Source organism: Haematobia irritans, chromosome 2 (genome assembly GCF_050003625.1).
Source record: "Haematobia irritans isolate KBUSLIRL chromosome 2, ASM5000362v1, whole genome shotgun sequence".
Lineage (NCBI taxonomy): Eukaryota > Metazoa > Arthropoda > Insecta > Diptera > Muscidae > Haematobia > Haematobia irritans.
The window spans coordinates 81,914,991-82,203,348 of NC_134398.1; the positions used below are offsets into that span (position 1 = coordinate 81,914,991).

The following is a 288,358-nucleotide window of genomic DNA, read 5'->3' on the forward strand; positions in this document are numbered from 1 at the left end:
TGCAAATAATTTCAACAAACAATGATATTCAATAGTGCAGCTCACCAAATAGTGATTAGCAATAAATTCATTAGAAAAAGTTTTGAATTCCCTGTCTCAATATCATTAAAAGTTGTGTCACCAGTACACAACTAAAATGATAAGCTTATAGGTAGAATATTTAAAAAGAATTACTAACAAATTCAGACTATCATATTATATCGTAAAATATATTGCTCTACGAGCCTGGAATTTAAAAAATAAATTCTGTATTCTGTTTAACATAATTAAACAGAACAGAATTAAAGATCTTTGTGAAATACTCAATTAGTATTGAGTACTACATAATGCGGTTTCTATAGATATCCGCTTCCTGTTTAAAATGTAAGTAGAACTGGTCATATCTGAAAGTTTTCTCATTCCCATCCTCAAAAGTTTGGCAGCTCTCACCGCCAAACGATCATTGAGAAAAATTCATTTTGTATATCAAACGAGGCAATGTCTGTGAGATGCAGTGACCCTTTTTTAAAATAGTTGCTCATGATAAGATCTCTCTTAATAACCGAATTCATTCTCAATAAAACAGAGTGGCCTTTATTTATGAAAAAGCTTGAATCGATGTCAGCTTCTACCACATTCACACCAAGAAACTGCATCATTTTCAATACGATATCCATCAAGTTAGGCTGATTCTTCTCCAGTCCGTTTATCACAATATCTTTCCAAATCAAACGCTTTTGCAGCATTTCATTTTGATCTTCCAAGATCTCAAACTTTTTAATAGTAGTTGTTTCATTTTTTTCGATTTTGGTTATGCATTCATTGATGTCATTCCTAAGCTCCTTGACTTGAGAAGCTAATTCAACCTCGACTTTGGCAAGAATTGAATCAAATGTAAGTGGTATATCTTCCTTTCCGCAACTCATTAAGTATAGCGTCATTGCCCCTTTTAGGACTTCCAAGGCAATTAGGACAACTGTATCCGAGCATGCCTTTGCTTTTAGAGATTACATTAATTTCATCAATAGTTAAGCCAACACAATTTGCATGTAACCATTTAAGACATACGGTACAACAAACACTCGCTTGAGACTTGCAAATATTTTTCCCATAAGAAGATAGTGCACACGCATCAGTTGGAGCCATGTTTACAGCAGAAGCAATACAGCATATAAATAATAAACAGCCCCAAGGTGTTATTTTGAGGTTAAGCAACTGATAATTTTAGACAACTTTTTTTCAGTCGTAGAACTTGGGAAAGTCCACTGAATTCCTTTTCATCGAAGTTAAGAAAGCCTTCTTTGTATTTCACAACTGGTTGTAGATCTTTTTCTACTGTCTTTATTGCATATAATCACAATTTGTTTAGCCATTTACTATTTGTTTATCTGATCATTACGGCGTTGCCAGACAGATTTTATACCCTAAACCACATAGTGGTCAGGGTATAATAAGTTTGATCGGCCAAAAAATGTGCCTACCAGAAATGTTGATTATAGACCCCATAAAATATATACCGATCGACTCAGAATCACCTCCTGAGTCGATCTAGCGCTTGGTGTCCGTCTGTCCATGTATTTGTTGTTCACAGGATTCCGGTCGCAATTATTAACCGATTTTGATGAAATTTGGTACAGGGAGTTTTTTGGGAACAAGGACGAACGCTATTGAATTTGGAAGAAATCGGATCAAATTTAGATATAGCTCCCATATATATGTATCGCCCGATTTCGAAAAATGGGGTCACGTTGCGTTTGTTTTCAAACGGATCGTCACCAAATTTGGCAAAAGGTAATCTTTTTCATCGTTCTTTAAGTCTGCAAAATTTCATCTAAATCGGTTCAGATTTAGATATAGCTCCCATATATATGTATCGCCCGATTTTCCGAAGTTTGTCCATAAAAACCTTATTTATTAAGCGATCTTACTAAAACTTGGCTTACTCTAATCTTTTATGGTACTGACAATATGTTCCAAAAATAATCGAAATCGGTTCAGATTTAGATATAGCTCCCATATATATGTATCGCCCGATTTTGCCAAATTTGGCCGTAAAACCCTTATTTATCAACCGATCCTAACCAAGGTTGGCTAAATGTAATCTTCTATAGCACTAACTGTATGTGCAAAATTTAATCGAAATCGGTTCAAATTTAGATATAGCTCCCATACATATTTATCGCCCGATTTTGAAAAATTTGCCCCTAATAACCTTATTTTTGACCATAGGGGCCTCATTTATTAACTGATCGTACTCAAATTTTACACAATGTGACATTCTGTGGTATCAATCATACCTGCAAATATTATAAAAATTGGTTCAGATTTAGATATAGGTCCCATATATATGCATCGCTCGATTTTGTCATATTTGGCCATAATATTCTTATTTATTAACCTATGTTATTCAAATTTCAAATTTAGATGTACTAGCTGATCGTATTTAGACTTTCATGTAGCTCTTACATAAATCTATTGCCCTATTTGCAGAAATTTGGATTTATTACCCACAACTAATTGACCGATTTCCTCTTTTTTAATAATGGACTCAATATTAAAGGCATACTAACTCTTTTCGTGCAAAATAAACCATAGCTCCTAATATTAGACATTTCTGCTCAGATTGTGACAAGACACCCATAAACATGTACTCCAAAACCTATACCAATGATACCCCATAAAAGCTTATGTTTACTAATTCAGTAGGGGTGGTTTAGGGTATGATATAGTCGGCCCCGTCCGACTTTCTACTTTACTCACTTGTTTTTGTTAAAAACGATCCTAAAAAGAGTTAAATATATTTCATCCGAAGAAAATTAACAAGTATATATGGCCGTAAGTTAGGCCAGGCCGAATCTTATGTACCCTCCACCATGGATTGCATAGAAACTTCAGAAAAGACTGTCATCCACAATATAATTACTTGGGTTGCGGCCGATGGCAAGGCATTAACATAATCTTCTAAATTGTAAGTTAGTCCATATGGGGTATATATTAAACAAACAAAAACTATTTAATACGTATAGAATGTTACGTTTTTATATTGAGGCGTATTTAATTACCCGATAATTAAAACACAGTTCTTTTCAAATAATCACAAACTACAATTTATTTGTTTAACTGATTGGTTTCACTTATTTGCTCTACGATGTGTACTGTATAAACTTTAGCCTACGACTGACTTGACTGCTCTCTCCGCTTGGGGTTTATATACCGATATATGACGTTTTCGAATGTTCTCGCTAATTGGCCTACAACCTTCTAGATTAATCTACTACCTGGTAGATGTCGCACTGGCGACATCGCACATATTTATCGACTTATGTTCATTGAACTTTCTATGGGGCGTTATTGTACAGGTGATATGGCACACATACTTTTAGGCTTATTCTAATCTTGGCTAGTGCATTCTACCATCTGGTAGATGTCGTGCAGGCATAAGGGATTATGGTCATATTATCGATAATTATAACAGTAAAACAAAAGGTGTTACTTTTACAATGAACGATTGAAAAACTAAGAACACAAAAGATGTTTAGGAAAGTACTAGAAAATAAAGAAATGACTTACAAGTTTTGGCGTAATTTTATCGTTACAATTTGAAATTTAAATTAACGGAAACTAATTTAAATAAACTTAAATCTAGAAATATCACATTCGTAACAATATGTCTATATTTGCGTATACATGTGTGTTTTGTATCCGCAAATTTCTTAAAGCACTAAGTTCTTGGAACTTCTTCGAAAATAATGAAAGTGTATATGAAAATCCTGACTTGGAAACCAAAAACCATTTGGCAGTACAAGGTTTTATGAGTGGTTGGGAAAGATTTCCACACTCATAGAAAAAAGTCTGCTAAAAACAGCAGTCGATGTCTGCTGTTATATTTTTGTACTTCAGGGCCTAATGAACAATTTGTAAAATTTGTAGGTTATAAAATTTTCCCCAAAGCATATTTAAGAACCAAAAGTAGTTTTTGGTATATTTTTGCTCTGTAATATACTTACAAGCTCCTAAATACGATTAGCAAACATTTGGTTTGCTGTTATGCCTCAATTCGATAAATCCAAACAAATATTTTTAGTATTTGTTTATTTAATTTTTACTGGCATTTATCCATGATCGTTTCTTCTTTTTTCTGTATGTGACATTCACTTGAGATGTGTTCCTTTCCGAGTATTACTTCAGTTGCCAATTCATACGAGGGCAGTTCGGAAACTTCTTAGCCTAGCACAAAAAGCGCGGTATAAACAGAAAAAAAGGTAAGTGTTTTGGAAACTCCCATCTCTGTTATGAACACATGTTAAATTTTGTTTCGATCTGGCAACTCCTTCATATAGAAACATGTGTTCAAAAAAGACGCATCCGCAATTTGTTACAATGGAAAAATTAGAAATGCGTGCTGTCATTAAATATTTACATAAAAAAGGTTTATCGGGATAAGAAATTCATAATGATATGGTGAATGTGTTAGGTGAAAGTGCTCCTTCATATGCAACAGTAAAAAATTTGGTTGCTGAATTTAATCGTGGTTGTACAAGCATTGAAGATGACCACGTAGTGGACGTCCAAAAACAGCAACAACAGAAATTGTAGCCAAAGTGCATGATATGGTATTAAATGGTCGACGAATAAAAGTGCGTGAAATTGCAAATATCATGGGCATCTCAAATTTTGCATGAAGAACTACAGATGAAAAAGCTTTCTACAAGATGGGTGCCGCATTTATTAATGCGCTTTACAGACTATCAGTTATTCCGGACGACAGTGCTCGTGTCGAATATATCCCATATATTGTGCACAATATATGTTAAGTCCGAAGGCATAATCGATACTGCTGCATGTTTATGGGATCGATAACAGTCGATCAAAACCGCATAAGAATGAACATTTCTCAAGCTTGTTTGGATCGTTTTAAGCGAAATAAAATGGATTTTAAGCGTCGTTTCATAACTGTTGATGAGACATGGATCCACCACAATACTCCAGAGACAAAAGAACAATCCAAACAATGGACTGAAGCTGAAGGAAGTGCCCCAAAGAAGGCAAAAACAATTCAATCGGCTGGTAAGGTTATGGCAACGGTTTTTTGGGACTTCAAAAGTATTTTATTGATTGACTATCTGCAAAAGGGTAAAACAATAAATTCAGAGTACTATTGCAACCTTTTGGATCAATTAAATGTACAAATTCGAGAAAAACGTCCTGGCTTACAACACATCAAGACATCGCACCAGTGCACAAGAGTGTTTTAACAATGGCTAAAATATACTGTGACGTTTTTATATTTAGGCGTTTTTAATTACCCGTCAATTAAAATACTGTTCGTTTCAATAACGTTAATCTACAATTTGTTTACTATCCCCCATTTTCATAAAAGTTAACGTTAACTTTAAACCTACTATTACCATACAAATTCCTTCGATAAACTGTCACTAAAATAATATGAATATGGACATATGACTTTACACTAATACACTTTGCAATTCGTTCACACTGATGTTATTCGTTTGACGCTTTAAGGCCGGTACTATGTTCATTCTTGCGAAAAATTTTTATGGAAACCATTATTTCGCACATAGAAAGCGGCGTTTTTTTTTAGGTAGCTTGGAGCGCTATTTTACAGGGAGCGATATTGGATTAAGTTGGTGGTTGTTGCTTGTTTTTACAAAATAACATTTTATTTTTCCTTGGGCAATTGATCTGCTATTCCTTTGATCCTTTGTATAGTTTCGGAACAAAAATATGGTCCGTGTTTGATTTATAAACCCGCACAAATAGTTTTGAATAAATAAATTATTTCTTAATTCTCATTGCAAATGGCGCCGTGCTATAAACGTCAATTTTTCAACACGAAAAAACAAAGTATCACAAATGGAAAAAATTTCGCAAATTTTTCGCATTTTTTGGTTTGTATGGAGTTTCAACGCGAAAACCGAACAGAGTACCGGCCTTTAATTAAGACTGACTCGTTAGCAGCATGCGAGCGCTTCTATATATGACGGTTTGGCAATGCGAGAATATTCTGGCAGCACTGCAATATTCTGGCAACGCCAGAACATTCTTTGACAACGCTAGAAGAATCTACGACCATTAAGTTTTCATCTTAGGGCTGCCAAACACATATACACTCACTTAGATACATGCTCGCATTACTACAACAACAATAACAATGACAATAGACAATGAGATGAAATGAGAATGCAAAATAACAAAGCAAAGGGGTTATTATACTATGAGAGAGTAACAACTAACATTTCGATATGAAAAATAAGCAAACAAAAGAACATAAAAGAAATTTAGGAAACTACCAGAAAATGAATAGATGATTCCAACAAGTGATAACGAAATGTTATCGTTACAATTTGAAATTTTAAATTGGTATGACGCAAGCCAATTTCCTATCTTCCTCAAATCTATAATCTTTGGTAACCAGTGCAAAAAGAAAACAGCCCTAGGTCTGTTTTCTTATTGCACTGATAACCAGTGCAAAAAGAAAACGCAAAACGTCTAACCAGTTCAATTTTCGATTTTGATTGGCAACACTTGGTCGTCAAATGTCAAAATCAAAGTTATTGTTTACAAATAAAAATAGGGGGTATACATTTAATAATCAATTTATAGAAATAAGTGTACCAAAAACGAAAGAGTGATTATTAGTTTTAAAGGATTTGCTGCTTGCCTTTCAAAAACAAATGACTGCTGGCAACAGCTACGTGCGTGGAAACAGATTCAGTGCGTCATGTTTATCAACCAAACGCGTGGAAATATGGGAATTTGCTCAAGTGGTGGATTTACAAGTGGCTAATACCACAAGCATGTGTGGTATAGAAATGGATATGCCAATTGCATCAAAATCACAAAAGCCTAGTTAACGTAGAATTACAGACTTCGGCCAGCCATCACAAGAGGGAGAGAATATACAGGAAATATAATTCAACTTAATACCACAAATTATTTAATTAAACACCATGTCATCGCAAAATGTAAAATAATTTACCCACGCCGAAGTTGCCAAAAATATTACAAAAGAAAAGAATTGGTTCATAATCCACAACAACGTGTATGACGTGACCCCTTTTCTCAATGAGCATCCTGGTGGTGAAGAAGTCTTGATCGAACAAGCTGGTAAAGATGCTACAGAAAATTTCGAAGAAGTTGGTCACAGTTCATATGCCCGTGAAATGATGCAACAATACAAAATCGGTTAACTAGTTGCTGAAGAGCGTACAAATGTTCCAGAAAAATCCGAACCCACATGGAATACTGAGCAAAAGAACGAGGAATCGTAATGAAGTCATGGCTGATGCCTTTTGTCTTGGGTTTAATAGCCACCTTGGTTTATAAGTTTTTCTTTGGAACGAAATACCAATAATTGTAGGCAGAGAAAAACATCACCACCACCAGCCACAAACAAATATCGCAAGTTTATTTGTATATTTAGTTGCGAAAGGGATTTCTTGCCGTTTTAGACCATAAAACAAGTCATACAAAAAACAAAAACAAAACATATACAGTGACTCACAAAAATATTCTTTTTTTATATCTTGAAATCGCAAACCGCTTAACATTTATATGAAAAAGTTTTATTAAAATGTTTCCATGGATATACATAACAGCAAAACGTAAACAAAAATCGTGAAATTAATTTTATTGTATTATTTTTAATCATTAAATCAAAAAACTACAAAAAAAGCTCACAAAAGTATTCGTCGTATCAGTAATCACATTGTATGAGACATTATTTTGGTCCACTTAGTATTTGGAATAGTACCCTTTGTTAGCGCAAATGGCTTCCAGTCGTCTTGGCATCGACACGTTTCTTGAGAGATTTTGCCCCATTCTTCTTGTAACACTTTTTTTAAGGGCTGTCCAAGATGAAATTTGGTTTTGTCCGATCCACGGTTCCAAATGAGATCCTAGTTTTCAATGGAGTTGCTACCTGGGCTTTGTGGTTGCGTTTTGAGATATTTAGCCATATTTTCACATCCCAGGCCGTGTGTTTGAGGTGTTTGCTTGTTGGAACAAGGAGTCTTTATCACGAAATCCCATTTTAGAGGCGCTGGAGTGAAGATTTTCTTTCAAAATTTTTAAATATGTTAAAAAACATTTAGGCGTTCATGGTTCCATCAATAAAAACTAAGTTTCATTACACTTGTTTTTACATTTTTTATTTTCAAGGTTTCCCTAAGCTTTCGCCGTGAAAATAAAAAATGTCGAAAAGTGTAAGACAAAAGTTTTTATTATTTTAAAATGTATTAAGAAAATGTAACCATTAAAAAAATTTGGTTTATTTTAGTTATCGGAATTGTTATTTCTTCAGCAAATTAACTTAACTTTATGCATTTTTGGATTATGTTTGTATAATTAACCCTCTAATGCCCCAATTTTTTGGCCATCTGAATAAATATTTAATGTTAACGACACAAAAGCAAGAAAACTAAACAAGAAAATTTTATAGGTAAAATTCAGTATATGCTGCAAAGCCTCTTGAACAGTTCCAACTGTTTTCTTTTTATTTTACCCATTTTTATTGTGTTAAGGTGTGTTTTACTAAAAGCTTCCTTATTTATTGAAGCCCGCCTAAAGGCGGGATTGGGCATTAGAGGGTTAACTAAAGAATAGAAAAATTATACACAAATGAAGCGTAAATATCTAAAAAATTCATGAAAATTTTAAATTTTACCGCAAAATCCAAACCAAAATCATACTGTCTTGGTGAATATTTTCTAAATAATGATGAAGAAGGCAATTTTATTATTATATACTATTCCAAATGCTATTTTTATACCCTCCACCATAAGATGGGGGTTCTTTAAGTTTGCCATTCCGTTTGTAACAGATCGAAAAATTGCTCTAAGACCCCATAAAGAATAGGGTGGTTAAATTTTCAAGGGCCGATGTTGATTTTGAATAAAACACAAACTATTTAGGACATTATTGTAATTTTATTTTATTATGATATATTCGTATTACTCAATTATGTATGGAACAAACTATAGGCCAAATAGACGCCGCGACCTCGGTGGCACACCTCCATCCGATGGTCCAAATTTTCGATGACGCTGGGGCATAATTGAGGTTCTATGCCGTTAATGTGCCGAATTATCTCGTCCTTTAGCTATTGAATTGTTGCTGGCTTATCGACGTACACCTTTTCTTTCAATTAACCACAAAGAAAAAAGTCCAACGGTGTCAAATCACATGATCTTGGCGGTCAATTAACATTGCCATTACGTGAGATAACACGGACATTAAATTTGTTGCGCAAAAGAGCCATTGTTTCGTTAGCTGTGGGGCAAATTCGGGCCATACAAAGTTCGTTATCATCTTACGATAGCGAACACCATTCACAGTAACTGCCTGACCGGCCTCATTTTGGAAAAAATACGACCCGATGATGGTCGGTCCGTCTGTTGAAATCACGCCAACTTCCGTTCGAAACAAGCTATCGACTTGAAACTTGGCACAAGAAGTTGTTATTGATATAGGTCGTATCTTATTGGAAAAGGGCCATATCGCATTACTTTACGTATAGCCCCCATATAAACCGATCCCCAGATTTGACCTTCGGAGACTCTTGGAGGGGCAAAATTCATCCGATCCGGTTGAAATTTGGTACGTGGTGTTAGTATGTGGTTTCTAACAACCATACAAAAATTGGTCCATATCGGTATTGGGCGGGGCCGACTATATCATACCCTAAACCACCCCATGCGAATTAGTAAACATAAGCAAGGGTATCATTGGTATAGGTTTGGGAGATGAACCGAATTTCCTTATTTATGAAAATTATGCAGTATACACTCAAAAAAAGGCATGTCCTGTTACAAAGATTTTGTCTTTACTTTAAAAATTTACTTTTTCCCTTTCCTTTTTTTCCTTTTTTTTAAATCCGAGCCAAAGAAGCGGAGAATACTAGTAAGGATATTTTTAAGACACATTTTTTTTTAAATTTCGGTTTTGTGTACTTCTTTCTAAGAAGCGAATTTTAAGTTTTCATTTTTTCAGCTTTTGTTCTCTATATGCTATTAAAATCCTTTAAAACGAGTTAACAACTTTATTTTCCAAATTCAGACTCGACTTCCAGTATACTCATAGAAAAGGTCTGCTAAAAACAGCAGTAGATGTCTGCTGTTATATTTTTGTACTTCACGGCCTAATGAACAATAATTTATAAAATTTTTATACCCTGCGCCACACTGTTGAACAGGGTATTATAAGTTAGTGCATATGTTTGCAACACCCAGAAGGAGACGAGATAGACACATGGTGTCTTTGGCAAAAATGCTTAGGGTGGGCTCCTGAGTCGATATAGCCATGTCCGTCTGTCCGTGAACACATTTTTGTAATCAAAGTCTAGGTCGCAATTAAACCCAATCGACTTCAAATTTGGCACAAGTATGTGTTTTGGGTCAGAATAGAACCCTATTGATTTTGGAAGAAATCGGTTCAGATTTAGATATAGCTCCCATATATATCTTTCGTCCACTTATACGGCCCTAGAAGCCAGATTTTAACCCAAATTTGGTAGAAATTTTGCACTAGGAGTACAATTGGTAGTATAGTCAAATGTGCCAAATTTTATTGAAATCGGTTCAGATTTAGATATAGCTTCCATATATATCTTTCGTCCGATATGCACTTATATGGATTCAGCCTGAGTTTTACCCTGATTTGGTTGAAATTTTGCTCAAACATAACGCTTGGCCATATAGTCACGAGTGCAAAATTTGATTGAAATCGGTTCAAATTTAGATATAGCACCGATATATATCTTTCGTCCGATTTAGACTCATATGACAACAGAGGCCAAAGTTTACTACCGATTTTCGTGAAGTTTTGCACAGAGAGTAGAATTAACATTCTAGCAATGCTTGGTAAATTTGATTGAAATCGATTCAGATTTAGGTGTCGTTATGTGTGTTGAATTTGGTTAAAATCTTTAATATTTTAGATATTTAAGTGTGTTAAGTTTGATCTGATTTGGTTCAGATTTAGATAAAACCCCCATATATTCGTGTTTCCAGTTATTACAAATATGACCAAAATTCCCACACTTTAGACAAAACTCTGTGATGATTTCCTCATATCTTAGTCATATCCTGTAGTGCCAGAATTTCCACAGAACAGTTGATTTTTAAATAAGGCTCCAAGTCGCTCGACTTGACCAAATAATATGTTACAACCCACACTTGACCACATATATTGGCGAGATCTACCAATATCCTTTTAAAATCGCCACTGGTGAGTAGCAAAAATTGCAAATATTACTAAAATTTTCCTATATTTGGTATACATATGTATCGCCTGATAAATCATAAATGTCCTTTTGTACACTTGCATTAAAATTTCTCTCGCTTCATATTTCCCATATTTTTTACTAACATTGTGTTTCATCCCATGGTGATAGCCGATTTTAATTCTAGTGTTTTTGTACAAATATTCTCTTCATTATAAGTATTTGTATCTGGAAATGCAAACCTTTGCATAGCTCCCAGCAAATTTGAAGTAGTTAAGGTGGTAACACAAATGTTGGTATACATAGTGGTGAAGGGTATAATATAGTCGGCCCAGCCCGACTTTAGACTTTACTTACTTGTTTTTTACTAACAATGTGTTCCACCCCAGGGCATTAGCCGACATAAATTTTAAGTCAATAGAATTTTGGTCTTAAATATATTGTCGGTTCAGATTTAAATGCATGTATATGGGAACATAAATCTTTATATATACCACTCAAAAAATTTGAAGGAATTCAGATGGTGTCGAAAATGTAGATCACAAAGTGGTGCAGGGTATAATATAGTCGGCCCTGTCCGACTATAGACTTTCCTTACTTGTTTTCTATAGAAAAATTTGTCAAAATTTTATTTCTATAGAAAATTTTCTCAAAATTTAGCATATTTATTGAAAATGTATTTCTATAGTAAATTTTCATATAATGTTATTTCGTGCTGATGGTCACTGATTCTTAAAAAACCTCTAATATAAATCTTTCGACCGATTATAAATTCAATTTTGCGAAATTGCCTAAAAATGTATACCCTGCGTCGCACTCTTTTTAGAAGTATTACAATATACATTGTCCAAATCGAGTGAGGTAAATAGCAACATAAACCTTTATAAAAAGCACTCAACAAAATTGAAGGATTGAGATTTTATCAAAATGTGGATCTAAATACAAAGTTGTGTATATTATAGTCTGCCCCGCCAGACTTCAGATTTTCTTATTATTATTATTTTTTTTATTTTTGACTAAAATTATGTTTCGTCCCATAAAGTTAGATTCAAATATTAAGTACATAGATTTTGTTGAAGTGTATACAATTTTGTCTAAATCGGTGCAGATTCAAATTCATGCATATGGGAATATCAACCTTTATATAGCTCGCAACAAACTTGAGATGGTATCAATGAATTTGGTCCACAATGAAGGGTATAATACATTATTTTGTTTTTAAACATAGGAACGACATTGGCCTGAATTCGAAACATAGAGTACAAGTACACACACTTTTTCATTAGAAATAAGTTGTTTTAGCACACTATACGAGTGCTGGAGATCATGATCGCACTGAATAATCCATGTAGACGGTATTTCCCGTGATTGTTATGGTAATATTACATGGGACAAACTGTTTTTGAAGATTTCCAAAAGCATTGTGCCCTCTATACTCTATAAATCGGAGCCATAACATGTCCAAAAAACGACCCCCAGACCATAATATTACCCCCACCATTATTGAAGGAACTGTTTTTATTTCTTGGATTAAGACTTTTCTCTGGACCTTCGTACTAAACTTCCACCACCCGAGCCATGCAATTTAAACTTTGATTTGTAGGAAAATAAAACACATTTCACTGATTCTCATGCCATTTAAGGTGTTTTTGTAAAAATTTAAGGCGCGGTTAAATTTTTTCGAACTCCATAATTATTGTGAGTCTCACGAAATACAGAGAAGGCCTTTGACGAAATGTCCAAATGAAATCGTCACTTCCGTGAGAGTTCCTTTATTGGAAGTTGTTAGAGACGCTACATTTAAAGTTGGGCCACTAGATATTTCTACATAATTCGATACATATTCCTGTTTTTGTTGCAGTGAAACAAAATTTAAACAAATACTTCTGTTTTGTTTATTTACATTTGCTTTTGTTTCTTCTTCTTTTCAGTATGTGACATTCACTTGAGATGTGTCCCCCCCCCAGTATTTTAGTTAGTTGCCAATTCATATTTTGACAACTACAAAATTCGCATATAATGGTGACTCTGGTGCGACTTGCACTGATAGTTGCACTGGATAGAACACCAGTGCAACGATTGCCATACAAAAGTTCTATCCAGTGCAAAAAGAAAACAGCCCTCCTAATGATGTTGATTTACACCAAAGACGATAGGATAGGAAGATGTTAAAGCCCGGTATGCACCTCTAGCAAAATTTTCGGTAGCAAAAATTTATTTAAGTCTACAACAAAAAAAAAACAGGGCTGTGTACACAAGTTTTAAACCAGCTAATCGCTTTTAAAAATTGTTAATATATGTTCCAAATATTCCTCAAATAAATTGTTTATTATTTACAAACCTTTTAAAACTTTTACGCACACAATGATTGTAATAAATTAAATGTTTGCTGCCAAAATATGCTTTTGACAACCCTGTTATTTGCATTAGAGGTGCGTACCAGCTTACGAAATTGAACGCTACCGAAAATTTCGTTAGCATAAATAGCAATGCATTTCTTATGGGAATGAAATTTTTCGCTAGAGGTGCATACCGGCCTTAAATTGGGTGTGCATGTGTTAGTATTAGAAACCAAAGATTAATATCATACTTGTAGGAAAAGCGCACCGAACTTATTGGTTTAATGCCGACAATTTTTTTGCTATTTTCTTAAAATTTCAAGCAAAATTTCTATGTCGATTGCACTAAATTATTAATAAAATATTTCACGAAGTGTTTTTGTTCTTTTAAAAGTTAAAAAAATTGCTAAAATAAGTGAATTAAGCTTTGTTACGAATGCAAAATGAAAAGACAAACCGAAAAAAAGTTGCAACTTCTCATGGAAATAGACAAACATTATTTCATCCCTTTGTAAATTGATCTCACATATAGATCAAAAGCCTTTGTTGTTAGCACCTTTTGTAATTATTTTCGTAATTTATTATGATTGTAACGGCCATTTTCATGTAGCTCGGCTAGGCTTTAACTGCCAGTTAACAAAAAGTAAATTCCAAATATCTTCTTTCCAGTTAACTTTAACTGAAAAATTTTCGGCACTTAAGTTGCTAACTGGCATATGGAATGTATACCCAAGATGGCAGCTATGCCCACAATACGGTTTAAAAGTTCGTTAGTTAACGGAGCACTAACGGAGCTTCATGAAAATGGGCGTAAATCTTGTAATAAATTAATAAAATCTCAATATAATCTGCCCTTTCATTTAATATTGGAATTTGGTTAGGGTAATAATAAATAACATCGAGGGCGGTTGCACAACAAGCCTATGATGATGAAATGGAACTTTGAAATGCTGCCAGGGATGGTGAACAATTTTCGACTTGCCAAATGGAATAAAGTGTTTGTTTTTTTCAGATATTTTTCCAGATACGCTGCCACCATCGAGAATAAACAAACGGCTGATAGACGCTGCAACATGTAACTTGCTACGTGTAAATCAACATCATTCTTTTATTCATGAAAAAAGTTGTGTTAAATGTGATGAGATAAACGGATAAATGTTATATTTATAAGAATTTATAAATAGGGCTGTTTTCTTTTTGAACTGGTTGCAACATTTATATGGGATTCGTTGCACTGGTGTTCTATCCAGAACATCTATCAGTGCAAGTCGCACCAGAGTCACCATGATAAGCGAATTTTGTAGTTGTCAAAATATGAATTGGCAACTAAAGTAATGCTGGGAAAGGAACACATCTCAAGTGAATGTCACATACAGAAAAGAAGAAGAAACGAAAGAAAAAGTAAATAAACAAATACAAAATAGTTGTTTGTATTTTGTGATATTATCGTGCCGCTACAAAAATTGATGTATTCTTCCCAAGCTCTCAAAATTGATAAAAATAGATGCAGTTAATTATGCTATTGTTGTAGATGTCGCAACATTAGTGCTGGTGGACGAAAGAGTATGAAAAGAAAATAACATTCCCCTGTATCGAATCATGAGGAAATATCTGGAGACCCAACTTTAGCTGTAACATCTCTAACAACTTCCAATAAAAGAACCTTCATGGAAATGACAACGCTTTCATTTGGACAATTCGTCAAAGATAATCGACCAGTCCTTGTCTCTATTATGCTCTGTTTTTGGAATAATTCAATAAAATGACCGGCAATAATTATAATTAACTTATTGAAAAATCGATGGTTTTAAAGTTGGGGTATCATAAAGATGAGAAATAATCGCTCCTGAGTTTTAAATAATCTCTTATTAAGGTGGGTATTAAGTTCGACTTTTTTCACTAAAGTGAAAACTAAAACAGTAAAAAAAGGCCTAAAATTATACATATTTGTTGCAGATTTTATTATAACTTGATGGGGAATAGCCCAAAGCAAGTTTTCAAAAAGTTTGTATTCCTTAAAAAGTATTATTAGAGAAAAGTAATCGTGAAAAAATGGCGATTTTAGCGGCTAAACTCGAACTTAATACTCACCTTTAGTTTAAATCTAAATTTTCAACCATCTTTTTTTATTTGTAAATAATAAATTTTATTTTGACAGCTGGGGGACCAACCCTGCCAACATTTTTTGAATTTTGGGGCGCTTCTGAGAATCCCCACTACGTCGAAAACAATCATATACGACATCAAAAACTCGTCGGAAAAGCGCCGTCACTATTGAGAAGGTGTACCACGCCAAGTTACTACGAAAAAGTTTCTCATCAGTGCAATTATTAGGTGCCTATTTAGATCAATTTCGAAGGACGCCAATAAGAACCCCTGCAAACTATCAGAAAAAGTGCATTTTAAGGTAATTGTAGAAGAATCATTGTGGTCAAGTAAAACACGATTGTGTAGATGTTTATTGATTTGATTAAACATTTATAATTTCTTATAAATATAACATTTTTCGGTTTATCTCATCACATTTAACATAATTTTTTGCATTAATAAAATAATGATGTTGAATTTTAAGTAGCAAGTTACATATTGCAGCGTCTATCAGTCAGTTTGTTTATTTTCGATGGAGACAGCGTGCCTGGAAAAATATTTGAAAAACGATCACTTTATTCTATTTGGAAAGTCGAAAATTGTTCACCATATACCTTTCACAATTTTAAGCGTAATATCTATGTTTTCAGAACTTTATTTTCATTTTTATTTAAATAAAATATAACAAGCTGGTTGCGCTTGGCGTTTCACAAAAAATAAAATGGCTCTTCTAACAGTAGTGATGGCAAATTACTTTCATGTACATTTTGTACTTTTTGATATGCTTCCCCCATCACAGTTCGCGATGGTTGTGGTGACATTTACGAGTCTGTGGTAGCGATGAGGATGAAATGGAACTTTGAAATGCTGGCAGGGAAGTGTTGACAATCAAAATCGAAATTTGAACTGAAACCATTTTTGCGTTTTCTTTTAGCACTGGTCAACAGTGCAGAAAGAAAACAGCCCTAATGTTTAATCAAATTAATAAACATCTACACAATCGTGTCTTAGTTGACCACAAAGATTCTTTTACAACTACCTTAAAATGCACTTTTTCTGATAGTTTGAAGGGGCTCTTATTGGCGTCGTTCTAAATTGACCTAAAAAGGCACCTAATTATTTCACTGATGAGAAATTTTTGTGGTAATTTGGCATGGTACAACTTCTCAATAGTGACGGCGCTTTTCCCACGAGTTTTTGATGACGTATACGATTGTTTTAGACGTGGTGGGGATTCTCAGTAATGCCGTCAAATTCAAAAAATGTTGGCTGGGATCTTATTATCAGTTTAAAATGGATATTATGTGGATTCCTTCTGCTGGAAATCTATTCTAACACGCGGTCCAGCACGTTCCTAATTTCAAATTGCCCGCATATTGATTAATTTTAAGGTAGTTTTATGACACCAACAGGAAGAAACTCGAAATACATGAAAGTATTTTGCCATGACTACTGTTAGAACAGTCATTTATATTTTGTGAAACGCCAAGCGCAACTAGCTTATTATAATTTATTTTAATAAAAACGAAAATAAAGTGCTGAAAACATAGTTAGGGCTGTTTTCTTTTAGAACTGGATGCAACATTTGTATGGGCTATCCAGAACATCGTTGCACTGGTGTTCTATCCAGAACATCTCATCAGTGCAAGTCGCGCCGATGTTACCAGGTTGTATTTTGATAAAGTGACGCTTCTTCGATTCACAATAGCACTTTATTGGGACTAATTTATCGAAAAACATAAAACTCAAAGTGGTACAGTGTCATAAATAATCGCATCAGTAAATATTTATTACTAATTGGAGCATTTCGTACATTAAAAATGCAAGATTTCACTTATTTTCTGTGATTGTTTTTAAACAGCTGATGACAGTGTTGCATATTATTCGAGATGTCCTAGATAAACGAGTACTCTGTTTTCTTTTAGTGCTAAAAGAAAACAGCCCTGTTATTATACTTAATTTGATTAAACATTTATAAATTCTTATAAATATAACATTTATACCACTATCACAACACATTTAACATAATTTTTCATTAATAATATAATGATGTTGATTTACAAGTGGCAAGTTTCATGTTGCATCGTCTATCAGCCAGTGTTTTTATTCTCGATACAGGCAGCGTGTCTGTAAAATATCTGAAAAACAATAACTTTATTCCATTTGGAAAGTCAAAAATTGTTCACCAATAAACCTTTTACAATTTTAAGGCCGGTATGCACCTCTAGCGAAATTTTCGGTAGCAAAAATTTATTTAAGTCTACAACAAAAAAACAGGGCTGTGTACACAAATTTTAAACCAGCTAATCGCTTTTAAAAATTGTTAATATATGTTCCAAATATTCCTCAAATAAATTGTTTATTATTTACAGACCTTTGAAAACTTTTACGCACACAATGATTGTAATAAATTAAATGTTTGCTGCCAAAATATGCTTTTGACAACCCTGTTATTTTCATTAGAGGTGCGTAGCAGCTTACGAAATTGAACGCTACCGAAAATTTCGTTAGCATAAATAGTAATGCATTTCTTATGGGAATGAAATTTTTCGCTAGAGGTGCATACCGGCCTTTAAGCGAAATAACTATGTTTTCAGCACTTCATTATTGATTTTATTTTAATAAATTATAAGAAGCTAGTTGCGCTTGATGTTTCACAAAATATATAACGGCTCTTGTAACAATAGTGATGGCAAAATACTTTCATGTACATTTCATACCCCAACAAACACAAGGATGAGCATTTTTCATAGGTAACGCCATATCAATTTGATAGTGAATCCCATCTTCAAAATTAATTCAAATGGCATTGCAAATTACTTTCTTTCAACAAATTTTCCAATAGGTTTGATGCATTAAAATGAAATTTAGTTTGAAAAGTTGTTGCTAATAACAGGTTGGCTGGTAAGTCCCCGGTCTAACAAAGAAAAACACATTTATTTTTTTCAAAATTCGTTTTTATTATTCAACATAGTTCCCTTCAAGAGCGATACAACGATTATAACGACCTTCCAATTTTTTGACACCATTTTGGTGGTACTCCTTTGGCCTCAGTTTCGGCGATCACCTCTTCATTGCAGCCAAAATTTTCCCTGCGAGCATTCTTTTGAGGTCTGAGAACAAGAAAAAGTCGCTGGGGGCCAGATCTGGAGAATACGGTGGGTGGGGAAGCAATTCGAAGCCCAATTCATGAGTTTTTCCCATCGTTCTCAATTACTTGTGGCACGTTGCGTTGTCTTGGTGGAACAACACTTTTTTCTTCTTCATATGGGGCCGTTTTGCCGCGATTTCGACCTTCAAACGCTCCAATAACGCCATATAATAGTCACTATTTATGGTTTTTCCCTTCTCAAGATAATCGATAAAAATTATTCCATGCGCATCCGAAAAAACAGAGGCCATTACTTTGCCAGCGAACTTTTGAGTCTTTCCACGCTTCGGAGACGGTTCACCGGTCGCTGTCCACTCAGCCGACTGTCGATTGGACTCAGGAGTGTAGTGATGGAGCCATGTTTCATCCATTGTCACATATCGACGGACATTAGCGTAGCTAGACAATCTTCCTAGGGAGGGCTACAGCCCCCCTAACTAAAAATTTATAGACTGAACTTATAACTTCAATTAATGTTTTATTTCATAAAAATTAATAAAAAATTAGACATCAAAATAACTCGACAATTAATTTATAATAAAGCACCTTAAAGTAGTTCCACACTTTTCCCAGCAAAAAAAAATGGGAGTTGTTCTAAAGGCACAACTTTAAAAGCACTTCCACAAAGAAGTTAATTATTTTATTTTCTTTTTTTCAAATAGTTTAAAAAAAGAGTAAAGGCCGGTACTCTGTTTGTTGGTGCGAAAAAAAGTTCCACTCAATCATTGTTTCGCGTTGAAAAATGATAGTGTTGACAATATATTTTGAAGGGAAAAAACATCCATTTTGGAACTTTTTCGCGTTTATTTCATCGAAATGTATTGACAGCATCGCAAAATGTCACGAAATTATTACATATACACAGGCAACTAGTGGCTCGATTTACACACACACGCATACAAAATAAATAATTTGAAAAAGAAGAAGCAGGCGAAGTTATTTTACAAATATCTTTGGAATTATAAAAATAAATTTTACAGTGCTCCGTTTTATTTTTTGGAACATAGCAATTAATTCTTGTGATTCCATTCATTGCTACCTCGGTACTATACATGTTGGTTGAAGTGCTAATGCTTGTTTTGGAACATCAATTGCTGTGCCTCCTTTTGTTTAAATTATGTTTTGTGTTTATTATCCCGATGCCCAGTACAAATGAAACGATTGTAAAATATAATTCACCAAATAAAGCTTTTATTTTGTTAACATTTGTGTTTAAATTTCATGTTATATATGTACATTATTTATATTCTACCATATAGTAGGGAGCGGCTAGATATTGTTGCTAGTTTATTATGGAAATACAACTCCATGTTATACTTTGTTTTATCAATCATCAGATTACATTTTTATATAATAATCAGATCCACTTTTGTGTTATAAATTCACAAAAATTAGTTTAATAAATAAATTATTTCTTAATTCACATTGCAAATGGCGCCATGTTATGAAAATACTGACTACGCGAGTTACGTCAGTTTTTCAACTCGAAAAAAAAAACAAAGTACCACAAATGGAAAAAATTTCGCTAGTTTTTCGCATGTTTTGGTTTTGTATGGAGTTTCAACGCGAAAACCGAACAGAGTACCGGCCTTTAAGAATAAATAAAGTAGTACAAATTATTCAAATTTTGCCACAAAAATGACAAATCCATTATAGAAAAATCAATACTTTTTGAAAATATTCGAGGGAAAATGTTTCAATCAAGCTTTGGATCTTCCAACAGCTGATTGGAAGGTTGGCCGTTTGGATGAAGTGGATGGGCCAAGACGGCATGCAGTGTTTATATTGAACACTCAGTCTTTGCCACATCTAGCAAAGTCCCAGGGCCGTGTATGTTATGGCTTTCATTATATCCAAATGAAGGTGTATAAAAACGATCAGTGAGAACTTCTCACATCGAGAAAGCATGAAACAAAAAATTCCATTGTTTCTCGATTTGTGAGTAAAAACTGTATCTCTAAGAATATTCGGAAACATCCAAACGAGTTTTTGGAATTTTCCAGCCAGCTGTCAAAAAACGTAAACAAAAATATTTTAATAACAAAGTTTAGTGAAGTGAAATTTTTTGAGAAAAAACATATGGGAAAAATGTACAACGTCGCGTTAATTAGAGCGCAAGAATACGATCGTCGAAATATGCTGCGCCTACATCGTAGAAATTTACGAGATACTACAAATCCCTTCGAAATTCCTGACGAACGCTTCCGTGAACTTTATCGATTAAAGAAAGCAGCTGCAAATTGTTTGCTGGAGGAAATAAGTCCATATATGAAAAAAGGATTGAGGAAAACATTCATCCCTCACCCGATCCGTATGTGTGCTGCTCTACATTTTTTCGCCACTGGATCGTTTCACAGAGATATTGGTCAAGATTTTATGGCCTCTATAAGTCGGTCAGTGGTATGCCGATGTGTCTTAGAGGTGACTGACGTCTTGGAGAAAAGGCTTATGCCTAAATATATCACATTTCCAACTGTAGATGAGTATCACATTATTAAAGAAAAGTAAATATAATTTTACAATGTTTTCTACAGTTTCCAAGAACAATGACGCTAATTAAAATAATCAATAATGTATTTTTGAAGATTTTATCAAGAAACGGGATTTCCAGGAGTAATTGGAGCAATCGATTGTACGCATGTTCGCATTAAAAAGCCCCCGGTTGAAGTTGAGACTTGCTACCTTAACCGAAAAGGATACCACTCCAAGAATGTACAACTGGTATGTACATCTACAGACGTGAGCACCTTTTAGTAATTTTTTTTAATTCCAGGCGATTTTTAATAGATTTCAGACTTCAACTTAAAAATACTTGGAGGATATGCTAGATTCGGAGGGGCAACGCATGATGCCTACATATGGGAAAATTCAGCTATAAACACCTTGTTACAACAGCGTTATATGGCTGACAGATCTAATCATTCTTGGTTACTAGGTTTGTATATATGTTTAATTTCACTACAAAAATGATAGCCGTAATTCCATCGAAAATTTATCGGATCACCGATCATATCAAAAAATAACATATTTCTTTGAATACCAAAATAATACCATATAGAAGTTATCATTCATTCATATAATTTTTTTTTAGGCGATTCTGGCTATCCTCTTCGACCATGGATAATAGTTCCCTTTAAAATATCTAGAAATGACGGAGAAAAGAAATTTAACACAATCCATGCAAAGGCTCGAAACTGCATCGAAAGGGTAAACGGTGTGCTAAAGTCCGTGTTTAGATGTTTACATGTGGGACTGCACACTACCCCAAACACGGCTGGGAAAATAATAAATGCTTGCACCGTACTTCACAATTTTAGATTAGCACACGGTTTACTAGCGGAGAACATTGACTTTGTATCTGAAGAAAATAGTTCATTTGAAATTGAAGAAGGCAATGAGGCAATAGAGGTAGAACCTCATCGAGAAGGTGCACGCCTGCGAGAGCATTTGAAATTTAGATTTTCCCACCATCAAATAATGTAAATGCAAATACACATAAATAAAAACGAAAATTAGTGTTTATTTTCACACAAGGTGTTTCAGTCTCTATAGTTGTAAAGAAAACGGATAAGAAAATGATTGAATCAAATGATGGCAATACTTCAAATACAGGCGGAAGTAATATTTCACTAACTATGTATACAAAAAAAACATAAAATAACAACAACTAAACTAAAAAAGTATTAAGCTTCTCGTCAAGCTTTGATATGCTTTGTAGCATCAATTGGTTTTGACGCTCAATCGCATTTATTTTAGAAAGCAACTCGGAATGCATTTCTCTTGCTTCATGGAGCGCCTCATTGTACTTTGATGCTCCTGATGTATTCCTCGGTGGTTTGATTTCCTTTACCTTCTCCATTGGCTCTTCTATTTTGTCTTTAGGCAAACTTATTTCATCTCCTTCTATAACTTCAATTGATAACATGGATTCCTGCACAATAATAGAAGCACATATGTGTATTTAAATGCTTACGTAGAAGCAAGACAAGTAAGCTTTATCTTACATCGGTATATAATCCCGATTCAGGCGTACGTCCATCTCCGTCTACAGCATCTATAGTAATAATAGAAAGTATTTTCTCTTCCAAATGGTTTAAATCCCGAGGAGCATCATGGAAGCTGCCTCCACCAGTTTGGTTCATAAACATTCGTCTTTTGCTCATAATTGACTTTACTCCCGATTTAAGATCTATCCAACACTAAAGAGTAAAGACATTATTAATGGAGTATTCATAATTTAAACATCTTAATTTACTTTTTTCCACTGCTCAATTGTTTTGTGACTACCGCCAAGAGAATTTAGGGTATTCCTCAAAGTTTCCCACTGCTCCTTATTGCTCGAATTTGCATGCATACTCCCGAATTGACCTCGAGCAAATTCCAAATGGTTTGCCATGTATTCCACGAGAGTTTGCTTTTGTTGTTTTGAAATGCGTTGGTTTTTCTACAAATAAGTGGAAAAATGTTTTACAATTTATAAAAAAAACGATTAATTTTGAATTATCTTACCTTTACTTCAGGATTTTTATCCATTTTGAATGAAAAATATTTATAAAAAACAAAATGTTGCCTGTCTCACAAAGCTTCTTGTTGCGAATAATAATGACAGAATAAATAGAAATATTATTCGATTTGTAGGGTTACAGAAACACTTTTCAAACAAATTTTCCAATGAAACGACAAATTTTTGACACATGACAGCTTTTTCTCGCATCACAAAGTTGTAGAAACAGTTCAATGGGAGAAACAAAATTTTGTTTAAATTCCTCTTGTTTCTGTTTCATTTTTGATATACCATGTGAGTAAATTATTAATGTGAGAATTACAGAACATAGGTACTGGTTACTCTAGAAAAAGAAAGGATAAAAGTGGTGGCATACGCAGATGATGTAGCTCTGGCAGTCAGGGGAAAATTCCCATCCACAATCAGAGATATTATTCAGAGGGCCCTCCGGATGACTGAAAAATGGGCGAAAGACAATGGTCTTGGGGTAAATCCCGCAAAGACAGAATTAGTCATGTACTACAAAGATCGCAAAACTCCCACGGTTAGGCCTATTTCCTTAGGGGGTATTGAAATTCCCTTTGGTGATTGTGCAAAATACCTTGGCGTTATTTTGGACAGGAAGCTGAACTTTAAGCTTAATATTGAAGAAAGGGCGAGGAAGGCAACTGTAGCTTTGTACTCGTGCAAAAAGGCAATAGGAAAAAAGTGGGGACTAAAACCAAAAATTGTGCATTGGCTATACACGGCAGTGGTTAGACCTATAATGCTATATGGTGTTGTAGTCTGGTGGCCGGCACTTCAGAAACCGACTGGTTTAGATAAAGTTCAGCGTATGGCGTGTTTGTGTATTTCAGGCGCATTCAGCAAGACAGGAACAAATTCCCTTAATGTCATGCTGCATCTATTGCCTTTGGACAATTTGGCCAAACAGTCAGCTGCAACAACGGCTGTGCGGTTGCGCGAACTATCGCTGTGGTCGGAAAAAGGTTACGGTCACAGTTCTGTCCTCAAAATAATGTCAGATGTGCCTAACGTAGTGGATTACACTTTGGCGAGTGCACTTTTCGACAAAAAGTTTGAGACTCTAATCCCCAACAGTGAGGCGTGGTGCACACAGACCCCGGGGAATAAAGAATATATAGATTTCTACACTGATGGCTCCAAATTGGATGGACAAGTGGGGTTCGGAGTATATTCTAAACATCTGGAAATTCGAATAGCGAAAAGATTACCTAATCACTGTAGTGTTTTTCAGGCTGAAATATTGGCAAAAAGAGAGGTGGTGAATTGGCTGAGAAGTAATGTTCCAACAAATATTGGCATTAATATCTACTCAGACAGTCAACCTGCAATAAAATCCTTGGACTCTGTGTTCCTCAACTCGAAAACGGCCATCGATTGCCGCAAATCTCTCAATGAGATGGCTGAGCAGTACAATATTCACCTAATATGGGTGCCTGGCCATAGGAACATACCGGGGAACTGCGAAGCGGATGAGTTGGCAAGGCTAGGGACTACCTTGCATATTCCAGGGGAACTAGAATTTGTTGGTATGCCCCTAGCTACCTGCAAGCTCATGCTGCGTGAGAAGGCTGTTATGATGGCAAATGTTCGATGGGAGAATTGCAAGGGTTGTAACGACACCAAGCAAATATGGCCCCATTTCAACTTAAACCGCACACTAGATATGCTAATGTTCTCGAGACGTCAGATATCACTCCTGATATCTGCTATAACGGGTCGCTGCCTGATAGGAGATTTTGCAAAAACTATTGGCGCGAAGTATAATGACTATTGTATGAGCTGTCATGATGCGGAGGAAAAAGAATCAATTAAACACCTCTTGTGTGAGTGTCCTGCATTTTGTGTAAAGCGCAAGAAACTTTTAGGAGCATATAGCTTCAGATTACTGGCGGATCTGGAAAACGTTAACTTAAGCAGTCTGCTAATATTTTTGGAACAATCTGGTTGGTTCAACAAAGAAAAATAATCAAGAAGGTTCAGCGGTTAAAACTAAAAGTGCCCATATGTAATAGGTACTTTTAGTTAATGTGGTATCACAATGGACTGAATAGTCTAAGTGAGCCTGAATCTTAATCGGGCTACCACTTTAACCTAACCTAACCTAAGCTAAGCTTTGGAATGCGTTAAAGATTATAAAAAATATAAAAATTATTTAGCTGGGAAAATATCACACAATTTTTGAATTCTCAAATTAAAACACTGAATTGGATCACACCTTAAGAAGTGATGCAAATCAATTGCAACGGCTGTTCGATGGACATCCCTCCTATGACAAATTCATATTACATTCATCGCTTCTACGCCAATTTTGCACCACTCCCGGACCCAAAAAGAACATTTTCGCTTCTTTTTGGCGGTGCTTTTTTCCAGCATTATTAAGATATTAATTTATGAAAGAATAGTTTTATTATCAATTACTATTTTTTTAATTAAATTGACTAAATCAGATTAACAAAATAATAAATAATAAACTAATTCACAACCACAGCTTTATTTCATAAATATCACACTTCAAACATTGCCATCGGCAACTGCTACCACAACCCAAGTAATTCGATTGTGCATGAAAGTCTTTAGCGTAACTTTGTGCGGTTGTATATACTTGTTTAATTTTTATAAAAATGGAAAATCGTAAATAGGTTTTCAAATTCTGGGGGGGTCTAAGCCCCCTCCCCAGAGGCCTTCCTACGCTTATGTCGACGGAAAAACTCGGGTGTATTAACAGCTGCAAACACCGCTCAGAATCATCAACACGTTGTTGTTTTTGATCAAAAGTAAGCACGCGCGGCACCCAGTTTGCATCCAAATATTGATGAATATCCAAATATTGATGAATGATATGACCAACACGTTCCTTTGATATCTTTAAGGCCTCTGCTATCTCGATCAACTTCATTTTACAGTCATTCAAAATCATTTTGTGGATTTTTTTGATGTTTTCGTCGGTAACCACATCTTTCGGGCGTCCACTGCGTTCACCGTCCTCCGTGCTCATTTCACCACGTTTGAATTTTGCATACCAATCAATTATTGTTGATTTCCCTGGTGTAGAGTCCGGAAACTCATTATCAAGCCAAGTTTTTGCTTCCACCGTATTTTTTCCCTTCAGAAAACAGTATTTTATCAAAACACGAAATTCCTTTTTTCCATTTTTTTCACAATAACAAAAGTTGCTTCACAAAACCCAATAAACACAGGATGAGCGTTTTTCAAATGCAACAACTTTTCAGTTTGAGGGTAAATATAATTTTCAACATAAATTCAACTTGACTTGATATAGCTCATCTTCAATACATCTTCAAATTGTTTGCGAATTACTTCCAATTTGCCAAAATATTGACGAAATCTTTGAAAAGGTGTTGAAGATAATATGAGAAAACTTTGACAAAACACTACCCTAAAATGCAACGAAAAAACCATGTGGTTTTCAATACTTATTTGTGCAACGAAGTTCGTGGTCAATTGCAAGAAATAAAAAAAATGGAAAATTTTAGACAAATAACCAAATAGTTTATAAAAATAGGTAGGTGAAAATAAAAAATGAAATAAAACTTTAAGGAAGTCACTAAATGTATATCTATTTGCAGAAAACTAAAATTATGGATTCTACGTTCTTGAAAACATTAAAAAGCTGACCAATGAAAAAATGGTGGACAATTAACTGGAACTGCTTCAAATAGTTTATAATAATTGGTACGTCAATATGAAAAATCAAATCAACACTTTAAAGAAGTCACTAAATTTAAATCTCTTTGCAGAAAACTAAAATCTTTGGATGCCACATTCTTGCAAACAATTAGAAGCTGATCAATGAAAAATGAGTGGCTTATCGACAAGAAAAAGTTTCCAGAAACATTACAAGTGCAACCAATTGAAATTGTTAAAAACAACAAATTGTTGAAATCAACAACAATGTGCATCACATCGTCAGTTTAATTCATATGCTATTATCAGTTTAAAATGGATATATTGTGACTTCCTTCTGCTGGAAATCAATTCTAACACGCGGTCCAGTACGTTCCTAATTTCAAATTGCCCGCATGTTAATAAAAGGAAGGAACCAAAAGGAAGGAAATCGAATTATCAATGCAAAAGTGTTTACTAATAATGTTTAAGATATTTAAAGTTTTGTTGTTTGTTTTTTTTTTTCTTTGTTCTTATTTGTTGATATGTTTAATAAGATTATTATTTATCAATTGGTATTGTAGTGTATTATGTAGTGTAGTGTACTATTTTTATTTTGATGAAAATGAATAAATTCTACAAAATTTATAGAATTTTGGCTTTGACTTTCAATTTGAAGTGGAGATATCATTCATACAAATTTAGGTTGAAAAGTATTTGCAACGATGTTAATGTTGAATTTGACTCACATCGAAAATTGTTTGACAAATTATTGAGTAGCGATGCATTTCAATTTGAGGATAACACTTGAGATATTATTGCTAATGTGTTGAATTTTACTGTTGAGGGTAATGTCTGTTTTTTGTTGAGATCGCGATTTTCTCAACAATTTCTCAACTTGAATATTACCCTAATCCTTTGAGAAAATGTTTGAAAAATTGTTGAAATTTAGCATTTTTCAAACGTTTGTGTTTATTGGGAAGACGCTCTATGTCACAAACTAATTGACTTACAGACGTCAAATTTTGACATGAATCATACTAGCGACGCCATCTATGTGTCAGACCGGGCCTTATCAGCCAACCTGTTATGTTGAGTAATTGTTGCTAACGTGTTGAATTCTACTGTTAAGGGTACCCAATAAACACAAACGTTTGAAAAATACTAAAATTCAATAATTTTTCAAACATTTTTTCAAAGGATTAGGGTAATATTCAAGTTGAGAAATTGTTGAGAAAATCGCGTTCTCAACAAAAAACAGACATTACCCTCAACAGTAAAATTCAACACAATAGCAATAATTTCTCAATTGTAATCCTCAAATTGAAATGTATCGCTACTCAATAATTTCTCAAACAGTTTTCAATGTGAGAAAAATAAAAAATTAGCATTGTTGCGAATACTTTCAAACCACAATTTGTATGAAAGTCAATCCTAGTTCTAACTGAAAGTCAATACTAAATTTCTAGGGATTTTGTAAATTTTAGGGCCACTTTCTCAATGTCTTGTTATTATTTATCGTGTCGATAAGACAGCTGATCCCATACAAAAATTTTACTAACCGGAGGTCTATCCTCCGGTTAAAATTAATCGGAGGATGAGAAACTGGCCATTATTATTTTTTTTCGTTAACAAATATAATAATCTTAAAAATAACATTAATAATATATAAAAATAATAATATAATACCAATCAAAATGTAATTATCTTATTAAACGTATTAATGAATAAAACTATGAATACAATACAATGTTGGTGTCAAATAACTATTATTTAATATGCTGGCAATTTGAAATAATTACTATCGGGGAACTTGCTGGCTTGTGTGTTAGAATAGATTCCAGCAAGAGGAAATCACAAAATATCAAACTGATGACGGGATGTAAATTGATGTAAAATGCATATTTTCATCCAGAAGTTCTTGATATAGGAATTGTTGCACTTTGTTTTAATTGGTTGCACTTTGTAAGTTTTCTGAAAACTTTTCTTTGTTGTTTCCTTCATCGGTTTTTCATCGGCCAACATCTTCCAAGAATATACCATCCAATGATTTTAGTTTTCTGCAAAACAATCGAGTTTTGTGATTTCCATTATGTTTTCATTTCACTTTTTATTTTGACTTACCAATTTGTATTTCTTCCAACTGACCACGTACTTCGTGATTTCCTCAAGAACGTTGGTGTTACAAAATTGTTGTTATTAAAATACTGGCAATTTTCAGGAACTTGATGACCAGATAATTGGAATAAATTTCCAGCAATTTCAATTCACAAAATAACAAATTAAACCGATGATGCGATGTAAATTAAACTGTCGATGTGATGCGAATTATCATCCAGTAGTTGTTGATATGGAAAAGCATAAATACCAAGTTTTTTTGGTTGTACTTTGATTTTTGGAAACTTTCTCTCGATAAGTGTCGAAGAATCAGCATCCAAATATTTTAGTTGTCTGCAAAGAGATTTGAGTTTAGTGACTTCCTTAAAGTTTTCATTTCGTGTTTTAGTTTTACTTACCAATTATTATATGCAATTTCAATTGATTATTAAAAAATTTCCACATTTTTGTATTTCTTCCACGAACTTTGTTGTCCAAAGTAGTATTGAAAACCATGTGGTTTTTTCGTTGCATTTCAGGGTAGTATTTTGTAAAAGTTTTCTCCAATTATCTTCAACACATTTTCAAAGCTTTCGTCAACATTTTGCCAAATTGGTTGTAATTCGCAAACAATTTGAAGATGTATTGAAGATGAGCTGTTTCAAGTCAAGTTGAATTTATGTTGAAAATGAAATTTACCCTCAAACTGAAAAGGTGTTGCATTTGAAAAACGCTCATCCTGTGTTTATTGGGTAATGTCTGTTTTTTGTTGAGAACGCGATTTTCTCAACAATTTCTCAAATTGAATTCTAATCTAATTATTTGAACAAATATTTGAATGTGTATTGAATATAAGCATTTCTCCAACGCTTGGGTTTATTGGGACGCTTCCCTATCACAGTTGCCGATTGTTGCAGTGTCACTTAAGAGTCTGTGGTAGTGATGAGGATGAAATGGAACTTTGATATGCTGGCAGGGTGGATATGCGTTCATAATTTCGTAAAAATGCGTCAAATGAAATCAATGCCCAAAAATTCTTTGAAGGTTTTCTTTTTTTTTGTTTTTTTTTTTTAGTAGTAAGAAATTGAATTTCGCCTGGCTGGAGTAGTTTTTGTAGTGGGAACTAGTTTGTTAGAATTTATAATGTTACGAATTTGATAATTATAGATTTAAGTTTATTTAAATTAGTTTCCGTTAATTTAAATTTCAAATTGTAACGATAAAATTTCGTTATAACTTGTTGGAATCATCTACTCATTTTCTAGTATTTTCCTGAACTTCTTTTATGTTCTTTTGTTTGCTTACTGAAATGTTAGTTCTTACTCTCTCATAGAATAGCAACCCCTTTGCTTTGTTATTCTGCATTCTCATTTTATCTCATTGTCTATTGTCATTGTTGTTGTAGTAATGCGAGCATATATCTATGTGAGTGTGTATGTGTTTGGCAGCCACCAGACGAACAACTTAATGGTCGTAGATCCTTCTAGCATTGTCTAAGAATGTTCTGGCGTTGCCAGAATATTGTAGTGCTACCAGAATGTTCTCGTATTGCCACACCGTCATATATAAAAGCGCTCGCATGCTGCTAACGAGTCAGTCTTAATTAAAGCGTCAAACGAATAACTTCAGTGTGAACGAATTGTAAAGTGTGAAGTCATAGTAAATAAATTGTAGATTGTCGTTATTTAAAAGAACTGTGTTTTAATTGTCGGGTAATTAAAAACGCCTAAATATAAAAACGTAACAATTGGTGTCGGAAGTGAAATAACGAAAAAAAAATCTACAATGAAGTTTAATGAGCTTCGAGTGGAAGACTTACAAAAGGAATTGAGCAAACTGGAGCTGCCGACAACAGGCAATAAGGCCCAGCTTCAAAAGCGTCTACTGGAAGAGTTTGAACGGCGTAATATGGACATCGCGACGCATGAGTTTGATTATAAGGAAGACATTGATGAATCAATACTCGTCAATACAAGCACTGTAGAAACTCCATCTGTGGCTTCGAATGTTGTGGATTACACATCAATGCTCAATGCTTTGAGCAAAATGATGGAAGAAAATTCTAGAAAAATGGAAGAAAATTCTAGAAAATTGGAAGAAAAATTCGACGAAAATTCTAGAATGGTCAATGAAAAACTTCAAGAAATTTCTGAAAGCATGGAGAAACGTGTGGACCATATAGAAGGTCAAATTATAGAATTGGATAAGAAAGTTCTTTCCGTAGATGAGAAAATTGTGGTTCACGATGAGAAACTTCTACACCTGGAGAAAAAAATGGCTGACCTGGAAATTAAAGGTGGTCCAGTGCGCGTCATCGAGGGCTCAAAAATCAAAACTCCTGTTTTCGATGGCTCAACGTCATTTGATGTCTTCAAATTCCAATTCGAAATGGTTGCTTCTAGAAATTTGTGGAATGACGATGATAAAGCAATTGAACTTCTATTGGCATTAAAGGGCAATGCTGCTGATGTGATACAAAGCATTCCCGCTGTTTCTAGAAATAACTATAATGAAGTAATAGCGGCGCTTCAACGCAAGTATGGTGGAGAGCACAAGCAAGACATCTTTAGAATGGAATTAAGAGGTAGAGTCCAGAAATCAAACGAGACTCTACAAGACTTTGCAACAGAAGTTGAGCGGTTGGTGCTACTGACATACCCAGGTGAGAGTCATCCTCTTGTGGACCGCATCAAGATTGAGACCTTCGTCAATGGAATTCGAGATCCAGATATAAAATGTGCAACATATGCGTCACAAAAGGCTACATTCGCTGAAACAGTAACATTCGCACTTGCACAGGAGACTGCAAGATTGCTAGCACGGCCTCAAATTCACAAAGTACGCAGAGTAGAGACCGAGTGTGAAGAATCGAAATCTATCATTGACTCGATGAAAGAGGCAATGAAGCAGGTAATGCAAGAATTGAAACGGGATGCAACTAAATCCCGAATCAAATGCTATAACTGTGATAAGCCGGGACATTTAGCTCGAGAATGCAAAACACGACGCAAACGGTCAAGATCCACATCACCATCTACATTAAACAATAGCCATAAGAAGGTGACCCCACAGTCAAGTGAGTCACCTTTAAACTAAATCGAGCTAGTTCAGCGGGGCAAGAGCTGGCTCCCACAGACGATGGCCCCACCATCTCCATAGCAATAGTTCAACAGAAAAATAACAATTTAACTATTGCGGGTGTTATTAATGGCGACAAGCGTACTTTGACGTTGGAAACTGGTGCATCAAAGTCTATCATTAGATCTGATTTAGTAAAAGGAAAAGTTACACCACTGATTGGAGTCAAGCTACGCACGGCTACAGGGGAACCCGCAACCGTATATGGAAAGGTCACCGTAAAATTAACTATTGCTAACAAATCCGTTACTTATGATTTCATTGTGGCCGATATAGTAGACGAAGTTATAATTGGAGCGGATTTCATGATTGCTTTTGGTCTCAATTTGGATATGAAGCGTCGTGTAATGACATGGTGCGATGCCGAAATAACGGTAAACGTGGGATACGACGGGAATACACCTGTCAGACGTTTGACAACGAGCCAGTCAGAGTCTATACCACCGAATGCCGAAGCAATTATATGGGTTTCTATGAATGGAGATTGTGAAGTCGGCCAATTGTGGGTTGTTGAACCAGCAGAAAACAAAAGCAACAACATCTTGATAGCAAATGCCCTGGTAACAACGAACGAAGAGAGACTAATACCAGTTCGTGTCTTGAACTTGTCTGACAATCACGAGCAAATTGTAAAATTTTCTGACATTGGCAAATGTACACCAGCCGAGGCAATAGTCAATTTGGAAGGCAACTCATCAAAGACACATGGAGCAGTGAGAAAACATCTAGAAGCGTATGTCGAGGCTTGGACACGTCATCTATCGCCGTCAGAGAGAAATAAAGCCAAGCAATTGTTGTGGAAAAACGCCTCTGCTTTTGCTTCTGAAAAGGGAAATCAAGGAAGAACATCTGTAGTGAAACATGAAATTAAAACCGCAGAAGAAAGGCCCATAAAACAGGCACCTCGAAGTGTTCCCCTTGCAAAAAGAGACGAAGTTCAAAAGCTCATAAAGGAAATGGCGGAGAGTGGTGTGATCGAGCCGTCATCAAGTCCTTGGTGTTCCCCAGTTGTGCTGGTCAAAAAGAAAGATGGAAGTACCCGATTCTGCGTGGACTACAGAAAACTGAATGATGTCACCAAAAAGGACAGTTATCCGCTTCCACGCATTGATGACACGTTGGACACACTAGCCGGAACAACATGGTTTTCTACGCTCGATTTGCAGAGTGGATATTGGCAAGTAGAGATCGCCGAGAAAGACAAGGAAAAGACGGCTTTTGGCGTTAATGGCGGTCTCTGGCAATTCAATGTAATGCCGTTCGGGCTCTGCAACGCTCCGGCTACCTTCGAAAGATTGATGGAGCGGGTACTGAAGGGGTTGCACTGGAAGTCGTGCTTGATATACTTGGACGACATCATAGTGATGGGCAAAACATTTGACGAGCACCTTAAGAACTTGAAAGACGTTATCCAGCAATTGTCAGCCGCTGGTCTACGCCTTAACGCAAAGAAATGCTCCCTTTTCCAGCGGGAAGTTAAATATCTGGGTCATCATGTGACTGCAGAGGGCATATCCACCGACGAAGACAAAATCCAAGCTGTCAGAGATTGGCCACGACCCCGAAATCTCCACGAATTAAGAAGTTTCCTTGGGTTATGTACATATTACCGACGATTCGTCCCAAACTTCGCCAGCATCGCCGCTAGTCTCCACAAATTGACGCAAAAAGGTCAGAAGTTCCAGTGGAGCGACGAACAGGAGGATTCATTCCAACATTTAAAAGAACTTTTATGTTCAGCTCCTGTTCTAGCGTATCCTATTCCGGGCGAAAAATTTGTTTTGGATACAGATGCTAGCGCGCATGGTATTGGAGGTGTGCTATCCCAACAGATAGACGGCAAGGAGAAGGTCATCGGATATTTCAGCCGAACGTTGTCCAAGCCCGAAAAGAACTACTGTGTAACGCGACGAGAGCTGCTAGCCGTCATAGAGAGTGTAAAACATTATCATAAATATTTGTATGGACAACACTTCTTGCTCAGGACTGATCACTCAGCTCTACGATGGTTGCTCCAATTCAAGAATCCGGAAGCTCAACTGGCACGTTGGATCGAGAGGCTCCAAAGCTATGATTTCAGTGTCGAGCATAGAAAAGGTGGAAAACACGGTAACGCTGACGCTTTGTCACGTCGACCTTGCAGTATAGAATGCAAGCACTGCTCGAAAGCTGAACATAAGGAGGAGATTGTTGATATTCGGCTGTTACACATCGAATCTGGAGTGGACTGGCCAACAGAACAGCGTAAAGATCCCGTTTTGAACAAAATTATTTCGGCAAAGGAAGAGAACGAGAAGCCCAGTAAGAAAGACATCGCAGCCGAAAGTCCACTTATGAAATCATACTGGGCTCAATGGGATAGTTTAGTTCTAGTCAATGGATCCCTGCAACGTAAATGGGAAAGCGAAGATGGCAAAAGCAACCGAAATTTGATCATCGTTCCAGATTCCAAAATAAGAGACGTTTTGGCGGAGTTCCATAATGGTCCCAGTGGAGGTCATCTGGGAATAACCAAAACCGCCGAGAAAGTGAAGCAACGATTCTACTGGGTTGGATGCCAGAAATCAATTGCTGAATGGGTAGCCAATTGCGAGAAGTGCATGAAGGCGAAAGGTCCAACAAGGAAAAGTCGAGGTCCTATGCAAGAGTATAGACCTGGAGCCCCGTTTGAAAGAATAGCAATGGACGTGGCAGGCCCTTTCCCAGTAAGTGATTCTGGAAACCGTTATGTCCTTGTGGTCATGGATTACTTCAGCAAATGGCCGGAGGTGTATGCAATTCCAAACCAAGAGGCAAAAACGATTGTGGATGTGGTCAACAAAAACTGGATATGTCGCTACGGTGTGCCGTCCGAGATTCACTCAGACCAGGGAAGAAATTTTGAATCGGCCATATTCAAAGAGATGTGTGAATCCCTTGGTATCAAGAAAACGAGGACTACGCCATTACATCCACAATCCGATGGCATGGTAGAAAGGTTTAATCGCACCCTGGAGGAACATCTTCGAAAAGTGGTGGACAACGGCCAGAGGGACTGGGACGAGCATATACCAAAGTTTTTGCTGTCCTATAGATCTGCCATTCATGATTCCACCTCTCGAACACCGGCCAATGTTCTATTCGGAACTGAGTTAAAGTTGCCTGGAGATCTGATATTCGGCGCTAAACCTTATGAGCTCGCCATGGAAGAAAACAGAAACGACATCCCAAACACTTTCGGAGAAGTTCACGAATCAGTGCGCAACAAAATAAAAATGGTCAGCAACAGAATGAAGGCGAGATACGATCGTGCTGTAAATACTGAGGGCTTCCAAGAAGAAGAATTGGTTCTGCTATTTAACCCGCAACGAAAGAAAGGACTATGTCCCAAACTGCAAACACAGTGGGAAGGCCCATACAAAGTCATCAAGAAGATCAATGATGTTGTATACCGGATTCAGAAGGACGACAGCCCTAGATCAAAGATGAAAGTTGTACATCTGGAACGATTGGCTCCTTACGGAACAGGTTCTGTGCCTGTTCGGGACGAACAGGCTTAAGCGGGAGGCAGTGTTACGAATTTGATAATTATAGATTTAAGTTTATTTAAATTAGTTTCCGTTAATTTAAATTTCAAATTGTAACGATAAAATTTCGTTATAACTTGTTGGAATCATCTACTCATTTTCTAGTATTTTCCTGAACTTCTTTTATGTTCTTTTGTTTGCTTACTGAAATGTTAGTTCTTACTCTCTCATAGAATAGCAACCCCTTTGCTTTGTTATTCTGCATTCTCATTTTATCTCATTGTCTATTGTCATTGTTGTTGTAGTAATGCGAGCATATATCTATGTGAGTGTGTATGTGTTTGGCAGCCACCAGACGAACAACTTAATGGTCGTAGATCCTTCTAGCATTGTCTAAGAATGTTCTGGCGTTGCCAGAATATTGTAGTGCTACCAGAATGTTCTCGTATTGCCACACCGTCATATATAAAAGCGCTCGCATGCTGCTAACGAGTCAGTCTTAATTAAAGCGTCAAACGAATAACTTCAGTGTGAACGAATTGTAAAGTGTGAAGTCATAGTAAATAAATTGTAGATTGTCGTTATTTAAAAGAACTGTGTTTTAATTGTCGGGTAATTAAAAACGCCTAAATATAAAAACGTAACAATAATATATTTTTGGTGCTTTTTGAACTTCGGGAGTCGGCATCACTGCTCTTGTAAGATATTATAGTCAGTCAGATAACGGCGTAACAAGCTTTTATTCTGGATTCGTACTCTGTCTGGCACGTGGATTTCATAAAAACAGTAGATGAACAATAATAATAATGGGGAAAACAAGAAAAACTAAAACAAGATTTGGGCTAAAGGTTAACCCTATTGGACTGGAAGCTACTGAGGTTGATGATTTCCTTAATGCCTGTGAAGAGTTCGAAGCTACTGGGGGAAGCGGTCCCATTGAATCTATCAGAGAACAACTTCAAAATGCTAACATCGAGGAAAAACTAAATGGTCTCCAATCATTTGCGGTGTTGACGGCAAGTAAAGATAAGGTAACTGCAATATGTCAAAGCGATGTTGTGCGGATTGCTGCTCCTTTGCTCTTCGAAAAAGATCTTTCTGTTCGCAATGCTGCTGCAGGAGCTTTAAGAAATCTCTCAGTGAATGGAACGGACGTCTGCGATTTTCTCGTTGAACAAGACGTGCTGACACCATTACTGACACTACTTACCGAATATTCTCTCGATACTGATTGGAGACCAACGTTTGATGAGAAAATGTGCAACCAAATGGATCTTCGATCGGATATATTTTTGCAAGCCATTAATCTGCTGTGGAACTTGTGTGAAACGGCATCTGTGGCAGTGGATACAATTAACCAAACGAAATTGATGGAAAGTTTCATCAGATGCCTAGATTTCAATATGTTTGGTTTGGACATTGCAATTTCTGTGGCTCAGTGTCTTTTGGTGGTCACTGAAAATAATCCTAAGTCATGGCTTGTTCTAAATCAGCATGTTCCGAATTTCCTGTGTCTTTTGTCAATAACTGGAGACTATGGGCAGACATATTTGCGTACTTTGGCGGCTGGCATTCTAAGTAATGCCCCGGCTTTGGCCGCCTCTTACTCAGGGTCAATTCTACAAGCATTATCGGAAGTCCTCGATGCAAACCATCAATCCGCAATTACTACACTAACAAGTTTACCCAACCAAGACATGAAAAAAGAAACTCCAGAACTTGAAATTAAAATGGATACTCAAGATGGTGAATATTTCTATCTGGATAACCGAATCCTGAGTATTCGTTTCTAATTAAAATCAACTTTTATTGTAGACGAAACTGAAGAAGCTGCTGCAAACCGAAGAAGACGTCAAGAATTGCCAACAGAAGCTGACATGGCTGTTAGAGATGTGGGGTATTTGTTGGATGCACAACGAGTGGCTGCTGAAGTTATAACAAATTTGTGCTCCCCCGAGGATGAAGGTATGCTATGTGTTTTCAACATTTTACTAGGATATCATTCAAATGCATCAGTGCAATCTAGGTGTCATTTTTTTTTTTTGTGGAAATAAATGGTATCATTCTCTAAAATTTGATGTACAGTTGAAAGATTGGCAAAGGATTAAGGGCGTTTTCGCTTCGCAAAAAATATGTTGCCTTGGTGTTACACTACTTTTTCCCTCATTGTATTTTCGCCCAAATGATAGTGGCATTCCAAAGTTATTATTAATTCATAACATTTTGAGGGATACAGGATCCAAAATTTTTGACAGTGTCCTTCGTATGTGACAATCAATTACGAGAATGCTGCCCATTTTTTCCCAATCGAAATCGCCATAAGATTTATGAATTAGGGTTACCCTTTGAAATTCCCTTTAGAAATGTTCCCACGTTTATTGGCGTTGCCTAACAAAACTACTGTGTTTTTGAAAGAAGTTAATGCTTAAATGCACTGTATCTTTTAAGATGCTACTAGAAAAAAATCCTTTCGTCTTAAAATTTTGACCGAAATCTACGAAATCCAGTTTTGTTTCATTTAAAAAATCATAACTCTTTTTATACCCTCCACCATAGGATGGGGCCCCCCCATGCAAAAATTGGTCCATATTGGTCCATAATTATATATAGCCCCCATATAAACCGATCCCTAGATTTGAACTCCGAAGCCTCTTAGAGGAGCAAAATTCATCCGATCCGGTTGAAATTTGGTATGTGGTGTTAGTATATGGTCTCTAACAACCATGCAAAAATAGGTCCATATCGGTCCATAATTATATATAGCCCCCATATAAACCGATCCCCAGTTTTGACCTCCGACGCCTCTTGCAGAAGCAAAATTTATCCGATCCGGTTGAAATTTGGAACGTGGTGTTATATGGTCTCAAAAAACCATGCAAACATTGGTCCATATCGGTCTATAGTTATATATAGCCGATCCCCAATCACACAAATATTGGTCCATATCGGTTCATAATCATGGTTGCCACTCGAGCCAAAAATAATCTACCAAAATTTTATTTTTATAGAAAATTTTGTCAAAATTTTATTTTTATGGAAAATTTTGTTAAAATTTTATTACTGTAGAAAATTTTGTCAAATTTTATTTCTATAGAAAATTTTGGCAAAATTGTATTTCTATAGAAAATGTCAAAATGTTGTCAAAATTTTAATTCTCTTGAAAAACGTGTCAAAATTTTGTTTCTATAGAAAATTTTATTTCTATAGAAAAATTTGTCCAAATTTTACTTCTATAGAAAATGTTGTCAAAATTTTATTTTGTCAAAATTTTATTTCTATAAAAACTTATCAAAATTTTATTTCTATAGAAAATTTTGTCAAACTTAATTATATACGTATTTAATCGGCCTTTTTTAGTTTAATATATACCACATATGGACTGCCTTGCAATTTAGAAGACGGTGTTAGGAAGTTTTAAGATACCCTGCCATCGGCAAGTGATACCGCATCCCAAGTAATTCGATTGTGGATGACAGTATTCAGTAGAAGTTTCTACGCAATCCATGGTGGAGGGTACATAAGCTTCGGCCTGGCCTGGTGGTGTAAACAGACCCCGGGGAATAAAAGATATATAGATTTCTATACTGATGGCTCCAAATTGAATTTACAAGTGGGGTTCGGAGTATATTCTAAAGATCTGGAAATTCGAATAGCGAAAAGATTACCTAATTACTGTAGTGTTTTTCAGGCTGAAATATTGGTAATAAGAGAGGTGGAGAATTGGCTGAGAAGTAATGTTCCAACAAATATTGGCATTAATATATACTCCGACAGTCAACCTGCAATAAAATCCTTGGACTCTGTGTTCCTTAACTCGAAAACGGCCATAGACTGCCGCAAATCTCTCAACGAGATGGCTGAGCAGTACAATATTCACCTAATATGGGTGCCTGGCCATAGGAATATACCGGGCAACTGCGAAGCAGATGAGTTAGTAAGGCTAGGAACTACCTTACATATTCCAGGGGAACTAGAATCTGTTGGTATGCCTCTGGCCACCTGCAAGCTCTTACTGCGTGAGAAGGCTGTTATGATGGCCAATATTCGATGGGAGAATTGCAAGGGTTGTAACGACACCAAGCAAATATGGCCCCATTTAAACTTAAACCGCACACTAGATATGCTAGTGTTCTCAAGGCGTCAGATAGCACTCCTGATATCTGCTATAACGGGTCGCTGCCTGATAGGCGAATTTGCAAAAACTATAGGCGCGAAGTGTAATGACTATTGTATAAGTTGTCATGATGTGGAGGAAAAGGAATCAATTAAACACCTCTTGTGTGAGTGTCCTGCTTTTTGTGTAAGGCGAAAGCGAATTTTAGGAGCATATAGCTTTAGATTACTGGCGGACCTGGAAAACGTTAACTTAAACAGTTTGTTAATGTTTTTGGAGCAATCTGGTTGGTTCAACGAAAGTAAATAATAGAGAAGGTTCAGTGATTAAGACTAGAAGTGCCCATATGCAATAGGTACTTTTAGTTAAATGTGGTATCACAATGGACTGAATAGTCTAATTGAGCCTGAAATTTAATCGGGCTGCCACTATAACCTAACCTAACCTTCGGCCTGGCCGAACTTACGGCCGTATATACTTGTTCTCTAATAAAATCAAATTGTTTATTTGTAAACAAAAACATAGTTTAGTTTAGTTTAGTTAAAAAAGGAAAACAAACAAAAAATCTGAGGAATCGGTGTTCTTGTGCATTTAAGGGTTTAAACAAATAAAATTGTTCGTGGTACTAAATTAGTTAGGTTAGGTATAGTGGCAGCTCGATATTTCAGCCTCACATAGACTATTCAGTCCATTGTGATACCAGAGTGGTGAACTTCTCTCTTATCACTGAGTGCTGCCCGATTCTATGTTAAGCTCAATGATAATGGACCTTCTTTTTATAGCCGAGTCCGAACGGCATTCCACATTGCAGTGAAACCACTTAAAGAAGCTTTGAAACACTCAGAAATGTCAGAAATCATCATTACTGAGGTGTGATAATCCACCTCTGAAAAACTTTTTGGTGTTCGGTCGAAATTGGGTTTGAACCCACGACCCTGTGTATGCAATGCGGGCATGCTTACCACTGCATCACGGTGGCTCCCTACTTAGGTACTCCCAGTGCTGCCGCTACTGAAAAATTGAGTGAAGTAGATTTTGGAAAAAAAGTGGAGTAGATTGAATAAAATTGAAGTAGCATACATTTTTGAAAACAAAACAATAGAATTCATTTTATTATACCCTCCGCCACATAACCTAACCTAACCACCAAAGGATGGGGGTATATTAACTTTGTCATTCCGTTTGTAACACATTGAAAAATTGCTCTAAGACCCCATAAAGTATATATATTCTGGGTCGTGGTGAAATTCAGAGTTGATCTGAGCATGTCCGTCCGTCCGTCTGTTGAAATCACGCTAACTTCCGAACGAAAGAAGCTATCGACTTGAAACTTGGCACAAGTAGTTGTTATTGATGTAGGTCGGATGGTATTGCAAATGGGCCATATCGGTCCACTTTTACGTATAGCCCTCATATAAACGGACCCCCAAATTTGGCTTGCAGAGCCTCTTGGAGGAGCAAAATTCATACGATCCGGTTGAAATTTGGTACGTGGTGTTAGTATATGGTCTCTAACAACCATGCAAAAATTGTTCCACGTCGGTCCATAATTATATATAGGCCCCATATAAACTGATCCCCCGATTTGGCTTGCGGAGCCTCTAAGAGAACCAAATTTCCGATCCGGCTGAAATTTGGTACATGGTGTAAGTAAAGGGTGATTCTTTTGAGGTTAGGATTTTCATGCATTAGTATTTGACAGATCACGTGGGATTTCAGACATGGTGTCAAAGAGAAAGATGCTCAGTATGCTTTGACATTTCATCATGAATAGACTTACTAACGAGCAACGCTTGCAAATCATTGAATTTTATTACCAAAATCAGTGTTCGGTTCGAAATGTGTTTCGCGCTTTACGTCCGATTTATGGTCTACATAATCGACCAAGTGAGCAAACAATTAAATAAGCAAAATTGCCGCATTTGGAGTGAAGAGCAACCAGAAGCCGTTCAAGAACTGCCCATGCATCCCGAAAAATGCACTGTTTGGTGTGGTTTGTACGCTGGTGGAATCATTGGACCGTATTTTTTCAAAGATGCTGTTGGACGCAACGTTACGGTGAATGGCGATCGCTATCGTTCGATGCTAACAAACTTTTTGTTGCCAAAAATGGAAGAACTGAACTTGGTTGACATGTGGTTTCAACAAGATGGCGCTATATGCCACACAGCTCGCGATTCTATGGCCATTTTGAGGGAAAACTTCGGAGAACAATTCATCTCAAGAAATGGACCGGTAAGTTGGCCACCAAGATCATGCGATTTGACGCCTTTAGACTATTTTTTGTGGGGCTACGTCAAGTCTAAAGTCTACAGAAATAAGCCAGCAACTATTCCAGCTTTGGAAGACAACATTTCCGAAGAAATTCGGGCTATTCCGGCCGAAATGCTCGAAAAAGTTGCCCAAAATTGGACTTTCCGAATGGACCACCTAAGACGCAGCCGCGGTCAACATTTAAATGAAATTATCTTCAAAAAGTAAATGTCATGGACCAATCTAACGTTTCAAATAAAGAACCGATGAGATTTTGCAAATTTTAGGCGTTTTTTTTTTTTTAAAAGTTATCAAGCTCTTAACAAATCACCCTTTATATGGTCTCTAACAACTATGCAAAAATTGGTCCACATCGGTTAATAATTCAATCATTAAAACCGCTATGTTCAACGTAATTAAAGGAATAGGAAAAACAATTAGGTAATATGGGGAAATTTAAAAATTTGAAGCAGAACAAAAAGTGAAGCAGATTTTTTGAAGAAGGAGTGACGAAGTAAATTTTGTGAAAAAGAAGCAAAATACTTCGATTGAAGTAGTAGCGGCAGCACTGGGTACTTCTACAATGCTGTAACTTGGTATAGCAGGAACTTCAGGAATCAAAACCAATGACGACAAAAGTTTTAAATATAATATATATTTCAAGGAATGAAAGCGATTACAGTGTCAAGCATTGCCAAGTCGCCACAATCAATGTGAATCGTTGAGCAGTTCTTCGTAATTGTTTGTTGTTGTCACGGCAAAAGTAAACAGAAACTTAAAATTAGAGGTGTGCGCGTAGGTGGAATTTCACTCAGGAACAACCGTTAAAGCCTCACGTACAATTCTCGACTATTTTCGATATTCACGACAATTTTCGTGATACACGAAAAATTTCGAGACACAAAAATTGTTGTGACATTCACCCTTATTCCTGAAGTCGCCCTCGCCGTCGCTTTTCCTCTGTCGCCACTAATTGGTATTCCGTTCGTCGATATATTCTGCTATCGAAGAAAATCGGTATTCCTGGTGTCGCTTTTTGTCACCAATATCGTCGCTTTTTGTCGCCTTTAAATTTACAAGCGACGAGTTTAGTGTTTAATTTTTGAAGACGTTTTTTAGACTTTATTAATCGAACAATTGAAAAATAAATTTAAAAAATAGAAATTGGTAAGAGGTAAAGTGACTAATCTTCAACAATTACAAAAAATGGGGAAAAAATCAGTATATATAGCAGTTATGGTCATCACATTCACATCATAGAAAAGAACACTGTACAATTAAAGTAAACGTGTTGATTTTCAATTCCATTTATTTTTAATAGAAACCCTTCAAGGCCAATGTATTTTATTTAGCACCAAACTTAGATAACAAATGCGTCCTTCACGAACATTGAATGATCCTTGGGCACAAAATGCCAACGTCGTTCCAATTGTATATGCCGGATGTTGTTATTGTCCTAATGTAGATATCTAAATCATTTCCCCGAGTCAAATTTATCATTTATTTTGATTTTCCAAGTCAAAATTGGATTACAAATAAATAGCATTTTAAACGCAAATAATTAAAATTCAGTTTTGTATATCAGCTGATTGTTTTCTTTCATGATGATCCTTGTGCCATTGATCTAAGCGTCGTCTCCATTTTTATAGTTTTGGAAGCTTTTACTGTCCTTAATTATTTTTCTTGATTTTTCGACATAGAATTGCGTCGGAAATAAAAATATTTTAAGCCGAAAAAATTAAAATCATTTTTTTGCACGTCAGCTGATTGTTTTCTAGTGATATCGGCCTTTTATTACCGAGTATTGTAATTGGTACAAAAAGTAATCGTCGTCGTTGCCGTCGCCACTTCACAGGAATACCAATTGAATGACGAGACGACTTAAAAGCGACAGACGACAAAAAGCGACGGCGAGAGCGAGGGCGACTTCAGGAATAAGGGTGAATATTCGTTATACGACAATTTACATGAATATCGTGAACGTGAATTTCCATCGATAGCGTGAATTGATCCGTGAACGTAAATTTTATCATCAGCGTGAATTGATTAATGAACGTTAATCTTATCGTCAATGTGAACGTAACGCGAACGTGAACATGAACGGTTTCGTTAGCGTGTTTCGAAGAAATTTTATTCACGTGAACATCAAATTCTCTTCGTGAATGAATTTAATGTTCACACACTCTCACGCACGACATATTTTTGTTTAGTCACATTCACGAGATTTAGTTAAATTTCATTCACGACTTACGTGAATCACGCGTGTCACGAAACAAAGACGAAACTACATGCAGTCCTTATCAATTGAAAAACAAACACAATCGCTGGCTGATGTTTATTTATAATTATTTTACCTTTATATTAAATATTTTTTCTTTAATTATACCCTAAAACACTGACGAACAGGGTATTGTATAAGTTAGTGCATATGTTTTCATCACCAAGAAGGAGACGAGAGAGACACATGGTTTTTTTTGGCGAATATTGCATGAGTCTATCTATGTCTGTCTACCCGTCCGTCAGTGAACACATTTTTGTCAAATAGAATAGAACCCCATTGTGACGCAGAGTTTAGCTGCCGCCGACCCGTTTTTGGCGGTCGACGCCGCCGCCGAATATGTCGACTCAAATTTAGCCGCCAAGTAATCAAAAATATAGATTTATATTAGAAAAATGTATTAATAATTGCTATAGTTTTTGCCAATATTTTGAACTTTCCACCTACAATCAATTAGTATCAAGTTGCTATAATTGTTTTACAAAAAATTAGCTCAGAAAATTTGAGTGAAAAGTAAATTTGATTGTAAGATTGGTTGTACAACTATCTCATTACAATTCGGAAAACTTCAATTGATTTTATAATGGAAAATTGTACGCCGCCGAATAGACAATTTTATATCGGCTTAGCCGTCAAGCTGCCACCGACAAAAATGGTGGAAGAAATCTGTTCAGATTTATATATGGCTCCCATAGCTCCCATCTTTCGCCCGATATGGACTTATACATAAAATATTAAAAGGGACAATTCAACTTAATTTGATTAAGAATGAATTGTATCAAATAATTTTTTTTTAATTGATTAGGTTGTAGACTTTAATCAACTGTGAAATTTTTTTCTATGTAGTGATCTGTAGTTTACATCACTCATCAATATTATTTGATGTTTTTATAAATTCGGAGATTGGTATTGATATTACAATAAATATATAATATCTAATTTATAAACATCTTATTTATTTTACCTTTGTATACAATTATTTCAAGAATGGTCCGATATGGAAGATGAAGAGACTTCTGAAAATGAGAGTATAGTTGATTACGAGTCAAAGATAAGCAATGGAAGCACAAATAATCTTAATGAAGGCGATAAACTGCCGTTGGATATTATTGAAGCTATTAAATCACTCGCACTAGTTGACAAGGTAATAAGCAAATTATAGCTACATTATCCGTTCGTGTTTTATATAATAAATTATTTCAGCTTTGGCAACGAGCTCAGCCATTGGAAACCAATTTGGCTCAACAATTGAGGGATTCCAACATTCCCCTATTAATGAAGTAAGTTTTAATCTAGACCAGATGTATCACAATTCAAATATTTTGATTAATTGTCCATTTTCAGAACAAAAAACTTGCGAATATCTTCCCTATTGTGTTTACAAAATCTATGTAATTGTCTGAACGCTGAAGATTTAGGTGGATACAACGCGATATACAATGTTTGGGTAGATCTAGGCCAACAAGTATTCAAAGGAGCCAAGGATCCAACGATATTAGAACCTTCAACGTCTTTAATGCGAGCATCGCTGGATCATTTAAAAAGTAAAAAAGAACTTTTCAGTCAAATGACGCAAAATGACTTGGAGGTAATAAACATTTTTCAATCCTCCATATTGCCTCATAAACGACATATCCATACCACAGATTGTAATATTTATATTATATCATATCCCAAAATGTTCTTGCTATGCCTGTTCGAGATCAAGATTTCTATCAAAAATTAAGAACTATAGATAAACCAAAAAAGAATTGTCATTCAAGGATTATCACACCAGTTTCTACAAGCAGGTAGAAAAGCAACAAAGAGTGATATTAGTAAATACAGCTAGTGAAAAAAGTAAAAAAAGGTTAAGTCGGACGAGACCGACCGTATTATACCCTTGTTGTCGGACACAACAACCCTGCACCCAGAACCAAAACTATCCTTCCAATTCGGAATCAATAAAATTAGCTTAGAGCTATCTATATATAAAACTGTGTCTATTTCATTAGAATTCGATGAAATATGGAGAAAGTGGCAGTGAAATTTTATCATCCGTGCCCGTATGTTTATATTTATATCTTAACCGACATGGACCAAATTTCATACATCTAACTAAAGCGTAGCGAATCTTCCTATATTCATACAGGAAAAATACATAACTGGAATCCATAGGTTAGGTTTAATTTCGATTAAAATTATCTCGATAAATTTCGGAGCGAAAAGAGTTCTTCAATCCGAATTAGAAAGTCATTTTTTTTTTCGAAATATTTTCAATCAAACGCAAATTCTCTAAACTAATTAAAATAAAAATTGTTAGTATAAAATTGTTATTGTTGTTTTTGGTTAATTGAAACTTTCTATTTACTTAATTATATGATCATCATTGCGAAAGTTTAATACTGGAAATTTAATAAATGAATATATCAATTATAGCTCATGTTGGATGGAGTTCGAAATTGCAGTATGGCTGAGATACGTGCAAATTGGCTGCGAATGCTTGGAACTCTTGGATGTTTACTGAACGAAGCCCTTGTTAAAGTAATCGTTTCGTTTATAGTCGAAGCCTGTGCACAAGTGAGTTTGTACCCTACATTTTATATATCTTTGTATAATGTACATAAATAAATTGGTCTTACAGGAAGAGGATGTGTGGACAATTTCTGAAGCTTTAGATGCCCTGATGGATATGTTTTCTGACAACGATTGGCACCAAATTTTGCTAGATCTCAATCTACCAGTTGTGATTAAGGAATTAGAAAAACAATTCAAAACAAAGGTTCGCTCTCAACGCAAGGAACTAAAAGAACGGTATCCGGCTGTACAAACCGTTCTTACTAATCTGTCACGTTTTACTAAGTACATCGAGAAGGAAGCTTTGAATTATGCCAATCGTATAGGAAGTACATAATATTGATGCATGTACATATCGAATATGTATAACAAGTGTAATCTAAGTCCTTAAAGATAACTAATTTTTACCATTCTGTATAACTTTTGTGCAAGACTCAATGAAATTTTTAATGTTTTGAAAAAAAAAAAAACCAAATGTATAGTTGTGTACTTATATTGTAACCATTTAAACCATTTGAACAGTACTATCATCATAGACCAAGGAAGGTATAGACATCTCAAGTGAATTCACAGCGCTGTAGTTTGTCTGCACACCGTAGATGGCTCTTTTTCGTCTGCAATTGAGTGATTTTTAAATTTGGCTTTAATTTGTTTTCTTTCCTTTGTTCTCTCGTTGAAACACCAAATATTGTGAAAGTTTATAAAATACTATTCATCCACACCTTTTTTGTAATGCAAATTGACTAATTTGTACGGTTATTCTCGTTTTCCAAAAATAAATTGAGTCACTTGACTGCGCAATTGAGTGGAATGACTGCGCACTGCAAATAAACAAAACCATGGTGAATTATCAAGGTATGTCTCTATATTTTCTTGGTCTATGCTATCATAGACCAAGGAAGGTATAGACAACGAAAGTGAATTCACAGCGCTGTAGTTTGTCTGCACACCGTAGATGGCTCTTTTTCGTCTGCAATTGAGTGATTTTTAAATTTGGCTTTAATTTGTTTTCTTTCGTTTGTTCTTTAGATGAAACACCAAATATTGGAAAAACATGTAAAATTCTATACATCCACATCTTTTTTGTAATGCAAATTGACTGATTTGTACGGCAATTCTCGTTTTCCAAAAAGAAATTGAGTCACTTGACTGCGCAATTGAGTGGAATGACTGCGCACTGCAAATAAACAACACCATGGTGAATTATCAAGGTATGTCTCTATTTTAATTGGTCTATGGTCTCTATATTTTCTTGGTCTATGCACATAGCAAGTTACATCATAGACCAAGGAAGGTATAGACATCTCAAGTGAATTCACAGCGCTGTAGTTTGTCTGCACACCGTAGATGGCTCTTTTTCGTCTGCAATTGAGTGATTTTTAAATTTGGCTTTAATTTGTTTTCTTTCCTTTGTTCTCTCGTTGAAACACCAAATATTGTGAAAGTTTATAAAATACTATTCATCCACACCTTTTTTGTAATGCAAATTGACTAATTTGTACGGTTATTCTCGTTTTCCAAAAATAAATTGAGTCACTTGACTGCGCAATTGAGTGGAATGACTGCGCACTGCAAATAAACAAAACCATGGTGAATTATCAAGGTATGTCTCTATATTTTCTTGGTCTATGGTTACATGTTGCATAGACCAGTTAAAATAGTAAAACAGTCATAGACCAATTAAAATAGAGACCATAGACCAAGAAAATATAGAGACATACCTTGATAATTCATCATGGTTTTGTTTATTTGCAGTGCGCAGTCATTCCACTCAATTGCGCAGTCAAGTGACTCAATTTATTTTTGGAAAACGAGAATAACCGTATAAAGTAGTCAATTTGCATTACAAAAAAGGTGTGGATGAATAGTATTTTATAAACTTTCACAATATTTGGTGTTTCAACGAGAGAACAAAGGAAAGAAAACATATTAAAGCCAAATTAAAAAATCACTCAATTGCAGACGAAAAAGAGCCATCTACGGTGTGCAGACAAACTACAGCGCTGTGAATTCACTTGAGATGTCTATACCTTCCTTGGTCTATGGTCTATGTTAGTACAGAGCAGAGAATGAAGCCGACCCATTTTTGTCGGCGGCGGCTGACACTAAAGTTTTACCTCTGGCGGCGGCGGCTTGACGGCTAAGCCGATATAAATTTGTCCATTCGGCGGCGCACAATCATCCATTATAAAATCAATTTGAAGTTATTCGAATGGTAATGAGATTAGTTGTACAACCAATCTTACAATCAAATTTACATTTAGTTAAAATTTTCTGAGCTAAATATTTGCAAAAATGTTATAGCAGTTTGAAATTGATTGATTGTGGATGGAAGGTTCAACATTTTGGCAAAAATACTACAATTATTATTATATTTTTCTGATTTAAATCTATATTTTTGATTAATTGGCGGCTTAATTTGAGTCGAGATGAGTCGACATATTCGGCGGCGGCGTCGACTGGCACAAAATGGTCGGCGGCTTCATTCTCTGGTACAGAGATCTTTCTCGGCAAAGTGAAATGTGATTAATGTAAAGATGATGTTACTTGATTTTTGTTTGAGAGTGAGAGCATGTATTGAGAGCAATGCAATAATGAGAAATCGTAGCGAGTGCTGGTATGTTGTGTATATCTGAGCGTGTATGCCAGTGCTGAACCCGAAAACCTGAACCTCTGTAATGATTAGCATGCCCGCATTGCATACACAAGGTCGTGGATTCGATTCCTGCTTCGACCGAACACCAAAAATTTTTTCAGCGGTGGATTATCCCACCTCAGTAATGTTGGTGACATTTCTGAGGGTTTAAAAGCTTCTCTGAGTGGTTTCACTACAATGTGGAACACCGTTCGGACTCGGCTATAAAAAGGAAGTGTCATTTTCGAAAATTGTCAAAATCCTGACGTCTACCGCGTTGAGCAACTTTTTGGCAAAAGTTTTTCAAAATCTTTTTTTCACAGTTTTTCACATTAAAAAATTTGAGTTTTGATAAATCTCATACATTTCCTGGACAGGTCTAATATATATCTTATGGTGGTGTAAAATTGAAATAAAATACAATGCTATAGATGAACTAAAATTTAAGACAAACAGAAAAAAATCTTAAGGGCTAAATCATGGTCAATATTACTACAGTTTAGTTCATTCTGCAATGGAAAGGGTTCACTGTTTTTCAGTGTTCACCATATACCTTTAACAATTTTAAGCGTAATAACTATGTTTTCAGCACTTCATTTTCGTTTTTATTTAAATAATTTATAATAAGCTAGTAGCGCTTGGTGTTTCACAAAATATAAAATGGCTCTTGTAACAATAGTGATGGCAAAATACTTTCATGTACATTTTGTACTTTTTGATACGCTTCCCCATCACAGTTGGCGATTGTCGTAGAGTCACGAGTCTGTGGTAGCGATGAGGATGAAATGGAACTTTGAAATGCTGGCAGGGCCATGTCACTCAGTGATAACGTAGCATTATAATATTGAAAGAATTTTTAAAATCGGATAAGTAGTTTAATTAATCTCCATTTTTTGCGATTTCACCCCACTGTGCGACGCTGATATCAATGGCACAAGGATCATAGTGAAAGAAAACAATCACTTGATGTGCAAAACTGAATTTTAATTATTTGCGTTTAAAATGCTGTTTGTTTTTAATCCAATTTTGGATTGCAAAATCAAAATAAGTAATCAACTTGACTCGAGAAATGATTTAGAGGACAACAACAACATCCGGCTTATGCAATTGTGGCCAAGGATCATTCAAAGTTCGTCAAGGACACAATTGTTATCTAAATTTGGTGCTAAATAAAATAAAATATTGGCCTTGAACGGGTTCTATTAAAAAATTGAAAATCAACACATTTACTTCAATTGAGCTGTTTTCTTTTTTATGATGTGAAGATCATAACTACTATATATACGGATCTTTGTCAATTTAGTATAAATAGCGCATTTCATATCAATAGATTTGTGATCATGGTCAGCTCCTAAATAAAGAACATTAGTTCCGCATAGAGTGGAATCTGGAATATATACTTGAACTATATAGATTTTTGTAATAATAGTTACAGCTTTTCTACCATTTGTTATAATTTGCCTCTAAAGTCCATAGTATTGAAAGTATTGAACCACAACCGGTTTTAAATCGTTGCAACCGGTTTTAAATCGTTGGAGCTTATCTAATGGCTGATATCTAGTTCCTTTTTTCCGTGTTTTTGTAATTGTTGAAGATTTCAATTTATTTTTCAATTGTTCGATTAATAAAATCTAAAAAACTTCTTCAAAAATTGATCACTAAACTCGTCGCTGGTAAATGTAACGGCGACAAAAAACGACACCAGGAATACCGGTTTTCTTCGATAGGAGAATACCAATTAGTGGCAACAGACGAAAAGCGACGGCGACTTCAGGAAAAGGATTGTGACTGATTTATCGAATAACATGACATTCAAAGTGGTACAGTGTCATAAATAATCGCATCAGTAAATATTTATTACTATTTGAGCATTTCATAGATAAAAATTTTCTGTGATTGATTTTAAACAGCTGATGTCAGTGTTGCACATTTTTGGACATGTCCTGGATAAACGAGTACTCTGTTTTCTCTTAGTCCGTCAAGGCTTGGGTATCCAATACTAAAAGTAAACAAGCCTATTCGAATGATAAATATTACGAATATTGGCACAAAACTGTAAAACGTGTGACATTTATTGGCACAAAAAAACAGATTGTGCCAATCATACACTCTGAAAATTTCAAATTGTAACGATCATCACTTCACTGAATGGCTAGATTGTCATATAATTTTCAAGTATTCAAAGAATAATTCAAATCGGTAAACAGGGCTGTATAAGATCGTTCACATGGTGCTGTCAAGTCAGTTGTATATCAGACCGCGATCTAAAAACGTCAGTTGCATGGCTGAACAAGAAGGTTAGGTTAGGTTAGGTTATGTGGCAGCCCGATGTATCAGGCTCACTTAGACTATTCAGTCCATTGTGATACCACAGTGGTGAACTTCTCTCTTATCACTGAGTGCTGCCCGATTCCATGTTAAGCTCAATGACAAGAAGGTTAAATCATGGGCCCATATGATTACAATTTTTTTATTTCGACAAAATTTTAAGATGTCAAATCATATGTTTATGGCGATTGCAGCCATAAATGACACCAAATGACACTGCATAGCAAATGCATCTCAAACAAACTCGCGCATTCATGACTGGAGAATTGTTCAAAGATGACTTGAGTATCTTGATAACATATTCCAGACCCAAAATGCCACGCACATCAGTTTTTAAACTGCATCATAAACTGTTTTTGTTAATAGATGGCGAAGATCCATTTGACTGATTTCCATTCTTAACTTTGGTGGGTACTATAGTCTTATTTGTCTCATATCGGCGTTCCTCGGATGAATTATCCACTTCACGATCACTCATAGGTGACGCAATTAAATTTGAACCTTTATTTTTCTCTGGATTTGAATTATTTTTTCAGGACAATTGAAAGAATAAATAATTGCCACTTTTACCAATCTTTTATCAGCTGATTTTGACTTCTTAAAATTGTAAACAACATATTGAAATTTGTTGTTTTTGTTATCGTGATTCAACCTCCATATTCAGCCATGGTCAGTAGTAAGCACAAGTTATAAAGTGAACTACCCTGCCAGCATTTGAAAGTTCCATTCCATCCTCATCGCTATCACAGATTCGTAAGTGATGCTGCAACAATCGCCAACTGTGATGGGGAAGCGTATCAAAAAGTACATTTTGCCATCACTATTGTTACAAGAGCTTTTTTATATTTTGTGAAAACCCCAGCGCAACTAGCTTATTATAATATATTTAAATAAACCCGAAAATGAATTGGTGAAAGCAAAGTTATTACGCTTAAAATTGTGAGAGGTATATTTTTGAATAATTTTGGAATAAAGTGATAGTTTTTCAGATATTTTTCCAGACACGCTGCCTACATAAAGAATAAACACTGATACACGCTGGAGCATCATCCGAATATAGCAGAATTGTAAACTTATAAATCAACATAATTTCTGTTTTAAGGCTTTAAGTTCAATGTGTTTTTATTCGTTTAAATGTTATACCTGGAATAATTTATAAATTTTTATTCAAATTAATAAACATCTAAACAATCGTGTTTTACTTGACCACAATGATTCTTTTACAGCTATCTTAAAATTCACTTTTTCTGATTGTTTGATTGTTTGTTATTGGCGTCGTTCTAAATTTATTAAAAAGGCACCTAATAATTGCACTCATGCGATACTTTTTTGTAGTAACATGCGTGGTACAACTTCTCAATAGTGACGGCGCTTTTCCGACGAGTTTTGGATGTCGTATACGATTGTTTTCGACGTGGTGGGGATTCTCAGAAGCGCCGTCAAATTCAAAAAATGTTGGCAGGGGTAATACCGTTGTGTTAATACATCAAATTTTAATACCGCTTAGGTTTTGTTTTTAATATACGTACGGTATCGATTTGAGCTTTCGTGTAGGATTCGATCTTGCGTGTTATCATTTGGTAACACTGACATTATATTTGCTTGTTATTCAAGCAATTATTTCTCTGGGTGCATAAGTTAAATACATTAAAACATAAATTAATCTTCGACTTTTGTTTTCATGATTGTGGTGGTACATATGATCATTAGGAGCATGTCTTTAGATTTTTCTTACTCCTTAAAGTGAACCTGGGGGCTAATCACGGCATTCGATATCGAGAACTTTTGATCGAAATCTAAATTTTTCGGATCACGGGAGTCGATATCGAGTTTTTTTGATCGACAATTTTTTCGATTGGTAAATTGCAATCGTAAAACATTTTTCACATGTTTTTTACATTGTTTTCGCCATATAGGAATAGTAAATATATTAGTTTTAGTTCGAATTGTTCCTAGTTTGTAGTAAATTTACCTATAATGAACATATTTTTAATATTTAGGACCAATGCAATTCCAATAAAAGTTAAACAAAAATTGGTCATAGTAGTGTTCGCAGCGAGCATTCTAGCTTGGCAAAGAACCATATATAAAGCGGACATGCTAGATCGATATTCAAGAGATTGTGATCGACCAAATACCGTACCATTCCGTGACAACATAACGCTTCTGGACCACCTTGTAAGAATAGTGAATTATGAAGTCTCCCACTCGCAAAAAGTTTTAAGACGGCAGACAATTGTAAAGTGATAAAATTGACGTTGACATGCCACCAAAAATTATTTTCCATTTGAACGCCTCCTTCGTCAGCCGAAATCGTCCATTGAGCCTACAAAAGGTGACTTTCTAACAGTGCACACCATTTCAAACCCATGTACTTACACCAATAACAATGTGCACTTTTATTCCTTATTTGTTGCCGAACTATTTTATATTCATCTCATCCTCCAATTAGGAAAGAATTTGGAGGAATGTAAAAAGAGATATAGGTCCATAAGATATAATGCAATACAATTTACTTTTTACTTTGAAACCTCCAAAAACATGTTTTTTTCTACATTCTATTTTGCGACGCTAACTTTGTTTTGTCATTTCATTTTGCTCTGCTTCGTTTTTTGCTTTTGGCAACGCTTGAGAAATTGCATCAAATTTCGATCGAATGCCGTGATCCAAACTTTTAATCGTATCGACAATTGTTTCGATACGATTATGAATTCGATATCGAATGCCGTGATTAGCCCCCTGTTTCGAAAAATTAAACAACAAAAAAAATGTTGGCGATATATTTTGCCGTTTACTCGCACATTTTTCGCATATGGAGAAAAATAAAATAAATACGCTTGTCTCTTTAATCGTTAGTAGAAGGATCACATTTAATAACGACATTTAGATATACATTTAGAATGGATATTGCATACATATCCCGTCTGATAGTTGCTAAGTTTATGTACCTGTGTAGGTGCGGGTGTTAACAACATACACACACTCTCACACCTACATAAACATATTTGGATATTTGATAAATATATTTATGCTAGAAAAACATTCTTAAATAGTATAGAACAAATTAGAGCGATTCATTGGGGGGAATTGGACGCTCAAAAACAAATGGATCGTAGAACAAAGTTCTTCGGGGTATATGGATCTTATCCGAACAGCATCGTTTCATTTCGTATTTTGTTGGGACTATTCGTTCTGGGGCTTCGTACGCTTCGGCTTTGGTACTGGATTCCAATCCAAATTAGAGGAGATGGGTGATGATTCCCGATAGTCATATACCTCCTTTTGGACTTTACATTTTTGGAAGACTTCACTATTGTCCGGTTTTTGAGCACCAACGCATTCATTGTAGCTTGGCGGAGGCGATGCTGACAATGCCATTGCTCCATTGGAAGGACTGGACTCGGAGTAAGTACCATCTAGATGATCAATTTGATAGACCATTCGTCTGATTTCTCTCTGGCTTTCCTCTAATATTCTAAGGTTTTCATCGCCATTTTCACCATTTAGTGAGGGTGAAGATGGCGGATGGCCCGTGACAATGGTGAAATCTTTGTTGGCAGCCGCATGCAATAGACGTTGGCTGCGATTGATTGATTCTATGATGTCTTTGACGGACTTGCGTTTCTCGGGCGGAATATTTGTTTCTAGAGGGGCCAAGGTAGAGCGTTTCCATTCCATTTGTAACTGTGGACGGTAAAGGGATTCAAGTTGACTGGTTGGTTCATTGGTTTCGCCATTGTCTACACTATTTCCTGCCTTTGGTAAAGAAGGACGCTGTGAATGTGGTGATTGTGGGGTAGCAACAGACATTTCTTTATGTTGTCCTCCATTGGTTGCGACAGGGATCTCTTGAATCTTCAAAGTCGTTTCCGTTCTAGCTTCAGCTTTCTCGGGATCTTGTTTAACACCCGAGGCTACGATGTTAGAGTGGTGAACAGATGTCCGTTCTTCGTTGTTTTGAGGTGGTACTGTCGGCGGTATTACCACCTCATCGCGTGAAGCTCGTCTAATGTGAACGTTTCGCATAGGCTTGTGGATCTCGGCGAATGAGTGCACATTTTCATTCCTCTCCACTAATGGCTTTGAAGGCAAGGTCGGCTTTTCCATAATCTCCGGTTTGACCTTACCAACTTGGTCCTCTTGTATCCTTAAGTCATAAATGACCTTTGACTTAGGATCGTGTACCATTTTGACGGTTTCCTTTGTCTTTTCATCTTGTTGCACCGATTTCCTTTGCCTGGGAGGGCTGGTAAGTATGAACGGAGTTTTGGTGGTTATGACTTCGCCAACGGCTTCGTTTTTAAAACTCGACACTTGATTGATGTGACTTTCACGTGGTGTAGGCTTGGGACTTTCCACATGTACATGTATGCATTCAACATGACCCACTTCCGCTTCTTGGTTTGGAATACGATCTACAGATGGGGACATTTTTGGTTCCTTGCTAGTCTCCCCGGCTGTTACTGTCGTTGACTTCTGAATGACTGAGTTACTTAGCTTCTTTGGTATAGCTCCATTGGATATTATTTCTTTGGAAGTTTTCGTTGATATAGACGTCTGACCACTTGCTCCTTGCACTGGCTCCGTAACAACAGTTGTGGTTTTTGTTTCAATTGTAATTATTTCACTAGAATGTGTTTTGGAGCTGGTGGGAGTAGATTCAATTTCGACCTGGTCAATTTGTCTGGGAGTGGGAGATGATTTTTCAACTAGCTTAGATGCGGAGGTTTCTGTTGTAGAGGTTGGTGTGGTTTTGACCTCCGTAGTTATTATTTCATTTGACACAGTGTGCTGCATTGGCTCTTCTGTTTTCATCTCAATGGGCTTTACCTTTTCCTCTTTATCTTGAGTAGTAATGGATGTATGCCCAGATTTGATATCTCCTTGCTGCGGCGGAGATGTTCCTTTCGCCGTTGCCGATGCTAGAGGAATCTTTTCCGTAATTACTAGGGCCGTTTCAATATCATCGTTGTTCTTATCTTTGACAAAACTTTCAATTTCCGCCGTAAGATTAGCGATATCCGTATCCTCTCTTATACACAATTCATTTGATGTAGCATTCTGACTAGATTCGACCACTATTGTAGGATTTACTGTATTGTCTGCACGACCACGAATCTGGGGATAAAAACAAAACAGAAAACAAAAAGCATTGTAAGATCCGATCGAATTTTGATTTAATGTACATATTAAAGTGGTGTACTTAAAAAGCTTTGTAGCACTCAAATATGTGAGAAAAGCAAGTGGTAAGGAGTCTATATGATAACCTACCCTAACTCTACTTTCTTCTTCTTCATAATGTCTTCTAAAAAAGATTAAGAGAGGGATAGAGAGTGTATAAAAAATGATACTGCAATCAGAAATAAGGGATTATGTAAGGTAACCCGATATTTTTGGCTTTCGTGTACACCCTCAAAAACAAATCGCTTCTGCAATATATACTCCCAAGCTTCAAGCACATATATATTTTCAGGATTTATCCAAACAAAATATTGTTTGTATAGTTTAGAAATATTATGCTTCACTTTAAGCAAAATATAAAAGTTAACAAGCCATCACGAACATTTACGTTTTACAAAATCCTTCATGTTAGACTTTTAGCCTCACTGTGTTGATGTCTTTCATTCTCTCTCTTTCGCCATTTTTAGTTTTTTTTTTGTTTTACACTCTCTTGGTCTCTCTTTCTAAAGACATATATGTTTATAGGCAATTTCTAAATTAACACATATTATATTTAACAAAATGCTATGTCCCAAACATAATATGTTCTAACATATTAACATATATGTCGCAAACATGTTATGCTAGTTTATGAACATTATATGCTTGCACTTAAAAATTGTTACGGATTGCGCAATACGATAGGGTCATGCGCTACGCATTACATCACTCGAAATTTAGTTGTAATGATCTACAATTAATGTGGTAACATCTTTCATGATAATGACACTTTGTCTAAATGGCTCAAGGAAGAAGCTCACCCACACATATACACACAATTTTTGCCAGCCGGTCATTCTAAGAAAAGCAGTCGTACACCCTCCCAAAAAATCCCTTCTGTAACATATACTCCCAAACATATTTCGCTTCAAGCATATACATTTTTGGGTATTGCCCAAACATTTATATGTTTGATCTCTACCAATATATAATATGTTTGAAAGCATATTGGTCTAAACAATATATGTTTGGGTAGTCTAAGTTCCAAACATTTTGTATTTTTGCATCCAAATTCAATAATGTTGTCTTCCAAAAAACAATATGTTATTATGTGACCATATAATATGTTTGGAAGCATTTTGCACCCAAAAATATTATATGCTTAAAAAAATTCTCCCAAACAATATTGTGCTCAAAATTTTATTTATTTATTTATATATTTACAATCATAATGAATTATGAAAATAAACAGGTAATTTAGGTGCTAACAACATAGGTTTTCGACCTGAATGCTCAAAATTTTGTTTCTGCCCAATTGTATATTCCCCGACATCTTTCTCACTTTCACGAGATTTTTTAGTTCTTAGCACCTTTTTCTGTAATACAAACATTGTAGAAGAAATTATTCAATTTTATGATTTTTTTTTATTTTAATTTTACCTTTTGCCGGACGGGGATTCGAACAGGGGACCACACAGTTTGTAAGGATCAAAGAAGTAGCTGATCAATTGCCCAAGGAAAAATAAAATGTTAATTTTGTAATAACAAGCAACAACCACCAACTTAATTCAATATCGCCCCCTGTTAAATAGCGCTCCAAGCTACTAAACACATATATGTTTATAGGCTATTTCTAAATTAATATTAGATGCCAATTAAACTCTATATTTCACATTAGATGCCAATTAAACTCTATATTTCAAATTTAGGGCAATGTTTAATAAATAAAATAATGCTATAAATACCCATCATAATATGAGAAGATACCAACAGTATATGTATTTGTGGACCAAAATTATTGATACTATCTCAAATCCTTTAAATTTGTTGCGAGCTATATAAAGGTTTATATTCCTATATGCATGAATTTGAATCTGAATCGATTTAGACAAAATTGTATATACTTCTACAAAATCTATGTACTTAAAATTTAAATCTAACGTTATGGGACGTAACACAATTTTAACAAAAAATAAAAATGCGAGGAAAGTCTAAAGTCGGGCGGGCCGATTATAATATACTCCGCACAACTTTGTATTTAGATCTACATTTTGATAAAATCTCAAATCAGACTTCTACAAAATCTCGGGCAATATTTGGGAAATATTTATAATTGTTTAGACAATTTCGCAAAAATGCATTTATGATTCATTCATTGAAAAATTTGAAAATTTGAGTCATTTCTACAAGTTTTCGACTTAGCAGTGAGTATCAGTGAGCATACAATCTTGGAAAAATTTTTGTCTAGTAAATAAAATTTTGCAAAATTTTCTACAGAAACAAAATTTTGACTAAATTTTCTATAGAAATAAAATGTTGGCAAAATTTTTTATAGAAATAAAAGTTTGAAAAAATTATCAATAGAAATACAATTTACAAAAAAACAAATTGTGTAGCAAACAAAATTTTGCAAAATTTTCTATAGAAATAAAATTTTGCAAAATAACATATTCTATAGAAACAAAATTTTGACTAAATTTTCTGTAGAAATAAAATTTTGACTAAATTTTATATAGGAAAAAATATTTCTATAGTAATAAAATTTCGAATACATTTTTCATAGCAGTGAGCATCAGTAAGAAAAAAAATTGAGAAAATTTGCTATAGAAATAAAATTTGACAATTTTTTCTTATAGAAATAAAATTTTGAAAAAATTATCAATAAAAATACAATTTTAGAAAAAATTTTGTGTAGTAAATAAAATTCTGCAAAATATTCTACAGAAACAAAATTTTGACTAAATTTTCTATAGAAATTAAGTTTTGACAAAATTTTCTAATAAAAAGGTTTATTACTATAAAATTTTGGAAAATTTTCTATAGAAATAAAATTTTGACCACATTTTCTAATAAAAAATCTATTACTATAGAATTTTGGCAAATATTTCTAAAGAAATAAAATTTTGACTTAAATTTTTATAGAAATAAAATTATGAATAGAAATAAATAAAATTATGAATAGAAAAAATAGAAATAAAATTATGAATAGAAAAAAAAAATTTGTGTAACAAACAAACTTTTGCGAAATTTTCTATAGAAATAAAATTTGCAAAATATTCTATAGAAACAAAATTTTGACTCAATTTTCTATAGAAATAATATTTTGACTAAATTGTCTATAGCAAAAAATATTTCTATAGTAATAAAATTTTGAATAAATTTTTTATAGAAATAAAATTTTGACAAAACTTTTTATAGAAATAACATTTTGACAAAATTTTTTATATAAAACAACTTTGAAAAAATTTTCTGTCAATATTCCACATATGTATATATATGTATATATATATATATATATATATATATATATATATATATATATATATATATATATATATATATATATATATATATATATATATATATATATATATATATATATATATATATATATATATATATATATATATATATATATATATATATATATATATATATATATATATATATATATATATATATATTCGGGCATTAACCCTTTCACTACCGAAATAAACCTAATGTTAAAAACTTAAATTTTTCTTCTGTTTCTAAAGGGTGATTTGTTAAGAGCTTGATAACTTTTTTAAAAAAAAAAACACATAAAATTTGCAAAATCTCATCGGTTCTTTATTTGAAACGTTAGATTGGTCCATGACATTTACTTTTTGAAGATAATTTCATTTAAATGTTGACCGCGGCTGCGTCTTAGGTGGTCCATTCGGAAAGTCCAATTTTGGGCAACTTTTTCGAGCATTTCGGCCGGAATAGCCCGAATTTCTTCGGAAATGTTGTCTTCCAAAGCTGGAATAGTTGCTGGCTTATTTCTGTAGACTTTAGACTTGACGTAGCCCCACAAAAAATAGTCCAAAGGCGTCAAATCGCATGATCTTGGTGGCCAACTTACCGGTCCATTTCTTGAGATGAATTGTTCTCCGAAGTTTTCCCTCAAAATGGCCATAGAATCGCGAGCTGTGTGGCATGTAGCGCCATCTTGTTGAAACCACATGTCAACCAAGTTCAGTTCTTCCATTTTTGGTAACAAAAAGTTTGTTAGCATCGAACGATAGCGATCGCCATTCACCGTAACGTTGCGTCCAACAGCATCTTTGAAAAAATACGGTCCAATGATTCCACCAGCGTACAAACCACACCAAACAGTGCATTTTTCGGGATGCATGGGCAGTTCTTGAACGGCTTCTGGTTGCTCTTCACTCCAAATGCGGCAATTTTGCTTATTTACGTAGCCATTCAACCAGAAATGAGCCTCATCGCTGAACAAAATTTGTCGATAAAAAAGCGGATTTTCTGCCAACTTTTCTAGGGCCCATTCACTGAAAATTCGACGTTGTGGCAGATCGTAAGTCTATTCATGATGAAATGTCAAAGCATACTGAGCATCTTTCTCTTTGACACCATGTCTGAAATCCCACGTGATCTGTCAAATACTAATGCATGAAAATCCTAACCTCAAAAGAATCACCCTTTACTTGTACTAATAGCATGTACAACAAAAATTGTCATTTTGAGAACTTAGCTCAATTATTTCAAGAGCTATATGAGCTTGTGTTGAAAATTTGATTCTTGAATTGTGACCAAATTGCCTTACGAAAATAAGCGCTATTTGGCCTATAATATCTTTCAAAGTGTGGGAAAAAATACAAAAAAGAACCCGAAGTAGTATCAGCTATAGTTTTTGTATGAATGTCCATTTACTAGAAACATATAGTAGAAAAATTGTCTCAAATTTTCGTATTTTTCGTTTATTGTTGAAGAAGTTTATAAAAATATTTTTTAGTGCCCACTTATATGGAAAATATTTATAGTCTATTTAGATTAAAGCCTCTACTTTAAAATAATATCGAGAAATAAATCGAAACTAAGTGGGAAAATAGAATTTGGTGTCTTTTTCGAATGTCCTTCTAAGTGGACATCGGTACACACAAAAAATTATGACCAACATTTTTTCAATTAAACACTTAATTGAATTTGGAAACGGATTCAAGTAATATGTTAATTGATTCAATTATTTATTTAATCAAATCCGAATAAAAACCAATTAATTGTCAATTACAAACGTGATTGACATTTTTTCCGTTTCCAATTACACATGCGATTGATCCAATCACCTTTGTGATTGAAATTGAATAATTTTGAGCAATGGAAAGAGCGAAAAGAGAACAAGAGAATGGGTATTTATTCAACAAGGTATGATTGAGAGATCAGTCTGTTGAAGTAACTCATAACGAACGGTTGGGTTTTTGTTTTTCGCGTAAATTAAAAAACATGATTGGCGACATTCTGTCTGCTGCATTCAAAATGTGAGCATAAATATTTTGAACGCAACAACAAATCATATCAAAGGGTTGAAATAAATAAAGTGTGCAACAACAAATGGCCACGTGGTAAAGTTGTGAAAAAAAATATATGAGAGAACGCATTTGAAATTACCTGTGTTTGTGTTTTGTGGTATTGTAAAGATGGAAAACAATCTACGTTTATTGAAGGTAAGAAATTATGAAATGTGAATATCGTTTTCCATTGAAGCCTGTTTACATTAAACGGACTAAAATAATATATTTTTTTTATTTCTTTTAGTGACCAATTTTATTTCGTGAAATTGACCAATCAATCCCATCAACTCCATCATTTTATCAAATATATAATAATATGTTTGCAATAAAGAAGTGGGTACCGTATTGATCTTTTAAAATTATAATTTTTTTTCACTCCTAGTTTTCTTAAAACCAAGAGCGGTATGGGTTTGGTGGAAGATTCACCTTGAAGTTGCGAAGTGGCGTTGGCATTAAATTGCATTTTTGTTTTACCTGCCTTTTTCAGTTTGAACCCAAGTAGAGAGCAGTATATCTGATATATAAACTAATGAGCTGAATTATGTAATGGTAAAAAAATTCTTTCTTTTGGATTTAAAAATATGAAAAATATCCGAAAATAATAAAAATATGTATTTTCCATTTATATTTTTAACTATTTCCAGAATTTGCAAAGTATCATCAATATAATACCAAATAGTACATTGCTTTCCCATTATTTTTTGTCTTTGATTGGTTCAAATTTTAATAGACGATTTCAATGTGTGGAAATTTTGGAAAGGAATTGTTACTAAAATTAAATTACCGAGCTGCTTAATACACCTTTTTATGCTAAAAGACTACAACTGCAAAAGAAGATTATAAATCTGCAACCTGGAACTAAGAATTGAACTTGATATTCTATGCAGGTAATATTTAACAACATTAACTTTTAATTGAACAAAATTAAATTCGAATTATTATGTTTACTTTCAGAAAAACTAATTTAGCTTACAGTCTGCTGATTTATTGGAAATCTAGGCGCATCTACATATTAGAAGGAACATGCTAACATGGTTATTATTATAAGGAAGGTAATGATTTATATAATTTATTTTTTCACCCTATAGTTGTTATTGATAGTAATTGTATTTGTAAGTTATGTTAGAACAAGACACAAATGAAAAGAACCAAATTTATTTGTCTATTGCATAATTAAAAAAATAATAAAATATTAAATATTATAAGAAACACATATTTTCTTTTATTTCAAATAAAACTAAATACGGTTTTGGGGTCGCAATATATAAATTTTTTGATCGAAATTTATAACCTATTTCAATTAATTATTTAATTGAATGAATCAAACAGTTGATTGATTTTTGTCGCGAAATTAATTAAAATTTTAATTGATTCAATTAAAACTGTGATTGAATTTTATGTTAAAAATCAATCACGTTTTTAATTGATTCAATCACACAATTAATTGATTCCGTGACAAAAGTCAATTAAATTTTTAATTGAAAATCGTGTTGGTTTTCAATCAAAATGGGTGATTGATACTATCATTTTCGTGATTGAAGACATTTCAATTAAAAAAATGATTGAACCCGCGATTTTCGTGATTGAAAGCAAAAATTTTTTTTGTGTGTAGTGAAAGGGTTAAAATGGATCGATCCAGCCCATCTGCTAGTCTAACATTCTATGAAACATCAAAAGATAGCCGTAAGTCGAAGTTGATTTTCATTTACAATCATGCTGTACATTGATCGAATGAATAACGCAATGGAAACTAATTTGCGTAAAAATTTGCTTAGTTACTAAAATTTGAAGTGTTTTAAAAAAATTGGTTTAGCCGGAGTCGAGCAAAATTTTTACGACTCCGACTCCAGCAAAATCTTCAGACTCCGACTCCAAGACTCCGACTCCGGCTCCACAGCCCTGCGGCTGCCTATAATTAACACAATTTGGTACCACCACGACTACAATCAAAGATTTTGCTGTGAACTCAATCAACTTGTTTTTTTTTAATCAACTGGACGATACAAGACGAGCACTAAGCCGCTGGAAAGCGCAAATTGTTTTTTTATTGAATTTTAAATCGTGTTGGTGTTTGCGGACCCCAACACGTCCCAGCATAAGAGGACCATCCTCGTGAAACATTGGACAATACCCGGATGATGTATACATGAAATTTAGAAATGCATGTCCATGGAAAATACGCTTCAAGAACATATTATGCATAAGTGATTATTTTTCAAAAATTACATGAAATATTAATTAAAATTACATAAAATATTAATGTCTAGACAACATAATTTTTTTTTGCGTCTACAGAGGAACCGTAAATTGAGCTCAATTCGTGGGTGTCCCTTGTCCCCTACCCCAAAATGTAAATGTAAATGTAATAAAACCTTCGTCGTTTAAAAATGAAATCAAAATTGCATTTTTCTTATTAGACATTGATCGCCCATTATGGCTTTGCCATTTAATCTGTATTAGTTTATCATTCATTTAAATTACATCCCCTTTTCGTTTCTTTTGTTTTCCTTATTTTTTTTTTGTTTATCATTTTTATTTATTTTCTTTTTTCACCTTTACATTACAAATGTAAGTACTCTTAAGCGTTGTTTACCGACTTATAAGAATTTTCAACTCGTGTTAAATATACAAAATTCGAATATAACCTGCTGAACTTTTTCATTTATGAGGAATATTGAGTGTGTGAAGTTATAATGTTGTAATGTGGTCTTTATAGGGATAGCTAGATGGAAAACAGATACAAATGCTATTATAGGCGATATGGGAGGGACTCATGTACCTCGATATGGCACACCACCTGGCCATACATAATGATCTGCGATTTATATTTATCAACATTTATCTTGAATGACAACTTATTTGAAATATTTTAGACGGCATGGATATTTCACTAATATGCTTACGCGCTAGAACTCCGGGTCATGAACCATTTATTCTGGGCTAGTCAAGGAATTTTCAGCTTACCATGCCAACTTGACTGATGGACCAGTTCTCGAAATTTATTTTTTTATTTTTGTGTGGTAAAGCTACCGTGATAGCCTGCGCGTAACAAAATATTGTGTTAAAATTTTGAGTTCTAAACCTATAATTTTCACACCGAAACATATGAAAAACATATTATGTTTGGGACATAAAATAAATATAATATGTGTGGATGCAAAACGTTTTCAAAAATAACATTATTATTTAACCGATTTAAACTTTTACAAATTTAGCCCATGATAGCAATTTTCTAAACCTTTTTTTGAAAAATATCAGGTATATCGGTTCAGATGTAGATGAAGCTCCCATAAATATTTACCGCTTAATTTTCTTAAATGCGGATATGGAATATAAGTCCGAAGCATCAGCCACATCGTATGACAATTAGGTTTATCTCCCAAACCTATTTTAGCAATACCCCCAAATTGCTTAGGTAGTGTTGCCAGTATTTTCCTGGTTCTTGTCCCCAAATTGGGACGCTTTCGTCCCCAAAAATTCCCAATTTAAATTAAAAATTTCCACAAAAATCCCCAATAAGTTGTTGGAACATTTTGTTTTGCAAAAAAGTAAAGTAATAAGCTCTGTTGTAGAAAACCTGTAATAATTTTAAAAATAATGAAAAATATGCAATTTTTCTTATGTCTGTTTACGAGTTACAATAAGCTGAAGATTTCAAAATACAAAACAAGGATACGGCTGTTCAATATATCATCCGATAGAAGCCCTCCTCTGAATTAATTAGGGGTATAAAGAGTAATCGAATTTTTATCTATCGTCTTCTAAATGCTCGAGAAATAAAAATGGGATAGATTAATATGGCGTTTTTGGCCCGATATGATATATGTATGGGATATATTTCCCATATCTGTGATGTACGCCGATAAGGGGGTAACACTTCAAGTCGAGTCCTTACGAAATAATTTCATAATAGTAGAACAATTTCTTAGGCAAGCAGAGTAAATTATAAATCAGCTCTTTGGTCCGATTTGGTTAAAAATTGTCAAAATACCCACAGTTTCCTTGTAACATCACCACTGCTAAGTCGAAAACTGAACGGAAAAATTAAATAAAGTTTTCAATAATTCTAATACATATCTATCGACCGATAAATCATAAATGCACAATTGCAACGTTTAACAAAAATGACTTAAATATTTCCCATATATTTTTTATAACATTGTGATCCGCCCAAGGACGACTTAAAGGGTGATACGGTCAAAATTTGGTAAGGGAAAACGCGTGTAAATCGGTGAAATCGTTTATTTCAAAAATCAAATTAAATTTCTTTTTCAAGTTCAATTAGTATAAAATTCAGGAAAAATATTCAGTTAGGCTTTCACTTTTCCAAATCCGAATTGCCGGGCCTCACGCTTGACACCTGCCATCAGATTTTGTACAGCCACCTTGTCCACCTTCTTCGCCGCAGAAAGCCAGTTTGCCTTGAACTGCTGCTCGTCCTTAGCAGTTTTTTTGGTCTTCTTTAGGTTCCGCTTGACAATAGCCCAGTATTTCTCAATTGGGCGGAGCTCTGGCGTGTTGGGAGGGTTCTTGTCCTTGGGAACCACCTGCACGTTGTTGGCGGCGTACATGTAGGTTTCGTCGTCCATTACAACGCAGTCAAACTTCGTCAGCATCGTCGTGTACAGTCTCCGGGATCGCGCTTTGGCCGTCGTATTTTGTTTATCATCGCGATTTGGAGTCACTACCTTCTTGTACGTCGATAGTCCGGCACGTTTTTTGGCTCGATGCACGGTTGTAGACGATACACCCAGCTTATTTGCGGCATCTCGGAGAGAGAGGTTAGGGTTTCGCTTGAAACTACCGGCAACTCTCTTTGTCGTCTCAGCGGCTTCCTGGCTGTCGACAAACGTTCCCCAAACACTTTAATTACATTTGTAACGGTTGATTTGGCAACTTTTAGCGATTTTGCCAGCTTTGTGTGCGAGTAGCTCGGATTTTCGCGATGCGCGAGCAAAATTTTGATACGCTGCTTTTCTTGCTTGGACGCCAATTTGACAACTGAAGAGTGAATTCCAAAATCAAAATAGGAGCAACATTCTACACACACACACCTTCAAAATGAGGGGTGTTCAGGTTTGTTAAATGCAAAATTGAAAGAAATACGTCAAGTTTATATTGACCAAATTTTGACCGTATCACCCTTCAAATTTGAAGATTATAGATTTTAAAAAGGTCTAACGAAATTTTGTACAAATCGGTTCAGATTTAGGTATATGGGAACATAAACCTTTATATATTGCACTCAACAAATTTGAATTATTTGAGATGGTATCGCAATGTAGATCTACAAAGTGGTTCACAGCATATTATAGTCGGTTCCGCCCGACTTTAAACTTTCCCTACTTGTTATACCCTCCACCATAGGATGGGGGTATATTAACTTTGTCATTCCGTTTGTAACACATCGAAATATTGCTCTAAGACCCCATAAAGTATATATATTCTGGGTCGTGGTGAAATCTGAGCCGATCTGAGCATGTCCGCCCGTCCGTCTGTTGAAATCACGCTAACTTCCGAACGAAACAAGCTATCGACTTCAAACTTGGCACAAGTAGTTATTATTGATGTAGGTCGGACGGTATTGCAAATGGGCCATATCGGTCTACTTTAACGTATAGCCCCCATATAAACGGACCCCCAAATTTGGCTTGCGATTGATCTAAGAGAAGCAAATTTTATCCGATCCGGCTGAAATTTGGTACATAGTGTTAGTATATGGTCTCTAACAATCATGCAGAAATTGGTCCACATCGGTCCATAATTACATACAGCCCCCATATAAACCGATCCCCCGATTTGGTTTGCGGAGCCTCTAAGAGAAGCAAATTTCATCCGATCCGGTTGAAATTTGGTACATGGTGTTAGTATATGGTCTCTAACAACCGTGCAAAAATTGGTCCACATCGGTCCATAATTATATATAGCCCCCATATAAACCGATCACCAGATTTGACCTCCGGAGCCTCTTGGAAGACCAAAATTCATCTGATTCAGTTAAAATTTGGTACGTGGTGTTAATATATGGCCTCAAACACCCATGCAAAAATTGGTCGAAATCGGTCAAAAATTATATATAGGCCCCATATAAACCGATCCCCAGATTTGACCTCCGGAGCCCCTTGGAAGAGCAAAATTCATCCGATTCGGTTGAAATTTGGTACGTGATGTTAGTATATGGTATCCAACAACCATGCAGGAATTGGTTCATATCAGTACGTAATTACATATAGCCCCCATATAAACCGATCCCCAGATTTGACCTCTGGTGCCTTTTGGAGAAGCAAAATTCATCTGATATGGTTGAAATTTGGTACGTGGTGGTAGTATATGATATTTAACAACCATGCCAAAAGTGGTCCATATCAGTCCATAATCATATATAGCCCCCATATAAACCGATCCCGAGATTTGGTTTTGGAGCCTCTTGGAGGAGCAAATTTCACCGAAGTCAGTTGAAATTTTGTACATTATGCTAGTATATGGCCGTTAACAACCATGCCTAACTAGGTCCATATCGGTCTATAGTTATATATAGCCCTCAGATAAATCGGTCCCCAATCACATAAAAATTGGTCCATATCAAGTTCATAATTCTATATAGCCCCGATATAAGCGACCCCCATATTTCAATTCTGGCTCTATACGTAGCGTGCAAAAGTCCATGTCGATTCGTAATTATTTGTAGACTTACCTATACATAACTTTTTTGTCTATGGTATATCACCCTCAAAAAAAATCGCTTCTTTAACATATGTTCCAAACATATTTTGCAGGAAGCACATATATTGGATACTGCCGAAACATTAATATGTTTGTTTTATGTGAACATATTATATGTTTGGAAGCATTTTGAGCCCAAAAATATTATATGCTTGGAAGAATTTTTCCCAAAGACGATTCTGCTCATTCCCTAACATACTCGTTATTTTCACTTCCACGAAATATTTTAATTCTTGGCACCTTTTTCTGTAATACAAATAATGTTGAAGAAATTATTCACTTTTATAATTTTTTTTAAATTTTACCTTTCGCCTGCACGGAGAATCGAACCGAGTACCATACAGTTTGTAAGCCAACACACTATCCACTGGGCTACGTAGCTGTCATGGTCACCAGCAGATAATTATCGTTATAAGTTACATTTATATAGCATAGTTTGCAGCGCCCACGAGCCCATGCAAACATAACATTATTTAACAGAAACATACATTTGTTTGCCACGTGGAGCAGTGGTTAGCATGTCTGCCTTGCATGCAAAGGGTCGTGGGTTCAATCCCTGCTCCGACCGAACACTTTGTTTTTTTTTTTTTTTAATTTACACATTTATATTTATACTATATTAAATTTTTATAATGAAACTTCGAAATGTTGGTTATTAAGGATTTATAGTCATTAACAGTGCTTGATATAAACGAAATTGACTGATTTTTGGATAAAATATTATTTTTTTATTGCAAAAATAACAATTTTGTAACAAAAAACTGTTTTTGGTACAAAACTTTAAAATTTGGAAGGAATTCAAAAACTAACAAAAGAAGAACGTGGAGTCGAGTATAAACATACATAAATAATTTTATAATATAAACATAAATTTATTTAGGCGTGAACAGTTTTTTACTAGCATTTAACACCATCGGTCTAAAATGCCTTTTATTTTTCTTTAATAATTCATTTTAAAGAAAATAAACTTTTTAAATTGTTTTAGCTGCAAAACTCGAACTTAATGCCCGCTTTTATATTTGAAGGTGTCCGTCAACTCCTCTTGGACTACTTATTAATAAAGAGGAACTAAACTCTGTTTTTTATACATTTTACTGTGTAATTTTTCACTATTTCCTCCTTATTTCATTTTACTGTCCCAACTCTAAAAAGAGTATAGTGCCCTTTCGTTATTTTTATGAAGACCCCTGATTTCTTTTAACGAACCAAGAAAAAAATTGTGCCCATAATGCTAAAATGATAAACAAAACACATGTCCACACATACATAAAATGCTGCTCTCAAGGCGAAAACACAGGCTTTTTTTTCAAATGTCTATTCTCTTGGTTCCGATTGTCCATTCTCTTTATTCAAATTAAATAATATTTAGACTTAGCATATCAAATTTTTGGCCTTATCATAAAACAGTTTTCCGAAACAACATACCAGCGGTTTCACAGAAATTGTTCTCTTTTGATTCTTTCGCTGTGTTATGTTGATATCTTTCGTCAACTCTCCCGGTTTCCATCTCTATTTCTTTCTCTATACTCTCTCTGTCGCTTTGGATAAAATATCACAACATATGTATGTTTAGTCGAAATTTGTAAATTTATATATGTTTGCATTCACACATATGATTTTTATGAAACATTTATGCCCCAAACATAATATATTCTAACATATTAACATAGATGTCCCAAACATTTAGTGTTAGTTTAGGAACATTACATGTTTGCACTTAAATATATTGTGTTTTAAAATTGTGCCCGAAACACACTTTGTTTATATCGGAACATATGAAAAACATATTTTTCTAAGAGTGCACGTATGGACTAACTCACAATTTAGAAAACGATGTTAAGCAGTTTTAATATACCACAACCCAAGTAATTCGATTGTGGATGACAGTCTTTCGTAGAAGTTTCTACGCAATCCATGGTGGAGGGTACATAAGAATCGGCCTGGCCGAACTTACGGCTGTATATACTTGTTTTTTAATTAAAGTGCTAAATATTTTCTGAACTTATGTGGATGCAAATTGATTAAAATTTTTATTGTATTTTAATGAATTTTATTAAAATTAAATACGTTTTTAGCGTCAATCAATTTTCTAAATAAATAATAAAAAAAAACAAATTTTTAATTGGAAATAATTTGGTACTATTGTATTCTGTACTCGTATAAGAGGGTAATATTAGAAAACATGTACAATTTGGGTGTAGTTTCTAATCAATACCAACATTTTTTGAATTTGTTTTTGCCAATTAAGTGTGTAAATATAACCATAGCGATAGGCGGTAGGCGAAACATTTTTGCCGCAACGGCAAATACAATAAGCTTGACGGCGAATAATTCCCTTTTTCACGTTTCCTAGCGTTTTTGTTGTCAATACAGCACGCTTTGACAATATTAAACAATGAAGTTACGTTGAATAAAAACATACAATGGCTTGTTATTTGTTGAGTTATTTCAAGAAAAAATAATCTACACGTGTCCAGGCAACAGCAATTCCTAGTGGTGAGTTAAAAAAAATTGATAAGCGATGGCAACACTATACCAGTTTTCACCAAGGAGTTAGAATAAGTTTTAATTTAGCGACACGCCGCTAGCCGTCACGGTATTCCTTCGCGGATTTTGGGCTTCCCATAAGAAATACACGTAAATAAGTGTTCGCCTACCGCCTATCGCTATGGTTATATTTACACACTAAGTAAATATAATTATTGATTTTGCCACACCCATACAAGGAACATTATCACCTCGAACAGGTTTCAAGAGCATAATATTATTTTTGGATGGGGAACATGTAACATGTTTGTCGCAATCATGTTATTTTCTTCGAAACTACACTAAAAGAAGAGTTTTCTTTTCTGAGGAACGAAATTTTAGACAACTGAAGTTTTCTTTTAGCGCTAAAAAATCTTCTTTAAAAGCAAATAAGAAATATTAGAGATTAAGATTGTAACACTTATCATAAAGTCGGGTTTATTTTCTCCTAAAGATAATACTTTAGAATAAAGGGGAATTTGGTTTGTCTAAAATTTCGTTTCGGAGGAAATTATTTTTTCTTTGGCAATCACGTAAAACATTGCGAGAAAACACAAAACATTTTTCCAAAAATAACATTATAGTAAAAGTTTTCTTTTTTAAGAACCGAAGTTTTAGAAAAGCGAAGTTTTTTTTTGACAGAAAGAAATGTTCTTTAAACGCAAATTAAAAGATTAGAGACTATCGTTGCGTCATCTGTCGTAAATTCGGGTTTATGTTCTCTTAAAAAAGTACTTTAAAAGAAAGGGAAATTCGTTTGTCTACAATTTTGTTTGGGAACTACTATAGATCAAATTTCACTATCCATAAAACAGACTGGCCTAAATCGGCTCAGGAATCGATTCTGAGTCAACCAGTATATCATGTTGGATCTTGCTTTTGTTTAATATACGGTATAACAAAATTTTTGCAAAAACAAAAATAAATTAATATTTTCATCAATAATATAGCAGTTACATACACACTGATGGTGCTGTGAAACCTCTTATCTGTAAGAAGGTGAGAAAACGCAATGGAATATCTTATCGGCCGCAATTATTTATCGTTGAGTAAATATTGCCAATTACCTACAACAGAATAATGTGAAGCGAAGGCTGTGTTGTTTGCCCATGCTAAGAAACGAATAACTCTTGAACCCAATGTTATAGCGTTCTAATAAATATATGTAACGCCAAAATCAATGAAGTGCGGCTTTGTGTAAATACTCACTACTGAAGGTGTTAGCGGTGACAGCATCAAATGATACTTACGGGAGTGGGTGGGGCAGGTGCCCGGCGTTTTTTGCGTGGTGTTGATTTTGATAGCGTCGATGTGGAGCCGCCATTCGCACTTATCATTCCATTGATATCTTCATTGTCATCATCGATGTCCGATTCGAATGGATTTGTACTGGCCATGCTGCTGTGCGATGATCTTTCGGTGGTGAAGTGTAGTAGAAGGCATAGAAGAGACAAAAGAATATCGACAATTAACATCTTGGCTATAATTGAAGCAACAGGTATGTAGGGTGCTACGATCTTGCTCAGTGATTGCCGTATGCGATTCGACTAAATTGGAATGGCCCTAATCGGCCAGGAGTGTTTCGATCGATTCGCATTGGCACATCTAATTGGTACTAATGTATTAATGAAGAGTGGATGACTTTGGTGATATAACAAAGTTGTACATTCGGAAACACGAACAACACACATATTCATCATGTGTACCTATAATAAAGATATACTCGTAATGAGCAATACCACCGTCCAAATCAATAACAATAACGGATGACATTCTGAAGGGAAGAGGTTATTGTTTGTACATTAGAGTGTCACCATTCTACGGGAATGTCAATCGAACAAAGTGGTTGAATAAACAAAATTCGAGCAAAAGTCAATGTTATGATATTTTGTACACTAACGTCATTTTTGACTACGACCTATTTTAATGCTGGATATGATCCCAGTTTGTACTACTTCCGGATCACAAGTTTGGAATCCAAGCTACTTTTTTGGAAGCTCTTTTTTTACTGGGATATTATGTGTGGGATATCGAATTTTCGTTTTTTTTATTATATGCCTGGTACGTTACGAGGGTTCCCAAAAATGTGATGAATTTATACATTTAATTTAATTTATCACAAGTTGGTTATAATTGACTTGTTCATGAAACGAATTTCGTACATCTGATTGCTTGCAAGTTCCGTAAAACTTCAAAATATAAATATAATAAATATCTTTCGCCCGATATGCACTTATATGGCCGCTGAGGCCATAGTTTCATAATGAGTTGCTTCAAATTTTGCACAAGAAGAACATTTGATAGCGTCAAATTTGTGTGTCAAATTTGGTTGAAATAGGTTCAGATTTAGATACAGCTGCCATATATATCTTTCGCCAGATTTACACCCTTATCACCACAGAGACCAACTTTTTATTCTAATTTTAAGGTGGGTATTAAGTTCGAGTTTAGCCGCTAAAATCGCTAAAGTGAAAACTAAATTAGTAAGAAAAATGCATGAAATTACACATATTTGTTGCAAATTTTATTATAACTTGATGGGGAAAAGCCCAAAGCAAATTTTCACAAAGTTTGTATTCCTTAAATAGGATTATTAAAGAGAAGTAATCGTGAAAAAATGACGTTTTTAGCGGCTAAACTCGAACTTAATACCCACCTTTACTTGCAATTTTGCAGAGGTAATATAATTAACATTCTAACCATGCGTGACAAATTAGTTCTAAACCGGTTTAGATATAGCTCCCATATACCAGGTATACCGGTATGAAATGAGCATTTTTCATGTGGCATCCATTTTCCACACTTTTGGATCTTTCCCATAGCTTTTAAACAGTCAGAAATTCTTTGTTGTGCAACATTTAACATTGCTGCCATTTGCTCTTGACTCTCCATCCAATATCGTTTGCAATTCGGCGTCTTGAAACTTTTTTGGTGGTCTTCCACGTTCTTCATTTCTCTCATCAAAATCATTATTTCTGAACTGTTGAAGCCATATTTTGCATGTTGCTTCTGATAGAGCATGATCACCATATGCCTCGAAAAGCATTCGATTGGACTCTGCAGCACTTTTCTTCATATGAAAACAAAAAATTAATGATTTCCGCAAATCATCACTTTCTGGTACAAAATTCGACATTTTTAGCACGATGAAGAAATACGATGTTGTATGTTCAATGACTTGATGTATATAAAATTTTTTTTTTCACAGATGTCATAGCAAACAAAAAAAAAAAAAAAAATAAGGGCTCGATCACAACAAATGTTCCCTATCGAGACATTGTATCTTGGCGCTCACTTCATTCCGGTACACCTGTTATCCTTCGCCCGATATGCACTTCTATAGGGCTGTTTTCTTTTAGCACTGGATGCAACATTTGTATGAGCTATCCAGAACATTGTTGCACTGGTGTTCTATCCAGAACATATCATCAGTGCAAGTCGCGCCGATGTTGCCAGATTGTATTTGGATAAAGAGACGCTTCTTCGATTCACCATAACAATTTATTGTGACTATTTTATCGAAAAACATGAAATTCAAAGTGATACAGTGTCATAAATAATCGCAGCAGTAAATATTTATTACTAATTGGAGCATTTCATACATTAAAAATGCAAGATTTCACTCCTTTTCTGTGATGGTTTTTAAATAGCTGATGACAGTGTTGCATATTTTTGGAGATGTCCTGGATAAACGAGTACTCTGTTTTCTTTTAGTCCTTAACGGCTTAGCATAGCCAGTGCTAAAAGAAAACAGCCCTTATGTCATTTAGGCATATATGGCCACAATACCCACATTTAATACCGTATCAGGCAGTAACCCGTTATAGCACATATCAGGGGTGATATCTGACGTTTTGCGAAATCTGGCATATCTAGTGTGCGCATTATGTTTAAATGGGGTCATATTTGCTTGGTGTCGTTACAACCCTGGCAATACTCCCATCGAACATTTGCCATCATAACAGCCTTCTCACGCAGTAAGAGCTTATAGGTAGCCAGAGGCATACCGACAGATTCTAGTTCCCCTCAAATATATATGGTAGTTTCTCGCCTTGCTAACTCATCCGCTTCGCAGTTCCCTAATATGTTCCTATGGCCAGGCACCCATATTAGATGAATATTGTACTGCTCAGCCATCTTGTTGAGAGATTTGCGACAGTCGATGGCCGTTTTCGAGATATGGAACACAGAGTTCAAGTGTAGAGAGTGATGTATACATAATTTTGTTGGAACAACCTCTCTTATTGCTAATATTTCAGCCTGAAAAACACTACAGTGATTGTGTAATCTTTTCGCTATTCGAAGTTCCAGGTCGTTAGAATATACTCCGAAACCTCCTTGTCCATCCAATTTGGAGCCATTAGTGTAGAAATCTATATAACATTTATTCCCTGTGGTCTCTGTGCAGAACGCCTCACTGTTCGAAAAGTGGTCTTGCCAGAGTGTAACCCACTACGCTTGGCGAAACTGGCACTACCTTGAGGACCGAACTGTGACCGTGCGTTTTTTTTCCGACCACAGAAATAGTTCACACCATAATTTTACCTTTTCGATAAATCCATTATTTCCATTTTTGTTCTACCCAAAAGACGTTCAGATGGGCTTTGTGTATTACTACATTAGTATACACTGGTCTATAAATACATCTACATGTCTGTAGCCGTTACTTGTGTGCTGATGAGCTAAATGGTGCGTTGACATTAGGGATGTCATATAGAATCCCGGAATTTTTTCGGGATCCCGAAATTTTCGGGATTCTTTAAATATTATTAGTAAAAACAATCTACAGCGCCAACAACCTGTTGAACATTAAACCAATTTAGTTTTATTCAATTTTATACAAAAAAAAACATAACATAACATAACAAAAGAAATTAAAATGCAATTTCAAATTGTTATCATACTTAAGGAACACTTAGTTCAACTCAACATTATGAAAAAAAGAAATACAAAAAATATGACAAAAATAATTTAAAAAACCAATTTCATATCGCTATCTTACCCAGAAAATTTTTAAGGATAATGTATATTTTCGTGCACTCGTGTTAATCGTTTTGTACTTCATTGTTTTAAATAACTTCTTAAAAATAGCAAGGCATCCACATTTTTATCAGATAAACGTGATTTTGTCATATTGTAGACGGACCTTTATCATTGCTTTTTATTTTGTGTAATACAAATTCCATTTCACATGAACTCATTGTTCAAAGGAGGAACTGATCGTTTACTTAGATTTTTGATGAAATTGTGCTGTTTATAGTCTACTTCATGCATAAATTTTTACTAAAGGTGTACTATAAATGTTTTTTACCTCAATTTGTGTGGTATGAAAGGGCAGTTTGAACTTATTTATTAATGAACAAACCTAATGCGTCACAGATTTAACAAATTGGGACTATTTTTTCGGAATCCCAAAAAATCCCGGGATTTGGAATTTATCCCGAATGACAGTCCTAGTTGGCATACACAACGAGTGGTACGGGCAAAAGTAAAATTTAAAACTTATTTATGAAGTCTGATACTTGCTTTTTATTACAGAAGATAAAATGGTGGTGAGAGAAGGTAAAATTAGATCGAAAATTAAAAAAAATGAGCGATTTACTATTTTTCCAAACAAACTTTTTGGCAAGGAAAATATTGGTATACATTTTTCTTTGGGAAGAAAGTATTTGACGTTTGGCTGTACCACTTTGAATTTCATGTTTTTCGATAAATTAGTCACAATAAATTGCTATTGTGAATCGAAGAAGCGCCACTTTATCAAAATACAATCTGGCAACATCGGTGCGACTTGCACTGATGAGATGTTCTGTATAGAACACCAGTGTAACGATGTTCTGGATAGCCCATACAAGTGTTGTATCCAGCGCTAAAAGAAAACAGCCCTATAAATATTTTTGAAGTACCCAGCAATAAAGTTTGGAAGTTCTTCCTAATTCATTACTTTTAATAAACAGACTCAAAATGCTCATATTGGGATAGACTCAATCTTAAGTTCTTTCGAAGTGATTTATACAAATCCGTTGTTGAAAAATGTTACAATTTTTGAATTTTACCGGTCATGCAATTCAAGTGAAAAGGTATTTTTACCAGTGGCACTCTAATGTACAAAAAACAATGTTGGTGTGGATGTGAGAACATTCATATCATCAATACGGCGATAATTTCACATCTATAACATGGACTTGCACAATAAAAAGGTTGGAGTACAATTTCGAGTACACCGAGTGCGAAGAACACCACAATGGACATAAGAACCTCACACTCACTACACTACCGATGGCTTGTCGGTGTTCGTTTGTTGTGGTTTTGCACTCACCTCCTCCATAATGTTATTGATGTTGGGCTATATGTACCGCCCCCTAGATAAGTATTACGTAATGGCTGTGGCGTTACTGACCCGCCATAAACATACCTTCGGGGCTGCACCTGTGGTTTCTGTTGATGATGAAATCGTGGGTTGGCTCTCGGTACCTGAATAGTGCTGCGATAGTCATCGTTGCGATTGAAACCTACTCGATCCTGCAAACAAAAGATTGGAATAGAAAATTATAGGAAAAAAGATAAAAAGAAAAATTTAATAGCTGAAGTCGGGAGATTCTGTTAATGGAATCTACCCATTGTATGATTTTACAAATTTCTATAAATAGAATATACCATTGGAGTGAAAGAAAAAATAAAATATACACGGTCTTGACCTATGTGTTTGGTTCGATAAGTAGTTAGTCTCCAAAAAGAACGGTACGCGGTAAATACACAAATAGGGAAATAATGTTCTGCTCGATAGTAAATTGCTCTTTTATCAGGCGGTTAGACTAAATACTTATCGGACCACCAACGTACTATTCACAATCACAATACTGGCGGTTAGACTGTAAGTTCAAAAGTGAGGTCAATGCGAGGACTCGATTTAGATGATGCCAAAGTTCACCGGGACGGGGAACTAGGTTAGGTTTAGCTCTGTGTCATGGGGCCTCCCTTTTACAGCCGAATCCAAACGGCTTTTCACATTGCGGTGAAACTTTGAAGCACTCTGAAATGTCGCCAGCATTACTATAGAGGGGATAATACACCACTGCAGGATTTTGTGACGGGAATCTAAACTGAAAAAAATATTGACGAGAGACCAAAGATTTCATGTCCTTAAAATACGAATGCAAATTTTGCTGATATAAATTCAAAAGTCGATAAACTTTTCAATGAAGTCGTTTTACCCTTACAGTTAAGTAATTCGACTTGAAAATGGGTATCTTCACATGAAAGAAAATTTTGTTTGACTAAGGTCAACTTGGCCTAAATAATTCTGAAAAATTCTTTCAGATTAATGAAATCGTCTTTAGGTTTGTTGACTTTTTGCATCTTGACTATAAACCAAAAAAACCTTCAAAAATAGGAGATGTTTTTCAATATTTTATTTCAAAGACTTTTTTACTTGAATAAATCTTGTACTGTAAATATAAGACCTAAGTCTTTTTGTACAAGACCAATAAATGTTAAACAAACAAACAATGCATAATTCTACTTGAAGTCGAGCCTTAATTATGAAATTGAAGTTGTCGTTACACATCTTAAAAGGACACATGACCAAAAAGCTAAAAAAAAACGAATAAATTAAAATTTTTTTCTAGAACAAAGTACGCAAAACTCAAATTTAAGAGAATTTTAGTTTAAAAGTATCCTTACATCAATTCTTTGGCTCGGAATCAAAACCAAAATCGTTACAGTGAATCCAAAATCTTTGGAACCGGCATGACTTTGCAGTGTAGAGAAATCATTAGAAAACACAGCTAAAAGTACACACAAAAAAAATAAAATATGTATTTGTACATAAATTTGTAAATTTTTATAAATTTATGGACTTTTTCATAAAAAAATGTGTACAGCTACATAATATGTTGTTTTCGTAAAAACTTGTTATGAAATTATGCATTTTTTAATAATATATAGGGACGGTTTCATAAAACTGATGAAACATTACTACATAATATATCAACAAGTATATACGGCCGTAAGTTCGGCCAGGCCAAGCTTATGTACCCTCCATCATGGATTGCGTAGAAACTTCTTCTAAACACTGCCATCCACAATCGAATTGCTTAAGTTGCGGTAACGCTTGCCGATGGCAAGGTATCTTAAAACCTCCTAACACCATCTTCTAAATTGTATGTAAGTCCATACGTGGTATATATTAAATCAAAAAAGATCGATCCAATACGTATATAATTCAGTTTGACAAAGTAGACATAAAATTTTGACAAAATTTTCTACCGAAATAAAATTTTAACAAAATTTTCTACAGAAATAAAATTTTCTATAGAAATAAAATTTTCTATAGAAATTAAATTTTCCATAGAAATAAAAATTTTGACAAATTTTCTATAGAAAGAAAATTTTGACAAAAATTTCTACAGAAATAAAATTTTAACAAAATTTTCTATAGAAATAGACTTTTGACAAAATATTCTATAGAAATAAAATCTTGGTAGATTATTTTTGGCTCGAGTGGCAACCATGATTATGAACCGAATAAAATTTGAACAAAATTTTCTATAGAAATAAAATGTTGACAAAATTTTCTATAGAAATAAAATTTTGACAAAATTTTCTATATAAATAAAATTTTGGTAGATTGTTTTTGGTTCTAGTGGCACCGATTATGAACCGATATGGACCAATTTTTGTGTGATTGGACCAATTGTTGTATGGTTGTTAGCGACCATATACTAACACCACGTTCCTAATTTGAACCGGATCGGATGAATTTTGCTCCTCCAAGAGGCTCCGGAGGTCAAATCTGGAGAACGTTTTATATGGGGGCTATATATAATTATGGACCGATGTGGACCAATTTTTGCATGATTGTTAGAGACCATCTACCAACACCATGTACCAAATTTCAGCCGGATCGGATGAAATATGCTTCTCTTAGTGGCTCCACAAGCCAAATCTGGGGATCGGTTTATATGGGGGCTATATATAGTTATGGACCGATGTGGACCAATTTTTGCATGATTGGTAGAGACCATCTACCACCACCATGTACCAAATTTCAGCCGGATCGGATGAAATATGCTTCTCTTAGAGGCTCCACAAGCCAAATCTGGGGATCGGTTTATATGGGGGCTATATATAATTATGGACCGATGTGGACCAATTTTTGCATGGTTGTTGGAGACCATATACCAAATTTCAGCCGGATCGGATGAAATATGCTTCTGTTAGAGGCTCCACAAGCCAAATCTGAGGGTCCCTTTATATGGGGGCTATACGTAAAAGTGGACCGATATGGCCCATTTTCAATACCATCCGACCTACATCGATAACAACTACTTGTGCCAAGTTTCAAGTCGATAGCTTGTTTCGTTCGGAAGTTAGCGTGATTTCAACAGACGGACGGACATGCTTAGATCGACTCAGAATTTCACCACGACCCAGAATATATATACTTTATGGGGTCTTAGAGCAATATTTCGATGTGTTACAAACGGAATGACAAAGTTAATATACCCCCATCCTATGATGGAGGGTATAAAAATACTGGTTTTATCTTAGCGTGAGAGAGCCACAACATGGAGTTACTCTCATGTGTATACAATACAAGCATATAATACGAGACATACAAAAACGAAACATAATGTTTTGAAGGCAACACGTGTGTTTGAGTTTTTCAGAACAGTTTGGGTCTCCGTCACGATTCAAAGATTATTTATTGCTGTAAAAAAATGATGAAAAAACAATATTAACTGGAAGCGTTGGTGCTTATGTTTATAAATAATATAAAATATTGTAATTATTAATTATATAATTATGTTCTTTGCTGGCTGGACTTTAATGCGGGTTTTAATAAATGAGTTCATACATTTTGACCAATTATGCAGCCATTAAGAATCAGAAATCTAAATGCAAAGTTACATGTAATGCATGAAGTTTTTATTATGTGTTATGTAAAAGTTCATATTTTTCAATGACAAGAATATGTATACTTCATTTATAATATTAAAAATTCCATTCATATTATGTATACATTCGTAGTCAATGAAAACCTGTATTTTTATTTTATGAATTGTTTTCATATAATTTATGAATCCCGTGTTTGGAAACATTTTGTGAACACTATTCATAAAATAAATGTATTATTTTTTTGTGTGTACATTTTCAATAGGATTGAGATCGGGGTTTTTTAGTGGCCATTTGAGCTTTTGAAAACTTTGCTCCGACAACTATTTCTTTACTGTCTTGTAAGTATGCTTGGGAGCCACCGTGGTGCAATGGTTAGCATGCCCGCCTTGCATACACAAGATCGTGGGTTCGTTTCCTGCTTCGACCGAACACCAAACAGTTTTTCAGCGGTGGATTATACCACCTCAGTAATGCTGGTGACATTTCTGAGGGTTTCAAAACTTCTCAAAGTGGTTTCACTGCAATGTGGAACAACGTTCGGACTCGGCTATAAAAAGGAGGTCCCTTGTCATTGAGCTTAACATGGAATCGGGCAGCACTCAGTGATAAGAGAGAAGTTCACCAATGTGGTATCTCAATGGACTGAATAGTCTAAGTGAGCCTGATACATCGAGCTGCCACCTAACCTAACCTAAGTATGCTTGGGTTTTCCGACTTGTTGAAAACAACTTTCTCCTTAAGGTAGGCGCAAACCTCCACAAAGGTAGGAAAGTTTCCAGACATCAACGGTCCAATCTTTGGGGGCTAACCTAGGCAATTTATTTTTAATAAAGACTGCAAAAAGTGAAAACATACACCCGGTTTTGCTCCCCACTGTATATAAGTAAATAAAATTGTATTTAAAAACATAAGTACACCCATAGAAAAATTATTGTCCTACGGGCTCAAATCGATACCGTACGTTGTTTATAGTTAGCCAACCCCGTATGATGCAATATCAATAGTGAACGGTACAAGCGGTACGCAAAGCATGAAAGTACCATATTGTATTATGAAAATACCAATATGGTATTGAAAATAATACCTAAGCGGTATTAATATTTATACCATAAAGGTATTGATGTATAAACAGTGCGGTATTACCAAATAATACCAAAACGGTATTGGGTTACAAACACGGGGGCTAATCACGGCATTCGATATCGAGAATTTTTGATTGAAATCTAAATTTTTCGGATCACGGGAGTCGATATCGAGTTTTTTTGATCGATAATATTTTCGATTGGTAAATTGCAATCGTAAAACATTTTTCAGTAGTTTTTTTACATTGTTTTCGTCATATAGGAATAGTAAATACATTAGTTTTAGTTCGAATTGTTGCCAATTTGTAGTAAATTTACATATAATGAACATATTTTGAATATTTAGGACTAATGCAACTCCAATAAAAGTTAAACAAAAATTGGTCATAGTCGAGTTCGGGAGCGAGCATCCTCGCTTGGCAAAGAACCATATATAAAGTGCACATGCTAGATCGATATCCAGGAGATTGTGATCAACCAATTACCGTACCATTCCGTGACAAACATAACGCCTCTGGACCACCTTGTAAGAATAGTGAATGATGAAGGCTTCCACTGGCAAAAAGTTTTAAGACAGCAGACAATTGTAAAGCGATAGAATTGACGTTGACATGCCACCAAAAATTATTTTCCATTTGAATGCCTCCTTCGTCAGCCGAAATCGTCGATTGAGCCTGCAAAAAGGTGACTTTCTAACATTGCACACCATTTCAAACCCATGTACTTACACCAATAACAATGTGCACTTTTATTCCTTATCTGTCGACAAATTATTTTATATTCATCTCATCCTACAATTAGGAAGGAATTCGGAGGAATGTAAATAGAGATATGTGTCCTTAATATAGAATGCAAAAAAATTTACTTTTTACTTTGAAATCTTCAAAAACTTGTGTTTTTCTATATTCTATTTTGTGCCGTTAACTTAATTTTGTCATTTCATTTTGTTCTGCTTCGTTTTTTGTTGTTGGCAATGCTAGAGAAATTGCATCAAATTTCGATCGAATGGCGTGATCCAAACTTTTAATCGTATCGACAATATTTTCGATACGATGATGAATTCGATATCGAATGCCGTGATTAGCCCCCCGGTATTTATCAATACATGTTATTTTAATAAAACACACGCAACAAATACTTTTTCTTTAATGTATTTAATATTTATATAAAATACATACATATACCTCATTTATTCATCTTATTATTTTCTAAAAGTTATTCTCTAAATTCTATGTCCCATCGCAGGCACTGCATGCCTCAAGTTGTTTGCCGTGAGATTGTGAGATTGTATGTCTCTTACGCATCTAATGAGAGAAGAATGCCGATTTAACAAAAATTAATAATGCTACAAACTATTATATTTACCAATGTTTCACAAATTTAGTTTTTTAGTCGTCACGTTTTCCAAGAAATATTGTAATTAACTCGCCTACTTACTTTATGTGAAGAAAATAAACTACCAAGGCGACCAATTAGTTTTTAACAACGGCGACATATCATATGTTATGGGGATGTGATAGTTAATACCATAATAATACCGGATGTAAATGATTTGATATAAAGTGGTATCGAAATTGAAAGGTAACGTGAACCAATCTTTTAATACCAAACGGTAATGGCCACGCCTTTGTCCTTCTATTACCGCCTTTTTTCTACCAGTGCAAGCGGTTCAAATTTTGAAGTAAAAGGTTTACAACAAACATGTAAGGTTTCTCCACAATTAATGAAAAAAGTTTAATAAAATAATTCCATATACACTGGAAAACATATTTACGGATATTAAAGATTACGTAACCTAAATTTTAGGATGCGAAATTTACAAAATATTAATATTAATTTACAAAATTCCTTTATAATAATGAAATTTTAATTAAAATAAAGTTTATAATATTTGCTTAAAAAATTTTTTTTTTTATTAAATTTAGGACACAAATTTTATAAATTTGCGTCCTTCCGTTAAAGTCGCATGTCTTTGAACTAAGGCTAATTTTTCTTAAAGTAAAGAAACACATTTTTGATTTAAAGAAATTGTCCTTAAGTTAACTTAAATATTGAAACTTTAGATGTACGATAAAAACGCTTCAAATATAGGCTAAGACTTATTTTGAGGATTTAGCGTCTTTGGTTTAAAGTTTTTTTTTGTTATAATTTGAATTTTTAAACTAGCATTTGTTTGTACGTGCGTACTTTTAGTAACAAACAGCGAAAAGAGAATGAAAATTCGATAAATGGGATCCGTATCCTAGTTTTAATTTTATTGGTCCTAGATTTAAAGTCAGATAGGTCGCTAAAAATTTCTTTATTTTAAAGAAGCCGCACCTTTGGCTCGGAATCAATATCAAAATCCTTAAGCGAAGGTCAAAATCTTTGGATACAAGTAAACATTTTTTGAGTGTAGGAATTCAATTCAGTTAAATTTTTTTATTCTATAGTAAGTGGTACATAAATTTAGGGAAATATTAACTAAAATATAGAATGAATTCTTCATAATTTCTAAGAAAATCACATCGTTCAAAAAAATAAAAATGTCTTTGGCGCTATACGAAGTTCAACTTTCTTCAAACTAATTCATTTTAACATAAAGAAGGGGTCACTTTTTTCTGGGTGGTGTTTTGGAGGTGAATTAAGAGAATTTGTGATAATTTGCCAAATAATTAACCATTTTAAACTATTTCAATATTAACTTTTAACCTATTAAGTTTTTAACCTATAAAGTTTTAAGTTTTTAATCCATTAATAACTCGATTTTAACCTATAATCGAGTTATTAATGAATTAAAGAACATCTTTCGCAGGACATTTTCGGATGTGCTTTTAAGGTTGTGCCTTCAGAACCACTTTCAGATTTTTTTGCTGGGATGTTATTTTAAAACCGATTTCGATTCCAATAATCGAGCTCTTCATTCAGTGTACAATTTGTGCGGAAGGGTAATTACACTCAAAAAAGCATGACCCGGGCATGAAAGATTTTCTCTTTATTTTAACAATTTTGGTATTGATTCCGAGTCAAAGAAGCGGAGAATACAAGTAAGGATACTTTTAAGACACAATTCTCTTTTAAATTTGGGTTGTGTACTTGCTTCTAGGATGCAAATTTTAATTTTTGGTTTTTTTTAGCTTTTTTCTTCATATGCTATCAAAGTCCCTTAAAACGAGTTAACGACAATTTTCCAAATTCAGACTGACTTCCAGTAGAAATTATGGTATGTTTCAAGTAAAAACGTCTTTAAAATAAAGTGTTGAAAATCATGTCCTATTTTTGAGCGATGTTTTGCTTTGTAGTCAAGATGCAAAAAGACAACAAATTTTAAGATATCATTAATTTTAAAGAATTTTTATGAATTATTAAAGTCAAGTTGATCTTAGCCAAAAATTTTTTCTTTCATGTTATGATACCCATTTTTAAGTCAAATCACTTAATTATAAGGGCAATACGACTTCAATGAAAGGTTTATCGACTTTTGGACAATGAAAAAAAAAACTTTATATTAGAGAAATGCGTCTTCTAAGCTAAGCAAAATTTGCATTCACATTTTAAGGACATGAAATCTTTGGCCTCACGACAATATTTTTTTCAGTGTAGGGAAAAAGTAATACAACACCTTTTTACAGAAACATCAGCGCCCCAAGTTTTAAGTTTTACCTACATTATATAAAATTGTTTTTAAAGCCCGACTTTATGTGAGAGGCGGAAATTGACTCAATTTATGATTATACACTGAAAAAACAGTGAACCCACCAGAAAGAAATCTTTCGGTTTATTTTAGAAATTTTTAACTAAACAGTATTACAAACGCTGGCATCACGCCGATATCACAAAAATTAGCAAATATTTTTCGATAAATTCAAGAAAATTTATTAGACATAATTAAGTTTTTTTCAATTGCTAAAGAAAATTTTGTATTTTGGAAGAAAAAATTGGAGTTCAAAAATGCAAGAATTTCTTTAGTGACATACGAAGTTCATGATGAACGTATTTCTAGTAAAATTTACAAGTTTAAAGAAATAATGAACTATGTTTTGAGAAATACTAATTTAGTAAATCTTTATCCTTAATTTATGTATAATTTTTTCCGTTTTTTAGTTAGTTTAACTAACGTACGCAAAAAATTATTAGAGTAAAGGAAACTTTCTCCATAATAATAAAGTTAAATGCTTTAGTGAAATAGAGAGTTCATTTTTTTTGAGTGTACCTTCATATAATATACACGTTATATGCTAAATATTTTGGGAACAATACTTTTATAGGAATAGAGCCATTTATAGGAATAGAACCACGGGGCTCTCACTTTCCAATCAAAACAGTCATTTTACATTTTGGCATTAGAAAAAGATTTAAATTCTTACATTGGATGGAAGGTTCTGGAGAGAACTTCTGTAGCCAGCATTTCTTTGGAAACTATCACCGTTAATGGATGATGTTGTACTGCCACGTATGCGATGATCAAAAGAATTCCAACCATTATCGATAACATATTCTCTGCGCAATGGTGGTGGACTCTCTGAGGTTTTGTTAATGCCCAAAGTGGAAGATTTCTTTTTCAAACGAAAAGGTTTGAAAGCCCTGGAAATAAATGAAAATAAAATGTAAAACAAAATAGATTTTTAGGAAAAAATAGATATACACAAATTAACTATAAAGCTTTGCTAAATTAAAAGAAAAAACAAGTATAAACGGCCGTAAGTTCGGCCAGGCCGAATCTTATGTACCCTCCACCATGGATTGCATTGAAACTTGTACTAAAGACTGGCATCCACAATCGAATTACTTGGGTTGCGGTAACACTAACCGATGGCAAGGTTTCTTAAAACTTCTTAACACCGTCTACTCAATTGTAAGTTAGTCCATACGGAGTATATATTAGACAAACAAGGTCGATTAAATACTATATAATTCAGTTTGACAATATTTTTCTATAGACATAAATTTTTAACACGATTTTGTATCGAAATAAAATGTTGTCAAAATTTTATTACTATAGAAAATTTTGTCAACATTTTCATAGAAATAAAATTTTGCTAGATTATTTTTGGGGATCGGCTATATAGAACTATAGACGGCTATGGACCAATTTTGGCATGGTAGTTAGCGGCCATATACTGCACAATGTACAAAATTTCACCACGTACCAAATCTTAACCGGATCCGATGAATTTTGGTCCTCTAAGAGCTCCGGAGGTCAAATCTGGGGATTGGTTTAAATGGGGGTTATATAATTAAGACCGGCATGGACCAATTTTTGCATATACTAACACCACGTACCAAATTTCAACCGGATTGGGTGAATTTTGCTCTTACAAGGGGCTCCGGAGGTCAAATCTGGGGATCGGTTTATATGGGGGCTATATATAATTATGGACTGATATGTACGGTCTTCTAAATTCATGCATGGTTGTTGGATACCATATACTAACATCACGTACCAAATTTCAACCGAATCCGATGAATTTTGCTCTTCCAAGGTGCTCCGGAGGTCAAATCTGGGGATCATTTTATATGGGGGCTATATATAATTATGGACCGATTTCGACCAATTTTTGCATAGTGGTTAGAGACCATATACTAACACCATGTACCAAATTTCAGCCGGATCATGTGAAATTTTCTTCTCTTAGAGGCTCCGCAAGCCAAATCTGGGGATCGGTTTATATGGGGGCTATATATACACGCAAAAAAATAATTCTTTCCTCCCAAACGAAATTTTAGACAAACAAAGTTCGTTTCTCATTTGCTTTTCGCTGTAAGGAAGTGAAGAAAAGTATATACTTTTTGTGATAAACGTTTATTCTTTTCCAGGATGTAAAAACAATTTCATAAAGACAAACTCAAAAAAAAAACATTGTTTTCTTGCTAATTGCATTTTCCCTCACATCTTTCTCACATCCACAAGGTTTTTTAGTTCTTAACACCTTTTCCTGTAATACCAACAATGTAGAAGAAATTATACGATTTTATAAATTTTTAAAATTCTTTTACCTTTCGCCTGGACGGAGAATCGAACCGCGGACCATGCACTTTGTAAGCCAACACACTAACCATTGAGCTATGTACCTGTTATGGTCATCCATAGATAAATATCCATATAAGTTATATTTATATAGCATAGCTTGCGGCGCCCACGAACCGAATAAACAAAGTTTATTTAACAGAAACAAACATTTAGTTTGGCACCGTGGAGCAGTGGTTGCTACGTCCGACTTGCATGCCAAGGGTCGTGGGTTCGATCCCTGCTTCGACCAAAGTTTTTTTTTTTTACATATATTCCAGATATGTTTGGAAGATTCCAAAAAAATGTTCAACATTACATTGTAGTATATTAAATTTTGAACTGTAAAATGTGTCTTATTAAAGACCTAAAGTGAGAAAAGAACAGTGTTTGATATAAACGAAATGGACTGTGTTGTTGTTTCAAAAATAACTTTTTTTATTGAAAAAATAAAAACTTTGTAACAAACGAATTTTTGTGGCGATACAAGTTTAAAATTTTCGAAGCAATTCAAAAAACTCTAGCAAAAGAAAAACGTTTTCGGTACACTTTTCCAAACGTTGTTTTTCTTTGCGTGTAATTATGGACCGATATGGACCAATTTTTGCATGGTTGTTGGAGACCATATACAAACAATATGTACCAAATTTCAGACGGATCGGATGAAATTTGCTTCTCTTAGAGGCCTCGTAAGCCAAATCGGGGGATCGGTTTATATGGGGGCTATATATAATTATTAACCGATGTGGACCAATTTTTGCATGGTTGTTAGAGACCATATACTAACACCATGTACCAAATTTCAGCCGGATCGGATGAAATTTGCTTCTCTTAGAGGCCTCGCAAGCCAAATCGGGGGATCGGTTTATATGGGGGCTATATATAATTATTGACCGATGTGGACCAAGTTTTGCATGGTTGTTAGAGACCATATACTAACACAGTGTACCAAATTTCAGCCGTATCGGATTAAGTTTGCTTCTCTTAGAGGCCTCGCAAGCCAAATTTGGGGGTCCGTTTATATGGGGGCTATACGTAAAAGTGGACCGATATGGCCCATTTGCAATACCATCCGACCTACATCAATAACAACTACTTGTGCCAAGTTTCAAGTCGATAGCTTGTTTCGTTCGGAAGTTAGCGTGATTTCAACAGACGGACGGACGGACGGACGGACGGACGGACATGCTCAGATCGACTCAGAATTTCACCACGACCCAGAATATATATACTTTATGGGGTCTTAGAGCGATATTTCGATGTGTTACAAACGGAATGGCAAAGTTAATATACCCCCCATCCTATGGTGGAGGGTATAACAAGTATAAACGGCCGTAAGTTCGGCCAGGCCGAATCTTATGTACCCTCCACCATGGATTGCATTGAAACTTGTACTAAAGACTGGCATCCACAATCGAATTACTTGGGTTGCGGTAACACTAACCGATGGCAAGGTTTCTTAAAACTTCTTAACACCGTCTACTCAATTGTAAGTTAGTCCATACGGAGTATATATTAAACAAAAAAGGTCGATTAAATACTATATAATTCAGTTTGACAAAATTTTCTATAGAAATAAAATTTTGACAAAATTTTCTAGTAATAAAATTTTGACAAAATTTTCTATAGACATAAAATTTTAACACGATTTTGTATCGAAATAAAATGTTGACAAAATTTTCTATAGTAATAAAATTTTGACACAATTTTCTATAGAAATAAAATTTTGCTAGATTATTTTTGGGGATCGGCTATATATAACTATAGACGGCTATGGACCAATTTTGGCATGGTAGTTAGCGGCCATATACTGCACAATGTACAAAATTTCACCACGTACCAAATCTTAACCGGATCCGATGAATTTTGGTCCTCTACGAGCTCCGGAGGTCAAATCTGGGGATTGGTTTAAATGGGGGTTATATAATTAAGACCGGCATGGACCAATTTTTGCATATACTAACACCACGTACCAAATTTCAACCGGATTGGGTGAATTTTGCTCTTACAAGGGGCTCCGGAGGTCTAATCTGAGGATCGGTTTATATGGGGCTATATATAATTATGGACTGATATGTACGGTCTTCTAAATTCATGCATGGTTGTTGGATACCATATACTAACATCACGTACCAAATTTCAACCGAATCCGATGAATTTTGCTCTTCCAAGGTGCTCCGGAGGTCAAATCTGGGGATCATTTTATATGGGGGCTATATATAATTATGGACCGATTTCGACCAATTTTTGCATAGTGGTTAGAGACCATATACTAACACCATGTACCAAATTTCAGCCGGATCATGTGAAATTTTCTTCTCTTAGAGGCTCCGCAAGCCAAATCTGGGGATCGGTTTATATGGGGGCTATATATAATTATGGACCGATATGGACCAATTTTTGCATGGTTGTTGGAGACCATATACAAACAATATGTACCAAATTTCAGCCGGATCGGATGAAATTTGCTTCTCTTAGAGGCCTCGTAAGCCAAATCGGGGGATCGGTTTATATGGGGGCTATATATAATTATTAACCGATGTGGACCAATTTTTGCATGGTTGTTAGAGACCATATACTAACACCATGTACCAAATTTCAGCCGGATCGGATGAAATTTGCTTCTCTTAGAGGCCTCGCAAGCCAAATCGGGGGATCGGTTTATATGGGGGCTATATATAATTATTGACGGATGTGGACCAATTTTTGCATGGTTGTTAGAGACCATATACTAACACCGTGTACCAAATTTCAGCCGGATCGGATGAAATTTGCTTCTCTTAGAGGCCTCGCCATCCAAATTTGGGGGTCCTTTTATATGGGGGCTATACGTAAAAGTGGACCGATATGGCCCATTTGCAATACCATCTGACCTACATCAATAACAACTACTTGTACCAAGTTTCAAGTCGATAGCTTGTTTCGTTCGGAAGTTAGCGTGATTTCAACAGACGGACGGACGGACGGACGGACGGACGCACGGACATACTCAGATCGACTCAGAATTTCACCACGACCCAGAATATATATACTTTATGGGGTCTTAGAGCGATATTTCGATGTGTTACAAACGGAATGACAAAGTTAATATACCCCCCATCCTATGGTGGAGGGTATAATAAAACACAATAGCAATCACAAATACATTTTCTAGAATTTGTCGAAATTTCAAAGTGAACCCTATATTTCACTAAAGCCAGTTTAACATTATTTTACTTCATGGAATTATTATGTTTGGATAAAGTTTCCTTTACTAAAACAATTTCTGGCATACGTTAGTTAAATTAACTAAAAAACGGGGAATAATTGTACACAAATGAAGCATAAAGATGAACTAAATTCGTACTTCTTACAAAATAGTTCATTATTTCCATTCTATAATTTTCTAAAATTAACCAAAAATTATCTTGCTGGTGGGTTCACGGTTGTTTCAGTGTGGTGAATCGTTTGTAAGAACGTGGCCGGCTAAAGGGTACACCCAGAAAAAAGTGCCTACGAAACTAAAAGAAAAAATGTTCATCAAGTTAGTTTAGCCATTTCATTTCCATTATTTCTGTGTAAATTAATAAAATTTACTTTTTTCAGTAAAAAAATCCTAAATAGAAAGCAGTTAGAAACTAGAATAAGGTGTGGAACTTTACTAACCCTGATTTCTTCTCGGGGTACAAGAATTTACAACTGAACAAGAAATTTTTATTCACTGATAACAATCCATTCACAATAAGGAACAAAAACCGAACTAAAACCGAGTTTCCTCAAATTTGGTAAAATTTCTTATAAAATGATAAAACTGACTTCCTTCATTGTAGAAAGCTTATTATTATATGAATAAGACTTAGCATAGAGCCACCGTGGTGCAATGGTTAGCATAACCGCCTTGCATACACAAGGTCGTGGGTTCGATTCCTGCTACGACCGAACACCAAAAAGTTTTTCAGCGGTGGATTATTCCACCTCAGTAATGCTGGTGACATTTCTGAGGATTTCAAAGCTTCTCTACACGCAAAAAAATAATTCTTTCCTCCCAAACGAAATTTTAGACAAACAAAGTTCGTTTCTCATTTGCTTTTCGTTGAAAGGAAGTGTATTTGGAAGAAAAGTATATACTTTTTGTGATAAACGTTTATTCTTTTCCAGGATGTAAAAACAATTTCATAAAGACTAACTGAAAAAATTTTTTTTCTGGCTAATTGCATTTTCCCTCACATCTTTCTCACTTCCACGAAGTTTTTTAGTTCTTTAGCACCTTTTTCTGTAATACAAACAATGTAGAAGAAATTATACGATTTTATAAATTTAAAATTTTTTTTTTACCTTTCGCCTGGACGGAGAATCGAACCGCGGACCATGCAATTTGTAAGCCAACACACTACCCACTGAGCTATGTAGCCGTTATTGTCATCAATAGACAATTACCCATATAAGTTATATTTATATAGCATAGCTTGCGGCGCCCACGAGTCGATTAAACAAAGTTTATTTCACAGAAAAATACATATCATGGAGCAGTGGTTGCTACGTTTGACTTGCATGCCAAGGGTCGTGGGTTCGATCCCTGCTTCGACCAAAGTTTTTTTTTTTTTTTTTTTTTTTTTACATATATTCTATTCTATGTTAGGAAGATTCCGAAAAAATGTTCAACATTACATTGTAGTATATTAAATTTTGAACTGTAAAATGTGTCTTATTAAAGACCTAAAGTCGGAAAAGAACAGTGTTTGATATAAACGAAATGGACTGTGTTTTTAGTTCAAAAATAACTTTTTTTATTAAAAAAATTAACATTTTGTAACAAACGAATTGTTTTGGTGATAAAAGTGTATACTTTTCGAAGCAATTCAAAAAACTCTAACAAAAGAAAAACGTTTTCGGTACACGTTTTCCAAACGTTTTTTTTCTTTGCGTGTAAGTGGTTTCACTCGAATGTGGAACGCCGTTCGGACTCGGCTATAAAAAGGAGGTCCCTTGTCATTGAGCTTAACGTGGAATCGGGCAGCACTCAGTGATAAGAGAGAAGTTCACCACTGTGGTATCACAATGGACTGAATAGTCTAAGTGAGCCTGATACATCGGGCTGCCACATAACCTAACCTAACCTAACCTAGCATAGAAAAATGTTTTAGTTCACTCTTACTAGGAATTATTCAATCCTTTCCAAATTTACCACAATTGTTGGAATATAGGAAATTTCCAACTTTTCGATATCTGTAATCGATATCAGTCATCGATGTAATCGTTATGTCCGATATGTTTGCGCGTGGGTTGTTTTTTTTTCAGTTGGAATCATGGAACCGCGTCACAAAATCTAGCGATTGCTGTTTGGAAAAAAATTTTTTGGTTTTTGTTTTTTAAAATTTGTGAAAATCAATAACAAAACAATATACAATGGGTGTGTTTGTGTATAAAGAAACCTTATAGGAAGAAAAAACAAGCAGAATAACAACTTTTTATTCGCCTTCATTATGGAATCTTCATTTATCGGGTAAAATTCAGTGACGCCAACCTTTTGTGAGAAATTGGTTTATGATTGTTTATATTTGCAGGGATTGAAAGTATAAAATGAGAATAAAATCAGCAGACAACTTATTAAAGCTGGAAAGTAGAAGTTCCAAAAATTACTTCTTACAGTTGAGAAGAGAAAAAAGTGCCTTCGAAACTAAAGGAAAAACTGTTCATTAATTTAGTTTAATCCTTTTATTTTCATTAAGGCAAATTTTTGTGTGAAATAATAAAATTTAATTGTTTCAGTAAACAAAAATCCTAAACTGAAAGCAGTTATGAATGAAAGCAGTTAGGAATAATTCATTAACTAGAATAAGGCATGGAATTTTATTAATACTGTTTTCTTCGCTGGGTATAAGAATTTACTACTGAACAAGAAAATTTTATTCACTGATAATAAAACATTCGTAAAAATAAACAAAATCCGAACTAAAACCAAGTTTCCTCAAATTTAGTAAACTTTCTTATAAAATGATAATTACGAATTCCTTTATTATGTAAAGTTTATCATACATACGAGTAACATTTGGCATAGAAAAATATTTTAGTTCATTCGTACTAAGAAGTATTCAATCTTTTCAAAAAATAAGGAAACACACTTGTAAGAATATAGGAAATTGTCCTAAATGTCTTTTATCTACCTGTAATCGATATGTTTGCACTGTTAGAAAAATATGTTTTTCATATGTTCCGATATAAACAAAATGTGTTTCGGGCACGATTTTAAACCACAATATATTTAAGTGCGAACATGTAATGTTCCTAAACTAACACTAAATGTTTGGGACATCTATGTTAATATGTTAGAATATATTATGTTTGGGGCATGAATGTTTCATAAAAATAATATGTGTGAATGTAAACATATATAAATTAACAAATTTCGAGTAAACATATATATGTTGTGATATTTTATTCAGAGAGCGACAAAAAGAGAGTATAGAGAAAGAAATAGAGATGGAAACCGGGAGGGTTGACGAAAGATATCAACATAACAAAGCGAGAGAATGAAAAAAGAACAATTTCTGTGAAACCACTGTTGTTTCGGAAAACTGTTTTATGATAAGGCTAAAAATTTTGATATGCTTAAGTCTAAATATTATTTAATTTGAATAAAGAGAATAGACATTCGGAACCAAGAGAATAGACATTTGAAAAACAAACTGCAATGTTTTCGCCTTGAGAGCAGCATTTTATGCATGTGTGAACATGTGTTTTGTTTATCATTTTGGCATTATGGGCACAATTTTTCGTTAAAATAAATCAGGGGTCTTCATAAAAATAACGAAAGGGCACTATACTCTTTTTAGAGTTGGGACAGTAAAATGAAATAAGGAGGAAATAGTGAAAAATTACACAGTAAAATGTAAAAAAACAAACTTTAGTTCCTCTTTATTAAAAAGTAGTCCACGAGGAGTTGACGGACACCATCAAATATAAAAGCGGGCATTAAGTTCGAGTTTTACAGCTAAAACAATTTAAAAAGTTTATTTTCTTTAAAATGAATTATTAAAGAAAAATAAAAGGAATTTTAGAGCGATGGTGTTAAATGCAAGTAAAAAAACTGTTCACTCCTAAATAAATTTATGTTTATATTATAAAATTATGTATGTATGTTTATACTCGACTCCACGTTCTTTTGTTAGTTTTTGAATTACTTCCAAATTTTAAAGTTTTGTACAATAACAGTTTTTTATTAAAAAATTGTTATTTTTGCAATAAAAAATAATATTTTATCCAAAAATCAGTCAATTTCGTTTATATCAAGCACTGTTACTGACTATAAATCTTTAATAACACACATTTCGAAGTTTCATTTAAAAAAATTTAATATAGTATAAATATAAATGTGTAAATTAAAAAAAAAAAAATGTTCGGTCGGAGCAGGGATTGAACCCACGACCCTTTGTATGCAAGGCAGGCATGCTAACCACTGCTCCACGTGGCAAACAAATGTATGTTTCTGTTAAATAATGTTATGTTTGCATGGGCTCGTGGGCGCTGCAAACTATGCTATATAAATGTAACTTAAAACGATAATTATCTACTGGTGACTATAACAGCTACGTAGCCCAGTGGATAGTGTGTTGGATTACAAACTGTATGGTCCTCGGTTCGATTCTCCGTGCAGGCGAAAGGTAAAATTTAAAAAATTTGTAAAAGTGAATAATTTCTTCAACATTATTTGTATTACAGAAAAAGGTGCCAATAACTAAAAAATTTCGTGGAAGTGAAAATTACGAGTATGTTAGGGAATGAGCACAATCGTGTTTGGGAAAAATTCTTCCAAGCATATAATATTTTTGGCTCAAAATGCTTCCAAACATATAATATGTTCACATAAAACAAACATATTAATGTTTCGGCAGTATGCAATAATATATGTGCTTCCTGCAAAATATGTTTGGAACATATGTTAAAGAAGCGATTTTTTTTGAGGGTGCACTCTTAGAAAAATATGTTTTTCATATGTTCCGATATAAACAAAGTGTGTTTCGGGCACAATTTTAAAACACAATATATTTAAGTGCAAACATGTAATGTTCCTAAACTAACACTAAATGTTTGGGACATCTATTTTAATATGTTAGAATTTATTATGTTTGGGGCATAAATGTTTCATAAAAATCATATGTGTGAATGCAAACATATATAAATTTACAAATTTCGACTAAACATACATATGTTGTGATATTTTATCCAAAGCGACAGAGAGAGTATAGAGAAAGAAATAGAGATGGAAACCGGGAGAGTTGACGAAAGATATCAACATAACACAGCGAAAGAATCCAATGAGAGAAATTTTTGTCAAACTGCTTGTATGTTGTTTCGGAAAACTGTTTTATGATAAGGCCAAAAATTTGATATGCTTAAGTCTAAATATTATTTAATTTGAATAAAGAGAATGGACATTCGGAACCAAGAGAATAGACATTTGAAAAAAAGCATGTGTTTTCGCCTTGAGAGCAGCATTTTATGTATGTGTGGACATGTGTTTTGTTTATAATTTTGGCATTATGGGAACAATTTTTTTCTTGGTGCGTTAAAAGAAATCAGGGGTCTTCATAAAAATAACGAAAGGGCACTATACTCTTTTTAGAGTTGGGACAGTAAAATGAAATAAGGAGGAAATAGTGAAAAATTACACAGTAAAATGTATAAAAACAAAGTTTAGTTCCTCTTTATTAATAAGTAGTCCCAGAAGAGATGACGGACACCTTCAAATATAAAAGCGGGCATTATGTTCGAGTTTTGCAGCTAAAACAATTTAAAAAGTTTATTTTCTTTAAAATGAATTATTAAAGAAAAATAAAAGGCATTTTAGACCGATGGTGTTAAATGCTAGTAAAAAACTGTTCACGCCTAAATAAATTTATGTTTATATTATAAAATTATTTATGTATGTTACTACTCGACTCCACGTTCTTCTTTTGTTAGAGTTTTTGAATTCCTTCCAAATTTTAAAGTTTTGTACCAAAAACAGTTTTTTGTTACAAAATTGTTATTTTTGCAATAAAAAATAATATTTTATCCAAAAATCAGTCAATTTCGTTTATATCAAGCACTGTTAATGACTATACATCTTTAATAACCCACATTTCGAAGTTTCATTATAAAAATTTTATATAGTATAAATATAAATGTGTAAATTAAAAAAAAAAGTGTTCGGTCGGAGCAGGGATTGAACCCACGACCCTTTGCATTCAAGGCAGACATGCTAACCACTGCTCCACGTGGCAAACAAATGTATGTTTCTGTTAAATAATGTTATGTTTGCATGGGCTCGTGGGCGCTGCAAACTATGCTTTATAAATGTAACTTATAACGATAATTATCTGCTGGTGACCATAACAGCTACGTAGCCCAGTGGATAGTGTGTTGGCTTACAAACTGTATGGTCCTCGGTTCGATTCTCCGTGCAGGCGAAAGGTAAAATTTAAAAAAAATTTATAAAAGTTGAATAATTTCTTCAACATTATTTGTATTACAGAAAAAGGTGCCAAGAATTAAAATATTTCGTGGAAGTGAAAATAACGAGTATGTTAGGGAATGAGCACAATCGTCTTTGGGAAAAATTCTTCCAAGCATATAATATTTTTGGGCTCAAAATGCTTCCAAACATATAATATGTTCACATAAAACAAACATATTAATGTTTCGGCATTATCCAATAATATATGTGCTTCCTGCAAAATATGTTTGGAACATATGTTAAAGAAGCGATTTTTTTTTGAGGGTGTAGGTATTGTAATTGTAGAAAGAGGACAAAATCGTTATGCAGCATCTTATTAAAAGTGAAAAGTACAAGAAGAAGAAAAAATGGGTTTTACAGATGATATATTCATTATATTAATAAAACATATATTTATAAACATGTATTTTATTGAAGAAAAAATTGCTTATAACAGTTTGCATGATAAGTCCCCGGCCTAACAAAGAAAAACACATTTTTTTGTCAAAATTCGTTTTTATTAGTCAACATAGTTCCCTTCAAGAGCGATACAACGATTATAACGACCTTACAATTTTTTGATACCATTTTGGTAGTCCTCCTTCGGTTTTGCCTCAAAATAGGCCTCAGTTTCGGCGATTACCTCTTCATTGCAGCCAAATTTTTTCCCTGCGAGCATCCTTTTGAGGTCTGAGAGCAAGAAAAAGTCGGTGGGGCCAGATCTGGAGAATACGGTGGGTGGGGAAGCAATTCGAAGCCCAATTCATGAATTTTTGCCATCGTTCTCAATGACTTGTGGCACGGTGCGTTGTCTTGGTGGAACAACACTTTTTTCTTCTTCATATGGGGTCGTTTTGCATCGATTTCGATCTTCAAACGCTCCAATAACGCCATATATATTAGTCACTGTTGATGGTTTTTCCCTTCTCAAGATAATCGATAAAAATTATTCCATGCGCATCCCAAAAAAAAAAGAGGCCATTACTTTGCCAGCGGACTTTTGAGTCTTTCCACGCTTCGGAGACGGTTCACCGGTCACTGTCCACTCAGCCGACTGTCGATTGGACTCAGGAGTGTAGTGATGGAGCCATGTTTCATCCATTGTCACATATCGACGGGAAAACTCGGGTGTATTACGAGTTAACAGCTGCAAACACCGCTCAGAATAATCAACACGTTGGTGTTTTTGGTCAAATGTGAGCTCGCGCGGCACCCATTTTGCACAGAGCTTCCACATATCCAAATATTGATGAATGATGTTAACTACACGTTCCTTTGATATCTTTAAGGCCTCTGCTATCTCGATCAACTTCATTTTACGGTCATTCAAAGTCATTTTGTGGATTTTTTTGATGTTTTCGTCGGTAACCACCTCTTTCGGGCGTCCACTGCGTTCACCGTTCATCGCCCTCCGTGCTCGTTTCACCACGCTTGAATTTTGCATACCAATCAATTATTGTTGATTTCCCTGGGCAGAGTCAGGAAACTCGTTATGAAGCCAAGTTTTAGCTTTCACCGTATTTTTTTTCCTTCAGAAAACAGTTTATTATCAAAACACAAAATTCTTTTTTCCAGTTTTTTCACAATAACAAAAGTTGCTTCACCAAAGACGCTCTATCTCACAAACTAATTGACTTACAGACGTCAAATTTTGACACGAATCATTTGAAGGTTGGTACTATATAAAAATAATATGCATTTAATACTAGCGAGGCCATCTATGTGTCAGACCGGGGACTTATCAGCCAACCTGTTATAAATAAATAAAATTGTATTTCAAAACGAAGGTAAGCAGTTCTAATTTAAAGTAAAAAGTTTGCCACAAATAGGTATGATTTGTCCAAAGTTCAATAAACTAATTTCATATATGAATTCAATTCAGTTAATTTTTTTCATTCTGTAGTATAGTGGTACACAAATATGGTAAAATGTTAACTAATACCTGGAATGCATTCTATCTAATTTCTACGAAAATCACATCGTTCAAACAAATAAAAATGCCTTTGGCGCTATACGAAGTTCAACTTTCTTCACAATGAGTTCATATTAACTTAAAGAAGGGGTCACTTTTTTTCTGGGTGTACATGGAAATTGGGAATAGTGTAATAATAAACTAGTATAAACTGTAGTATTACCACTATACTACAGAATAAAAAAATTAACTGAATTGAATTCATATGTATATGGAATGATTTTATTGAACTTTTTTTCATTCATGTGGACAAATCTTATATTTGTGGTAAACCTTTTACTTCAAAATTAAAACTACTTTCTTACATTTTAAATACAGCTCTATTTATTTTCTTCGATAAAATACATGTTTTATTAATATACATATTGAATATATTTATTACGAATCAACAGCATTGACTGGTCTTGAAATATTAGTTTATTATTCCACTATTTCTAATTTCCATGTAATGTTATCAACTGTAAAACGCATTTTTTCTTCTTCTTGTACTTTTCACTTTTAATAAGTTGCTGCCTAACGATTTTGTCCTCCTACAAAGGGCCTGTTCGAAACAGAAACCTCTTACTATGGTGAGATATCAATTTACTACGGTGAAAAACAATTGCTAATTTTGTGTACTCATTTCTTTAACAAATAAAACTACTTTTTATTTGTTCTGATATAATCAAAACATGCCAAGCCTACACCCTCAAAAAAATCGCTTCTGTAACATATACTCCCAAACATATTTTGCTTCAAGCATATAATTTTTTGGGTATTGCCCAAACATTTATATGTTTGATTTCTTCCAATATATAATATGTTTGAAAGCATATTGGTCTAAACAATATAATATGTTTGAGTAGTCTAAGTTCCAAACATTTTGTATTTTTCTATCCAAATTCAATAATGTTGTCTTCCAAAAAACTATATGTTATTATGTGAACATATAATATGTTTGGAGGCATTTTGGACCCAAAAATATTATATGCTGAGAAGAATTTTCTCCCAAAGAATATTGTACTCAAAATTTTTTTTCTGCCTAATTGTATATTGCCTCACATTTTTTTCACTTCCATGAGTTTTTTTAGTTCTTAGCACCTTTTTCTGTAATACAAACATTGTAGAAGAAATTATTAAATTTTATAATTGTTATACCCTGCTCCACACTGTGGAACAGGGTATTATAAGTTAGTGCATATGTTTGCAACACCCAGAAGGAGACGAGATAGACACATGGTGTCTTTGGCAAAAATGCTCAGGGTGGGCTCTTGAGTCGATATAGCGATGTCCGTCTGTCCGTGAACACATTTTTGTAATCAAAGTCTAGGTCGCAGTTTTAGTCCAATCGACTTCAAATTTGGCACAAGTATGTGTTTTGGCTCAGAATAGATCCCTATTGATTTTGGAAGAAACGGTTCAGATTTAGATATAGCTCCCATATATATATTTCGCCCGATATGGACTTATATGGCCCCAGAAGCCAGAGTTTTACCCTAATTTACTTAAAATTTTGCACAAGAAGAACAATTAGTACTATAGTCAAGTGTGCCAAATTTTATTAAAATCGGTTCAGATTTAGATATAGCTCCCATATATATATTTCGCCCGATATGGACTAATACGGTCCCAGAAGCCAGCGTTTTACCCCAATTTGGTTGAAATTTTGCACAGGCAGTGGAATTAGCATTGTAGCTATGCGTGTCAAATTTGGTTGAAATCGGTTCAGATTTAGATATAGCTCCCATATATAGCTTTCGCCCGATTTACACTCATATGACCACAGAGGCTAATTTTTTGCTCCGATTTAGTTGAAATTTTGCACAGGGAGTAGAATTAGCATTGTTGCTATGCGTGCAAAATTTGGTTGAAATCGGTTCAGATTTAGATATAGCTCCAATATATAGCTTTCGGCCGATTTACACTCATATGACCACAGAGGCCAATTTTTTGGTCCGATTTAGTTGAAATTTTGCACAGGGAGTAGAATTAGCATTGTTGCTATGTGCGCCAAATTTGGTTGAAATCGGTTCAGATTTAGATATAACTCCCATATATATGTTTTTCTGATTTCGACAAAAATGGTCAAAATACCAACATTTTCCTTGTAAAATCGCCACTGCTTAGTCGAAAAGTTATAAAAATGACTCTAATTTTCCTAAACTTCTAATACATATATATCGAGCGATAAATCATAAATAAACTTTTTCGAAGTTTCCTAAAAATTGCTTCAGATTTAAACGTTTCCCATATTTTTTTACTAACATTGTGTTCCACCCAGTGCATTAGCCGACTTAAATTTTGAGTCTATAGATTTTGTAGAAGTCTATCAAATTCTTCCAGATCGAGTGATATTTAAATGTATGTATTTGGGACAAACCTTTATATATAGCCCCCAACACATTTGACGGATGTGATGTGGTATCGAAAATTTAGATCTACAAAGTGGTGCAGGGTATAATATAGTCGGCCCCGCCCGACTTTAGGCTTTTCTTACTTGTTTTTTTTTTCAATTTTACCTTTTGGCGGACGGGGATTCGAATAGCGGACCACACAGTTTGTAAGCCAGCACACTAACCACTGGGATACGTAGCTGTTATGGTCATCAAGAGATAATTATCGTTATAAGTTATATTTATATAGCATAGCTTGCGGCGGCCACGAGCCGATGCAAACATAACATTGTTTAACAACATAACATTGTTAAACATACATTTGTTGGCAGCGTGGAGCAGTGGTTGGTCGTCCGCCTTGCGCGACAGGGGTCCTGGGTTCGATCCCTGCTTCGACCAACACCATTTTTTTTTTAATATATTTTTTAACATATATTCCAGATTCGTTCGGAAGTTCCCGAAAAGGTGTTCAGCATTACATACTATTATGTTAAATTTTTACTACGAAATTGTAAAGTGTGTTTTATAAAAGACTTGAAGTCAGAAAAGAAAAATGCTTGATATAAACGAATGGACTGAATTCGAATCAAATATTATTTTTTTATTGCAAAAATAAAAATTGTGTAACAAATAAAGGTTTTTGTATACAAGTTTAAAATTTTGAAGAAATTCAAAAACTCTTACAAAAGAAGAACGTGAATTCGAGTATATAAAATCCGTCAACTCCTCTTGGACTACTCATTAATAAAGAGGAACTAATCTTTGTTTTTATAGATCTTACTATTTAATTTTTCCCTGTTTCGCCCTATTTTCATTTTACTTTCACAACTCTAAAAAGAGTGCACTGAAAAAATATTGTCGTGAGGCCAAAGAGTTCATGTCCTTAAAATAAGAATACAACTTTTGCTTTGCTTAGAAGACGCATTTATCTAATATAAAGTTTTTTCCATGTTCAAAGGTCGATACTTTCAATGAAGTCGTGTTGTCGTTATAATTAAGTGATTTGACTTAAAAATGGGTATCATAACATGAAAGAACAAATTTTTGGACTAAGGTCAACTTGACTTTAATAATTCAGAAAAATTCTTTAAAATTAATGAAACTGTCTTTAAATTTGTTGCATTTTTGCATATTGAATACAAGGCAAAAATAATTAAAAAATAAAAAATGTTTTTCAATACTTTATTTTAAAGACATTTTTTACTTGCAACATAGCATAATTTCTACTGGAAGTCTTGTTTTTAACGGTCATTTTGTAGCATATGAAAAAAAGCTGAAAATGCGAAAAATTGAAATGTGCTTCGTAGAGTCAAGTACACAAAACCCCATTTAAAAGAGAATTGTGTCTTAAAAGCATCCTTACTTGTATTCTCCGCTTCTTTGGTTCGGAATCAATACCAAAATTGTTAAAGTGGAGACACAATCTTTGGAACCGGACATGCTTTTTGTTCAGTGTATAGTGCCCTTTCGTTAGTTTTTATGAAGATCCCTTTAATTACCTTTGTTTGAATATTTTGACGTACTCGACCTACGTTCCAATTTGTTTTGACGAAACAAAAAAATTGTGCCCGTAATGCAAAAATGATAAACAAAAATCATGCTCTTTTTTTCAAATATATTTTATCTTGGTTCCGAATGAATTTTCTCTCCGAATACTCATTTTAATATTTTACTTAAGCAAATACAATTTTTGGCGAAGTTTTATATCACAACATATATATGTTTACTCATAATATGTAAATTTATACTTGTTTATATTCACACGTAGTATTTTTCCTATATTTAATGAAATTTTCTTTGTGCATATATATTTGTAATGCGCCAATTGGTTACTTTCATTATTTTACTTCCAGCGTACACTTTGTCTCTCTTTGTAAACACATATATGTTTATGGGCTATTTCTAAATTAATATATGTTTGAATCCAAGCATATTATATTTAAAAACATTTTATGTCCCAAACATAATATGTTCTAACATATTAACATATATGTCCCAAACATATTATGCTAGTTTATGAACATTATATGTTTGCACTCAAAAATATTGTGTTTAAAAATTTAAGTTCCAAACATATAATGTTTATACCCAAACATATGAAAAACAGTCTTTTTCGTCCGTATAGTGATGTCGTAAATGTCAAGAATTTTCAACAAATGTCAAATTTCTTACTAGCACCCTGGGCTAGTGAAATTATGTTACCAATGCTAGTAAAAAGTTTCGATTTCGAACAGACCCAAATATAAAAAAAATCATAAACCAATTTTTTCACAAAAGGGTAAGGGTCACTGAATGATACCTGATACTTGAAGATTCCAAAATGAAGACGAATGAAGGGGTTGTTATTCTTCCGGTGTTATCTTTCTTTATACACCATCACGAACATTGATAGCCACCGTGGTGCAATGTTTAGCATGCCCGCCTTGCATACACAAGGTTGTGGGTTCGATTCCTACAACGACCGAACACCAAAAAGTTTTTCAGAGGTGGGTTATCCCACCTCAGTAATGCTGGTGACATTTCTGAGGGTTTCAAAGCTTCTCTAAGTGGTTACACTGGAATGTGGAACGCCGTTCATACTCGGCTATAAAAAGGAGGTCCCTTGTCATTGAGCTTAACAGGGAATCGGGCAGCACTCAGTGATAAGAGAGAAGTTCACCAATGTTCACATAACCTAACTTAACCTTGTTGTTTATGTTTAATAATTTTCAAAAAAAAAAAAAACCAAAAATTTTTTCAGTAATTTAAAATAACAAATATTTTATATATTTTATTTGTTATTTATTATATTAGTTTACTAAATTATTTTTTAACAATCTCTCCACGCGCAAACATATCGTTTGCAGGTAGATAAAAGACATTTAGGAAAATTTCCTATATTCTAACAAGTGTGTTTCCTTAAGTTTTGAAAGGATTGAATACTTCTTAGTACGAATGAACTAAAATATTTTTCTATACCAAGTGTTATTCTTATGTATGATAAGCTTTCTACAATAAAGGAATTCGTAATTATAATTTTATAAGAAAGTTTACTAAAGTTGAGGAAACTTGGTTTTAGTTCGGTTTTTGTTTATTTTTACGAATGTTTTGTTATCAGTGAATAAAATTTTCTTGTTCAGTAGTAAATTCTTATACCCGGCGAAGAAAACAGTATTAGTAAAATTCTATGCCTTACTCTAGTTAATGAACTATTCCTAACTGATTTCAGTTTAGGATTTTGTTACTGAAACAAGTTAATTTTATTATTTCACACAAAAATTTACCTTAACCTTTTGTGAAAAATTTGGTTTATGATTTTTTTAAATTTGTAGGTATTGAAATTGTAAAAGGAGGACAAAATCGTTACGCAGCATCTTATTAAAAGTGAAAGGAACAAGAAGAAGAGAAGCATTACGTTTTACAGTTGGTAACTTTACATGGAAATTGGAAATAGTGGAATAATAAACTGATATTTCAAGGCCAGTCGATGCTGTTAATTCTTAATAAATATATTTAATATATTAATAAAACATGTCTTTTATTGAAGAAAAAATGCCTATATAAATAAATAAAACTGTATTTAAAAACGAAGGTAAGCTGTTCTAATTTTGAAGTAAAAGGTTTACCATAAATATGTAAGATTTTTCCAAATGAATGAAAAAATTTCAATAAAATCATTCCATGTATGATTTCAATTCAGTTAAATTTTTTCATTCTGTAGTATAGTGGTACATAAATATAGGAAAATTTTAACAAATATATGGAATGCATTCTACCTAATTTCTACGAAAATCACATAGTTCAAACAAATTAAAATGTCTTTGGCGCTATACGAAGCTTTCTTCACAATGACTTCATTTTAACTTAAAGAAGTGGTCACTTTTTTCTGGGTGTATGGGGATGGTGATACCCTTGGCCGTTGGCTACTGATAAGGAATCGTGAAAAAAAGGAGACTACCTTTACATTGTGTAATCAAATTTGCCTGAGTTTGTGGAAGTTTGCACCTACCTTGAGGATTAAATTGTTTTCAAAAAGACGGCAAACCTAAGCATACTTACAAAATAGTAAGGAAATGGTTATCGGAGCACAGTTCTCAAATGGTCAAAAGGCTACCACTTTTCAATCCCATTGCGAATTTATGGTCTCTTAAAAGGTGCTAGATATTACACCAAAGAGCACCAAAAATAGCGATGAGATCTAGAGCCAAGTTCAGCACAATTAAGGCTATTTTTGTGTAGCTTCGTTAAGCTTAAACTGCCAGTTAACAGACAGTAATGTGCAAATATCTTCGCTCCGGTTAACTTTAACTGAAAAATTTTCTGCAGTTACACGCAAAAAAATAATTCTTTCCTCCCAAACGAAATTTTAGACAAACAAAGTTCGTTTCTCATTTGCTTTTCGCTGTAAGGGAGTGTACTTGGAAGAAAAGCATATACTGTTTGTGATAAACGTTTATTCTTTTCCAGGATGTAAAAACAATTTCATAAAGACAAACTCAAAAAAAAACATTTTTTCTTGCTAATTGCATTTGCCCTCACATCCTTCTCACATCCACGAGGTTTTTTAGTTCTTAACACCTTTTCCTGTAATACCAACAACGTAGAAGAAATTATACGATTTTATAAATTTTTAAAATTTTTTTACCTTTCGCCTGGACGGAGAATCGAACCGCGGACCATGCACTTTGTAAGCCAACACACTAACCACTGAGCTATGTACCTGTTATGTTCATCAATAGATAAATATCCATATAAGTTATATTTATATAGCATAGCTTGCGGCACCTACGAACCGAATAAACAAAGTTTATTTGACAGAAACAAACATTTAGTTTGGCACCGTGGAGCAGTGGTTGCTACGTCCGACTTGCATGCCAAGGGTCGTGGGTTCGATCCCTGCTTCGACCGAAGTTTTTTTTTTGTTTTTTTTTTACATATATTCCAGATATGTTCGGAAGATTCCGAAAAAATGTTCAACATTACATTGTAGTATATTAAATTTTGAACTGTAAAATGTGTCTTATTAAAGACCTAAAGTCAGAAAAGAACAGTGTTTGATATAAACGAAATGGACTGTGTTGTTGTTTCAAAAATAACTTTTTTTATTGAAAAAATAAAAATTTTGTAACAAACGAATTTTTTTCGTGATAAAAGTTTAAAATTTTCGAAGCAATTCAAAAAACTCTAACAAAAGAAAAACGTTTTCGGTACACGTTTTCCAAACGTTTTTTTTCTTTGCGTGTAAGTTCCTAACTGGTATATGGAATACATAGGTAAGATGACAAATATGTCCATAGTACGGTTTAAAATTTCGTTATCTAACGAAGCTTCATGAAAATGGGGGTTTGTCGGATATTCCAAAAGAAATAATAAAAAGCTTAGTAGAAGTATGTCAAGACGCTAAATACAAAGACATTTGATTTTAATTTATTATGCATAAAGTGCATAACTGGATTCAGACTTTTATTTTATTTTAATAAATGCATTAGTATACACCAAGAAAAAAGTGCCTTCGAAACTAAAGAAAAAAATGTTTATCAATTTAGTTTAGCCTTTTTATTTCCTTTAAGTTAAATGTTTGTGTGAAATAATAAAATTTACTTGTTTCAGTAAAAAAAATCCTAAACTGAAAGCAGTTAGCAACAGTTCATTAACTAGAATAAGGCATGGAACTTTACTAATACTGTTTTCTTCGCTGGGTATAAGAATTTACTACTGAACAAGAACATTTTATTCACTGATAACAAAACATTCGTAAAAATAAACAAAAACCGAACTAAAACCAAGTTTTCTGAAATTTAGTAAAATTTCTTATAAAACGATAATACTGACGGCCTTTGTTATATAAAGCTTATCATACACACGAATAACACTTGGCATAGAAAAATATTTTAGTTCATTCGTACTAAGAAGTATTCAATCCTTTCAAAACTTAAGGAAACACACTTGTTAGAATATAGGAAATTTTCCTATATTTCTTTTATCTACCTGTAATCGATACCTGTCATCGATGTAATCGATATGTTTGCGCGTGGGTTGTTTTTTTAGTTGGAATCGCGTTGTTATGGTATACGGAGAGATTGTTAAAAAATATAGTAAAATAATATAATAAATAACAAATAAAATATTTGTTATTTTAAATTAGTGAGAAAATTTTTCGTTTTTTTTCAAAATTATTGAACATAAATGACAAACAGCAAGTCTATCAATGTTCGTGATGATGTATAAAGAAAGAAAACAGCAACAGAATAACAACCCCTTCATTCGTCTTCATTTTGGAATCTTCAATTATCAGGTAACATTCATACAGTGACGTTAACCTTTTGTGAACAAATTGGTTTATGATTTTTTTATATTTGTAGGTATTGAAATTGTAAAAGGAGGACAAAATCGTTACGCAGCATCTTATTCAAATTGAAAGGAACAAGAAGAAGAAAAGCATTACGTTTTACAGTTGGTAACTTTACATGGAAATTGAAAATAGTGGAATAATAAACTAATAAAGGGTGATTCTTTTGAGGTTAGGATTTTCATGCATTAGTATTTGACAGATCACGTGGGATTTCAGACATGGTGTCAAAGAGAAAGATGCTCAGTATGCTTTGACATTTCATCATGAATAGACTTACTAACGAGCAACGCTTGCAAATCATTGAATTTTATTACCAAAATCAGTGTTAGGTTCGAAATGTGTTTATCGACAAATTTTGTTCAGCGATGAGGCTCATTTCTGGTTGAATGGCTACGTAAATAAGCAAAATTGCCGCATTTGGAGTGAAGAGCAACCAGAAGCCGTTCAAGAACTGCCCATGCATCCCGAAAAATGCACTGTTTGGTGTGGTTTGTACGCTGGTGGAATCATTGGACCGTATTTTTTCAAAGATGCTGTTGGACGCAACGTTACGGTGAATGGCGATCGCTATCGTTCGATGCTAACAAACTTTTTGTTGCCAAAAATGGAAGAACTGAACTTGGTTGACATGTGGTTTCAACAAGATGGCGCTACATGCCACACAGCTCGCGATTCTATGGCCATTTTGAGGGAAAACTTCGGAGAACAATTCATCTCAAGAAATGGACCGGTAAGTTGGCCACCAAGATCATGCGATTTGACGCCTTTAGACTATTTTTTGTGGGGCTACGTCAAGTCTAAAGTCTACAGAAATAAGCCAGCAACTATTCCAGCTTTGGAAGACAACATTTCCGAAGAAATTCGGGCTATTCCGGCCGAAATGCTCGAAAAAGTTGCCCAAAATTGGACTTTCCGAATAGACCACCTAAGACGCAGCCGCGGTCAACATTTAAATGAAATTATCTTCAAAAAGTAAATGTCATGGACCAATCTAACGTTTCAAATAAAGAACCGATGAGATTTTGCAAATTTTATGCGTTTTTAAAAAAAAAAAAGTTATCAAGCTCTTAACAAATCACCCTTTATTTCAAGACCAGTCGATGCTGTTAATCCTTAATAAATATATTTAATATATTAATAAAACATGTCTTTTATTGAAGAAAAAATGCCTATATAAATAAATAAAACTGTATTTAAAAACGAAGGTAAGAAGTTCTAATTTTGAAGTAAAAGGTTTACCACAAATATGTAAGATTCTTCCATATGAATGAAAAAAGTTCAATAAAATCATTTCATATATGAATTCAATTCAGTTACATTTTTTCATTCTGTAGTATAGTGGTATATAAATATAGGAAAATGTTAACTAATATATGGAATGCATTCTATTTAATTTCCACGAAAATCACATCGTTCAAACAAATAAAAATGTCTTTGGCGCTATACGAAGTTCAACTTTCTTCACAATGAGTTCACTTTAACTTAAAGAAGTGGTCACTTTTTTCTTGGTGTAGGTATATAATTTATCTGAATGAACAGTTTTGTTTATCAGGAAATAAAGTATAAATGAAATAAATTTTGTAGCAATTAGACAAAATAGGGTTTTATTAAGCAAATAAAGAATACTCCAAAGTGGTCAACATACACTCGGTTTTGCTCCCCACTGTATAATGGCTTATTACTTGTTGCATGGAAATCTGTCCAAGCAACAACAACGCCTATTATGCGCTTTACAGACTATCAGTTATTCCGGACGACAGTACTCGTGTCGAACATATCCCGTATATTGTGCACATTATCAGTTAAGTCCGAAGGCATAATCGATACTGCTGCATGTTTATGGGATCGATAACACATTTACCGATTATTTAGTTATCGCCGACATGTCGTACCGATCCGACACATTGTAAGATTCTTTACAAACACCGACATTCCGTCCGGAATAACTGATAGTCTGTAAAGCGCATTAGAGAGTCGAAAAAATTGGTAATCAATGGCAAAACCTATCCCATAACCCGCCAAAGAATTAAAATAAATGAATAAATTCTGTTGCAAACAGATCCTCCCTTTCATACAAACGATGTTCCTAATGCATTTTTTTGGGTAGTACAAAGACGGAAATATTGAAATTTTACATGTGTTCCAATTTATTTTTTGAAAGATTAGGAAAGGATGTGCGGCATTAAAATATATTTCAAATTAAGAGAAACTTTTTTTGTTCAGTACTCTGCTGATTTTTTTACACCAAGTATTTTCATCATGTACTAATTTGTAGATTATAACACCTTAACGTACGGATTTCGAAAAAATAACATTTTCGAAAATTTTGGACTTTATTTTGGCAGGCACTCACCACATTTCTCTGAGATTGCCAATCGAGAAGCTATTGCGACGACCCTCATTGTCCTTTTTGGAAATTTTCCAAAATCTAAGACGTTTGTGCTGGTCTTCTTCATAGAATGGATTTAGGTGTTCCGGATAATTGTATATGGAGACCTGGCTCGTTGATCGACCATTTCGCATGACCACTACATCACCATTGAGGCTTCCCATATTGATCTACCGAGAAACCTGAAAGAAAAGCATTAAATAATAATAATTAATAAATTGGATTGAATTGGAGCTATACACAAAAGATAAAATACAAATTACTAGCGTTTTTCAAAAAAATCAAACTTTCATCTTAAAAAAGAAAAAGAATACATTTGCTTGTACTTCTGGCCATAGTAATTATTATTTTTTTTTTTTTTTGCAAAACCAAAGTAGAACCCTTTGATGATATCCAGTTGTTCTTTTGTTAAAAATCAATACATAGTTTACAAAAAACAACAACCATTAAATTTATGTGGACACATCTAATAGGTTTCACCCAAAACTGTCTTCAAATAATGTAAAGAAAGTGATCACATTAAGCATAGAAATTCTTCTCAATAAATTAAGTGTCCCCTCAAAAAATGGTAGTTGAATACCAACATTTTTCCAATAATACAATTTACGTGAAAAGTTCATCGATAAAATGATGCTAATGCTTTTCCAAAAAAAAAAAAATATTTCGCCTTATGTTATCTTTCAAATAATCAATAAAATAACAGATAAATAAATTTTATTTTGCTTTAGTTTTTTTTTTATTTATCACTGGGTGCGCATATTACATTGCCAACAGATGGCGCAGTTCGCTATACGCATTAGAAAATACTGCAACTATATTCACCTCATTCCAGTACCGCCAGTGTAGACAACTTAGTTTTTTGGATCACAATATGTTTTTGGTATCCATGGAAAGACTTTTATGCTGTGTATTTCGGGGGACCATCTTGGTGTGGTGCAGGGATGAAAAATTAAATTTTTGGATTGTACCAACGAGAATAAAAACTGTACATTTTGGGTTCAAATTGTACAAAATTTTATAAATATTGGATTAGAATATAGTAACCGAAAAAATAAAAATTATTAAAAAGTTTGTAAAAGGAAAGGAAACTGTTGGAAACTAAAAACCAACTATCCTTAGTAATAGTAAGTGTCAATCAGTTTGAGAATATTGGCACTAAGTTGGAGAATTTCACAATCAGGGTACCTCGCACTGGCGAATGCCTCGCTGACAATCAGGGTACCTCGCTTTGGCTATAACATGGCTTGACATGAGAGAAGTTACCATCGTCCCTCAATATTTGTGGGAAATGAGTAAATTCATTCTTAGTCAAAATTCTAAAGCTGTTTCCTTCCAATGTGTATGTTGTCAAATCCTTCATGATATTTTCGTATGAAAATATTCAGTCAACACGTAACAAAATTGGGGATTGGAACACGATTCTTGAAACGATTCTTGAAATATCACAATACTTGTAGTTTTGGGGCAAAAATTGTTAATAAGGCATTCAAAATTGGATATATTCGTCCCATTAATTTAGTGAAAACAATTTTTCACTCAGTATTAAGTCTCAATAGTGAAGTATTTCCATTTCCCATAAAATCCTAAATATATACACTGAAAAAAATATTGTCGTGAGGTCAAAGATTTCATGTCTTTAAAATACGAATGCAAATTTTGCTTAGCATAGAAGACGCATTTCACTAATATAAAGTTTTTTTCCTTGTCCAAAAGTCGATAAACTTTTCAATGAATTCGTATTTGAATTTTCAATGAATTCGTATTTGAATTTGTTGTCTTTTTGCATCTTGACACAAAGCAAAAAGTCGTTCAAATATAGGACATGTTTTTCAACACTTTGTTTTAAAGACGTTTTTTACTTGAAACACAGTATAATTTCTACTAGAAGTCCAGTCTTAATTTGGAAAATAAAGTCGTCGTTAACTTGTTTTTAAAGGACTTTGATAGCATATGAAGAAAAAAAGCTGAAAAAGCGAAAATTAAAATTTGCTTCCTAGAAGCAAGTACACAAAACCCGATTTTAAAAGAGAATTGTGTCTTAAAAGTATCCTTACTTGTATTCTCCGCTTCTTTGGCTTGGAATCAATACCAAATTTTTTAAAGTAAAGACAAAATCTTTGGAACCGGGTATGCTTTTTTTTCAGTGTAGTGGCTAGAAATGGACAATACTTCGATTGATCAGTCTTTTATAAATTTTGTCGGAATAAATTCTCTAACATGTTGAACAAATACATGCATTTGTAATAAGAATTTTCCGCAAACGCAATCAAACTTCAAGTGTGTTTCAAAAATTTTATGAACTAGACGTTGGTATAAAAATCAATAATAAAAATAATAAGATTAATTACGGAGTGGATAAAATGATAATGATTTGGCTTCTATGCTTTTCTTTATTATACCCTGCGCCACACTGTGGAACAGGGTATTATAAGTTAGTGCATATGTTTGTAACACCCAGAAGGAGACGAGATAGACACATGGTGTCTTTGGCAATAATGCTCAGGGTGGGTCCCTGAGTCGATATCACCATGTCCGTCTGTCCGTCCGTCCGTCTGTCTGTGAACACATTTTTGTGATCAAAGTCTAGGTCGCAATTTAAGTCCATTCGCCTTCACATTTGGCACATGTTCCTAATTTGGGTCAGAATAGAACCCTATTGATTTTGGAAGAAATCGGTTCAGATTTAGATATAGCTCCCATATATATCTTTCGCCCGATATGCACTAATATGGACCCAGCAGCCAGAATTTTATACCGATTTGCTTGAAAATTTGTACAAACATAACACTTAGTCGTATAGTCAAGTGTGCAAAATTTTATTGAGATCGGTTCAGATTTAGATATAGCTCCCATATATATCTTTCGCTCGATATGGACTTATATGGCCCCAGAAGCCAGATTTTTGGCCGAATTTGGTTGAAATTTTGCACTAGGAGTACAATTAGTAGTATAGTCAAGTGTGCAAAATTTGATTGAAATCGGTTCAGATTTAGATATAGCGCCCATATATATCTTTCGCCCGATATGGTCTTATATGGCCCCAGAAGCCAGATTTTTTGCCGAATTTGGTTGAAATTTTGCACTAGGAGTACAATTAGTAGTATAGTCAAGTGTGCAAAATTTGATTGAAATCGGTTCAGATTTGGATATAGCTCCCATATATATCTTTCGCCCGATATGGACTTATATGACCCCAGAAGCCAGATTTTTGACCGAATTTGGTTAAAATGTTGCACTAGGAGTACAATTAGTAGTATAGTCAAGTGTGCAAAATTTTTTTGAAATCGGTTCAGATTTAGATATAGCTCCCATATATATCTTTCGCCCGATATGGACTAATATGGTCCTAAAAGCCAGAGTTTTGGCCCAATTTGGTTGAAATTTTGCACAGGGAGTAGATTTAGCATTGTAGCTATGCGTGCCAAATTTGGTTGAAATCGATTCAGATTTAGATATAGCTCCCATATATATCTTTCGCCCGATATGCACTTATATGGACCCAGAAGCCAGAGTTTTATCCCGATTAGCTTGAAATTTTGCACAGGGAGTACAATTGGTAGTATATTCATGTGTGCCAAATTTGATTGAAATCGGTTCAGATTTAGATATAGCTTCCATATATATTTTTCGCCCGATATGGACTTATATGGCCCCAGAAGCCAGAGTTTTGGCCCAATTTGGTTGAAATTTTGCACTAGGAGTACAATTAGTAATATAGTCATGTGTGCCAAATTTGGTTGAAATCGGTTCAGATTTAGATATAGATCCTATATATATGTTTTTCTGATTTCGACAAAAATGGTCAAAATACCAACATTTTCCTTGTAAAATCGCCACTGCTTAGTCGAAAAGTTGTAAAAATGACTTTAGTTTTCCTAAACTTCTAATACATATATATCGAGCGATAAATCATAAATAAACTTTTGCGAAGTTTCATTAAAATTGCTTCAGATTTAAATGTTTCCCATATTTTTTTTTACTAACATTGTGTTCCACCCTAGTGCATTAGACAACTTAAATTTTGAGTCCATAGATTTTGTAAAAGTCTATCAAATTCTGTCCAAATCGAGTGATATTTAAATGTATGTATTTGGGACAAACCTTTATATATAGCACCCAACACATTTGACGTATGTGATATGGTATCGAAAATTTAGATCTACAAAGTGGTGCAGGGTATAATATAGTCGGCCCCGCCCGACTTTAGACTTTCCTTACTTGTTTTTAGTTAAATTTAGGTAAATATCTAAGCATGTCAGATGTTCAGAACAGTTAAATTTTCGCTTGAAGTACACTAATAAAAAATGTCTTTATATTAACGAAATGTGTCATTAATATTGAGTCAATTGGGCAAATTCGTTATTATAACAAAAGTTTTCGTTATTATGACGAATTTTCTGTTAATCAACGAAACGTTTCGTACTAATTACGAATATTTTCATTGTATTGATGAAAATATATAATAATAATAATATAAAATATTTCGTTATATCAATGAAAATTTCTCGTTGGCTCAATTTTAATGAAATTTTCTTTGTGTGTAGTACAATCTCAAAAAGTCTCTTAGTTTTGTACTGAGTAGCATTGGCGTGTATACGAGTAATTAGCATTTCAAGTAATTAGCTCATATAAACAAATGTATTGACATGTTTACCCATTTTTAAATTGGCTAAATATTATATATTGTTTTTGTTGCAATTGCTTAGAATAATTAAAGAATTTTGAGCGAAACTTTTTCACAGTACGTAACACGTACTGTGCAATGAAATATAGACAAACAAACTTTTACTGCACCCCTTGAGTTTACATGTACAAACATGTTTTTTTTTTGGAATAAAATAATTTTTTTGTTTTGTTTTTTTTTTTTTTTTTAATTTGTTTAGACGTTTGGGTCTTTCTGGTAGTAATGGCTGTCGAACGATAAATTAATTCAATTCTTTTAGTTTATAACTAAATATTACAGTATGTGCTTTATATACTATAATTGAAAATCCTTTTACGACATTTCAAGATGAATAAATGGGTATTGTGTACGTTGTTCTTTTGTTACATACCTACACGGACGAAAAAGACTGTTTTCCATATGTTTTGGCGTAAAAATGTTTGGAACTCAAAATTTTAGCATATTATTTTTAAGTGTAAGCTTGTAATGTTCATAAGCTGGTATAAAATGTTTGGGGCATGTTAGAACATATTATGTTTGGGACATTACATTTTCTTAAATATAATGGCATAGGATGCAAATTTAATAATATTAATTTGTAAATTTCTTATAAACATATATATGGTTAGAAAGAGAGCGCGAGAGATAGAGATGACAACGATATATGTAGATATGTAAAGCATAAACATTTAATTACAACAAGAAAAAATGTAGATTGCTGAGTACACGTTCACGAATACAATAAAATAAATAAATTAATAAATTTTGCTGCAAGCAAAAAAATGTTTCAAATTGAATACCTTGTAAAGATCGATTATCAAAAGAATTCCGAATCTTAGTTTTATTTAAATTTACTGCTATATAAAAATGTCCATACTATTGACATTAAAAATGCTCGTTTACATTACAACTTATGAGCAATCGTCATTTATATATAGGGTTGCCGGATGGATTGGAATGTGCTGGAATTTTCAGATTTTCTATGTCGTGTCCAGTTACAAGATATTCAATAATATTTCCAGCTAAATTTTGAAATAATATTTCAAAGAAAAGACTATACGTTTTGTCTAAACTTATGTTTAGACTTATTCATAAATTGTAGCTATAGATACATTTGAATTTAACACACTGAATTATTGTGAATCATAAATCGTAGCTATAGATACATTTGAATTTAACACACGAAATATCAATCATATCAATATAAACTTAAAATCAATGCGCGCTATTACTAATTAATCAGGATGTCTATTGTGAATTATTTTTTATAACCATGATTATTGTATGTAATAGCGCTTAAGTTTCGTGGTAAGCTTAGAAACTTATAATCGATCAATCTTTTCCCAAATCTTGAACGGTGAGCACAATCTCTAATAAATTCTACATCTCCAAATTCTAAAACCCTTGTATTTTTCTCATTCTCTTGTCTCGGCGGTTTTAATTGTGGAGTCATAATTTCTCATACTAGAGAAATCATGACGGTCATCTAATCCAAACTCTCTTGTTTTACAAAGGTAGCCCATCTGTTGTCCCATCAACCCCACATACAGTCCACTTACTCCAAGAATTGGTGTCCACTTGTTTCTTCACCTTCGCCACCAACACCCCTGTAGCCCACAAATCGAACATGGTCCACTCGAGGAGAGGATTCTCAAACCAGAAAAGAGTAATAACCGCAAACGAGGAGAATAGAAGATATAAATCATAGGAGAACACTCTCGCATACACTATTCCAATACACACATACAAGCTTAAACTGTTATACTGCCTCACTATCTCTCTCAAATATTCTCTCACCAAACTAAATCTGGTATACCGAACAGTGTTTCGTTACCACATCTTGCACACAGTGTTGTGTAACCTGAGTTTTGAGGACAATACAAAATCACAAAATTATTAAAAAATATATGCAGAAGAATAACTTATTATATCCATGGAACGATTGGAGAGTCTATTCAAATTTATATGGCGAAACTGAAATAAATATAAAATCGTTTCTCATGAAAGAGAAATAATTTAGTGGAAAATTACATTCATACAAAAGTCTGAGTTGAATATGAAATTGCTGTACATAGATGCAGATAAAAATAGAATATTCTATCCAAAGCATTTGAAATAATAATAAATTTGAACTAACAACGATTAAACTAACCCTAATTCATAATTTTATTTTCATATACATATTTATTTATTACTTATCATATATATGCCCATTCGATTCTTTTGTGTTTTTAAATTTATCGAAAAGAAAGTAATTGATCTCTATCGTCGATATTTATGGTTTCCGGAATTTATGAAGTGATACTGTGAAAATTTAACAAGTTATATTCTCGTGGAATAAGAGTAGTTTGTACTGGAGATTTTGAAGTGAAATTATTGTTATCATTATTAAATTCTGTCTTTCGGCTGGTTTACGATTACCAAAAAAAGCTCTTTCGTATATTTATTTAAAACCGTCTCAGTCGGTCAGGTTTCAAAATAACCTGTAGTTACATTTGTGTCGAATTTCTAAAGTCGGGTTTACAATCAACCTACGAGCTATACATTCCCAACTGATGTGTAGCAATTATGTTCTGACTCATTACACACTTTCAAACTTTCGTCCGGTTTACAATTAACCAATAGCTAGACATTTCAACTGATGTGTAGCAGTTCGAAGGTGTAAAGATAATTTCACTTGGCATATCTAAGTTTCAAACATTTTCTATTTCTGTGAAATATTTTTTTTTTCTCTGTGAAATATTTTTTTTCCATGGTCTTAAGTTCAATATATCTTTACTTACCATCCAACCCATAAATTCGTGGGAACCCTTGCAATTATTTGGAAATAAAACGGATTATGACATTTTCTGCCTGTTAGTTATAAGAAACTAGTTCTACGTCACATACCTACTTTTCGATTTTTACAATACCTATTGGATTAAAAGTTATAAGAAAACCGACATATTTGTCATTTGAAGAAAAAGAAACACCTAAGTTACCGATTTTCGATCTATTGAGATTTCATTTGAAAGTATTGTAAATTTGAAATTCACCGTACATTTGCCCTTCTGACTCATTACGGTAATTCTTAAAAGAGGGAAATTCATACTCTCTGTTCTCCTGTATCTAGACATGACAGATCCCAAAGAACCATCTATGGTTCTCTGGCAAATGAAAACACTGACATGTCGCCACCTATTTATGAAAAATTTGTTTTTATTTGCCATCAAGTAACAGAGTTCTGTTCAAATTTTGAGAATTCAGATATCGCGGATCAAACCGACTCTCTTCTGGAAGTCAAACTGGATGACTTAGAAGGGAGATGGGGGAAGGTTCAAGGTGAATATGAAAACTTGATGCTGTGTTCTGAATCTGTTGTTTCTAATGAGTTAAAACAGAATGCAAAAGTTAACTTCAATATCTGCTCTGAGGCTTATTATGAAACACGAGCTCAAATTTCAGATATCTTAAGAATATCAATTAATACTGCACCTCGCAGGACAGCGCGTCTAACTCTTAACCCTTACAGAATCTCAGAACCCCAGAATGTTAATACGTCCGAGGTGTGTATAAAAGTCCCCCCATGTGACACGGAGATTTTTAAGGGCAGTTACGAAGAATGGCCATCTTTTCGTGACATGTTCACGGCCGTGTACGTAAATCACCCGAAGCTCACACCCGCACAAAAGCTCTATCATTTAAGGAATAAAACTCGAGGAGCTGCGGGCGCTATAGTAAAGCGATATGCTTTGTGTGACGAAAACTTTGCTTTAGCTTGGAATGCTTTGAAAACTCGGTATGAAAACAAACGAGTTTTAGTAGACAACCAACTCAAAATATTGTTCAGTATTCCCGTAGCGAAATCTAAGGATAGAGAATCCTTGCAAAGGATACACTCAACTGTAAAGGATTGTCTCAGTACATTAAGTTCTCTCAGCGTTAAGGTTGAGACATGGGATCCCATTCTCATCTACTTAATATCTACTAAGCTTCCCGAAGAAACTATTTCTCAATGGGAACAATCCCTCAAAACCCATCGTGAGCTACCAAGTTGGTCCCAAATGGATGAGTTTCTGGTCAACCGATTCGAGGTTGTGGAACGAATATCCAGTTTTCGAAATTCCAAAATTTACAATGAAATATACCCAAAATGTTCTTCACAAAATCCAAGCAAAGTGCAAACATACACATCTCAGGAAAAGCTCAATTATTCTTGCCAGTTGTGCAACTCAGATCATAATATCCGCGTTTGTCCTGATTTCCGAAATTTTTCTGTTCAAGAACGCATCGATTTTGTGTTTAAGCAGAAACTCTGCAATAACTGCCTCTCTGCAGCTCATTCAAAATCTAAATGTAAAAGCAAACGCGTTTGCCTCACATGCAAGAAACAGCATCATTCTCTGCTGCATTTAGATAATGGCAAAAACTTGAACAGTGATTCCCAAACTTCTCGAACATCTGGCGCTAATAAATTTATTAGTCAGGATTCCCAACGACTACCCGAACAACCTATTCCTTCTACTTCAAAGGAGGCCTACGCGCCTGTTGACCCAAATTTTTCACAAAATAGTGAAACAATTTTGTTAAGGACCGCATTGGTTCAAATTGAGCATAGAGGTGAGCTCTTTACGATAAGAGCCTTAATTGACTCTGGATCTCAAAGAACCTTTTTATCCGAGAAGATTAGAAATCGATTACAAATTCCTTACCGTAAATCTCGATATGAAATCAGTGGAATCGGAGGTGTAACCCAAGTCGCAGATAAGGAATGCGAGCTAAATTTATATGCCCAAAAACACAATGTCCGGTTTTCAATAAACGCTATCATACTCCCAAAGGTTACTAGAAAATTACCCGCTGTCTCCTTTCAAGTTTCCAATTATTCTGCTCTCCTAAGCCTCGACTTAGCGGATCCAGACTTCAATATATCGTCCAATATCGATCTAATACTTGGCAACGACTCTGAGCGTTTCGTTAATCTTGACGGTATCAAGGAAAATGTTTATGGTTGCGCATCTGCTTACAACACCATTTTTGGATGGGTTCTCAGTGGGCCAATGCCGACTGAATCAATCCAGGCATTTACTACTAAGGTAGTCCCTTGTGAATCGGATGCTCTCTGTGATGTCCTTCGGAAGTTTTGGGAGATTGAAGAAATCCCATCACAGCCAGAGATTTCTGATTCAGATAAATTTTGCCAAGATCTTTACGCCACAACAACTACTCGTGATGCGGATGGCCGCTGTGTAGTGAGGCTCCCGTTTAAAAGAGAATACCCGGAAACTCTTTATCTTGGTTCATCAAGATTTATTTCCCTAGGACAATATACTAGAATGGATATAACGCGGTACTTAAAGAATATATCTCGTTAAATCATATGGAGGAGTCTTCTTCTCAAGAGATATCTTCCCAAGGTAAATATTTCTCATTTTACCTCCCACACCACGCGGTGGTACGCCCTGAGCATAAATCCACCAAATTGCGTATAGTTTTTAACGCATCCCGTAAATCCAAATCGGGATTCTCTCTTAATGATGTACTCTATACTGGTCCCACGCTCCAAAATGATCTAAATACTAAATTGGAGAAAGTATAAATACGTGTATAGTGGAGACATACAAAAAATGTATCGTCAGATCAAGATACATCCCGATGACAGAGCGTATCAAAGGATTTTGTTTCAAAAAGATCCAAAGGGCCCAGTTCAGAATTACCAACTGAACACTGTGACATTTGATATTAGCTGCGCGCCCTTCCTCGCTATACGCACTTTATTACAGCTCGCTTCCGATTATGAACAGCAGTTCCCTCAAGTTTCTGATATTATAAGACGAGAAACTTATGTCGATGATATCTTGTCTGGTGGATTTACAATCGAAGAAACTATTAAGTCTCAGAAAACACTTATCTCAGTACTCAAGACTGCAGGTTTTCCTTTAAAGAAAATAACTGCAAATGGTCCCAAATTGCTTGTTCACCTTCCTCCAGAAGATTTGTACAATTTGGATTTATTACGCTTCTCGGAAAATAGTTCCACAAAAACTCTTGGGATAAAGTGGAATGCATTGAGCGACAAATTCACATACTCTTCCTTTCCGACCCAAACTCATGACTCTGCCACAAAGCGTCAAATACTTTCTCAGGTGGCTCAACTCTTCGATCCTGCAGGATGGATAACTCCTGTGGTAATTAGGGCTAAAATATTTATGCAACAACTTTGGCTTGAGACTAAAAGTTGGGATGATGACATATCTCCTGATTCCCTGCATATTTGGAATAATTTATTGAATGATTTAACGCAGATAAAAATTATAGAAATACCTCGTTGGATTCAATATATGCCTGACGATAAAGTTCAAATCCACGGCTTCTGTGATGCCTCCAAGGGGGCGTATTGTGCCTGTGTCTATCTCCGTATTCAGACATCGACTCCTACTGTCTTCTCTCATCTATTCGTAGCAAAAAGTAAAGTGGCGCCTCTAAAACCTGTCTCGTTACCTCACGCAAAATATTTGACGATAATATTACCTCGATTACACTATGGTCAGATGCGTCCATTGTTTTAGGTTGGTTGTCCAAACCACCATACTCGTGGGAGACATACGTTGCAAATCGCACGTCTCAAATACACGAACTTGTTCCCAATGCTAAATGGAGATACGTGTCTACACATGACAACAAGCCTCGAGATCTCGTTCCCAATACGCTTTGGTGGAATGGTCCACCATGGCTCACTAATCCTGAATCGACTTGGCCATCGAAAAACCCAGTTATTCCAGAATTAGCAACGAAAATTGTTACATCCCATCAAGTTAGCACTGAATCAATCGATGTCATGTCTCGATTTTCTTCATATTTGAGAGCATTACGTGTGATTGCATACATTTTCCGTTTTTTCCACAATTCCCATCCTCAATGGAAAAATAGCCAAATGGTTCAAACTACGAATCTCTCTCAAAATGAGATCCAATTCGTCAAGTTTCGTCTAATATCTCTGGCTCAACAACAATATTATAATTCCGAATACGAAAATTTGAGGAAACGTAGTACTCTCTCTAATAAGAGCAGTTTACTAACTCTGAACCCCTTTTTGGACTCGAACCAAATCATTAGAGCAAATGGTCGCTTATCTATCTCATCCCTTCCGTACAAGGAACGATACCCGATAATACTACCTGGAAATTCCCATTTTTGTCGACTTTATTTATCCCATTTACATGTCTTCCTGGCCCATGGAGAATGCAATTTAATGTGTAGATTTGTGCAAACGGAGTTCTACATTTCCCGCCTAAAAGCTCGCGTAAAGGGTGTCATACACAAATGTAAGATTTGTGTTATATACAAACATAGGGCCAGTTCACAAATAATGGCTCCTTTGCCACCCGAGAGGTTTACTTTCTCACCACCATTCCAAGTCTCAGGTATTGATTTTGCGGGCCCCTTTGAATTGAAAAGCTCCACTCTCAGAAAGGCTACCATTACGAAAGGATATGCCTGCGTATTTGTGTGCTTCAGTACGAAGGCAGTCCATTTAGAAGCATGTAGTGATTTGTCGTCAGTAGCATTTGAGGCTGCGTTTGTCCGTTTCGTCGGGAGGCGAGGGCTTCCATGTAGAATATTCTCGGACAATGGTCGCAACTTTGTTGGAGCTAGTAGAACTCTCCTTCGTGATTTTACACAGTTTCTACAAATATCGTCCTCTGATATTTCACAGAAGTATTCGGTTCATGGCTTTGAGTGGAAATTTATTCCTCCCCATGCGGTCTATGGGAAGCTGCCGTTAAAAGTTTTAAAACCCATTTAAAGAAAATTTCTGGTGCTCATATATTTACATTTGAGGAATTTTCAACTATTTTGGCCCGAATAGAAGGAGTTTTGAACTCTCGGCCTACTTCGGCTATGACAGAAGATCCAGCAGATCTCACGGCCTTAACCCCAGGCCACTTTTTGAGAGGATCTCCCATATTAGCTTTCCCGGAACCTATAGCTCCGAAATTATCATTAATTAACAGATGGACCAAATTAAAATCTCTCCATCATCAGTTTGCCCTGAGATGGAAAGAAGAATATTTAAGGACAATGCACAAGCGCTACAAATGGAAATATTCCATATCAAACTTAAAAGGGGACGACTTAGTAGTTGTAATGGATGACTTGCTTCCACCCCATGAGTGGCTATTAGGTCGGATAGTAAAAACTTATTCCGGATCTGATTCGAATGTACGAGTTGCCGATATACGTACAGCAATAATGCCGATATACGTACAGCATAACTCGACCTATAGCAAAGCTGTGCTATTTACCCTTCTGTAATACCACTGAAGATACTCAGATCCAATAATTCCTTACACACTATATCAAACTATTCATCACTAACATACATTTTCATTCATTAACCTCATATCATACATTTCAGATCTCAACAACAGCGATCACCAAATGTTTACAAATGCAAACTCTGCAATAAATTTCACGCGCTTAAGGTTTGCCCAAGGGTTTTAAAAATGACCCCCAAACAACGTAATATATGGGTCCTACGTGAGGTCTATTGTGTTAATTGCCTGGCAAGAAGCCACCGCTTTCGTGACTGCCGATCTGAGAACTTGTGTAAGAAGTGTGGACGACCACATAATACCTTATTACATCCAAATTACACTGAACGCAAACGAAAAACATCCAACAGCACCACCAAGGAACAACCAAGTCAAACCAAAGGTTACAACAACACTAAAACCAGCACTTCCGATACATCCAGTCAGCAAACATCTAATCAAAAAATTATTTCCGAAGCTATACGTGCATTAGCGACCGTACTGTGTACTTCCCCTAAGTAAATCGTGGGGGGAGCATGTCTAAACTTATGTTTAGACTTATTCATAAATTGTAGCTTTAGATACATTTGAATTTAACACACTGAATTATTGTGAATCATAAATCGTAGCTATAGATACATTTGAATTTAACACACTGAATTATTGTGAATCATACCGAAATATCAATATAAATTTAAAATCAATGCGCTCATCACTATTACTAATTAATCAGGATGTCTATTGTGAATTATTTTTTATAACCATGATTATTGTATGTAATAGCGCTTAAGTTTCGTGGTAAGCTTAGGAACTTATAATCGATCAATCTTTTCCCAAATCTTGAACCGTGAGCACAATCTCTAATAAATTCTACATCTCCAAATTCTAAAACCCTTGTATTTTTCTCATTCTCTTGTCTCGGCGGTTTTAATTGTGGAGTCATAATTTCTCATACTAGAGAAATCATGACGGTCATCTAATCCAAACTCTCTTGTTTTACAAAGGTAGCCCATCTGTTGTCCCATCAACCCCACATACAGTCCACTTACTCCAAGAATTGGTGTCCACTTGTTTCTTCACCTTTGCCACCAACACCCCTGTAGCCTACAAATCGAACACGTTTAGTTATTTATCTTTTTATACCCACCACCATAGAATGGTGACGAGGTATAATAAGTTTGTCATTCCGTTTGTAACACATCGAAATATCGATTTCCGACTATATAAAGTTATATATTCTTGATCAGGGAGAAATTCTAAGACGATATAACCATGTCCGTCTGTCTGTCTGTTTGTTGTAATCACGCTACAGTATTCAATAATGAAGCAATCGTGCTGAAATTTTGCACAAACTCGTATTTTGTCTACAGGCAGGTCAAGTTCGAAGATGGGCTATATCGGTTGAGGTCTTGATATAGTCCCCATATAAACCGACCTCCCGATTTGGGGTCTTGGGCTTAGAGAAACCGTAGTTTTTTTAGACCGATCTCCCGATTTTACTCCTTTGGCTCATAGAAACCGTAGTTTTTATTTAATTTGCCCGAAATTGTAAATGTACTGGTATTTTAGACTCACAAAAACGTGTATCGGGTTTAGTTCTTATCGGTCCATTTGGTAAGGCCTCCATATAGGCAGATTTCACTTCTTGAGGGTATAAAAGGCGCACTGATCATGAAAATTTCTTGAAACTGAATGAAAAAATTTGTAGATTTTACTTCTCGTAATCATTTAAATAATGAGGGTGAAAATCTAAAGATTTAAGATTTCAAATAAAGGCGTTATTTCATAATTTTCTTGCACACTTACAAGAGATGTTAATGATTCCTCTAAAACTCAAGCAAAAATGGTTCTTATAAATCCATAATCTGATATAGGTAAAATCTTTAAATTTATTTTATCTTCGGGAAGTGTACTGGCTGAACTGCAGCACACTTCCCGAAGATAAATTTAAAGATTTTACCTTCGGAGAATATCTGTCATCAAACCCCCCTAATATTTAAAAGGAAACTATAATATTTGATTCATGGTGGTGGGTATTTAAGATTCGGCACGGCCGAACTTCTCAATAAGATGATGTTTTGAGTGTTGAAAACGTAGTAACTCAAAATTTTGAAATTTTCACTTCATTAAAAAACGATACACACTTTAAAATTCTCCAATTTTTTACTATTCTTTTTATCAAAAATTGCCGTTACGTCTCTTTTCTTGTCTTCAGAGTTAATACTTTTTATACCCTTCACCACTACTGTGGGTATAATAAGTTTGTGCATTTGTATGTAACGCCAAGAAATAGTGGTCATAGACCCATCTTTTAGTATACCGATCGGCTTAGAATTAAATTCTGAGTCGATTTAGCGATGTCCGTCTGTCTGTCTGTCCGTCCGTCTGTCTGTATATGTAATTTTGTGCACAAAGTACAGCTCGCAATTTAAGTCCGATCGTCCTCAAATTTAGCATAGGGCCGTTTCTTGGGACAGAGACAATCGCTATTGGTTTTGGAAAAAATCGGTTCAGATTTAGATATAGCTGCCATATATATTTATCCCCGATTTGGGCATAGTTAGCGTGTTTATCAACCGATTTTCTTGAAATACCGTACATCCAAATATTTTATGAATCTTGCAAAATATCAGCCAAATCGGTTCAGATTTAGATATAACTCCCATATATATCTTTCGTCCGATTTAGACTCATATGACCACAGAGGCCAAAGTTTACTACCGATCTTCGTGAAATTTTGCACAGAGGGTAGAATTGGCATTCTACCAACGCTTGGTAAATTTGATTGAAATCGGTTTAAATTTAGATATAGCTCCCATATATATCATTCGTCCGATTTGAACTTATATGGCCACAAAAGCCAGAGTTTTTTCAAATTTTGCACAAGGGGTACGTTTAATAGTATCGTTAAGTGTGTCAAATTTTGTTAAAATCGGTTCAGATTTAGATATAGCTCACATATATATCTTTCGGCCGATTTGGACTCATATGGTCTCAAAAGCCAGAGTTTTGACCTGACTTACTTCAAATTTTGCACAAGCGGTACTTTTAACGATACTATTGTATGGGCCAAATATGGTCAAAATCGATTCAGATTTAGATATAGCTCTCATATATATCTTTCGTCCAGGGTTTTGCCGTGATTTGCTTCAAATTTCGTACAAGGAGTACGTTTAGTAGTATCGGTAATTGTGCCAAATTTGGTTGAAATCGGTTCAGATTTATATATGGCTCCCATATATATCTTCCGTCCGATTTGCACTCATATGACCAGGGGGGCCAAAGTTATACTCCCATTTACGTGAAATTTCGCAGAGATAGCAGAATTATTATTCTAACTATACATGTCAAATTTAGTCAAAATCGGTTCAGATTATATATAGCTCCCATATATACGTACACCAGAGTTGGGGAAATATGGTAGACTGTTACACATTTTAGACCCATTTTCAATGGAAGTTTCCTCCAATTAACTGGATAGCGTTAGCCAATTTAAATTTTAATTCTAGAGATTTTGTAGAAGTAAATAAATTGTCTCCTTTATATAGCTTCCAGCAAATGTGAAGTAGTTGAGATGGTAACACAAATTTTGGCCTACATAAGGGTGAAGGGTATAATATAGTCGGCCCCGCCCGACTTTACTTGTTTATTACAGTTTTTTGTCTCCACTGAAAAATAAACAAGTACATACAGCAGTAAGTTCGGCCAGGCCGAATCTTAAATACCCACCACCATGAATCAAATATAACAGTTACCTTTGAAAACTCTTCGTCGTAGCGTGTTAGTTGATAATATATAGCGGGTTACTTGAAAATTATAGAATGATAATATATAGGAATGATTAAATAATGCCCTGATTTGAAATCTAAAATCTATAGATTTGGAAATTTTACTTTCAGTTTCAAGCAACTTTCATGATCAGTGCGTCTTCTATACTCTCAAGAAGTGAAATCGATCTATATGGAGGCCTTACCAAATGAAACTAAATCCGTTACAATTTCAGGCAAATCGGATAAAAATTACGGTTTATATAAGCCCAAGGAGTTAAATCAGGAAATCTGTTTATATGGGTGCTATGCCAAAAATATGCACCGATACACAAAATTCAGCACACCTAGTTGTGGTTCTGAAATACCTACAGAATTTAGACTCCAAATCGGAGGGCGGGTTTATAAGGGGTATATATCACAATCTATTTCGATACACAATTTATTCGGAACACCTATTTGTGGTCTCCAAAAACCTCTAGATTTCAAATTTCAAGCAAATTGAATAAAAACTACGGTTTCTAGAAGCTCAAGAAGTGAAATCGGGAGATCGGGCTAAAGCACACTATATTCGGCACACCTGTTTGTGGTCCTAACATACCTTTAAATTTCTAGTTTCAGGAAAATCGGAATTTTAGGCAAATTGGATAGAAAATACGGATTCTAGAAGCCCAAGCCCCCAAATCGGGGGGTCGGTTTATGTGGGGGTTATACCAAAACATGGACCGATACAGCTCATTTTCTACAAACCTATTTCTGGTCCTAAAATAACTATAGATTTCCAATTTCAGTAAAATCGGATTGAAAATACGGTTTCTAGAAGCCCAAGAAGGTAAATTGGGAGATCGGTCTATATGGGGGCTATACCAAAACATGGACCGATAGGCACCATTTTCGGCACACTTATTTACAGTCCTAAACTAATTCTAACACAGGTTTCCAATTTCAGGCAAATCGGATAGAAAATCGGGAGATCGGGCTAAAGCACACTATATTCGGCACACCTGTTTGTGGTCCTAACATACCTTTAAATTTCTAATTTCAGGAAAATCGGAATTTTAGGCAAATTGGATAGAAAATACGGATTCTAGAAGCTCAAGACCCCAAATCGGGGGTCGGTTTATATGGGTGCTATACCAAAACATGGATCGATATAGCCCATCTTCGAACTTGACCTGCTTGGAGACAAAAACTGAGTTTGTGCAAAAATTAAGCAATATAGCTTTGTTATTGAAGGCTGTAGCGTGATTACAAAAGACATCAAGTCGTTATATCGTGTTAGAATTTCTCCCTGAGCAAGAATAACATATATATATATATATATATATATATATATATATATATATATATATATATATATATATATATATATATATATATATATATATATATATATATATATATATATATATATATATATATATATATATATAGTCGGAAATCGATGTTTCTATGCGTTACAAACGGATTGACAAACTTATTATACCCCCATCACCATTCTATGGTGGTGGGTATAAAATTTTATAGTTACTACCCTTTTGTTTAATAGGTGAGATATGTATTATCTATGAGAACTGCATTAAACCTATTTTGCTTTTTCTGTAAATTTACTTTGTAAGAAAAGATTGAATTAAAAATACTTTTTTAATATTATTCAATTTACTTTATTTTATTTATGTTTATGAAAAGACTGAATTATAAATATTTTGTTGTGTTTTTATTATTTATTTAAATATTTTAATAAATAGTTTTAGTCCTCATATTTGGGGATTTACGAAATCAAGTTTTTTTTTTTTAAATCCAGCCAACATTTTCCGAAATTCCAGACAATAGGCCATCTGAATCTGGCAACCCTAATATACGTCTACCTTCTTTACATTAAAAAATCGTCATAAAAGAAAACAATTGTATTAAGTTTGAGACACCGTTCATTGTCTCAAACTCAATACCTTAACACCACAACTCATAAGAGAACTATGGGGTTTATCTACACGCAAAAATATAATTCCTTCCTCTCAATCGAAATTTTAGACAAACATTTTGCTTTTGCTTTTCGCTGTAAGGGAGTTTATTTGGAAGAAAAGTATATACTTTTTGTGATAAACGTTTACTCTTTTACAGGATTTAAAAACAATTTCATAAAGCCTAACTCAAAAAAAAAATCTTTTCTAGCTTATTGCATCTTTCCTCACATCGTTCCCACTTCCACGATGTTTTTTAGTTCTTAGCAGCTTTTTCTGTAATACAAACAATGTAGAAATTCGATTCTATATATTTTTTATTTTACCTTTCGCCTAGTTGGAGAATCGAACTGTGGACTATACAGTTAGTAATCCAACACACTATTATTGTCATCAACAGACAATTATCGTTACAGCCATCAACGCAAACAGTGAAACAGTTATATTTATATAGCATAGTTTGCGGCGCCAACGAGCCGATGTAAAGAAACTTTATTTGACAGAAACATAACTGTAGTTGGCCATCATGGTGCAATAGTTAACATGCGCACGTTGCATACAAATGTTCGTGGGTTCAATCCCTGCTTCGACCAAACAGCAAAAAGGTTTTTTTTTACATATAAGTAAATTTTTACTATGAAACTTCAAAATGTGTCCTATTAAAGACTTAAAGTTAGAATTGAACAGTAAACGAAATGGACTGTGGTTTTGTATCAAAAATTACTTTTTTTATTGCAAAAATAAAAATTTTTTAACAAAATTTTATTTTAGCAATAAAAGTGTAAAACTTTCGAAGAAATTCAAAAAACTCTAACAAAAGAAAAAAGTTTTGGTACATTTTTTCCAAACGTTGTTTTCTTTGCGTGTATGGTTTCAAGCTTCTGTGCAGTAGCAACGTTAGAAGCAGAAGCAAGCGTGTCTATGGCGTCAAACGATTTGAACTTTTACAAGAAGACTGTATGGAATCATAATGAACATTCAAAGACTGAAACTCCTGCATAAACTGCTTTATTCTAAATCACGAACGTACCTTTTTCTTTTAGTTTATTTGCAGAATTGTTATAATTGTGAAAAATAAAGATTCGGCAGAACTAACCAACAATACCAACTTTTAATGTCAGAGTGGTACTTTTTTCTCACGTCATGCCGTCTACATATTTGCCATTATCACTGAAATTCATTCACAATGATAGGGCATTTAAACGCAAAACTAAACACTTTTTTTGCAATATTTTTCGTATGATTTTGTTAATTCTTGACATATTACTTTATTCCAATAATTTCTTTTCACGGGTTTCTCACAATAATAATAAATACATTTTATTTGAAGCAGATTAAGATGCAATCAAATTGGTCAACTTGATCTTTAATTGAGTAATCTGCAGAAGTTAAAAGTGTATGCAAATTTTGTTTATAACAATGTGTTTAACATTGAATATATTTACTTTTTTTCTACGCTTTATAGTTGCTGGGCGAGTTTATACGAAGTGCGAAACACTAAAAATTGGGACGTAAATCATTTCTAAGGCGATGTAGATTCATTTAGTATTCAGAAGTAGGAATGATAGCAGTTGTTTGTTATACCCTCCACCATAGGATTGGGGGTATACTAACTTTGTCATTCCGTTTATAACGCATCGAAATATTGGTCTCAGACCTCATGCATATTCTAGGCCATGATGAAATTTGGGGTCGATATAGTGATGTCCGTCCATTCGTCAGTTAAAAGCGCGCTGAATTGTGAACGACACAGGCTATCGGCTTGATACAAGTAGCTGTTATTGATGCAGGTTAGATGGTATTGGAAATGGGTCATATCGAACCAAGTTTAGGTATAGCCCTCATATGAACTGATGGCAAAATTTGACTTCTTCACCGTCCGGATAAGCTAAACATACGTCTATGGGACGTATCATAGTTTGTTATCATGTGGAGAAAAATTTTTGGATTCGTTTTTGGCTAAACTTTTATTTATTGTGTAACGAAAAAATCATATTTCCAGTACTCATTTTAATGAGCGAGAGCGGAAACCTAAAATACGCATAGATCTCGCAGACGTAGATAAGCTGTCTAGGGTTTAGGAATGGTCAAAATCTTTGGATCCAAGTAAATTTTTTGTGAGTATACCTTCCTCCGTATAAACCGATCAAGAGCGAAAGTGGTTTATATAGGTATTTAACCTGCCTTTTTGATATACCACAGCCTCCATTTGGACTTAGTTACAATTTATAAGACAATCTTGAGTTTTAAGATACCTTGCCATAGGCAACTGTTACCCTAACCAAATTATTCGTGAAGGAGAGTCTTTACACGCACAGAAAAAACATGTTTGGACATGGTTGCCGCATCCATTTAATGCTTATTTAGAGTATGTAATTGTCCCGAAAACCATGTATTTTGTCTTTGTAAAAATAATTTTCGAGCGGAGAAAAATATATGTTGGTAATAAGCATTTAAATGGTTCTCAAATGCCGCAAACATGTTCTATTATTTAAATGATAGAATTTGAGACCATTATATGGTCAGGAAAATCATGTACCTGACCATTCAATTTTTTTTACTTTTTTGCAGAAAAAAAAGTATATTTATAGTTTACGTATAGACATGACTACAACCATTACATGGCCATAAAGACCATGTACATTGTTTTCGTGACCATTTAATTTTTTAATTTTTTTGCAGCGACAAGAATTTTATAAAAACATTGAGCAGGTACACACGATTTTCATTTTGCGCGTCAGTCGTGTGTTGATTGTTTCTTGGAATGGACGGAGAATACGGAATTATTGTGTTTTGTGTTAATTTATTTATTCAGAAATAGCACGTGGTTTTATGTGAATACAAAAAAGGAAAGTGTAATTGAAAAAAATGTACCTGGTTTTTGTTCTGCATTTTGATATATGGTATAATTTATTTTTATTTGCAGTTACATGATGTCTGCGTTTGTACATTTGATGGGCACGAAGTAAATATGGAATGATTACTTATTGTTGAAATTGAACCAAACTAGAGTGTGTAAAAATATGTGAAGTTTGCTTGCACGACATTATAAATACAAATAAACAATGAATTAGTTTATAAATAAATAAAAACAAATAAACAAAGTTGATTTTGTGTTTTCTTTTCTCAAGTGGCGTCCTTTTTTCGACGACGAAAAAAGTTTTTTCTTAAAAATCAAAACATTTTAGGTTGTGACCATGTTCTTTTAACTAGAAGAAAAACATTTTTGACGAATAACATAACATTTTAGATCGTGACCATTGTCTTTTAATGGAAACAAATTTCTTTTTATCAATATAATAACATTTAAGATGAGGACAATAGTATTTTTCTTAGAACCATGTTCACTGAGCCAACATGGTTGCAGGTTAAAATGTTACATGGTCGCCGCAAAAATAGCTGATATCATATTATTTTGCTCTTCGAATATGATTGTGACAATCATGTTTCTTCTCTGCGTGTAGTAGAACTTTGTAAGCAATCTATGGTGGAGGGTATGGAAGATTCGGGCAGGCCGAACTATCGGCCGAATATAGTTTTTTTTTTGCGATTTATTATATTCAGTGTTAATTTTTATTGATGTCTACATCTTTATCTTTTTATTTAGTTGTTTAATTTTATTGTATTTGTTGTTTGTTTTGTTTTGGTCCAAAATTAAATTCAAAATAAAAATCAATCATCTGTGATTCACATTCAAAAGTGTTTGTTGTATGAAGTTGTACACATATTGTGCCGTAGTTAGGCTTGTCAGATGGCCGGGATTCGCCTGGACTGTCCCGAAATTTTGTCTTCAGGAAGTGTTCCGAATCTTTCACAAAATTTGACAAAAATCTCGAAATTTCAATTACTTGCAATCGAAATACTAATTTAATGTTGGCCAGCTGTTAAACATTAATGTTGGCCAGCTGTTAAACATTATCGGCCTTATTCATAAAAAATCATTAACGTGCACTCTAAACCAGTGATAGCTATTACGCTCTTTTTATTCTATAAGCCTTATATAAAAATAGGTATTCATTAATCATTAATAACACTATTATAGTTATCATGCGTTTTTAGTGATAAGGTGGCAACACATGTCGTTACATCTTGTAATTTTCATCGTAGTGATGAAGATCGAATTATAACCGGTTGATCTTAATAAAAATAAAGTCTCAACATTTTAATGATTTTGTGGCGAAGCATAATTTTCCAGGCTAAATTAATTTATACAGAATGCATTACTCACAATATACAATCATTTTATAATTAGTCAATATGTTAGTATCAATATTAGTATTAATCGAACCGGATTGTATTCGAATATAAAGTCTATTGTGATTAAAAACACATCACTAATCTAATGGAATTCATCTATTTAATTTCTCGAGCTAATTTTCGACGCATTTTTCATTAAAGTAACAAAAGGAAGTTTAAGATGACGTTAAATTTACATAATATTGGTTTGTATGAATTTTGTACGTCTATTTCTGCAGTTCTCTTATTTGGATTAGTATTTTGAAAAATTACATCAAAATAGGGTTTTTATAAGAAAAGATCGCCCATTTTATACGCATTGGCATATAATGATATACAAAATAGCATAAAACAGCGATAAATTTATAGGTATTGCCCAAAAAAAGCATTTTGCAATTTTATCAAAGAGTTAAAGAAGGGTACATCCTACAATAAATTTTTACAATTTACCAAAGACTTGTTAAAGGTTTGGTAAGCTATTACTCGTTTATGAATGCTATTTTTCACGAAATAATTTATCAATCGTTCATAAACGTCAATTAACTTTTTATGAATACGGCTGTATATCTTTACAAAAAAAATATTCTGAAGAAAATTTAGAAACTCATATTGACTATAGAAAATGGCACAAATATCATTGTAGAAATACATATATCCTATGGATAAGACCTACAATAAATTTTTGTAACTCATGAAGAGGTTAATAAACATTTGATACGCTATTTTTTGTTAAGGAATGAATTTATAGCAAATATAGCTTATTTTCTTTTGATAAACTTTTGTTAAAACTTTATGAATACGGCTGTATGTCTATAATGCAAAATGTTCCGTTAAAAGAAAGAATCGTTTATAAGCACGAAGCTACAGACTTTCTAAAAACGGCAATCAGCAACATTTGCAAAAACAAAAAAAAACAAAGTTTGTTATAAAAATATTCGCTGCCGTCTTGGGAGATAGAATTTAGGAATTACCAAGCATGTACACAATTATGGACTTTATCCCGACTACTGTGTCTTACGAGGCACTTGTGCAAATTTTCAAAAATAAAGTGGTAAAATAGGGACAACTTTTTCGTGATAGGAAAAATTTTTCCAGTTTATTGAAATTGGTAACAGTTTGTATTTTCAATACCGATAAGTATTGGTTATTGCAAAAGAAGTGTTTAGTATTTGAAACAAATAAATAATAAAAATGAAATAAATAAATAATAAAAAATGAGGTAGACTAAAATAACTTTATATTTTAAGTGAATTATTTATGTTCCCAATGTATGATATATACATTAGATATAAACAAGTATATACAGCAGTAAGTTCGGACGGGCCGAATCTTAAATACCCACCATCTTTGAAAACGTCGTCGTAGGGTGTTACATGATAATTATAGTGGGTTACTTGATAATGTATAGAATGATAATATATAGGAATGATTAAATAATGCCCTGATTTGAATTCTAAAATCTATGGATTTGAAAATTTTACTTTCAGTTTCAAACAACTTTCATGATTAGTGCGCCTTCCATACCCTCAAGAATTGAAATCGGTCTATATGGAGGCCTTACCAAATGGAGCAATAAAAACTAAATCCATTATAATTTCAGGCAAAGCGAATAAAACTATAGTTTATATAAGTCCAAGGTGTTAAATCAGCATATCAGTCTATATGGGTGCTATACCAAAAATATGCACCGATACACAAAATTCAGCACACCTAGTTGTGGTTCTGAAAAACCTACAGAATTTAGACTCCAAATCGGAGGGCGGGTTTATATCAAAATCTATACCGATACACAATTTATTCGTAACACATATTTATGGTTTCCAAAACCCTCTAGATTTCAAATTTCAAGCAAATTGAATAAAAACTACGGTTTCTAAAGGGTGATTTGTTAAGAGCTTGATAACTTTTTTTTTAAAAAAAACGCATAAAATTTGCAAAATCTCATCGGTTCTTTATTTGAAACGTTAGATTGGTCCATGACATTTACTTTTTGAAGATAATTTCATTTAAATGTTGACCGCGGCTGCGTCTTAGGTGGTCCATTCGGAAAGTCCAATTTTGGGCAACTTTTTCGAGCATTTCGGCCGGAATAGCCCGAATTTCTTCGGAAATGTTGTCTTTCAAAGCTGGAATAGTTGCTGGCTTATTTCTGTAGACTTTAGACTTGACGTAGCCCCACAAAAAATAGTCTAAAGGCGTCAAATCGCATGATCTTGGTGGCCAACTTACCGGTCCATTTCTTGAGATGAATTGTTCTCCGAAGTTTTCCCTCAAAATGGCCATAGAATCGCGAGCTGTGTGGCATGTAGCGCCATCTTGTTGAAACCACATGTCAACCAAGTTCAGTTCTTCCATTTTTGGCAACAAAAAGTTTGTTAGCATCGAACGATAGCGATCGCCATTCACCGTAACGTTGCGTCCAACAGCATTTTTGAAAAAATACGGTCCAATGATTCCACCAGCGTACAAACCACACCAAACAGTGCATTTTTCGGGATGCATGGGCAGTTCTTGAACGGCTTCTGGTTGCTCTTCACTCCAAATGCGGCAATTTTGCTTATTTACGTAGCCATTCAACCAGAAATGAGCCTCATCGCTGAACAAAATTTGTCGATAAAAAAGCGGATTTTCTGCCAACTTTTCTAGGGCCCATTCACTGAAAATTCGACGTTGTGGCAGATCGTAAGTCTATTCATGATGAAATGTCAAAGCATACTGAGCATCTTTCTCTTTGACACCATGTCTGAAATCCCACGTGATCTGTCAAATACTAATGCATGAAAATCCTAACCTCAAAAGAATCACCCTTTAGAAGCTCAAGAAGTAAAATAGGGAGATCGGGCTATACGGGGGGTCGGTTTATATGGGGGCTACGCCAAAACATGGACCGATATAGCCCATCTTCGAACTTGACCTGTTTGGGGACAAAAAAACAGGTTTGTGCAAAAATTAAGCAAGATAGCTTTATTATTGAATGTTGTAGCGTGATTACAGCAGACATCCAGACAGACGGACATCGTTATATCGTCTTAGAATTTCTCCCTGATCAAAAATATATAAACTTTATATAGGCGGAAATCGATATTTCGATGTGTTACAAACGGAATTACAAACTTATTATACCGCCGTCACCATTCGATGGTGGTGGGTATAAAAATGGACCTGTTATGATTTTGTTTTACTTAATAAGTAAAATTTTATAGGAAATTGAAAATCATATGTGGCTGTTTTTGCTTGTCCCGACAAATCCCGTAATATACGGCTCAAAGTCCCGGATTTCAACAACCATCATCTGGCAACCCTAGCCGTGAGAAGGCTGTTATGATGACAAATGTTCGATGGGAGAATTGCAAGGGTTGTAACGACACCAAGCAAATATGGCCCCATTTCAACTTAAACCGCACACTAGATATGCTAATGTTCTCGAGACGTCAGATATCACTCCTGATATCTGCTATAACGGGCCGCTGTCTGATAGGCGATTTTGCAAAAACTATTGGCGCGAGGTATAATGACTATTGTATGAGCTGTCATGATGCGGAGGAAAAAGAATCAATTAAACACTTAACACTCAAGCGACTTTTAGGAGCATATAGCTTCAGATTACTGGCGGATCTGGAAAACGTTAACTTAAACAGTCTGCTAATGTTTTTGCAGCAATCTGGTCGGTTCCACAAAAGTAAATAATAGAGAAGGTTCAGCGGTTAAAACTAGAAGTGCCCATATGTAATAGGTACTTTTAGTTAATGTGGTATCACAATGGACTGAATAGTCTAAGTGAGCCTGAATCTTAATCGGGCTGCCACTTTAACCTAACCCTAGCCGTAGTATATCTTAGCAAAAACGGAGCTTTCAAAAAAGTAGTTTGGATCCCCAAGTAGTGAAAATTTGGAAACGCAAACAATTAATTCTATTTTGGATGAGATAAAAAAATGTTTGAAATAAAACAATTTAGTGTGTAAATATAACCATAGCGATAGGCGGTAGGCGAAACATTTTTGCCGCAACGGCAAATACAATAAGCTTGACGGCGAATAATTCAATTTTTCAAGTTTCCTAGCGTTTTTGTTGTCAATACAGCATGTTTTGACAATATTAAACAATGACGTTGAATAAAAACATACAATGGCTTGTTATTAGTTGAGTTATTTCAAGAAAAAATAATCTACACGAGTCCAGGCAACAGCAATTCCTAGTGGTGAGTTAAAAAAAATTGATAAGTGATGGCAACACTATACCAGTTTTCGCCAAGGAGTTAGAATAAGTTTTAATTTAGCGACACGCCGCTAGCCGTCACGGTATTCCGTCGGGGATTTTGGGCTTCCCATAAGAAATACACGTAAATAAGTGTTCGCCTACCGCCTATCGCTATGGTTATATTTACACACTTAAGTAAAATTTTCAATTACTTTCGATATTGTATTATGTAAAGGAAGGTTAATCTTCCGTAGTTATGATTGCTATATTTCTACGAACCGGCATTTCGGTGGATCAGTAGCAATTGGTGTATTAATTTGCAATTGCATCATTTCAAAATATTTTCATAATGACTGCAAGGATTTTTTATGAAATATGAAAATGTCATTCTTTACGATGACAGCTATTATCAATGTAATTTTGAATTAAGGTGATTGTGATTGTTCTTTGGGGAATATTTACGGAACACGTATAATTCTCTAAAAATAACTCTGTTTTCAAATAGTTTTGAATGGCACAAAAAATCCCATGCTAAATACATTTTGTCCAATGTGAGCAAATGTTCCTTATTTGAATAATTGTTGCTTACTTTAATGACGTGAACTAAAAATAAGAAAAAAGTTATATACAAATATAAATATTTAATATTTTCCTAAAATGGAAGAAGTTTGCTTAAATTGAGTTCATAAGTCTCTCAATTGAGTAGATTTTAATAAAATTGTAACTGTCTTGATCTTCGTTGTGGGTTCACTTTGATTTTGATTTTGAGGCTGATGTAAGATTATAAACTAAAATAAATTGTAAGGTTTGCATATATCACCTAAAAACCCTAGCCTTAGGATATTTCAATTTTGTTCCAATGTCTAATATGCATCTTCTTCTCTTTAAACTAATAAAAATTAACGAAAATTTTCCTAATTACAACAACTTGAAATTTTTCCCACCTGCAAGGAAAATTTCTCGCTACGCCAATACTTTAAGGGCCATTTGTATACTTCTAATAAGGACCCCTGTTGGAACATATTTGCGATACAAAAAAAAAAAAAAAAAAAACAATTCGCAAAAAGATTTCAAAATAGAGGCTTTTATTCTCAACGAATGAAATCATCCTCTATCTATCATTTCTCAATGAAGGAACTGTTTGTTCTATTCTTATCTGGAAGAAACGTCAATAAAGATGAAATTTGTTAGCGTTTAGTCTGTTCCGAACCCTCGTCAGCTTTAGAGACTATAACTTTGATTGTTGAGTTGACTTTCTTTTTGTATTCATTATAGAAATAACCTAAATATGTGATTGTATGTGTTTGAGATAAGCGTAGGTGTATTCAGACCTATGTATGTGCATATGTGCATGTGTAAATAGTTTAATCTACAAACTTACTGATAAATTTTATTTAAGAAATATAATTAAGTTAGCAAAAATAATCAGTTAGGAGTAAACAGTTTCCTAACATTGTTTTGTGATCTTTTGTGGAAGTGTTTATTAGGCTGGGTATTCTTGCCTTGGACACTTTAAAAATCAGTTTTTTTGTAAGATAGCAGAAATATGATAACCTCAAACATTTTTCAAGAGCACACGTAGAAAAGGAATATGACCACCTCAAACATGTTTCAAGAGCAAAATGTTAGTTTTGTATGGTGACCATGTAACATGTTTGTCACTAAAATGTTATTTTCTCGTCAAATATAACATTCTTGCCGATACATGAGATACATGATTTCCGAGAAAATAACATGAGGGCTGTTTTCTTTTAGCACTGGATACCCTAAGCCGTGAAGGACTAAAAGAAAACAGAGTACTCGTTTATCCAGGACATCTCCAAAATATGCAACACTGTCATCAGCTGTTTAAAAACAATCACAGAAAAGAAGTGAAATCTTGCATTTTTAATGTATGAAATGCTCCAATTAGTAATAAATATTTACTGCTGCGATTATTTATGACAGTATACCACTTTGAATTACATGTTTTTCGATAAATTAGTCACAATAAAGTGCTATTGTGAATCGATGAAGCGTCACTTTATCAAAACACAATCGGCGCGACTTGCACTGATGAGATGTTCTGGATAGAACACCAGTGCAACGATGTTCTGGATAGCCCATACAAATGTTGTATCCAGTGCAAAAAGAAAACAGCCCTATGCACTGTTAGAAAAATATGTTTTTCATATGTTCCGATATAAACAAAATGTGTTTCCGGCACGATTTTAAACCACAATATATTTAAGTGCGAACATGTAATGTTCCTAAACTAACACTAAATGTTTGGGACATCTATGTTAATATGTTAGAATATATTATGTTTGGGGCATGAAAGTTTCATAAAAATAATATGTGTGAATGCAAACATATATAAATTTACAAATTTCGAGAAATCATATATATGTTGTGATATTTTATTCAAAGCGACAGAGAGAGTATAGAGAGAGAAATAGAGTTGGAAACCGGGAGAGTTGACGAAAGATATCAACATAACACAGCGAAAGAATCAAAAGACAACAATTTCTGTGAAACCGCTTGTATGTTGTTTCGGAAAACTGTTTTATGATCAGGCCAAAAATTTGATATGCTTAAGTCTAAATATTATTTAATTTGAATAAAGAGAATAGACATTCGGAACCAAGAGAATAGACATTTGAAAAACAAACTGCATATGTTTTCGCCTTGAGAGCAGCATTTTATGCATGTGTGAACATGTGTTTTGTTTATCATTTTGACATTATGGGCACAATTTTTCGTTAAAATAAATCAGGGGTCTTCATAAAAATAACGAAAGGGCATTATACTCTTTTTAGAGTTGGGACAGTAAAATGAAATAAGGAGGAAATAGTGAAAAATTACACAGTAAAATGTAAAAAAACAAACTTTAGTTCCTCTTTATTAAAAAGTAGTCCACGAGGAGTTGACGGACACCATCAAATATAAAAGCGGGCATTAAGTTCGAGTTTTGCAGCTAAAACAATTTAAAAAGTTTATTTCCTTTAAAATGAATTATTAAAGAAAAATAAAAGGAATTTTAGAGCGATGGTGTTAAATGCTAGTAAAAAACTGTTCACTCCTAAATAAATTTATGTTTATATTATAAAATTATGTATGTATGTTTATACTCGACTCCACATTCTTTTGTTAGTTTTTGAATTCCTTCCAAATTTTAAAGTTTTGTACATAAACAGTTTTTTATTAAAAAATTGTTATTTTTGCAATAAAAAATAATATTTTAAGCAAAAATCAGTCAATTTCGTTTATATCAAGCACTGTTACTGACTATAAATCTTTAATAACACACATTTCGAAGTTTCATTTAAAAAAAATTAATATAGTATAAATATAAACGTGTAAATTAAAAAAAAAAAAAAAAAGAAACAAAAAAAAGTTCGGTCGGATCAGGGATTGAACCCACGACCCTTTGCATGCAAGGCAGACATGCTAACCACTGCTCCACGCGGCAAACAAATGTATGTTTCTGTTAAATAATGTTATGTTTGCATGGGCTCGTGGGCGCTGCAAACTATGCTATATAAATGTAACTTAAAACGATAATTATCTACTGGTGACTATAACAGCTACGTAGCCCAGTGGATAGAGTGTTGGCTTACAAACTGTATGGTCCTCGGTTCGATTCTCCGTGCAGGCGAAAGGTAAAATTTAAAAAATTTATAAAAGTGAATAATTTCTTCAACATTATTTGTATTACAGAAAAAGGTGCCAATAACTAAAAAATGTCGTGGAAGTGAAAATTACGAGTTTGTTAGGGAATGAGCACAATCGTGTTTGGGAAAAATTCTTCCAAGCATATAATATTTTTGGCTCAAAGTGCTTCCAAACATATAATATGTTCACATAAAACAAAAATATTAATGTTTGGGCAGTATGCAATAATATATGTGCTTCCTGCAAAATATGTTTGGAACATATGTTAAAGAAGCGATTTTTTTTGAGGGTGTGGTTGCGAAAACCATGTTACATGGTCACCACCCAAAAATAACATTTTGCTCTTAAAACATGTTTGAGGGGATCATATTCCTTCTCTGGGTGCAAAATGTTATTTTCCGACGGGGAATATGTAACAGGTTTGTCGCAAAAATGTTCTTTTTATCGAAAATTATGTGTCTGATTTCGGCAACCATGTATATGTTTGCCGAGAAAAGAACATTTGTGTGTGATTCGAATTTTTTATGTCCAAAAAATTGCGATGAAGCGAGGAGTTAAACTAGGGAAACCTTTAACACGCAATTCTTAAAGTTAAAGCTTACTTATTCGTTTGTTTTTGTCATTTTATATCAAAGTTCTTCATAATCTTGCAACATACAATTCAAAGTTCAAATACGACATCAAGTACAAATAATGCAAAGTCTCAAGTAAAAAGTGTATTTAAAATCATGACATGAGAAACGTCTCCTATTTCTGATCGATTTCAGTCTCATTCTTGTGAATCGTATGAAACTCCATTCGAGCAATCACTCGAATTCAAATTAATTTGGGTATTCAATATTTGAAAGTTCGCTTCGTTTGTATGAGAATACAGTTATTTTCAAAAACGAATATTGTTAATGCCCTGTTCCTATATATCGAACGAAAACCCATTCGAAAGAAAGCCAGTCACACGAATACGAATGAATTTGGGTTTTTCTATTTTTGAAAGTTCGTTTCGTTTGTATGAGAATACATTGATTATCAAAAATGAGTGTTTTCAAATTCTCATCACAGGAGCTTTTTCGACCCGTGTTGTAACATATATGTTCATTTATTACTCGAGAACAAAATATGAAGTGACTTGCCTTTCGAAATATACGAACAAAAATTAATTTTCTTTCGTTTGGAATACGAAAGAAAACCTTCTTTTAAATGTACGCCAAAATCAAATTTCTTTCTTCCCATATTCCGGTTTACGAATTAGCAAAACGCAAAATTTTTCACAACCTATATTTTCCGAACCACAAAGATATATAATACGGAAATTTTTACCCACTGTTCTTATGAATAAGGTAATTAAATTGGAGAAATTTCGTTGCAAAAGATGGAATGGTTCAGAAGTTTTTGTCCATAGTATTGTCAATCCACATGCAACCATGTTGACCCAGTGAACATAGTGCTAAGAAAAATAAAATAGTCCTCATCTAAAATGTTATGATATTGATAAAAAAATTGTTTAAATTATTCGTCAAATATGTTTTTCTGCCAGTTAAAATAACATGGTTACCACCTAATATGTTATGATCTACAAAAAAAAATGTCCCATTTAAAACAGCATGGTCGCAATCTAATATTTTCAGATCTTTGTAAAAAAAAACTATTTTGTCGGCAAATAAAGGACGACATTTGAGAAAAGAAAACTTGGAGTATTTACAAAATTCTTTTCGTCGTAACAAGTTGAATAACTAAATGATCACATACCTATAGGTAACCTTTAAAAATACTTCTTTCACTGCAAAAAAAATTACATGGTCGCGAAACACAGGTAAATTATTTTCCCCACCATATAATGTTCATTAATTCAATCATTTAAATAATAGAATATGTTTGTCGCATTTGAAGACCATTTAAATGCTTATTACCAGCTTACTTGGATGCGTTAAGCATGCCCAAACATGCTGTTCATGTACCTAGTGAAAAAATTGGCCATCCAAATGTTGAGTTGGGTTCAAAACTGAAGCAATTTTTGTGGATTGGTATTCGACTAGTAAGAGAAATGTATTAAATCCCTAATTCGTGTTATTTTTTGCATTCATTTATAAGGAACTATAACAAGTGCCATAAGTTTATACTTAGTTTAAAATTAAAAAAAATATTCAGAAACAAATTCATTACTTCTGTGAAATTAAATAAATTTTTTCTTATTCAAATATAAAATAAAATTAAAAATGTTTCTTCGTCTTTTAATCACCAAACGAAATGTTACATAAAACGAAGCTAGCAAAAGTTTGCTAGTTTTATATTTTTATCAATTTTTAAATAATTACTGATTTTTCTACATCAGAGCCTATTTCTTTATTTTTTCATAAAAACTTGTAAACAATTTATTGGGGATTTTTGGGGACGATGCTGTTTTAGTATTTTGCAATTCATTTAAAAATCAAAATTCTAAAGTTTTCTATTTTGATCTATGTAAAGGCCTTTTAAAAAATGTAAAGGCATTCTATCATTATCGCAAATTCCATTTCTGTAAACTTTTCAAAAATTTTTGTAGAAATTTCGAGTATTTTAGTTACTACTCAGTTAAATTCAGAAAATTTAAAGTTATTGGGGAAAGAGGGAAAAACGAATAATTTTTTTATATATACTAGTAGTATTTCAGAATAACTTGTTGTGAAGTAAAAACTAAGTCCATCTCAACAATATCATTGGAAATTAAAATGAATTATTAAGCTGAGTACTATGTTCAGTTTTCAAGCTAAAAACCAGCTTGTTTTCACGGCTACTTTTTTAAATTGATTAAATTTTAAGTATAAAGCGGTTCACAATCAATTCCTTGTTTCACAATTTTTACATATGGCTGTTTTACTGATTTAGTTTTCACTTTTGCGGCTAATGCTTAGTACTAAGTTCGTTTCTGCGAAAAAGCGAATATTTTCATCTATCTTTTAAAATAGGGTCTCAAACCCAAGGATGTTAACTTATTTATGCGAAATAATATGCCTGCATATTTTTTCGTGCGAAAAATCCAGGGTTGTATAAATATGTGGAGTATAACAGTTTTTCGAACTTAGTACGCACCTTTAAGCCTAGTACTAAGATCACGTTTTCGCACGAAAAACTGTTATACTCCATATAAAAAAAAGTTAGCGCGGAATAAATGCGAAATCGTTGTTTTGAGCATTTTCAGACACATATTTATACAACCCTGGATTTTTCGCACGAAAAAATAGGCAGGCATATTATTTCGCATAAATAAGTTAAAATTCCTGGGATTGAGACCCTATTTACGCAGATATATGAAGATATTCGTTTTTCGCAGAAACGAACTTAGTACTAAGCATTAGGGAAGAAGAACCCTTGAAAAAAGAGTTAAGATATACATTTGGGCCTCGTACTTAATAACATCCGTCTTTGCCAAATATAGTAAAAAAATCGTCTTACATATTTTTTTCGAATAAGTCAAATACGACTGGTGTAGAGGGCTACCTTAAACTTTCACTTGCCTGAGTTGTTCAATTTTTCCACATTTCAACCACATTAATCTATTCAAACAGTGAAAATAGTGGGATCAATGTTGTCGTTATTTACTCAACATTTAAGGAAATAATTATTTTCAAACATTCATTTTTACTATAACAAAATAAATTAAGTGTTCGTATGTACGCGTTGCTACGCAAATTATTTGGATAGGGTTGTTAATTATTACGTGTTGTTGTTATGTGTGAACGAAACAAAAAAAAATTGTTATTAGCTTTCTATCTCTTGCGTAAAGAAATTTTATATTTTTTAAAGTAATTTGACTTTTGTATGGAACACTCTATATTTTAGCATTTGAAGTCTTCAGTGGTCATGTGCTCAAGATACGAAAAGAAATATCGTCATTCAGCACAGATTTATGTATGATTTACAATAGAACATTTTCTCCGCATGCGGGTAATGTGTATTAGGCTGCTGGACATTTTAAAAATCTTTAAAAACGAAGAGTATTACAAAAAAAAAAAAAAAAAAATGAAAATGAAATGGTTACGGGGGCGTTTTATAAAGTCAAAGGACATGTATATACACGGTCGAATAAGGCTGTTTTTCATATGTTTCGGTGTAAAAACCATATGTTTGGAACTCAATTTTTAGCACTATTTTGCGGTCTCAATGTAAGTCCATGTTTCATACCATTGCGCTTTGACTACGTTCCTCACTACTTTATTTTGATATCTTTGAAAAATATTAATAGTCTCATTTTTGGGCCAGTTCAAGAGTTGACTTCCATATGTGCACACTGGCTTTAGTACTTCATTTGCTCCGAATGGAACTTTCCATTTCAGTTTTGAGTCTAAGGTCATTCCAAGATACTTCGCCGTGTTTGAATTTACCATTTATGAAAATAAGGTTTGTAATCTATATTATTGTAAATGAATTCTACATGAACTGATTTAGGGTAGTTTAATTTTAGCCCTCATGTCCTTGTCCAGTTTTCAATCTTTGTAAGAGTATGTTGAAGTTTCCTAGTTGATATATATTTTTCATAACATAAATGTATCATTTGCGAAGGTTCTGAGAACACTGTGCTCGTCATTCGGTGGATCATATGTGCAAAGAAGATATAGAATAGAAACTAGTATTCTACCGTGTGGTACTCCTGAAGATATTGGATATAAGTCGGAGAATTCTCCACTGTTCTTAATCCGAAAATATCTATCAGTTAAATATGAAGCATTAAAAATTTTCAGTAAGGTTGGTCTTGGGTATCACACATACACTCATAAGAAAAAGTCTGCGAAAAGCAACAGTCGGTGTCTGATGTTATACTGTTGTAATTCGTGGTCTTGCGAAACAGAAGTTGTGAATTATTTTGGTTCTGAAGTCATTTTTGCTTGTTTCACGCGCTTTACAGAATATCAGTTATTCCGGACGACAGAGCTCGTGTCGAACATATCCCCCTTCTTTAAGTTAAAATGAACTAATTGTGAAGAAAGTTGAACTTCGTTGAAATTAGGTAGAATGCATTCCATATATTAGTTAACATTTTCCTATATTTATGTACCACTATGCTATAGAATGAAAAAATTTAACTGAATTGAATTCATATATGGAATGATTTTATTGGACTTTTTTCATTCTTTGGGACAAATCTTACATATTTGTGGTAAACCTTTTTACTTCAAAATTAGAACTGCTTACATTCGTTTTTAAATACAATTTTATTTATTTATATAGGCAATTTTTTCTTCAATAAAATACACGGTTTATTAATATATTAAATATATTTATTAAGAATCAACAGCATCGACTGGCCTTGAAATATTAGTTTATTATTCCACTATTTCCAATTTCCATGTAATGTAATCAACTGTAAAACGCATTTTTCCTTCTTCTTGTACATTTCACTTTTAATAAGTTGCTGCGTAACGAGTTTGTCCTCCTTTTACAATTTCAATACCTACAAATAAAAAAATCATAAACCAATTTTTTCACAAAAGGTTAGCGTCACTGAATGTTACCTGTTAATTGAAGATTCCAAAATGAAGACGAATGAAGGGGTTGTTATTCTGTTTTCTTTCTTTATACACCATCACAAACTTAGTTTTTTCTCACTAATTTAAAATAACAAATATTTTATATATTTTATTTATTATATTATTTTACTATATTATTTTTTAACAATCCCTCCGTATACCATAACAACGCGATTCCAACTAAAAACAAAAAAACAACCCACGCGCAAACATACCGATTACATCGATGACAGTTATCGATTACAGGTAGATAAAGGAAATATAGGAAAATTTCCTATATTCTAACAAGTGTGTCTCCTTAAGTTTTAGAAGGATTGAATACTTCTTAGTACAAATGAACTGAAAATTTTTTTCTATGCCAAGTGTTATTCGTATGTATGATAAGCTTTCTATAATAAAGGAAGTCAGAATTATCATTTTATAAGAAATTTTACTAAATTTGAGGAAACTTGGTTTTAGTTCGGATTTTGTTTATTTTTACGAATGCTTTGTTATCAGTGAATAAAATTTTCTTGTTCAGTAGTAAATTCTTATACCCAGCGAAGAAAACAGTATTAGTAAAATTCCATGCCTTATTCTTGTTAATGAACTATTCCTAACTGCTTTAAGTTTAGGATTTTTTTACTGAAGCAAGTAAATTTTATTATTTTAAACAAAAAATTAACTTAATGGAAATAAATTAGCTAAACTAAATTGATGAACATTTTTTCCTTTAGTTCCGAAGACACTTTTTTCTTAGTGTAAGTTAAGTCCGAAGGCATAATCGATACTGCTGCATGTTTATGGGATCGATAACACATTTACCGATTATTTAGTCATGGTCGACAAGTCGTATCGATCCGACACACTGTAAGATTTTTTACAAACACCGACATTCCGTCCGGAATAACTGATAGTCTGTAAAGCGCATCAGACAAAATTACATACAGTGACACAAATAAGTATTGGCACACCAAACAGTTTTGAAAATAATGTCACGTTAAAAGTACTATAAAGCTATTTTAAATATAAAAAAAATATTTTTATTCGGATTGTAAAGGCGTTAAGCAACCAGATCATTTTTTATTTTCGAAAATATTTTGTTCTTTAAATATTTAAATTATAAAAAATTAAAAAAGGCACATTTTTTGATAAACAAAAGTATTGGCACAGGTGTTTTTTGGTACAATTAATATTTGGTGGGCATTCCTTTTTCTTTGATAACAGCTTCTAGTCGTCAAGGCATTGAATGGACTTATTTTTTTGTGGTATCTGCGCTTATATTGCCCCATTCTTCCACCAAAGCAGCCTTTAACTCGGATTTGTTTGAAATAGCACACTTTTTCACTCTTCTATCCAGTTCCTCCCATAAATTGGGTTGAGATCTGGCGACTGCGGAGGGTGTGGCAAGACGTGTGCCGTATTATAAGCCAGCCACATTTTTACTACATGGGACGTATGCTTGGGGTCATTGTCGTGTAAGTTATTCTTATTATATGCTGTATTTGGTGTCCGCCATATTCTTTCTCTCCCATTCGATCGAAAAATATTGATTTTGCTTTCATCTGAAAATAGCACTTGGTCCCAAAATGCTATTGGCTGGTTTCTATATTCCTTGGCGTAGTTTAAACGATTTTTTTGGTTCTTAGACGAAATTAAAGGCTTAAGCCTAGCTACTCGTGAGCAGTAATTATTTTCATAAAGCACTCTTCTTATGGTTTGAGGATGGACATCTTCACCCAGAAAAAAGTGACCACTTCTTTAAGTTAAAATGAACTCATTGTGAAGAAAGTTGAACTTCGTATAGTCGCAAAGACATTTTTATTTGTTTGAACGATGTGATTTTCATAGAAATTAGGTAGAATGCATTCCATATATTAGTTAACATTTTCCTATATTTATGTACCACTATACTACAGAATGAAAAAATTTAACTGAATTGAATTCATATATGGAATGATTTTATTGAACTTTTTTCATTCATTTGGACAAATCTTACATATTTGTTGTAAACATTTTACTTCAAAATTAGAACTGCTTATCTTCGTTTTTAAACACAATTTTATTTATTTCTTCAATAAAAGACATGTTTTATTAATATATTAAATATATTTATTAAGAATCAACAGCATCGAAATATTAGTTTATTATTCCACTATTTCCAATTTCCATGTAATGTTATCAATTGTAAAACGTAATTTATTTCTTCTTCTTGTACCGTTCACTTTTAATAAGTTGCTGCATAACGATTTTGTCCTCCTTTTACAATTTCACAAAAGGTTATCGTCCTGAATGGTACCTGATGTTATTCTGTTGGTGTTTTCTTTCTTTGTACAGAATCACGAACATTGATAGACTTATTGTTTATTATTTATGTTTAATAATTATAAATAAAAAACGAAAATTTTTCTAATTTCACTAATTTAAAATAACAAATATTTTATGTATTTTATTTGTTATTTATTATATTATTTTACTATATTATTTTTAACAATCTCTCCGTATACCATAACAACGCGATTCCAACTAAAAAAACAACCTACGCGCAAACATATGGATTACATCGATGACAGGTATCGATTCAGGTCGACAAAAGGAAAGGATTGAATACTTCTTAGTACGAATGAACTAAAATATTTTTCTATGCCAAGTGTTATTCGTATGTATGATAAGCTTTCTATAATAAAGGAAGTCAGAATTATCATTTTTGAAGAAATTTTACTAAATTTGAGGAAACTTGGTTTTAGCTCATATTTTGTTTATTTTTACGAATGCTTTGTTATCAGTGAATAAAATTTTCTTGTTCAGTAGTAAATTCTTATACCCAGCGAAGAAATCAGTAGTAGTAAAATTCCGTGCCTTATTCTAGTTCATGAACTATTCCTAACTGCTTTCAGTTTAGGATTTTTTTTACTGAAGCAAGTAAATTTTATTATTTTAAACAAAAATTTTAATTAATGGAAATAAATTGGCTAAACTACATTGATGAACATTTTTTCCTTTAGTTCCGAAGGCATTTTTTCTGGGTGTTGCCAAAACTTCTTGCACTTTTGAAGAAATTTCAGTTGTTAAAATTGTCGGATTTGCTTTCACCTTCCGTACTATGTGTTTGCATTCCCGATCAGTTAATGCACGTGGACGGCCCACTCGCTATTTATTTTTCAAATTTGATGAATCCTTGAAACGTTTAATGATGCTATGAATAGTAAATCTGCTTCTATCCATCATGTCACCAATCTCAACATACGACTTGCCTTGATTGTGTAAATGCATAATAATTTCGCGTTCGGATTCAGTGGTTTCTTTCAGCTTGCGTCCCATTATCGATTTAAAAGTTCCATGTAGGCCTCTTTGTACTTTAAAACACAATAAGCGCAAACCAACGCCAATGATCACAATGGACTGAATAGTCTAAGTGAGCCTGAAACTTAATCGACGCGAATTATTTTAACTAACGGTACATTTCCAATAAAATTCCATTCATAGTGTTACCATATTTGAGATTTTTGTTTAACAAATGATACCAAAATTTAGGTGTGCCTAGGGATCTATAGTACAAACCAATAATCGATTTTCCGACATTTCGATTATTGACTTTTAATCAAAAATCGATTTTCGACTATTTTTACCAATGAAAATTCGAATATTCGATTTTTCATAGAAATAATGATTCTTAAAAATATACAATTTTATGAAATCTATTTGTCTTTTTGTGAGTATTATTAACAATAGTTTGTAAGAAAAGCAAAAAATTAGTGTTCCAGTTAAACATGTTAACTTTTAAATTTGTTTAAAAATTAAAATGTTCAATATAAAATTTTTAACATGTGCCAATCATTAATTTTTATTTCCCCAAATAATTACACTATAAATTCAAGGATTCATTTCCACCAATTTGATATTTTATTTAATAAAATCAGAATTTTTATTTTTCTAGTTCAAAATTTAAACTAAATTTTTGGTGGTCAAAATTAAAAATTAAAAAAAATTTTAAATCGATTTTGCGATTATTTTTAGCTTAATAATCGATTTCGACTTTTTTAGATTTTCATGCCAAAACTCGAATAATCGATTAATCGATTTTCGATTTATAGATCCCTAGGTGTGCCAATACTTTTGTTTGGCAAAAATGAGACCTTCTCACGTTATATTTAGTAAAACATGAGTCTGCAAAATTATTGACGATGAAAATTATAGTATCTTGCTTGTGAACAAGATTGCCTATAAAATTAAATAATTAAAGTTTTTAATATTATTAATTTTCCCACTAAGTTAAAAAAAAAAAAATATAAAATGATGTGCTGTGCCAATACTTATGTGTGCCACTAATCGAGTTTAAAAACTATCAGACAATGATTTCGATTTCAGCAAACACTCACACTTTCGGCAAACTTTTTACTGTTTTAGTAGATTTGTCTGTTGTGTTTATTAACAATTTTTTTTGGCTGTTGGCTAGTACACCTGTACCTAGTTCTCTCTCACTTGTTTTATAGCATCAAATTACACACTAATAATAACAATAGCCCCGCTGTCGTAAATCTTCCCCTTCTTAAACTCAATGTTCTCTTTATCATTAGCCTGATGGATTCATGTTTTAGCACTTTGAACTTTGTTCCCGCAAAACAATTAAACCGGTGTAGTTTCTCAAATAATATCTACACATTTTATGGGATTTAATAAAATGTAATTGGCAGAATATACAGTGGGAAATGTAATTAACTTTTCTTCTAATTTTTTGAGGTGATTAGGATTGAAGTTTATTGCAGTCCGTCTCTTCATCTGTACAAATTTCATAACCGACGTTTTAAAATATGGTACAGATAAAATTTTTGGTAGAAGAATTAAATCATTTATTAATAACTCTCATGTATACGTATCGCTAGATATTTATAAATATATTCATTTGTCAATGCTCTTGAACAAGCAAACTATACGTCATTTCAGTTCATATTTAAAGGGTGATTCTTTTGAGGTTAGGATTTTCATGCATTAGTATTTGACAGATCACGTGGGATTTCAGACATGGTGTCAAAGAGAAAGATGCTCAGTATGCTTTGACATTTCATCATGAATAGACTTACTAACGAGCCACAACGTCGAATTTTCAGTGAATGGGCCCTAGAAAAGTTGGCAGAAAATCCGCTTTTTTATCGACAAATTTTGTTCAGCGATGAGGCTCATTTCTGGTTGAATGGCTACGTAAATAAGCAAAATTGCCGCATTTGGAGTGAAGAGCAACCAGAAGCCGTTCAAGAACTGCCCATGCATCCCGAAAAATGCACTGTTTGGTGTGGTTTGTACGCTGGTGGAATCATTGGACCGTATTTTTTCATAGATGCTGTTGGACGCAACGTTACGGTGAATGGCGATCGCTATCGTTCGATGCTAACAAACTTTTTGTTGCCAAAAATGGAAGAACTGAACTTGGTTGACATGTGGTTTCAACAAGATGGCGCTACATGCCACACAGCTCGCGATTCTATGGCCATTTTGAGGGAAAACTTCGGAGAACAATTCATCTCAAGAAATGGACCGGTAAGTTGGCCACCAAGATCATGCGATTTGACGCCTTTAGACTATTTTTTGTGGGGCTACGTCAAGTCTAAAGTCTACAGAAATAAGCCAGCAACTATTCCAGCTTTGGAAGACAACATTTCCGAAGAAATTCGGGCTATTCCGGCCGAAATGCTCGAAAAAGTTGCCCAAAATTGGACTTTCCGAATGGACCACCTAAGACGCAGCCGCGGTCAAAATTTAAATGAAATTATCTTCAAAAAGTAAATGTCATGGACCAATCTAACGTTTCAAATAAAGAACCGATGAGATTTTGCAAATTTTATGCGTTTTTTAAAAAAAAAAAGTTATCAAGCTCTTAACAAATCACCCTTTAGAAAAAAAAAAAATAAGTTTGGTAAATACACTTTACTACATTTAATTTTATAGGAGAAATTAATCACAGTATATAGCTACCGGGAAAGGACGAAATGTCTGCATAGAACACCAGTGCAACTGTGTTCGGGATAGCTTACAAAAGCATTATGATCCATTGAAGCCGGAAAAGTTATTCGTGATGTTATATTCGGAAAAGTTATTGGCAAAACCACATTTAGCGGTAGTTTCAGCCCTCCAGCGAAGACGGATGCAACAAATATGGAAAAATGAGCTTTAAATAAAGCCATTGAAATTCCAAAAAGTGCAAGAGCCCACCGTTACTGCACAGTGGTTCCAAATTGCGTTTTTTTGGAAATAATTCCGCAACTTTTGATCGGATAAAGATATCAACATAAGAAACAAGCAAAAAAATTGGGAGAAGAAAAAATGCTATCACAGAAAGAATGTAGGTACATAGATATACAATTTAATATTTTAATACTACACTGAAAATATCCCGTAGTTTAATTAACGCTAAATTTAAGTTATTTTTATTGCAAAAAAATGTTTTGCTTGTAGTCAAGTTTTATTATTTTTTCGAAATTTTCCATTAAATTTTCTTGGTTTTAACAACGCTTTGTGGAAATCTCAAAATGTGTAATATAACTTAGGACAATATTTCGCACGAGGTAGTTCATTCTTGATTTAAAACAATTCACATTTCTTTCTGTGTAGAGAATACAGCTAAAAAAAGGATGCGTCCACAAACGGACCTACTAGGTCCAAAATGCTAACCCCACTTTGTTAAAATTTTGTAAAATAAAAAATTAAATTGTGGGTCCCATATCTTTGTAGAGGTTTACAAGTTCTATTCAAATCAAAAATCATCGAAAGAGGTCAGCTGAAAATTTAAACATTCGATTGCCCACCAGAATTCAAGTGCACCGGATGGTAATGGTGTGGACCGCCGAATATTATCGGGAAAATGTCTGGAAGTATTGAAGACTGGGCAGATAATCATTTCGGCTTCAGAGTATGGATATTCTAATAGGACTCAGCACCATCGCCCACAATCAAATAAGAATGGCTTAAAACGAAGGTTCCTCGCTTCATTTCTCTCGCACAATGACCACCAAAATCTCCGGATCTCAATCCGTTGGACTTTTGCGCCTGGGGCATTTTGGAGATTAAGATTTACACTAAGAAATACCAAAGTGTCGATCAACTCTAGGTGATGGGTCAAAATACCGCAGAGCCACTTTCCTTCAGAGTGTGATAGCTTTGTCAGCCGTTTGTGGGCCATAATTTGTGCAAAAGGTATTTACCAAAATTCGAACAAATCTAGACCGTTTCTAAAATTTGATGTTATTTGCGACATTTTTGGCTTTTGAAAAATTAAATGTATAAAAAATAGCGTTTTACTTTGTGCCATTTAGGGTTTCTTTTCCCTAGAACGGGATTCTGACATTTTACCATATTTTCGCTCCCGCTTTCCCTGGTATTATGTGCGGGAGTTCCGCGATTTTTTTTTACAATACTTACCCACAGAGAAGGAATATTATAACCTCAAACATGGTTCAAGAGCAAAATGTTTTTTCGGATGGTTCCTAGCAAAAATACTTCAGCAGTAAGAGTTTATTTTCGCTTTTTGGTATGCAATAAAGTAGGCAGTGCATCCACACTGCATGAATCGGTGGCAATAACGTAAACGAGTAATCAAACTAGTTTATGATCATTCGTTTACGTTATTGCAACCAATTCATGCAGTATAGATGAATGAAAGGTAGTGCTGTTTTCCTTCACGCCAACAATGCTATACTCAAGATTATATATCACTTCTGAGCAATATTTCTATTAAAATGAGCAATTATATCAGCGCTGTGTAGAAGCTGCTCTAAATCGGGATATCGCCCACAAAAATCAGCGCTGATTCGGTTGTTTTGTAGGCAGTTGGTACTGCCTCTCTCCCTTAGAATCCGGCTGAAATAGTGCTCCACTTTTTGATGGGTGACCACCATGTAACATGTTTGACGTGTTTCGAAATAACCCTATGTTAGATGAGACTGTCCCAAACATACACCCAAAGAAATTTGTTACTATAAACAGCAGAAAAGTCTGCTAAAACAGCAATAACTCTGCTGAAAAAGGGAAAGCAGTCAATGTTTGCTGAAATAGCAAACATAGCCTGATATTTTTTTAAGCTCGATTACACTGTTTTAGTTTAGGCTGAAAAAAAATGTACACACAGACATCATGTACACCCAGAGAAGGAAATGTTGTTTTTGGAACATGTTTGTCGTAGCAGTCTAAAAACATATTGTCCAATTGCTTCAAATTTAAATATATGTATATGAAACCGAAGAGCTTTGTGTATAGCACCCAAGAAATTTGAAGAATTTGAGATGGTATCATACCATATAAAAGGATGGTTTTAGAGCGGGATTCCGGAAAACTTAAAAAAATCTCGCATTCTCGTGAATGGAAAAAGTCCGGGAAAAAGAAACCCCTAGATGCATTACATATCAGCCACCATATATGCATATGCCTACATCATTGTCGTCATAGTAAGTTTGCATAGAAAATGTAAAGCTAATTCTACGAAAATAACCTTAAAATTTCCAGACCAGAGCACTGATGTCATGCCTTCACTCCACTGCTGGGGTTATTAGCAACAAACATTTTAACAACTGTGAGTGTTAATTCACATGTATTCACTCGAATCAGTAGACCCCATAGGTAAAGTAATTAAACTTTGGAACCTTTTCCAATCGAAAGAAATGAAATATTTAATTTAAGAAATGTTGTGTATGTAAGTGCCTGATTTTTTTTTTTCATTTGAAACGTACGTTTATCATGACTGACTGGAAACTCTAAATATATTTGAATACAATTGCTTCCGAATTTGTACTGTCCATTCGTCTGTCTTGCTACCATGTGGCTACGATGTAACATTTTCACCTGCAACCATGTTCGTCCAGTAAACATAGTGTTAAGAAAAATATTATTGTCCTCATATAAAATATTATGATATTGATAAAACGATTTTGTTTGGGCGAAAAAGGATGTCATTTGAGAAAAAAAAAACACACACACAAAATATCTTATAAAATGTATTTTTTAACCAATTCCTTATTTATTTATATTTAAAATGTCGTGCAAGCAAATATTGCCTATATTTATACGTTCTATTTTGATAAGATTTTAACATTTTCAACATTCAACAATAAGTAATCATTCCATATATAGGTCGTGACCATCAAATGTACACACAGACATAATGTACACCCAGAGAAGGAAATGTTGTTTTTGGAACATGTTTGTCGCAACCGAGTTATTTTCTCGAAAATTGTGTTGCCTGTTTTCTTTTTTTATATAATTATGTACACCATGCAATAAATAATCTTAAATTCAATCATTCAAATAACCTGTTAGAATAAAATAACAAATTTTTAATAAAAATATGCTGAAGACCTATTAAAACCCATTTCGAAGCAACAACGAAGTAAAAAATTGGCATTTTGCGGACATTAAATGCTCTAAGTAAGCATTAAATGATTATATGGATCTTATCGAAACATGCTTCTTTCTGTGCATGCAAGCAATGTACATATATGCGTGTTCCTACAGAGACAGTCATCAAATCGAATCTATATCACTTTGTATGACATAATATTCGCATATCAATGAAGCAGTACGAGCGTCTAGTCTAGAGGAATTTTTGCATGGGAGAAGAGCCAGATAATTTTCTATAAATAATCATGAAATTAAATGCTTATTACTGCTCCTATGGATGAATGTTTGCTACTAATTGAATATGTGGAAGCAGAACTAGGTAGGTAAACACATACCAAAGATGTGAACGTGATCCTAATTCTTATGAATCACACACAGAAAAAATATCGCCAAAAACCAAATCATTTCATTACATTTCTCCAAAATGTAGAAGACTCTTTCGCCAATTATAAAAATATGCCATCCTCGAATTATTTACCTCATGATATCAAAATCTAATTTTTATTATGAAATTTTATTAAAATGTAAAACTGACAATTTCCAGATAATGTATGTAAATTTAGGAGAACGCAATTGTTTTGAGTATTTTAGTTCGTTAAGCAAATTAAATACAGAAAAATATTCTTTAATTTCGTAAAGTACTTAACCCTTCGGTACGTGATGAGGTTCCGATGGACCTATTTGATTTTTATTCATACACCCTCAAAAAAAAATCGCTTCTGTAACATATACCCGAAACACATTTTGCTTCAAGCATACATATTTTCAGGATTGGTCCAAACAAAATATTGTTTGTATTGTTCAAACATATTACCTTAGGGCGTACACTGGTAGTAAAAAATTTTAATTAAATTTTCTTTGTGTGGATATATTTTTAAGGCGCCAATTGGTTACTTCCATTATTTTTCTTGCAGCATACTCTCTAGGTCTCTCTTTCTAAACACATATATGTTTGTAGGCTATTTCCAAATTAATATATGTTTGCATCTAAGCATATTATATTTACAAACATTTTATGTCCCAAACATAATATGTTCTAACATATTAACATGTTATGCTAGTTTATGAACATTATATTCTTGCACTTAAAAATATTGTGTTAAAAAAATTTGAGTTCAAACATATAATTTTTACACCCAAACATATGAAAAACAGTCTTTTTCGTCCGTGTACATTATCTTCTATACGATTTACAGCGCGATGGTTTATAACTTTATGTAATAAAGTGTTTTAATTTGGAAATGTTTAATTTCTATGTGATTTACGATAATCATTAAATCGGTTTTTATAAGTGTTTGAATCAGTTAAATGCTGTGTGTGATGAGGTCCTACATACAGTCCAACAGAAATTGCGATTTTTCTTTCCGACCGATTTCCAGTAAAAATTTGTGATAATTATGAAAATAGTAATATATTGCTGCATGAACGCAAAGAAATAAAACGTTTGGAAAACGTGTACCGACAACGTTTTCCTTTTGTTAGAGTTTTTTGAATTTCTTCGAAAATTTTAAACTTTTATCACCAAAAAAACTCATTTGTTACAAAATTTTTATTTTTTCAATTAAAAAAATTATTTTTGAACCAGCAACACAGTCCATTTTCATAGTAAAAATTTAATATAGTAGTATGTAATGTTGAACATCTTTTCGGAATCTTCCGAACATATCTGTAATATATGTAAAAAAAAAAAACAAAAAAAAACTTTTTAGTGTTCGGCCGAAACAGGAATCGAACCCACGACGAACGGACGTACTAACCATTGCTCCACCATGCCCAGCTAAATGTATGTTTCCGTTAAATAAAATTTGTTTAATCGGCTCGTGGGCGCCCGAAAACTATGCTATATAAATATAAATATAACTTATAACGATGTCTATTGATGACAATAACAGCTACATAGCTCAGTGGATTGTGTGTTGGATTACAAATTGCATGGTCCGCGGTTCGATTCTCCGTCCAGGCGAAAGGTAAAATTTAAAAAAATTTATAAAATCGAATAATTTCTTCTACATTGTTTGTATTACAGGAAAAGGTGCTACGAACTAAAAAAACTTCGTGGAAGTGAGAAAGATGTGAAAGAAAATGCAATTAGGCAGAAAAGAATGCTTTTTTGAGTTAGTCTTTATGAAATTGTTTTTACATCCTAGAAAAAATAAACGTTTATATACTTTTCTTCAAAATAAACTTCCTTACAGCGAAAAGCAAATGAGAAACGATCTTTGTTTGTCTAAAATTTCGTTTGGGAGGAAAGAAATTTTTCTTTGCGTGTGGTACAAACATCAGGCTCACTGGAATACTTATAAAAAATGTAAACATATTCCGTACCCAGCTAACAATTAAATAAAAATCTATATAAATAAATATGTATATATGCAATTTGTGCTTCATACAAGAGTCCATCTTCAGTAAAAACAAGTAAGTAAAGTCTAAAGTCGGGCGGGGCCGACTATATTATACCCTTCACCACCATGTAGACCAACATTTGTGTTACCATCTCAACTACTTCAAATTTGCTGGGAGCTATATAAAGGTTTGCATTTCCAGATACAAATACTTATAATGGAGACAATTTTTTGTACTTCTACAAAATCTCTAGAATTAAAATTGAAATCGACTAACGCACTGGAATGAAACACAATGTTAGTAAACAAATATAGGAAATATGAAACGAGAGAAATTTTAATGCAATTATACAAAAGAACATTTATGATTTATCAGGCGATACTTGTGTATTCGAGATATAGGACAATTTGAGTAACATTTACAATTTTTGCTATTCAGCAGTGACGATTTTACAAGGATATTGGTTAGATCTTGCCAAGATATGTGGTCAAGTGTGGGTTGTGATATATTATTTGGTCAAGTCAGGCGACTTGGAGCCTTATTTAAAAATCAATCGTTCTGTGGAAAGTCTGGCATTAGTACATTGTGTAGGATATGACTAAGATATGGGGAAATCCTCACAGAATTTTGTGTAAAGTGTGGGAATTCGACCATATTTGTATAAACCGGAAGAACGAATATATGGAAGTTTTATCTAAATCTGAACCAAATTAGATCAAACTTGACACACTTAAATATCATATTAAATATATTCTCTGTGGAAACTATCCCGTCAATTGGAGGAAAATTCCATTGACAATGGGTCCAAAATATGAAATAGTCTACCATATTTTCCCACCTCTGGTGTACATATATATGGGAGCTATATCTAAATCTGAACCGATTTTAACCAGATTTGGCACACATAACGATATCATTAAACGTACCTCTCGGTCAAAATTTTAAGGAAATCACTGCAAAACTCTGGCTTTTGAGGCCATATAAGTGCAAATTGGACGAAAGATGTATATGGGAGCTATATCTAAATCTGAACCGATTTTAACCAAATTTAGTACACTTACCGATACTATTAAACGTACTCCTTGTGCAAAATTTGAACCAAATCACGGCAAAACTCTGGCTTTTGAGGCCATAGAAGTTCAAATCGGACGAAAGATATATATGGGAGCTATATCTAAATCTGAACCAATTTCTTCCAAATTTGGTACACTTACCGATACTATTAAACGTACTCCTTGTGCAAAATTTGAAGCATGTCAGGGCAAAACTCTGGCTTTTGAGGCCATATAAATTCAAATCGGACGAAAGATATATATGGGAGCTATATCTAAATCTGAACCGATTTAAATCAAATCTACCAAGCATTGGTAGAATACCAATACTGCTCTCTACGCAAAATTTCACGAAAATCGGTTGTAAACTTTGGCCTCTGTGGTCATATGAGTCTAAATCAGACGAAAGATATATATGGGAGCTATATCTAAATCTGAACCGATTTGGCCGATATTTTGCAAGTTTTTCGAGACTCATAAAATATTCGGATGTACGGAATTTGAAGAACATCGGTTGATAAACACGCCAATTATAACCAGATCGGGTATAAATATATATGGCAGCTATATCTAAATCTGGCGGTGCCACAGTTGCTCAGCGGTGGTTTCCTGTCGAGGAAATTGTATCGGAAACTAGAATAAGATGGGCGCTAAATAGCTTTGGACCATTCAAATCCCCTGGACCTGATGGAATTACTCCGGCGGAGTTACAAGCTGTAACTGACAAAATTATCCCCTGGTTGTCGGTGATATATAAAGGATGTATCAACTTATCATATATCCCAGGAAAGTGGAGGGAAACAAAAGTCGTTTTCATACCTAAAGCGGGAAAAGCCTCTCACTCGAGGGCGAAGGATTTCCTCATTCCTACTTAAGACTCTGGAGAGGATGATAGATATTTATCTTAGAACTAGCATCGATTCAAGTTTGTTCTCGAAACGACAGCATGCATACTCGAAGGGCAGATCTACTGAGACCGCACTACATGAACTAGTCAGCTTTATTGAAAGCTCACTGTCTGTCAAATAATACACAATCGTGGCGTTTCTAGACATCGAAGGGGCGTTCAATAATGTCCATCCGAGCTCGATATTAAATGGACTGACAACTCTGAATGTTGATCCATGTATACTCAGGCTGTTAGACGAACTGCTAATGAAGAGATGCATTTCAGCCACACTAGGACAAGCAAACATACAAAAGTATGTGAACAGAGGCACTCCCCAAGGAGGAGTTCTATCACCTCTTCTTTGGAATGTTGCTATAAATAGCCTTCTGGTTACTCTAGAAAAAGAAAGGATAAAAGTGGTGGCATACGCAGATGATGTAGCTCTGGCAGTCAGGGGAAAATTCCCATCCACAAACAGAGATATTATTCAGAGGGCCCTCCGGATGACTGAACAATGGGCGAAAGACAATGGTCTTGGGGTAAATCCTGCAAAGACAGAATTAGTCATGTACTGCAAAGATCGCAAAACTCCCACGGTTAGGCCTATTTCCTTAAGGGGTATTGAAATTCCCTTTTGTGATTGTGCAAAATACCTTGGCGTTATTTTGGACAGGAAGCTGAACTTTAAGCTTAATATTGAAGAAAGGGCGAGGAAGGCAACTGTAGCTTTGTACTCGGCAGTGGTTAGACCTATAATGCTATATGGTGTTGTAGTCTAGTGGCCGGCACTTCAGAAACCGACTGGTTTAGATAAAGTTCAGCGTATGGCGTGTTTGTGTATTTCAGGCGCATTCAGCAAGACAGGAACACATTCCCTTAATGTCATGATGCATCTATTGCCTTTAGACATTTTGGCCAAACAGTCAGCTGCAACAACGGCTGTGCGGTTGCGCGAACTATCGCTGTGGTCGGAAAATGGTTACGGTCACAGTTCTGTCCTCAAAATAATGTCAGATGTGCCTAACGTAGTGGATTACACTTTGGCGAGTCCACTTTTCGACAAAAAGTTTGAGACTCTAATCCCCAACAGTGAGGCGTGGTGCACACAGACTCCGGGGAATAAAGAATATATAGATTTCTACACTGATGGCTCCAAATTGGATGGACAAGTGGGTTTAGGAGTATATTCTAATGATCTGGAACTTCAAATAGCGAAAAGATTACCTAATCACTGTAGTGTTTTTCAGACTGAAATATTAGCAATAAGAGAGGTGGCGAATTGGCTGAGAAGTAATGTTCCAAAAAATGTGGGCATTAATATATACTCAGACAGTCAACCTGCAATAAAATCCTTGGACTCTGTGTTCCTCAACTCGAAAACGGCCATCGATTGCCGCAAATCTCTCAATGAGATGGCTGAGCAGTACAATATTCACCTAATATGGGTGCCTGGCCATAGGAACATACCGGGGAACTGCGAAGCGGATGAGTTGGCAAGGCTAGGGACTACCTTACATATTCCAGGGGAACTAGAATTTGTTGGTATGCCCCTAGCTACCTGCAAGCTCATGCTGCGTGAGAAGGCTGTTATGATGGCCAATATTCGATGGGAGAATTGCAAGGGTTGTAACGACACCAAGCAAATATGGCCCCATTTCAACTTAAACCGCACACTAGATATGCTAATGTTCTCGAGACGTCAGGTATCACTCCTGATATCTGCTAAAACGGGTCGCTGCCTGATAGGAGATTTTGCAAAAACTATTGGCGCGAAGTATAATGACTATTGTATGAGCTATCATGATGCGGAGGAAAAAGAATCAATTAAACACCTCTTGTGTGAGTGTCCTGCATTTTGTGTAAAGCGCAAGCAACTTTTAGGAGCATATAGCTTCAGATTACTGGCGGATCTGGAAAACGTTAACTTAAGCAGTCTGCTAATATTTTTGGAACCATTTGGTTGGTTCAACAAAGAAAAATAATCAAGAAGGTTCAGCGGTTAAAACTAGAAGTGCCCATATGTAATAGGTACTTTTAGTTAATGTGGTATGTGGACTGAATAGTCTAAGTGAGCACGAATCTTAATCGGGCTGCCACTTTAACCTAACCTAACCTAACCTATATCTAAATCTGAACCAAAATAAATAGCGATTGTCTCTGTCCCAATAAACGACCCTATGCCAAATTTGAGGACGATCGACTCAGAATTTAATTCTAAGACGATCGGTATACTAAACGATGGGTCTCAGACTTTCCCTTCTTGGCGTTACATACAAATGCACAATCTTATTATACCCTGTACCACAGTAGTGGTGAAGGGTATAAACAGCAAATTTTCATCTTCACGACACGTCTTCCAAATAACATACAAATAATAAGCAATGCTAATGCATTTAAAAATGAGCTTTAAAAATTATATTCATAGTTCATATGTTGAAATATTATAAGGACACTAAAATGTTTTTTGTAAGATACAACAGGTTGGCTGATAAGTCCCCGGTCTAACAAAGAAAAACACATTTTTTTTTGTCAAAATTCGTTTTTATTATTCAACATAGTTCCATTCAAGAGCGATGCAACGATTATAACGACCTTCCAATATATTGATACCATTTTGGTAGAACTCCTTCGGTTTTGCCTCAAAATAGGCCTCAGTTTCGGCGATCACCTCTTCATTGCAGCCAAATTTTTTCCCTGCGAACATCCTTTTGAGGTCTGAGAACAAGAAAAAGTCGCTGGGGGCAGATCTGGAGAATACAGTGGGTGGGGAAGCAATTCATTGAATTTTTGCCATCGTTCTCAATGACTTGTGGCACGGTGCGTTGTCTTGCTGGAACAACACTTTTTTCTTCTTCATATGGGGCCGTTTTGCCGCGATTTCGACCTTCAAACGCTCCAATAACGCCATATAATAGTTACTGTTGATGGTTTTTCCCTTCTCAAGATAATCGATAAAAATTATTCCATGCGCATCAGTCTTTCCACGCTTCGGAGACGGTTCACCGGTCGCTGTCCACTCAGCCGACTGTCGATTGGACTCAGGAGTGTAGTGATGGAGCCATGTTTCATCCATTGTCACATATCGACGGAAAAACTCGGGTGTATTACGAGTTAACAGCTGCAAACACCGCTCAGAATCATCAACACGTTGTTGTTTTTGGTCAAATGTGAGCTCGCGCGGCACCCATTTTGCACAGAGCTTCCGCATATCCAAATATTGATGAATGATATGACTAACACGATCCTTTGATATCTTTAAGGCCTCTGCTATCTCGATCAACTTCATTTTAACGTCATTCAAAATCATTTTGTGGATTTTTTTGATGTTTTCGTCGGTAACCACATCTTTCGGGCGTCCACTGCGTTCACCGTCCTCCGTGCTCATTTCACCACGCTTGAATTTTTCATATCAATCAGTTATTGTTGATTTCCCTGGGGCAGAGTCCGGATACTCATTATCAAGCCAAGTTTTTGCTTCCACCGTATTTTTTCACTTCAGAAAACAGTATTTTATCAAAACACGAAATTCCTTTTTTTCCATTTTTTTCACAATAACAAAAGTTGCTTCTCAAAAGACGCTCTATCTCACAAAGTAATTGACTTACAGACGTCAAATTTTGACACGAATCATTTGAAGGTTGGTACTATATAAAAATATGCATATAATACTAGCGACGCCATCTATGTGTCAGACCGGGGACTTATCAGCCAACCTGTTATGTTATATGTCTTTAATGTTTCTGTTTCTTATTTACTTATATTACATTAACTTTAATTTTTTTAATGATTTAATTTTTTTACTTTTTGTTTATTGTTTATATATATTTTTAGTACAGTCATTTATACGATTTTATGTCTTGTTGTACTAAAACTACACAGATAAATAAATAAATGCAATAATCGAAAAATATTTTTTATTGTAGGTCCCACGGGAATTCATCACTCGTTTCCTGAGTTATCACCTATCGGAGGGTTAATCTCTATGGTATTCTCTTCAGATCTCAGAGAAACTGTATCCCCTAATAAAAACGCATGTTCTTGCTTCCATTCAATGTATAGTATGTACACAAGCAATAGAGAGAGAACGTTTGGTCGGCTGGCAAACGGCAGCATTTGCAGATTCAATTAAACGTTTCAATTATTTTGGGATTGTATAAATCAATAAATTCCACATACACACACAGACATAAAGAAATGCGGACACGAGATCTTTTTATATGAACACAGACGACTGTTTTGAAAAGGGAGCCAAGGCAAACGCAGCTTCCATAGGAACAAAAACACTTGCCATTCATCGACCACTATTGTAGTGTGGGGAGGGTGGTTGCAACGAACAACGAAAAGTAAGACAACATCAATCGACTCTGATCAGTGATAACTGGACCCGCAAGCAACTCAATCGCTTACTTGTTACACAGAAGAAAAACAAGTGTTCAATTTGTTGGGAGGGCATGCAGGAAGAGAGCAGCTAAACAACAATGTTTCTACCAATGGATGTAATGAACCAGACCGAAGAGTGCTGTATGAAGCAGTGAAGATCACTTCTACACTGTTAGAAAAATATGTTTTTCATATGATCCGATATAAACAAAATGTGTTTCGGGCACAATTTTTAAACACAATATATTTAAGTGCAAACATGTAATGTTCCCAAACTAACACTAAATGTTTGGGACACATATGTTAATATGTTAGAATATATTATGTTTGGGGCATGAATGTTTCATAAAAATAATATGTGTGAATGTAAACTTATATAAATTAACAAATTTCGAGTAAACATATATATGTTGTGATATTTTATTCAGAGAGCGACAGCAAGAGAGTATAGAGAAAGAAATAGAGATGGAAACCGGGAAGGTTGACGAAAGATATAAACATAACAAAGCGAGAGAATGAAAAGAGAACAATTTCTGTGAAACCGCTTGTATGTTGTTTTGGAAAACTGCTTTATGCTAAGGCCAAAAATTTGATATGTTTAAGTCTAAATATTATTTAATTTGAATATTAGAATGAGTATTGGGAGTAAAGAAAATAAACATTCGCTACAAAGAGAATAGACATTTGAAAAGAAACAGCATGTGTTTTCCCCGTGAGAGCAGCATTTAAAATTAAACAATATTTGATTAGAAAATTAATTGATAAGGCCAAAAATTTGATATGTTTAAGTCTAAATATTATTTAATTTGAATATTAGAATGAGTATTGGGAGTAAAGAAAATAAACATTCGCTACAAAGAGAATAGACATTTGAAAAGAAACAGCATGTGTTTTCCCCGTGAGAGCAGCATTTAAAATTAAACAATATTTGATTAGAAAATTAATTGATTTAATTTGAAATTTTCAATTAATTTTTTCATTGATTCAATTAAAAATTTAATTGATGTTGATTGCAAAACTCAATTAATTTTTTGAATTAAAATGGTAACTATTTTCAATTACTTTCTAATCTGACTTTGTGTTTTAGTTTGATAAAAAAAATATATATTTTGAAATAATTTTCTATTTAAAAACATCCATCACTTTTTTTACTGACTTAGTCTTTCGAGTTTGATTAAAATGTTAATTGAATCAATTTCATTCATTTACTTAATTAACTTAAGGTTTCTATCTTGATTAAAAAGTTATTTGTATCAATTAAATTATTAATTGAAAAACATTTCAACTTCAATCAACTTTTTAATTGGAAATATTTTGGTGATTTTTTTCTGTGTATGGGTATTCTTGGTTCGTTAAAAGAAATCGGAACGTACGAGGAGTAAGTCAAAATATTCAGGCAAAGGAAATTAAAAAAGGTAGAAAATATACAAAAATTACAAAGGGATCTTCATAATAATAACGAAAGGGCACTATACTCTTTTTAGAGTTGGGACAGTAAAATGAAAAAAGAAGGAAATAGTGAAAAATTAAACAGTAAAATGTATAAAAACAAAGCTTAGTTCCTCTTTATTAATAAGTAGTCTAAGATGAGTTGACGGCCACCTTCAAATATAAAAGCCGACATTAAGTTCGAGTTTTGCAGATAAAACAATTGAAAAAGAATTATTAAAGAAAAGTTAAAGGCAAAATGGGGTAATTTTAGAGCGATAATGCCAACTTAATACCGTCCTTAATGGTCAAAATGAAATTAAGTACAAAACCCGATATGTTTTAAATGCATTTAAAATGGTGTTAAATGCTGGTAAAAAACTGTTCACGTCTAAATAAATGTATGTGTATATTATAAAATTATTTATGTATGTTTATACTCGACTCCACGTTCTTCTTTTGTTAGTACTTTTGAATTCCTTCCAAAATTTCATACTTTTATACCAAAAACAGTTTTTTTTTGTTACAAAATTATTATTTTTGCACCCAGAAAAAAGTGACCCCTTCTTTAAGTTAAAATGAACTCATTGTGAAGAAAGTTGAACTTCGTATAGCGCCAAAGACATTTTTATTTGTTTGAACGATGTGATTTTCGTAGAAATTAGGAATAATGCATTCTATATATTAGTTAACATTTTCCTATATTTATATACCACTATACTACAGAATGAAAAAATTTAACTAATTTGAATTCATATATGGAATGATTTTATTGAAATTTTTTCATTCATTTCGACAAATCTTACACATTTGTGGTAAAACTTTTACTTCATAATTAGAACTGCTTATCTTCGTTTTTAAATACAATTTTATTTATTTCTATAAGCAATTTTATCTTCAATAAAAGACATGTTTTATTAATATATTGAATATATTTATTAAGAATCAACAGCATCGAATCTCTTTGAAATATTAGTTTATTAATCCACTATTTCCAATTTCCGTGTGATATTGTCAACTGTAAAACGCACTTTTTCTTCCTCTTGTACTTTTCACTTTTAATAAGTTGCTGCCTAACGATTTTGTCCTCCTTTTACAATTTCAATACCTACACCCAGAAAAAAGTGACCCCTTCTTTAAGTTAAAATGAACTCATTGTGAAGAAAGTTGAACTTCGTATAGCGCCAAAGCCATTTTTATTTGTTTGAACGATGTGATTTTCGTAGAAATTAGGAATAATGTATTCCATATATTAGTTAACATTTTCCTATATTTATGTACCACTATACTACAGAATGAAAAAATTTAACTAATTTGAATATGGAATGATTTTATTGAAATTTTTTCATTCATTTGGACAAATCTTACACATTTGTGGTAAAACTTTTACTTCATAATTAGAACTGCTTACCTTCGTTTTTAAATACAATTTTATTTATTTCTATAAGCAATTTTATCTTCAATAAAAGACATGTTTTATTAATATATTGAATATATTTATTAAGAATCAACAGAATCGAATCTCTTTGAAATATTAGTTTATTATTCCACTATTTCCAATTTCCGTGTGATATTATCAACTGTAAAACGCACTTTTTCTTCTTCTTGTACTTTTCACTTTTAATAAGTTGCTGCCTAACGATTTTGTCCTCCTTTTACAATTTCAATACCTACAAATATAAAAAATCATAAAACATTTTTGTTCCAAAAGGTTAGCGTCACTGAATATTACCTGATAATTGAAGATTCCAAAATGAAGACAAATGAAAGGGTTGTTATTCTGCTGGTGTTTTCTTCCTTTATACACTATCACGAACATTGATAGATTTATTTTTAAAAACGAAAATTGTTCTCACTAATTTAAAATAACAAATATTTTATAAATTTTATTTGTTATTTATTATATTATTTTACCATATTATTTTTTAACAATCTCTCCGTATACCAAAACAACGCGATTCCAACTAGAAAAAACAACCGACGCGCAAACATATCGATTACACCCACGCGCAAACACATCGATTACGATGACAGGTATCGATTACAGGTAGACAATAGAAATTTAGGAAAATTTCCTATATTCTAACAAGTGTGTTTCCTTAAGTTTTGAAAGGATTGCATACTTCTTAGTACGAATGAACTAAAATATTTTTCTATGCCAAGTGTTGTTCGTATGTATGAAAAACTTTCTATTATAAAGGAAGTCGCAATTATCATTTTATAAGAAATTTTACTAATTTTGAGGAAACTTGGTTTTAGTTCGGTTTTTGTTTATTTTTACGAATGCTTTGTTATCGGTGAATAAAATTTTCTTTTTCAGTAGTAAATTCTTATACCCAGCGAAGAAAATAGTATGAGTAAAATTCCATGCCTTATTCTAGTTAATGAACTATTCCTAACTGCTTACAGTTTAGGATTTTTTTACTGAAACGAGTAAATTTTATTATTTTTCACAAAAATTTACCTTGATGGAAATAAATTGGATAAACTATATTGATGAAAATTTTTTCCTTTAGTTTTGAAGGCACTTTTTTCTGGGTGTACAAATATAAAAAATCATAAAACATTTTTGTTGCAAAAGGTTAGCGTCACTGAATATTACCTGATAATTGAAGATTCCAAAATGAAGACAAATGAAAGGGTTGTTATTCTGCTGGTGTTTTCTTTCTGTATACACTATCACAAACATTGATAGATTTATTTAAAAAAACGAAAATTTTTCTCACTAATTTAAAATAACAAATATTTTATATATTTTATTTGTTATTTATTATATTATTTTACCATATTATTTTTTAACAATCTCTCCGTATACCAAAACAACGCGATTCCAACTAAAAAAACAACCGACGCGCAAATATATCGATTACACCCACGCGCAAACACATCGATTACGATGACAGGTATCGATTACAGGTAGACAATAGAAATTTAGGAAAATTTCCTATATTCTAACAAGTGTGTTTCCTTAAGTTTTGAAAGGATTGCATACTTCTTAGTACGAATGAACTAAAATATTTTTCTATGCCAAGTGTTGTTCGTATGTATGAAAAACTTTCTATTATAAAGGAAGTCGCAATTATCATTTTATAAGAAATTTTACTAATTTTGAGGAAACTTGGTTTTAGTTCGGTTTTTGTTTATTTTTACGAATGCTTTGTTATCGGTGAATAAAATTTTCTTTTTCAGTAGTAAATTCTTATACCCAGCGAAGAAAATAGTATGAGTAAAATTCCATGCCTTATTCTAGTTAATGAACTATTCCTAACTGCTTACAGTTTAGGATTTTTTTACTGAAACGAGTAAATTTTATTATTTTTCACAAAAATTTACCTTAATGGAAATAAAATGGATAAGCTATATTGATGAAAATTTTTTCCTTTAGTTTCGAAGGCACTTTTTTCTGGGTGTGCAATAAAAAATAATATTTTATCCAAAAGCTCAGTCCATTTCGTTTATATCATGCCCTGTTTCTGACTATAAATCTTTAGTAACGCACATTTCGAAGTTTCATTACAAAAATTTTGTATAAATGTGTAAATAAAAAAAAAAAAAATAAATAAAAATAAAAAATTGGTGTTCGGTCGGAGCAGGGATTGAACCCACGACCCTTTGCATGCAATGTAGACATGCTAACCACTGCTCCACGTGGCCAAAAAATGTATGTTTCTGTTAAATAATGTTATGTTTGCATGGGCTCGTGGGCGCTGCAAACTATGGTATATAAATGTAACTTATAACGATAATTGTCTACTGGTGACTATAACAGCTACGTAGCCCAGTAGATTACAAACTGTATGGTCCTCGGTTCGATCCTCCGTCCAGGCGAAAGGTAAAATTTATAAAATTGAATAATTTCTTCAACAATATTTGTATTACAGAAAAAGGTGCCAAGAACTAAAAAATTTCGTGGACGTGAAAATTATGTGAGGGAATGAGCACAATCATCTTTGGGGTGAAAATTCTTCTAAGCATATGGTATTTTTGGGCTCCAAATGCTTCCAAACATATAATATGTTCACATAAAACAAACATAATAGTGTTTCGGCAATATCCAATAATATATGTGCTTCCTGCAAAATATGTTTGGAACATATGTTAGAGAAGCGATTTTTTTTGAGGGTGTACCCGTTCAAAGTCTGTTTGCAGCCGTTGCTTTGTCGGTTGGGTGATGTTTGAGAATTTCCAAAAGGCGATTTGTAGTTAAGAATCGCATTTGATTTTCATCTCCACCCAATTCTTGTGTTTTTCGGTTCTAGATCTTTGCAATGACGCGTGCTGATGATTAAATGTTTAAAAATAAATTATTTTTATTCGTAATATTGTTGCCGTTGCTAATTTCATTTTTTATTTTGTTTTGCTTTGTTCTGCATTTGATTTGGCTTATTTGGGAGGTTATGTCAGCGAACGAATGGTTTTGGAAGAATGTAAAAAGGCGAAAACAGCAAAACGCTGGCCAACAGTTATTGCCGTTTTGTTTACAAGATATTCGTGTATGTGTCGAGTGTGTGTATGTGGACTACGAATATTTTGCCCGCATTATTTAATGGCAGAGGCAAACATTACACCTCTAAAAGGCTGGAAAAGAAGGTTGAGGGGCCTTTCGTGAATGTATTGAAAGACTATCTATGCAGTAATGACATGGAATTGTTACAATATTCTGTAAATTGTATAAAGCTTTATGCATACACGGATAAAATTAAAGTTTTCTTCATAAAGTATGAATTACAATAAAATAAAACTAAAATAGGCGCTTAATCTACACGCAAAACATTAAACGCAATGAAAACGGGTGTTGTAACGTTGTTTCTTTGTTATACCTCCACCATAGGATGATACCCCCATCCTATTGAGGAGGGTATAACCAGCGTTGCCATTTTAGCTATTTTCCCGCTAGATTTGGCTTTTTTTGAATTCGTTTAGCGGGAAAAAATGCATTTAGTTTTTTTATGGTTTTTTTTCATGACCGTTTTAGCTATTTTTAGGTTTTTTTTAGTTTCGACATATTTCTATTGAAACATGGATAAAACGGTATTTTTATCTAAACCTTGCTGCCAGAATAAGGTTGTCCACATATTTCAAAGGTTAATTGAAACATTAATAATGATTCCCGCCATTATGCGGGGCATTTTTGCAGCAAATACATCTTGTTATAAAGTTTTTTCTCATATTCATAAAAGTTAACGTAAACTTTAGATCTACTATTACCATACAAATAGATAACCTTAGATAACCTGTAACTAAATTATTAGGAATTTTAGCATTTGGCTCGTTTATGGTGTCCTTTTTTATGTTATTATAATATTCTCAAGTTATTATTAAGTTAAAATAGTAGATGTAAATTGCTTTGTACACTGAAAAAAATATTGTCGTGAAGCCAAAGATTTCATGTCCTTAACTTACGAACGCGAATTTTGCTTATAATAGCATTTGTGAATTTCTCTTACATAAACTGTTTTCCTTGTCCAAAATTCGACAAAATCGTTTTGTCATTGAAGTCGTTTTGTCCTTATAGTTAAGTGATTCAACTTAAAAATGGATATCTTTACATGAAAGAACATATTGTTAGGCTAGGGTCAATTCTGAAAAATTCTCAAAACGAATGAAATAGTCTTTAAATTTGTGGAGATTTTGTATCTTGACCACAAACCAAAAAAGCGTTAAAAAATAGAAGACGTATTTTACTTGATACATAGAATAAATTCTAATTGAAGTCGAGTCTGAATGTGGAAATTTAAATTGTCGTTAGCACGTTTTTAAAGCTTTTTCTTCATGAGCTATCAAAAACGAATGAATTCAAATTTGACGCGGAATCAATGCCAAAATCATTAGTTTACAAAATCTTTGGAACCGCGCATGCTTTTTTTCAGTGTATGCAAGAAAAAATTAAGGAAATAAAGTTTTGAATGTGGTATTATTTTTTAACATTTTTTTAAACTTTTGCAAGACTGTAAGAATGGGGTTTACTCTCTTGGGTAAAATTAGCAAAAATTTACACGTTCACGAATTTATCATTAATTCAGCGGATTCAAGCCAATTAAAACGAAACATATTGATATTTTCTAATGATATGACTTTGATATTGTTGCAGTCTCATAGAAGTAGAACTAAAATGAATACAATTAAATTAATATGCATTTTAAGTGAAATAAAGCTTTTAAGTTTGTTGAATTTCAATAAAAATTGTGACTTTTGATACAAACAAATTAGCCTTTTTTCTAGCTATTTTTTGGGAAAATCTAGCGGTTTTTGGTGAAACAATTCTGGCAACGCTGGGTATAACAAACGTTGTCATTCCGTGTGCAACAAATAAAAATATTCACCTCAGGCACCATAATGTATATATTCTTTATCGTGGTGAAATTCTGAGTCGTTCTATCGATGTCCATCCGTGCCTATGTATAGTCTCTACGTAAACCGATCCCCAGTTTTGCTTTACGGAGCCTCCAGGAAGAGAAAATCTTATACGGATACGGTTTAAATTTGATACGTGATGTTACTAAATCCAATCAAAAATAATCGCTTCTGTAACATATACAGTGAAACTTCTTAAACTTGGACAATCTGAAAACCGGACACCTCCCAAATTTGGACAGTTGTCTTGGGACGTTTGCTATATTAACACATTAAAATTAACCTCCCATATCTTTCAGAGGTTTCACTGTACTCCCAAACGCATTCTGCTTCAAACATACACTGGTAGAAAAAGTTTCGTTACATTAACGAAATGTGTCATTAAAAGTGAGCCAATGGAACAAATTCGTTAATACAACGAAATTTTTCGTTATTATAACGAATTTTCTGTTAATCATGGTAAAGTTTCGTACTATATATTTTCATGATTGGTCCAAACAAAATATTGTTTATAGTGTTCAAATATATTATGTTGCACCTTGGGCTTACACTGGTAGATATCTATACTGCTGCATGTTTATGGGATCGATAACACATTTACCGATTATTTAGTCATCGCCGACAAGTCGTATCGATCCGACACACTGTAAGATTCTTTACAAACACCGACATTCCGTCCGGAATAACTGATAGTCTGTTTTTCAATTTACGCGAAAAACAAAAACCCAACCGTTCGTTACGAGTTACTTCCACAGACTGATCTCTCCATCATACATTGTTGAATAAATACCCATTCTCTTGTTCTCTTTTCGCTCTTTACATTGCTCAAAATTATTCAAATTCAATCACAAAGGTGATTGGATCAATCAAATGTGTAATTGGAAACGGAAAATTTTTCAATCGCGTTTGTAATTGAAAATTATTTCCGAATTGATTAACAAATTGATTGAATCAATTAATATTTTAATTGGAAACGTTACAAATATCAATCATTTTTTTAATTGGTTTTTATTTTGATTTGATTCAATAATTAATTGAATTAATTAACATATTAATTGAATCCGTTTCCAAATTCAATTAAGTGTTTAATTGAAAAAATTTTGGTGATAATTTTTTGTGTGTACTATGAAAGTTCATTGACACAAAATTTCACTTAAATGAAGAAATAATAAGAATCGCATATTTTCTCTAACAAAACATCTAAACTTCGTTTATCTTAAAAATCGTTTGGTTTTTTTTTGCGTGTACCTACACAGAAAAAAACAAAATATGAATTTTCAAAAACATTAAATTCAAAATATAATTGGTTTAATTTTTTTTTTAATTAAAACGGAAATCAATCAGAAGAATTGATAATATCAATTAATGTTTTAATTGGACCAATTAATTTTTTTAATTGACTTTGGTGATAGATACTATCATTTTTGTGATTGAAGACATTTCATTTAAAAATTATTTAATTTCGTGATTGAATCCAAAAATTGTGTTTTTTTTTTGTATAGAAAGGTATGCATAACGACGATTTGCATACCAATATTGCATACCTTCACTATTTTTATGACAATGAACTGTCAGATATGCGATCATGACGATATCGATATTATGAAAATTGATAAGTAACTGTTAAACAGTAGCAACAACAATGACAAAGCTCAGATACACTCGAAATGTGTTCGTAAGACATGGCAGAGCAAAGTAAGTAAAATTAAAAAGAGAGGAAGACACTCAATAACTATTATAACATATTATAACACTCAATAACTATATAACATCAATAACATTAATATGTAAAATCATTTATATTTGCAACTAGGTTGTTTGAGCTTAGTGAAGCGAAAAACAACAAACACATTATAGCAAAGAGATATTTTAAGAATTTCAGTTATAAAGCGTGAAATGATTACACATGTTGGGTTTGTTAGATGGTTTGGAATAGTTTAGATTATCACGGAATTCCATACTTTTAATTATACGAGTTCTTCTCATCCCAAAATCGGAAATTAAAAAAAAAAAAAAAAAACAAACAAGAAAATATTTTAAAAAATTCTCATTTGGCAAAAAATTATGAAAAAAATAGGCCTTTTAACATATGTCCGCACTTGTAAGATTTTAGGGATTTTCGATACGAATTTTGGGAATGATGTATTCGGCAATATTTCTTAAAACAATTTTGTCCAAAGCAAAAAGGTTTCAATTTATATTTTTAATTCCCAAAAATTTTATCTTTTTCCTTGCCCCAAAAACTATCAATTTGAGTCTTAAGGTACTGACAAAATGCGGTGTTACTGCCCAGAAGCCAGAGTTTTACTTGTGCTTCGCTAAATAATTTTTTTTAATAATTATTTTTTATTGCCGATTTTGTATAAGAACTCATATACTACTTGACCCAAATGGTCGATAAATCCTTAAAACGTATCCTTATTTGGTCTCTATAAGAAACAAGCAAAAAATGTATAAGTATAGGAAAAATATCTTACGATAGCAAGCATGTAGGCACCTTCAAAAAGTTGGTAAAAAATCGACATTTGTTGGAAATTCAAACTTGTGGAATCTACAACTTTTCATCTAATGCATATAGGTATACATTTTTTCTTCTAGAATGCATAGAATTTTGTAGAAAAGGGCCTTCAAAGTCCAAAATACTGACTCCACTTTGTTCAAATTTTGCAATTTCTTGTAGGGGTTACAATTTTGTAATTTCTTGTAGGGGTTACAAGTCCTATGACAATCCCATATTAAATTCATCACCTCACGCACATTCGCGAAGAAAAATGTTTATTCACGCACGCTCACGCACGATACTTGTGGTAGCCAATCCCACTCACGCACATTCACGAAATGAAAAACACTTCTCACGCACGAACTACTTTTAAAGACTCACGCTCACGACAATTCACGAGATTCACGACATTTTCCAACCGGGAATGAGCAAGGATAACAAAATTCATAAATAAAATATAGTTCGAAAGTTAAACATAGGAGTATGAACTAAATTTTGATTTTTTCGTGAGCGTGATTTTCCAGAAATTTTATTCACGCACATTCACAAACCGATTTTATGTCTCACACACACACATATTTATTTTAGTCCCATTCACGCACACTCACGAGAGCTGCTTTGGATTTTGTTCACGACTCACGTGATTCACGTGTGTCACGAGACTTTCGTGTCATTTATTTTAGTCCAAAAAGAAAATTTTCATTACTTTTTTGGCTGGGTAATTACGAAGGAAAAGTAACCGTGAAAATTGCTGTTTTAACTCGATAATGTGAACTTAATACCGGCTTTCAACCTAAAGTATTTCCATTAAGAGCAAATAAACCCGTATTTATGACAAACGATGCAACGATTGTCTTTAATCCTTTTTAGTTGCTTTTAACACTTTGACGACGAATGCATCCACTGTTTTTGCGATATATTAAAGAAGTTATTCATGTAGTGTTGGGTTATAAATCCAAATTACAACATATGTTTTAAAGTAAAAAATGTTTTCCTAATTTAAAAAAAAAAAGAAAAAAAAACTTTAAACCAAAGTTCTGAAATCCTTAAAATAAGTCTTTAATTCTAAGATCCAATATCTTAGTTAATTTAAAGTGTTTTTTTAATAAAATGTTTTTGCCTTAAGAATGAAAATTTCAAATATCCGTGCCCTAAATTAAAAGACCTAACCAAAGATTACGAACTCTCTTTTAATTAAAATTTACACTGCAAACAAATATTGTTGTGAGGCCAAAGATTTCATTTGCTTATGATACGAATACGAATTTTGCTTAGCATATAAGATGCATTTCTCTGATATAAAGGTGTTTTCCTTGTCCAAATGTCGATAAACTTATCAATGAAGTCGTTTTGTCCATAATAAGTGATTTGACTTACAACTGGCTATCTTTATATGAAGGAAGATTTTGTTTGACTAAGGTCAACTTGTCTTTAATAATTCTGAAAAATTCTTTAAAATGAAAGAAATCTTGACATTTTGTATACTACTTACAAAGTAAAACTACACTGAAAGAATTTTTTACGCGATATTAAAGATTGCGCAAGCTAAATTTTAGGATGCGAAATTTACAAAATATTAAGGCCAAATTTCTTTAAAATAATGAAATTTTTATTAAAATAGAGTTTATGGTATTTGCTTCAAAAATGTTTTCCATCAAATTTAGGACACAAATTTAGTAAATTTGAGTCCCTCCGTTAAAGTCGCATGTCTTTGAACTAAGGCTAATTTTCCTTAAAGTAAAGAAACACATTTTTGATTAAAAGAAATACTCCTTAAATTAACTGAAATATTGAAACTTTAGATTTAAGATAAAAACTAAGACTTATTTTGAGGATATAGTGTCTTTTGTTTAAAGATTGTTTTGGAATTAAGAAAACATTTTTAACTTTGAAATATTCGTTATAATGTGGATTTTTAAACTGGCATTTGTTTGTACGTGAGTACCTTTATTAATAAACCACGAAAAGAGAATGTATCCTAATTTTAATTTTATTGGTCCTAGATTTAAAGCCAGATAGGTCTCTAAAAATTTCTTTATTTTAAAGAAGCCGCATCTTTGGCTCGGAATCAATACCAAAATCCATAAGGGAAGGTCAAAATCCCCGCTACGTTGGCTCCAATACCAAAATCATTAGTGTAAAGACAAAATCTTTGGAACCGGTCATGAGTATTATTTAGGTTGGGCAACACAACCGAATGATGGAGGTAGTCACAACCAATATCGTCGGCAGACCCAACCAACACCATATGTGGTATTAGTTGTGTCGACCGAATCAGTCGGGTGACACAACTGCCAACTAGTAGTTGCTACAACTGCCAAAAGGAGGTTGGCAAAAAATTCGATTGTCACAACCAATCTGTATTCTCTGTGTATTATATGTCGTAAATATATTTCAAATACGTCAAATACGGTGGACCATTTCGGTTCAAATACGAGACAATTTTAGAAACACTTTATAAATAGGCTTTCTACTCAAAACATAAAATTTTGTATATTTACAATTTATTTTGTATTGCGATATTTTTCACTATTTCTGACAAAATTTGTAAGTTAAAACATAAATCAGTATTTAATATATGGTACGCATATGCCAATCTTCTTAACTATAATATGTGTGGATCTAATATAGTTTTGTTCACATATATATTATAATTATAAATGTTAGGCAGGCACAGAGATAGGGATAAACAAAAAGGCTCTGCCAACTCTGATTCGAAATATAACGTTTTTACTGTTATGATTCGTGCCACAAATAATAGTCTTGTTTTAATGGGCGGTAAAAAATTTATTGATACATTTTCGTTTTCCCAAATTGTATTCTTTAGAACAATATTTGCCCATCTGGAAGCACATAATTCAATTAAAATATTTTGAATTGGGCACATAACTCTAAACCAAAACCTGATGTAATTGGGGGTAATATTTTCTTTATAAGAAAGTGTGCAAATTTTTATTACAAATCACATTTTTTACTGGGAGCTCTCTGAATTTACTCATGTTAAAGTAGTTAGTGTGTTAGATATTGGCGTTTAATTAACTTATTTACCTTTTTCTCATTATTACACTACATATTGCAGTTAAAATTGTACATAAGGGTTTAAAAAATGTTTTATATTGATTTTTTTTTTAACAAATTCTCTTAATTCTTCATTACTGCGAAGCCTTAAGGCTTCTCTGCGTGGTAAAAAAAAAATTAATAATTCGTTGTACATATTTTCTGTATTTAATACACATACACATTAGATCACAATGAAATTTTTGGAAAATATTTTTTTAGTATTCAGTAAATATTTATAAAAAATCTATCCAAGATTATTTTGAAAAGGGCACGCAAGATATAGCATTAAGCGGACCTTACACGGTCACTTCGACAGAGGTTCGCCTATTTATTGAGTGTTCATTCATGTTTTGCCCTTACACTGCACGAACATATATGATAACACGAAAAAATAAGAAGAAGCATAAACAAACAATGGGAAGGTAACAATAAAAATCCGGGTATATGTGGGAAACCAATGATTCCTGAAGTAATCCACGTTTAATAAATTACAAATTACTTGATGAATTTCAAAATACTTCTCGTCTAGTTTTCCATTGAATGGAAGCTGATTTTTTTTACGTTTCTGCCACAATTCTGCTTTAGATTTATATATTTATTAAATTTCCAATCAGAATAACAATTATAAATTTGTTTTTGATAAAGTTTGGCGAACATTCCCTTACACCTAAAGATTTGTGCCTCCCAACAAGAAAAAAATCAAAGTTGTTTTGATTGTATGCCAATACGTCGCCGCAAAGTGTGTGTCGTAGGGTTTATCCGACCTATAAGGTCCCCTTTAAGTGGCCCAAGTAACGGCCTTGTCACTAAATTTGCACAATTCTAATACTGTTGTTATCGCACTCTGAAGGATACGATAAGCCCAAAAAAGTTTGTAATGCGTACAAAACAATCCAATTTTGCAATCTCAGATGATCGAATTTATGACATCAGCAATAAATATTGACAACCATGACATCATACATTGACTAACGAAATTTGTCGAGTGTAATTTAACCTACCTGTCGTATTACAATATTCTAAATATCAGGTCCAGACATTCACCGACTCCAGTGAGGTGTAATACATATATGTTTTGGTGTGTGTGTGCGTTGAGTTTAAACTTCAAAGCTCTAGATACAAGTTGAGGAATTTATAGATGTCTCGATTGCTGTGTTGTTTTGGAGTTGAAACTTGCAAACAATTATGGGGGGCTTGATACTCTATGAGAACACAATTAATTTCGCTGTAATTTCACCACGAAAAACTTCAAAAGATACTGATAAGCACTTTGCTATTTTAACATTTATGATTTTCTCTATTTTTTGTGGGTGCGTATTTGGTGGGGTGTTTAAGGTTATAAGTAATTATCAGTTATCTGCTTGGAATTTTTGTGCTCTTAATTCACACCGTGGATGACCATGATTACAATAATAACAACAACACTAAATATTCTAATAGAGATATTCACACAACACGAAAATGTAGATGAATATAGCGATAAGACAACAGATAAACGAGAGTAGTTGATTGTGGTAGTAATTTACAGTAAACTTTGAATAATTTCACCAAGTAACAGATATTTTTATTTCGTGTTGGTTAATTGCTTCTTTTGTGCTGTTTATTTTTCTCTTGATTACTCTTTAATTACATATATATATATATTTTTTTTTTAATTCTAGAAGAACAATAACACCAGACATCAATAACATCACTATTATTTTATTCTTTATTTTTGTTTTCTTATTTTTTGTATTAAAATATTTTGGTTGACATCAGCCACGGCCAATTTACCGCTCTCCCCCCCCCTCTTTTGAGAAAATTCGGGTGGCACACACACACACTAGCTAACACTCGCGGCGTTCCGTCGACCCCAAGAAATACCTGACAATCAATTGAATTGAACAGAGAGAACAGCACTGAGCAATACGAAAATTTGTTGTTTGCCAAAGTATCGAGGGTGATCGTCTCGTAACGAATGCGACGGATATGTTTGTGGTGGGGAGGGACTCTCTTTGGTAGCGTAGAAGTTATTTTGCCGTTGTATGGCGTTTATTCCCTTGAAAAAGAAACTCGCTCAACGAGTCTCAGACTAGAACTGATTGTCTAGAAAATATCGGCAAATGAAATTTGCTCAGAAAGCTAAAATGTAGACAAGCAATGACTACGACTGCTAGCCCCCAACATCACTAACTGCAAAGGGCAATCGATATTCGTACAGAGAAACACACGCATGCTAACCACACACAGTAGATCAACGCTTACTGCTAGGAGTGTATGATGATGAACATCCATTTAGTAGAAGACTTGGAACGTATCTGTGGGTTGTCTCACGGCGCGCTCAATTGCTCACACACCTTTTCCGTTGGTGTGAACGGCTGCCGTTGCTTGCCCAAGTAAGACGATGGCTTCGGTGTACGTGTATACGATTGTGTTTAGCAAGATATTTTACGCTCCCAAAGTCTCGAATGAGCTTTTTTCTCATTATCACTTGCGTCAAGTTTGTACGTCCATATTTAAAACATAGACCGTGGGACCTGTTGAAAATCTGGTCGACTAATCGGTTGTTAGCGAAATGAGCAATGTAATGATTTTTACACTCCAAGCGAAAAGTTTACTGCAACTATAGTTTATAGGAATTAAATCACATAAATTAAAATTTTTATTAATATAATAACATTTTAGATGGAGACAAATTTATTTTTCTTAGAACCATGTTCACTGTACCAACATGGTTGTACACCGAAAGAATTCTCTTCCTTAAATTTACGAAGAATTCTTCATTAACTATTCTTCATGAATTCTTCATTAAAACAACGAAATTTTCATTCCTTTTTGTAAATTTTACGAAGAACATTTTACGTGTACGAAATATTCTACATTACTGTTAACGAAACTTTCTTCAAATTTCATGATTTTGTGAAGAAGTTTTTACGAATTTATGAATATATTACGAAACATTTTGCGTTAATATTTCTTCATAAAAAGTACGAAAGATTTTCTTTAAAATAACGAAGAAGTTTCATTGAAGTTGTAAACGGAATCCTTTGGCCGGTAGAATCAGAAGTGAAGAAATCTTGCGAAGCCGAAGGAGACATAAAAACTTCAGACCTCAAACCTAAACAAAGCTGAACCGCGGGTTGTTGCGAGAGTCACCGAGATCTGTGAAAAGGAGGCCTTTGATGACTCAATTGAAGCGGCTGAGTGACGGTGGTTAAAAATTTGGATGGTTCTACGGTAAATCTTCACCATTGTAAGGCCTCTTGTGCTGGCTTAAAAGTTCTCCTGATGAAAGGAGACATAGATATAGTTCTTATTCAAGAACCATACATATATAAGAACAAGATCTGTGAATTAAGCACTCCGGGTTTCAAACTTTTGCATAATACCGGTAAATATATAAATCGAGCATGTATAATTGCTAAAAACGAACTTCATTGAGCAATTCAGAAACTGTCGTAGCCAGTCTAGAGATATCCAAATGCAAATACTGGGTATCTTCAGTCTACACGGGACATGATAGGGAGATGCCTCCATGTGCCGATAAGACCTTAGTTGAGGAGTCACTGAAAACAACGACAAAACAGATTATGGGATGCGATTCAAATGCACATCATAGTATTTAGGGAAGTAGTGATATTAATGCAAGGGGAGAGCCGCTAATAGAGTTTATTTTGCGTACTAACCTGGTAGTTTGCAATAAGGGAGATGCACCAACCTTCGTCACCAAACACAGGCAAGAGGTGTTGGACGTCACATTGGCCTCTCCGGAACTGAATGATAAGATATCTGTGTGGCAAGTTTTGAGGGAACATAGCTTCTCAGATCATCGCTACATCAGTTTCAGATTGGCTGTTCGTACACCCAGAAAAAAGTGCCTTCGAAACTAAAGGAAAAATTTTTCATCAACATAGTTTATCCATTTTATTTCCATTAAGGTAAATTTTTGTGAGAAATAATAAAATTTACTCGTTTCAGTAAAAAAATCCTAAACTGTAAGCAGTTAGGAATAGTTCATTAACTAGAATAAGGCATTGAATTTTACTCATACTGTTTTCTTCGCTGGGTATAAGAATTTCCTACTGAACAAAAAAATTTTATTCACCGATAACAAAGCATTCGTAAAAATAAACAAAAAACGAACTAAAACCAAGTTTCCTCAAAATTAGTAAAATTTCTTATAAAATGATAATTGGGACTTCCTTTATAATAGAAACTTTTTCATATATACGAACAACACTTGGCCTTTCAAAACTTAAGGAAACAAACTTGTTGGAATATAGGAAATTTTCCTATATTTCTATTGTCTACCTGTAATCGATACCTGTCTCGTAATCGATGTGTTTGCGCGTGGGTGTAATCGATATGTTTGCGCGTGGTTTTTTTTTAGTTGGAATCGCGTTGTTGTGGTATACGGAGAGATTGTTAACAAATAATATGGTAAAATAATATAATAAATAGCAAATAAAATATATACAATATTTGTTATTTTAAATTAGTGAGATTATTTTTCGTTTTTTGAAAATAACAATCAATGTCGTGATGGTGTATAAAGGAAGAAAACACCAGCAGAATAACAACCCTTTCATTTGTCTTCATTTTGGAATCTTCAAATATCAGGTAATATTCAGTGACGCTAACCTTTTGTAACAAAAATGTTTTATCATTTTTTATATTTGTAGGTATTGAAATTGTAAAAGGAGGACAAAATCGTTAGGAAGCAACTTATTAAAAGTGAAAAGTACAAGAAGAAGATGAAAAAGTGCGTTTTACAGTTGATAATATCACATGGAAATTGGAAATAGGGGAATAATAAACTAATATTTCAAGGACCGTCGATGCTGTTGATTCTTAATAAATATATTCAATATATTAATAAAACATGTCTTTTATTGAAGATAAAATTGCTTATATAAATAAATAAAATTGTATTTAAAAACGAAGGCAAGCAGTTCTAATTATTAAGTAAAAGTTTTACCACATATATGTAAGATTTGTCCAAATGAATGAAAAAATTTCAATAAAATCATTCCATATATGAATTCAAATCAGTTAAATTTTTTCATTCTGTAGTATAGTGGTATATAAATATAGGAAAATGTTAACTAATATATGGAATGCAGTATACCTAATTTCTACGAAAATCACATCGTTCAAACAAACAAAAATATCTTTGGCGCTATACGAAGTTCAACTTTCTTCACAATGAGTTCATTTTAACTTAAAGAAGGGTCACTTTTTTCTGGGTGTACTTCAAAGACCATATTTCCGCCAAATGTTAGGAAAACTGATTGGAAGAGGTATAAGGAATCGTGCAAGATAATGGAGCACGCAGTGGAGCGGATTACTAAGGCCTTCAACATCTCACTGAAAGCTGCATGCCTAGAGGGAAGCCAAGGGGGAAAAATCGACCAACATGGTGGTCTACGGAGTTAAGTAATATGAGGAAATCCTGCAGGCAGCTCTTTAACAAAGCAAAGTCCACCAGAACTTCTGAGGATTGGGACGCTTACAAGAAGAATCTGAGAGGATACAAGCGAGAACTGAGAAAGGGTCAGCATAACTCTTGGATTGATTACTGCAGCAGTATTGAGAATACGTCCGAGGCTTCCAGACTACGGAAGGTACTAGCATCCACTAACTCCGCTCCAAGTTTCATTAAAACATACACAGAAAAAAATATCACCAAAATATTTCCAATTAAAAAATTAATTGAAGTTGAACATGTTTTCAATTAATAAATTAATTGATACAATTAACTTTTTAATCAAGGTAGAAACATTAAGTTAATTAAGTCAATGATTGAAAATTTTAAAATGTTCAATTAAAAAATTAATTGATACAATTAACTTTTTAATCAAATTCGAAAGGCTAAGTCAGTTAAAAAAAGTGATGAACATTTTTTTATTTTATAATTAAAAATGTATATCAAACAATCATTTGTTAACATATTCCAAATACAAACTCTAAGCCAGTTCAGAAAGTAATTGAAAATATTGACCTTTTTTAATTAAAAAATTAATTGAGTTTTGCAATCAACATCAATTAAATTTTTAATTGAATCAATAAAAAAATTAATTGAAATTTACTAATGAAATCAATTAATTTTTTAATCAAGAATTGTTTCTATGCCCAATTAAAACTGTGATTGATACTATTATTTTCGTGATTGAAGACATTTCAATTAAAAAATTAATTCGATAAATTAATTTATTGATTGAATCAAAAAAAAATTTTTTTGTGTAGGAGGGCAATTGGACAACGTCCAGTGAGGAGACGCTGGAGGTACTATTGGACACACATTTTCCTGGAAATCAGACGGTTGAACCATGTACTGGCGGCGCCAGAGTGGCTCAGCGGTCATTTCCTATCGAGGAAATTGTGTCGGAATCTAGAATAAAATGGGCGTTAAATAGCTTTGGGCCATTCTAATCTAATTAATAAATTAATTGATAGAATTAACTTTTTAATCAAGGTAGAAACATTAAGTTAATTAAGTCAATGATTGAAAATTTTAAAATGTTCAATTAAAAAATTAATTGATACAATTAACTTTTTAATCAAATTCGAAAGGCTAAGTCAGTTAAAAAAAGTGATGAACATTTTTTTTATTTTATAATTAAAAATGTATATCAAACAATCATTTGTTAACATATTCCAAATACAAACTCTAAGCCAGTTCAGAAAGTAATTGAAAATATTGACCTTTTTTAATTAAAAAATTAATTGAGTTTTGCAATCAACATCAATTAAATTTTTAATTGAATCAATAAAAAAATTAATTGAAATTTACTAATGAAATCAATTAATTTTTTAATCAAGAATTGTTTCTATGCCCAATTAAAACTGTGATTGATACTATTATTTTCGTGATTGAAAACAGTCGTTTTCATACCTAAAGCGGGAAAAGCCTCTCACTCGAGTGCGAAGGATTTCCGACCAATCAGCTTATCCTCATTCCTACTTAAGACTCTGGAGAGGATGATAGACATTTATCTTAGAACTAGCGTCGATTCGAGTTTGATCTCGAAACGACAGCACGCATACTCGAAGATCAGGTCTATTGAGACCGCTTTGCATGAAGTAGTCTGCTTTATTGAAAGCTCACTATCTGTCAATGAATACACAATTGTGGCGTTTCTACACATCAAGGGGGCATTCAATAACGTCAATCCGAGCTCTATATTAAATGGACTGGCAACTCTGAATGTTGATCCAGGTATTCTTATGCTGCTAGACGAACTGCTAATGAGGAGATGTATTTCGGCCACACTAGGACAAGTTTGGTCTTGGAGTAAATCCTGCAAAGACAGAATTAATCATGTACTGCAAAGATCGCAAAACTCCCACGGTTAAGCCCATATCCTTAGAGGGTATTGAAATTCCCTTTGGTGAGTGTGCAAAATACCTTGGCTGAACTTTAAGCTTAATATTGAAGAAAGAGCGAGAAAAACCACGGAAGCTTTGTACTCGTGCAAAAAGGCAATAGGAACAAGTATATACGGCAGTAAGTTCGGCCAGGCCGAATCTTATGTACCCTCCATAATGGATTGCATAGAAACTTGTACTAAAGACTGTCATCCACAACCGAATTACTTGGGTTGCGGTAACACTTGCCGATGGCAAGGTATCTTAAAACTTCTTAACACCGTGTTCTCAACTGTAAGTTATTCCATACGGGGTATATATTAAACAAAAAAGGCCGTAACGTAAATAATTCAGTTTGACAAAATTTTCTATAGAAATAAAATTGTGACAACATTTTCTATAGCAATAAAATTTTGACAAAATTTTCTATAGAAATAAAATTTTGACAAAATTTTTTATAGAAATAAAATTTTGACAAAATTTTCTATAGAAATAAAATCTTGACAAAATTTTCTATAGTAATAAAATTTTGACAAAACTTTCTATAGTAATAAAATTTTCACAAAATTTTCTATGGTAATAAAATTGTGACAAAATTTTCTATAGAAATAAAATTTTGACAAAATTTTTTATAGAAATACAATTTTCTATAGTAATAAAATTGTGACAAAATTTTCTATGGAAATAAAATTTTGGTAGATTATTTTTGGGGATTGGCTATATATAACTATAGACCGATATGGACCAATTTTGGCATGGTTGTTAGCGGCCAAATGTACAAAATTTCACCACGTACCAAATTTCAACCGGATCGGATGAATTTTGCTCCTCCAATAGCTCCGGAGGTCAAATCTGGGGATCGGTTTAAATGGGGGTTATATATAATTAAGACCGGTATGGAACAATTTTTGCATGGTTGTTAGAGACCATATACTAACACCATGTACTAAATTTCAACCGGATCGGGTGAATTTTGCTCTTCCAAGGGGCTCCGGAGGTCAAATCTAGGGATCGGTTTATATGGCGGCTACATATAATTATGGACCGATATGGACCAATTCCTGCATGGTTGTCAGAGACCATGTACTAACACCATGTACCAAATTTCAACCGAATTGGATGACTTTTGCTCATCCATGAGACTCCGGAGGTCAAATCTGGGGATCGGTTTATATGAAGGCTATATATAATTATGGACCGATGTGAAGCAAAGTTTGCATAGTTGTTAGAGACCATATACTAACACCATGTCCCAAATTCCAGCCGGATGGGAAATTTGCTTCTCTTAGAGGCTCCGCAAGCCAAATCTGGGGATCGGTTTATATGGGGGCTATATATAATTATGGACCGATATGGACTAATTTTTGCATGGTTGTTAAAGGCCATATACTAACACCATGTACAAATTTGAGCTGGATCGGATGAAATTTGCTTCTCTTAGAGGCTTCGCAAACCAAATCTGGGGATCGGTTTATATGGGGGCTATATATAATTATGGACCGATTTGGACCAATTTTAGCATGCTTGTTAAAGACCATATACTTACACCATGTACCAAATTTGAGCTGGATCGGATGAAATTTGCTTCTCTTAGAGGCTCCGCAAGCCAAATCTGGGGATCGGTTTATATGGGGGCTATATATAATTATGGACCGATGTGGACAAATTTTCGCATGGTTATGAGAGACCAATTTTAGCATGCTTGTTAAAGACCATATACTAACACCATGTACCAAATTTCAACCGGATCGGATTAATTTTGGTCCTCCAAGGGGCTCCGCAAGCTAAATCTGAGCGTCGGTTTATATGGGGGCTATACGTAAAAGTGGTCCGATATGGCCCATTTGCAATACTATCCGACCTACATCAATAACAACTACTTGTGCCAAGTTTCAAGTCGATAGCTTGTTTCGTTCGGAAGTTAGCGTGATTTTAACAGACGAACGGGCATGCTTAGATCGATTCAGAATTTCACCACGACCCAGAATATATATACTTTATGGGGTCTTAGAGCAATATTTCGATGTGTTGCAAACGGAATGACAAAGTTAATATACCCCCCATCCTATGGTGGAGGGTATAAAAAAGTGGGGACTAAAACCTTAACCAATGCACAATGGCTAACCACGGAAGTGATTAGACCTATAGTGCTATATGATGCTGTAGTCTGGTGGCCGTCACTTCAGCAACCGACAGGTTTAGATAAAGTTCAGCGTATGGCGTGCTTGTGTATCTCAGGCGCATTCAGTAAGACAGGAACAGATTAATGCCATGCTGCATCTATTGCACGCAGAGAAGAAACATGATTGTCACAATCATATAACATTTTAACCTGCAACCATGTTGGCTCAGTGAACATGGTTCTAAGAAAAATATAATTGTCCTCATCTAAAATGTTATTATATCGATAAAAATAATTTTGTTTGAATGAAAAGACAATGGTCACGATTTAAAATGTTATGGTATTCATAAAAAATTTCTCCTAGTTAAAAGAACATGGTCACAACCTAAAATGTTTTGATCTTTATGAAGGTTAGGTTAGGATAGGTTAAAGTGGCAGCCCGATTAAGATTCAGGCTCACTTAGACTATTCAGTCCATTGTGATACCACATTAACTAAAAGTACATATTACATATGGGCACTTCTAGTTTTAACCGCTGAACCTTCTCGATTATTTTTCTTCGCTGAACCAAACAGATTGTTCCAAAAACATTATCAGACTGCTTAAGTTAACGTTTTCCAGATCCGCCAGTAATCTGAAGCTATATGCTCCTAAAAGTTGCTTGCGCTTTACACAAAATGCAGGACACTCACACAAGAGGTGTTTAATTGATTCTTTTTCCTCCGCATCATGACAGCTCATACAATAGTCATTATACTTCGCGCCAATAGTTTTTGCAAAATCACCTATCAGGCAGCGACCCGTTATAGCAGATATCAGGAGTGATATTTGACGTCTCGAGAACATTAGCATATCTAGTGTGCGGTTTAAGTTGAAATGGGGCCATATTTGCTTGGTGTCGTTACAACCCTTGCAATTCTCCCATCGAACATTTGCCATCATAACAGCCTTCTCACGCAGTATGAGCTTGCAGGTAGCTAGGGGTATACCAACAAATTCTAGTTCCCCTGGAATATGTAAGGTAGTCCCTAGCCTTGCCAACTCATCCGCTTCGCAGTTCCCCGGTACACGCAAAGAAAAAAAACGTTTGGAAAACGCCTACCGCAAACGTTTTTCTTTTATTAGAGTTTTTTGAATTGCTTCGAAAATTTTAAATTTTTATCACCAAACAAATTCGTTTGTTACAAAATTTTTATTTTTTCAATAAAAAAAGTTATTTTTGTAACAACAACACAGTCCATTTCGTTTATATCAAACATTATTCTTTTCTGACTTTAGGTCTTTAATAAGACACATTTTACAGTTCAAAATTTAATATAGTACAATATAATGTTGAACATTTTTTCGGAATCTTCCGAACATATCTGGAATATATGTAAAAAAAAAAAAAACAAAAAAAAAACTTTGGTCGAAGCAGGGATCGAACCCATGACCCTTGGCATGCAAGTCGGACGTAGCAACCACTGCTCCACGGTGCCAAACTAAATGTTTGTTTCTGTTAAATAAACTTTGTTTATTCGGTTCGTGGGCGCTGCAAGCTATGCTATATAAATATAACTTATATGGATAATTATCTATTGATGACCATAACAGGTACATAGCTTAGTTGTTAGTGTGTTGGCTTACAAAGTGCATGGTCCGCGGTTCGATTCTCCGTCCAGGCGAAAGGTAAAAAAAATTTAAAAATTTATAAAATCGTATAATTTCTTCTACATTGTTGGTATTACAGGAGAAGGTGTTAAGAACTAAAAAACCTCGTGGATGTGAGAAAGATGTGAGGGAAAATGCAATTAGCAAGAAAACAATGTTTTTTTTTTGAGTTAGTCTTTATGAAATTGTTTTTACATCCTGGAAAAGAATAAACGTTTATCACAAAAAGTATATACTTTTCTTCCAAATACACTTCCTTACAGCGAAAAGCAAATGAGAAACGAACTTTGTTTGTCTAAAATTTCGTTTGGGAGGAAAGAATTATTTTTTTGCGTGTATGTCCCAATGGCCAGGCACCACTATTAGGTGAATATTGTACTGCTCAGCCATCTCATTGAGAGATTTGCGGTAGTCTATGGCCGTTTTCGAGTTGAGGAACACAGAGCCCAAGGATTTTATTGCAGGTTGACTGTCTGAGTATATATTCATGCCCACATTTTTTGGAACATTACTTCTCAGCCAATTCGCCACCTCTCTTATTGCTAATATTTCAGCCTGTAATACACTACAGTGATTAGGTAATCTTTTCGCTATTCGAAGTTCCAGATCATTAGAATATACTCCGAACCCCACTTGTCCATCCAATTTGGAGCCATCAGTGTAGAAATCTATATAATCTTTATTCCCCGGGGTCTGTGTGCACCACGCCTCACTGTTGGGGATTAGAGTCTCAAACTTTTTGTCGAAAAGTGGACTCGCTAAAGTGTAATCCACTACGTTAGGCACATCTGGCATTATTTTGAGGACCGAACTGTGACCGTAACTTTTTTCCGACCACAGCGATAGCTCGCGCAACCGCACAGCCGTTGTTGCAACTGACTGTTTGGCCAAAATGTCTAAAGGCAATAGATGCAGCATGACATTAAGGGAATTTGTTCCTGTCTTGCTGAATGCGCCTGAAATACACAAACACGCCATACGCTGAACTTTATCTAAACAAGTCGGTTTCTGAATGCCGACCACCAGACTACAACACCATATAGCATTATAGGTCTAACCACTGCCGTGTATAGCCAATACACAATTTTTGGTTTTAGTCCCCACTTTTTTCCTATTGCCTTTTTGCACGAATACAAAGCTACAGTTGCTTTTCTCGCCCTTTCTTCAATATTAAGCTTAAAGTTCAGCTTCCTGTCCAAAATAACGCCAAGGTATTTTGCACACTCACCAAAGGGAATTTCAATACCCCCTAAGGAATTAGGTCTAACTGTGGGAGTTTTGCGATCTTTGTAGAACATGACTAATTCTGTCTTTGCAGGATTTACCCCAAGACCATTGTCTTTCGCCCATTTCTCAGTCATCCGGAGGGCCCTCTGAATAATATCTCTGATTGTGGATGGGAATTTTCCCCTGACTGTCAGAGCCACATCATCTGTGTATGCCACCACTTTTATCCTTTCTTTTTGTAGAGTAACCAGAAGGTTATTTATAGCAACATTCCAAAATTCTGAGTTGTCAGTCCATTTAATATCGAGCTCGGATGGACATTATTGAACGCCCCTTCGATGTCTAGAAACGCCACGATTGTGTATTCTTTGACAGATAGTGAGCTTTTAATAAAGCTCTTGTAGTGCCGTCTCAGTAGACCTACCCTTCGAGTATGCATGCTGTCGATTCGAGAACAAACTTGAATCGATGCTAGATAAATATCTATCATCCTCTCCAGAGTCTTAAGTAGGAATGAGGATAAGCTGATTGGTCGGAAATCCTTCGCCCTCGAGTGAGAGGCTTTTCCCGCTTTAGGTATGAAAACGACTTTTGTTTCCCTCCACTTTCCTGGGATATATGATAAGTTGATACATCCTTTATATATCGCCGACAACCAGGGGATAATTTTGTCAGTTATTGATTGTAACTCCGCCGGAGTAATTCCATCAGGTCCGGGGGATTTGAATGGCCCAAAGCTATTTAGCGCCCATCTTATTCTAGTTTCCGATACAATTTCCTCGACAGGAAACGACCGCTGAGCAACTGTGGCACCGCCAGTACATGGTTCAACCGTCTGATTTCCAAGAAAATATGTCCAATAGTACCTCCAGCGTCTCCTCACTGGACGTTGTCCAATTGCCCTCCGATGTTTTAATGAAACCTGGAGCGGAATTGGTGGATGCTAGAACCTTCCGTAGTCTGGAAGCCTCGGACGTATTCTCAATACTGCTGCACACCCTCAAAAAAAATCGCTTCTTTAACATATGTTCCAAACATATTTTGCAGGAAGCACATATATTATTGGATACTGCCGAAACATTAATATGTTTGTTTTATGTGAACATATTATATGTTTGGAAGCAGTTTGAGCCCAAAAATATTATATGCTTGGAAGAATTTTTCCCAAAGACGATTGTGCTCATTGCCCAACATACTCGTAATTTTCAATTCCACGAAATATTTGAGTTCTTGGCACCTTTTTCTGTAATACAAATAATGTTGAAGAAATTATTCACTTTTATAAATTTTTTAAATTTTACCTTTCGCCTGCACGGAGAATCGAACCGAGGACCATACAGTTTGTAAGCCAACACACTATCCACTGGACTACGTAGCTGTTATAGTCACCAGTAGATAATTATCGTTATAAGTTACATTTATATAGCATAGTTTGCAGCGCCCACGAGCCCCTGCAAACATAACATTATTTAACAGAAACATACATTTGTTTGCCACGTGGAGCAGTGGTTAGCATGTCTGCCTTGCATGCAAAGGGTCGTGGGTTCAATCCCTGCTCCGGCCGAACACTTTTTTTTTAATTTACACACTGAAAAAACAGTGAACCCACCACACGCTCACAAAAAATCGCTTCTGTAACATATACTCCCAAACATATTTTGCTTCAAGCATATACATTTTTGGGTATTGCCCAAACATTTATATGTTTGATCTCTTCCAATATATAATATGTTTGAAAGCATATTAGTCTAAACAATATATGTTTGGGTAGTCTAAGTTTCAAACATTTTGTATTTTTGCATCCAAATTCAATAATGTTGTCTTCCAAAAAACAATATGTTATTATGTGAACATATAATATGTTTGGAAGCATTTTGCACCCAAAAATATTATATGCTTAAAAAAATTCTCCCAAACAATATTGTGCTCAAAATTTTATTTATTTATTTATATATTTACAATCATAACGAATTATGAAAATAAACAGGTAATAAGGTGCTAACAACATAGGTTTTCGACCTGAATGCTCAAAATTTTGTTTCTGCCCAATTGTATATTCCCCAACATCTTTCTCACTTCCACGAGATTTTTTAGTTCTTAGCACCTTTTTCTGTAATACAAACATTGTAGAAGAAATTATTCAATTGTATGATTTTTTTTTATTTTAATTTTACCTTTTGCCGGACGGGGATTCGAACAGCGGACCACACAGTTTGTAAGGATCAAAGAAGTAGCTGATCAATTGCCCAAGGAAAAATAAAATGTTAATTTTGTAATAACAAGCAACAACCACCAACTTAATTCAATATCGCTCCCTGTTAAATAGCGCTCCAAGCTACTAAACACATATATGTTTATAGGCTATTTCTAAATTAATATATGTTTGCATCCAAACATTTTATATTTACAAACATTTTATGTCCCAAACATAATATGTTCTAACATATTAACATATATGTCCCAAACATGTTATGCTAGTTTATGAACATTATATGCTTGCACTCAAAAATATTGTGTTTAAAAATTTGTGTTCCAAACATATAATGTTTATAGCCAAACATATGAAAAACAGTCTTTTTCATCCGTGCAGGAAGAAAACTTTCGGTTAATTTTAGAAAATTTTGAATATTTGTAGAAAATTTTAACTAAACAGTATTCCAAACGTTGCCATCACGCCGATGTCATAAAAATAAGTAAATATTTTTCGACAAATACAAGAAAATTTATTAGACATAACTAAGTTTTTTCACTTGTTAAAGAAAATTTTGTAGTTTGAAGAAAAAACTTGGAGTTCAAAATTGCAAGAATGTCTTTAGTGACATACGAAGTTCACGATGGACGCATTTTTGGTAAAATTTACAAATTTAAAGAAATTCTGAACTATTTTGTGGAAGACACGAATTTAGTTAATCTTTATGCTTCATTTGAGTATATTTTTTCCTCGGGTTTAGTTAATTTAACTAACGTACACAAAAAAGTATTAGAGTAAAGAAAACTTTGTCCAAACATAATATTTCTATGAACTAAAATGAAGTTAAATTCGCTTTAGTGAAATAGAGAGTTCATTTTTTTTGAGTGCATATTTATATTTATACTATATTAAATTTTTATAATGAAACTTCGAAATGTGGGTTATTAATCATTTTACTGTCCCAACTCTAAAAAGAGTATAGTGCCCTTTCGTTATTTTATGGAGACCCCTGATTTCTTTTAACGAACCAAGAAAAAAATTATGCCCATAATGCCAAAATGGTAAACAAAACACATGTCCACACATACATAAAATGCTGCTCTCAAGGCGAAAACATATGCTGTTTGTTTTTCTAATGTCTATTCTCTTGGTTCCGAATGTCTATTCTCTTTATTCAAATTAAATAATATTTAGGCTTAAGCATATCAAATTTTTGGCCTTATCATAAAACAGTTTTCCGAAACAACATAAAAGCGGTTTCACAGAAATTGTTCTCTTTTGATTCTTTCGCTGTGTTATGTTGATATCTTTCGTCAACTCTCCTGGTTTCCATCTCAATTTCTTTCTCTATACTCTCTTTGTCGCTTTGAATAAAATATCACAACATATGTATGTTTAGTCGAAATTTGTAAATATATATAAGTTTGCATTCACACATATGATTTTTAGGAAACATTCATGCCCCAAACATTATATATTCTAACATATTAACATAGATGTCCCAAACATTTAGTGTTAGTTTAGGAACATTACATGTTTGCACTTAAATATATTGTGTTTTAAAATTGTGCCCGAAACATATTTTGTTTATATCGGAACATATGAAAAACATATTTTTCTAACAGTGCAGTAATCATTCCAAGAGTTATGCTGAGCCTTTCTCAGTTCTCGCTTGTATCCTCTCAGATTCTTCTTGTAAGCGCCGAGTCCTCAGTCCTCTGGTGGACCTTGCCTTGTTAAAGAGCTTCCTGCAGGATTTCCTCATATTACTTAATTCCGTAGACCACCATGGAGGTCGATTTTTCCCCCTTGGCTTCCCTCCAGGGCACGCAGCTTTCAGTGAGATGTTTAAGGCCTTAGTAATCCGCTCCACTGCGTGTTCCATATCTTGCACATTTCTCATATTTGTCTCTGTTATTTCCGGTATCATCATATTGAACGATTCCCTATTCCTATTCCAGTCAGCTTTCCGAACATTTGGCGGATATGTGGTCTTGGTGATATGAACATCAAATTTGAAACTGATGTAGCGATGATCTGAGAAGCTGTGTTCACTTAAAACCTGCCACTCAGATATCATTTCATTCAGTTCGTGCGAGGTCAAGGTGATGTCCAAAACCTCTTGCCTGTTTTTAGTGACAAAGGTTGGGGCATCTCCCTTGTTGCAAACTACCAGATTGGTACGCAAAATAAATTCTATTAGCGACTCTCCACTTGCATTAGTATTACTACTTCCTCATATATTATGATGTGCATTTGCATCGCATCCCATAATGAGTTTTGTCTTTGTTTCAATGCCTCCTCCACTAAGGTCTTTACGGCACATGGAGGCATCTCCCTGTCATGTCCCATGTAGACCGAAGATACCCAATATTTGCATTTGGCTATTTCTAAACTGGCAACGACAGTGTCTGTATTGCACATTGAAGGAAGCAGAAACAAGTTGAGCTCGTTTTTAGCAATTATACAGGCTCGATTTACATCATTACCAGTATACTGCAATAGTTTGAACCCCGGAGTACTTAATTCACATATTTTGTTTCTATAAACATATGGTTCTTGAATAAGAACTATATCTATGTCCCCTTTCATCAGGAGAACTTTTAAGGCAGCACATGCAGCCTTACAATGGTGAAGATTTATGTGGAGGATCCGTAAAACCATCGAGATTTTCAACAACCGTCACATCAGCCGCTTCAATCGAGTCATCAAGAATGTCCTCTTCAGAGATCTCGGTGACTCTCGCAATAACCATATGTTCAACTTTGGTGAGTTCTGAGGCAATAGAAACCTCCTCTCGCATACGGTGTCTATCCATGTCTTCAACTTTGGTATCTCCCTCGACTTCGCAAGAGGATCCGCTTACTTCTGATTCAGACAGAGGCTTGTCCATTTCTGAATCCTTTAGCTGATCGTTTTTATATACCTTCATTTGGATATAATGAAAGCCATAACATACACGTCCCTGGGACATTGCTAGATGTGGCAAAGACTGAGTGTTCAATATAAACACTGCATGCCGTCTTGGTCCATCCACTTCATCGAAACGGCCAACCTTCCAACCATCTGTTGGAAGATATGGATTGCATCGTTTCATTCTATTTAAAATAGATTCAGGGTCAGAAGGGTTCGCAGGTATCCACGCATGTGCTCTAGGTCTAGCCGGTATGTCTTTCTTCTCGACTAACTCTAGAGCAGCTCCTTCCCAAACTTCACCAATTAGTATCAGAGCAGCTTTAAAACATTCTATAGACCCCCGGTCCTCAAATGCGACTAGCTTAAATCGTCCTTGATACCAACCAGCCTCTTGGTGTCGAGGATCTGGACCGGGAAACTTTTCCAGCACCTGTGAGTAGACGACAGACAGAGCATTCTCAATTTCCCCCATTTTTGCTTTGGAACCATACCGTCCAATGCTCCTTTATTAATGATAGCCATCACAAGGCTGTCTTTAGCAACTGAGGCAAACGATCTTTGATCCTTTTTGGAGGATGGCAGCTCATCCGGTGATCGTTCCCTTTTTCCAGCCTCAAGAATTCCTTGAGCCCATTTTAAGGAATCGCTTTGTTTAGCCGACATCGTGCTTGGGTCGACTGGTCCTAACTTCTTTAGGATAAACAAAGCATTTCTGCGTTCCTTGAATCTCTTTCGTGAGGGATTACCTCCTTTTGATGCCGTTACCTTAGAAAAAGTACGACTTGTCAAAGTGTCGCCACCTGTCGACCCGTCTACAGGTCGACTAATTGGGCCTAACTCTTGGTCATTGTCCAAATTTACAACTCCAGTCGATACGTCGTGCAAGCAAACATCACATATTTTTACACACTCTATTTTGGTTTAATTTCAACAAATAAGTAATCATTCCATATTTACTTCGTGCTCATCAAATGTACAACCGCAAAATGCAGAACAAAAAACAGGTACATTTTTTCAATTACACTTTCCTTTTTTGTGTTCACATAAAACAACGTACCACTTCTGAATAAATAAACAAGTAAGGAAAGCAGAGGCGATTTTACAAGGAAAATGTTGGTATTTTGACCATTTTTGTCGAAATCAGAAAAGCATATATATGGGATAGTCTTGTGTCGTTCCGAACCGAACTAGTACAAATGAACGATTCACTAATAGGAACGAACTGTACTAGTTCCATTTCTTTCACTCTCATAGTACCACGGCTCTTTTTTTCCTTTAGTACATATTTTCTATTTCTTTCCATCACCTAAGTCTGTCAGTTGTTTGTGTTCAATTGACAGATGTGCTTCATTTCTTTACCCTGCCAGCATTTCAAAGTTCCATTTCATCCTCATCGCTACCACAGACTCGTAAGTGACACTGCAACAATCGCCAACTGTGATAGTATTTTGCCATCACTATTCGCATGAAAGTACTTTGCCATCACTATTGTTACAAGAGCCATTTTATATTTTGTGAAACACCAAGCACATCTAGCTTCTTATAATTTATTTAAATAAAAATGATAATGAAGTGCTGAAAAGATAGTTATTTCGCTTATTGGTGAACAATTTTTGACTTTCCAAATGGAATAAAGTGATAATTTTTCAAATATTTTTCCAGACACGCTGCCTCCATTGGAAATAAAAGCACTGGCTGATAGACGCTACAACATGTAACTTGCAACTTGTAACTCAACATCAATCTTCTGTTAATGCATAAAAATATCTTAAATGTGATAGTCGTATAAATGTTATATTTATGAGAATTTATAAATGTTTAATAAAATTAATAAACATCTAAACAATCGTGTTTTACTTGACCACAATGTTTCTTTTACAACTATCTTAAAGTTCACTTTGTCTGATTGTTTGAAGGGGCTCTTATTGGCGTCCTTCTAAATGTATCCGGAAGGGCACTTAATAATTGCACTCATGCGATACTTTTTTGTAGTAACTTGGCGTGGTACAACTTCTCAATAGTGACGGCGCTTTTCCGAGGAGTTTTGGATATCGTATATGACTGTTTTCGACGTAGTGGGGATTCTCAGAAGCGCCGCCAAATTCAAAAAGTGTTGGCAGGGTAAGAACTGTCATTTACTCTACAACACAAATCTGATGAAATTTGCACAATTTTTCTGAAGAAAATAAAAATATCTTGTTTTGTACAATACATAGTGTAAAATAAAACCTCATACACATTACACTTTCGAAATCAACTTTAACAGATTTCAAATCCACTTTCAGTATATTTTGAGCCTAATGTGAATGAGCTATAACAAGGGTAAGTTAGTATGAATGCAATAAAATGTCTGTAAGTGAAATTTATAATTTAAGCATTTATTAATTTCTCTAGAAACCAATCAATGTCAGACAAAAGGAAAACTAGTCCTATGTGGACACATTTTGTAGAAATAGGCAAAGATAGGGCGCAAGTACTGCAAAAATAGTCTTAGCACTGTGTCTGGATCAATTGGTAACCTTAGTCGGCATATGAAGCGGAAGCATCCAGCTACTCCCATAAATGCGGAAAGACAAATGCCATCCTTGGTCCAGGTTTTGGAGAGCTGGGATGATGAAGTACAATGTGCAATCTCAACCACTACGCCTCATACAACAGAAAACGCAACTGGAGGGGCTACAAATTGTTCAAGCCCAAAGGCAAATAGAAAAACACAACCAAACATTACTCAGTTCCTTCAGAGGCCACCACCAACTCGTAAGGTAGAAAAAATCGACTTACAAATTTTGAAAATGATCGTTAAAGGCCACCATTCCTTCAGAATTGTGGAGGAACGAGAATTTAAAGCCTTACTGGAACTAGTTTCACGCTGCCCAAATTATAGATTGCCATCTCGTAAGAAAACCTCAAATGCTTTGCTGTTAAGTAGTTACAATGATGTTTTGGAGGAAGTAAAAACCAAAATTCCAACAGCTTCTGCCGTAAGCCTCACTACCGATGGATGGACATCCAGGTGTCATTGTAGCTACATAGCTGTCACTGCCCATTATATCGATGGAAATACAGAGATGCAATCACATTTGTTAGCTTGCGTAGAATACAACGAAAAACATATTGCTGAGAATCTCGCTGCATTTATGAAGAATGTTTGCATTGAGTTTGGTATTGCCAATAAGGCATCTGCAGTCGTAACTGACAATGCATCAAACGAGGTAGCCGCAATTCGAGTTGGAAATTGGCGATGGATCGGATGCTTCGCCCACACTCTTAATTTAGTGGTTCAGAATTCGTTGGCTCCAAGAGAAACACCTTAAAAAAAGTAAGAAAAAATATCACATTCTTTCATAAAAGTTCCAGTGCACTAAATAAATTGTGTGAAAATCAAACACAATTTATTGAAGTACCTCTTAATTGAAACAAGACGTAGAAACCAGATGGTATTCGACATATGAAATGCTCCAAAGAATATTTACCTTGAAAGATGCAGTAATAACTACGTTATCATTGATAAGACCAGATCTTTTGTTTCCACTGGAGGAATGGGATGTTATAGAAGAAATTTTACCAATATCAAAACCTTTCTACCAAATGACAATGGACATTTCGGCAGAGAAGAGCGTCACCCTGTCGAAGGTTTTAGTATTATGTAACATTTTGGATCAGACGATTGCCAAAAGTTCTTCTAAAACGCCCGAAATATCTACAATGATAACAAGTATTTAAAAAGATTTAGACACAAGATTTGGTGATTATGAGAGGAACTACCTCTATGCAGAAAGCGCCTTACTTGATCCCCGTTTTAAACGGAGAGCATTTCAAAGTGACGTCAACTACGACTGGGCTGTAAAACAATTAAGAGAAAAAATATGCCGGATAAAATTACCAGAATGTTATATAAATATCAACAGCGTCAATTCAGATGAGTCGCCCCAGCAGAGCGATTCAAATGAGCCGGAGTACTGCACTGAAAAAAATATTGTCGTGAGGTCAAAGATTTCATGTCTTTAAAATACGAATACAAATTTTGCTTAGCATAGAAGACGCATTTCTCTAAAATAACGTTATTTTCCTTGTCCAAAAGTCGATAAACTTTTCAATGAAGTCGTATTGTCCTTATAATTAAGTGATTTGACTTAAAAATGGGTATCTTAACATGAAAGAAAAAATTTATAGGCTAAGGTCAACTTGACTTTAATAATTCAGAAAAATTCTTTAAATTTAATGAAATTGTCTTTAAATTTGTTGTCTTTTTGAATATTGACTACAAAGCAAAAAATCGTTCAAATATAGGACATGTTTTTCAAAACTTTATTTTAAAGAAGTTTTTTACTTCAAACATAGCATAATTTCTACTGGAAGTCGAGTCCTAATTTGGAAAATAAAGTTGCCGTTAACTCGTTTTTAAAGGACTTTGATAGCATATGAAGAAAAAAAGCTGAGAAAGCGAAAAATTAAAATTTGCTTCCTAGAAGCAAAACACAAAACCTAAATTTAAAAGAGAATTGTGTCTTAAAAGTATCCTTACTTGTATTCTCCGCTTCTTTGGCTCGGAATCAATACCAAATTTTTTAAAGTAAAGACAAAATCTTTGGAACCGAGTATGCTTTTTTTTCAGTGTGGAAGCTCTTTGACGAAAAATGAAAAAATTGTGCAAAAACTGACAACAATACAGTAGCAGCCATAAAAGAATTGGATAAATACTTAAAAGAAGACTGCGTCGGACGGAAGATGGACCCATTAAAGTATATATACACGCCCTAAAAAGACTATGTATTACGGTGACGTCTGTGCCATGCGAAAGAATCTTTTCAGCAACTGGTAGGATAATAAGCGATAGAAGAACGCTTCTAAAACCATCCAAAGTTGAAAAAGTTGTATTTCTCCATAACAATATGTGATGAAATGTATTTAAATTATCTAGTCCATAAATTTAAAGACTTAAATACCTTTTTAAAAGGTAGCAATATAATCTGAGATTATCTTTACTATTAATTAAAATTCAACAATTTAACAAAAATGATTTTTTTATTTAATTTTAATAAAATTATAATTTACAAGTACTATTATACTGTAATATAAAAGTATATCTAAAGTAAAAATGAATTCATAAAATCTTTTTATATGATTACATTTAAAAAAAAAAAAAACAATTTAAAATGGAATAAATTGGCTTTTTAATGCACTTTTGAAGATTTTTTTATATTTGAGTCTATATATCTTATCCAAATCCAATAAAATAATTCCGGAGCAACGAACAAATGTAGGGAGAATTTGATGTTCATAAAAGAACTTCGTCCTGTTCTAGGTGAATCTTTGACTACCAGATTTGGTAAAATTAAAGTTTATAACTTCATTAACAAAATACACAGATTAACAGCTATTAACAAAACACATCGACAAGCTATTTGGTTTTAACATTTTGGTCAATGAATTCTGGTCAGATGTTAAAATGCGATTAAAAAATTAAATGTCATCAATATGCTCTCTAGATTTCCATTTTAATGAATGACTTCGAAACGTTTTTATATTGAGGCGTATTTAATTAACCAATAATTAAAACAAAGTTCTTTTCAAATAACGACAATCTACAATTTATTTGTTTAACTGAATGGTTTCACTTATTTGCTCTACGATGTGTACTGTATAAACTTTATCTTACGACTGACTTTATATACCGAGATATGACGATTTCGAATGTTCTCGCTAATTGGCCTACAACCTTCGAGATTAAGCTACTACCTTGTAGATGTCGCACGGCGACATTGCACATATTTATCGACTTATGTTCATTGTCTCGGCTATCTAGAACTTTCTATGGGGCGTTATTGTACAGGTGATATGGCACACATACTTTTAGGCTTATTCTTATCTTGGCTAGTGCATTCTACAATCTGTGCAGGCATAAGGGATTATGGTCATATTACCGATAATTATAACAGCAAAACAAAAGGTGTTACTTTTACAATTACCGATTGGAAAACTAAGAACACAAAAGATGTTTAGGAAAGTACTAGAAACTAAAGAAATGACTCTAACAAGTTATGACGTAATTTTATCGTTACAATTTGAAATTTAAATTAACGGAAACTAATTTAAATAAACTTAAATTTAGAAATATCAAATTCGTAACACTGCCTCCCGCTTAAGCCTGTTCGTCCCGAATACACACAAAAAATTATCACCAAAATTTTTTCAATTAAACACTTAATTGAATTTGGAAACGGATTCAATTAATATGTTAATTGATTCAATTAATTATTTAATCAAATCCGAATAAAAACCAATTAAAAAATGATTGATATTTGTTACGTTTCCAATTAAAATATTAATTGATTCAATCAATTTGTTAATCAATTCGGAAATAATTTTCAATTACAAACGTGATTGAAATTTTTTCCGTTTCCAATTACACATGTGATTGATCCAATCACTTTTGTGATTGAAACTGAATAATTTTGAGCAATGGAAAGAGCGAAAAGAGAACAAGAGAATGGGTATTTATTCAATAATGTATGATGGAGAGATCAGTCTGTGGAAGTAACTCGTAACGAACGGTTGGGTTTTTGTTTTTCGCGTAAATTGAAAAACATGATTGGCGACATTCTGTCTGCTGCATTCAAAATGTGTGCATAAATATTTTGAACGCAACAACAAATCAAAGCAAAGGGTTGAAATAAATAAAGTGTGCAACAACAAACGGACACGTGGTAAAGGTTTGAAAAGAAATATATGACAGAACGCATTTGAAATTACCTGTGTTTGTGTTTTGTGGTATTGTAAAAATGGAAAACAATCTACGTTTATTGAAGGTAAGAAATTGTGAAATGTGAATACCGTTTTCCATTGAAGCCTGTTTACATTAAACGGACTAAAATAATATATTTTTTATTCATTTCTTTTAGTGACAAATCTTATTTCGTGAAATTGACCAATCAATCCCATCAACTCCATCATTTTATCAAATATATAATAATATGTTTGCAATGAAAAAGTGGGTACCGTATTGATCTTTTAAAATTATAAACTTTTTTCACTCCTAGTTTTCTTAAAACCAAGAGCGGTATGGGTTTGTTGGAAGATTCACCTTGAAGTTGCGAAGTAGTGTTGGCATTAAATTGCATTTTTGTTTTACCTGCCTTTTTCAGTTTGAACCCAATTAGAGAGCAGTATATCTGGTATATAAACTAATGAGCTGAATTATGTAATGGTAAAAAAGTTCTTTCTTTTGGATTTAAAAATATGAAAAATATCCGATAATAATAAAAATATGTATTTTCCATTTATATTTTTTTCTATTTCCAGAATTTGCAAAGTATCATCAATATAATACCAAATATTACATTGCTTTCCCATTATTTTTGTCTTTGATTGGTTCAAATTTTAATAGACGATTTTAATGTGTTGGAAATTTTGGAAAGGAATTGTTACTAAAATTAAATTACCGAGCTCCTTAATACACCTTTTTATGCTAAAAGACTACAACTGCAAAAGAAGATTATAAATCTGCAACCTGGAACTAAGAATTGAACTTGATATTCTATGCAGGTAATGTTTAACAAAATTAACTTTTAATTGAACAAAATTAAATTCAAATTATTCTGTTTACTTTCAGAAAAACTAATTTAGCTTACAGGCTGCTGATTTATTGGAAATCTAGGCGCATCTACATATTAGAAGGAACATGCTAACATGGTTATTATTATAAGGAAGATAATGATTTATATAATTTATTTTTTTCACCCTATAGTTGTTATTGATAGTAGTTGTATTTGTAAGTTATGTTAGAACAAAACACAAATGACAAGAACCAAATTTATTTGTCTATTGCATAATTCAAAAAATAATAAAATATTAAATATGTTTTATAAGAAACAATATTTTCTTTTATTTCAAAACAAAAAAACTAAATACGATTTTGAGGTCGCAATATATACATTTTTTGATCGAAATTTATAGCCAATTTCAATTAATTATTTAATTGAATGAATCAAATAGTTGATTGATTTTTGTCGCGAAATTAATTAAAATTTTAATTGATTCAATTAAAACTGTGATTGAATTTTATTTTAAAAATCAATCACGTTTTTAATTGATTCAATCACACAATTAATTGATTCCGTGACAAAAGTCAATTAAATTTTTAATTAAAAATCTTGTTGGTTTTCAATCAAAATGGGTGATTGATACTATCATTTTCGTGATTGAAGACATTTCAATTAAAAAAATGATTGAATCCGCGATTTTCGTGATTGAAATCAAAAAAATTTTTTTTGTGTGTAGGCACAGAACCCGTTCCGTAAGGAGCCAAACGTTCCAGATGAACAACTTTCATCTTTGACCTTGGGCTGTCGTCCTTTTGAATGCGGTATACAACATCATTGATCTTCGTGATGACTTTATATGGGCCTTCCCACTGCGTTTGTAGTTTAGGTCATAATCCTTTCTTTCGTTGCGGGTTGAATAGCAGAACCAGTTGTCCTTCTTTAAAGCCGTCAGTATTCGCTGCACGATCATATCTCGCCTTCATCCTGTTGCTGACCATTTTTATTTTGTTTCGCACTAATTCGTGAACTTTACCAAATGTGTTTGGTATGTCGTTACGGGTTTCTTCCATGGCGAGCTCATTGGGTGTAGCGCCGAATATCAAATCTCCGGGCAACTTCAATTCCGTTCCGAATAGGACCTTGGCCGGTGTTCGTGACGTAGAATCATGTATGGCTGATCTATACGACAGCAAAAATTTTGGTATATGATCGTCCCAGTCTGGTTGGCCGTTATCTACCACCTTTCGAAGATGTTCTTCCAGGGTGCGATTAAACCTTTCTACCATGCCATCAGACTGTGGATGCAATGGCCTAGTCCTTGTTTTCTTGATACCAAGGGAGTCACACATCTCTTTGAATATGGCCGATTCAAAATTTCTTCCTTGGTCTCGATCGGCACACCGTAGCGACATATCCAGTTCTTGTCGACTACATCTACAATCGTCTTCGCCTCTTGGATAGGAATGGCAGAAACTTCTGGCCACTTGCTGAAGTAGTCCATGATCACAAGGACATATCGATTTCCAGAATCACTTACTGGGAAAGGCCCTGAAACGTCCATTGCTATTCTTTCAAAAGGCGCTCCTGGCCTATACTCTTGCATAAGACCTCTACTTTTTCGTCTTGGCCCTTTCGCCTTTATGCACTTCTCACAATTTGCCACCCATTCAGCAATTGATTTCTGGCATCCAACCCAGTAGAATCGTTGCTTCACTTTCTCGGCTGTTTTGGTTATTCCTAAGTGACCTCCACTAGGTCCATTGTGGAATTCCATCAAAACATCCTTTACCTTGGAATCTGGCACGATTATCAAGTTGCGGCTATTCTTGCCATCTTCACTTTCCCACTTACGTTGTAGGGTTCCGTTGACCAGACATAGACTGTCCCATTGAGCCCAGTATGATTTCATTAGTGGACTTTCGGCTGCGATGTCTTTCTTGCTAGGTTTCTGATCTTCCTCCTTTGCCGAAATAATTTTTCTCAAGATTGGGTCTTTGCGTTGTTCTGTTGGCCAGTCCGCTCCAGATTCGACGTGCAACAGCCGGATATCAACGATTTCTTCCTTATGTTCAGCTTTCGAGCAGTGTTTGCACTCGACATTACAAGGTCTATAGCTACATTGAAGCATTGCAGCGATATAATTAGTCCACATTTAGTACAGATTTTTAACTGTATGATTCAGACCCAGAAATACCCTGATATCTTCAAAATTCATAAAATAGTACCAATACCGAAGGAAAAGGGAGCTACTTCAATCAGTAATTTTCGGCCGATTTCCATTTTGTCCATTGTGAATAATATTTTTGAGAAAATACTTCATCGTCAATTAGTGACTTATATCGACGGAAATAATTTGATTAATCCTTTCCAATACGGATTTCGGAAAGGATGTGGGACGGAGGACGCAACAATAAGTGTCGTCAACTACATCTGTAAATTGTTAGATGAAGGAAATAGTGGAGCTGTGGGGATCTTCTTCGACTTGTCAAAAGCTTTTGACATGATTGACCATAGTATTTTGCTACAGAAATTACGTTTTTATGGCATTCGTGGATCTGAACTAAGACTTTTTAACTCTTATTTAGAAAACCGTAAACAATTTGTCCAAACTGGTGATGTAAGAAGTGAGGAGATTCCTGTGAAATTTGGTGTGCCACAAGGAAGTATTTTAGGTCCTCTTTTGTTTGTTTTGTATCTCAATGATCTTGCAAACCTGAATCTTTTTGGGAAAATGTTTATGTACGCTGACGATATATGCATAATTTATCCATTTAAATCGGAGGTGTCGACCAAGTGTTATATGGAAAGAGATGCAGCTCTAATTTTGGAATATATGCGTCTTAATAAACTGTTTGTGAATGAATCTAAAACAAAGTTGATCCGTTTTAGACCTTTTGTTCGCTTCAATTCTCAATTTAGCCTAAATGTTGGAGGAAAGTTGATAGAAGAGGTAAGCTCCATAAAATATTTGGGGTTGCATATGCAGTCTAATTTGTCATGGGATGAACATATTCATACTTTAAAACAGAAAGTATCATCTTCACTGGGTCTCTTATACAAATTTAAGCATAAGTTTAACCAGAATACCAAATTTATTGTTTATCAAAGTTTAATACAGAGTCATTTGAATTACTTGGCAGCTATATATGCTTGTAAAAACACTATAGCTCTACGATCATTGCAGCGACTACAGAATAAATCATTGAAAGTGGTAGCGAATCTAGAATTGGCCCATTCAACTTTAGATCTTTATAGAACAATTTTTCCATCTGTGTTACCTATATATGGAGTATACAAATTTCAGACTATAGTATATGTTTACAAATGCCTTCATGACATAGGTCATCACACGTTTCAATTTGTGCGAAATCAAACTGTTTTCAACACCAGAAACAATCGGAGACTGAGGGTTGTATTTTGCCGAACCGAAACGACAAAGCAACGTATTGAATATTCTGGTATACGATATTATAATAACTTGCCAGATACGATAAGGGAGTGTAGAACAATTTCTACTTTTAAAAAGAAATTAAAAGAGTATTTGTTGTCAAATGTTGATGTATTCCTTTGTAGTCACAATACAGCAATAACTTAGTGCTTCTAATATGTTGTACAGGAAACGAAATGTTTTAATTTTACAATTGATCTCAAAGTATTATATAAATATTAACTAATAGTATCTAAATTTGCCAACTAGCCTCTACTATGCCAATCGGCGCTGAGGCACTAATATAATTTGAATTTATATAATTAAGTTTTATAACGTCTAAATAAAAAAAAAAAAAAACAAAAACAAAAGGTCGACGTGACAAGGCGTCCGCGTTGCCGTGTTTGCCACCTTTTCTATGCTCGATACTGAAATCATAGCTTTGGAGTCTTTCTATCCAACGTGCCAGCTGAGCTTCCGGATTCTTGAATTGAAGCAACCATCGTAGAGCTGAATGGTCAGTTCTTAGCAAGAAATTCTGTCCATACAAGTATATGTGGTAATGCTTTACGCTTTCTATGACAGCAAGCAGCTCTCTTCTTGTTACGCAATAGTTCTTCTCGGGCTTGGATAACGTTCGGCTAAAATATCCGATGACCTTTTCTTTACCGTCAATCTGTTGAGATAGTACACCACCAATTCCGTACGCACTAGCATCTGTATCCAAAACAAATTTTTCGCCAGGAACTGGATACGCCAGAACAGGAGTTGAACATAAAAGTTCTTTTCGATGATGAAATGACTGTTCCTGTTCTTCACTCCACTGGAACTTCGTACCTTTTTGCGTTAACTTATGGAGGCTTGCGGCGATGCTGGCGAAGTTTGGTACGAAACGCCTGTAGTATGTGCATAAACCAAGGAAGCTGCGCAACTCGTGGAGATTCCGTGGACGTGGCCAATCTCCGGAGCATTGCAGAGCCCGAATGGCATTACATTGAATTGCCAAAGACCCAATATCCACTCTGCAAATCAAGCGTGGAAAACCATGTTGTTCCGGCTACGTGTCATCAATGCGTGGAAGCGGATAACTGTCCTTTTTGGTAACATCATTCAAATTTCTGTAGTCCACGCAAAATCGGATACTTCCATCTTTCTTTTTGACCAGCACTACTGGTGAGCCCCAAGGACTTGATGATGGTCCAATCACACCACTTTCCGCCATTTCGTTAACGAGCTTTTGAACCTCATCTCGTTTTGCTAGAGGGATACTTCGTGGTGCCTGTTTTATGGGTCTTTCTTCTGTGGTATTTATTTCATTCTTCACCACAGATGTTCTCCCTTGATTTTTCTTCTCAATGGCAAAGGCGGAGGCATTTTTCCATAACAATTTCTTGGCTTCATTTTTCTCGGACGGTGATAGATGACGTGTCCAAGTTTCGACATAGCCTTCCAGATGTTTCATCACTTCATTATGCTTCTTTGGCGATTTGCTTTCCAAGTTGACTATTGCTTCGGCAGGAGTACATTTGCCAATGTCAGAAAATTTTCCAATTTGCTCTTGATGGTCAGATAAATTCAAAACTCGAACTGGTATAAGTCCCTCTTCATTTGTTGTTACCAGGGCATTTGCTATCAAGATGTTGTTGTTTTTATTTTCTGCTGGTTCAACAAACCACAATTTGCCGACTTCACAATCTCCATTCATAGAAACCCATATAATTGTTTCGGCATTTGGTGGTATTGACTCTGGCTGGCTCATTGTCAAACATCTGACAGGTGTATTCTTACTGTAGCCCACGTTTACCGGTATTTCGATATCGCACCAGGTCATTACACGGCGCTTCATATCCAAGTTGAGGCCAAAAGCAATCATGAAATCCGCTCCAATTATAACTTCGTCCACTATATCGGCCACAATGAATTCATAATTAACGGATTTGTTTGCAATGGTTAACTTTACAGTAACCTTTCCATATACAGTTGCGAGTTCACCTGTAGCCGTGCGTAGTCTGACTCCAATTAGTGGTGTAACTTTTCCTCTTACTAAATCGGATCAAATAATAGATTTCGATGCACCAATATCCAACGTCAAAGTTCGCTTGTATCCATTAATACCACCCGCAATAGTCAAATTGTTATTTTTCTGTTGAACTATTGCTATAGAGATTGTGGGGCCATCACATGTGGGAGCCAGCTCTGGCCCCGCTGAACTAGCTCGATTTAGTTTAAATGTGAATCACTGGACTGTGGGTTCACCCACATATGGCTATTGTTTGGTGGTGAAGGCGATTTCGATCTTGATCGCTTACGACGTGCTTAACATTCACGAGCAACATGTCCAGGCTTAGTTATAGCACTTTATTCTGGATTTAGTTGTCTCCTGCTTCATTTCTTGCATTGCCTGCTTAACTGCTTCTTTCACTGAGTCAATCACGGAATTTGATTCATCTTGCTCGATCTCCACTCTGCAATTTGTTGAATATTCTCATTTGGGTTTCTAGAATTTTCGTCCATCTTTTTTGAATTTTCGTCGAATTTTTCTTCCATCATTTTTCTAGAATTATTTTGCATTTTTAGAGAATTTTCTTCCATCATTTTTCTAGAATTCTCTTGCATTTTTAGAGAATTTTCTTCCATCATTTTGGTCAAAATATTGAGCATCGATGTGTAATCAACAACATTAGAAGCTACAGATGGAGTTTCCAAGGCGCTGGCTACTACTGAGTCGTCAAGATCTTCCTTATAATCGAACTCATGTGTTTCGATATCAATACTGCGCCGCTCGAACTCTTCCAGTAGTCGCTTTTGTAATTGAGCCTTGTTTCCTGTAGTCGGCTGCTCCATTTTGCTCAATTCCTTCTTCATGTCTTCCACTCGAAGCTGATTAAACTTCATTGTAGATTTTTTCCGTTATTTCACTTCCGACACCAATTGTTACGTTTTTATATTGAGGCGTATTTAATTAACCAATAATTAAAATACAGTTCTTTTAAAATAACGACAATCTACAATTTATTTGTTTAACTGTTTGGTTTCACTTATTTGCTCTACGATGTGTACTGTATAAACTTTAGCTTACGACTGACTTGACTGCTCTCTCCGCTAGGGGTTTATATACCGAGATATGACGATTTCGAATGTTCTGGCTAATTGGCCTACAACCTTCGAGATTAAGCTACTACGATTTCTGTGAAAAAGAAATGTGAATAAATTTTTTGTAAATAGATTTTCCACATCTACGTACCTTTAAATGGTTTCTTGCAGCCTTATTCGCCATTATTTACTCCGTTTTTCATATTCAATGCCACTATATGACGATTAGTTAAGAGCTGATTTGTCTTCTCAACACATTGTAAACAAAAATTGACATTTTTTGGCCGAGGAACTAAATGGTACTATGGAACGATATTAAGGAACTAGTTCCTCAGCCGGTCCGGAACGAAAAAGATCGATCACTCAAGTGAACGACATTGCCCAAGACTAATATGGGAGCTATATCTAAATCAGAACCGACTCCGACCAAATTTGGCACGCACAGCTACAATGCTAATTATACTCCCTGTGCAAAATTTCAACTAAATCGGAGTAAAAAATTGGCCTCTGTGGTCAATATAGGCGAAAGCTATATATGGGAGCTATATCTAAATCTGAACCGATTTCAATCAAATTTGGCACACTTGACTATACTGCCAATTGTACTCCTAGTGCAAAATTTCAACCAAATTGGGCCAAAACTCTGGCTTCTAGGACCATATTAGTCCATTTCGGGCGAAAGATATATATGGGAGCTATATCTAAATCTGAACCGATTTCAATCAAATTGAGTACAATTAACTACACTACTAATTGTGCTCCTAGTGCAAAATTTCAACCAAATTGGGCCAAAACTCTGGCTTCTAGGAACATATAAGTCCATATCGGGCGAAAGATATATATGGAAGCTATATCTAAATCTGAACCGATTTCAATCAAATTTGGCACACATGACTATACTACTAATTGTACTCCTTGTGCAAATTTCAAGCTAATCGGGATAAAACTCTGGCCTCTGGGTCCATATAAGTGCATATCGGGCGAAATATATATATGGGAGCTATATCTAAATCTGAACCGATTTCAATCAAATTTGGCACACATGACTATACTACTAATTGTACTCCTAGTGCAAAATTTCAACCAAATTGGGCCAAAACTCTGGCTTCTGGGGCCATATAAGTGCATATCGGGCGAATGATATATATGGGAGCTATATCTAAATCTGAACCGATTTCTTCCAAAATCAATAGGGTTCTATTCTGACCCAAAAAAGGAACACGTGCCAAATTTGAAGGCGATTGGACTTATATTGCGACCTAGACTTTTATCACAAAAATGTGTTCAGTTTTGTAGAAACAAAAAATCCGGTTCGAAGGACCATGTACAATTAATTGTCATTCCTCCATTTTGATCGTTTCTCTTATCTTCACAAGTAGAAAGAGAAAGTAAAAAACTTAAATATAAACACTATGCTGGAGATTATTGATATTTAGGTACATAGGACGTATTTGTTCCATATGCATTTGTTTTGATTAGAACCCCTCAGAGATCCCATGTTCAAAGGATATTTGTTTTGAACACCCCTTGCATTAGTATCAATACTTCCCCTAATACTATGATGTGCATTTGCACCGCATCCCATAATGAGTTTTGTCTTTGTTTTCAGTGACTCCTCAACTAAGGTCTTAACGGCACATGGAGGCATCTCCCTATCATGTCCCTTGTAGACCGAAGATACCCAATATTTGCATTTGGATATCTCTAGACTGGCTACGACAGTGTCTGCATTGCTTAATAAAGGAAGCAGAATCAAGTTTATTTCGTTTTTAGCAATTATACATGCTCGATTTTTATCTTTATGCAAAAGTTTGAAACCCGGAGTGCTTAATTCACAGATCTTATTTTTATATATGTGTGGTTCTTGAATAAGAACTATATCTATGTCTCCTTTCATCAGGAGAACTTTTAAGGCAGCACAAGCGGCCTTACAATGGTGAAGATTTATCTGGAGGAGCCATAGAGCCATCCAAATTTTCAACCACCGTCACATCAGCCGCTTCAATTGAGTCATCAAAGACCTCCTTTTCACAGATCTCGTTGACTCTCGCAACAATCCGCGGTTCAGCTTTGGTGAGGTTTGAGCCTGTAGGAACTTCCCGCATACGATGTTCGTCAATGTCTGAAGTCTTTATGTCTCCTTCGGCTTCGCAAGATTTCTTCACTTCTGGTTCTACCGGAGGCTTGTCCGTTTTGGAATCCTTTGGCTGATCATTTTGTATACCTTCATATGGATATCATGAAAGTCATAACTTACACGTCCTTGGGTCTGGGCTAGACGTGGCAGCTGCTCAATATTCAATATAAACACCGCATGTCGTCTTGGTCCATCCACCTCATCGAAACGACCAACCTTCCAATCGACGGTTGGAAAATCTGGGTCACATTTCTTTAGTCTGTTTAATATTGACTCAGGATCAGGAGGGTTTGCAGGTATCCATGCATGTGCTCTAGGTTTAACCGGTATGTCTTTTTTATCGACTAACTCCAAAGCGGCTCCTTACCAAACTTCACCAATTAGCATCAAGCTTTAAAGCAATCCATAGACCTCTGGTCCGCAGATGCTATAAACTTATATCGTCCTTGATACCATCCAGCATCTTGCCGTTGAGGACTTGGTCCGGGAAACTTTTTTCGCACCTCTGAGTAGACACTACACGCTCACAAAAAATCGCTTCTGTAACATATACTCCCAAATATATTTTGCTTCAAGCATATATATTTTTGGGTATTGCCCAAACATTTATATGTTTGATCTCTTCCAATATATAATATGTTTGAAAGCATATTGGTCTAAACAATATATGTTTGGGTAGTCTAAGTTCCAAACATTTTGTATTTTTGCATCCAAATTCAATAATGTTGTCTTCCAAAAAACAATATGTTATTATGTGAACATATAATATGTTTGGAAGCATTTTCACCCAAAAATATTATATGCTTAAAAAAATTTTCCCAAACAATATTGTGCTCAAAATTTTATTTATTTATTTATATATTTACAATCATAATGAATAATGAAAATAAACAGGTAATATAGGTGCTAACAACATAGGTTTTCGACCTGAATGCTCAAAATTTTGTTTCTGCCCAATTGTATATTCCCCCACATCTTTCTCACTTCCACGAGATTTTTTAGTTCTTAGCACCTTTTTCTGTAATACAAACATTGTAGAAGAAATTATTCAATTGTATGATTTTTTTTTATTTTAATATTACCTTTTGCCGGACGGGGATTCGAACAGCGGACCACACAGTTTGTAAGGATCAAAGAAGTAGCTGATCAATTGCCCAAGGAAAAATAAAATGTTAATTTTGTAATAACAAGCAACAACCACCAACTTAATTCAATATCGCTTCCTGTTAAATAGCGCTCCAAGCTACTAAACACATATATGTTTATAGGCTATTTCTAAATTAATATATGTTTGCATCCAAGCATATTATATTTACAAACATTTTATGTCCCAAACATAATATGTTCTAACATATTAACATATATGTCCCAAACATGTTATGCTAGTTTATGAACATTATATGCTTGCACTCAAAAATATTGTGTTTAAAAATTTGTGTTCCAAACATATAATGTTTATAGCCAAACATATGAAAAACAGTCTTTTTCATCCGTGTAGACATCGCGTTCTCAAGGTAACGACATCAAAAGGATTGCCTCCTTTTGATGTCGTTACCTTAGAAAAGGTTAGACTTGCCAAAGTGTCGCCACCTGTCGACCCGTCTACAGGTCGACTAATTGGGCCTGACTCTTGGTCACTGTCCCAATTTATAACTCCAGTCGATACCCGTCCAATGGGCCCTGAAGTTAGCAACCCAGTGGATAACTTTGAATTTCGCTGCATGGTGGCTTAATTTTCCACCACACGTGAAATTCGTAACAGGTAGGATGAAATAATCCGCTATTAAAAACACGTACGTTCAGTTCGACGGTTGAATAATAATAATCAATATAACCCCACTTGTTGAAATCGGGCGATACATATACAGTGCTGTTCAAAACATTATTATGATATATTGGTGAACTTAATCTAGGAAAATCTCCTATGATAAGAATTTTATAGTTTAGCTTCCACTTAAAAGATAATCTTTATGGAGTAGTATTTCCAAATTCTTATTGGGTAAATGAATGGATAATTATAAATTAGTGATATATACCGAAAGGTAAAAAAATCGTAAGATTCGACCTGTTCAAAACACTTACACTACCTAGCACCCTGATAAAGGGTGGTTAAAATTTCAAGGGCTGATGTTGATTTTCAATAAAACACAAATTATTTAGGAAATTATTGTAATTTTATTTTATTATGATATATTGTTATTACTCAATTATGCATGGAACAAAATATCGGCCAACTGGGCGCCGTGACCTCGGTGGCACACCTTCATCCGATGGTCCAAATTTTCGATGACGCTGAGGCATAATGGAGGTTCTATGTCGTTAATGTGCCGAATTATCTCATCCTTTAGCTCTTGAATTGTTGCTGGCTTATCGACGTACACCTGTTCTTTCAAATAACTAAAAAGTCCAACCGTGTCAAATCACATGATCTTGGCGGCCAATTGGCATCGCCATTACGTGAGATAACACTGCCATTGAATTTGTTGCGCAAAAGAGCCATTATTTCGTTAGCTGTGTGGCAAGTGGCACCATCCTGCTGAAACCACATATCGTCCACATCCATAACTTCCAATTCGGGCCATAAAAAGTTCGTTATCATCTCACGATAGCGAACACCATTCACAGTAACTGCCTGACCGGCCTCATTTTGGAAAAAATACGGCCCGATGATGCCGCCAGCCCATAAACCGCACCAAACAGTCACTCTTTGTGGGTGCATTGGTTTTCGACAATCACTCTTGGATTCTCATTCGCCCAAATGGGGCAATTCTGTTTATTGACGAATTCCCTGAGGTGACAATTTGCCTTATCACTGAAGATGATTTTCTTCGAAAATTGATCATCCACTGTTGCCATTTCTTGGAACCATTTAACACGTTGTTGGATTGTGTATCTCTCCATGGTTCAAATTGAGTAAGTCTGAAATAGAGAAATGTCAAATAAAATTCGGAAAAAACTTGGCGTTTAGGTGTGGTTCACATTCAAAATCGGCCCTTACAATTTAACCACCCTTTACTTATAAACTAATGAATATTATAATAAGCATATAGAAACTAATAACTTTGGAACAACCTTTCACATTACGTTCTAAATTGTAAATTTACTTTTATTCAATTAATAGTTGCGATAACTAATATTTTCATTTTATGAAAATAATAATTGGGAAAGTTAATATTTTAAATAACGTAAAAACTTTTATAACACATAAAAACAGCAATATTCACATAAAACCATAATATTGTCTATGGAAACAGGTGTTCAAAAAAGACGCATCCACAATTTTTTTTTACAATGGAAAAATTAGAAATGCGTGCTGTCATTAAATATTTAAATAAAAAAGTTTATCGGGACAAGAAATTCATAATGATATTGTGAATGTATTAGGTGAAAGTGCTCCTTCATATGCAACAGTAAAAAATTGGGTTGCTGAATTTAAACGTGGTCGTACAAGCACTATACTCCAGAGACAAAAGAACAATCCAAACAATGGACTGAAGCTGGAGGAAGTGCCACAAAGAAGCAAAAACAATTCAATCGGCTGGAAAGGTTATGGCAACGGGTTTTTGGGACTTCAAAGGTATTTTATTGATTGACTATCTGCAAAAGGGTAAAACAATAAATTCAGAGTACTATTGCAACCTTTTGGATCAATTAAATGTACAAATTCGAGAAAAACGTCCTGGCTTACAACAAAAAAAAAAATAATAATTTTTCATCAAACCAACGCACCAGCGCACAAGAGTATTTTAACAATGGCTAAAATCAACGAATTAAAGTACGAGTTGCTTGACCACCCACCTTATTCTCCTGATTTAGCTCCCAGTGATTTTTACTTGTTCCCAAATCTAAAAAAATTCCTTGCTGGCAAGCGTTTTACCTCAAATGAAGATGCAATTACAGTTGTAAACCACTATTTTGAAGACCTTGAGGAAAACTATTTTAATCAAGGGATAGAATTGCTAGAAAAGCGTTAGGTTAGATTAGGATAGGTTAAAGTGGCAGCCCGAGAAAAGCGTCGGACTAAGTGTATTCACCCTCAAAAAAAATCGCTTCTCTAACATATGTTCCAAACATATTTTGCAGGAAACACATATATTATTGGATACTGCAGAAACATTAATATGTTTGTTTTATCTGAGCGTATTATATGTTTGGAAGCATTTTGAGTCCAAAAATAGTATATGTTTGGAAGAATTCCCCAAAGAAGATTGTGCTCATTCCCTCACATAATTTTCACTACCACGAAATTTTTGAGTTCTTCGCATCTTTTTCTGTAATACAAATATGCTGTTTTTTCTTTCAAATGTCTATTCTCTTGGTTCCGAATGTATATTCTCTTTATTCTGAATACTCATTCTAATATTCAAATTAAATAGTAATTAGACTTAAGCATATAAAATTTTTGGCCTTATCATGAAACAGTTTTCCGAACCAACATACAAGCGGTTTCACAGAAATTGCTCTCATTTCATTCTATCGCTGTGTTATGTTGATATCTTTTTATTCAACCATCCCGGTTTCCATCTCTATTTATTTCTCTATACTAACTCTCTCTCTCTCTCTCTCTGGCGCTCTTTGAATAAAGTATCACAACATATATATGTTTACTCGAAATTTGTAAATTTATATATGTTTACATTCACACATATTATTTTTATGAAACATTCATGCCCCAAACATAATATATTCTAACATATTAACATATGTGTCCCAAACATTTTGTGTTAGTTTAGGAACATTACATGTTTGCACTTAAATATATTGTGTTTAAAAATTGTGCCCGAAACACATTTTGTTTATATCGGAACATATTAAAAACATATTTTTCTAACAGTGTTGAAGTTTCAGGAGATTATATTGAAAAATAAAAATATTTTTGAAAAACTAACTATTCTCTTTCATTGATAGGCTAAGAAGTTTCCGAACCGCCCTCGTATAAGGACCTAAAGATCTGGAACTTCGAATAGCGAAAAGATTACCTGATCACTGTAGTGTTTTTCAGGCTGAAATATTAGCAATAAGAGAAGTGGTGAATTGGCTGAGAAGTAATGCTCCAAGCAATATTGGCATTAATATATACTCAGACAGTCAACCTGCAATAAAATCCTTGGACTCTGTGTTCCTCAACTCGAAAACGGCCATCGACTGCCGCAAATCTCTCAATGAGATGGCTGAGCAGCACAATATTCACCTAATATGGGTGTCTGGCCATAGGAACATACCGGGGAACTGCGAAGCAGATGAGCTAGCAAGGCTAGGAACTACCTTACATATTCCAGGGGAACTAGAATCTGTTGGTATGCCTCTGGCTACCTGCAAGCTCTTACTGCGTGAGAAGGCTGTCATGATGGCAAATGTTCGATGGGAGAATTGTAAGGGTTGTAACGACACCAAGCAAATATGGCCCCATTTAAACTTAAACCGCACACTAGATATGCTAGTGTTCTCGAGACGCCAGATATCACTCCTGATATCTGCTATAACGGGTCGCTGCCTGATAGGCGATTTTGCAAAAACTATTGGTGCGAAGTATAATGACTATTGTATGAGCTGTCATGATGCGGAGGAAAAGGAATCAATAAGACACCTCTTGTGTGAGTGTCCTGCATTTTGTGTAAGGCGTAAGCAAATCTTAGGGGCATATAGCTTCAGATTACTGGCGGACCTGGAATACGTTAACTTAAGCAGTCTGCTAATGTTTTTGGAACAATCTGGTTGGTTCAACAGAAGAAAATAATCGAGAAGGTTCAACGGTTATAACTAGAAGTGCCCATATGTAATAGGTACTTTTAGTTAATGTGGTATCACAATGGACTGAATAGTCTAAGTGAGCCTGAATCTTAATCGGGCTGCCACTTTAACCTAACCTAACCTAAGGACCTAAAAGAGGATACATTAAACGGCATTGTAGGAATATCGAATAGTCCATTGCCTAATTTGGACATAAACTGATCGTCATAGGCCTTTATGCCCTATTTTTGGAATAATGCAATGAAATGACCGGCAATAAATAAAATAAACATATTAAAAAGCACAATATAGATAATTTTAAAGTTAACACCATGTAATGAAATATGATTTTTTAATTCTTCATTTTAGCTTGTAACTTACTATATTTGGGGGCATTTTATCAAATGGTGTAAGGAATTCAACTTTTCTTTGGAAAACGTATCTCATAAAATTTGTACCTGAAACAATTAAAGAAATAATGAAGTATTCTATATAAACTCATAAAAGTGTGTTGTTACCGATGTGAAGGGTATAACAAAATAAATATTCTAGTTGAAAGAAAGCCAAATTTTTAATATAAAACTTACCAATTCTCTATTAAATTGTACGCTGAGGGGAAATATAAAAAGTCGTCCAAATTTATTTGGGTTACTCTGAAATTAAATATTTATTTTTTACATTAAATAAAATTATTAAATAGGTTTACATAAAATCTAATGAAAAAAAATATGCATAAAAAAACCAAATATTCTGGTTAACCCTAGACAGTCATCATTCGCCAAACTGACGACACGTAATTTCATTTTCGATTTAAAATGCAGTTTAGTCTACTGGGAAATGGTAAATTTAAGTTATACTAATTAGACCGTTTTATGAATTTTTGTTTTATACTAATTAAAACCAAATTGAATAAGAAAATAAATTCAATTTTGGTTCACTTTTTCGCTCACGATGAAAATTATAGCGTCTTGAAATGAGCCGTCGTCAAAATGACGAAGGATGACGTTAATGTACAAAAAATAAGGATGACTGTCCAGGGTTAAAAGAAAGAAAAAGATTCCTTACACAGAAAAAATATCACCAAAATATTTCCAATTAAAAAGTTAATTGAAGTTGAATGTTTTCCCAATTAATAAATTAATTGATACAATTAACTTTTTAATCAAGATAGAAACATGAAGTTAATTAAGTCAATGATTGAAAATTTTAAAATTTTTAATTAAAAAATTAATTGATACAGTTAACGTTTTAATCAAATTCGGAAGTCTAAGTCAGTTAAAAAAAGTGATAATCCATAATCCAAATAAAAACTCTAAGCCAATTCAGAAAGTAATTGAAAATAGTTACCTTTTTAAATAAAAAAATAATTGCGGTTTGCATTCAAAATCAATTAAATTCTTAATTGAATCTATTAAAAAATTAATTGAAATTTGCAAATGAAATCAATTAATTTTTTAATCAAGAATTTTTTCCATGCCCAATTAAAACTGTGATTGATACTATCATTTTCGTGATTGAAGACATTTCAATTAAAAAATTAATTGGAGCAATTAATTTCGTGATTAAATCAGAATTTTTTTTTTGTGTACCAATTCACTATTAAATTGAAATTAAATATTTGTCTTTTACATTAAAAATATTACATTGCTTTCCAAAAAAAAATGATTAAAGAAATACTAAAATAAGGTATTAAAAACATTAATTTTGATGATAAAAAGGTCATAAAAATTTAAATATTCTAGTTGAAAGAAATCCAATTTTTAAAAGAAAACTTACCAATTCTCTTATCACAATGGACTGAATAGTCTAAGTGAGCCTGAATCTTAATCGGGCTGCCACTTTAACCTTTTAACCTAATTCTCTATTTTTTAAATTTGTTGGAATCCATCTGGAGTTGCTCTGAAATTAAATATTGCTTTTACAACAAAGAAAACATTAAACTGGTTTCCAAAAAAAAAATAATTAACAAATAATAATATACATAAAAATATTCTTTTTAAAAGAAATCCAATTAATAAAATACTTACCAATTTATGACTATACTATACGCTGAGATATAACAAAAATTTTCCAAATTCATCTGGAAGTGAATATTAATTTTTTACATTGAATAATAAAAATGTCAATACACTTTCAACAAATTTCCTAAATATATGGGAATTTTCCTCTTAAGAACGTGAACTAAGGGTCTTGAACCAAATAAGTTCTAACACAACACTTTAATATAAAGAATTAACATTTATTAATAAAAAAAACATGAAAGAAAGTAAATTTAAATGAAAAAATTAAATGATTGTTTTCGTCTTAAAATCGCGTCGTCTCTTCGGTAGCGCGTCCTCTTCTCGACTGACTTCTCTCTTCTTCTTTGCAACTTTAATAGCGAATTCCTTTTGTTCTTAGAGTTGCCATTTCTCCCTTAAATATCGGATCCCACATTTCGGCCCTCCTGCATTGAATTCGTCTCGAATTCATCGTCGTCTTGATGCAATCCCCACGGCTTGAGGTATTGGGCACACGTTGTTGTATTTCGGGGTCCTTCAGAATTACCCACCTTGCTCACGTCGTAAGTATCGTTGACCTTGACCTTCGCCACTTCATAAGGTCCGTAGTACTTTTGTTTGAGTTTAAGACCTGGTCCAAACTGTGTCCTCTTAGCAGCGACTAGATCTCCGATATTGTACTTTGTTGCTTGCTTTCGTCGTAAGTTGTAACCTTTCAGGTTCTCTTCTTGAATCTTCAGAATCTGCTTCTTTGCGTTGCTTCGCAATTCTTCTCTTTGTGTATTAAAATGTTTAACCATTTCATCGTCCATCAATTTCTTTATGTGTAATTGATCTGATGTTCGCATCTTCGTTCCGATCAAAAGTTCAAATGGTGTACATTGTATACTTCTTGAAAATGTCGAATTCATGGATTGTTGTACCTGGTGTAGGTACTTATACCATTTCGTTGGATCTTCTACGCTTAACTTTGCCAATACTGATGTTATCACTGCATTCATCCTTTCTACTTGTCCGTTGGCTCTTGGTAGACCCGTCGTGATTAGAATGTGTTGAATGCTTTCTGATTCGCAATACCTCTTAAATTCGTCAGAGGTAAACGCTGTCCCTCGATCGGATATTATTCGCATTGGGTTTCCAAAAACGGTACTCTGCATCGTCAACTTGGCTATCACTTCGCTTGAAGTTGTACTTTTGGTTCCATAAAGCCAACAAAATTTTGTGAACGCATCTACTACCACAAAGATATGCTTATATTGTTTGTTGGTTGACTCTAAGGGACCTAGATGATCTACATGGTAAGTATGCAACGGCTCATCATACTTGTGGTGTGGATGTAATTCACCTTCCTGCCTTCCTCGTTTTCTGTTGATAATGATACACTTTACGCAGTTGTCGATATGATGCTTAATCTTTTCGTCCATTTTCGGCATATAATATTCTCGACGCAACAATTCTTTTACTTTCTTCGCTGCAAAATGTCCATTCTCATGTGCTTTGCGGATCACTTCTCTTTGCATTGCTTTTGGAACGACTATTACCTCACAGTCATCTACTATTTTATATAAGATGTCGCCTTTCATTATATATCCGTCGAACTCGTCTTGTTCTTTAAGAATGTGAATAATAGGTTTCAATTCATCGTCGTTATTTTGGGAATTTCGCAATCTAGATACAATATTATCTTCGGCTATCATCATTACAGGATGTCTACTCAAAAAATCGACATGCCTCATGCGAGTTCCTGCTCTGTGTTCCACCTCGTAGTCAAACTCCTGGAGTAGCAGTATCCACCTTGCCACTCTTGTGCATAGATCCTTCTTTTCAAGCGTCTTGGTGAAAGCGTTACAATCAGTCACAATTTTGAAATGAATTCCTAGAAGATATACGCGGAACTTCTTCAAGGCTTCCACAACAGCTAATATTTCAAGTTCGTAACTGCTGTACTTTCTCTCCGCCTCAGATGTTTTTCGACTCATGTAATACACAGGATGAAGCTGACCATCGCTCGGTAACTTTTGCATCAGAATTGCACCGTATCCGTCTATTGAAGCATCAGTGCGCAACTCGGTTGGATAATCTTGGTTAAAAATACTCAATACCGGAGTATTGCATAAAATATCCTTTAAATCATTAAATGCCTCAATTTCTCGACTACCCATCTCAAATGTAGCATTGTTTTTGGTCATGTCAGATAATGGTTTAGCTATGATGGAAAAGTTTGGAATAAATCTTCGCAGGTATCCAGCTAATCCCATGAAACCTTGTAGCTGTCTTAAATTCGTTGGAACTGGAAACTTAATTACGGCATTCACCTTTGCCGGGTTCGGAGATATCTTTCCGTCTTCTATAACGAAACCCAAAAATTCGATTTGCTTCTTGAGAAACTTGCACTTCTTAAGGTTCAATTCGAGTCCATATTCTCGACAAAGTTGAATTACAGTCATTAAGTTTTCTACGGCCTCATTTTCGTCAGATCCAGGTATGATAATATCATCTACGTAGGGTAGAGCAATTCCCTTACGCGTCGTCTCTCTAAATATGGCATTGATATATCTCTGGAAAACCGCTGGAGAATTAGATAGACCAAATGGTACTTTTCTAAATTGATACTGTCCATTATGGGTTACGAAAGAAGTAAACTTCCTACTCGTTTCTGCGACAGAAACATGGAAAAATCCATTTTTCAGATCTAATGTACTAAAAACCTTCGCATTCTGGAGTCGATCCAGTTGGTCCTCGATCAGGGGTAAGGGGAATCGATCTTTAACAATGACTTTGTTTATGCGGCGATAGTCTACGCAGAGTCTGGAAGAACCATCACGCTTTTTAACAAGAACTACTGCGCTACTGTACTCAGAATCGGATTCCTCTATAATTCCATCTCTTAGCCACTGTTCCACCTGATTGTCAACTAAGCACCTTTCTATAAATGGAAGTCTTCTAGGACGTGTCGCTATTGGTGTGTCGTCTTCCAAAACGATATTCATTTCTACATTTACAGACTTACATTTTTCCGGTTTATACTCCTTTATGATTTTCTCGACTTTGTTTCTTGCGTCTGTAGTTGCCATTTCGCCTATATCCAAAGATTCAACTTCTACACAGCCTATTCTCATCAAAGGAAAATTCTCGTTCCCAGAGTCTATTTTCCGAATGACAATACCGGTCGGCCGTATAACCACTTCAGCTTGTGAGAAAAAGTTTTCACCAATTATCAGATCAACGTTTATAGAGTCTTGTGGCACTACTACAAATTTCACATCGTATTGTTCGTCGTCAATTATGACTGTCTTCTCAAATTGTCCAATGGGTTTAATTTTTGCACAACCAAAACCAATTAAATAAAAATTACATTTGCAAAGATTCGCGTCAGAAATATTTTTGAAAACTTTCTCCGTCATTATATTAAATTTGCTTCCGGTATCTATCAATGCTATATATTCACGATTATCTATTTTCACCGTTTTGTTCATTATTTCATCCGCTTTTAACAACCGAGTATTGGATAATTGTGAATCTTTAGTGTTACACTGTGTCGCTATATGGCCAAATTGGGTGCACTTAAAACATTTTACACCTTTATCCTTATCTTTACATTCGTTTGATTTGTGACCTTTGGCACCACAGTTATAGCAAACAAGTTCTTTTTTGTTAACACGGTTACCGTCGCTTTTCTTCTTATCAGATTTTTGAATAATCACTCTCGAGTTATTCTCACCTTTTGATTTCTCGCGGAATGTTTCATATACGGATAGTTTTTCTTTAAATTCACGCATATTTTTTGCACCATATAACATCGACTTATTTAAATCATCGATACCGTCGATAACATACTGGATTATTGAGCCCTCCTCAACTGAGCCTCTGCTTGCTATTTCTTTAACGTTGAAAAAGTACTCAAAAACACTCTCTCCTTTTTTCATCTTTCTTTCAGAAAGTTGTTTGTGTATTTGCGCACTATTTGTCTTTCTGGAAAATTCGTCAATGAGTGCGGCTCTCAATTTTGTCCACGATGTTATGCCCCTCTCGCTTTGGACAAACAATTTTGCCAGACCACACAATGATTTTTTTGCAAACACAAACAATTGAAAGCTATCCCATTGCATTATTGCTGCAGTCTCCTCTAATTCGGTTACCCAAACTTCAATTGTTGGTATACCCGTGCCATCAAATTGTCTAATCGAGTCTTCAATGTCGCGAAAATTCAATGTAAATCTTGGTGTTGGTGTTTGTTTTGTTTTTGGTTCGCTTACACATATACCCCTAGCTGCATTGCCGCTCTCAAAAGTAGTTGAGAAAAAGCTTTCGTTGTGTTGGTCTCCGTCTTGCGTCGTCATTATGCCCTGAGCCTGTCGTTGGTTTATTTCTAATTTCATATTTGCACACTCTTCGTCTTGATCATCGTCTTCTTCGTTTTCTGCATCCTCATTAACACCGTCTGTGTCTGATGCCAGTAAACAACCCTTCCTTAAATTCTTGAAAATATGTAGCATCAAATCGTCTGCTCTGTAACTGATGCCCAACAAGTTGCAAATAGAAATCAGATCTGCCGACGTCAAATTCTCTCTCACATAGGCAGCTTTCTTTTCATACATAGGAGCATTTTCGTCGTAATCGAAACCTTCGAATACTCTCAACCGCTGTCGGTTCGATCTATCACCTTCTTTCTCAAACACTAGCTTATGTAAAGCTACAACAACTTCTCTTCTGCTTCTACGAATGTTCTCACGCACACAATCAAACATACCCAAACTAGCCATTGTTTGTTTTATTTCGGCTAACACTCCTCCAAATTCAAATTCTCAACGGTCAAAGCTATGTCTTATTGTACGTCGCGTATATTTCGTTTTGCTTATACACCATCAAAGAATTTGTCTTACACACTATTGCCGAATTTAACAAAGTTCTGTTCACTGTGTTTGTGAATATGTTTTCCTTTTCTTTTTGTGTTTTGTCTAGGGTATAGTCAATGTCTTAGAATTTCATCACTTTTTATTTTCCTTTGTTTTTTTTTCTCTTTTTTTTTTCTTGTCTAGGGTATAGTCAACGGCTTAGAATTTCATCACTTTTTATTTATTTATCCGTTTTTTATCCAGGCAAACCTCCGAAGAATTTGGAAGATTCTGGACGAGCCCTCAAAAATATGGGAATTTTCCTCTTAAGAACGTGAACTAAGGGTCTTGAACCAAATAAGTTCTAACACAACACTTTAATATAAAGAATTAACATTTATTAATAAAAAAAACATGAAAGAAAGTAAATTTAAATGAAAAAATTAAATGATTGTTTTCGTCTTAAAATCGCGTCGTCTCTTCGGTAGCGCGTCCTCTTCTCGACTGACTTCTCTCTTCTTCTTTGCAACTTTAATAGCGAATTCCTTTTGTTCTTAGAGTTGCCATTTCTCCCTTAAATATCGGATCCCACAAATATTCTTAATAACTTTTTTCTAAACTACCGATAAAATATTAATAACTTTCGTTTAAAAGGTTTAATAAACAAACACCAATATATGTCTCAAAAATCCAAAATATTCCATGCCTTTATGTTATATTCCGTTGTTGCATACCTGCTTAACCCTTCTGTGCGTGATGAGGTCCGACTGGACCTTTTTGATTTTTATTCATACATAACTTTATCTTTTATATGAATTTCAGCTTGATGGTTTATGACTTCTTGTACTGAAGTGTTTTAAGTTGAAAACTTTAAATTTTTATGTGATTGAATCATTAAATCGGTTTTTATAGGTATTTGAAAAAGTTTAGTGCGATTCTGCGTGATGAGGTCCAATGGGACCTATTACTAATTACATTAGTGGTTTTAGCACAGTTTAAAAAGCAGTGTAAAGATATTGCGATTTTCGTATTTGGAACAATTAATAACACTAACATCCTTTCAGAAAATACCGTTATTTGGAAGAATTTGTCATTTTTGAAGTTTCCATTGGTTTCGTTGCTTGGTAGTACATAATTTTATGTCTTCCGTTGATATATCCAATATAGTGAGAGTAAAAGTGCAAAAAAAGTTATTTGAACTTCATGGAAATCGTGGTCGAAATAAGTTTTTATATTTCTATATATTTTCCAGACCTATCGGCTCCTGGAATTTGGCAAGATGTGCCTCAATTTGGACCAAGTTTGAAACAACCACTGTGCACATAATACTGCGAGCAAAACGAACGCCACTAAAAAAAATCGTATTGTTTTTCCTTCAAAAATCCAGTTTGTTAAGAACATTCAACTACAAAAACAATATATTGTTGCTTGGTACGTATAAGGATACTTATAGGTACCACGCCTGCGTCAAACATCAGGGCCACTAGTATACTAATAAAAAATTTTAACATTATCTGTATCCTATTCAAAATTAAATAAAACTCTATATTTACAACCAAATGTTTATATATGCAATTTGTGCGTTATAGAAGAGTCCACCTACAGTAAATGATCGAAAAATATCGTAGGGATAACCTCTCTACCATCCTTTTTTTATTGTAGGTCCCACGGGACCTCATCACGCTGGTATCGCTTCCAGTGTTATCACATACACAAGGGTTAAAAGATGCAACAGCCCACGCCAACGCCAACTATACAACTGAAGCATGCCAAACAAAACCAAGCAAAGCCAAAACATTCCTACAACAACAAAAAAACATGTGCCTTTATTGAAAGCAACACCTCATCCAGCCAAATAAACCATCCGCGAATAACAAACACACACAAACCACTAAATGAACAAAAATAAAAACAACACCACGCTCTCATTAATGCATTACTCTCACTCAAACAAAACTCAAGTAACATCATCTTTACATTAATCACATTACACTATGCCGATAAAGATCTCTGTAATATGCATTAGTTCATCACATCTGCTGACAATTTACTCTAAGAATAATATTCGTAAAGGCACGCCAGTTTATGAACGATGAAACGTTTAACTTAAAATTTGCAAAAACTTCATGAAATGTTATCTACCACTTTTGACGAATATGTCTATAAATTTAATTACATGTGAACTAAAAATATTTCATTGGGTAATTTTCTACCAATAATTATTAACTATAGGAATTATCAGTAAGAAATTGTTATCCACTTTCAAGTTCATTTTTCGTAAAAAAATATTTTCTCATACAAAAAAATCTTATAGTAAATTGCACTTATTATTTAGGAAGTACTTTACATTTCACATGTAGTTTTATAGCATGACAAACGAATTTTTAACTACCAGTTAAGAAATTTTTTAAGGAAATTTCCATCGTATTTTGTAGGCCATGAACTAAACGATTGCTACTTAGAATTTGTAAAATTTCCTTTCGAGTAGTTAATTTTCGTTGAAGATACGAAAAATGAACTAAAATTCTTTTTTTTGTTCTGTGTATAGGATTCGATGGAAAAATATTAATGTTTATTCTCGATTTGAGACAAATAATTTATAGTTACAGTACGAACGCAATCTTCTTTGGGAGAAAATGCTTCCATACATATAATATTTTTGGGATCAATGTGCTCCCAAACATATTATATGGTCGCATAAAACAAACATCATAATTTTATTATTATTTAATTTTAGCTATTTAGGCCTAACTTATTTTTGAAATAAAACTCTTTTATTTCATATTCTTCTGACGTTTCTCCACTATTTGGAGGCTTTTTCAAGGGATTCGTCTATTTAAACAAAGATTTTTAAATGTTAAATAACAATCTTTCACAATACACCGAAAAAAAGTGAACTGTTTTATAGGAAGAATGAACTACTTCGCACGAAAATTGAACTAAATTTTACTCCACATTTTGAGATTTCCACAAAGCGTTGTTAAAACCAGGAAAATTTAATGCCATGTTATACTTTTTAACTGCAGTTCACGAAATTACATCCTCTCATAGAAGAAAAAATGAACTAAAAGTAAAGAAGAAACTCATTGGAGCCAAATCATCACCATTTTAACCATACAGTAGTTCATTTTTACTATTTTTGGGAATCGTACGAAGTTCATATTGAACTTATGTGTACGGTCATTGAACTTTATACCCACGTTTAGTTCATAAAATTTTTGAGACATACTTAAAAACAGTAAGATTTCATTAAGCTGTAGAAAATTTCGAAAAAAATAATAATATTTAACTACTAGCAAATAATTTTTTTCCAATTAAAATAAGTTAAATTTAGCGTTATTTTAACTACGGAATTTTTTTTTCTGTGTACAAATATTAACAAAATAACTTACATAAATTCAAGTGTTTTTGATTGCATTTGTATAAACATTCAAACACGTAACATAAATTTATTTAACGATAGCAAACATCATAATATCCAAAAATATCTATGCTCCCTGCGAAATATGTTTGGGACATATGTTAGAGTAGCGATTTTTTTGAGGATGCATATATGTCTATCGTCCGATGTATAATATCCCTATTTATTAATCAATCGTAAACAAATTTCCAATTCATATGTACACTGAAAAAAATATTTACGTGATATTAAAGATTACGCAACCTAAATTTTAGAATGCGAAATTTACAAATTATTAAGGACAAATTTCTTTAAAATAATGAAATTTTAATTAAAATAAAGTTTATAATCTTTGCTTCAAAATTTTTTTAGTTAAATGTAGGACACAAATTTTGTAAATTTGCGTCCCTCCGTTAAAGCCGCATGTCTTTGAACTAAGACCTTTATGGAATACATTTTGTAGTATTAACGAATAATTACGTTGCTATTACTAGCCTTTTCGTTGTATTAACGAATATTATTCGTTGTATGAATGAAACTTATTCATTGTATGGATGCAGCTTATACGTTGTATGAACGAAAATCATTCATTGTATGAACCCAGTTTTTTCATTGCATGAATGAAAGGCGAACGTTGTATATATGAACACAAACGTTATACCAACCAATTATTGCATTTGAGTGTAGTCATTGGTAGTGTTTTATTTTTTGTTAAGATCTTTGAAATAGGATTTATATACTCGTACACTAGGAAATAATATTTATTGATAAATTAAGTAATTTAATAATCATATAGTGTGACTTTCACTTAAGAAAAAAAGTCTCTTATTTCTAAGACCAAAAAATGATAATCGTATCGCCGTGTCCATTTATCAATTTTTTTTTTGCAACCAAGGTTCATTACGGTAATTGTTCCGCCTTCTTCATCTGAAAGTTCACTTCCCCGGGGCATTTTCAATAAAGATTAAAAATTTACACTAAATTTCTTGCGAATATACAAAAAACACGAATTTAACTCACCCACCATCTATGTTTATTATTCACAACGAAACTGTAACGAGCCTGTGTACTAGAGTGACCGTGTTAATGTCGTTTAATCGGGCTCAAATTTTGGCTATCCCAATATCTGGAAAGGGGATTCGATTTGTGGGGTTAAGGCGAATGCTCCTAGTGGCACCAGGTCGCGTTTTCAAAGCTAAAGGCTGGCGTAACTCGGTTTGACTCAGCGACGAGCGTATGTACAAATTACATAGACACTACAGACGTTTTAGAGAGAGAGAGAGGAGTACGGAGAGGCAGAAATACTCAAACTCCCATTCGTATTATTAATGAACATATTTCATTAATATGACGAAATATAACAATTTAAAATTTATTTTTTAACAATCCATATTATTATATTAACGATCGCTTTCGTTTTATAAATGAACTTTTCAATTCCAGTTTCGAAGTACGACTGTTTTAAGGGCTAAAAGTTGCCAAAAGTTACTCTCTATGTGCAAATGATTATAATAATTTCATCTTTGAAAAATTTTTTATTCTAATTCTTGAAAGAATTACAAAGTTAATATTCGTAATATTAACGAAACGTGTTTCATTAATATAACGAAAAACCAAAACACAAAATTGTCTTTTAACGATTGATTTCGTTGTATTAACGATCAGTTCGTTCTTATAACGAAAAATTTCGTAATATTAACGAAAAATAATCAACGAAGCCCGTTCGTTAATAGTACGAAACATTTTTCTACCAATGTGGGAACAGATCTAATTCAGATTTATATATAGCTCTCACATACTATATAATAGCCGATTATCAAAAATTTTGCTATACTACCTGCAACTTTTTATAACTATTTTTTTCATATTTTTAGTAAGTAATTTCAACTTTTTTATTTCAAAGAGGTTAAAAATTCATAAAATGGTACAAATTTTTAAAAGTTTGTCGAAAAAAATTCTAAATCTGTTGTAGAAAAATTTTGAAAATATTTGAAATTAAACGCTTCAGACAAGCGCTAGAATGCATTAAAAATCATAAAATTTTCTAAAAATTCTTTAAATAAAATCCTAAACACTGAATTCGGGTCACACCTTAAGAAGTAATGCAAATTCAGTGCAACATACATGCGTCCTATGACAAGCCCATGTTAATTCATCGCTTCTGTGGCAATTTTACACCACTTCCGGATCCAAAAAGAACTATTTCACTACTTCTTTGGAGACGTTTTTTTGCTGGGATACAAAGTATGTACACACAAAGAAAATTTCATTAAAATTGAGCCAACGAAAATGTTTCATTGATATAACGAAACATTTTCATTAAGACAATGAAAATGTTCGTTAATAGTATGAAACGTTTCGTTGACTAACAGAAAATTCGTTATAATAACGAAAAATTTCGTTATATCAATGAATTTTTTTCATTGGCTCAATTTTAATGACACATTTCATTAATATAACGAAACTTTTTCTACCAGTGTAAGTTTGCTTTTCGCGTTGAAATTTTCGCGGTTACTCTATTAAAATAGTTTACTTTAAATCAGATCATTTAACTCAATTTATGCTCACTTTCTTTTTTATTTGCATTTCTTCAAAATATATGGGCTCCTGGAAAGCTGGTCAAAGATCCAATATTTTTTATAGAAATTTTGTGTTCAGCGACGACCAATCCTTGCAGGAAAAGTCTCAGTTTGGTGCGGTTTATTGAGATTTTAGTTCGGGGAACATTTTATCTCCTGTTCGGAACCGGTCAGTTGGCAGCCTAGATCGTGCGATTTAACGCCTTTATACTATTTTCTGAGGGACTGTGGTAAATCTCATGTCTACACTCAAAAAGCCATGAACCCACAAGGCAGGAAAATTTTGGTTAATTTTAAAAAAATTTTAACTAAACTCTATTGTAAAGCAATTTGACAAAAGTGAATAAATATTTTTAGATAAATTCAAGAAAATTAATTAGACTTATTTTAGGTTCTTTTGTTAAAGAAAATTTCGTAGTTTGGAGGAAAAAATTGGAGTTCAAAATTGCAAAAATGTCTTTAGTGCTATTCGGTGGGCACATTATTGGTAAAATTTAAAAATTTTAAAAAATTCTGAACTATTTTGTGGGTGATACGAATTTGGTAAATTTTATTGCTCCATTTGTATATAATTGTTTTCCCCTTTTTTAGTTCATTTATCTAATGAAATCAACAAAATATTAAAGTCAAAGAAACTATCTCAAAACATAATAATTCCATGAATTAAAATAGAATTAAATTGGCTTTAGTCCCATATAGGGTTCACTTTTTTGAGTGTAAACAGACAAGACCGCTTCAATTGCGCATTGGAAGACAACATTGAAGTTTTTTTTTCAATGGGAGCTATATCAGAACCGATTCTTTTTATAAAGTCGAAAAGGGTCTATTTTGATCCAAACACATACTTGTACTAAATTTGGAGCCGACTAGATTACAATTGCACGGACGAATAGCCTGATGTTTCGATGTAAAAATTATATGTTTGGAACTCTAATTTTTAGCATATTATTTTTAAGTGCAAACATATAATGTTCAATCCATTCACAAAATATTTGATACAAATAGTTGCCGCTGTTGAGATTTGAACCTGTGTTATTTATGTTTTCATTCATTATAATAGAGAACCTCGCGGGAAGTAAAGGGTGATTCTTTTGAGGTTAGGATTTTCATGCATTAGTATTTGACAGATCACGTGGGATTTCAGACATGGTGTCAAAGAGAAAGATGCTCAGTATGCTTTGACATTTCATCATGAATAGACTTACTAACGAGCAACGCTTGCAAATCATTGAATTTTATTACCAAAATCAGTGGCAGAAAATCCGCTTTTTTATCAACAAATTTTGTTCAGCGATGAGGCTCATTTCTGGTTGAATGGCTACGTAAATAAGCAAAATTGCCGCATTTGGAGTGAAGAGCAACCAGAAGCCGTTCAAGAACTGCCCATGCATCCCGAAAAATGCACTGTTTGGTGTGGTTTGTACGCTGGTGGAATCATTGGACCGTATTTTTTCAAAGATGCTGTTGGACGCAACGTTACGGTGAATGGCGATCGCTATCGTTCGATGCTAACAAACTTTTTGTTGCCAAAAATGGAAGAACTGAACTTGGTTGACATGTGGTTTCAACAAGATGGCGCTACATGCCACACAGCTCGCGATTCTATGGCCATTTTGAGGGAAAACTTCGGAGAACAATTCATCTCAAGAAATGGACCGGTAAGTTGGCCACCAAGATCATGCGATTTGACGCCTTTAGACTATTTTTTGTGGGGCTACGTCAAGTCTAAAGTCTACAGAAATAAGCCAGCAACTATTCCAGCTTTGGAAGACAACATTTCCGAAGAAATTCGGGCTATTCCGGCCGAAATGCTCGAAAAAGTTGCCCAAAATTGGACTTTCCGAATGGACCACCTAAGACGCAGCCGCGGTCAACATTTAAATGAAATTATCTTCAAAAAGTAAATGTCATGGACCAATCTAACGTTTCAAATAAAGAACCGATGAGATTTTGCAAATTTTATGCGTTTTTTTTAAAAAAAAAAGTTATCAAGCTCTTAACAAATCACCCTTTAGTTACAATGTTATGATTTGATGTCATATTACGATCATATCACAAAAATTTGAATTGACGTTTCGACACTTTGTGTCCAATGGCGTTTGTGGTTGTGTGTGCTAAGGTGTTCCGTTATGTTGCCAACAAACCCAGGTTCCACCCTTGGTCGGAGTGAAAAAGTTTTTTTTTTTTAATTGTAAAAATTAAATAAGTAAAAGTTTGTAAAAAATATTGATAAAAATAAAAAACGAAATTGGGGAAAATTTTTACTTATTTTTTTTATTTCTTCATTTAAATGACGTTCCAAGGCCCAACTTCTAAAGCAACGCAAAGTATCCGAAAACGAAGTACTTATGACAAGACCATGTACAATTCATTAGAGACGATCCAAGCTTGCACTACTTCCGGATCACAAGTCGGGGACCCAAACAAATTTTTTGGGTAGTTAGTCACAATGGTATTTAAATAAATGCATATTAAAATATATTTCTAACAAGTGTTTATTTGCAATTAATATCGTGCACTATTGTTCGACTACAATTTATGATTATGATTGTGCCAGATGTAAGTCTATTTATAAAAATATAATACCAAGAACTTAAGAGCTATGTCTCTAAACGATTTTAGCCTATCTAAAAGTTTACATATCACTTTCATCTAATTAGCCGCAACTAATTTAAAATTTTTTTCGGTGTCATTACCGTATGAATATCTACATTGGGATTTGTTGCTCGTATATCCGTTTCACTAGATAAAATGCTGGTAAACATAACATGTCTTTAGTTTTACGCCTTCATTTCCAAGGTAATTCAGAGCCTACACACAAAAAAAATTTTTTCTGATTCAATCACGAAATTAATTGATCCAATTAATTTTTAATTGAAATGTCTTCAATCACAAAAATGATAGTATCAATTAAAAAATTAATTGAAGATCAATTAAAAAGTTAATTGATCCAATTAAAAAATTAATTGATACTATTATTTTTGTGATTGATTTTTGCTTCAATTAAAAAATTTGTTGAATCAATTAAATTTTTAATTGAATATTTTTTAAAACTCAATTAAAATTTTAATTGGAAAAATTTTCGTGAAATTTTTTTGTGTGTACTCTTCTTTGTCACATCAAAGATGAAAGCCAGCAACTCAACTCATCGTTTGAGGATCTTGCCGGTAAGTTGTAGAACAGATAAGATGACATTGAGGGTTATCGGGTTCACTGCGTGCATCGCAATAGATTTTGCGTTTTAGAACTTTTGCTCAAAACAGTTAAACTAGCAAAACTATGACTAATTATAGATAACTACGAGGTAGAATAAATATCTAACAAATATTTACAGATACAGCGAATATACTGCCTAGCATCCTGCTAACTGCCGGATATTAACCCAAAACAATGCGTTGGAAAGATAAATAAATAGTCACACCCACGAGAGAGAACCATCCATATATCAGTTTGACAGCTGTACTTCTTTCGGCGGTTGGGTGTTCAGAGGAACTGGTTGCGTTATTCGCCGTCACCGAAGATGCAGAGCCCGATTCCGCTAAAATTTATAGAGCCCAGTTAGTTTGGGATTAATGTATGATTGAGATTTATGGTGTGCATACTAACTTGATACCATGGAATCTTCATTTGTTCCCGAGTATGGAACAGAAATTACGAATTCGCCATCATCATACATGGATATATCTTCATCAGATACTTTGTCGTAAATCCAACCCAAATAAGGGGCTAAATTAGTGTAGAATGCATTAATCGGTTTATCTGAACATCCCAATTCAGAGTTATCCTCTTCGGGGGGAAGAATCATTGACAGCAATCCAACCAATCTATTGTCACACACCAATCCAGTACCCCGATCTCCATTATGGGACAGCAAAGCATCAACTGACTAACGATGTAAGAATCGATGTTTCTTTAGTTCATTGCATGGTAACAAAAAGTCCAAATACTTACATGACAATCGAAGCCAAATGGTAGCATGTACAAGGAGCAGATGTCATTCTTGCGAGAGTTGGGATAATCATAATTTGCCCGACACATTTCTTTCTCAAGTAGAGGAAGTTCTTCTGTTTGTATATAGTTGGGTCCATTAGGAATCGACTACAAGGATAAAGAAAATTGTAATTTCTATGAGACTGTCCAACAAGGTCCACAACAATTTTATATAGCCCTCCCAGCTAAAAATTAATAGACTAAACTTGTAGGTTCAATTAATGTTTTATTTTAAAAAATGAATAAAAAATCCGACAGCAACATAACTAGACAATTAATTTTTAATAAAGCAACTAAAAATAGTTGCACACTCTTTCCAGCAAAAAAAAAAAAAAAACAATTGGGAGTTGTTTTAAAGGCACAACTTTAAAAGCACTTCCAAAAATGTCCTCATAAAGAAGTTAATTATTTTAACTACACAGGAAGTTTTTTTAATTCAATGTTTTATAACTCGTTTTTTTTCATAATTTAATGGGCAATTTTTGTTTTTTTTTTTTTTGCAAATAGATTAAAAAGAATAATGTTTCAAACTATTAAAATGCTAAATACATTCTAGAAAAATCAATAATTTTTGAAAATATTCAAGGGCAAACGTTTCAGACAAGCATTGAATGCATTAAAAATTACAAAGATTATAAAAATTATTTATTTGAGAAAATATAACATTTTTTAATTCACATTCAAAACACTGAATTCGGATGACACCTTTAGAAGTAATGCAAATTCAGTGCACCGGCTGTTGAAATGGTGGACATACGTCCTATGACAAGTTCATATAACAGCCATCGCTTCTCCGCTAATTTTGCACAGGTCCAGTAGACCCAAAAAGAAATTTTTCACTTATTTTTTAGCGACGCTTTTGTGCAGCATTATTAATATATGCATTTATGAAAGAATAGTTTTAATATCAGTTAATATTTATTTAATTAAATTGACTAAAAATCAGATAAACAAAATAATAAAGGAGCTTTAGTTATTAAACTAAACATAAATTTAGGAATTTATCATAAGTTCAACCACAGCTTTATTTCATAAAGATCAGATTTCAAGCATTCACTTATAATAAGGAAACTAACTTACAATTTAGAAGACAATGTTAAGAAATAAAACTATGTATTGCCATGAATGTGCATGAAAATCTTTAGCGCAACTTTGTTTAATTTTATTTAAAAACAATGGAAAATCGTAAATAGGTTTTCAAATTCTGGGGGTCTAAGCCCCCTCCCCAGAGGCCTTCCTACGCTTATGACAAGGTCTTACGGCCATTTTTATGTAGCTCCGTTAGACTTTAACTCCCAGTTAACAGAAAGTAAAATGAAAATATCTTCTCTCCGGTTAACTTTAACTGAAAAAATTTTAACAGTTAAGTTTCTAACTGGCATTTTGAATATATTAGCAAGATGGCAGATTTGTCCATAGTACGGTTTAAAAGTTCGTTAGCTAACGTAGCACTAACGGAGCTTCATGAAAATGGGGGTTAATACTATTGGAAAAAATAGGTTGGTTCAACCGAAGAGTACAAATGGTTGGGTTCTGTTTTCTGTAAAATATGTTAATTTTTTTCGCATTTCGCTCGTAAGATGACCTTCTTATGTTCTTCTGTAAATAAAAGGTAGTAGATTGAAAAGGTTTCGAATTCTGTTGTGTAAATTATGCCACACATGAGAGCACTGTCGACAAAGGAGAGTGCTGCGATTAACCTGAAAAGCAGAGATGCATTTTGCTCTCGATTATGACTTGAATAAATGAATGTGGGCTAATTTTAACGTATTCTACACTGAAAAAAATATTGACCTAATATGGAAGATTATGCAACTTAAATTTTAGGACTCGAAATTTACGCAATGCTAAGGACAAAATTCTTTAAAATAATGACATTTTAATTAAAAGAAAGTTTTTAATCCTTGCTTCAAAATATTTTTTCATCCAATTTAGGAAACAAGTCTTGAAATTTTGCGTCCCTCTGTTGAAGTTGTAGATCTTTGAAGTAAGGCAAATGTTCCTTAAAATATAGAAAAACATTTTTAATTTAAAGAAATCGTCTTTAACTGAACTGACATATTGAATTTTTAAATTTAAGATAAAAATGCTTCAAATATAGACTAAGACTTATTTTAAGGATTTGCATCTTTGGTTTAAAGTTTTTTTAGCATTAAGAAAATAGTTTTTACTTTGAAGTACTTGGCATAATTTGGATTTTGAAATTGGAATTTGTTTGTACATGAATACCTTTATTAATATATCTCACACAGAGAATAAAAATTCGATGAATGAGATCTGTATCCAATTTTAATTTTATCGACCCTAGATTTAAAGCCACGGAGGTCCCTACAAAATGTCTTTATTTTAAAGAAGCCGCATCTTTGGCTCAGAATCAATACCAAAATCCTTAACGGAAGGTCAAAAGCTTTGGATCCAAGTAAACTTTTTTTTGAGTGTACCATATTTTATACAAAAAATAAAATATAAGGCATGGAAATAAGGAACAAAGATAAATTTTGTTTATATTTTACTCTTATAAGGATAGCATTTGGAAGCAAAAGTTTTCAAAAAAGAAAACACAATTAGTTAAAATAATTCGACTATAACCTAATTTTCGAGTTTCTAACATGAAGTTGACTTTTTCAAGTATTTTTACGTTTTCATTTTGACCATTTGCGCCAAGAGTCTTAAAAATATATTATATAATATAATTGATAAAAATAATATCCTTAATTATAATCTGACTTTAGTCATTAAATGTTTATGAATTATCTTGTGTTACACCTAATGTTTAGTACTAAGTTCGGTTCTGCGAACTTATTCTGGATTCCCAAATACAGGGTTGTGCGAAACAATATGCCTGCGTATCACTATCCGTTCGAAAAAAACTCTATACAAAAGATTCGCAATTATTCCGCTCAAACGTTTTTTGAACTTAGTTTTAGGACTAAGTTAAAACCCTCAAGAAAGCACTCATCTGTTTTTAATTAAATTCTAATTATATTACGTTAAGTTTAAATAAAATAAATTAACTTAATTTATTTATTATATAACAAAAATTGTTATTCCTTTAACAGCTTTTTTAAAGAATCCCTGTTGAAAAAGTCGAAAAGAAACTGACGAAACGTCCAGGTTCTGCTCATAAATAGCCCATTAAATAATTAAAAACTATAAATTATAAAGTGGTCATAAAGGAAAATTAATCACCCTTATTCCTGAAGTCGCCCTCGCTCTCGCCGTCGCGTTTTGTCGTCTGTCGCTTTTAAGTCGTCTCGTCATTCATTTGGCATTCCTGCGAAGTGGCGACGGCGACGACGACGATTACTTTTTGTACCAATTACAATACTCGGTAATAAAAGGCCGATGTCACTAGAAAACAATCAGCTGATATGCATTTTAATTTTTTCGGTTTAAAATATTTTTATTTCTGACGCAATTCTAAGTCGGAAAATCAAGAAAAAATATTTAATTTGACGCGGAAAAAATGTGGATATATATTCGAGGACAGTTAAAGCTTCCAAAACTACAAAAATGGCTGAGATCAATGGCACAAGGATCATCGTGAAAGAAAACAATCGGCTGATGTGCTGAACTTAAGTTATTTGCGTTTAAAATGCTGTTTGTTTGTAATCCAATGTTGACTTGGAAAATCAAAATAAATGATAAATTTGACTCGGGAAATGATTTAGATATCTACATTAGGACAATAACAATATCCGGCATATACAATTGGAACGACGTTGACATTATGTGTCCAAGGATCATTCAAAGTTCGACACAATTGTTACCTAAGTTTGGTGCTAAATAAAATACATTGGCCTTCAAGGATTTCAATTAAAAATAAATGAAATTGAAAATCAACACGTTTACTTTAATTGTACAGTGTTCTTTTCTATGATATAAATGTGATGACCATAACTGCTATATATACTGATTTTTTCCCATTTTTTTGTAATTGTTGATGATTAGTCACTTTACCTCTTACCAATTCCCATTGTTTACACTCATTTTTGAATTGTTCGATTAATAAAGTCTAAAAAACGTCTTCAAAAATTAAACACTAAACCCGTCGCTGGTAAATTTAAAGGCGACAAAAAGCGACAACAGGAATACCGATTTTCTTCGATAGCAGAATATATCGACGAACGGAATACCAATTAGTGGCGACTGACGAAAAGCGACAAAAAGCGACGGCGAGGGCGATTTCAGGAATAAGGGTGAATGAATATATTAAGCTGGAGTATATAAAAACAGACGTCGTATTTAAAGGGCCTACTTATTTTGCTTATTAATGCAATTTTTAAGTGGTATAGAGGACACATTACTCTGACGATCTGAAGATGTTTTTTATTGGTCAATATTGATAAACTTTTCATTGAAAAAATCCTAAAATATATGATATTCAGCTTTAAAATGGCTATATTTACATAATAGAAAATACCATTGAAGTAAGGACAACTGGGTTGTAATAAGTCCCGAGAATTCTTCAATTCTTGGGGTCTTTTGATGTCCCTTGGGGTCTTTTGATGTCCCACATCGTATTTTTAAAATTTTTTTCTTGTTCCCATATCCGGAATGACAAATCACAAGTAATTATGGAACATGTAATTATGGAACAATTAATTTTGAATTGACTTTGGTGATTATTCCGTGATTGAAGAAATTTCAATTCAAAACTAATTGGATGAATTCATTTCGTGCTTGAAGACAACCATTTTTTTATGTGTGTTTTGGTTGAGTTTAAATTTGAACTATTGCCAAACTAAAATTTTTCGATTTCGGATATCGGAATCCGATTAAACTTTTTTGGTTACTCTGATGTCACTCCATTTAAACCACTGATCACAAATGTTTTGAAGTATATATACAGGCGTACGCACTTACACTTCGAACGTAATAGTTGGCCACACATGGACCCTCGAATATTGATGCATCCTCCAGCGTTATCCATGACATATCATTGCGTATATCAAGTGGCAATTTTCCATTGAGTCGTAGGAGAGCTAGATCGTTCTCTCCTGTGGTGTAATTGAAATGGTGCGCCACAAGAACATCTTTAACATCGAGAATAAGCTCGTCCGCAAAGGCTGTGGAACTGCCAGCAATGACACTTAACGATGTTGGTGGCAATGAGACCACGGAACTTGTTGCCGAAAATTGATAGTGAATACATGAGGCAGTGGTTAAAATAAGGCGACTTTGAATTATAACACCGTTGCACAAATGAATCGGCGGAACTTTAGGATGCATTTTGACATATAGGGAAACCTGATAGGTTGGTTGATCACACTGCATAAACGCTGGCATTAATGCCATCATCATTGCAATGGCCAGTATTTTAAAGCTATTCATGATCGATTTTACAAATTATCTGTTTTGTGAATTCCTTTTTTGTATTTTTTTTCACGAAATTTAAATTTAATTTTTCTTTATCCTTTTTGCAATGCAAACGCGTTAGTAGTCCACTAAGGTTGTCAACTAAATGAGCAACTGTCGTTAAGAAGATACGTATATAACATGAGATTCTCCAGTCTAATGCACAGCGAGCAATTCTAGGTAATCAGGAGAAATTCAAACTGATTCGCAATTCGACGAACTGCTTTGGCTGGTCTGTTATCACCTCGGGAGTAGATAATCTTACGATGCCACTCCGCTACCTGATAAATATGTCAGAATTTTTGAGATACACCTCTTTCGTTTACATTTGTATTTTGTACTTTTCGATTAACACAAAAAAGCATTATGGTAAATAAACCACATACATTGTGCAAATGTATGCAAATAAAAATTTAAATTTTAGAGATTTCAAACCATGGCGTATGAGGGTGAATAACGACAACAGCTACGTCCACCACACAAAACAAAAATATTGAACACAACGATTTCTTGTCCTTAAAATAGGAATGCTAGTTTTGCTTGGCATAAAAGACACATTTCCTTCACTGAAAGGACGTTTTCTATGAAGACGTTTTGCCCTTCGTGTTGAGAGATTCAACTTTAAAATGGTTATATTTACATAAAAGCTATTTCCATTTAACTGCACCCAGAAAAAAGTGACCTCTTCTTTAAGTTAAAATGAACTCATTGTGAAGAAAGTTGAACTTCGTATAGCGCCAAAGACATTTTTATTTGTTTGAACGATGTGATTTTCGTAGAAATTAGGAATAATGCATTCCATATATTAGTTAACATTTTCCTATATTTATATACCACTATACTACAGAATGAAAAAAATTAACTAATTTGAATTCATATATGGAATGATTTTATTGAAATTTTTTCATTCATTTCGACAAATCTTACACATTTGTGGTAAAACTTTTACTTCATAATTAGAACTGCTTACCTTCGTTTTTAAATACAATTTTATTTATTTCTATAAGCAATTTTATCTTCAATAAAAGACATGTTTTATTAATATATTGAATATATTTATTAAGAATCAACAGCATCGAATCTCTTTGAAATATTAGTTTATTATTCCACTATTTCCAATTTCCGTGTGATATTATCAACTGTAAAACGCACTTTTTCTTCTTCTTGTACTTTTCACTTTTAATAAGTTGCTGCCTAACGATTTTGTCCTCCTTTTACAATTTCAATACCTACAAATATAAAAAATCATAAAACATTTTTGTTGCAAAAGGTTAGCGTCACTGAATATTACCTGATAATTGAAGATTCCAAAATGAAGACAAATGAAAGGGTTGTTATTCTGCTGGTGTTTTCTTTCTTTATACACTATCACGAACATTGATAGATTTATTTAAAAAAACGAAAATTTTTCTCACTAATTTAAAATAACAAATATTTTATATATTTTATTTGTTATTTATTATATTATTTTACCATATTATTTTTTAACAATCTCTCCGTATACCAAAACAACGCGATTCCAACTAAAAAAACAACCGACGCGCAAATATATCGATTACACCCACGCGCAAACACATCGATTACGATGACAGGTATCGATTACAGGTAGACAATAGAAATTTAGGGAAATTGCCTATATTCTAACAAGTGTGTTTCCTTAAGTTTTGAAAGGATTGCATACTTCTTAGTACGAATGAACTAAAATATTTTTCTATGCCAAGTGTTGTTCGTATGTATGAAAAACTTTCTATTATAAAGGAAGTCGCAATTATCATTTTATAAGAAATTTTACTAATTTTTAAGAAACTTGGTTTTAGTTCGGTTTTTGTTTATTTTTACGAATGCTTTGTTATCGGTGAATAAAATTTTCTTTTTCAGTAGTAAATTCTTATACCCAGCGAAGAAAATAGTATGAGTAAAATTCCATGCCTTATTCTAGTTAATGAACTATTCCTAACTGCTTTCAGTTTAGGATTTTTTTACTGAAACGAGTAAATTTTATTATTTTTCACAAAAATTTACCTTAATGGAAATAAAATGGATAAACTATATTGATGAAAATTTTTTCCTTTAGTTTCGAAGGCACTTTTTTCTGGGTGTGTGATCAAATTGTCCTATAAACTTTAAAAACACAAATCTTCCAGACTGAAGATTTATATGAGTCGAGCCTGAATTTGGAAATCAAAGTGGTGGTTAACAAGTTTTTATAGGGGTTTGGTACCACACACACAAAAATTTTTTTTTCTAATTTAACAACGAAATTAATAGATCCAATTAATTTTTTAATTAATTAATCAATTACAAAAATGATAGTATCAAGCACAGTTTTAATTGGACATAAAACAATAGTTGATTAATAAATTAATTGATTTCATTAGCAAATTTCAATTGATTTTTTAATTGATACAATTAAAAATTTAATTGATGTTCATTGCAAAACTTAATTAATTTTTTAATAGAAAACGTAACTATTTTCGATTAATTTCTTAACTGGCTTTGTTTTTAATTTCTTAACTGGCTTTTCATCATTTGTAATAAAATTCCATCACCTTTTTAACTGGCTTAGTCTTCCGAGTTTGATTAAAGAGTTAATTGTATCAATAAATTTTTTAATTAAATATTTAAAAAAAAAATTCAATCATTGACCTAATATTTAAATATTGATCAAAAACTAATTGTATCAATTAATTTATTAATTGCCAAGTTTGTCAACTTCAATTAACTTTTTAATTGGAAATATTTTGGTGACAGTTTTTTGTGCATGATGAAAAAAGCTAAAAAACGAATAAATTTGAATTTGTTTTCCAATATCAAGACCTAAGGAAGGGTTTTCTTTTCCACGGTACGAAATTTTAGACAAACAAAATTTTCTTTCGATGACAATAAATTTTCTTTGAATGCAAAAAAAAGGTTCGAGGTAATCAATGCATCGTTTGTCATAGATTCGGCTTTATTTCCTTTTAAAGAAACTAATTTACATTACAAAGGTTTTACCCCTTCTCAGAAATATCAGAGAGTATTTTTTCTTTGGGTGAAGTTAAAGGAAAATTGCGTTTTAAATACATCCTTAGTGTAATACTTCACTTTACATCAATATCAAAAATGTTAGTGTAAAAACAAAATAAATATAAAGCCATGCAAGCATTTTTTTCAGGGCATTGATTTCATCTTCAGTCTAGTCAAATTAGCAAATGGCAAATATTGCAATTCTATGAAACAAAATTTGAAACCTTCTGAGAAATAAAAATAAGAACAGGGATACTAATAATTTATATGAATAAACAAACAACCGGACGTTTTTCATATCATAAATCTTTTCCATGGTGTATATAAGTAATTCAGGTGAGTAGTGTTATCGTTCATCCAAAGTTTTAGTGGAATAATGACGTGAAGAAAATTTACAGGGGTCTTGTTGCTGAAGACCTTTTACTAAATCTTTTTTAGTAAATTATAGGCTAATTAATTATCATATTAATTAATTTTTTAATTTGTTCAATTAAAAATTTAATTGATTTTGGTTGCAAAACACAATAATTTTTTTAATTAAAGCAATCAATTATTTAATTTATGTGTTTGAGTCAACATTTTATGAACTAGTGAATATATATATATATATATATATATATATATATATATATATATATATATATATATATATATATATATATATATATATATATATATATATATATATATATATATATATATATATATATATATATATATATATATATATATATATATATATATATATATATATATATATATACTATTTGTAATTAGATATATATATTTTTATTTGATTAAAATTTGGGATAATTATATTTTAATTAAAACCGTAAAAAATTCAACCATTTTAAAAACTGACTTAGTTTTGTTAATATGATTAAAAAGTTAATTGCAGCAGTTAATTTTGTAACTGATAGTGTTTTCAACATTAATCTACTTTTTAATTGGAGTTATTTTGGTGACATTTTAAAGAAAAATCTTAATTCCCTCCCATAAAATACACTTATGCTAATGTTTTTCCATGTCCCTTATTTTAGTTAGTTTAACATGGAATTGTAGAGAGCTCATTGATAAGAAAGAAGTTCACAACCTGCAATGTCACAATAGAATGAGCCTAATCAATCGAGCTGCCACTAACCTAACCGTATCATTACGGTTGGACACCGAAAAAAATTCCGTAGTTAAACTAACGCTAAATTTAACTCATTTTTATTGAAAATAAATTATTTGTTTGAAGTAAAATTTTAATATTTTTTCGAAATTTTCCACAGCCAAATGAAATTTTCCTTTTGTTAAGTATGTAATATAATTATATACTCAGATAGTAATATTTTTTTTTTTTTTTTTTTTTTTTTAATTCTGTTTATTTGCAATCTATTTTTCTACAAAACATTAAGCAAATTTTTTGTTACATATCTTAAACTGAATTGTTTAGGCTCCATTGAACCTAACAATATATTCTTTAAAATATCTAATATTTACATGACATTGATAGTTAAGCTTTGCTTAAATAAAAGGGAGTTCAAGAACATGTCGCCTTTTTAGTCTTCTTACTTCATCGGTATCATCTAACAAATTAATTGCTAATACATTAGAGTGATAACTTAATCTATTCAGATAATTACTACTAAACTTTTTAATTTCGTCTTTAACAAGAGGAATGTTGAGATCTTTGTGAATGTTGTTGTTGTTGACAAACCAGGGAGAGCCAGTAATAAGCCTCAAAGTTTTTGATTGGTATCTTTGAAGAATTTCTATGTTGGAATTGCTGGCAGTACCCCATAATTGAATTCCGTAGGTCCATATTGGTTTTAAAATTGTTTTATAGAGCAGAACTTTGTTATTTAAACTTAGTGTAGATCTCTGACCTAACAACCAATGCATTCTTTTTGTTTTAATGTTTAGATGCTGCCTTTTCATTCGAATGTGCTCATTCCAAGTTAGTCTTTTATCCAAGTGAAGTCCAAGATATTTTACAGAGTATGCTGACTCTATTACTGTTCCATTGAATACAGGTGGAGGACATTCCTTTCTTCGAAGACTAAATGAAACATGGCCAGATTTTTCGGCATTAACCTTAATATTCCACTTTTTGTACCATTCTTGCATTGTATTTAATTGGTTTTGGATTTTTTTAGTAGCCTTTTTGTGACATTTATTAGTCGCCAATATTGCCTGCAATAAAGTCCTTGGATTCTGTGTTTCTTAACTGGAAAACGGCCATCGACTGCCGCAAATCTCTCAACGAGATGTCTGAGCAGTACAATATTCACCTAATATGTGTGCCTGGCCATAGGAACATACCGGTATGCCTCTGGCTACCTGCGAGCTCTTACTGCGTGAGACGGCTGTTATGATGGCAAATGTTCGATGAAATAATTGCAAAGGTTGTAACGACACAAAGCAAATATGGCCCCATTTAAACTTAAACCGCACGCTAGATATGCTAGTGTTCTTAAGACGTCAGATTTCACTCCTGATATCTGCTATAACGGGTCGCTGGCTGTTAGACAATTTTGCAAAAACTATTGGCGCGAAGTATAATGACTACTGTATAAGCTGTCATGATGCGGAGGAAAAGGAATCAATTAAGCACCTCTGGTGTGAGTGTCCTGCATTTTCTGTAAGGCTTAAGTGAATTTTAGGTGCATATAGCTTTAGATTACTGGCGGACCTGGAAAACGTTAACTTAAACAGTCTGCAAATGTTTTTGGTTGGTTCAACCAAAGGTTCAGCGGTTATAACTACAAGTGTCCATATGTAATAGGTACTTTTAGCTAATGGACTGAATAGTCTACGTGAGCCTGAAACTTAATCGGGCTGCCACTTTAACCTAACCTAAGTATGTCTCAAACATTTTATGAACTAAACTTGGGTATATAGCTCAATGACCGTACACAAAAGTTCAATATGAACTAACGCAAACGAAAATTTTCGTAAGATTCCCAAGAGTAGTAAGAATGAACTACAGTATGGTTAAAATGACCATGATTTGGCGCCAATGATTTTCTTCTTTATTTTTAGTTCATTTTTTCTTCTATGGGAGGATGTAGTTTTGTGAACTGCAGTTAAAAAGTACAACAGGGCATTAAATTTTCCTGGTTTTAACAACGCTATGTAAAAAGCTCAAAATATGGAGAATAATTTTGTTCAATTTTCGCACAAGGTAGTTCATTCTTGCTATAAAACAGTTTACTTTTTTTCTGTGTATTTAAAATTAAAAATGTTGTCCACCCAGAAGGGATTTTTATATCCTTGCTATTAGACATTATTGAATAAGTTTCATTTTCAATCATTTAGATTGAGATTTTATTATATTGAAATGATTTTGCGTTTTGCCGTAAATTGAAATTGAATAGAAACAGGAACATAAAATATTTCCAATAGAAACTGAAAATGAAAACTAAATAAAAAATTAATCGATACAATAATCTTTCCCAATTATTATTTTAATAAAATGAAAATATTAGTTATCCCAACTATTAATTGAATAAAAGTAGATTTACAATTTAGAACGTAATGTGAAAGGTTGTTCCAAAGTTATTAGTTTCTATATGCTTATTATAATATTCATTAGTTTATAAGTATATTCTCTGCCGCAGAGAAGAAACATGATTGTCACGACCATATTCAAAGAGCAAAATAATATGATAGGAGCTATTTTTGCGGCGACCATGTAACATTTTCAACTGCAACCATGTAGGCTCAGTGAAAATGGCTCTAAGAAAAATAAAACTGTCCTCATCTAAAATGTTATTATATTGATAGAAAAAATTTTGTTTGAATCACGATCTAAGGTATGGTATTCGTCAAAAATGTTTTTCTTCCAATTAAAAGAACATGGCCACAACCTAAAATGTTTTGATTTTTCTGAAAAAAACTTTTTTCGTCGTCGAAAAAAAGACGCCACTTGAGAAAAGAAATCACAAAATTAACTTTATTTATTTATAAACTAATTCATTGTTTATTTGTATTTATAATGTCGTGCAAGCAAATATCAAATATTTTTATACACTCTATTTTGATTTAATTTCAACAATAAGTAATGATTCCATATTTACGTCCCGCTCATCAAATGTAACTGCAAATAAAAATAAATGATACATTATAGAAAAATGCAGAACAAAAAACAGGTAAATTTTTTCAGTTACACTTCCCTTTTTGTGTTCACATAAAACCACGTGCCACTTCTGAATAAAAAAATTAACACAAAACACAGTAATTCCGTATTCTCCGTCCATTGCAAGCAACAATCAACACACGACTGACGCGCAAAATGAAAATCGTGTGTACCTGCTCAATGTTTTTATAAAATTCTTTGCTCTGCAAAAAAAGTTAAAAAATTAAATGGTCACGAAAACAATGTACATGGTCTTTATGGCCATGTAATGGTTCTAGACATACATATACGTAACCTATAAAAATACTTTTTGCCCTGCAAAAAAGTAAAAAAATGAATTGTCAGGTACATGACTTTTCGACCATTTAATTGTCTCAAATTCTATCATTTATATAATAGAACATGTTTGCTGCATTTGAGAACCATTTAAATGCTCGAAAACTCACAACAAAATTATTTCATATAAAAGTGAAATAATTATATATTTATTGAATAAATCAAAATTTAATTGGTAATGGAGCTCACGATAAACAAAATAATTGACTCAACTAAAAAATTCGTTGAGTATTGTCGAACAAAGTTAATTGAATTGGAATCAATTAAAAACTTAATTGAAAGTTATGTAAACATTTCATGTGTCTAATTAGTTCTCTGTTTGATACTCATAATTTTCGGCATTGAAGCACTTTCAACTAAAAATTTAAATAGATCCATTAGTTTCGAGATTGTGTAGGAAAAAGGATATTTTTGTAAAGGCATAAAAAATTAATTGGATCGTCATTGAATCAGAAAAAAAGCTGTGTGTAGGCAATACTGTGCTTATATACTTGCGATTTTTTGCATTATGTGACGAAGCAGGATGGGCAGGACTTTGATGTTTCTTCATTTCATGTGTGAGTCAAGACTAACATATATAGCGCATTAAAAATTTTTAGACCCGTGCGTTTAATTCGGGCATGAGAGGGTTAACTGACTTTGTGTTTTTAGTTTGAATAAAAAATTTACTGTTTTAAATAAATTTTTAGTTAAAAATTAAAAACTTTTCGATCACTCCTTTTTAAGTGATTTAGCCTTCCGAGTTTGATTAAAAAGTTAGTAATATCAATTAATTGTTTCTATCTTGATTAAAACGTTAATTGTAGCAATTAATTTATTAATTGAAAACATTTTCAATTTTTTAATTGGAAATATTTTGGTGATATTTTTTCTGTGAAGGTGAGTACTATGTTCGGTTTTTTGCGCGAACAAAACTTAGTATTATGGATGGAAATGATTCAATGTATTGATGGGGAAACATTTAAAAAATTTAAATTAACTGATTAAAAAAGTACTATGAAAACTGAATACAGTACTTACCTTTACGTAGAAACATGGAAGCATATAGAAAACAAAAATGCTTCACATTTTTCAGGCAACTAGAAGCTGGTAGAATTTCTGCTGCATCAATTAGAGCTGCAAAACTATCAATAGTACTATCGATAGCTTATAACGATTATCGATAGTATCGGTATAAATGTCAATACAAAAAACACATATCCGTAGTTAAACAAATATTTGTTTGTAGTTACATTTTATTTTCACGGCCCAGTGAAATATTCTTTTTTTAAGTAAGTTTCAAACATTTTACGATCTAAACGTGAACCCTCAAAAAAATCGCTTCTCTAACATATGTTCCAAACATATTTTGCAGGAAGCACATATATTATGGGATATTGCCGAAACATTATTAGGTTTGTTTTATGTGAACATATTATATGTTTGGAAGCATTTTGAGCCCAAAAATATTATATGATTGGAAGAAATTTCTACCCAAGAAGATTGTGCTCATTCCCTCACATAATTTTCACTTCCACGAAATTTTTTAGTTTTTGGCACCTTTTTCTGTAATAAAGGGTGATTTGTTAAGAGCTTGATAACTTTTTTTTAAAAAAAAAACGCATAAAATTTGCAAAATCTCATCGGTTCTTTATTTGAAACGTTAGATTGGTCCATGACATTTACTTTTTGAAGATAATTTCATTTAAATGTTGACCGCGGCTGCGTCTTAGGTGGTCCATTCGGAAAGTCCAATTTTGGGCAACTTTTTCGAGCATTTCGGCCGGAATAGCCCGAATTTCTTCGGAAATGTTGTCTTCCAAAGCTGGAATAGTTGCTGGCTTATTTCTGTAGACTTTAGACTTGACGTAGCCCCACAAAAAATAGTCTAAAGGCGTCAAATCGCATGATCTTGGTGGCCAACTTACCGGTCCATTTCTTGAGATGAATTGTTCTCCGAAGTTTTCCCTCAAAATGGCCATAGAATCGCGAGCTGTGTGGCATGTAGCGCCATCTTGTTGAAACCACATGTCAACCAAGTTCAGTTCTTCCATTTTTGGCAACAACAAGTTTGTTAGCATCGAACGATAGCGATCGCCATTCACCGTAACGTTGCGTCCAACAGCATCTTTGAAAAAATACGGTCCAATGATTCCACCAGCGTACAAACCACACCAAACAGTGCATTTTTCGGGATGCATGGGCAGTTCTTGAACGGCTTCTGGTTGCTCTTCACTCCAAATGCGGCAATTTTGCTTATTTACGTAGCCATTCAACCAGAAATGAGCCTCATCGCTGAACAAAATTTGTCGATAAAAAAGCGGATTTTCTGCCAACTTTTCTAGGGCCCATTCACTGAAAATTCGACGTTGTGGCTCGTTAGTAAGTCTATTCATGATGAAATGTCAAAGCATACTGAGCATCTTTCTCTTTGACACCATGTCTGAAATCCCACGTGATCTGTCAAATACTAATGCATGAAAATCCTAACCTCAAAAGAATCACCCTTTACAAATAATGTTGAAGGAATTATTCAATTTTATATATTTTTTTTAAATTTTACCTTTCGCCTGGATGGAGAATCGAACCGGGAACCATGCAACTTGTAAGCCAACACACTACTACTGGGCTACGTAGCTGTTATAGTACCAACATACAATTATCGTTATAAGTTACATTTTTATAGCATAGTTTGCAGCGCCCATGAGCCGATGAAAACAAAACATTATTCAACAGAAACATGTATTTGTACTTAATTTCATTTTTAACTTTAGGGCCGGAATTATGTTGACATTATCGCTCTAAAGTGGTCAGGTTTTCAAGTTTTCTTTTCTTTAATATTCATTTTAAAGCAAATAAACTTTTTCAATTGGTGCTTTGGATCGAGTTTTGCCGCTAAAATGAAAAATAATTTTAACGGCAAAACTCGAACTTAATGCCCGCTTTTATTTTTGAAAATGTACGTCAACTCTTCTTGGACTACTTATTAATAAAGAGGAACTAAACTTATTTTTTTCTGAAGATCGCTTTGTAGTTTTTATATATTTTCTCTCTCTCTCTCTCTTTTAAATTTCCTTTCTTGCTAACTATTTTGACTTACTCGTCGTACGTTCCGATTTCTTGACGAAGCAACAAAAAAAAATGTGCCCATAATGCCAAAATGTTAAACAAAACACATGCCCACACATACTTAAATTGCTGCTCTCAAGGCAAAAACACATGCTGTTTTTTTTAATGTCTATTCTCCTGGTTTCGAATGTCTATTCTATTTACTCCGAATACGCAATTTAATGTTCAAATTAAATAATATTTAGACATGCCAAGGGCATAGCCAAAACAAATGAAAACGTAAAACAGTTTTCCGAAACAACATACAAGCAGTTTCAAAAAATTGCTCTCTTTTGATTCTCTCGCTGTGTTATGTTGATACCTTTCGTCAACCCTCCCGGGTTCTTTCTCTATACTCTGTCACAACATATATATGTTTACTCGAAATTTGTAAATTTATATATGTTTACATTCACACATATTATTTTTATGAAACTTCACCCAGAAAAAGTGACCTCTTCTTTATGTTAAAATTAACTCATTGTGAAGAAAGTTGAACATCGTATTTCGTATAGCGCCAAAGACATTTTTATTTGTTTGAACGATATAATTTTCGTAGAAATTAGGTAGAATGCATTCCATATATTAGTTAACATTTTCCTATAGTTATGTACCACTATACTACAGAATGAAAAAATTTAACTGAATTGAATTCATATATGGAATGATTTTATTGAACTTTTTTCATTCATTTGGACAAATCTTACATATTTGTGGTAAACCTTTTACTTCAAAATTAGAATTGCTTACCTTCGTTTGTAAATACAGTTTTATTTATTAATAAAGGTATTTTTTCTTCAATACAAGACATGTTTTATTAATATATTAAATATATTTATTAAGAATTAACAGCATCGACTGGCCTTGAAATATTAGATTATTATTCCACTATCCCATGTAAAGTTACCAACTGTAGAACGTAATGTTTTTCTTCTTCTTGTTCCTTTCACTTTTAATAAGATGCTGCGCAACGATTTGCCCTCCTTTTACAATTTCAATACCTACAAATACAAAAAATCATAAACCATTTTTTTACAAAAGGTTAGCGTCACTGTATGAATTTACCTGTTAATTGAAGATTCCAAAATGAAGACGAATGAGGGGTTGTTATTCTGTTGCTGTTTTATTTCTTTATACATCATCACGAACATTGATAGACTTATTGTTTGTTATTTATGTTCAATAATTTTGAAAAAAACGAAAAATTTTCTCACTATTTTAAAATAATAAATATTTTATTTGTTATTTATTATATTGTTTTACTATATTATTTTTTAAAAATCTCTCCGTATATACCATAAGAACGCGATTCAAACTAAAAAACCAACCCACGCGCAAACATATCGATTACATCGATGACAGGTATCGATTACAGGTAGATAAAAGAAATATAGGAACATTTCCTATATTCTAACAAGTGTGTTTCCTTAAGTTTTGAAAGGATTGAATACTTCTTAGTACGAATGAACTAAAATATTTTCCTATGCCAAGTGTTATTCGTATGTATGATAAGCTTTCTATAATAAAGGAATTCAGTGTTATCGTTTTATAAGAAATTTTACTAAATTTGAGGAAACTTGGCTTTAGTTCGGTTTTTGTTTACTTTTACGAATGCTTTGTTATCAGTGAATAAAATTTTCTTGTTCAGTTGTAAATTCTTATACCCAGCGAAGAAAACAGTATTAGTAAAATTCCATGCCTTATTCTAGTTAATGAACTATTCCTAACTGCTTTCAGTTAAGGATTTTTTACTGAAACAAGTAAATTTTATTATTTCACACACAAATTTAACTTAATGGAAATAAAATGGATAAACTAAATTTATAAATATTTTTTCCTTTAGTTCCGAAGGCACTTTTTTCTGGGTGTTCTTGTCCTAAACATAACATATGTGTCCCAAACATTTAATGCTAGTTTAGGAACATTACATTTTTGCACTTAAATATATTGTGTTTAAAAATTGTGCCCGAAACACATTATATTTATATCGGAACATATGAAAAACATATTTTTCTAACAGTGTGGGTATAAAGTGCAATGACCGTATATAAAGGGTGATTTGTTAAGAGCTTGATAACTTTTTTAAAAAAAAAACGCATAAAATTTGCAAAATCTCATCGGTTCTTTATTTGAAACGTTAGATTGGTCCATGACATTTACTTTTTGAAGATAATTTCATTTAAATGTTGACCGCGGCTGCGTCTTAGGTGGTCCATTCGGAAAGTCCAATTTTGGGCAACTTTTTCGAGCATTTCGGCCGGAATAGCCCGAATTTCTTCGGAAATATTGTCTTCCAAAGCTGGAATAGTTGCTGGCTTATTTCTGTAGACTTTAGACTTGACGTAGCCCCACAAAAAATAGTCTAAAGGCGTCAAATCGCATGATCTTGGTGGCCAACTTACCGGTCCATTTCTTGAGATGAATTGTTCTCCGAAGTTTTCCCTCAAAATGGCCATAGAATCGCGAGCTGTGTGGCATGTAGCGCCATCTTGTTGAAACCACATGTCAACCAAGTTCAGTTCTTCCATTTTTGGCAACAAAAAGTTTGTTAGCATCGAACGATAGCGATCGCCATTCACCGTAACGTTGCGTCCAACAGCATCTTTGAAAAAATACGGTCCAATGATTCTACCAGCGTACAAACCACACCAAACAGTGCATTTTTCGGGATGTATGGGCAGTTCTTGAACGGCTTCTGGTTGCTCTTCACTCCAAATGCGGCAATTTTGCTTATTTACGTAGCCATTCAACCAGAAATGAGCCTCATCGCTGAACAAAATTTGTCGATAAAAAAGCGGAATTTTATTACCACTGATTTTGGTAATAAAATTCAATGATTTGCAAGCGTTGCTCGTTAATAAGTCTATTCATGATGAAATGTCAAAGCATACTGAGCATCTTTCTCTTTGACACCATGTCTGAAATCCCACGTGATCTGTCAAATACTAATGCATGAAAATCCTAACCTCAAAAGAATCACCCTTTATAAGTTCAATATGAACTAAAGCAGAAGGAAATTTTCGTACGATTCCCAAAAATAATAAGAATGGACTACTGTATGGTTAAAATGGGCATGATTTGGCGCCAATGCTTTTTTCCTTTACTTTTAGTTAATTTTTTCTTCTGTGAGAGGGTGTAATTTCGTGAATTGCAGCAAAAAATTACATCAGGGCAGATATGCTTTTTTCTAAAAACAAATCATTTAATTACACAATAATTCTATAACCTAAACAGGATAGTATTTGGGACATCTAATGATTTCATAGACTAAAGGTGAATAACAAAAATATCAAAACTATATCATTAAAAAGAGTATAAAATTATACCTATTTGATAAAAATTTTAAAATAACTTGATTGGGAATAGCCCAAAACAAATTTTCACAAAGTTTATATTCTTTGAAATAGTGTATTAGTAATCGTGAAAAAATGCACAATTTAGCGGCTAAACTCGAACTTAATACCCATCTTAAGTCGTTATACTAAGTTTTTACTGTTTACTGTTTCTTTTATGTATTTGAATTAGATTTTATTTTGTAAAATAACTTATTTGTTTAACGTATTTATTTTCGTAAAAATATTGGGTGTATTTTTTAAATTCTAACATACGCAAATTAAGTGATAGTATCGATAGTGCTCAAGGAAACTATCGAAACTATCGAATGGAGCGACTACTGATAGTTTTGCAGCTCTAGCATCAATCAATGATTTTGCAAAAACTAACGAATAGGTTAAAAGTTTAAACCTGCGATTCTATGTTATCAGCCTTTATGTTAATTTACTGCATATGGATATACACGGATGAAAAAGACTGTTTTTCATATGTTTGGCTATAAACATTATATGTTGGGAACACAAATTTTTAAACACAATATTTTTGAGTGCAAGCATATAATGTTCATAAACTAGTATAACATGTTTGGGACATATATGTTAATATGTTAGAACATATTATGTTTGGGACATAAAATGTTTGTAAATATAATATGCTTGGATGCAAACATATATTAATTTAGAAATAGCCTATAAACATATATGTGTTTAGTAGCTTGGAGCGCTATTTAACAGGGAGCGATATTGAATTAAGTTGGTGGTTGTTGCTTGTTATTACAAAATTAACATTTTATTTTTCCTTGGGCAATTGATCAGCTACTTCTTTGATCCTTACAAACTGTGTGGTCCGCTGTTCGAATCCCCGTCCGGCAAAAGGTAAAATTAAAATAAAAAAATTGAATAATTTCTTCTACAATGTTTGTATTACAGAAAAAGGTGCTAAGAACTAAAAAATGTCGTGGAAGTGAGAAAGATGTGGGGGAATATACAATTAGGCAGAAACAAAATTTTGAGCATTCAGGTCGAAAACCTATGTTGTTAGCACCTATATTACTTGTTTATTTTCATAATTCATTATGATTGTAAATATATAAATAAATAAATAAAATTTTGAGCACAATATTGTTTGGGAGAATTTTTTTTAAGCATATAATATTTTTGGGTGCAAAATGCTTCCAAACATATTATATGTTCACATAATAACATATTGTTTTTTGGAAGACAACATTATTGAATTTGGATGCAAAAATACAAAATGTTTGGAACTTAGACTACCCAAACATATATTGTTTAGACCAATATGCTTTCAAACATATTATGTATTGGAAGAGATCAAACATATAAATGTTTGGGCAATACCCAAAAATGTATATGCTTGAAGTAAAATATGTTTGGGAGTATATGTTACAGAAGCGATTTTTTATGAGGGTGTAGAAGATTGTATTCCAACCCAGCAAAAAAAGAACCATAAAAAAAATAGTAAGATTAATAAATAGTGATCCGGAAAGAGTACAATCTTAGATCATTTCCAATGAGTTTTACATGGGCTTGTCATAGGACGGAAGTACTTAGTTTTCGGATCCCTTGCATTGCTGTAGAAGTTATGCCTTGGAAGTCCATTTGAATGAAGAAGTTGAATTTTTATTCGCCAATTTCACTTTTTATACCCTGCTCCACACTGTGGAACAGGGTATTATAAGTTAGTGCATATGTTTGCAACACCCAGAAGGAGACGAGATAGACACATGGTGTCTTTGACAAAAATTCTCAGGGCGGGCTCTTGAGTCGATATAGCGATGTCCGTCTGTCCGTGAACACATTTTTGTAATCAAAGTCTAGGTCGCCGTTTTAGTCCAATCGACTTCAAATTTGGCACAAGTATGTGTTTTGGCTCAGAATAGATCCCTATTGATTTTGGAAGAAATCGGTTCAGATTTAGATATAGCTCCCATATATATATCTCGCCCGATGTGGACTTATATGGCCCCAGAAGCCAGAGTTTTACCCTAATTTGCTTAAAATTTTGCACAAGAAGAACAATTAGTACTATAGTCAAGTGTGTCAAATTTTATTGAAATCGGTTCAGATTTAGATATAGCTCCCATATATATCTTTCGCCCGATATGGACTAATACGGTCCCAGAAGCCAGAGTTTTACCCCAATTTGGTTGAAATTTTGCACAGAGAGTCGAATTAGCATTGTAGCTATGCGTGCCAAATTTGGTTGAAATCGGTTCAGATTTAGATCATCGTAATAAGTACCTACTACGAATTTCAAGTGTGGTGGGATATTAGGCCACCATGCAGAGAAATTCAAAGACATCCACTGGGTTGCTAACTTCAGGGCCCAGTGGACGGGTATCGACTGGAGTGATAAATTTGGGCAATGAACAAGAGTTAGGCCCAATTAGTCGACCTGTAGGCGGGTCGACTGGTGGCGACAATTTGACAAGTCGAACCTTTTCCAAGGTAGCGTCATCAAAAGGAGGTAATCCCTCACGAAAGAGATTCAAGGAAGGCAGAAATGCTTTGTTTATCCTAAAGAAATTAGGATCAGTCGACCCAAGCACGTTGTCGGCTAAACAAAGCGATTCCTTAAAATGGGCTCAAGGAATTCTTGAGGCTGGAAAAAGGGAACGATCACCGGATGAGCTGCCATCCTCCAAAAGAGATCAGCGATCGTTTGCCTCAGTTGCTAAAGACAGCCTTGTGATGGCTATCATACATAAAGGAGCATTGGACGGTATGGTTCCAAAGCAAAAATGGGGGAAATTGAGAATGCTTTGTCTGGCGTCTACTCACAGGTGCTGGAAAAGTTTTCCGGTCCAGATCCTCGACACCAAGAGGCTGGTTGGTATCAAGCACGATTTAAGCTAGTCGCATTTGAGGACCAGAGGTCTATAGAATGTTTTGAAGCTGCTCTGATACTAATTGGTGAAGTTTGGGAAGGAGCTGCTCTAGAGTTAGTCGAGAAGAAAGACATACCGGCTAGACCTAGAGCACATGCGTGGATACCTGCAAACCCTTCTGACCCTGAATCTATTTTAAATAGACTGAAACAATGCAATCCAGATCTTCCAACAGCTGATTGGAAGGTTGGCCGTTTGGATGAAGTGGATGGACCAAGACGGCATGCAGTGTTTATAATGAACACTCAGTCTTTGCCACATCTAGCAAAGTCTCAGGGCCGTGTATGTTATGGCTTTCATTATATCCAAATGAAGGTGTATAAAAACGATCAGCTAAAGGATTCAGAAATGGACAAGCCTCTGTCTGAATCAGACGTAAGCGGATCCTCTTGCGAAGTCGAGGGAGATACCAAAGTTGAAGACATGAATAGATACCGTATGCGTGAGGAGGCTTCTACTGCCTCAGAACTCACCAAAGTTGAACCTATGGTTATTGCGAGAGTCACCGATATCTCTGAAGAGGACATTCTTGATGACTCGATTGAAGCGGCTGATGTGACGGTTGTTGAAAATCTCGATGGTCCTACGGATCCTCCAGATAAATCTTCATCATTGTAAGGCTGCATGTGCTGCCTTAAAAGTTCTCCTGATGAAAGGGGACATAGACATAGTTCTTATTCAAGAACCATATGTTTATAGAAACAAAATATGTGAATTAAGTACTCCGGGGTACAAACTATTACAGTATACTGGTAATGATGTAATTCGAGCCTGTATAATTGCTAAAAACGAGCTTAACTTGTTTCTGCTTCCTTCAATGTGCAATGCAGACACTGTCGTTGCCAATTTAGAAATAGCCAAATGCAAATATTGGGTATCTTCGGTCTATATGGGACATGACAGGGAGATGCCTCCATATGCCGTTAAGACCTTAGTTGAGGAGTCACTGAAAACAAAGACGAAACTCATTATGGGATGCGATGCGAATGCGCATCATAGTATATGGGGAAGTAGTGATACTAATGCAAGGGGAGAGTCGCTAATAGAGTTTATTTTGCGTACTATCTGTCAAAGAATACACAATTGTGGCGTTTCTAGACATCGAAGGAGCGTTCAATAACGTCCATCCGAGCTCGATATTAAATGGACTGACAACTCTGAATGTTGATCCAGGTATACTTAGGCTGTTAGAGGAACTTCTAAGGAAGAGACGCATTTCAGCCACACTAGGACAAGCAAACATACAAAGGTATGTGAACAGAGGCACTCCCCAAGGAGGAGTTCTATCACCTCTTCTTTGGAATATTGCTATAAATAGCCTTCTGGTTACCCTAGAAAAAGAAAGGATAAAAGTGGTGGCATACGCAGATGATGTGGCTCTGGCAGTCAGGGGAAAATTCCCATCCACAATCAGAGATATTATTCAGAGGGCCCTCCGGATGACTGAGAAATGGGCGAAAGACAATGGTCTTGGGGTAAATCCTGCAAAGACAGAATTAGTCATGTACTGCAAAGATCGCAAAACTCCCACGGTTAGGCCTATTTCCTTAGGGGGTATTGAAATTCCCTTTGGTGATTGCGCAAAATCCTTGGCGTTATTTTGGACAGGAAGCTGAACTTTAAGCTTAATATTGAAGAAAGGGCGAGAAATGCAACTGTAGCTTTGTACTCGTGCAAAAAGGCAATTGGAAAAAAGTGGGGACTAAAACCAAAAATTGTGCATTGGCTATACACGGCAGTGGTGAGACCTATAATGCTATATGGTGTTGTAGTCTGGTGGCCGGCACTTCAGAAACCGACTTGTTTAGATAAAGTTCAGCGTATGGCGTGTTTGTGTATTTCAGGCGCATTCAGCAAGACAGGAACAAATTCCCTTAATGTCATGCTGCATCTATTGCCTTTAGACATTTTGGCCAAACAGTCAGCTGCAACAACGGCTGTGCGGTTGCGCGAACTATCGCTGTGGTCGGAGAAAGGTTACGGTCACAGTTCGGTACTCAAAATAATGCCAGATGTGCCTAACGTAGTGGATTACACTTTGGCGAGTCCACTTTTCGACAAAAAGTTTGAGACTCTAATCCCCAACAGTGAGGCGTGGTGCACACAGACCCCGCGGAATAAAGAATATATAGATTTCTACACTAATGGCTCCAAATTGGATGGACAAGTGGGGTTCGGAGTATATTCTAATGATCTGGAACTTCGAATAGCGAAAAGATTACCTAATCACTGTAGTGTTTTTCAGGCTGAAATATTAGCAATAAGAGAGGTGGCGAATTGGCTGAGAAGTAATGTTCCAGAAACTGTGGGCATTAATATATACTCAGACAGTCAACCTGCAATAAAATCCTTGGACTCTGTGTTCCTCAACTCGAAAACGGCCATCGACTGCCGCAAATCTCTCAATGAGATGGCTGAGCAGTACAATATTCACCTAATATGGGTGCCTGGCCATATGAACATACCGGGGAACTGCGAAGCGGATGAGTTGGCAAGGCTAGGGACTACCTTACATATTCCAGGGGAACTAGAATTTGTTGGTATGCCCCTAGCTACCTGCAAGCTCATGCCGCGTGAGAAGGCTGTTATGATGGCAAATGTTCGGTGGGAGAATTGCAAGGGTTGTAACGACACCAAGCAAATATGGCCCCATTTCAACTTAAACCGCACACTAGATATGCTAAAGTTCTCGAGACGTCAGATATCACTCCTGATATCTGCTATAACGGGTCGCTGCCTGATAGGCGATTTTGCAAAAACAATTGGCGCGAAGTATAATGACTATTGTATGAGCTGTCATGATGCGGAGGAAAAAGAATCAATTAAACACCTCTTGTGTGAGTGTCCTGCATTTTGTGTAAAGCGCAAGCAACTTTTAGGATCATATAGCTTCAGATTACTGGCGGATCTGGAAAACGTTAACTTAAGCAGTCTGCTAATGTTTTTGGAACAATCTGGTTGGTTCAACAAAGAAAAATAATCAAGAAGGTTCAGCGGTTAAAACTAGAAGTGCCCATATGTAATAGGTACTTTTAGTTAATGTAGTATCACAATGGACTGAATAGTCTAAGTGAGCCTGAATCTTAATCGGGCTGCCACTTTAACCTAACCTAGATATAGCTCCCATATATAGCTTTCGGTCGATTTACACTCATATGACCACAGAGGCCAATTTTTTGCTCCGATTTAGTTGAAATTTTGCACAGGGAGTAGAATTAGCATTGTAGCTATGCGTGCTAAATTTGGTTGAAATCGGTTTAGATTTAGATATATCTCCCATATATAGCTTTCGCCCGATTTTCAACCATATGACCACAGACGCCAATTTTTAACTCCGATTTAGTTGAAATTTAGCACAGGGATTAGAATTAGCATTGTAGCTATGCGTGCCAAATTTGGTTGACATCGGTTCAGATTTAGATATATTTCCCATATATAGCTTTCGCCCGATTTACACTGATATGACCACAGAGGCCAATTTTTTGCTCCGATTTAGTTGAAATTTTGCACAGGGAGTAGAATTAGCATTGTAGCTATGCGTGCCAAATTTGGTTGAAATCGGTTCAGATTAAGATATAGCTCCCATATATAGCTTTCGCCCGATTTACACTCATACGACCACAGAGGCCAATTTTTTGCTCCGATTTAGTTGAAATTTTGCACAGGGAGTAGAATTAGCATTTAGCTATGCGTGCCAAATTTGGTTGACATCGGTTCAGAGTTAGATATAGCTCCCATATATATGTTTTTCTGATTTCGACAAAAATGGTCAAAATACCAACATTTTCCTTGTAAAATCGCCACTGCTTAGTCGAAAAGTTGTAAAAATCACTCTAATTTTCCTACACTTCTAATACATATATATCGAGCGATAAATCATAAATAAACTTTTTCGAAGTTTCCCTAAAATTGCTTCAGATTTAAACGTTTCCCATATTTTTTTACTAACATTGTTTTCCACCCTAGTGCATTAGCCGACTTAAATTTTAAGTCTATAGATTTTGTAGAAGTCTATCAAATTCTGTCCAGATCGAGTGATATTTAAATGTATGTATTTGGGACAAACCAAATACATACATTTATATTTAGCCCCCAACATATTTGACGGATGTGATATGGTATCGAAAATTTAGATCTATAAAGTGGTGCAGGGTATAATATAGTCGGCCCCGCCCGACTTTAGACTTTCCTTACTTGTTATTTTTATCATTACGTTTTATTACATTTTATATTCTTATTATGTAGTTTTTACAATTTTAAAAAATAGTTTGACCCTACCGGGTTTATTTACATCATAACTAACGTCTTAAGACATTCAACCAACAACAAACGCCATTGAACACGAAACGTCAATTCAAATGTTTGTGATATGCTCGTAATATGTCACCAAGGCATAACAGTCTAACTTCTTCTCGAGAAGTTCCCCAGTAAAAAAAAAGCGTCGCCAAAAAAGTAGTGAAAATGTCCTTTTTGGACGCGGAAGTAGTGCAAATTGGCATGAGCTTGTCATAGGACGGATGTCCATCATTTCAACAGCCGTTGCACTGAATTTGCATCACTTCTTACTCTCTGGTTCGAATTCAGTGTTTTGGATGTGAATTAAAAAATATTGTCATATTTTGACAAATAAATAATTTTTATAATTTGTTATGATTTTTAATGCATTATAACCATAGACCAATTAAAATAGAGACATACCTTGATAATTCACCATGGTGTTGTTTATTTGCAGTGCGCAGTCATTCCACTCAATTGCGCAGTCAAGTGACTCAATTTCTTTTTGGAAAACGAGAATTACCGTACAAATCAGTCAATTTGCATTACAAAAAAGATGTGGATATATAGAATTTTACATGTTTTTCCAATATTTGGTGTTTCATCTAAAGAACAAACGAAAGAAAACAAATTAAAGCCAAATTTAAAAATCACTCAATTGCAGACGAAAAAGAGCCATCTACGGTGTGCAGACAAACTACAGCGCTGTGAATTCACTTTCGTTGTCTATACCTTCCTTGGTCTATGTTATAACGCTTGTCTGAAATGTTTGCATAGACCAAGGAAGGTATAGACAACGAAAGTGAATTCACAGCGTTGTAGTTTGTCTGCACACCGTAGATGGCTCTTTTTCGTCTGCAATTGAGTGATTTTTTAATTTGGCTTTAATTTGTTTTCTTTCCTTTGTTCTCTCGTTGAAACACCAAATATTGTGAAAGTTTATAAAATACTATTCATCCACACCTTTTTTGTAATGCAAATTGACTAATTTATATGGTTATTCTCGTTTTCCAAAAATAAATTGAGTCACTTGACTGCGCAATTGAGTGGAATGACTGCGCACTGCAAATAAACAATACCATGGTGAATTATCAAGGTATGCCTCTATTTTAATTGGTCTATGATGTTTGAATTAAAATATTTTGGAAATTCCCAATATTTCTTGAATGGATCTAGAATTTTTTTTGGACAAAATTTGAATAAATTGTACCATTTTTTAATGCTTACTCTGTTTTTAACCTTTTTGAAACGAAAAAAATTAATTTACCCATTAAAAATAAGAAAAAAACGAATTATAAATAATTGAATTAAAAGAACTTCCTCTGTAGTTAAAATAAAGAACATCTTAAAGAGTACATCTTTTGGAAGTGCTTTTAAAGTTGTGCCTTTGGAAGAACTTCCAAATTTTTTTGCTGGGTCTTTATTAGTATGAGTAGGAAAATAAAGAACATAGCTTCCAATCTCACCAGTGGGAAATGTTTTTTTTTTAATCATATATTATTTTAAAAGATTGTTTTTTATGTTGTACATCCTTTTTATTTTATTTTCGACGTATATTTTTGTAGCAATATATTTTTACCATTTAAACTGAATAAAAAGTTGAAAATTCTAGTAATTTGCAAAACCTTCTCAAAAGAACTTCCATGGAAGTGAAAAAGTCAACAAATCCCCGCGAGGGTAACATTTTTAATTTTATTTTATTATTTCTTATTTTTGGATTTTCTATTCTTTTTGGCATATACGAGTATAATTTAAATTAAACAACTTCCAAGTTTTTTTTTTTGGTGGGAAGAAATAAAATGGAATTTTAGAGAAATGGAACTAACAAATTATATGTACTTACACAGAAAATTTACAAAATATTAAGGAAAAATTTAATTAAAATAATGAAACTTTAATTAAAATACAGTTTATAATCCTGTTTTCCAAAAATTATATTTTATTAAATTTAGGACTCAAACTTTGACAAATTGCGTCGCTCCGTTAAAGTCGTATGTCCTTGAACTACGGCAAATTTTCCTTTAACTAAGGAAATACACATTTGATTTAAAGAAATCGTCCGTACTTTTAGTTGCTTTATTATAAATTGATTGTCGAGTTAAATAAAACATTAGTTGAACCTATAAGTTCATTCTACAAAGTTTTAGCTAGGGGGGCTATAGCCCCCCCCCCCACTTAGGAAAATTGTCTAGCTACGCTAATGAGTAAACATATTTATGTTGTGATATAAGACTTCGCCAAAAATTGTATAGCTTAAGTAAAAATATTAAAATGAGTATTCGGAGAGAAAATTCATTTGGAACCAAGAGAAAAGACATTTGAAAAAAAGAGCATTTTGTTTCTCATTTTCGCATTACGGGTACAATTTTTTGTTGTTTCGTCAAAATAAATCGGAACGTAGGACGAGTAAGTCAAAATATTCAAACAAAGGTAATTAAAAATTATATATATATATATATATATATATATATATATATATATATATATATATATATATATATATATATATATATATATATATATATATATATATATATATATATATATATATATATATATGTATGTGAGACGCATACTTTGGCGACAGTAAAAATTTTACATTTTTATTACATACATGCGTAGACAAGAATATGTATCATACATGTATTTCCGATTTTGGTCCGATTTGCATGATTTTCTTTCATATATTCTACTTCTTATATGGATCGCATACTTTGAAACACATATTATGTTTTGCGTACATTTTGGCGACAATCCGTTACTTGCTTGTGTTGCCACATGTTCACATTTCGTTCCGTATTTTCACCCGTTTTCACAGGGTGTTTCATACATTTTTATTCCACTTTCTACACAGGACGGTTCATACGCTCCTTTTTTCGTATTGCATTGATGTGGAAGTAATGAATTTCGACGCCAGTTTTGGAAGTAATGAATTTCGACGTCAGTTTTTTTTATTGAGACAAAACATCAAGTACTTGTCTCCATTAAGAAAATTTCGTCTAAAATTATTTCAAATATATATTTATACTCCATTTTTTATTTATAGGGTGGTACTTTGTTCTGTTTTGGCTCTTTTTCTAAAGATTACCTATCAATTTTTAAATATTAAATTGAGCGTAATCAATGTTTTAGATCATTTGCATGCAAGCCATGCTAAAAATATACTCATTGTCATACATATTTTTGCAGGGTTACTTACGAGTTGTGGTGAAAAAATCGAAGATACACAAAAAAAAATTATGATTAAATCAGGAAAATAATTGATCTAATTGGTTTTTTAATTGAAATGTTTTTAATCAAGGAAATGATAGTGTCAAATTTATTGTTTTAAATAAATTTTTATTTAAAAATTAAAAAAAAATGTTCCATTACTTTCTTGCGAGTTTTTTTTTTAATTAAAAATGTAAAAATTTTCAAACATTGGCATAATTAACTTAATGTTTTCATCTTGATTGAAAAGTTAAGTGTTTCAATTAATTTATTAATTGAAAATTTCAACTTCTACTAATTTTTTATTGGACAAATTTTGATGATATTTTTTTCTGTATAGAGGTGAGTACTATGTTCGGTTTTTTCACCAAAACACTAAATTAAAAGTACAAATATATTTATGTAGACGATTATATTTTGATCGAGTCTTGCCAAATAATGGATGGAAAAGATCCAAGCAATTGATTGCAAATAATTTTATATTTCTAAATTAGTTAATTAAAAAAAGTACCCGTGAAAACAAGCTGGTTTTCAGCTTGAAAACTGAACATAGCACTCAGCTCAATACCAAAAATAAGGCCAATACTAAGATCGTGTTTCTAAACCCAAATTACAGGTGCAAAAAAATATTTTCTAATCAAAACAAAACATCGAAGAAATTGTCCAAACTATCAAGTCCAAAAATTTTTTCCCTACAACATAACATACACTAAGCGAAAAATAGTCGAGCTATTAACTATTTTTATCTTTAATAATGGACCGATGTAATTCGTTAATACAACGACTGTAAATGTTCTTTCCTTTACTCAATGAATACCAATTGTAAATATTGCGAATATTTTTATATTAACCTGCGAAACACCGCTTAGAACATTTTATTTATTATTTAAAATAATTAATTCTAAACTAAATTTTACTCAATTAATGCGTGCGTTTGTATCCAACTTTAACAGGAATACGTAAATTCTCGATAATACTACACAGAAAAAAGGTAAACTATATTATAGGTAGAATTTAATATCCTGGAGTACTTTTTAACTGCACTTCACGAAATTACATCCTCTCATAGAAGACAAATTAACCAAACTTAACGAACAAAAATCATTGGCGCCAAATCACGAGCTTTTTAACCATAAAGTAGTGCGTTCTTACTAGTTTTGGGAATCACATGAAAATTTTCTTCTGAGTTAGTTCATATTGAACTTATATGTACGGTCAATGAACTATATACCTACGATTAGTTCATAAAATATTTGAGACAAAAACGGAAAATTTCATTGGGCTGTGGAAAATTTCGAAAAAAAAAATAATACAATTTAATTACAAATATTTTTGGGCAATAAAAATAAATTAAATTTAGCGTTAGTTTAACTACGTAATTTTTTACTGTGTAATAATTCAATTCTTTAGTGTATGTCCATACTAAACTTTTAATGTGCATTATTTTGAAGCCCACGTTTTTAATATAACTTAAATAAGAAGGAATCACCCTGTAATTGGTGAATCTAATTCTATTTCTTGGAGATATGTGCCTTTGAAACTATTCTATAAATAGAACACATTGTATGTATTTGTGTACAAATACACATAATTATGTATGAATGGTAAACAATCGTAAACCATATTTGGTTGACATTAACCATGTTGGTAGTGTGGCTCGGTGGTTAATTCATTCATTTTGTAAACTGATGGTACGTGGTTCGATCCTCCGTCCGGCCGAAATCTTAATTTTTTGAATATTTCTAAATTCTAGTTAATATTTCTAAATTGTTTGTTATTGTAGAAGATAAAGTGCAAAATAGGTCATTGGTCTTCCCCCCATGCGCGGTGAATTACTTTTGACCCACTTTTAGTGTGTCATACCACCGGCCAAGGATCACATATAATAATTAATTTCTATATACACTGAAAAAAAATATTGTCGTGAGGTCAAAGATTTCATGTCTTTAGAATACTAATGCAAATTTTGCTTAGCACAGAAGTCGCATTTCTCTAATAAGTTTTTTTCCTTGTCCAAAAGTCGTTAAACTTTTCAATAAAGTCGTACTGTCCTTATAATTAAGTGATTTCACTTAAAAAAATGTTTGGGCTAAGGTCAACTTGACTTTAATAATTCGGAAAAATTCTTTAAACTTAATAAAATTGTCTTTAAATTTGTGGCCTTTTTGTATCTTGTCTACAAAGCAAAAACTCGTTCAAATATAGGACATGTTTTTCAACACTTTATTTTAAAGACGTTTTTTACTTGAAACATTGCATAATTTCTACTGGAAGTCGAGTCTTAATTTGGAAAATAAAATTGTCATCAACTCGTTTTTAAAGGTCTTTGGTAGTATATGAATAAAAATGCTGAAAAAGCGAAAAATTAAAATTTGCTTCCTAGAAGCAAGGACACAAAAACCCAAATTTAAAAGAGAATTGTGTTTTAAAAGTATCCTTACTTGTATTCTCCGCTTCTTTGGCTCGGAATCAATACCAACATTTTTAAAGTAAAGACAAAATCTTTGGAACCTGGCATGCTTTTTTTCAGTGTAATGAGACCTATTTCATATATATGTTAAAGTTCTGTGGCTAACCAAGCTGAATTTAGAATTTGCAAATTTATAAGAAGCATTTTCCTTTGAATTCTAGAGAAATTATAAAATTCTAATCTGAGTGTTCAAGAATATTATCGATCTTAATTCTGCAGATTTTTTATCGAATTACGCATTAAAAGTAAAATTTAGCAATTTTACTTCTAGTTTCAGGCAATTTGCGATATTTGCGCCTATTATGCCCGTAGAAGTCATATCGGAAGGTGTACACTGACACGATATTGACGTGACTCACGAAAATTTTCGTGAATCACGCATGAGTCACACTAATGGCAACGGCGTGAGTGTGATTAACAAACCAAATGTCGTGTGTGAGCGTGAGTCACGAATATAATTTCTTCGTGAGTGTGCGTGAAGAACGAATTTTAAAATACGCTCACGAAAAAAATCCCGCTCACGGCCATAAAACGCTCATGGTGTCAAACACCATGATTATTCGTGAGTCACGACATTTTCGTGCTTGAGTACAAAGTTTATTTTTGTGAGTGTACGTGAGTCCCACCAAACAACATCGTGCGTCAGTAAGATTTTTCTGTTGTGAGTGAGCGTGAGCAAAATATTACTCACGTGCACACCTCTAATATAGACCGATCTATACCAATGAACAGGTTTTTTTTACACTGCGGAACAAGAGGGCTAAATTTGATTGAAATCGTTAAAGAGTTAGATATAGCTCCCATAATAATGTTTTTCCGAATTGCATTTATATAGCCAAAATACCTCCATTTTCCTTGTAAATCGCCACTGCAAATCTAAATCAAATTTGAGTAAAAATCAAAATTGCCTATACCTCTAATACATAAATTGTAAATGATGTTTTACGAAATTGCATAAAAATATCTGTAGATTAAAAATTTTCCAATTTTTTACTAACATTGTGCTTCGCTCCAGGACATTAGTCGATTTGAATTCTAAGCCATGAGATCTTGCAGAAGTCCAAAAAATTTTGGGAATATAAACTTTAGATATAAAACACAACTAACTGGAAGGATTTGAGATGGTATCGGAAATATGGATCCACAAAGTGGTTCAATGCAAACTTTAGACTTTACTTTTTGTTATGGATTAAAAAATACTTTTAGATTTCAAAATTTAGGCAAATGGTATAAAAGTTGCGGCTTTTATGTCATCAAATCGGGATATTTGGCTACATGGGGCAATATAAAAACATGTACCGATATAAACCAATACATGTACCGATATAAACCAATACATATTTCAAAGTTGCGGCAAATCGGAGATTGGGCTACTTGGCAAATCGGATGAAAATTTCGGCATCTATACTCTTAACAAGTCAAATCGAGAGTATCGGTCTATTTGGTGGATAGGTCTATATGGAACCATACACACCATATTTGACATACACAGTCTTACACAAGTTTACATACGGTTTAAGAAATTGTATTTTCTTTAATTATTAAAATATAATAAAATATGCATATATATGCTTTAGATTTTGTAAATTAATTTGAAAAACAAAGTATTTGCCCATTTTCAAGAAGATGTTTTTAGTCTGGATTATAAACAACAACAAGAAACATGTTTAGTTATAAGGTAAAACCTCAAGGGTATGTAAACTTATGTGAGACTGTGTATCTTTCTTCATTTAAAAAAAATAAAAAATAATAAAAAAAGCGAAACTGTCTATATAGAGGATTTGTCAAAGCATGGAAAGATACCAAAATTATCTTTCTCGTTTCCGATATTTTAACAAACATTTTCATACAGAGACACAGACATTGTGTATGTGGCAATATGGTTTAGGGCCGACCTCTGAGTCGATGGCTAGATCGTCTGACTGTGAACACATTTTTGTGAGTCTAGGTCGCATTTTAAGTCCAATCGACTTCAAATTTCGCACAAGGTTGATTTGAAAGAAACCGCCTCAATATAGCTTCGATATATCTTTCGCCCCAGAAGGTAAGTTTTTGCCGTGTGTCAAATTTGGTTGAAATCAGTTCAGATTTAGACATAGCTCCAACATATATCTTTCGCTGGAGGTACACCCATATGAGTACATAGGTCTAAGTTTTACAACGATTTACATAGAATTTTACACGAATAATTCTTACTATACGTGTTATACAGTTAGATATAGCTTTCATATGTATATTTGACCCGATTTATACTCATATGAACACCGTAGGTTAGGTTAAGTTAGGTTAAAGTGACAGCCCGATTAAGTTTCAGGCTCACTTCGACTATGCAGTCCATTGTGATTCCACATTTAACTAAAAGTAACTTTACATATGGGCACTTCTAGTTTTATCCACTGAACCTTCTCTATTATTTTCATTTGTTGAACGAACCAGATTGTTCCAAATACATTAACAGACTGCTTAAGTTAACGTTTTCTAGGTTTGCCAGTAATCTAAAGCTACACTGAAACAAAAGCATGTCCGGTTCCAAAGATTTTGTCTTTACTTTAAAAATTTAGGTATTTATTCCGAGCCAAAGAAGCGGAGAATTAATGTAGGGATACTTTTAAGACTTTTAAATTTGGGTTTTGTGTACTTGATTCTAGGAAGCAAATTTTAATTGTTCGCTTTTTCAGCTTTTTTTCTTCATATGCTACCAAAGTCCTTTAAAAACGAGTTAACGACAACTTTATTTTCCAAATTCAGACTCTACTTCCAGTACAAATTATTCAATGTTTCAAGTACAAAACGTCTTTAAAATAAAGTGTTGAAAAACATGTCCTATATTTGAACGATTTTTTTTCTTTGTAGTCAAGATGCAAAAAAAGAACAAATTTAAAGACAATTTCATTAATTTTAAAGATTTTTTTTCTGAATTATTAAAGTCAAGTTGACCTTTCCCAAAAAAAATATTCTTTCATGTTATGATACCCATTTTTAATTCAAATTATAAGGACAATACGACTTCATAGAAAAGTTTATCGACTTTTGGACAAGGAAAACAACTTTATATTAGAGAAATGCGTCTTCTATGCTAAGCAAAATTTGCATACGTATTTTTAGGACATGAAATCATTTATTCTAATAATACCCCTCACATTCTTAGATTTACTAATTCGGTCTTTCTAGTTTACTCACTTGTTTGTTAATAATAAAAAACTACTCGAGTAGTTAGAATATTATGCCTTGATGTCGTAATGCGAACATATCACAAATGTCGCAATTGAAGTTTGTGGTTCAGTGTGTTATGGCGTTCTTTTGTCGTTCCAGCAGGCCCAGAATTCTTCTATTTTCTAATTCTAAAAATTAGATAGTTGTTGTTTTTTTTATTTTTTAATAAAGACATCAAGACGAAATAAGAAATAAATAATCATCAAAATTACCATTTCATGGATACACCACCACCCAGGAACGTAAGGGTTGGTGTACATCATCTAGAGCGCGAAAATCCAGCGCTACAAAAAAAAAAAAAAGAAAAAAGAATTTTCCAGGCTGGTTTAAACAGGATTCCTGAGGATACTGTAGCTGAAGCGGTGAGAAGCTACAAGGTCAATCCAGTTATCGGAGACCGACTACCGCCCATAGCACCGGAGGAAAGAGAACTCCCACGGCAGATAGTTTTAGCCCAATTAAGATCTGGCTAGTGCTGCCGCCTCAATTCCTATACTGAAAAAAATATTGTCGTGAGGCCAAAGATTTCATGTCCTTAAAATACGAATGCAAATTTTGCTTAGCATAAAAGACGCATTTTTCTGATAAAAAGTTTTTTTCTTTGTCCAAAAGTCGGTAAAATTTTCAATGAAGTCGTATTGTCCTTATAATTAAGTGAGTAAATCATACTCACGGAAGATATTGTTTGGTAGGACTCACGCTCACGCACACTCATTAAAAGAAAATTTGTACTCACGCACGAAAACGTCGTGACTCACGAAAAATACCGTGACTCGCAAAAAATATCGTGCCCCACGAATAATTTTATGAGTAATTTACCTTACCGAAGTGTCTGAAAACATGAGCATTATTAAAATCGAGAGTGCTACTAAAATTGTAATTGTGTCACTAAAATTGTAATTGAATTTAACTCTTAAGCGTTTTATGTTGGTGAGCAGGATTATTTTCGTGAGCGTAATTCGTTACTCACGCACACTCACGAAGATATTATTTTCGTGACTCACGCTCACGCACGACATTTTGGTTTGTTAATCACGCTCACGCACACTAACGCCGTTGTCATGAGCTTGGCTAAGGACTCACGCACGAATCACGAAAATTTTCGTGAGTAACGACAATTTCGTGTCACGTGCACACCTATAAACCAAACACGCTTAATCCTCAAAGATACCATATACTTACACAATGTGCACAATTTCAACTGAGTCGGATGAAATTTTGTTCCGTATACCACTTCAAACAGATCGGAAAAAATTTGAACCTCCAGGAAGCTCCGGAAATCAACTGTCCGGAAAAGAATTGTATCGGTGATAAAAGTGGTCAGTTTTTGGACATTTCTGCGATTTTGAGCATGAAGATGAAAATTTTCCGTACTAATGTATTCAGCATATTTGTTGGCCGTTCAAGGGCTACAACTTTGCTAAATACATCAAACACGAATTCATAGCATTTTTCGAGATATGGCCATACAAAATTGCAAAAAAGTGCTCAAAAATTGAAGGCTCATAAACGTGAACTGCAAAATCCTTTTGCGCTGCTATTGAAGTTGTACTCTGGTAGTTGATTTGAATGAAGAAATAAAAAAAATTGTCTAATTTTTACAATTTGAAAAAGTTTTCCAATCCAACCGAGGGTCCAACCTGGGTCTGGAGGCACTTTAACACAAAGCCTTAACATACCGAAACGTCAACTCAAATGTAACAGGTTGGCTGATTTTTTGTCCGTTTTTATTATTTAACATAGTTCCCTTCAAGAGCGATACAACGATTATAACGACCTTCCAATTTTTTGATACCTTCGGTTTTGCCTCAAAATAGGCCTCAGTTTCGGCGATCACCTCTTCATTGCAGCCAAATTTTTTACCTGCGAGCATTTTGAGGTCTGAGAACAAGAAAAAGTCGCTGTGGGCCAGATCTGGAGAATACGGTGGGTGCTATCTCTGCTATCTTGATCAACTTCATTTTACGGTCATTCAAAATCATTTTGTGGATTTTTTGATGTTTTCGTCGGTAACCACCTCTTTCGGGCGTCCACTGCGCTCACCGTCCTCCGTGCTCATTTCACCACGCTTGAATTTTGCATACCAATCAATTATTGTTGATTTCCCTGGGGCAGAGTCCGGAAACTCATTATAAAGCCAAGTTTTTGCTTCCACCGTATTTTTTCTCTTCAGAAAATAATATTTTATCAAAAAACGAAATTACTTTTTTTCACAATAACAAAAATTGCTTCACAAAAGACGCTCTATCCCACAAACTAATTGACTTACAAACGTCAAATTTTGACACGAATCATTTGAAGGTTTGTACTATATAAAAATAACATGCATTTAATACTAGCGACGCCATCTATGTGTCAGACCGGGGACTTATCAGCCAACCTGTTATGTAGTATGTTCGCATTACGGCATCAAGGCATAATGTTATAACTACTTCTCCAGAAGTTCTTTATTATTATGAACAAATATACGGTTCTTAGGGCCAAATTCTGCAAAATCGGCAGAACCATTTGTACATTTCCAAGTCTAAATCAACGATATTTTGAATTTTTGGTTGATAGAACAAAAGATTGCGGCCTGCCAAATTTGTGATCAGTTAATAAAAAAGGGAGCTATATGTAAATCTGAACCGATTTCAATGAAATTTTGTACACTTGAAAAGTATTTTGAGTTAAATCTCGCGACGATCGGTTAGAAAATAAGCGTTTGTTGAAATCGGGCAATACATATACATGGGAGTTATATGTAAAAAGTAAACAGCAATCAATAGAGCCAAGAAAACACCATGTACCGAATTTAATCAAAATCGATTAAAAATTGCAACCGGGATCCTACAACATGACGGACGGATATCAAGGGTTTGATCGACTCAGGAGGTGATTCTGAGTCGATCGGATATATTTGCAATATCTCTGGCAGGACAGATCAAAGTTATTAAACCCTGACCACTATGTGGGCTAGGGCATAAAAATTAAAGAACGCAGGTTCAATTCTCATGTTATTACACTAGTTTACAAAAAAAAATCATGTAGATTTGGATTCAGCGTAACCTTAAAAATGATATTCCATTCTTAATCAACAGAACCGTAACAAAAATAAACTTATTACATGCAATAAACTTATAACCTATTAGAAAATGTTATTTTTGTATGGAAATCGCGATTTATATCAATTCAGTAAATCGTGAATCTAGATCTAAATTTTCGATACCATCATATCACATCCGTCAAATGTGTTGGGGGCTATATATAAAGGTTTGTCCCAAATACATACATTTAAATATCACTCGATCTGGACATAGTTTGATAGACTTCTACAAAATCTATAGACTCAAAATTTAAGTCGGCTAAAGCCCTAAGGTGGAACACAATGTTAGTAAAAAACAAGTAAGGAAAGTCTAAAGTCGGGCGGGTCCGACTATATTATACCCTGCACCACCTTGTATGTCTATCCGTCAAATGTGTTGGGTGCTATATATAAAGGTTTGTCCCAAATACATACATTTAAATATCACTCGATCTGGGCAGAATTTGATAGACTTCTACAAAATCTATAGACTCAAATTTTAAGTCGGCTAATGCATTAGGGTGGGACACAATGTTAGTAAAAAATAACTTATAATACCCTGTTCCACAGTGTGGCGCAGGGTATAAATATGGGAAACATTTAAATCGGAAGCAATTTTAAGGAAACTTCGCAAAAGTTTATTTATGATTTATCGCTCGATATATATGTATTAGAAGTTTAGGAAAATTAGAGTCATTTTTACAACTTTTCGACTAAGCAGTGGCGATTTTACAAGGAAAATGTTTGTATTTTGACCCTTTTTGTCGAAATCGGAAAAACATATATATGGGAGCTATATCTAAATCTGAACCGATTTCAAACAAATTTGGCACACATGACTATATTACTAATTGTACTCCTAGTGGAAAATTTCAACCAAATTGGGAAAAAAATCTGGCTTCTGGGGCCATATAAGTCCATATCGGACGAAAAAGATATATGGAAGCTATATCTAAATCTGAACCGATTTCAATCAAATTTGGCACACATAGCTTTAATGCTAATTCTACTCCCTGTACAAAATTTCAACCAACCTGGAGCAAAAAATTGGCCTCTGTGGTCATATGAGTGTAAATCGGGCGAAAGCTATATATGGGAGCTATATCTAAATTTGAACCGATTTCAACCAAATTTGGCACGCATAGCTATAATGCTAATTCTACTCCCTGTGCAAAATTTCAACTAAATCGGAGCAAAGAATTGGCCTCTGTGGTCATATGAGTGTAAATCGGGCGAACGATATATATGGCAGCTATATCTAAATCTGAACCGATTTCAATAAAATTTGGCACACTTGACTACACTACTAATTGTACTCCTAGTGCAAAATTTCAACCAAATTGGGGTAAAACTCTGGCTTCTGGGACCGTATTAGTCCATAACGGGCGAAACATATATATGGGAGCTATATCTAAATCTGAACCGATTTCAATAAAATTTTTCACACTTGACTAAAGTACTAATTGTTCTTCTTGTGCAAAATTTTAAGCAAATTAGGGTAAAACTCTGGCTTCTGGGGCCATATAAATTCATATCGGGCGAAATATATATATGGGAGCTATATCTAAATCTGAACCGATTTATTCCACAATAAATAGGGATCTATTCTGAGCCAAAACACATACTTGTGCCAAATTTGAAGTCGATTGGACTAAAACTTCGACCTAGACTTTGATTACAAAGTCTCTCAGGAGCCCACCCTGAGCATTTTTGCCAAAGACACCATGTGTCTATCTCGTCTCCTTCTGGGTGTTGCAAACATATGCAACTTATAATACCCTGTTCCACAGTGTGGCGCAGGGTATAAATATTTTCTTAATTCCAAAAATCCTAAATCCTCAAAACAAGTCTTAGCCTATATTTGAAGCTTAAATCTCTTAAATCTAAAGATTCAACATTTCAGTTAATTTAAGGACGATTTCTTTCAATCAAAAATGTGTTTCTTTACATTAAGGAAACATTTTCCTTAGTTTAAAGACATGCATTTTTAACGAAGGGACGCAAATTTTCAAAGTGTGTGTCCTAAATTTAATGAAAAAAAATTTTTGAAGCAAAGATTATAAACTTTCTTTTAATAAAAATTTCATTATTTAAAAAAAAATGCCTTTAATATAATGAAATAGCGCATCCCAAAATTGAGGTTGCGTAATCTTTAATATCGCGTAAACATTTTTTTCAGTGCGTGTTCACGTTACCGCGGGTTCACTGTATATCCATACCACACTTTTAATGTGCATATTTTCGAAGCCCACGTCTAATATAAATTAAATAAGCAGGAATCACCCTGTAGTTGGTAAATTTAAACTTCTTGAATATATGTGTTAGTTTTTGCCTTTGAAACTATTCTATAAATAGAACACATGATTGTATGTATTGTATGCTTTTCTCCCATTTTGAGCAAAGGGCTTTCTTATTGTCTTACACGATCTTTACTCGATGATTGTTGCTGAAAACTACACCCAGAAAAAAGTGAAGCCACTATGAAAGAAAATTTAAATTAGAAAATTAACTAGAATATTTCAGCAATTGCAACATTGTACAAATTAGTTAATCAATTTTGTCAAATTGAAGATAATTTATTAAAAATAAAACATTAACATTTTTTACGTAAACATAACTACCCAGCAAACAGGGCTTCCAAAATTTTACATGAGCTTGCCATAGGACGGAAGTACTCTACTGCGCTGCTGTAGAAATTGTACTCTGGTAGTTGATTTGAATGAAGAAATAAAAAAATTGTCTAATTTTTAAAATTTTAAAAAGTTTTTCGATCCCACCGAGCTACAAACCCACGCGGCTGCCGTCACATATACAATTGAGACGGTTGTGATATGTTCGCATTACGTCATCAAAGCATAATATTCTAACTATTTCTTGAATAGTTTTTAATTATTATGAACAAATAAGTGAGTAAAGTAGAAAGTCTGGCGGGTCGGTTCGCATTATCATACCCTAAACCATCCCGTCCTAATTAGTAAATTTACGAGTTTATTATTAGTATTATTAAAATAAATTTGGGATATAAACTTAACATTCGATGATATTTTAGAGGTTTGGTTGGTACTGCAGAAGGTTAGATCTATTAATATACATATATTATTATATTATGGAAAAATATACGGTTATTAGGGCCAAATTCTGCAAAACTGGCCGATAATTTTTGTTTGGGAGCTATATTTAAGTCTAAACTACTTGCAATGACATTTTGCAGGTTTGGTTGATACCACAAAAGATTGCGGGAGCTATTTGTAAATCTGAACAGATTACAATGAAATTGAAAATTAAAATTGAATTAAACAACAGAACCAACAAAACACCCTGTACGGAATTTCATTAAAATCGGTTAAAAATTGAAAACGGAATTCTACGAACAACAAATACATGGACGAACGAACTCAAAGGTCAGATCGACTCAGGAGGATATTCTGAGTCGATCGGTATATATTTTCAATATCTCTGGTAGGACAGATCAAAGTTATTATGCCCTGACCACAATGAGCTTCAGGGTATAAAAATAAAGAACGCAGGTTCAATTCTTGGCGAAATTTGTGTTAGATAGATTATCGAAAGATTGTTTTTGTATTTGTACCTACCAGAAATATTGATTTTAGACCCCATAAAATATATACCGATCTACTCGGAATCACCTCCTGAGTCGATCTAGCCCTTGCTATCCGTCCGTCTGTCCATGTATTTGTTTTTCGCAGGATTCCGGTCGCAATTAGTAACCGATTTTGATGATGATTTGGAAGAAATCGGATCATATGTATATGTATCGCTCAATTACGACAAACGGGATCACGTTGCGCTTTATTACTTACCGATCGTTGTCAAATTTGGCACAAATTAATATTTTCCATAACTTTTCAAGTCTGCAAAATTTCATCGAAATCGGTTCAGATTTAGATATAGCTCTTATATATATGTATCGCCCGATTTTCCCAAATTTGGCCATAAAACCCTGATTTATAAACCGATCTTACTCAATCTCAGCATACTATAATATTTTATAACACTAGTAATATGTGCACAAAATCATCGAGATCGGTTCAGATTTAGCTTTAGCTCCCATATATATGTATCGCCCGATTTCCATAAATTTGACCATAAAACTCTTATTTATCAACCGATCATACTAAAATTTAGCACAAGGTAACCTTCTGTGCTATCAACTAAACCTGCATAATATTAAATGTTACTCCAATTTCAAATTTAGATGTATTGTCTGATCGAACTTAGACCTACACATAGCTCTTACATAAATATATTGCCCGATTTCATAAATTTGGCTACATTATCCACACTAATTGTGCCGATTTCCTATTTTGTTAATAATAAACTCAATATTAGTGACCTACTAACTCTGTAGTGCAATGGTTAGTATACCCACATTGCATACAAAGGGTCGTGGGTTAAAACCCATTTCTACCAAACACCAAAAACGTTTTTCAGCTGTGGATATCCTCACCTAAGCTTCTCTACACTAACAGAAAAAAATCGCGTTCACAAGAAATCAAAACGATTTCGTCCACGGGCGTTCACGATTTCATGAACAGCAATCGTTTTTCTTTGGCTATGTAAAGTCTTAAAATAATCTTTAGACATTGTTATGGCAGCTCTGCCGTTGGTGCAATGTGCTAAGGCGACTGTTAATGTGTATCGTGTAGGCAACGCAGGTTCGAGTCACGGTAGCGGGGATCTTTTTTTAATTTTGTTTACAAATTCGTAACCATTACGTTTTCAGATCATGAACGCTGGTTGTTGTTTTGACAACGTATGGTATCATTTTTGCGTTGTCAGATTGACCCCATCTGTTCTCAGTTTGACAACACATGTGTGTGATTCACTTTCATGAACGGGTCGTTTCGAAATGACCACGCCGTCCATGATTTTTTTCTATGGGTATAGGTGGTTTCATTGCAATGTGGAACGTCATTCGGACTCGGCTTTCGTCACTGAGCTTACCATAGAATCTGGCAGCACTCAGTGATAAGAGGGAAGTTCTAATGAGCCTGATATATCGAGCTGTATCGACCTAACCTAACTCTGTAGGTGTACAACCAAGTATAGTTCCTAATACTATACTTGGTTTAGATTGTGATGAAATTACAATAAACAAGTACTCCTTAATTTTCATAATGTTATCCCACAAATGCTTATGTTTACTAATTCAGTAGGTGTGGTTTCGTGTGTGATATAGTCGGCCCCGCTCGACTTTCTACTTTACTCACTTGTTATTTTATTATTTTCGGTATAACTATGTTTTTTCCATTTAAAGTCTACAAAAAATTGATAATGCACACAATTTTCAAAACTTTCCAAAAATAACATCGATTGAAGTAAAAAAATTAAACGGCGGTGATGAAATTTTTATTATTTTTTACATGTTTATTGATTTTTTATTATTTTGTGAGATTTAATTAAATCGAAAACTGACGATGTTAGTCGAAATATTGGAAAAACAAATTTTATGATTAATCAAAACCAAATTATTTTTTAAAGAACCTTAAGCCGAAATAAGAAGTAAATAAACAAAACTATATAATTTTATTCTGCTTTTACATATTCAGTTTTGATTTTAGCGGCTAAGCTCGAACTTAGAAACTCAGAAAATCTCGCATTTGGTTTTCTTATATGCGTTTTTTTTTCTTATAGACAAATATTGCATATAAGAAAAAAAGTTTCTTATATTCATATTAGGGCAGTCACACGGGATAAATCCCGGGATTTTTATTTTGAATCCAAATTGACAAATTGAGTTAATAATCATTTATGGTACACCTTGAGTAAGAATTTATTATACGAGAGGTATACTATACAGCACAATTTCATCAAAAATCGAAGTAAACGATAAGGCCCTTCAAATAATGAGTTCATGTGAAATGGAATTCGTGCACATAAAATAAAATTAAATAAAATAAAATAAAAAGCAATTATAAGATGGCCATCGAAAATATGACAAGATTGCGTTTAATTAAATTTGGATGCCATGATATTTTTACCTAAATCGATGAATTAAAAAAGGATTATCACAAGTATACGAAAACACGGCTAATCTAATCTAATCCTTAAAATAGTTTGCTGAGTAGGATAGCGATATAGAATGCCTTTTTTTATTAATTTTGTCATAATATTGTTGTGTTTCTTTTCTTCACAATATTGAGTTGGACTAAGTGTTTCTTAAGTATGATAGCAATTTAAAAAGCAATTTAATATACTCTTATCTTCTTTTGTTTTTGTTAATAAAATTTAATGAAACTAACTGGTTTAATGTACAAAAATTTTTTGGCGCTGTAGATTGTTATTAATTAAAATATTTAAAGAATCCCGAAATTTTTTTCAATCCCGAATCCTGAGATTTTTAGAAATCAATCCCGAATGACGGCCCTAATTCATATACATTTATAAAAGAAATACAATTTTGACAAAACTTTCTATAGTAATAAAATTTTGACAAAATTTTCTATAGAAATAAAATATTGGCAAAATGTCCTATAGAAATAAAACTTGGAAGGTTAGGTTAGGTTAGGTTAAAGTGGCAGCCCGATTAAGATTCAGGCTCACTTAGACTATTCAGTCCATTGTGATACCACATTAACTAAAAGTACCTATAGCATATGGGCACTTCTAGTTTTAACCGTTGAACCTTCTCGATTATTTTCTTCTGTTGAACCAACCAGATTGTTCCAAAAACATTAGCAGACTGCTTAAGTTAACGTTTTCCAGGTCCGCCAGTAATCTGAAGCTATATGCCCCTAAAATTTGCTTACGCCTTACACAAAATGCAGGACACTCACACAAGAGGTGTTTTATTGATTCCTTTTCCTCCACATCATGACAGCTCATACAATAGTCATTATACTTCGCATCAATAGTTTTTGCAAAATCGCCTATCAGGCAGCGACCCGTTATAGCAGATATCAGGAGTGATACCTGGCGTCTCGAGAACACTAGCATATCTAGTGTGCGGTTTAAGTTTAAATGGGGCCATATTTGCTTGGTGTCGTTACAACCCTTACAATTCTCCCATCGAACATTTGCCATCATAACAGCCTTCTCACGCAGCATGAGCTTGCAGGTAGCTAGGGGCATACCAACAAATTCTAGTTCCCCTGGAATATGTAAGGTAGTCCCTAGCCTTGCCAACTCATCGGCTTCGCAGTTCCCCGGTATGTTCCTATGGCCAGGCACCCATATTAGGTGAATATTGTGCTGCTCAGCCATCTCATTGAGAGATTTTCGGCAGTCGATGGCCGTTTAAAACTTGGAAAAAAAATTATAGAAATAACATTTTGACAAAGTTTTATATAGAAATAAATTTTTGACAAAACTTTCTATAGTATTACAATTTTGACATTTTCTATAGAAATAAAAATTTGACAAAACTTTCTATAGTAGTAAAATTTTGACAAAATTTTCTATAGAAATAAAATATTGACAAAATTTCCTATAGAAATAAAACTTGGACAAAATTTCTCATAGAAATAAAATTTGGAAAAACAAATTGTAATAGAAATAAAATTTTGACAAAATTTTCTATATAAATAACATTTTGACAAAATTTTCTATAGAAATACAATTTTGACAAAATTTTCTGTAGAAATATAATTTTGACAAAGTTTTCTATAGAAATAAAATTTTGACAAAACTTTCTATAGTAATAAAATTTTGATAAAATTTTCTATAGAAATAAAATCTTGACAACATTTTCTGTAGAAATAAAATTTTGACAAAATTTTCTATAGAAATAAAATTTTGACAAAGTTTTCTATAGAAATAAAATTTTGAAAAAAAATTTCTTATAGAAATAAAACTTGGACAAAATTTCTTATAGAAATAAAACTTGGACAAAATTTCTTATAGAAAGAAAACTTGGAAAAAAAATTTATAGAAATAAAATTTTGACAAAATTTTCTATATAAATAACATTTTGACAAAATTTTCTATAGAAATAAAATTTTGACAAAAATTTCTATAGAAATAAAATTTTGACAAAACTTTCTATAGTAATAAAATTTTGATAAAATATTCTATAGAAATACAATATTGACAAAATTTCCTATAGAAATAAAACTTGGACAAAATTTTCTATAGAAATAAAACTTGAAAAAAAATTTATAGAAATAAAATTTTGACAAAATTTTCTATATAAATAACATTTTGACAAAATTTTCTATAGAAATAAAATTTTGACAAAGTTTTCTATGGAAATAAAATTTTGACAACTTTCTATAGTATAAAATTTTTAAAAAATTTTCTATAGTAAAAAATTTTGACATAATTTTCTATAGAAATAAAGTTTTGGTAGATTATTTTTAGCGATATGGACCAATTTTTGTGTGATTGGCCATCGGCTATATATAACTAAACACCGATAAGGACCAATTTTTGCATAGCTGTTAGCGGCCATATACTAACACAATGTACCAAATTTCAAACGAATTGTGCTCCTCCAAGAGTTTCCGGATGTCAAATCTGGGAATCGATCTATATGGCGGCTATATGTAATTGTGGACCGGATGTATTTTGATCCTTCAAGAGGTTCTGGAGATCAAATCTGAGGGTCGGTTTATATGGGGGCTATATATAATATGGACCGATATAGACCAATTTTTGCATGGTTTTTAACACCACGTACCAAATTCCAAACTAATCGGTTGATTTTTGCTCCTCCTAGGCTCCGGAGGTCAAATCTGGGGATTCGTTTATATGGGGGCTATACGTAAAAGTGGTCCGATATGGCCATTTTCAATACCATCCGACCTACATCAATAACAACTACTTGTGAAAAGTTTCAAGACGATAGCTTGTTTCGTTCGGAAGTCAGCGTGATTTCAACAGACGGACGGGCATTCTTTGATCGACTCAGAATTTCACCACAACCCAGAATATATATACTTTATGGGGTCTTAGAGCAATATTTCGATGTGTTACCAACGGAATGACAAAGTTAATACACCCTATGGTGGAGGATATAAAAATAAAAAAAATTTCGTTTTTGTAAACTCTTCACAGTAATCATGTTGTGCACACTATTTTAAATTTTACAATACATTTAAAATACAAAATAATCATTTTTTTATCTAAAATTATTTTCTCCACCATGACTTGAACCCGAGTATTCTGTTTTACACGTATAATCGTTCGCCTTAGCACACTGCACCAACGACTGAGCTAACGCAATGACGTCTAACGATTGAAATAATCGTACTGTTATGATACATCCAGTATATAATTTTACCGCCATCAGAAAATACAATTAATTTATTATGAAGCACCCTGTATTCAATATTTTAATGAAACAATGCCACATGTACGCAACAGTTGTTTAGTATTACCAGTGCAGTGAACTCAGGCAAAGTACATAATTGTCAATGTGGTAACACTGTCATGCAAATTCAAATGGAGATGTGGAATTTTTGTCTGTTTTATTTCGTAATTTTCTGAATAGTCCTTGTGTAAAATGCAAAAATGTTAACATACAAGTGAAGAGCTTGTTCAAATGTACCTAAAAACAACAATTGGCATTAAAAACTCAAAATGACCCAAAATGCAAAATGTCGCCAAAGTATGCGGTACATATACGAAAATTATGGAACCTGGTGCCAAAGTATGCAAATGTCGCCGAAGTATACATTAAATGTAAAAAATGGCGTCAAAGTATGCGCACCACATACATATATATATATATATATATATATATATATATATATATATATATATATATATATGTATGTGGTGCGTATACTTTGACGCCATTTTTTACATTTAATGTATACTTCCGCGACATTTGCATACTTTGGCACCAGGTTCCATAATTTTCGTATATGTACCGCATACTTTGGCGACATTTAGCATTTTGGGCCATTTTGAGTTTTTAATACCAATTGTTGTTTTTAGGTACATTTTTACAAGCTCTTCACTTGTATGTTAACATTTTTGCATTTCAAACAAGGATTATTGAGAAAATTACGAAATAAAACAGACATAAATTCCACATTTCCATTTGAATGTGCATGACAGTGTTACCACATTGACAATTTTGTAGTTTGCCTGAGTTCACTGCACTGGTAATACTAAACTACTGTTGCGTACATGTGGCATTCTATCATTAAAATATTGAATACAGGGTGCTTCATAATAAATTAATTGTATTTTCAGATGGCGGTAAAATTTAATACTGGATGTATCATAATATTACGATTATTTCAATCGTTAGACGCTATTGCGCTAATTCTGTAGATGGTGCAGTGTGTTAAGGCGAATGTTAATACGTGTAAAATAGAATACTCGGGTTCAAATCATGGCGTAGAATATAATTTTAGATAAATAAAAGATTATTTTGTAATTTAAATTTATTGTAAAAATTAAAACATGTAAAATAGTGTGCATAATATGATTACTTTGAAGAAATTTACGAAAAAAAGAAATTTATTTCCCCATTTTTATACCCTCCACCATAGGAGACGGATATATTAACACATCGAAATATTGCTCTAAGACCCCATAAAGTATATATATTCTGGGTCGTGATGAAATTCTGAGTCGATCTTAGCATGTCCGTCTGTTGAAATCACGCTAACTTCCGAACGAAACAAGCTATCGTCTTGAAACTTGGCACAAGTAGTTACTATTGATGTAGGTCGCATGGTATTGAAAATGGCCATATAGGACCACTTTTACGTATAGCCCCCATATAAACCGATCCCCAGAATTGATCTCCGGAGCCTCTAGGAGGAGCAAACATCGTCCGATCCTTTTGGAATTTGGTACTTGGTGTTAGTATATGGTCTCTAAAAACCATGCAAAAATTGGTCCATATCGGTCCATAATTATGTATAGCCCCCATATAAACCGACCCCCAGATTTGACCTTCGGAGCCTCTTGGAGGAACAGAATTCATCAGATTCGTTTGAAATTTGGTACCCCAGATTTGACCTTCGGAGCCTCTTGAAGGAGCAAAATTCATCAGATTCGTTTGAAATTTGGCACATTGTGTTAGTATATGGTCTGTAACAACCATGCACAAATTGGTTCATATCGCTCTAAAATTATATATAGCCCCCTATAAACCGATCCTCAGATTGGACCGCCAGAATCTCTTGAAGGATCAAAATACATCCGGTCCATAATTACATATAACCCCCATATAGATCGATCCCCAGGTTTGGTACATTGTGTTAGTATATGGCCGCTAACAGCCATGCAAAAATTGGTCCTTATCGGTCTTTAGTTATATATAGCCGATGGCCAATCACACAAAAATTGGTCCATATCGATAAAAATAATCTACCAAAACTTTATTTCTATAGAAAATTTTGTCAAAATTTTATTACTATAGAAAAATTTGTAAAAATGTTATTACTATAGAAAGTTTTGTCAAAATTGTATTTCTATAGAAAATTTTGTGAAAATTGTATTTCTATAGAAAATTTTGTCAAAATTTTATTTCTATAGAAAATGTTGTCAAAATTTTATTTCTATAGAAAATGTTGTCAAAATTTTATTTCGACAAAAAGTTTTGTCAAAATTTTAGTTCTATAGAAAATTTTGTCGAAATGTTATTTATATAGAAAATTTTGTCAAAATTTTATTTCTATAAAATTTTTTTTTTCCAAGTTTTATTTCTAAATGAAATTTTGTCCATGTTTTTTTTCTATAAGAAATTCTGTCAATATTTTATTTCTATAGAATGTTTTATCAAAATTTTATTACTATAGAAAGTTTTGTCAAAATTGTATTTCTTTTATAAATGTATATGAATTAGGGCTGTCATTCGGGATCGATTTCTAAAAATCCCGGGATTACACTTGAAGTAATAACAATCTACAGCGCCAAAAAATTGCTGTACATTAAACCAATCTTGTTTAATTAAATTTTATTAACAAAAACAAAAGAAGATAACAGTAAATTAAATTGCTTTTTAAATTGCTATCATAGTTAAGAAAAACTTTGTCCAACTCAATATTGTGAAGAAAAGAAACACAACAATATTATGACAAAATTAATAAAATAAAATGCATTTTATATCGCTATCCTATCCCTATTTAATATACCTCTCGTATAATAAATTCTTACTCAAGGTGTACCATAAATGTTTTTTAACTCAATTTGTCAATTTGGATTCAAAATAAAATTCCCCGGGTGACTGCACTAATATGAATATAAGAAACTTTTTTTCTTATATGCAATAATTGGCTATAAGAAAAAAAAACGCATATAAGAAAACCAAATGCGGGATTTTCTGAGTTCCTAAGTTCGAGCTTAGCTTAGCTAAAATCATAACTGAATAAGTAAAAGCAGAATAAAATTATATAGTTTTGTTTATTTACTTCTAATTTCGGCTTAAGGTTCTTTAAAAAAATAATATAGTTTTGGTTAATTATAAAATTTATTTTTCCAATATTTCGACTAACATCGTCAGTCTTCGATTTAATTAAATCTCACAAAATAATAGGAAATCAATAAACATGTAAAAAATAATAAAAATTTTATCACCGCCGTTTAATTTTTTACTTCAATCGATGTTATTTTTGGAACGTTTTGAAAATTGCGTTTTTGAAAATATACTTGGTTTTACACCTACAGAGTTAGGTTAGGTCGATACATATCGATATATCAGCTCATTAGACTAACTTAGAACTTCCCTCTTATCACTGAGTGCTGCCAGATTCTATGTTAAGCTCAGTGACAAAAGCCGAGTCCGAATGGCGTTCCACATTGCAGTGAAACCACTTACACCCATAGAAAAAGTCATGAACGGCGTGGTCATTTCGAAACGATCCGTTCATGAAAGTGAATCAACATACATGTGTTGTCAAACTGAGAACAGATGGGGTCAATCTAACAACGTAAAAATGACACCATACGTTCACATTATTTAATTTCATTGGTGAAGAAAAAAAGGAATAAATTCAAATTTGACTCGGAATCAATATCAAAATCATTAGTGTGCAAAATCTTTGGAACCGGACATGCTTTTTTTTCAGTGTATATAAGAAGTTATTAAGGAAATAAAGTTTTGAATCTGGTATTATTTTTATAACATCAAAAACTACAATAAATAAAATCGTATTCATAGGATCAAAACATTTTTAAACGCGCGATAAACAAATCTGTTATTTATTAATGGAGTGGATTTACATTTACCAAAATTGGACAACAATAGGTACTTCCAATAAAAGTTATTCAGTATAAACTTACAAGATAGTAAGAATGGGTTTTATTCTCTTGGGTACAATTAGAAGAAGTGGATACATTCACGAATTTATCATTAATTCAGCGGTTTTAAACCAATTTAAACGAAATATATTGACATTTTCTAATGCACTTCTATGTGAAATTGTGCAATAAATCCCACATTGGATTTTTTGATGACTAACCAGCTGATAATAGCAAGTTTTTACTGGGAAATGTAAACGGCGGACTTCCAGTAAAAATTTGTGATAGTAATCAAAATGTATCGAGTACGCAAACAGAGCTCATATGGCTTAGATATTGTTACAGTCTCACAGAAGTAGAATTAAAATGAATACAATAGAATTAAAATGAATACACTGAAAAAATATTGACCTAATATGGAAGACTATGCAACTTAAATTTAAGGAATCGAAATTTACCCAATGTTAACATAAGGACAAAATTTTTTGAAATAATGACATTTAATTAAATGAAAGTTTTCAATCCTTGCTTTAAAAATTTGTTTCATTAAATTTAGGACACAAATCTTGAAAATTTGCGTCTCTCTGCTGAAGTTGCAGGTCTTTGAAGTAAGGCAAATTTTCCTTAAAATAAAGAAAAAAAATACCTTTATTAATATATCGCAAAAAGAGGATAACAATTCGATGAATGAGATCTGTATCCAATTTTAATTTTATTGATCCTAGATTTAAAGTCAGGGTGGTCCGTCAAAATGGTATTTATTTTAAAGAAGCCGCATCTTTGGCTCGGAATCAATACCAAAATCCTTAAGGAAAAGTCAAAATCTTTGGATCCAAGTAAACTTTTTTTGAGTGTACAATTAAAATAATTTTAAGTGAAATAAAGCCTTTAAGTTTGTTAAATTTCAATAAATCAGGGCTTTATGGCCAAATTTCGGAAAATCGGGCGATACATACATATGAGAGCTATATCTTAATCTGAACCGATTTCGATGAAATTTTACAGACTTGAAAAGTTATAAAATATTAATTTGTGCTAAATTTGACAACGATCGGTAAGTAATAAAGCGCAACGTGATCCCGTTTGTCGTAATCGGCGGTACATATTAGGGCTGTCACCCGGGATAAATCCCGTCCCGAAATCCCGGGATTTTCGGGACGGGATTAATCCCGAATCCCGGGATTTTTTATTTTCAATCCCGGGATTTTTCGGGATCCCGAAAAAGTAATTGCAATTTGTTAAATTTGTGACTTTTTAGCATTATTTATTAATAAATTGGAATCTTCATTCAGTGCAAACGGCCCCTAGATTTCATAACCGATATATTGAGTTAATAAACATTTATGGTACACCTTAGGTAAGAATTTATTTTACTTGAGGTTTACTATAAAAAAACGCAATTTCATCAAAAATCGAAGTAAACGATACGATCCTCCTTTGAACAATGAGCTTATGTTAAATGAAATTCCTGCCAAATAAAATAAAAAGCAATTATAAAAGGTCCGTCGACAATATAACAAGATCGCGTTTATCTAACAAAAATTTGGATACCTTGATACAGTAGAATTCATTTATAGCGACCTCGGTTATAACGACCATCCGTTTATAACGACGGATTTTCAAAGCAAGTTTGGTTCTTAATAGTTTGTACATGCACAAGCATTCGCTTAGAACGACTCCAGTTTTAGCGACCATCTGCTTTTAACGACCAATTTGCACGTCTGCTTTGGAATGGACATTCGGTTATAACGACGATGTAAGTTCTTTGTACCAATTTTTATTTTTTTCATTCCATTTTTGTGTCATCAGCCAATACTAAATAAAGAAACATATACATTCGGGGAATCACAGAATTTGGTTTCGACTATCCCAAACAGAGGTGCAAATGACAAAGAAGAA

The 288,358-nt window shown here is 33.7% G+C and overlaps 6 protein-coding genes, 6 long non-coding RNA genes and 1 pseudogene across 13 annotated transcripts; 7 read left to right on the forward strand and 6 right to left on the reverse strand.

Moving 5' to 3' along the window:
- The first annotated feature begins 6,599 nt into the window (after window positions 1-6,599).
- Window positions 6,600-8,133, forward strand: LOC142225620 (cytochrome b5-like; annotated as a pseudogene).
- Window positions 8,134-16,006: 7,873 nt separating this feature from the next.
- Window positions 16,007-16,571, reverse strand: LOC142223083 (uncharacterized). Its single transcript, XR_012718551.1, has 2 exons — window positions 16,263-16,571; window positions 16,007-16,195 (listed from the first exon to the last, which is right to left on the reverse strand). It is a non-coding gene; the product is annotated as an uncharacterized LOC142223083 (long non-coding RNA).
- A 5,728-nt stretch (window positions 16,572-22,299) lies between these two features.
- Window positions 22,300-23,629, reverse strand: LOC142223084 (uncharacterized). Its single transcript, XM_075292956.1, has 4 exons — window positions 23,309-23,629; window positions 23,055-23,243; window positions 22,804-22,998; window positions 22,300-22,730 (listed from the first exon to the last, which is right to left on the reverse strand). Exons 1-4 carry the CDS (start codon window positions 23,330-23,332, stop codon window positions 22,467-22,469), a joined length of 672 nt encoding a protein of 223 aa, XP_075149071.1. The 5' UTR covers window positions 23,333-23,629; the 3' UTR covers window positions 22,300-22,466.
- Window positions 23,630-26,071: 2,442 nt separating this feature from the next.
- Window positions 26,072-27,477, forward strand: LOC142223085 (uncharacterized). Its single transcript, XR_012718552.1, has 3 exons — window positions 26,072-26,853; window positions 26,918-27,023; window positions 27,089-27,477. It is a non-coding gene; the product is annotated as an uncharacterized LOC142223085 (long non-coding RNA).
- Window positions 27,478-28,584: 1,107 nt separating this feature from the next.
- Window positions 28,585-29,824, reverse strand: LOC142223086 (uncharacterized). The gene is made up of 3 exons (XR_012718553.1): window positions 29,471-29,824; window positions 29,079-29,405; window positions 28,585-29,014 (listed from the first exon to the last, which is right to left on the reverse strand). It is a non-coding gene; the product is annotated as an uncharacterized LOC142223086 (long non-coding RNA).
- A 6,604-nt stretch (window positions 29,825-36,428) lies between these two features.
- LOC142225623 (HEAT repeat-containing protein 3) lies at window positions 36,429-47,371 on the forward strand. Its single transcript, XM_075295429.1, has 7 exons — window positions 36,429-37,441; window positions 37,511-37,660; window positions 45,327-45,484; window positions 45,544-45,620; window positions 45,685-45,928; window positions 46,759-46,899; window positions 46,964-47,371. The coding sequence occupies exons 1-7, from the start codon at window positions 36,502-36,504 to the stop codon at window positions 47,231-47,233; spliced, it is 1,980 nt and encodes a 659-aa protein (XP_075151544.1). The 5' UTR covers window positions 36,429-36,501; the 3' UTR covers window positions 47,234-47,371.
- A 7,325-nt stretch (window positions 47,372-54,696) lies between these two features.
- LOC142225621 (uncharacterized) lies at window positions 54,697-180,930 on the reverse strand. Of its 2 annotated transcripts, none has more exons than XM_075295427.1 (6): window positions 179,728-180,930; window positions 111,052-111,269; window positions 86,930-87,146; window positions 77,921-78,123; window positions 72,852-73,014; window positions 54,697-56,977 (listed from the first exon to the last, which is right to left on the reverse strand). In XM_075295427.1, exons 2-6 carry the CDS (start codon window positions 111,249-111,251, stop codon window positions 55,043-55,045), a joined length of 2,718 nt encoding a protein of 905 aa, XP_075151542.1. In that variant the 5' UTR covers window positions 111,252-111,269; window positions 179,728-180,930; the 3' UTR covers window positions 54,697-55,042. The 2 variants fall into 2 exon arrangements, with proteins under 2 accessions (XP_075151542.1, XP_075151543.1); XM_075295428.1 differs by having other exon boundaries at window positions 78,017-78,123; window positions 179,728-180,927.
- On the forward strand, window positions 82,819-83,470 carry LOC142225624 (uncharacterized). The gene is made up of 2 exons (XR_012719344.1): window positions 82,819-82,850; window positions 82,930-83,470. It is a non-coding gene; the product is annotated as an uncharacterized LOC142225624 (long non-coding RNA).
- Window positions 82,864-83,543, reverse strand: LOC142225625 (uncharacterized). The gene is made up of 2 exons (XR_012719345.1): window positions 83,312-83,543; window positions 82,864-83,257 (listed from the first exon to the last, which is right to left on the reverse strand). It is a non-coding gene; the product is annotated as an uncharacterized LOC142225625 (long non-coding RNA).
- LOC142224701 (uncharacterized) lies at window positions 118,918-121,104 on the forward strand. The gene has a single exon (XM_075294489.1). The coding sequence runs from the start codon at window positions 118,918-118,920 to the stop codon at window positions 121,102-121,104; it is 2,187 nt and encodes a 728-aa protein (XP_075150604.1).
- On the forward strand, window positions 121,357-124,566 carry LOC142224702 (uncharacterized). The gene is made up of 4 exons (XM_075294490.1): window positions 121,357-122,197; window positions 122,299-123,494; window positions 123,539-124,041; window positions 124,149-124,566. The coding sequence occupies exons 1-4, from the start codon at window positions 121,357-121,359 to the stop codon at window positions 124,564-124,566; spliced, it is 2,958 nt and encodes a 985-aa protein (XP_075150605.1).
- Window positions 180,931-183,154: 2,224 nt separating the features above from the next.
- On the forward strand, window positions 183,155-183,507 carry LOC142223756 (uncharacterized). The gene is made up of 2 exons (XR_012718889.1): window positions 183,155-183,325; window positions 183,388-183,507. It is a non-coding gene; the product is annotated as an uncharacterized LOC142223756 (long non-coding RNA).
- A 49,895-nt stretch (window positions 183,508-233,402) lies between these two features.
- On the reverse strand, window positions 233,403-240,380 carry LOC142225626 (cationic trypsin-3-like). The gene is made up of 4 exons (XM_075295431.1): window positions 239,782-240,380; window positions 234,877-235,023; window positions 234,532-234,811; window positions 233,403-234,463 (listed from the first exon to the last, which is right to left on the reverse strand). The coding sequence occupies exons 1-4, from the start codon at window positions 240,247-240,249 to the stop codon at window positions 234,303-234,305; spliced, it is 1,056 nt and encodes a 351-aa protein (XP_075151546.1). The 5' UTR covers window positions 240,250-240,380; the 3' UTR covers window positions 233,403-234,302.
- Window positions 240,381-288,358: the final 47,978 nt, after the last annotated feature.

Coding starts and splice junctions, on each gene's coding strand:
- LOC142224701 (XM_075294489.1), top strand. CDS start 118,918: ATGTCGCCACCTATTTATGAAAAATTTGTTTTTATTTGCCATCAAGTA.
- LOC142223084 (XM_075292956.1), bottom strand. CDS start 23,332: ATGGATAAAAATCCTGAAGTAAAG. Junction 23,244..23,308: donor ATAAAAATCCTGAAGTAAAG/GTAAGATAATTC, acceptor ACTTATTTGTAG/AAAAACCAACGCATTTCAAA. Junction 22,999..23,054: donor CAATTGAGCAGTGGAAAAAA/GTAAATTAAGAT, acceptor TTTACTCTTTAG/TGTTGGATAGATCTTAAATC.
- LOC142225621 (XM_075295427.1), bottom strand. CDS start 111,251: ATGGGAAGCCTCAATGGTGATGTAGTGGTCATGCGAAATGGTCGATCA. Junction 73,015..77,920: donor TCAATAACATTATGGAGGAG/GTGAGTGCAAAA, acceptor CACCACCGAAAG/ATCATCGCACAGCAGCATGG. Junction 56,978..72,851: donor CACCTGCCCCACCCACTCCC/GTAAGTATCATT, acceptor TTTTATCCCCAG/ATTCGTGGTCGTGCAGACAA.
- LOC142225623 (XM_075295429.1), top strand. CDS start 36,502: ATGGGGAAAACAAGAAAAACTAAAACAAGATTTGGGCTAAAGGTTAAC. Junction 45,485..45,543: donor CACTCGCACTAGTTGACAAG/GTAATAAGCAAA, acceptor AAATTATTTCAG/CTTTGGCAACGAGCTCAGCC. Junction 45,929..46,758: donor TGACGCAAAATGACTTGGAG/GTAATAAACATT, acceptor TATCAATTATAG/CTCATGTTGGATGGAGTTCG.
- LOC142225626 (XM_075295431.1), bottom strand. CDS start 240,249: ATGAATAGCTTTAAAATACTGGCCATTGCAATGATGATGGCATTAATG. Junction 234,812..234,876: donor CATTTGGCTTCGATTGTCAT/GTAAGTATTTGG, acceptor TTACATCGTTAG/TCAGTTGATGCTTTGCTGTC. Junction 234,464..234,531: donor TGAAGATTCCATGGTATCAA/GTTAGTATGCAC, acceptor TATAAATTTTAG/CGGAATCGGGCTCTGCATCT.
- LOC142224702 (XM_075294490.1), top strand. CDS start 121,357: ATGTATCGTCAGATCAAGATACATCCCGATGACAGAGCGTATCAAAGG. Junction 122,198..122,298: donor TCATCTATTCGTAGCAAAAA/GTAAAGTGGCGC, acceptor CCATTGTTTTAG/GTTGGTTGTCCAAACCACCA. Junction 124,042..124,148: donor GCTGTGCTATTTACCCTTCT/GTAATACCACTG, acceptor CATACATTTCAG/ATCTCAACAACAGCGATCAC.